Source organism: Stegodyphus dumicola, chromosome 3, assembly GCF_044657685.1.
Source record: "Stegodyphus dumicola isolate Sdum_Otavi_A_Nest chromosome 3, ASM4465768v1".
Taxonomy (NCBI): Eukaryota; Metazoa; Arthropoda; class Arachnida; order Araneae; family Eresidae; genus Stegodyphus; species Stegodyphus dumicola.
This window is the reverse complement of record NC_140770.1, coordinates 31,412,791-31,661,311: the sequence shown is the minus strand read 5'-3', so window position 1 is coordinate 31,661,311 and position 248,521 is coordinate 31,412,791. Positions and strand designations below refer to the sequence as shown.

The window sequence follows — 248,521 nt, the reverse complement described above, 5'->3', positions numbered from 1 at the left end:
GATGTCCTAAGCCAAATACTGAAGTGGTAAATTATTTAATATTCTCCAAAAAAATTGTTGAAAAAATCATTGTTATTACAAATATATTAATTCATCCAACCATTGTTTAAAAAAATAATCACAGCATAACATGTTTACTATTTCTTTTTGAATTTAGGAAACTCTACCTGCTTCAAATGAAGAGTTGTTAAAAAAAAATAGAATTCCTTGAGCAACAGCTTCAAGAAAAAGATGCAAAATTGACATCATTTTTGTCCGATGAGCAAGTAGGAGCCCTTGCTGTGCAGTCAAAAAGGAACTGGTCAGAAAAGTCCATTATAAAAGGACTGAAGATGCGATTTGCTTTGGGCAAACATGGATATAATTACCTCAGAAGTACTGGATATCCAGCACCATCGTACAGTACCTTGAACAGGAGGATTAGGGAAATAAAAATAAATTTCGGCATTTTAGAAAATTTGTTTTTTTTCCTCAAGACAAAAGTTCATTCATTGGATGCTCTTGATAGGAACTGCTGCCTTTTAGTTGACGAAATGGAAATAGCTTCATATCAAGATTTTGATACATCGTCTAAGTCATTCATTGGAAATGTTACGTTAGGAAAACCTGCAGTTGCTAAGCATTACACTATTGTAATGCTTAGAGGCCTTAAAACATCATGGAAACAGATTGTTGCCAATGAATTAACAGGGCCTTCAACATCAGGTTCTGACATGAAAGATCTAATTCATAGAACTGTAGTAGCAGCTACAGAAATAGGTTTAACTGTAAGAGCCTCTGTTTCAGATATGGGAAGCAATAACAGAGCAATGTGGTCGTCATTGGATGTATCTGTCTCTAAGACAGATAGGAAGACAAATTACAATATTGGAGGACCTGATGTTTTCATTCACAGTATTGCAGATGTACCACATCTCATTAAAAACATGAGAAATGCATTTCTTTCAAGTATTATGATATTACCAGAGGAATTTCGCCAGCAGCATGCCTTGCCATCGAGGATAGTATCTTCAGTGTATGTGAAACGACTCTGGTCAAGTGAGATAGAATCAGATGCTGCCCTGAGATCTCTACATCACTTGAACAGAGTTCATCTCTTCCCAACACACTTTTCCTCGATGAATGTGGCATCTGCTGTGCAATTGTTTTCTGTAAAAACAGCTGCTGCTATTGAAAAAGCAGTTATTTTACACCAAGTTGCAAAAGAAGCATTAACTTCTGCATGGTGGCTGAGACTTGTAGCAGAATGGTTTACAATTATGACTGCAAGGCATCCAAAAAAAGGCATCACTATCAAAAATCAAGATGAGAAATTTAATATTTTATTGAAATTCATTCATGTGACTGAAACTGTTCAGTTTGGGAAAGCATGGAAGCCATTTCAAACTGGCATTATTATGAGCACATTGAGTGTTGTGAAACTCTCAAAAGAATTATTTTCCGAGGGGTTTACATTTTTCTTACCAGGCAGGTTGACACAAGATGCGCTGGAAAATGCCTTTTCACAGATTAGACGAAAGTCGGGTGCAAAGCCTACTGCTTTGCAAGCCAAGAGAGCACTGAAATTAGTGTGCCTATCACAGTTCATTTCGGATATCAATAATCCAAATTATTGTTCTGAAAGTGACCACAGCCTCTTTGATGCTTCTGAATTAGAGGTTGCTATCAGAAAGGAGGTCTTGCATCCTATCTCCAATTCTGTAGTGCCATCTACCTCTTCTGCAGTGGCAGTGAAACGTCGCTTGCCCCCAGCTGTGGAAGAAAATGATATACATTACATCGCAGGAGCCATATATAATAAGTTGTTGAAAAAAAAAAGCATATGTGAAAATTGTAAAACAGCTATGACCATTTCAGAGGACATGCTGGAACCTGACATACCCGAGCATCGCACAATTCTTACAAAACACAGCAATAAAGGTGGACTGAAGGTCATCTCTTCAGGAATGTATCGAATATGTAGGGAAGCTGAACGAGAATTTCAAAATGTAAAGATGTACTCCTTCGTTTACAATCAGCAATCACAAAAGAATTAGTTGAAAGAATAATTGATAAATGTACGCATGTGGCCATGCCAGAATGCTGTAATCTTAAGAAAGTAATTATTGATAATTTTTTTATTACTAGATGCAAAGGCCTTACACAGCATCTTATCAACAAAAGAGCCCATAACGTTTCATATTCATCAGCATCGGCCAATAAGAAACAAAAAGTAAAATAATTTTAGAAGGTATGTATGTTTTATATTAAATAATTTATGTGTTTTATGTAATATGTATTACTTTTTCCTAGGCTACGAGTATATAAATTTCTGTGTTTGATGTTATATATGTTACTTTCTGCTAGGCTATGAGTATATTATTATGGTATTATTTTCTTGTTTCTAATATATAGAAATATAGCATATTTTCCAGTATAAAATTTCAGTTAAGTTTTACTTAAAAGTATGGGAAAGCAGATTTGTTTCATGCATGATCTTTATAATACTGGTATGAAATAAATGAATTTTAATCTGTAAACAATTTTTTGTTAATATTGAAATGTGTTTCTTTGGATACATTTTTAGGCACTTGTGGATCATGTCAGACAACATGCAATAGAGAAAAGTTGTCCATGTGCATAAATTTTCCCATTGTGTTACTTCATTTTATCTAAATTTCAAGGATAATTCTTTTCATTTTTATATGGCATGTTATCAGTATAAAGGCTAGTGAAAATAAATTGGTATGTGTACCTGTTTTTGAAGTGTAATGCTTAAATAAAAAGATGGTGTGTGTTTCTTCATTTAAACAAAATTTCAAGGATAGTATTTTTCAGCATTGTACTGTTTGTTATTTTTCAATGTAAAGGGTAACAAGGGGAAAAAAACTGGTATGGTACATCTGTTTTTTAAGCATGATAATTTTATTTATTTCTTTAGTGATGCATATATATAGAGAGAAGGTATTTGGTCCAACTGAAGTTATAATAAATCTAATTTTACTAGATCTCTTTCTCCCGTCAGGTGTAGAAAATTTTCAAATGCAGAAAGTTTGTTTGCAGAATTAATTCATTTCTGATAAACTTATTATCATTAATTTTTTATATAACATGTTATTAAGTTACACATTTGACTACTGTGTAATAAACTTGTATTTAGGGCAAAAAATTAACTATTTTGCAGCTGGTGACTAATATCATATGCTTCTAAGAATATTACTTTTAACTTTTTTCATAATTTTTGTATTTCAGGAACATGAAACTGTTATTTTGATATACTTAAATAATAAAAGTGTGTATCTGAATCAATTAATGGATACAAATATTTTACAGTTATTTTTAGAAGATATTTGCCATATCGCTTCTAATAATTCATAAAGTATGTTAAAATATAGGTAAATAATTTGGTGCAGAATTCAAATTTAGGGTTTGAAATATAGTGAATCATGAGAGTAAATGATTTTTATTGTCATGATTTGCCTGGGCTTAAGAATGTACTTTTCGCCCGGTGGAAATTGTCATCAAACTGTCCTGAACAGGCTTTTTGTTGATAATAACTTCCAGGCTTATCGGTACCTCCATTTGAGTGGAGGGTATACAAATATAGTACCCAATTTAAATTACATTGTGATTATAATAATATTGTGGTATTAAATAAGTGATTATAATTACAATTTAGATAATTGCATTGTAATTATATTACATTGTATCTGTGAACTCTTAATTTCATTACTTTATGCAATTATGTTGTAAGTGCATAATCTAATTGCAATAATATAATCTATTCACAATTACAAAATAATTATAAATGCAGTTACATCTTAAATAGAGGCCATTTTAATACTTTTAAATTTTTGCAAGATAACTTCCCATTAAGGTTCATTTGGAGGAAACTATGCAAATACTAAAAAAGAAATTATGCTAAATTTACATATTTTGTACAGTAGTTTCTTGTTATAATGCTGTTCAATATATCTTCAATACTTTTGTAAATTTAACGACATTCATTGCAATCACTGTGGTGCTTTAAAAAGAAGTTTCTTAGCTATGCTTTCTAATAAGAATGTGTTAAAAATTAAGTATTATGTATAATAACTAGCAATTAAAAAACCTTGACTGCATGAAAATGCTGTTGCTGTGTAAAATAGAAAATAAGCTTATGAAAGATAGAAATAAGCTATTTTATGACTATTAGAAATTTTGAATATTAGAAAATAAGCTATTTTATGCTTTGAAATGAATTACGTGGGGTTAAGTCGTCCTTTTACAATTTAAGAATGTGGTTAACACACATTCTTAAATTGGACAGGTTTTATCTAAATTATTAGTATAAAATATATAAACTAGGAATTATTTTGTAACATAACTCAAATTACAAAATTCATTCTATATACGTTCAAATTTATTATCTTTTATGGAATAACTGTTTTTTAATTTAGGTAAAAATTGGATTTTTAGAAGTATTACAAATACAATGCAACACAAAGGTGATCTGATTGGAGAGGAAGGACTTTTTATTACGGTTTCTAGTTCGTATTTATATTACATTTGGTGAAAATCATCCAAAACACAGAATGCTGTACTTTCTTCTTCCACATATGTTATGAAATATTTCACACATTTAAAAGAAAGTGTTTCTTCAGAGTCTTGCACAATTATTTCCATATACCTCAGACTAAAATGACAACATATTCTTAAGTTATTTTTTTAGTATGAATTTAGTGTTTTTATGGAAATTTTTGTTAAAATGTCATTAAGATAAATTTATTTGCACACTCTACGCTTTAACTATTTCCCCATTTGACACTATTGAAAGTTTTTATTCATATCTTATTTATTTTAGTCTGCTAACAAAACTGAAACATCTAAAGAATAAGTTATTTTGAATATGTTTACAAAATATACGCGAAATTTTTATTTAAGTGAAAACGTCTATATACTATTCGAGAATTAATAAATTATCCGAAAAGTTTATGTGCGCTGAATGCCGCGCGTCTATAAAATAAATCTTTAAAAAAACAGCAGACATTCAGCCAGCGTGTGCGATAAACGCGCCAAAATTGGTAGCGCGGTCCCTCCCTCGCCAAGAGAGAAAAGTTAGTGATTCAGCCTGGTTTAGAGGAGCCTTAGTTTACACTTGTAAGTCTCAAAGCCTAAGAATTACTACCCCCAACCAATCAAGTCGCTTTGATTTGCGCATGGGCAATATTTCCTATTTTGGGGTACAATGTCGAAAGTTTGCGGTAGAACGTCTAAAGTTAAAAAAGCTGAAGAAAGAAAGCGCGTTATGCATTTGAGAAGTAATTTAATATGTATGTATTTGCTGTACAAAAGCGTTTGTGTTCCAAGGCGGGAATGGGTTCGGTCAATTTTTCAAGAGTGAGATACGTATTCCGCTCATGCAGCATTGTTTCCGTCACTGAGGCAGAAGTACCCAGAATTATTTTTCAATTATACTCGAATGACGGCAAGTTATTTTTATTTTTTAGCAAAACCTGAAAGTAAAAATTGAAGGAAAGACTGTCAAATATTTCTTTTTATATATCAGTAAATTAGTAATTTTTTCCCTTAGTAATTTATACTAAGGAAATAGGATTAATGATTACATTGCGATTTAATTACCGACAAAATGAATTATTTCAATGTTTATTTTGGTTAATCTTTGTATTATGGTAACTCGGCGATTTTTTGGCGACCAATCCTGCTACAGCAACCTGCTAGTTTTTTTGGGGGGGGGAGACGCCATTTTGTTTTCATGAAGTAAAGGCTTTTTTTTTTTTTTTTTTTTTACTCAACATTTTATTCCAACAATCTGCTAGCCGAATTACGCTTATGCTAGAATTTTTATGACACAAAAGTGCTTAATCATGACGAAGATTAGGTGCGAAATTGGGAGAAAGTGCAGAATCGCCCACTGCTTGCCGCGTTTTTAAGAATTGCACATACACGGTATCATCCATGTACACGTCGACCTATTTTCACTTGAAAAAACATCTCAGAATTGCACAAAAATGGCATTGCGCACACTCTTGACTTTATCCATGTACACTGCTAAAGTCCTAGCTAGTAACCTTTATCGCCTTACCAAAATGTCGCCAAACTACCTGTTACCATATTCCAAAGATTAGCCTTTATTTTTTATATAATTATGGACTAGCATTAGTTATAACTAATTAGTTTATTAAGCGCATTATTAATGAAGGTTGTTTATAATTCAATTACCTTAATGAAACATAATATCATATGGAGTATAATGTAAAATTACTAGATGTGCCAGATGTTGGACAGTCAACATTTTAATGCACTATCGTGTATTAGGATATGTTCCTCTGTTAGAAAATACGCAGCATTCTGTATCCGTAGATTTTTTAATTATTACTGTCATAAATTTTATTAGTATTGCTTCACTTTGTCATGAAAATACTTTTGTAGAACCAGAAATATAAAATAATTAGGCTTTTAAATAATATATTCTAGAGAATTTGGGAGATCCATAAAAAGACTTGCTTTTAAAAGATTTTCTGCATTCCTGTTCCACCTGTGTTTTATATTTGACAAATGAGCAATAAAATTAAATCATGTCAATATTTTAAAAAATCATTTTTGGAGAATATTGTAGTAATATGATGAAAAACACTTTACCTCCAAAAGAATGTAAGAATAATTGTATCAAAATAGATTACTTAATGAAATTCTACTACCTGAAAAATTAAGCAATTATTAGAGTATAAGAGTGAAATTGAAATGGAGAGTAATTTTCCTTTTAATCAGAATTATCATATTTTATTTTTTCAAATTTGTAAGATAAATAACTGAATATTTTTCACTGATCATAGTTGCAGCAACACAGTATATATTTTGGCAATATAGTATATAGTGATGCCCCTCATGTTGAGCACCTTCAATAGTCAAAAGTATTCCTGAGAATATAAACAAACATTGGTAATGACAATCACAGATAACCATATTCTCTGAAGGTTGCTATAATATCTCGTCGGTGGCTAAATAAATAAAAACACTGAACATTAATTGTTCAATACCTGATGAAAGGGTTTAGAACATAGGCATTTTGTGCATATCTGTCCAAGATATGAATGTAAATTAGTTTACCTTAAAAAATCTTCCTGATGACATTATTTAGGTTAGTAGGGTTACCTTTAGGCAGGTAACCCTAGTGTGTGGTGCATAATCAAATAATCATGTTGAAGGTAATCATCTTCACAGAAGGCTGAAATCATTTCTAATTATGGAGTTTAGTTATTTTTGTTAATAACATGCGATTAATCGCTAAAAGTGTTAATTGTTAGAAATACTAAGATTATACTTCAAGCAATTTTTCAAGACAACAAAATTATTTTCTCTTACTTTGGCTAATCATTTTAGCACAATATAAACTATTTCGTATTTGTTTTTATATTAATTAGATAATTAAATATAGTTCTGATGTTCAATTTACTCATAAGTATAATATTATTGAATTTACATGTAAGGAGAACAATATGATCATCTTCTACATTTACTGCAAGATAAACTACAGAAGCAAGAAACACGTTTTAGGAAATCAATTTCAGCATCTGAGAGACTTGCCATCTGTTTAAGGTAAATATAAATATATACATTTGTTTTGAAAGCAGTGTCGACGCTAGACAATTTACCGCCTGGTGCAAACTCCACAAATCCAAAATTCTGCCACCTGATTCCTTCCTAAATTCTAATAATTTTGCCATCTGGTGTGGTCACCCTAGTTGCATATGCTCTGGCACCAGCTCTATTTGAAAGTCTTTATTACATCTAATTCCAGTTTTGTGTAGTATATATAATTGAAAATTAATGTTCTTGTCAGAACATTTTATACTTCTGTCTAATTGAACTTTTTAAAATTCATATTTTTTTAAAATTTGTAATGCATTTTAAAAATTATGAATAGGAACATAATTTTATCAAAATAAGTTACATAAATAAAGCATTTATTTTCTGTGGTTTAGTAATAAGAAAGAAAATTGCAATCTCTTTGAAACTGAGCTCGCCCCCCCAAAAAAAAAACCAAAAAAGAACCTTTTTTAAAACTTGCATACTACTATAGATTGCCCTTTGTTCATTTTTATACAACATGTTTTTAAAACTGCAAAAATTTAATTATTGATTCAGAATGTTTTTGTAGATTTCTAGCATCTGGAACTAATTATACAGACCTGGCATACACTTTCCGTGTTTCTAAATCTTCAGTTTCACATATTATTCGCGAGACCTGTGATGTCATATGGCAAGTCTTACAGCCACTGGTTATGCCTATACCAGCATCATCAGATGAATGGGCTGTAATAGCAGAAGGTTTTGAATATAAATGGAATTTTCCCAACTGTGTTGGTGCAATCAATGGTATGTATTATGTCTTGCATTCCATATTTATTTGTCAGTGAGTACTTTTGAAATACAAAAATTGCATTATATTAAAATTAGGCAAATGAAGATTCTTTTTAAAGATAAATATAAAATATTGCAGAATCATCTAACTTGATATATGAGCTGTCTTAAAATATCAAAAGACTGGAATTGTTTCATAATAAATAAATGAAAGTGTGAAATGAAAAACAAACTTTAATATAAAGAGGAATTTTTTTGCAAGTTTCTAATTTAAGAACTGAATTTATTATTGGAAAAAGTATTTATATTAATTTTTATCATTAAAGTGTATATTATTTTTCTTTAGGCAATTAATAATTGTTGCTTTTTTTTTTCTTGTAGGTAAGCATATCAGAATATAAGCTCCACCGTCAGCTGAATCAACATATTATAATTATAAGGGCTATAACAGCATAGTCCTAATGGCAGTGGCAGATGCTAGTTACACTTTCCTTTATGTTGATTCAGGCAACTATGGACGAATCAGTGATGGTGGAATTTTCAGTAACTGTTCACTAGGTAAAGCTTTGGTTAGTGAAACTTTGTTTTCATTTCCAAATCCAACACCATTATTAAATAGTGATCGAGTTTTGCCTTTTGCATTTGTTGGAGATGAGGCTTTTCCACTCAGGAAAAATATTTTACGCCCTTATCCTGGCAAATTTCTGTCGAATAAAAGAAAAATTTTTAATTACAGACTTTCTCGAGCAAGGAGGTGCGTTGAAAATGCTTTCGGCATATTGGCGTCTAGGTGGAGAGTACTTTATACTGAAATTGCCCTGAACCCAGAGCATGCTAATAAAGTAGTTTTGGCATGCTGTTGCCTTCATAATTACTTAATGAAAAATGAGTTGGGAAAGGCAGCTAAGAAATACTGTCTAGTGAACTTTGCTGATTCTCTTCTTTCAAATGCCACCATTAAAGAAGGTATGTGGAGAACAGAAGAATTTACATGGCAACCTCTTGGCCGTCTAGGGGCCAATAATTCATCCCGTGCTGCATCTGCAGTTCGAGATAATTTTTGTGAATATTTTTCTGCAGAAGGAGCAGTACCATGGCAAGAAAGGAAAGCATTTATTGTGTAAATTTATTTTTTGAAAATATTTATGAAATATGTAAATAAAACAATAAAACAACTGATTAGTGTTATGTACAAATAATTTCATTTATTTCTTGCCATAATTTGTAAAAATTGTATTTTCGTTTCCAATTTTTTTTCATCAGTCATTTTTTTCAAATCACTATGGAGACTCAATAAAAATAGTTTATCATCATCATCATCATTTTCACATCGATGGTGATTTTTTAAATATTTATTTGTTTCATCAATAACAGAAATCAATGAACTTTCAATTGTTTCTCTCTTTTTTCTTTTCTTCCCTCTAGGAGTATTTTCATCATTATTATTTGAATTAGTATTATCTAAGATTTGTCTGGAGCTTGATGCAGGTAATAAAGGTGATTCACATGAGGGCATAACGTGAATAGCAGATGGCTCCACATATTCAGGTTCTGTCGGATATTCAATATTATCTGAAGACTCGGAGACAACAAATTCTACTGTGAAATTAAGCTCCTTGAATTCTTTGTTTCCTTGAAAGTTTGTCTGTGTCCTGTTTAGAAAGAAAACAAGGAAAAAAAATCAAATGCATATGAAAAATATTTTTAATACATTAATGATTATTTTGTGATACAAAGTAATTAGGTAGTGAAATAAGCAAATTTAGAATCTTATTTGTTACTGCATTAAATAGCTCATTTTTTAATTTCTATTACTTATGAACTGCAGACAATTTAAATAGATCTTAAAATTTAGCATGAAAAATAATGTAAACCAAGAGTCTTCTTGCTTCAGTGTCATTACCTGAAACTAAAAAGCTTTTTTGTTAATTTGAATTATAACATCCCATTGGATTCTTTTCTTACATAATCTTTTGTGTTTATTAATATTTGCAAGAATAATTTCTAAAAAAATACAGTTTGTTACATCCAGTAGTATGGGGTAATTCCTAGTCATTACGTTCTTGGAGCAGTGCTGGATCACATTTTGCTTTTAATTAAAATAATATTTTATCAAATATGGGGAGGGGTGAAATCATCATCACTCTTTGAATCTTTTGTACTGCAATATACAACCGAATTGTCATATTTACTCACTAATAATTTTAGCGTACAAATATGGAGAAGGCAAAATGACATGAATAATTTATTTTCCGAAGTATGGTCAAAATAAATAAGGTGTATTAGATACATTTAATTAAATTACATACATTACTGCAATAATTTATTATATGCATTAAATCTGTCATTGTATTAACAAGGGCTGAAATTTAAAATATTCTTAATTTATCCAAAAAATATCCGGATTAAAAAAAGGCAGCACTAAACAATCTCGTGAAATAACAAAGCTCAGAAAATACAACAACGTGAATCATGAACTTGAACAAAGAGTGAATCATCTATTGAACTTGAACAAAGAGTGAATCGATCGTGAACTTGAACAAAGAGTGAATCGTCTGCTTTTTTACCTCGATGCAGATTAGAAGGAAAAAAACTTATCTTTTTTCTTAAACTTTTATGTCAATAATTTTGTATTTCCATTATGACTCATTATTATTCAGTTATTATGACGTCATTATTCGGTAAGTATTTTTTCTTCGATATTTCGTACTCAATGTTGCGGTTTCCGAAACCAAGAAACTCAGAATATAAACTGAATGCTTATATTCTGAGAGGCAACGCAGATTTCAGGAGTTGGCGGATTTTCGGTATTTGACTGTATTTGTAGACATTAAGACGAAAAAATGGAACAGATTATTGGACGTGGAATCGCATCTCAGATTAAAATTATGACAATCTGTCATCTCAGCACAAACAGTTTCATCCTTCTCATTAATCCAAATAAATGTTATTTATAATGTAACATTTATTTATATTAATGCCATAGAAAATCAAATTTATAGTAGTGAAGATCAGCGGGATTATGAGTTAAATAACATGGATGTAAATATTACTATTGGAGGCTGCAATTTAACAGTTGTGATGACAGTAGTGTTTTTGACAGTAACAATAATGTAGTATGCCCTAAATAGAGATTACTTTAAATGACTTATAAAGAGTATAGTAATTATAAAGTATATAGTATATATAGTAATTATAAAGAAATCAATATTTTAGATGAAAAAGCAGAATCTCTTGCCTTCATTGAAAAAATTTTGAATATGCATACAAAGCCCTTACATAATAAATGAAAATATTGAGCCACTAATAACTCTTATTTCTTTTTATAGAAACACAATCACAAGAGAATTTTATCAAATTTTTTGTATCTTACAGTTTAAGACAAATTTTATCTAATCTTGGCTTACACATTTCACATTCTATAAATAAAAAAAGATCACTATACTTTGGAGACTGTTTTGAAAAATTTCATGCCATGAAAGATTTTAACAGTTAATTCAGTAATAAAGTATTACAACTTCATTTTTTAATTCAGTTTCATATATATTTTTGTATTTATTTTCATTATGAATTAATGTAATAATTTAAGCACAACTCCTTGATCTGATGGTATATATTATGATAATTAATCCCAGGCTTTATGTGTTAAGTGCAAAGTAACTTCATAAAATTAAAGCAGGTATGCATAATCTCAAACACTAACTTCTGAACATCAAAATGGTCAATAACACATCAGTTTTGAGCTGTGTGAGTACAGAAATATGGACATCAACTATAGAGGGATAAACTATAAAAAGAAATTGGCCACAAAAAGAAAAAAATATATATACAGACGAGTCTTCATCAAAATATTTAGAAACTCAGCTTTCAAAGGAAAGAGCAAGTGCTTTGTTTATATTATGCATATGCTGTACTTTGTTAATAAGTTTACATTTCAAAAATATTGGCCTATTTTTAATTGGGAAGATTAAAAAAGTACAGAACAGCAAAGTTTCTACAACATTTTTTATGGGTAAGAACTTCAGTTGGCCCAAACACGTTAGAAAAAAACTATAATGTGTAATACAGTTTTATTATAACACATTTACAAGGTGTTAAACCATTCATAACGAGTGATGAGGCAATAAATGGTAAAAAAAAAATTCTGTAGGAGAAGTTTTTGTTTTCCAGAGCATAAATATTTGGGTAGAATTTGAGTTATGGCAAAGCATATAAGGTCTATCTGCCTAAGGGGAGGAATTTCTTAAGTAAATTGGTTTATATCCACATATGTGACTATCTAACATATTTAATAAATTTATATCAATAAAGTTACAATTTTTGATTGCTAGTCAACCTAGGATAACTCCAAATAATCCATTTATGCTTTATAATATTATAGACTAGTAACAAGTAAGATTGTATTTTGTTAATATGAAAATTTATCATTTTATATTTAACATAACTAAATAATTTGGTTCTGAATATTTACCTTCGATGGCGGATACATGGATCCAAAAATGACATTTGGGGCATCAGATGCCATTGCTGCTCTGCAGACTCTGCACTAGTTCCACTTTTGCATTTTGTTTTTCTTCGGCTATATTGCTTACACAGATTCTGCCACCGGTAAGTAACCTCTTCAACTGTGAAATTAAAAAAAATATAGCCGAAATTTTAATTCAACCACTGTAATTAATTACTGTTTAATTATTAATACTTTATGCAAACAATTATATTAATTATATGAGATTCAAAATGTATCCATACGAAAATGAAATATGGATCTTATATATTTTTATATATGGATATTTATATATTTAGGGATTTTTTATGTATTTCGGAATAAACATTTGCATGAGAAATGAAGAAAATGTATTTCTGAAAATTGAGGAGGAAAACTTTAATCAAATTTTTACTACTGTTGATCTTCACACTTACTACTTTTACTTTCTTCTTCTCATAAGCCTTTAGTAACATGTTGCAAAAAAGAAGAGCAAACTAATGTAAAGACAATAGCTAAAATTATGTAATCATTTGAATTGCTATAATTTGGGAAAAATTTTAAATATATATAATTGAAGATTGCTGCATATAATTTTCATAGAACAGTGTACATTTAGATACAGTTTAAAGCAGTTAATAAACTTTAATTTTAAAAAAATCCATCTACTGAGCTTATTTAAATTTTATAAAACTCAGATTTTCAGAAATGTTCCAAAATGCTATAATTTAATATATGTCAACAAATTTTTATCGTGTAAACGTTAATAAACCTATTTTGTACTTGAACAATTGCGTTAGTCGAAAGAGAACTAGAATAAAAGAGAGCACATTGCAATCCGAAAGGAGCAAAAAAATAAATAAATGGATACATACCATCTCGGTTCAGTCTTTCGGCAACCAGTAGCCAAGCAACGTCTTGTCCTCTTTTCATTCGATATTCTTTTTTCTATTATCCCATAAAATCGGATGTTGTTGTACTTCTGCAATTAATTTGCAGTCAGACGTAGTCAAATCTTCCGCCATGTTTTTCGCTTAAAGCATCAACAATAGAGCTGGAGCAAACCGCATGTATTCGTTACCGAGTAACGGGTACATCGGTTGACTCGAAGTACCGATTCGGTACTCACAAATCAATTTCGTTACTCGCATCCATTTCGTTACTCATACGATGCGAGTACGAATGATGCGGTTTCTACTCGAATACGAATGATGCGGTTGTTCGAATACGAATGCGGTTGCTGTTCGAATACGAATGATGAGGTTGCTAACAATACCTGTGCGTCACAATGCGCGCATATTTTTTTTATTGATAATTTCGTACTTTTTTGTGTAATTCATCGGGTAAACTCTTATTTATATTATGTGTTTGTATTTTAGTTGAAATATTATTTAGTTGATGATATTTAATAAGATGAGCCATTTTGACAGCGTGAAGCGTTATTTTGTACTTGCTTTGATTTACATTAAGATTTATAGTGCATATTATGTTTGTAATTTGAAAATTTGGATAATTTAAATAATTATTGATTTTCTCTTGAGGGTGCCATTGGGATATTTTTATTGATTTGAAATATTTATATACTGCACTTAGGTATTGTTTATATAAGAATATGTAGGTCAATATACGTTCTTTACTTACTTGTACGAAGTAAAAACGAAGTAAGTACTGTAATCGCGAAAAATATTGGGCATCATATTTCTACGGAAACATCCATTTTTGACCATTACGGAATCCATGTGGATAATGTTTTTGGGTGACGTATGTACGTACGGACACAATGAAGGACTCTTTCTTCACAAAACGGATTGCTAAGTAGGATTAAAGGGATATGATTCTAAGCTGATACTTAAAAGGGATTTTTTTCATGACGTGTACGTATGTATGTATACATTTCTCATAACTCCAAAATGATTACTTGTAGAACGTTGAAAATTTGTATATGGGACCGCGGTAACATCTAGATGTGCACCAACCATTTTTATTGCAATCGCCGATACTATCAAACGTAAATATATATATTAAATAAATTATAATTAAATGCAAAAGTATATATATATATATATAAACTATAGGAATATAGTCTATATATCATATATAATATTATATCCATCTTCCTTATATGGCTTTTATTTTCGCAATCGTTGGCTGCAGTCAGGGTTTAATTTTTAAAATTAGAAATGATGGAGCCTACAGAAGGCTATCAGGAAAGATGAAAATAAATAAAAAAGTTAAATAAAAAATCTGAAAGGTTTTAGATTTTAAATTACGTCCAAAGAGGCGTTTTTTTAACGTTTTGCGTGCTACCTTTGTTTATTAATTATCATGTTCTACGTACTCAAACCATAAAATTCAGTTCAACAGCAATATCGCAAAATAATTTTAAAATGAACATATCTTTAGAATTTCCGATACACAGTCTCGGGCGCTGGAGATAAAAATATTTTTTTTCGTACATTGTTGCCACTCTTCACTTTGAAATCTCTAAGTTTGTTAATCAAAAATTCAGTGAAGTGTTACAAAATATGAAATCGATAATAAAACAAATTGCAAATTCAAATTAGGACTTATACATGCCCATATTCTATGGAAGATTACGTTATTCGAATTTCGATGGCTCTATGTGCCGCTGTTTTATCACAATGCGAGAAAAATACTTACGTTCATACAGATTCTTCATTATTTAATTTCTTTAAATATAATACAGGGAGATAATATTTGGTGGCGAAAATTTGAAAATTGAAACTACGCTTATCGTGAAGCGGTGCAAAATGTCAAAACGAAATTAATAGTTCTTCTGGGCAAATTGATCCTTTGGACTAAAAAAATCTGAAAGATTTCAGATTTTAAATTACTTTGACAAGGGCGTCGTTTTAACATTTTGTGTGTTACCTTTACCAAGTTCTTCGCACTTAAACCATAAAATTCAGTTCAAGAGCTATTTTGCAAAATGACTTTAAATTGAGCATATTTTTAGAATTTCCGATACATATTTTCGTACACTGGAGATATTTTTTTTTTTTCTGTGCAGCGTTGCCATTGCTCGCTTTGAAATCCTTGAGTTTGTTAATAAAAAATTCTTTAAAGTTTTACCAAAATATGAAATCGATAATAAAACAAATTCCAAATTTGCACTTCTAGATGCTCATATTCTCAGAAGGATTACGTTATTCAAAATTTGATGTCTTTAGGTACGTATGTTTTATTACTATGAGAGAAACTTACATGCAGATTCTTCATTATTTAATTTCTTTAAATATAATACAGAGCGATAATACTTGTGTTTGGTGACAACAATTTTAAAAGTGAAACAACGCATGTGAATCAACGCAAAATACCAAAACGAAATGAATAGTCCTTCTGGGAAAATTGCCTCTTTGGACTAATAAATAATAATTAAAAAATTCTGAAAAGTTTCAGATTTATATTACGTTCAAAGAGGCGTTTTTTTAACATTTTGGGTCAACAATATCGCAAAATAATTTTAAAATGAGCATATCTTTATAAGGTATTTCTCCCGCTTTTTTGGCATACCTTCGTAATGCAGTGGTCCGCACTCTCGGCGTGTATTCGAGAGGTCCGTAGTTACGAGTCCCGGCGAAGGCATTGCTCATTTTTCATCTCGCTTCGAAACAACCGGATGTCTATACAATGGCGCCCGAACTAAAAAAGATGGTAAAAGATGATTGTTGCGTTGAATCTACCTGAATATTGTTTCATTAAGTCGTTCTCGCCTTTAAATTAAATTTGACTCCATTCTATAACACGTGAGAAGAAATATTTTAAATAAACAATTACGTTTTCTTGCTTAAGAAAGCCAAACTTTATTTTCTTACACACTTAAGGAAATCAAAACATTATTCCAAGCTTTCTTACTGTTGTCAAACTGAAAAAAAAAAATATCTGTCTAAAATGGAACACAACGGCTGATGAATGTCGTTACCAAATATAAATCATGGAGCTCACAACAATGATTCTCCACCACCATGATTTGGCAACTGGTTCGCCTAATCCCCAGTCACCCTTTAAAAGGGTGAGAATATAAGGTATTTCTTCCTCCTTCTTAGCAGGCCTTCGTAGTATAGTGGTCAGGACGCTCGGCGCGTATTCGAGAGGTGGGTAATAGATTTCCGGCGAGGATATTGCTTATTTTTCACATGTCTTACATCGAAGTAACCTAATGTTCCTACATCTTTAGAATTTTCGATACAAAGTCTCGCGCGCTGGAGATTTTTTTTTATCCGTACAGTATTTGCCATTGCTCACTTTGAAATCGTTTAGTTTGTTAATAAAAAATTCTTTGGAGTGTTACAAAATACGAATTGGATAATAAAACGAATTTCGAATTCAAACTAGGAGCTTCCGAATGCCTATATTCTATGGAAAATTATATTATCCAAATTTTGATGGCGCTAGGTACCGTTGTTTTATCAAAATGCAAGGAACATACACGCATTCATGTAGATTCTTCATTATATAATTTCTTTAAATATAAGACAGAGCGATAATATATGGTGGCAACGATTTGAAAAGTGATGCACCCTTTTAAAGTTTCCAACGCAAAATCCAAAACGAAATTAATAGTCCTTCAGGGCAAACTGTCCCTTTGGATCTTAAAAAAAATTTAAAATCTGAAAGGTTTCAAATTTTAAATTACGTCCAAAGGGGTGTTTTTTTTTTAAGTTTTGTGTGTTGTCATCTATTATTAAATATCATGTTCTTCGCACTTAAACCATAAAATTCAGTTCTACAGTAATATCGCAAAATAATTTTAAAATGAGAATATCTTTAGAATTTCCGATACACAGTTTCGCGCGCTGGTGATAAAAAGGTCCCCCCCCCCCTCGTAGAATATCGCCATTGCTCGCTTTTTAAATCTTTGAGTTTGTTAATCAAAAATTCGTTAAATTTTTTACAAAATATGAAATAGAAAATAAAAGAACTTCCAAATTCCAAATTTGGGGCCCACCAGCGGCCGAGCGGTAAAGACGCTGAACACTGGTAGTTCGGTCTGAGGCTCGGATCCTGCGAATGGGCTGGCTGCATGCATGTTTTCGTGGTTTTCCCCCATGTGTAACGTGTATACGAGCCAGTTTCCCTTAGAAAAACCTAAACGAAGGCATCCCTTCCTTTAGGCAGATACCCTCGTGTGCTTTGCCATAATTAAATAATCCAATCCAAATTTGGGCTTCCAGATGCCCACATTCGGGTGGAGACGTACGTTATTCAAAATCGGATGGCTCTAGGTACCGTTGTTTTAACACAATGCGAGAAACATACATGTATGTATACATGTATGCAAAAAGATTTCGAAAAAAAGAATTTTGATTTTGAATTTTTTTCAAAAAGAGACATCATATTCATTTCCAAAATAATTTAAATCTGCTGTGGTGAAATAAAAATGTAATAGAGAATATTCTTTGGATTTTTTTATTGTAAATATAGGATTTATTATTATTACGTGTGTGTGTGCGTGTGTGCCTGTCTCAATGTAAATATTTCAGTTATGTACAATAAATTGTATAAGAAAACAATTAAGCTTACATAACAGTTAATTGCGAAAGAAATATTAGAGCCATAAACCTGTCTTAATATAAAGGTACACTTTTTAAATTGACATTAAATTACATTCATTCCATTATCTTGTAGAGACATTAGGATTTTTTGAAAGCAAGAGAGATTGAAAAATTAGAATCTGCTTTCGCTGGAAATCGAACCACGGACCTATGGAATACCGGTTCAGCGTGCAGAAACACTACACCACGAATACATGCTAGGAAGGCGGGAGAAATACCTTATAATCTATTAGAAAATATTTATAAAAATATCTATTAACGTGTGGTAGTGGTGTATTTAATTATGGGAAAGCACACTAGGGCTATCTGCCTAAGAGGAGGGATGGCTTTCGTGGAGGACTTTCTAAGGGAAACTGGCTCGTATACACGTTACACATGGGGAAAACCACGAAAATACCCATGCAGCCATCCCGTTCGCGGGATTCGAACCTCGGACCGAACTACCAGTGTTCAGCGACTTTACCGCTCGGCCGTTTGTGGGCTATTTATTAACGACATCAAGAGAAGAGGACATCTATTAACGACATCAGAGACATCAAGATAACGAAGAGCTCACTTTCTAAAAGAGATCTGCATTTTTGAGAACATAAACATACATAGGTAGTTAACATCACCTTTTTTAAGATCATCACATGAATTTCTCTAAAAGCATGAAGAGTTGCATTTAAAGACAACCCATTACTTTTAATAAAGAATGTAACATGAATCTTAATTGCACATTTTTTTTTTCTTGTGTGTGTGTGTGTATGTGTGCGTGCATGTCAAATTAGTGATACCGTGGTTCTGCTGCTTTAGAAATGCGTGAAATTTTAAAAAATGGATACTATACATAAAAAATGTTATTATATTCACATACACACCTTTTGAACACGTCTGAAATTCATTATTCTGCTCAGCATAATTTGTTTGCGTAAAATATTAAATACGAGGGCCATCCAGGAAGTAGATTACGTTTCCGTCTGTGTCCGCTAGGGGCGGGGCTAGCGCGGCCATCTTGGGGTCAGAGCGTTGCGCAGCTCAGTCTGCATCTAGCCGTGCTAGTGAGAGGTTCGTGCTGTGCTCCGTTCAGATACTGTGACGGTTTGAAATGTCTGCGTTAATTGAAAATCCCGCGAGCTGCGAGGTGCGCTCAGTAATAAGGTTTCTGACTGCAAAAAACTGTAAACCGATAGAAATCTATCGGCAGCTTCGTGAAGTGTATGGGGACAACATTATCACTGAAGGTGGAGTGCGTCAGTGGGTCATAAGATTTCAAAATGGCCGAACCAATGTTCACGACGAAGATCGAAGTGGGAGACCCAGCATAGTGACCGCCGAACTTCTCGAAAAAGTCGATGCTAAAGTCCGTGAAAATCGAAATTTCACAATAACGGAACTTTCTTTGAGTTTTCCACAAATTTCGCGAAGTTTGTTGCACGAAATCATCAGCGAAAAGCTTGGTTACCACAAGTTTTGTGCAAGATGGATTCCAAAAATCTTGACAGAGGACCACAAAAATCAGCGAATGGCTGCAGCGTTGAACTTTTTGGACGCTTACCATAAGGATGGTGACTCTTTACTCGATCGCATCGTTACTGGTGACGAAACATGGGTGAAACATGTGAACTGTGAAACGAAATTGCAATCAATGCAGTGGGGGCACACAAGTTCTCCCCAAAAACCCAAGAAATGCATGCAAACAATGTCGGCAAGGAAGATGATGGCGACTGTTTTTTGGGACAGAAAAGGTGTAATTTTGGTGGACTTCCTGGAAAGAGGCACTACAATAAACTCTCAAAGGTATTGCCAAACTCTCCAAAAACTCAGAAGAGCAATTCAAAACAAGCGCAGAGGAATGTTGAGCTCTAAGATCTTGTTGATTCACGACAACGCCCGGCCCCACACGGCAAATGTCACTCGTAAAGTTCTTGAATCTTTTAAGTGGGAATTGTTTCCTCATCCGCCGTACAGTCCCGACCTGGCACCGAGCGACTTCCACCTATTCCCAGCAATGAAGAAGTGGCTGGCTATGCAGCGTTTTGATGACGACGCACAGCTGCAAGAAGAGGTAACGAAGTGGTTGAAGGCGCAGGCGGCCGAATTTTTCGACGAAGGAATTTCCAAGCTCGTACATCGCTACGATAAATGCCTTAATTTGTATGGTGACTATGTAGAAAAGTAGTATTTGAGTGTGGCTTTCATCTGTATATAATAAAATTTGTTTCCTATACTTTGTTTATTTTTTTATTCCAAAACGTAATCTACTTTCTGGATAGCCCTCGTAGTATTAGAAATGAAAAGCTAAGTCAAAGTTGAAACAGTTATCTCCTGGAAACCATTTTAATTAAAGTAAACAGCGTTCGCCTTATTGTAAAGTAACACCTGTTTTTCGAACAGCCGATGGATTGGATTGGATTATTTAATTATGGCAAAGCACACGAGGGCTATCTGCCTAAATGGAGGGATACCTTCCTGGAGGACGGAAAGAGGGAATTGGGGAGAAGGCAGTGGACAAAAAGACACTTTTTCGAGCTGGGGATGAAACCATACAGGACGAAATGTTATTAAGCCAGTAAGATAAGATCTGGTATTTTAGTTTATTATTTAACTATTCATTATAAATTTAAGAATTAATTAATTTTTTATTATTTTAATTATTACGTATTTTAATAACTACTTTTCATCATTTTATTTAATAATTATGTTATTATTGTATTATTTATTTTATTTCCTTCTTTATTTTTTTCTGCATTCCTAACGTCATTCCGTAGTTTTCCAAGCTACTGATTTTAAAAATTAAGCCCTGACAGCAATAGAAAATTAAATATTTAATGATATGAGTGTACCACAAAATAATAGCCAAAAGAAAGTGAATTATTTCTACCCAAAAATTCGATGCAAAAAAACTCCTGCGGGATTCAGCCGTTCACGTGATTCAATGCGATGCGACGCTTTATACCTACTATAGTCCATTCTACCGAAAGTAACGAGTAACGATACGAAAGTAACGAGTACTGATTCATTGAGTAACGAATACATACGGGTACTCAATTTCTCGTTACTTTTACAGCACTAATCAACAAAACCCTCGTGATAGTTTGTACGTCTGTGATTGGCCAAAGCTTTCATCTCATAGGTTCGGAGTTAAAATTTTCCATCTCTTGGGTTTACGTCAATTCCCTTTGAAGATTAACCGCTCGACTTAGGTTACGTTTCTTAGGACGTTAGCTTACGCTTCTTGGGACCAAAGTTCCGCTAGTGTAAATGGGCCTTTATTGTAAACTGGCTATTAAAATTACAGTGAAAAGGGCGCCAAAATTTTCAACCTGAGAAAAAAAAAATTTTTTTTATTACTCATCATATACAAACATCAGTTGAAATGATTATTCAATTTTGAGTCACATGCCTGGGGAGATTTGAGAAGGTGTATATAGCACACGCAAATATCCAAATTTAAAGGTACACGAATTGGATGACTGTACGCACTGTCTGCAAAAGTTCAGACCAGAGCTTGATCGTTTGTGGTAAGCCTTGACTTCCAATTACAAAAGTGTTTCAAAAAAGAATAAATGCTTTGGTAATTTTTTAATTTAAAGACATTTAAAGCCATTAGTTTTGCAAAAATTACGAAGCCTAGCTTCTGATAAGTTCTTTCCACACTGATATTTTTATTAGGGAACATTTTGCACTCGTTATAAAAAAGATAGCACATTGAGTGTGAATATCGCGCGACAGAAGCTGACAGAGATAGTTCATTGTAAAATCAAATAACACATTCAGAGTCGGTACAAAAACTGAACAAAAAATAGTTGCATTTGTAACTAAAAATAAAATATTTGTTTAGAAAAGGTATTTCTTCTTAAGAGATTAAATGAAGCCTATTTCCACGCAGATTATCGTAAAAAATATTGACCATGAGATACATTCCGATGACATCAGAGATCATGTGACTTATGCGTAGCTAATGTAAACAAACAATGCAGATGACCTCAGAGATCACATGACTTATGTATAGCTAACGTAAACAGCAAGGTTATTCTTCCTCTTCTTCTCTTGCGGAATGTATCTCATTACAATCGCTTACACACTTGGTTATGAATCTAAAGTGACAAAACTTCAAGAGAATATTCATATTGTAATTTAAATTTGGGAAACTTATAAACAAATTCTGGAATTTTTTTTTCCGTCTCACTAAATATAACAAAATTATATATAAAGACACCAGAAAATCGCAAAATGATATAAATGAATGGCATTTAGGGAAAAAAAAAACAACTTCGAAGTATCGTAATTTATTTATTAACCGACTCCTCAGCGCATATTTAAAATGACGTCAAATATCGCAAATTTTGAAAATAGGTATCTCGGTCTGTTTTCGACGGACAGCACTCAAACAGCTTGCGTTATCCTTCTTATAACAAGTACAAAATTTCCTAAATAGAACTCTAGGTTTTGGAGGAACATCTAATAAATTAGGTGTCGTATTTTGTGCATGATTAACCATTTAATATTGGGAAGCACCAATCTTTGCATCATTTAAAAGAGCTTTGAATTTAGTGTGCAACAACGTTTGCGGAGATAAATTCTGCATACTGTCAGGTTTAAAATTACTTGCTTTAAAATATGTGCCATACCTATTTTTATTTACATCGTCAGACATTTTTTGAGCAATCTTCTTCAATTGGTGGGCGCATTTAACACAACGGGGGGGGGGCGAGAAAACAGTTAAGGCCCGTTTCCATTGCTGCGTGCGTTGCGGTACGTATGCGTTTTTCCAATCAGCGAGCGAATTCACTTTGATTGACATCTGCAATCCGGTCGATGTGCGGTGACGGATGACGTACGGATGGAGTTCAACAGTGTTCAGCTTCTATCTCTTCTATTCAAACGAGGTTCGAATCCCGAGAACGGGCTGGCTGCATGGGTGTTTTCGTGGTTTTCCCCATGTGTAACGTGTATACGAGCCAGTTTTCCTTAGAAAGTCCTCCACGAAGGCATCCCTCTCCTTAGGCAGATAGCTCTAGTGTGCTTTGCCGTAATTAAATACACCACACACCACCTATTCAAATGTCTGCGGATGCGTTGGAGTCACGTGGTAAAAAAGGAGGAATCAAGTGTAGTCACCAAAAATTAATGGCGGCAGAAGTAGTGATGAACACTCGCTTAGGGAAATACTGTTTTGCTAAAATATGCTTATTTCTGAATTAACATTATAGCGAGAAATCTGCCTGCTGAAAAAGTCAGCAATCAGCTGAATTTAGTTAAAAAAAGATAAAAAAATAAGATAACTGCAACTACAGTACTTAGATAAAATCCGGCGTTCAAGAAAAATCAGCGGCAAAAATTATAATTTCAAGTCCATGAACTAGCAAAATTTGTCCTGACAATTATTTCCTAGTTCTGCATACACATTTACCTTTAATGAAAATGAACGTCTGACTATATTAAACTGCTATAGTAAATCAGACATAGCATTACATGATTCATTATTTTTTTCCTTTTGAAACAGGTAAAAACTAAAAAACGTTAATTATAAATTAAATTTAATAGCCTTTTAAATATTCCACTGCATTAAAGAGTATGTTAAATTTGTATTTCTCTATTTTTAAATGTATCTTTTTGGGTAACATATATTTATTTATAAGTACATTAAATATATTTTTAGCAGCCCGTTTAACTTCAATCAGTACACCACTTTAAAAGATAATGTTTTTTTTAATGTACTAGAAGCTGAAGAACAAATTTTGGTGAATTTTTTTAGACGATAGCACACTGAAATAGGACCCAAAAATTTAGTTTTAAGAATTGATTTGGCCCACCAGCGGCCGAGCGGTAAAAGCCGCTGAACACTGGTAGTTCGTTCCGGGGTTCGAGTCCCGGCTAACGGGCTGGCTGCATGGGCGTTTTCGTGGTTTTTCCCATGTGTAACGTGGATACGAGCCAGTTTCCCTTAAAAAGACCTCCACGGAGCATCCCTCGCTTTCCGTGTAGTGCCTAAGGGCGGAGCACGTAATAAATAAATAAATAAAGAAAGAATTGATTTACTTGATGATGTATATAAGCCAAAATATGCATATCATTCATTTGTGATGTTAGCTTAGTGGTAAAACTGACGTTAACAACGTTTAACTTTTGGGGTCTTGAGTTCGAATCCCATACGCTTTGTTCCACCCTGTCTGCAACTTTCCTAGCTTTTTGTTCCAATTTGATCTATATTCGTGTTTTATAATTTATTTCTATTATTATATGCATTAAATATAATGTTTTATTTATGCTCTTATTTATTTAAATTTTCCCTGCAAAAATTTTGATAGTTATATAATACGAATTTAAAGCATATGTTTTACATATATATTTGAATTGAACAAACATTCTCTGTTCGTAAAAATCAAATTTAAAGTTAATTAAATTTAAATGAAATTTAATGCAAACAAAGAAATGATTAATTATTCCTGCGAACTAATCTACAATATCATTTAAATTCTGAGAGCATATGTAAATCAAGTGCAAGTATCAGAATAGTTTGAAGCAATAATTAATCATTTCGGTTATATCATACAAATATATGCATCCACATATATAATCCATCCTCTTACCTACCTCGGTAAGCTCTGTTTTTTATTCGTATATTTTGATAAATTGAGGTTTCTTTTTTTTTTTTTTTTTTCCTTTAAAAGTGACTGAATTATGTTGTTCTTAGTCCGCTTACGGTTTTTATGCCTGTAATATCTTGTTATTTAACAAATAATAATAATATTAATTATTGAAGTGGCAATGCCATATTTGTATGATGTAACTGTTGCTCAGCAACAGAAGAAATTGTTTAAAAATTGTTATTCTGAAATTTGACTAGCTAGCAGATGTATGAACATTTTTTTAAAAAATAATGCTGAGAATTGTAAACAAATTATCTATCTCCGTAAACTAAAAAATAAAATTTATGTTCTACTAAGAAGATTATCTGTTTTGTCAATTACTGCAAAATACATTACAGTCTTATTAAATTGGAGGTTCTACCGAGATACTGGAAATTAGGAGTGCAATTATCAATTTCGAAGGTGCTGGTTTCCTAATTCCAGAAAGTTGCCGAAATTTTGAGAACAAGTTTGCTAGTACCAATAGCAGAGTTTATTTTAAGGTGAAATGGATGTCAGAAGTCTGCCGTTTTAAAGCCAGATTTTGATGCGGATCATTCAACGGTTATCTTCTGTGTTTCTATAACTTGCATCCGAACTAAGAGTTGTCAGAACAGGATATTGCTGATCTCCGAAGCTAAGATTAACTTTTGGTTTCATAAAAAAGTGTTTATTAAATTTAAGTATTACATTTGAGAATTATATTTAAATAGTGTAAGTTTTTATGTAAAATAACTGATACCAAAAAATTTAGGTGTAAATTATAATTGATATCTGTGGTAAAAAAGTATTTTAAAATTATTATTTAGCCTTACTGTTATTTGTATTGAATTTTTATGTTGATAATTGATATGCGTAAGCCATCCCGGCATTTATTAAAAAAAAAAGAACTGCTAGCTGAGTTTTTGAATTTGTTGCCAAGCAGGCGCGTGGAAAATAAGTAGTGATGTCAAACTGACGTAGTGTGATTTGAATATACTGCCAAAAGTTCTCGCCATCCAGGAGTGTGGTAGATAGTAATGTCATCTCGACGTATTACAGATTGAATATTGTAAAAATTGTACTACCAAACTGGCAAAAAAATTGTTTTTGTTATCGCAATCAGGCGTGGAGATAGATAGTAAAATCGTCAAACTGACATGGTAAAATTCCATTGTAGTGTTTATATACACTCAAGAGCTAAAACATTATGACCACCTGTCAATAACAAGTTGGGCCACCGGTAAAAGCTCAGAATAGGATGCATCAACAAAGTTCAGTAGGAGGAGCTGTGTGACATACTTAAATGGGTGGGACTAAGCTTGAGATGTCACAATGTAGTTTCCATGTAGTCTCCAGTCATTATAATTCGCTTTCGATAATGAAGAAAGTGACACAGAGATATACTATTTATACTGTTATATTATGTGTTATATTATTATACTATGTAATTTTTTTAAATATTAACTTTAAAAATAAACCGAAGTGTAGTGGGACTATACCTACATTACTTATAGTAAATATTGGGTGTCCCACTACATTTCCACCTGAACCTATAGTCTCCAGTCTCGCATTTACACTAAGAGTACTTTCTATTTTCTCTTAAAAATAACAATAATAAATTGTTTATTATTGTAAATTAATATCAAATTCTTTATTTTTAATTTATATTTATAACATTTAAGCTTAGACGTTACTGATAATAAGTATAATAAATTGTTTATATTTAAAATTACCGTGATACAGTGAGCGAATTCTACCAAGGAGGTTATTGAATTCTACCAATTATTAAAACGATAAACAACATCGCGGTCTCTAATACTTGTAGAGCTTCAGTATTTTCAAAGATTTTTATTAAAGCATTTATACAAATAAAAAAAATTAATTTGAATTCATATTGTGGAACATTTCAATTTTATCATTTTTACAAATTACCTTCTTGCTACGTAACGACATAATTCCTTACATACCAATAATTAGACAATTTTCATTATTTTCTAAAAATTTTAAGCATTACATTAATAAAAAAAGAAGAATATTTTTTATTGCATGTGAACATCATTACACAACTTTCATATCAGTTTCTAAAATTCCTAAATCACGCCATATTCTCCGTAGGCATACTAGAATTCTACGCATTAATAAGTAAAAAAATCTAATTTCTCAGAATGAAAGAAAATAATATAAAAAAATAAATAATACAAACTTGGAACACTAAGCAATGCTTTTCATACGCACACACATATTATCAATGAACTGATTTTATCAAGTGCAATTACGATACCAAACACGACGTATTAAAATATGACTTCAAGACAGTTTTAATACTGTTGAGTAGATCTTCGGGCTATTGATATATATTGTAAGTCGGAAAGCGTTATAAACATATCAAAACCAAAGAATTAAAAATACAATTTAAATGAAAAATGATGTGTTAAATATAATTCACAATAAAAACAACAATACAAATTTAAAATACACAAACGATATGTTAAACATTGCACATAAATAAAGTTACATTACTGCTCGGCATCACACACAACCTCGTTTTCCCTTTTACACAACGATCAGTATTCGCTCGAAAAACATCAAAGAATTCCACAAACTCGGTGTTCATGTGCTCATCCATTTATTTTCACTTAAAGAAATATCAGATAATTGCTCAAACTCGGCATTGTGCACCACATTGACTTTGCCCATGCGCACATCGATCTATTTTCACTTAAAAAAACATCCCAGAATTGCACAACCTCGGCATTGCGCATCACATTGGCTTTGCCCATGTGCACATGGCTGAACTTTCACTTAAAAAACATCCCAGAATTGCACAAACTCGGCATCGTGCACCACATTGGCTTTGCCCATTTGTACATCGATCAATTTTCACTTAAAAACATCCCACAATTGCACAAACTCAGCATAGCGCACAACACCGGCATTGCGCACCACATTGGCTTTGCCCATGTGCACATCGATCTATTTTCACTTAAAAAAAATCCCAGAATTGAACAAACTTGGCATTGCGCACCACATTGGCTTTGCCCATGTGCACATCGATCTATTTTCACTTAAAAAAAATCCCAGAATTGAACAAACTTGGCATTGCGCACCACATTGGCTTTGCCCATGTGCACATCGATCTATTTTCACTTAAAAAAACATCCCAGAATTGCACAAACTTGGCATTGCGCACCACATTCGCTTTGCCCATGTGCGCATTGATCTATTTTCACTTAAAAAAACATCCCAGAATTGCACAAACTCGGCATCGCGCACAACCTCGGCATTACGCACCACATTCGCTTTGCCCATGTGCACATGGATTAACTTTCACTTAAAAAAGTTCCCAGAATTGCACACACTCGGCATCGCGCACAACCTCTGCATTGCGCACCACATTGGCTTTGCCCATGTTCACATCGATCTATTTTCACTTAAAAAAATATCCCAGAATTGCACAAACTCGACATCGCGCACAACTTCGGCATTGCGCACCCCATTGGCTTTGCCCATTTGCACATCGATCTATTTTCACTTAAATAAACATCCTAGAATTGCACAAACTTGGCATTGCGCACCGCATTGGCTTTGCCCATGTGCACATCGATCTATTTTCACTTAAAAAAATCCAAGACTTGCACAAACTCGGCATTGCACACCACTCAAAACCGTCTATACGGTTTTTTTGCTCTACTAGTTTCATATTTGTTCCACAAATTGGGCACTTATACGATATTTCAATCAAACGTTTCTCCATACACCACTCAATAACGTTCTTTTTACCTCTTGCCTCCAACTGATAAAAAAATCCAGATTCAGATACTCATCCATTCTGCGGTAAGCACCGATTTTGACACACTCATGAATTAAAAAAAAAAACATTCTTTAAGCAAAAGAATTCTCTTCTGTATTTTCATAAGTTACCGTTATAATTTTTAACGCATGCATTCAATATTTTCAATCGTTTGGTATCTTAATAATACATTTATGAGAGATAATTCGTTGCACAACCACACAACACACAAAAGTAGATTTATAATTTAAAAAACTTCTCGCGCAGAACATTATAAACGTACCATTTCAACTCAGTTAAAATATATTTTTTCTTTAAATACGAAGCTATAGCATACTTATAACTTGTTTTTAAGAAGAGGCGTAACCAATATTACGTCATAAAAAGGCGTGTCCACGCGTAAGAGAAGTAAACACAGCATCGACTGATGCAGCCTATTCTGCGATGTAGCCCTAATTACTTAAAATATTAATGTTTAATACATTATATTTTGTAATTAAAAATATTAACATTTTGTAAATTTCATTACTCATAACATAATCATTGTCATAAATTCATTTACAGTAGTGTTTCAAGAATTTATCATAGCAGTACTAGAAATATTGAAAATTAGAGAAAGACTGTTTATTCTGATTAAGAGCTTATTTTTTAGGATTGTTATTTAGTCTAGATCGGGTTTGTTGACAATCCGCCATTTTTTTCCGATCTTCAAAACCGGGTCTACCTTGGCGACCGACGTTTGTCGCCAAATAAAAAAAATCGCCAAAAGGACCAATACTAAAGCTGTTCCAAAATACTATAACTGCGGTGATTATTTATGCAATACAATCAGTTTCAACGAATACAAACCTTATTATCACGAAAGAAACAATGACGCTCCTCGCGTCTACATCGTTCTCCAACTTGAATATCTCCTACTGTTGCCATACACAGGTAGCTAAATTATACTAACAAAATAAGTAAGGCATTATTAACAAACACCAAATATATTACTTTCACTAAAATTTAATTAAAGTATTGTTAATATAGAATAAATAAATAATGTTAGAATCGTCAGCATCAAATATATCGCGAAATACTCGAGTTTTTCACAAATCTTAAGAAATTAAAATATCTATTACGTACACTTCAAAAATAATCCTTGACCTCTGCAGTCCTCACTTTAGCTCTAAAACGACAGTCAGAAACGGCAGCTGTCCAGCTGACAAAAAATTTCCGACGCGTCGATCTCTGTAATGATCGAGACGATGACCCCAGACCTAAGGCTCCTATAGGGTTTAGAGGGGTTTAGAGGAGCCTTACCCAGACCAAGACTCGCTCTCTGTCGAGTAGATAGCAAAAAAGGACCCGTTCTTCTATCTCGACGATGTCCAGACTAGGGCCCATATTCTCAAAATCTTAAAATTAGTTCACTGCTATGATAGTTCAATAGCATTTCGAGAGACGCTAAAAATCCACATGTATGGGGAGCTCTAAAAGAAGGAATAACAAGGCACGGAAAAAATAAACATATAAAGTATATGGGATCAGAATAGGCAACCTAAAAATACTTTAACATAGAACACATAAGGATAGCCATTTTCTGGAGAGCAATAGTTATTGTTATCGGTAAGGATAATGCTGCCGATACTTCTCTTGAGGATTAAAGGAAATTGTGCCATAAAATGACATCAACCAAGAAGTCCAAGGAGATTTCACCTAAAACTCAAAAGGCGTAGGTGGTTTTGCGCTGATAAGAGAATTGTATCTCAACTCAGCTTAGTTGGTGGTCACATGTTTTTAAATTTCAAAAAGCTGTCTGCTAACGTTTTGTATTGCTCATGTGCTTATTGTCTATTGTTATACAGAGGAGTTCATGTCTGGTAAAAGAATATTATTGATCGAACCCTTTTATGGTGGTTCTCATAAACAAGTTATTGATTTGATTTATTGCTTATTTCCAAGTATATCTTCTATACATACGATGCCGGCAAAAAAGTGGCACTGGAAAGCCTTGACTTCTCCACTGCATTTAGCTCAAACAATACCTAAAGAGCATGACTTCTGGTTGGTGCTTTTTTTTTTTTTTTTTTTTTTGAGTAATTTTTCCTTTAAAATATTTATCATATCAAACATTTATTTTCTAGCATTGCAGTTTGTTGAATACTATTATTTCTCAGTAAAGAATTATTAACAGAGAAAGGACCATGAATGCAGGTAATATTAAGACAAAAATGCAATAGGATTTTTTTTTTTTTTTTTTAATGAAAGGGCATGCTACAAAGTATGTAATAAATTCAGTTTTAATCAGAAAATGCCATATGAATTGCTACTTGGTTTGGTTTATATGACTATGGCAAAGCTTTCAAGGACTATCTGCCTAAGGGGAGTGATGCCCGTGGAGGACTTTCTAAGGGAAACTGGTTCGTATCGACTTTACACATGGGGAAAATTGTTGTTTTTAAAATTGGCATATATATAACATTCTCAAAAGAATTATCCACTTCTAGCAAAAATACATTATGGCAATATACAAAAAGAAAACTTTATTAAAGAAAATCAGACGTAAGAAATCTTACCACATTCTACCAAACTATAATAATGAAACTCTCTCTCTTTCAGATACATTTTTAACTCATTTTTTTTTTACAATTTAATATCAATGTTGCTAAAATATTAAAACTTAAAATTATGCTTTATAAACAAATACTATCAATTTCCCCCTTATTTGTATTTAAAGATATAATTTTAATCAGTCAGTCATGTCCATACTTTAAAAGTCCATCTTTTAATTTCACCCTATGTAGATACTTTTTTAAAATATCCGCTTCTTGATTTTGTGAACACACAAACTGAGGAATGATTTGATTCATTTCATATTCATTCTTAACAAAGAAATATTTTCTATTAATGTGCCTTGAACTACTACTTTGTTTTGGTTTTTTAATCCAATCTATTAATGCTTGACAGTCTGTTTTAATTTCTATTGGTTTGTCAATTAGATCATCTTGACCCAATTCTTCAAGTAAAAAGATGTACCATTTAACTTCACATGCACATTCACCGAATGCTAAAAGTTCAGCTTCCATTGTAGATAGAGCAATTATTCTTTGTTTGTTGCACTTCCAATTTATGAAATTTTTACCTAATTTAATGAAATAACCTCGAAATTATTTTCCATCTTTAGTGGTACACCAACTTGCATCTGATGTAGCATTTAATTTCCTATTGTCTGAAGTATACACTAAACAAGCATTTTGTGTTCCTTTAATATATCAAAATATCCTCTTTATAGCTTTCCAGTGTTTCTCTCTGGGATCTTGATTATATCTTGACAAATTACTTACTGCAAAAGCTAAGTCTGGCCTTGTGCCTGTTGCTAAGTGCATCAATGAACCTAATGCTTCTTGATATTTTGTCTTCAACACAGGTGGCGAAGATGCTATGTCATCAAGATTTTCACCCAATATTCCTGGAGTCTTGATAGGTTTACATTCATCCATTTCAAAGATTTTAGTTATATAGTTTTCTTGACTGAGTATAAGTTTTCCAGATTCTTGCCGGATGTCTATTCCTAAAACTTTTTGTGTTTTAGTGACTTCTTGTAATGTGAACGATTTAGATAGTTGAGATATGATGTCATTTATCTCAGAATTTGAATTTCCAATCACCATTAAATCATCCGCATATACTGCTATGATAAAATATTTGATCTTATCTTTATTAATATAAACACATGGATCTGACTTTAGTCTAGTTAAATTCTTTTCTTTAAGAACTTTACATAATTCATCATACCTGCATTTTCTGATTGTAGTAATCCATATATACTTTTGTTTACAAGATATACTTTGTTTGGATCTGATATAAAGCCAGGTGGTTGTTCCATGTAAATTGGTTTATCCAAGTATCCATTTAAATATGCAGTTTTTACATCGAAAAATCTTATTTTGTAGTTTTTGTAAACTGCAATCGATAGTAATGTTCTAAAGGTTGCAAGTCTCATTACTGGGCTAAATCCATCTTCATAATCAATTTCTTTTCTTTGATTAAATCCAGTTGCTACTAGTCTTGCTTTGTAAATTGTTTCTAAATTACCCTTTTCATCCCTTTTTGAGAATATCCAGTGGTTTTTAATAACTTTCTTATCGATGGGTCTTTCAACTAATTCCCAGACTTCATTAGCCTTCATTGAACTCAATTCTTCTGTCATTGCATGTAGCAGAATTCACTTTCAGCAGATTCTATAGCTTCATCATACGTCTTAGGTAATCCTTCATTTGTATTGTATACTACATAATCTTTTAATTTTTCTGGGGGCTTCATAGTTCGCGCTTGTCTTTTCTGTGCAGAATTTCCATGACTATCATTTCCAGGTTCTTCATTTATTTGTGGATACTCAGTTGGCTTTTCCAATGAATTGTTATCATCATGTTCATCATCACTGTTGGATGGCAAAATTTTCTCAGCTTCTTCATCTGTTGTATTATCTTCTCTATAGTATCTGTCAGTTATTTCTGAATCATTTTCATTTCCATTAGTTTGTTCCTTATAAAAAATAATAAGTTCTTCTAATATTTGATTTTTATCGAATTTTAAATAATTTTCTTTTAGTAAAGGTGATCCAAGTTTCTGTTCATCAAATTTTACATCTCTCACTTCTTGAATTTTATTTAGTTCAGGGATGTAAATTTTGTATGCTTTTCTCTTCATGCTATAGCCTATCATAATTCCTCTTTTAGCTTTTAGATCCATCTTTCTACGTTTTTCTCGTCTTATATGAGCATATGCTTCACATCCAAATCTTTTAAGATAAGTAATGTTAGGCTTGCGTCCTTTATATAGTTCATATGGTGTAAACCTTTTATCATTTTTGTGACTCCGTTATTCACATGTACAGCTACTTTAACGCTTTCAGACCAAAATTTTATTGGTAATTCGGCATCAATTAACATAGTTCTAGCAGATTCAATTATAGTACAATTAAAATGTTCAGCTTTTCCATTACTTTCCATAGTATAAGGAGTTGTATGTTCATGTTTAATTCCCATTTTTTCAAAAAACTCTTTTATATTTTTAGCTAAAAACTTACTACCATTATCACTACGAATTCTTTTTAGTTTCTTTCCTGTTTGTCTTTCTTCTTGAATGATAAGTTTGATTAGAGCTTCTGAAGTTTCACTCTTCTTCTCAGTTGTTATCACAAATATGAAATTACTGTAATCATCTACCACTGTTAAAAAATAACAGCTTCCATCTACAGTCAAAAGTCTTTAATCCGGACTCGTCGGGACTTCGGCGATACCGGATTATCGATTTTTCCGGATTATAGATCATCAGTTTAAATCCGATAAGATGGCATGCAGAAATTATAAAATTAAAAATATGAAACAGTAATTTATAAAATAATGAGCAATTATGATCTAAAGGGTATCAAAATTTACAAAAAAAGAAGCTTAATATTTATTTGTTTACTTTATTAAACATTTCTTTCAACCGGCGCATGCGTAAAGCATACCTTACGCATAGCCGAAATTAAAAAATTGCAACCAGAAAACTATTTTATTTGTATTCGTGATATTTATAATGACGAGGAATTTGATTTAAATCATATCAAAGACGGAGTGCATTGAGATTAAATACTACATTTAGTAAGGAATTATAATCCGAATAAAATAAAAACATCTGCCCTGAAGATAACGATAGTGCTGACAGATCAACTTCCAGTTCATTGCACGCCGCAACGTCCCCCCCCATGCAGAGCAGCGTGAAATTGATAAACAGATTTCGGAACGGTTAGATAAACAAAGGAAAACCTTTATCCATTTTTTGTAGCAATTCGTTTTTTGTTTGATGGACATCGAAACATACTTTCGTTTTCTAGATCCTTTGGGAGCTCCAGCATCTGAAATTCTATTTGACGTAATCGAAAGTTCAAGCTTACAAGCTTACTTTAATAAAATTGCTCTTACAGTCTGCAAAAAATAATAAGCCGGATCCAATTCGAAGATTAAGGAACAACGCAATCATCAACATTAACTGAAATAGATAATTAGATAATTTTAGCTTATACCGTCCGTTATACATTAAATGCGCACGCGAAAACGTTTTCTGCGCTTGCGCAGTCGTAAATGTCTTGCGCGCACGCGTAAAACGCCTATGTGCATGCGTCAACGCAGTGCATGCGCAGAAAGATTTTAGCTTTGAGGTCCGGATTATAGATCATTCCAGATTATGGGTGTCCGAATTAATGACTTAATTAATTATTAAATTAATTTTTGACTGTATTGATTTCTCAATTGGTCCAACTAAATCTATGTGCCATAATTCTAAAATATCTTCAGATTGCTTAAATTTCACACTTTTATAAAGATGTTCATGTTATTTTACCTAATGTACAAGGTTCACAATTGTTTTCAGAAATTTTTACATTTTCTAATCCAATGACCGATGAGTGTTTTTTCATTTCTATCAGCCTTTGATAATTTGTATGACCTAGTCTCTGATGCCATAGTACATCAATTACATAACTAATTTTAGCTTCTTCAACAATATTTCCTTCAACTTCAAATTTATTTCCATTTCTGTTAGCTATATAAAGAATGTTTCCCTGTTTATTGATCACTTCTGCTTTATTCTTGGTAAAAATTACTTTTAAAATATGATCTACAATTTTTGATACTGACAGCAGATTTTCATTTAAATTCGGTACTTGCAGAACATTTTCTACTCTCAAGATGTTCTTATTTCTATCAGTTTGCATTTTAATGTTACCAATACCAACTGATTTGATCATGGCCCCTTTTTTCAGCCGTCATTATTTGTCATTCTTCATCTTTAAACTTAGTAAATATTTCTCTATTAGTTGCCATGTGAGATGTGGCTCCTGAATCAATAATACATTTAATTTTTCTATTCTCTTGTTCATTCATTTTATTCTTTCCATCATTTCTATCTTGATTAAGATATAAGCTTTCCATTTTCTTAGATACTTCAAATAAGCATGTAGCTGATTCATATTCTCTTTCCTTGCTTGACATTCTATAAGTTTTATTTGTTACATTTCTCTGCTGTCGGTGTTCTTGTTTAGTTTTCAATTTACATTCAGTTGATTTGTGGCCGAATTTTCCACAGCAAAAGCACTTTATACTATTACAGTCAAAAGTCCTTAATTCGGATACCCATAATCCGGAATGATCTATAATCCGGACCTCAAAGCTAAAAACTTTCTGTGCATGCGCCGCTTTGGCACATGCGCACAGGCGTTTTAGACGTGCGCGTAAGACCTTGACTACTGCGCATATGCGTGTGCGCAAGTGCAGAATACGTTTTCGCCTGCGTGTTCAATGTATAACGGACGGTGTAAGCTCTAATTATCTATTTCAGTTAATGTTAATGATTGCGTTGTTCCTTAATCTTCGAATTGGATCCCGCTTATTATTTTTTGCAGACTGTAAGAGCAATTTTATAAAAGTAAAATTGAACTTTCTATTATGTCATATAGAATTTCCTATGCTGGAACTTCCAAAGGATCTACAAAACGAAAGTATGTTTCGATGTCCAACAAACAAAAAGTGGAATTGCTGCAAAAAATGGATAAAGACATGAAGAATGTGACAGAGAGGTTAGTGAAAACGAAAAAATTTCGATTGACAAGTTAGTCGGTATTCTCGGCACAGCAATTAACGGGACTTGAACAGCGGAACTTTGTAACTGAACAAGAATTTATGTCTGTTTATAGAATTAAAGAGAAAGTATTATCACATAAAATGAAGCAACTTAAACAACTTACATTGAAAGAAATGTTTAATAAAGTAAACAAATAAATATTAAGTTTTTTTTTTTTTTTTTTTTTGTAAATTTTGATACCCTTTAGATCATAATTGTTCTTTATTTCATAAATTACGGTTTCATATTTTTAATTTTAGAATTTCTGCATGCAATCTTACGAGATTTAAACTGATGATCTATAATCCGGAAAAATCGATAATCCGGAATCGCTGAAGTCCCGACGAGTCCGGATTAACGACTTTTGACTGTATTATTATTTTGACATTCTTTTATTAAATGTCCTAATTTTCCACAATTAAAGCATCTTCTTTCATATTTTGATTTTATCCAGTTTTCTTTTGCCTTAGAACTTACTTCTATTTCTTTTTCTCTTTATTTGTTTTTTCCTTCTGTTTCTTTTAAAGCTTGTCTAATTGAAGCTAGATCTTTCTCTTTATTGCTTTTAATAATTTTAACATCAAATTCAAATTCCTTTCTAAGTCCTTCTAGTATGAAGTAAATTAATTCTTTATCTCTTATTTCATCTCCAACTTGAATACTTTTACTTTTCAGAATTACAGCTCTATTCATATAATCATCTACTGATTCATTTTGACTCATTTTCAGTTGAGCTAATTCTATTCTACATTTGATTTGAATACCTTCTGTTCTTGCCGCCATTTCATTTTTGATTTTCTCCCATAACTTCTTTGCGTTCTATTTATTTGCATATTTTAATGCTTGTGGAGCTGTCATAGTTTGATTCATTATATTTCTTGCTATCGCGTTATTATCACCCCATATTTCCCAAGTTTTTATTTCATTTTCGAAATTAACATCATCCTTTTTATATGGTTATGGTGGTTCATCAGCTTCTATCACACTTCTCCATATTTTTAAACTTCTTAATTAACTTTCAATTCTGTTGGCCCAAATAAGATAATTATCGTCACTTAATTTTTCTATATGACTCAGATTTATCATACTATATGCCATATTTTCTAATTTATATTTACTAATTATAATACAAGTCTAATTTATCTCTTAGAGAAATTGGCGATTTTGTTAAGCCTAAACAACATCAATGTTCTATCTGAAAGTTTATTAACAGAGGGGGCAACCACACTCTGCTACCATATGTTGGTTTTTAAGATTGGCATATATATAACATTCTCAAAAGAATCATCCACTTGTAACAAAAATACATTATGGCAATATACAAAAAGAAAACTTTATTAAAGAAAATCAGACACAAGAAATCTTACCACATTCTACCAAACCATAATAATGAAACTCTCTCTCTTCCAGATACATTTTTAACTCATTCTTTTTACAATTTAATATCAATGTTGCCAAAATATTAAAACTTAAAATTATGCTATATAAACAAATACTATCAAAAATCATGAAAATGCTCATGTTCCCAGTCTGTTCTTTTGGGATTCAAATCCCGAACTGAACTACCAGTGTTCAGCAACTTTAACCCTCGACCGCTGATGGTCTCTATATCAGTTTCTATCTTAGGATTTTCATTATTTTAATTTTTGTATTTAAAATAATCTACCAGTCAAACTGTAACATAAGAAATACTGATAAATACTTTTCACTATAATTTTTATGTTTGTTATCTGGAAAACATCTACGCTGTTTAGATTCACATATCAACCTTTTAGATCCATACAAAAAAAAAAAAAAAAAAAAAAAAAAAAAAAAAAACAGTATAATGAACGATCATTATAGTGGAAATAAGATTTATGTACTCATCAGGGGACTTTTTTTATGCAGGTTATTGTAATGAAAAGTCACTATAATAATTAATGGTCATTATAGTAAGCATTAACTGTATTTTGCAGTGATGGTTCAGGTTTGCTTGCCTTGATTCTATGGATCTGAAATTTTTGTAATTTCTAAAGTAATTACAGTCAAAAGTCGTTAATTTGGACACCCATAATCTGGACCTCAAAGCTACAAACTTTCTACGCATACGTCACATTGACGCATGCGCGTAAGACCTTTACGGCTGCGAATATGTGTGTGCGCATGCACAAAATACATTTACGCATGTGCGTTTAATGTATAATGGATGGTATAAGCTAAGCTAAAAGGATCTAATTCAGTTAATGTTGCAGATTGCGTTGTTCCTTAATCTTCGAATTGGATACGGCTTATTATTTTTTGCAGACTGTTAGAGCAAGTTTATAAAAGTAAGCTTGAACTTTCAATTATGTCAAATAGAATTTCCGATATATATTTACTAATATGTAAAGGATCGACAAAGCGAAAGTATGTTTCGAAGTCCATTAAACAAAAAGTGGAATTGCTGAAAAAAAAAATGGATAAAGGCATATCCTTTGTTTATCTAACCATTCCGAAATCTGTTTATCAATTTCACGCTGCTGTGTGGCTGTGGTGGTGGTGGGGACATCGCGGCGCGCAATGAACTGGAAGTTGATCTGTCAGCACTATCCTTATCTTCAGGGCAAATGTTTTTATTTTATTTGGCTTATAATTCCTTACTAAATGTAGTATTTCATCTCGATGTACTCCGTCTTTGATATGATTTAAATCAAATTCCTCGGCATTATAATTCACTTCCGATAGCGAAGAAAGTGACACAGAGGTTATTGAAAACGAAAAAATTTCGATTGACAAATTATTCGGTATTCTCGACACAGCAATTATAGGATTTGAACAGCGGAACTTTGTAACTGAACAAGAAATTATGTCTGTTTATAGAATTAAAGAGAAAGTATTATCACATAAAAAATGAAGCAACTTAAACAACTTAAATTGAAAGAAATGTTTAATAAAGTAAACAAATAAATATTAAGCTTTTTTTTTTTTTTTAAATTTTGATTCCATTTAGATCATAATTGTTCTGTATTTCATAAATTATGGTTTCATATTTTTAATTTTATAATTTTTGCATGCCATCCTACCAGATTTAAACTGATGATCTATAATCCAGAACCGCCGAAGTCCCGACGAGTCTGGATTAACGACTTTTGACTGTATTAAGATATATAAAAAGTTACCCAAAGACAAATATATACATATTTAATAACAAAATACAGATAAAAATTACTTTATTAATTCATTAAAATTAGAAACTAAATACAATAATATGGTTTGTAATATATTTTAAAAACTGTTATGTCTAGGATACAATTATTTGATCTTGCACCTTTTTAACCCATAGTCAGCTTTTTTATTTGCTTATAACATGCATATTATGTGTATATGTATGCTTTTGACAAAATAAAATTTGCATGATGTTAAAAAATATTACAGTTTATTATATTAAAAAAAAATTAATTTTTTTTTTTTTTTTTTTAGTGTTTTATTTGCAAGTTCTGTTCTACCTTTAGCAGAATTTACAGCCTTAAGACCTGATCTTGCTAGGTTGCATAAAATTGTATATTTTCATGAAAATCAATTAGTATATCCAGTTCAAGAGAGAAAGCAAAGATATTTTCAGCATGGTTATAATGATGTATTAACATGGTAAGTCCAGTATTTTGTTTGTGCATATTGCAGAAATTGGATAGCTAATGACATTTAATTTATTAATATTACTAGCTGTTGTATTATATGTTATGTAAATTAATTTATATATTGAGAGAATGATTTTCGTGTAAAGGCTAATTATTTAGATAAAGTGTGATATGAATCACATTAATTTATCTAAACAATTTTTTGTTGCCATTATTTAAAAGAAACTGTTGGTTAGAATAAGAAACTTTATATACTATTGAATTTCGCAAAGAAGGAAAACTATCATATTGACTAGAAGATGGCCTTATATTTTAAGAAAATCTTGCATTTCTGAAGGTTTATTTTTTTGAGGACAGAAAGCTTTCTTATAAGATGATGTCACATGATGTAGTAACATATGAAGAAATTTTTCAAGAACCAGACATTTAGAGACAGATATCTTAAACAAGAAAATTTATTAAGAGGGGAAACTAGTTAAAGGCAATAGGATAATTAGTGAACATCTTATAAACTGCCAAAATTATCAAAATATAATTTACAGATATCTGCAGTCATATAAATTTATTATTTTAGTATAAACATTCAATTTTGGTAAATTGATTGATTGATTAATTGATTAAGGCAGAGCTCATTCAGAGTATCTGTTTGATTTTGCTAAAAGTAACTTGTTATAGAATGTGCCTTCTTAGCACAATGCATATAATGAATCATAATTCCATCAATTTTCTGTATGATGTAAGGCTACATTTTCAGTAGAAGTCTGCAGGTTATAAAACATATTAACTCAGATATATTTATTAATATGACTCTCCTTATAATGGTTGAATAAAGAAAATGCAGTGTTGACACTTTCCATTAACTAGCAATAATTTTTAGTTGATCTAAAAAATGAATTAACAATGCTAGGTTTTTCAAGTATCCTCCTTTCGCTTGTATAAAAATTTCATAGTTTTTATGTATTGGTATTTTTCATCAACTTGGTTTATTCAGAAACAATTCATGTTGCTTTCATTAGATTATTCCATTGATTTAGATATATTTATATTTTCTTCAGTTATGGAGCAGAGTAAAATAGTCTAAATTTTTTGAGAGAATTATTTACAAAGTCCCAATTAATAATCATTATTTTATTATTCATATTTTACTTGCTTCTTAGAAACAAATTTTAAATTTTGAATTATTCTATCCAATCATAAATCCAAAACTTTTTGCAAAATAAGAAAACATTGTAAGATTTTACTATGCATATAATAAGTATAGTTTTTTTCATATTTCAACCAACATCTTTTCCCAAAAATATCAGGAAATGTTTCATTCATTTGAATTATGCATAATCCCATACTTCAAATCAAATTCTCCCTTTTCTTTTTTCAAATTTTAAACATTAGTATTGCTTTTAGTTGATAAATTAAATCATCTTTTTATACACTGCACTGTGTTTTCTAAATATGAAAATCTTTCTCATTAAAAAATAAATAAATACAAATTTAAACAATAATAAATAAATTAAAAATCTGTCAAACAATCGAAGGATTTTTTGAGCTATTGAAAGATTATGTATTTGAAATTAGAAGGAATTTTCGTTTAATTTGGATAATGAAAGTAATAAGCAAAAGGTTTATGATTAATTTGATTCTAATCCTTCAACTTATATGGTTATTTATATGCAAATTCTTTTCATGCAATTTTTTCTTACATTTTGTATATCTGATTCTTTTATAAAACTTTTTTTCAGCCTTATATATATAATTAGAAACATTTTACAACATGGTTTTTTAAGGGGAAGGTAAAAAATACATAAAAAGAGGGCAATGTATGTTACTTTATTATAGGAAGTCTTTTTTTTAGGGGGGGGGTCAATCTTCCAAAAATTGTACTTTTGTCAAAACTTAAAAAATTCTTAAAAGAATTTAATGAAGTGAATTATAAATTAATTTTTTCTTGCAGTTTAGTAGCTGACAAAGTTTTGTTTAATTCATATTTTAATAAGGAATCATTGCTCAGCAATTTGTCTACTTTTTTCAATATAATGCCAGACTACAGACCAAAGAACCTGGAGGATTTAATTCGGCCTAAATGTGAAATTTTGTACTTCCCTATTGACATTCCAAAACGTAATGTTAGGGAAAGTGGTGCTGTCTTCCAGAATTGTAGTGAAAAAAGGAAAGAGAAATTACAAGAAAAACTCCACATTGTTTGGCCTCATCGGTGGTATGTATTATATGTATTTTATGAAATTTAAAAGTCAGCTGTTAAGCTATTTTATGCCTTTGCATTTTTACTGTTATTTTTTTGCATCATTGCCAAATGATCATAATAAAAGCATTTTAATAATTAGTTTTATTTTACAGATTCAAAAGTCATAGGCTTCTTTAAATACCTAACATACTGTTATTTTCCAGTTCTTTAATATACCTTAAAACACCGATTTTGATTAATTATTTCATTATTCTGGTGCAAATTTTTCAAATTACTTTAAATTTGTGAACATATATTGATAAAAAGGTAAATCTTAAATTTTGTTTCTAAAAATAGGACTGTATCACAAGACTTTGTTTAGAGCTAAGTGATCTGATTTATATTTTCTTCAGTGGAATGAATGCAGAATGTGCAGAGTTTGTAACAATTAATTAAAAATGAAGGTCAAGCTATTTTTGATCAAACCTCTCTTAGTTTTTTATCAATAAAAAATGAAAGATGTGTTAGAAGTAATTACAAAGAAATAGAAACACTTGGAGACTTAAATGTTAAACATTATAAACATAAACACTTTTGTATAAAATCATACTTTAATATGATTAAGGTATAATAATACCATAGAATGTTTCACTTATAGATGGCTCCAGCTATTTTGTTCTACCTTTGTAATATACAAGGTAGCTGAATGTAATTTTGACATTTTGAGAGACCTTCAGTGTATCACATGACAACAAATATTGAAAATGGCTGCTTCTTTTCTGAAGACAGCTGGTATCTCAGTGCTTTATATTTGCAAACAGTTCCTTGGGCTGATTTGCCAGTTGCAATGAAGATGATTTCTGAAGTGCACATGATTTACTTGGCATACACCAACAAGCCCTATAAGACCCCTGCAATGTCCTAGGAGAATATTTTCCTATAAAAACCCTAACAAGCCACATAAGAAATGTGGGGAAAGTCCTGAGATTTGAAGGCTTTGGACATCTTTGAAATGAAGCTGGTTATAAATGTTGTCAAGAGACATTTTGAATTCAGCATATATTCTTTTGGAAAGAATAACTGAATGTAAATGTTGGAAAGATGACTCAATGTAAATTACCTAATCACCAAGCTTTCCTAAAAAAAGAGTTAGTGAATGAAACTACAACACTATCAATACACACATATATATATATATATATTTTTCTTTTTTTCCAATAAGTCTTGATATTAGGATACAGTGTTGTTACTCTCATCTTGACAGGGTATTTTTTGCACATTCTAAAGATAATGAGTTTCTTTAAATATTTTGTATTATCTTGAAAAGACTTTAGATACCCAAGTCTGCAGTTCTTGAAATAATGCACTATCCAGGAACTGAAAGAAATTTTTATTCCTGCAATTCGCGACTCATTCAGCTGCAACTAATGACACATTTTACTGCTATATTCATTAAAATATTTGCAAATGTGGAATGTAGGATTTACAGATGCTGGCAGAAAATAACTGATCATATCCAGTTTTTGTCTGCTGTGATATATTGGGTGTCTTTTGTACTGCTATAATTGTTATCTAACTACTTTATATACTATTACATCTGTAAGTAAACTATAACTCAAGATCTCTTATTAGAAATGTATATATATATATATATATATATATATATTTAACAAATATTCTCTTATACATATAAAGTTATTTCAAATTTATATATATATTTAAATTTATATATATATATATAGAGAGAGAGAGAGAGGTCTGTCTGCAATGTAATGGGACTGTCTAGTTACATAGAATAAAAAGACATTATTTACTATTTATGGCAAATGGATAGTTTATCTCCTTCATTCTATTTCTCATTAGCACTCACACATTGACCCATTCTTATTTTCCATTGTACAAAGGCATGTTGCAGTTTGTTTTCTGATAACTGTCTTAATGGCTATGACATTTTCATCTTAACAGTTTCCAATGCTTCAAAATAGGCTCGTTTTAGCACACATTTTACTTTTGGGAAAAGAAAAAGAGTGTAAATAAGTGGAATAGAGAAGATGTGTCAAGGTTGCACTCTGTTTTTCAACCAAAATTTGCTTCTCAGATTGTGCTGTGTGTGAAGGAGCATCATGTTGATGCTGAATGAAACCATTTGCCAGATTTTTGGGATTTTTTTCTAACTCTCAGCTTAATCAACACTTCCTTGTAATAATGCTTTCTGCCTTCCTGTTTGCAGTTTTAGGTTAACAAAATTTTATCCAAAAATGAGCCTCATTGAATTTGTTACAAGCAGTCTTTTCTGTTAAATGATGTGTCGTGCTGTCATCTGACACCAGTATCAAATAGAGGTTGTTCACTATAAAAAGCAGTTACATTGCCTGAATGATGGTGCAATCATTATTATTGTTTCAGGTAATGTAAAACTAATTTTATTTCAACCACTAGAATATGGTCCAGTTAGCATGCAAGTATATGTGTGTTTGTACAGAATACAGAATGTATTCTGTTTTTTTTTTTTTTTTTTTCTTTTTTCCCCACACCTGTGTATATAATGCAAAGATAGAAACATTAAGAAATCTCTTGAAAGATTTAATATATTTTATTTAACTTTTGTAATTTTTATATGTTGTTGTGCAAAGTAAATTCATACCCCTTTTTAAGAAAGCATATCCTTGAAGTTATGTGTTATATTATGATATCATGTGTTATATTTGTTGTTATGTTAGAACTAATTCAGGATACTGTATAAACAAAGAATCCATTTATGTGTAATAAACCCAGTTTATAATAATAAGGAGTTTTTAAATGTTTCTTAAATTCCTTTTTCAGTTTTTGTATTTTTATGAAATTTTGATTTCTGTTGAACTTGTACTTACTACAGTTATGATGAATTATCATCTTTATCCTATACAACTGAAATTATTACAGGATATAGTCAAAAGTCGTTAATTCGGACACCCATAATTCGGAATGATCTATAATCCGGACCTCAAAACTAAAAACTTTCTGCGCATGCGCCGCGTTGACACATGCGCATAGGCGTTTACGTGTGTGCGTAAGACCTTTTACGACTGCGCATATGAGTGTGCGCAAGTGCAGAATAGGTTTTCGCGTGCGCGTTTTATGTATAATGGACGTATAAGCTAAAATTATCTAATTATCTATTTCAGTTAATGTTGATGATTGCGTTGTTCCTTAATTTTTGAATTGGATCCGGCTTATTATTTTTTGCAGACTGTAAGAGCAATTTTATAAAAGTAAGCTTAAACTTTCGATTATATCAAATAGAATTTCCAATATATATTTGTTAATATGTAAAGGATCTAAAGCGAAAGTATGTTTTGAAATCCGAAATCTGTTTATCAATTTCACGCTGCTCGGCAGGGGGATCGCCGCGGCGGGCGCGTAATGAATTGGAAGTTGATCTGTCAGCACTATCCTTATCTTCAGTGCAGATGTTTTTATTTTATTTGGCTTATAATTCCTTACCAAATGTTGTATTTCATCTCTATATGCTCCGTCTTTGATATGATTTAAAACAAGTTCCTCGTCATTATAATTCGCTTTCGATAGCGAAGAAACTGACAGAGGTTATTGAAAACGAAAAAATTTCGATTGACAAATTAGTTGATGTTCTCGACACAGCAATTATAGGACTTGAACAGCGGAACTTTGTAATTGAACAAGAAATTATGTCTGTTTAATAGAATTAAAGAGAAAGTATTATCACATTAAACAAAACAAAACTTAAACAACTTACATTGAAAAAAATGTTTAATAAAGTAAACAAATAAATATTAAGCTTTTTCTTTTTGCAACTTTTGATACCCTTTAGATCATAATTGTTCTTTATTTCATAAATTATGGTTTCATATTTTTAATTTTAGAATTTCTGCATGCCATCTTACGAGATTTAAACTGATGATCTATAATCCGGAAAAATCGATAATCCGGAACCGCCAAAGTCCCGACAAGTCCGGATTAACGACTTTTGACTGTATAATGTAACTAATTGGTTATTTAGGGAATTTAAAAATGAAAGAATCGTTTCTTGTGAAAATAAATGCCACTTTCATGTTAAATGCTTGGAAGAAACTATTTAATTTGGTCATAAGCTAATAAAAAATCTTAGACATAATAATAACACTTTCTTGAGTCATGAGGATTTTTGATGCTGGAAACATGAAAAATGTGCAGTGCGCTCGCTGGGACTCAAACCCTGGACCTTTCGAATATGTGCTGAATATGCTTCCAATTACTCCATGAAGGTTTGTTGAAGGGAGGGGAAAAATACCTTACATACTTCCTCTTTCTGACGAATCATCGTTCACCAACTTTTAGATCGGATGCCACTTGTAGAATTATTAGGCATTTTTTGTATGCTGGAGACATGAAAAATGTGCATTGCCTTTGCCGAGATGTGGACCCTGGACCTCTTGAATGTGCTTTGAGTATGCTTCCGATTATACCACGAAAACTTGTGAAAAGGAGGGGAAAAATACCTTACAGCTTGAATTTCATTTGCGTTTCATAATGGATTTAAACTCTGAGTTATATTTATCTATCTTATATAGAGAGAGATCTATCTTATATAGAGAGAGATGTATATCTTATATCTCTATATAGAGAGAGATCTCTCTCTATATAGATATAAGATATACATCTTATATATAGAGATAATATATCTTATATATTATTTCTTGGAGTTATATATCTATGTTACATAATATCTATATATTATTTACAATTATTAGAAAAATTTTTCCTGTCTTCTGAAAAAGACAATAATATATTAATAATAAAATAATAGTAAAAAAAGTTTTATGCATTTCATGTGCTTTATAAAAAATTATATTATTAGCAAAATACAATAAATTGATAACTGTATTTAGGGAGCATGACAAAGATCCTGAAACATTTTTTTCTGTCATATTCCGCCTTAAAGATTCTGGTGAGGACTTTTATTTATCTGTTATTGGAGAAACATATTCAGAAAAACCAAGTAAGCTCCCATGCTACCGTAAGAGTTTTTAACTATTTTTTCTCTAAACAGTTTCAAATTTATTATTATTTAAACATATTTTCTATGTTCATTTATTCTGCTCATACATTTTTAAATTAAATACTCTTAATTGCTTTGTGTATGCATATAATATGCGTATAGGGTGTTCATTAAAGGTCCACTTTATTTCTTTATTTATCTATCCTTCCAATTATACAAACCCTGATGACGTATGTTAAAGAATTATTTTAATAATTCTTTAATTTTTTTATAAAGTCTTTTTATAAAACCTGTAGATCAAAATGCTCAGTTAGAAAAATGCTTGATGCTTTCATAACTGTAAGAATATTATACCTTTGAGTATACAATTCATGACAAAATTACTGGCTATTCTAAGCAAATTTTTGACCAAAATTAAACCTTCGTTGGTATTTTCTCTGAGTCTTAGGGAACAACTATTGAATAAATCAATACTGATGAAACCATATTTCATTAAATGAACATTTTGTAATGCCTATTTTTTTTTGTAACTTTGTAGCAGCCCCTGTGTAATTAATTGCTCATATCTCGCCTGATCTGATCCATTTATAACTTTTCAGGGGTTATTAATTTGTCATCTTTTATAAGCTTTTATAAGTCACCTCTCTTGAACATTTTCTAACTGAGCTTTTAACTAAGCTCTAATTAAGAAAAGTTAAATTTTGTATTTTCAAAACAGTTTTACGCCCTAGTCAAGTAAATTTCTTTAGCTTTCGCATTGGGTTGTTTGGAAAGTAATGTCGTTTTTCCCCAACAGAGCGCTTAATTCTATTTTTTCACAGCCAACATCATTATATATTTTGACAGCTGATATATCAAGCTTGTTTGTGAGGAAGTTCGTTTGATTCTACGCTGTAGTTTTGGTTGGTGCCGTTTCAAATATGGAAAATAAAAAGCAGCATTTTTCAGCATATTTTACATTTTTACTATCGAAAAGGTAAAAATGCTGTTCATGCAAGAAAAAAATTATCCAACGTGTATGGAGATGTATTGACAGAACACCAGTGCCAAAACTGATTTGCAAAATTTCGATCTGGTAATTTTGATCTTGAAGATGCACTACTTTCTGGAAGGTCAGTAGAAGATGATGAAGACTCAATAAAGACATTATTGATGCAAACCGGGGAATAACAACTTGTGAAATCGCAGAGATTAAATTTATCAAATTCGACAGTTCATGGTCATTTTAAATGCCTAGGTTTACTCTCAAATCTCAGCATATGGGTTCCTCATGTTCTTAAGCTCTCCACCAGCTTCAGCGGACCTTCCAGAACGTGGTGCATCTTCAAGATCAAAACTGCACTGGCATTCTGTCAATATCTTCTCTATACACATCGGATTTTTTTTTTTTTTTTCTTGAACAACATTTTTACCTTTTTGATAGAAAAAAAGTAAAAGATGCCGAAAATGCTGCTTCGCACTTTCCATGTTTGAAAGGGCACCAACCAAAAACTGCTGCTTATCATCAATCCAAATTTTTCTCAAACAAACCCTGCTATATCAGTTTAAAAATATATAATGACTATGCGGCTTAAGTTGGCTGTAAAAATACAACTAAGCCCTCCCAGAAAACAACAACAGAAATTTACAATGTACTAATTTTCATTAGTTGAATCTATGTTACTCATATGTTAAAAATTCTCCGTTATTTTAATTTTACTAGGGAATTTATAAAGATGAAAATTTTAGTTTTCTTATTAAATAGCAGAATTGGAAAAGGAGCACAGTTTATTTGACTGTGAACCTTTCATTTTTATAATTTCCAAATGCACTGAAACCTCTCATAGCAGCCACCTTCCAAAGAAGATTACTTTTGAGAGTGATCAATGTTCCTAATTAATTAAATAACTATTTTGAATGTCATTTACATTTGGTTATTTTAGATGACCACCTCACCAAAGACCCAAATAGTCTGCAACTTAGGTGATCCTTTAAAGGAGGTTTTAATCTGTGTTGTGCATCTGTAATTATTTAAAAAATTTTACAATAATTTATTTTCATGATAAGAGGGTGCGGTAGAGCATATAATAGTATGATTTTGCCACTTATAATATGTTACTTTTAATTAGGAATTTAAAAGTCATTTAATTGATTTGATTTAAACCATAGAAACAATAGCCATGAAATTAAAGGTCGACTCGCTGAATTCCTTAAGATTCATAAAAAACATGCAAATGATAGCTTACTTGCATTGCAGTCTCAAATGGCTTAAAAAAAATGAATATTGTATAGTAATGATGACATTCTTTACTATCGCGAATGGGGGGGATGGCAACAGTCTCGAAGTAAAGTATAATAACTGCTTTTTGTTTATTATTCTATATATACCAGAGAAATGCTTTTCATTGGTCAGTATTTGAATGTGATGCCGATCAAATGTCTGCCGTCCTGCACCACATATTCTTGCAAGCCACTTTATAAGCTGTCCGTTATTGCTGGAAATGTTAGTTATAGCAATTAAGGTTGCTATTAGTATGTAGTAGAATGGAAGGTTTCACAAATATGAAGTTAGCAAATATGCAAGTTTCTGGAGCTGCTGGTTATAATGACCGATCCACTGTGCACCTGTACCGTTAGCGCTTACCGATGAGGCTTATTCTGAACCATCAGACGTTTGCATGGGTTCCTATGAGAGACATGCAATGAATCAGGGACAAATGGCATGCACCTCCTGAAATCAAAGATATGGTGCTTTGTCATGCAGAAAACACTCCACGTGCCAGCATACCACTAACCACTACTCGCTTTGATGTTTTTCAAACCACCATCTGGAGGATTCTAGACTCAAACTAACTGCACTTACATTATGAGCAGCACATATAGCTACTGCAACCTGATCATTACCCACAAAGGGGTGCTTTTGCTTAATGGTACCTGCAAAAGACTGTGGCGGGCCGCCTTTTTCCAGCTTGCATCGTTCACAAGTGAAGCATATACTTCACCAGGGAAAGGTGTGACAATGCACATAACTCGCATGTGTGGGTGGTGGAGAATCATGATGCTACCCGAATATGTGCAGTGCAACACCGATTTGTGGTCATTGCTTTGCCTGGCACTGTAGAAGGACACTTAATAGATTCATATCTCTTGCCTCTTCATTTAGACAAATGGTGTTATAAGATTTTGTTTTTGTTTTTGGAGAAAGTTTGCCTGAATCGTTGAATGAGCAACAGATCCAGCAGTCATGCTATGGTATATGGTTCCAGAGTCCTAGTCCATTTCAGCTGTTTGGGAGCACTTAAATGTACTTTGATGGTATGATTTTGATGTAAAAATGTATTTTGATGGTGCGATTGCTGTACATATCCTCCATGAATTCCCCCTACCCGTATTCTCAGGAAAGATCTGGTATGTGATACACCCATGGATAGTGAGGAGGATCTTATCGCACCCATTTGCGTAACTACTATGGCCTTCCGAAAGACGTTCTCAGGATTTCACAACATCTGTGTTTCCATGTGACACCGATATAAGGCTTATGTCGCAGCTTGTGGTGGAAATTTCCAACACCTGTGACCTTTCTTAATGTCAAAACAGAAGAGAAACACTCTAAAGGAAAACATAAAATTAGCAAAGCAACAGCCTTGTGTTTAGCGTAAATTTAGTCAAGAACTCAATCAATTTCAAGGGCAACCAGGTACAGGCCCCTCTTTATCAGGAGCAAAGAAATCTTTTGCAGTCTTGCAGATTTCTTTGCCTCTGAAGAAGAGGAACATGTACCTGTTTGCCATCGAAATCGGTTGAGTTCTTGACTAAGTCTACATCAAACAAAAAGTTGTTGCTTTGCTAATTTTATCTTTCTTAATATCTCAGTTGTTACATTTTCACGAATAAAATAATGTTCTTATATGGTATTCTTACGTTTCTGGTGTTCACTGCACAATTACAAATGATTGTAGCAGTCCCGAGCCTGCACAGCTGTCTGATCTTGATTTGTTTTGATAAACCTATTTCTCTGCAAATTTTTATACACAGTAGTAACTGACCTTGCATATTCTTGACAATGTACATACACACACACACATGTATATAGTCTATAAATTATTATGCATAATATGATTTTAGGTTTTACATCAAGTTAAGAATTTTCAGCCAAAAAATATTTTATCGTATTGGAATGATTTAGTTTAAATTTTTATTACTGTAATTGTCATGTTGTAGAAAAAAATTGAGTGTATGAAGAAAAATATGTTTCTTTGAAGCAGTTTCGAAGAAAAATACATTTTTAAAGCTCTTTTAAAAATTAAGTGCTTAAATTTTTAACCAATTGACTATTTCTATAAGAATTGCATGCAGTTTTATGTAGACTAACTATCATTTTACCAAATCAGTGTTCTTGGAGATATGTCTTAATATGTAATGGAGACAGCCTCCAAAATTGACTGGAAGAATGTATGACAGTTGATTGATAAATAGCATTCTTGTAGCCATGACTTGGATAATAAATGAAAAGCAGTTGTTTGTGTATGGTATACTTTTATTGATATACCATGAATTCTACCACACCTTATATAATTGTATTTCTAAAAAAATGTTTCCTGTTATCTATTTTACCAGAAATATTTGAGGAGGCTGAATTGCGACTGAGAGAGAATATAATTAACTGGGGCTACAAAGAATCGAAAACAGAATATTTTCAAGTGCTACACTCTGCTGATGTTGCTGTTTCTACTGCAGTTCATGAATTTTTTGGAGTATCTATGTGCGTTTTCTTAAGATGTTTTAATTTTGTGATATAATACAGTTATACATTTAACTTTATTTATAACTTATTATTTTATAATTTAGTTATAATATGTAAATGTGTAGAATTTCATGAAATACACCATTTGGGGGGGGGAATGCATTCCTAGAAAAACTGTCCGATAATCTCAAAATTTTGCATGCAGGTATTTCTTAGCCAGGTATGCTAATGATAGAAAATTCACAGCGAATCAAGCACATAGAGCAGGTACAAATCTCATGAGTAGTACTTCAAGCACATACAAGGTACATTACTTATTGCTTTGTCATTTTGCATTGTAGATTTGTTGCTTGTATTAGGAAATAACATAACTTTGAAGATCCATTTAGTGATAGTACAATTAGTTTGATAGATATCACTTTACCCCTTTCAGAAAATCGATTGATTATACCATTGAATGCCTGGTATAAGGATCAGAGTTATGACACAGTCAGACATGTGTCTCAACAGGGCAACTAGGAGGACTGTGGCAGGCCTAGGATGTCAATCTCTTGGGAAGATCATATGTGAGAGGCCATAAATATATTGATAGCTTTGCTATATTTGCAGTTTAAAACTAACTCACATTTCCTGGATGTTAAATGCCTTGGAACACTCTTGCAAGATGGCTGTTAGCTGTTGGAACAACTCTTGCAAAGTCTGTTAGAGCCACAAAACTGCCAGTATTTTGGATTGGAGCCATGATGAATAAAATTTTTACTTCTCAGATGGCAGGAGAACTCTGATTTGAGGAAGTATGGCGCAATATATATTTTTATTGCTATTTAAAGAGTTATTGCTTATAATACTTAGTCCCTATCTTTTGCCACTCTTTAATTGCACAATGATGCATTGATGATATCTTGCGACTTTTCGTATTTCCATTAATATCACATTCAAAATAGCTTTCATTGGCATAAGACAAATGTCTGTGTAATGACATCTTACCTTGGCCTGCTGTATTTCCAGATTCAAACATGTATGGGATATGTTAAGATGTCAGTTACAACGATCTTAAAATGCACATGAACTACCTAAGTGATTACAAAATATGTAGCAGCAAATTTCATAGTACATTTAACTTCATAGGAGTTCATATCAGACTAATATCATCATGCATTGTTCCCGAAAACAAGTGTACCTGTTAATATATAATCATTCTAGATTACATTTGCTCAATTAATTGACTGATTGCTGTGTAGTTTTAATAATCTCACTTCTTTTATCAAGTTTCATCATGAATGAATTATATTTATAGGTGCATGGATTTTTTTAACATAAATTATATTATCATAATATGTAAGGATAGATATTGGATTCATTAATAAAAAGTAAAATGTTTTTCATTTTAGAATTAAAATTTTACAGCTTATATCGTTATCTGCTTTATTTCAGAAGGTGCTGTAGTACTTTTTTTATCTGTACTGACTTAACAACTTTTATTTTCATATGATGGTAGTAAAAGTGTTATCAAATTATAGTTTTTTACATGATGTTACAAACTATAAAGACATTGTATTTATGCTTATGGAAGTAACACAATGCACTGAAATTAGGCTCATTTATGTTCATGAAACTATGGAAATAACAGTAAATTAAAACATTGTGTTATGAAAACTGAATCAAATGTCTGTACAAAATTTAAAGTACACAAGCAGAAAATATATATGAGCAATAATTCTTTCTTGATTCAACGTAATTATTATTGATAATAAACATGAGTTTTTTTTTAAGTGTAATATTTATTTATGTTATACTATTTTTATGTACATGTTCATGGATATGTGATAAAATGAAAGAAATAATTTGATGTGAGATAAAAATATAATATATATGCACAAGATAATTCAAAAGTCTGAACTAAATATCAGACATGGATGATAAGTGGAAAATGCTGTTTTTTGAAAGGGGGGATATTAAAGATTCAGATTCTAAGTGATGATCATCAGTTGAAGTTTTGCTTGGAACAAAAAGGAAAGGGGTTATATAATACTAGAGTTTAAACTAGAAATTTTTTGAAAAATTTGATAGAGCACTGAATACTTTGAAATATTTATTCATCATGGAAGTTTAACATGGTATTGGCTGTAGTTCAAGAATCAACAAAATGATCATTATGACAATGTCCACCCTACCAAAACTAATATACTTACAATGTTGAATGTCAAACGTAAGAAAACATAAATAACGGGACACCAGCAGATGACTACAATTCACAGTATAGGCTTCGTTGAAAATATGCAACAATTCCATGTTTTTTTCAACAAACATCAGTTTTGACAAACTGAAACTGAAGGAGTTTAGGCAATGATGAATTTAACCTGCAATTATTTCTTAATTAGGATGAAATTGACAACTAAAAGCCATAATTACTGATGTAATTTGAATCCGTTATGTTTAGATTTTATGAAAATTGTTAACAGTCCTCAAATCACAGCACATGCAGACAGTTTGAATTGTTTCTGCACAATCAGTACCATACTAGATCACCTGAATGCAGACCAATGATAGTTATATGTTAAAATCATAGAACATGGTCTGCCTTAAAAAAAAAAAAAAAAAAGTAGGCGCACCATTTTGCCTTGGAAAAATTTCTTTCTCATTTAAAAATTTCAAATAAGATTCAAGATAGTCACCTTTAGTATGGCAGTCTTATATGCTCCCAGCTTTAAGAAATGGAGCTTTCTGTATATTTTCCATTGAGTTCCTAATACAGAAAGTATTTATGAAATTTCTACACTTTTAAATATCTTATATGCATAAATCAGGTGTAAATAAACTAAGCATATTCAGTCTTCTGTAGCTTGATCAACAACCAAATTGTCACCAATTTTGCTGAAGAGACAAATTGACTCATGAAGACTTTATTCCAAGCGTGGTGTAATGGCATATAGTGATATTGCTATGCTGAACTTTCAGTAATAGCAATATGTGGGGGAAATTATATTTAGGAGAGATGAAATCATCCCACATTGATTGATAGTTTCAACATCTTGTGTGCTATCAGATTAGAGACATGATTGATCCTCCTTTAAAATAGCATACCCGTTTTTATCTTGATATCATGACATTTTGTCATTATGGATTATTGAAAGACCATTCTTACTGAGTATTTGCTGGGGGGGGGGTCAACGACTCCTACCAACGTTTTGAATATATTCACCAAATTGCTTTCCTTACATTTAATGGTCCATAGCGAGTGTACTGTAATCATGAACCTTATACTACAATTCACACTGTGGAACTGCACATATGTGTAAACTGATCATGAGCAGAACTATCTCTTGTCATCCTGCCACCTGGCAGAGTTCGACACAGAAGTATGCAGACCACCAAGAGCATAGGTATCTCAGGCGTACTATACAGAAGGGTCCAGAAGGAAGCAAAGTACAGGTAGTGACTCCTGTGTGATTAATGATAAAACCAAAATAAAGAATGACTTGGGCAAGAAAATTGAAAATAGGTAGCTTGATATTTCAAACTGAGTAAGTTACATTAAGAACAGCAGCTTAATAACGACATAATATACATTTATACTGTGCTCTAAACCTGTGGGTTATACAGAATGGTCACAGCAGAAACTTCATTATCAGATGCATACAGTGAATCTTATTCTTTCAACCAGTTAGCAGCAGACCAAAACTCCGGTGATTTCCAGCATACACTGAAGGCTGTGGTAATGAACTAGCAGACAAGACAGCAAAATTTGCAGCTACATATCTTAATATAAAATCAGTTCACATTGAGGTGCCAGGTTCATACATAAAGCTAAGGTCAGCAAGACACTGATAAGTAGTCTAATAGAGATCATGCACTTTTTTCCTGGATGTGGTCCATACTTTAGCTACCCGGATACTGAGACACTTGTGTATTCAGCAGAACTGGCAATCCCAAATATTATATGTTTGAATGTTCTGAGACACAGGAATTCCATCCAAGGAAGCTACCCCTAGAGAATAGCCATGTTTTTGGCTTGAAACATGCAAACATGTATATGTGCAAAACAGCATTACAAGAGTGCATGAACCTAGCATCAGAAATCTGCAGATCAGAAATAAATGTGTTGTTCCATTGATCTGGCCCAAACGCACCAGCTAGCAATGCTAATAATTACCATTACTGTAATGCAACACATCTACCATTAAATGGTGCATCATAATGTTGCATAACTAAACAGTATTGTAAACATGCAATTTGCTGTAAATATGCTCTGCAATAAGTATAGTAATCTTATATTCACAAATTAATGTTTCTTAACTGCACCATAATAATTTATAAAGTGAAATGTAATCTTATCTTCATATGCAAACTAAATTATGAGCAATTATCACCTGAATTTTATAAATAGTCTACTGAACTGAATCATAAGTTAGCATATATTTACCAAATGTATAATATGTACTGTTAAATTAACTGTATAAATGAATGCACTGTTTAATAATTAAGTCTAATATCATTCAAGAATTGTACTTGAACACCTTGACTGCAGTCTAAAATATGTCTAAATAAATGGCAATGTCTGATGTAAGGTATATGTTTAAACCCATACAGTATTCTATAGCCCAGTCTGTGTCTACATTGTAAAATTCTCTTCTTGCATCTTTTAGAGATATTTCACTATTAGATTGTTTAACAATATTGTTGACAAGACTCATATAGCTGAAATTCAATATATGAACCAGCTGCCCTCATAACTGGGAAGTGTGGAATACATTAAATTAATTAATGCATAATAAATATTGCAATTGGAATTTTTATTTTACAGAGATCATACAAACGTATTTTATATTTATGATAATCTCCCACTTACTAAGCGAAAACTGCTTTCATAAAATTCTCCACCTTATTTTGAGAAACTTTGCAAATGTGAGAACAAAAATTCATAAATTGATTTTGCAAACTGATAGAGTCAAGACTTACAAGTATTTTTATTACTATATTTTATTTAATCAGAGACTTTGTTTTTGCTAGCCTTTTGATATACTTTATTTATAAATTATCTCACTTAAATATGAACATGAAATACAGAAATATTTAATTGATGAACATTTAAGCATTAATTTATTAAACACTTATGGTTAAAACTATCATTAAAATAAAAAAAAACATATCTTTTAACAATAGAAACATACATTTGTTTATTCTCTTTTTAAAGTATTTAAATGTATGCTTTAATTTTAGGATTGAAGCTGCTTACTTTGGGTGTTATCCACTCTGTCCTAAAAAACTAGCTTATCCAGAAATATACCCAGGTTTGTAAAAAAATAATTTAAACTATTATATGAACTGAAAAATCAGTTTTTTTACAGCATTTTATTTTCATTACGTATTGTACAGCTGAACATCACTAAACGTTCATTATTTCCAAGTAGGATTCTGCTATATAATAAACTTTACCATGTGAATGAATGGACACATGTAACTAATACTTAAAAAGTGTAGTCAGTCATAAATAATACTGAAGCACTTTGTTAACATAAAAAGGGAACAAAAATAATTTGAAAGAAATAAAATGTTCACACATTTTCTTATTTTGTACCAACATAATAGATAGCTAATCTATCTGGTTCCTGATGCTGCATAATGAATTTTTCCAGGAATTCATGCTCTAAGACTTTCAATATCTCTACAGAGACACCTAAATTAATAGCAATGGACTATAAATTAACCAATCGGGTGTCTTACTCTTAGGCAGTTGCGGAAAAATCAGTTATCAGCATAACAGTTCGAAAATCGAAAGACCCATGTTTGATTCATTTTAAGGTGCAATTAATATTTCAATTTCCGAAACAGCTGTTTTATCGCAAAGAGTGAAACTTCGTCAAGATAAAGCAACAAATCGTACTTCTAAAAGTACCACTGCATTCCTTGAAAAAATTAAGACTGATGCAGGTATTGCATAATATATCTTTTCAATTTATTAATGCAAGGTCTGTTGGTGTTTCAACTATAAACTACTGTGCCTTTAATCTCTTGAAAAGAGCTAAGTGCAAACTCACCACGATTGATGGACGTTGGAAAGTAACGAAAGAGAAACAGAAATCAATACCCCTCGAAATTTTATGAAAAGCCTTTCTATCACAGAAGTTACAATGCAGACACTGTCAAGAAAAAAGGCTATCAGATCGAACATTTAAAAAAAATATTCTTTAAATTTCAAACATTAAACAGTGTTGATACTAAATGCATTTAGTCTTTTTCGTTGATAATCAAACCCGTAATTTTAGCACATTAATTTTGAAAAAAAAAAAAATAAAATTATGATAGTCTCAAAGTTTTTTTCCTTCTTGAAAGTAATAATTAAATATTGAAAATCTAAAAGTAATAATTATGCATATAGTAAATTATGCATTTGAATAAATTTGTGAACCACTAGTTTGCTGAAAGATTTAATTCTCTATATTATTTTACTTTTTATAAGATCAGATGAGATTAGACAAATTCATGTCATTCTATAATGAAATAGATGAAGACATTTATTTCTCTTGGGAAATAAATGGCAGACACACAACAGTCAGCTTCATTTACAGCGAACCTTTAAGGATTTGTGTATTCCGTTCACTGAAAAAGAAGAATCTTCTGTGAAGCTGAACATTGGGAAAAAAATTACATTCCTTTAATTGCTTGAAAAAAATTTAAGTTTTTTTCCCCCTTGCCTTAAGAAGTAAAGTGCTTGAATATTAACAACCTACCAGATTAAAGATGTTACTTGTCCCGTTTGTAATATATAGTTAAATTCCGACTAATATGCAGAACTATACAGTAAGTGTTAATATCTGCAAGATCATATCGCAAAATAGAAGCATAGCTAAAGAATATGAATAGCTTCTAAATAAAGCATTGGAAGTATTGTCCTGATAAAAGACAGGGAGGGGATTACTTGTATAGGACAATACTGTGTTTTAACTCTGTCAGGAGGAAGGAGGGGCTCCCAGGCCTGAGCTATAAGAAGCCCTTATATTTAACAAGGTTAAAACACAGTCTGGGAAAAAGCACACAAAATCCAAGGTGGACATCAATGCATCCACCAACAAAGAGAAGAAAGCACATCATACTCCGTCCCCCAGTATTGACCAAGGGGAGCCAAACTCCCAAAGACAACCTTTAAAATGTAACCATGTAACATCTCCCAATCAAGGGACAGACAAGACAGTACCTCCTGTCAAGCCAGAAACTACCACCTAATAAATGATAGTTTAGAGTCTAGTCACTGTGAAGACTGATTATTTACCCCAGAAGTTGAGTCTGTCTAAGTCTAGCCAGAATGCCAGGAGTTGCCAACCAGTCGACTGAAACAACTACAAAACTGTTGACTGACAACTCTAAGAATTCTGGGAAACAATAAGACAAGTGTTAATGAACAACACCTGGGCATCTAACTGTTTATATGAAATATATAAATTAATTTAAATAACCTTCTTCTCTTCTTATGCATTTAATGATAATAAGCTACAATATATATTCTATAAGATTTGTGTTTATATAAATTGCAATTTATAAATATTTTTCACCTCCCAATTATAGTTTTTCAGTTTACTGTCACTAACCATTATTCTAAAGTAAGAATACATTTGAAAGCTCATATACACAATGACAAATTCATATGCTATCAAAATTGCAGATTCATGATAAATGAACATCATAATATGAATTTCCTATGTGTGCAGATCAAGGTCAAATACTAAAGTTCATAATATCCAAAGTTGATTGTAGAATTCTTTAGTTGTGCATAAGTACTAACAAGATATCTTATTTCTGTTATATAAGAGTACGCACTTTAACTATCTATTATAAATGTTGTACCGGCAACTAATAAGGTACTTAATATATCATTTCATAAACACAGACACTCCCTACTTTATGATACAATTCTGAAATAAAAATCCAAGTATGATTTTAATTATTCAAATAAGAGGCCATCTTATGTAAATCCCAAGTAACTCTATAAAATATATTGTATTCGGTTATAATTGTGTATTTTTCTAAATCATCTGTATATTATGTATTTTCGGTCCAAACCTTCATATTGACCAATGTTTGGAATTTTTATAACTAATTTTAACTAGTAATATTTATATTTATTAAAAATGAATTTAAAACTCAATAATGGAAAACCTTGCTTTTTAAAATGATTTGAAAATGTTTTTCTCTCTCTCTCTCAAAAAAAAAAAAAAAAAAAAAAAAAAAAGCATTAAAATGCTGCCCCCCCTTTTTTTTTTTGAGAGAAAAAAAAGGAGCAGCATTTTAATGCTTTTTTTGTGTAATATGTAAACATTATGATTTAAAAATAATAAAAACAAATGATTAGAAACCATTGTTAGGTGCCTGCATCCACTGCCCTTGTCTACAAAAAAGAGCAACTAAATCTTTTTTTATATATATATCAGATGTCTTAAATTCTTAAATGTATATAAATTATTCAATTAAAATAAACATTTTTCATTTAATGCATATATCCAATGTAAAAAGTAACACAAAATGCTATGAAATTAAAAGAATAAACCTTACTTTCTTAAAAGATAAATGATGAAAAACCAAATTCCGAGATTCAATTCGTATGCTACAAAATTGCAGTCATCACTTAGCAAATTAATTTTGAAACAGATGCTGTTATATGAAAATTTCAGAGAAAACGCAGATACTCTAATCTAAATTTGAATTTTGCTTTGTTTTAAAATGCAAGTTGATATGTTTTCCTAAGTCTGTCCATTTTGTTTAAACTTCATGCTAATAGCTATAATTTTTTACAGATAAATATCTGTATAATACACCTAACCAACTCTACAAAAGATTAAAATACTTTTGCAAAAATCCTCTTGCTGCAAGAAACCATAAAAATGAAGTAAGTGGATTTCATTTTACGTATTATATATGTAAGTTTTGTGACATCTTGTCTCAAGTGATCTTTTAAATATATGAAATAGATAATCCAATAAATAACTATGAAGTTAAATCTAGAAGCTATTTAATTTATATTCATATTTTAAAGTTCTCATTTTTATATACTTTATAAATTGTCAGTTGAGTTAATTTGAAAAATTAGTTTATTAATATTTACATGTATCTTGCCATTTTCAAAATCCATTAGTTATCCATTTTTAAGTCAACTTTAGTTTAAGAAATATTATTTGACTCAAATTTTAAAATCTTGCAATAATATAGGTGGATTTTTCTAAATTTTCCTGGGAGACAATGAAGACACAATATATGAAAATTTTCACCGATTGTATTAATTAGCATTAGTTTTATTGCTTTATCAATCTTACATATATATTCTATTTGATATGTATAGTTCCATTTGGGCTTTATGTTACAGCAACTAGAAATTTAATATATATTGTATAAAAGCTAAAAAAGAATAAAAACATGTTAAATAAATGTTCAAATTACAACTTGAAGCAACATCATGAAAATGTGTTTTAATTCATATTACATACACAAAATTCCACACTCACACGAAAATGAAAGTAAATAAATAAACTGGAATGTGCAAATTTGTTAACTCATATCCAACCATTCATTTAAATAAAATGAGTAACAACAGCATTGACAAATAAAAGAATCATATGTAGAAAATTATGAAGAACAACAACTTTAAAGTTCATTTCTGCTCACTCAACAAGATAGTCTCTCTCTTAGAATAAAATATACTTTAGCCACTCTGAATATTAAAATTTGTTATTTTTCAGCAAAATAGCATATAAAGACTTATGTACAATTTCTGAAAACTGTTTTTAGATATCTGATGATGATATAACAATTTAAAACATTCCAAAGAATATATCAATTCAACTTATGAAATAAATTTTTAATTTAAATATTATTGAAAAAGAATCTTTGTTGCAACTTATACACAATATTTTACAAGAAAAAATAGTCCTTTTCAAATGCCAGAATATTTGTTTTGAGTAAGTATGTTGCTAATATGGCCCTCAAAACAATTTATGCAACAAATATAACTACAGCTAAACTGCTTTATACATCATTCCAAACATTCATGAATTTTCTTCATCCATCATAGCTTCAGGCATAATGTACGAAATATCATCCCATGGATGACGATACAAGCCTTGTTTCAGACGCTTTTGGTCTAGGTAATGTCCTATAACAAACAAAGGTAAAATTATTGATGTTACTTTATTATATGTAATTGATCCTGAGAATAGCAGGGTTATGTTACATCAAAATACAAAAAACATTTTCCCGACTCACTCACTTCTGTTTTCAAACATTAAGCCTTTAATTGCGGAAAAAGTAAAAAAAACTTGAAAAATTATTAATTGCTGATAAATGGCTTTCATACAAGAAAAGCGTATGTACAATAAACTTAATATCAGAAATATAGAACGAGAAAAGCGTATGTACTTGTTTCATTACAAGAAAAGCGTATGTACAATAAACTTAATATCAGAAATATAGTTATAAGCCACACAACTGTCAACTGAGTAAAAATTATCAATTTTTTTATTTGATTTATTTTTTAGTCAACATGTTTAATCCAAATTTTGCTGTTACTATTTGAAATCACACCTTATGGCACTTATTACATACTTAGTATTTCATTTATTTTATTAACTCTAACAGTCTAAAAGCATTATGCCAATGACAAATGAGTACAAAATTATACTGAAGTAATGGTTTTATAAATCTGTTTTCTTTACTTTGCGAAGAAAATATTCATACACATACACAATGTCAACTGAAGTTCCTTACCTGGCCTTTATTTTTGAAACTGTTAGGCATAGATATCCACTTATAAAATTTTTAAATGTTAAAATAGTCCTTTTTTTTTAAATCAATCAAGAAAATAGTTTTGTAAAAATGATGAATCTAACATTTTATAGTTTCTTCTGGTCCCTGTAAATGTACTTAGGGAAGTTTTTTCATTATAAAAAATAAAGTGCAACCCTAGTACAACAAAATGTAATAGATATTTTATTTTAAAGTTGGAGATTACATTCAGGGGCCATATATGAAGACCAAAATGTTTACAATTATACATAAAATAAAATATAAATTTTGAAAAAGGTTTCTGATATTATTAAATTAAACGACAAGCATTTCTATGCAGTCATCATAAAAGGTATTGATCAATATAATTTTTTTTAAAAGGAGATGGCATCTCATTCATATGAACTTACAGAATTTGTGTTGGCACATATCCAACTAGTAACATTTTTTGCCTACATTAAAAATGAAAAATATTTCAGATTTAATGAATTTTTTGTGCAATTTTAAGATTGTGGTTCTAAATTAATAAAATTTTTAATGTTTGAAAACTTAAATTTCATGTATGAAAATCCTTTCAGCATATAACTGTAGTAAAATTTAAAATTAAATAATGTTACATACTAATAAATCACAAAAGAATATTATTTGAGGGGAAAAATAAACTTCAAAATCATGCTAATTTATTTATTTAACTCAACTGAAGGTCAGTTGGAAATGTCAAAAACCCAAGATTCTGAAATTAAATATACTGGTCAATTTTTGTTACGTAAAAGTTACTCTTTTTTTTTTTTTTAATCATTATAAAATTTTCCTAAATATAAGTAAAAGGAACAGGGAGCCCATATATAAGTTAGATTTCAGAGTTTTTATATAACTTTTTAAATATTAAAATGTTAAACATGAATATCTGCATCTTTTAAAACATTTTTGTATCTGAAAGTATATATCTACAACCTACAGGTGCAAAAAATAAAGACAGGGTAATGATTTTTGTAGATTTGAAAAGAAATGTATACTCAGCTGTTTACAAATTTTTATTTCTGAAAGGAGAGCTTAAAAATATTTTAAATATGTTTTCAAACTGCAAGTATCCCATGGATAAAAAGATGGCAGCTTTGTTACTGTATATAATTTAATATCTTCAAAATCTGAACCCAAGAATATTTTATGATACAAATAATTTTAGGTAGCTAGTCACTAAATGTTGCAGTCTTTAGATTGTTTTAACATGTTCCCTGCCGCGTGGGGCGTATTTGGTATTATCATTGTAAAATGAAGAATTTTTAAAAAATTCATTATGCAGTCAATTATGGCATCTTAATACTACTGTTGATACCCTCATTTAATCGTGGAGTGTATACGCTCCACGCGGCATGATGGGTAATTTTTTTTTCTCTGTAACTTGTTTCAACTGCATTCCTCGTATTTCAATCAGTCATTTATTCGCGTGTCATTGATACACTACTTACTGCTTCACTGAAGCTGGGATTGATTTATAGTTCAGTGTGTTTCTTCAGTGTGTTAGACGAAGGAAATATGGTGTTAGACGAAGGAAATATGGTGTTAGACGAAGGAATTATTTCAGTGTTATAAATTCGGATATTTTGATTTAAAAATGGTTGCAATTTTTCCCGCCTTTTCTTCTTCAGACCTTTTCCAAATTTTACAATAATTACTCCTTATAAGCAGATATGGCATCACACAGCAACAGTTTTTCTAGTGATGATTCTGACGAAAAGGAAGGCCACTTTAATTCGACAAGAAGGAGCTGTAAAATTTGTTACGAAAGAAATGTTAAAAATTTGGGTTCCCAATCGGCAAGAAAATGTACTGTAAAAGTTGCGACATTCTGCGATAGTTGTGTGGATAAACCACACTTATGTTTGCCATGTTTTAATAAAGTTCATCATAACATCCCTTTGTAATTGCATACAAACTTGAATTTAACTAAAATGTTATATTTAAAACTGATATACGTACGATAAAAAAAATTATGTGTGAGGATGCAAGTTGCTTGGCATAGTAATGTTCAGCCAGGTATTTGTTAAACTAATTCCTAGAAAAATAAAATTATTGGTTTGTTGTGTTATGCATGTTAAACTATACAACCTTTCCTTGATAATTATGATTTTTGCGCTATTTTAATTATTGTAAGGCATACGCCAGAAACAAAATAATACAAATGTAAAGCGTGGGGCGCGGGAAGTCTTCAAAGAAACGGTCTGGCAGGGAATGTGTACATTTTGCCAGCAATGGAAAATTTATTACCTTTACATTTCATTCACTCATAAATACTTTACATACAATGAATAGCATTTGAGTTTTGGTAACAAATAACAACAGGCCTTAGCTTCAATGATTATTGATCTGGATATCATGCTGTTCACAACAAAATCTTCTGTTAGAATGCACACATAAAAGGTTAGGAAACTTTCTTATATTTTACATACTGACAACCTCATAATCTGTTATAATATGATAAACAATATATAACAGATCCTCTTCCAGTATCAATATATAATTTAATACACAGTATGCAACTAAACAAAACCATGGAGAAAGTAAAATTTAACCAACAATCAATAATATACAATTTCATGTAATTTTATATATTGTATAAAGCTGTGACTAACAAAAGTTATGATAGCTATAAATCAGTTTATTTTATGAGCACATTTGATTATGCTAGATTTAACCCGCGGGAAAGCGTGTGGGGTGTATCATATCCCACCCCTGCATAAAAGTGGAATATTCCTAACTTGTGAAACTAAAATTCTGTGCTGCATTCAGTAGCTGAGTTTCTAGTTGTGGTTGACTTTCAGAACCACTTTTTCTTTGCCTATGTGTTTCAGAAAAAGATTTATTGGTATTTTATTGGAACTGGGGTATGACACACCCCATGCACCTGTAAACATAAGTGTTTTTCTGACATAATATTTAGTTCAGAAATTTATTTCTAGAGTGTAACAGTAAATATTTCTACTCGCAAGTGATTTTAAAGTACTTGATATTAAATTCTTGAAAATTTCTAACCGCATTATGGCAAAAAAAATGACTCCCTATGAATTGGAGATGCAATGCCTGTGAGATTTATTAGAAATATTCGAAAGCGATGAAGATTGCATTTCGGAAACTGGAAGATGAAACTAGGAATATTTTCTACACTGTTTTGGTTTCAAAAAAGATAAAACATTAATTCCTAATGTTCCTAAAAAAGGAAAAACTGTTCTTATGCTTTCAACATTATATAACGATCATACTATAGATGATACTATTGGAGAAAATAAAACATCAGGAATTATATGTTTTTATAATATGACTAAAGGAGCAGTGGATATGGGGGATGAAATGTCAGCCAGTTATTCAATTGCCAGAATAACAAGGAGGTGGCCAATGGTAATTTTCTTTCCGGCACTGAACGTTGCTGTAGTAAATGCTTGAATTATATTACATTCAACTCCTAATCCACCAACCAGAAACAGAAGTCTGTTTTTGAAGGACTTAGCATTACGATTAATGAAAAAAAGTATTGAACAAAGATCAGGGACCAAGAAAGACTTTACCAAGAAATTGATGTACTGCATGCAAAACAAAAAGCAGAAGTTTTGACAAAGAATTAAAATGAATACATAAAATTCGAAACAACCAAGTATGAAAGATGTGATAAATTGCCCTTGCACCAAGGACAGAAGAACGTGAATGCAATTCGTTCAAAGTGTAAAGAAATAAAATAAGCATTGTATATTAGAGATGCAATGAAACTTAGATGCATGATGTTTATTTTTTATTATTTCCATTTATCTTAATTTTAACTCTACGATTATTTTGGAAATTAATTTTTTGAAACCCAGTTATTATTCATGTATTTATAATACACGAGAACAAGAAAAACAGCTTTAAAACTAAAGAAAACTATTTTTATCATATTTTAAATATTGGGGTACGTAATAGATGGATTGAGTGACTATTTAAGATATCAAATGTGCATGTTGTTAAAATTTGAGTTCCTGAAGCTATAGTCTGTATTTTGAGACATTTTTTACAACTGCACCATGAACTTCCTTCATAAGATAAAATAAAACAGAAGAACATTTATGCTAAAAAATAAATATCAGCAGTCAGCAAAGTAATTTTACATTACATTTAAAAATAGCAGTAAAATTTTTTACAGTAGTTTTGATATTACTTGTGATTATGGCATTAACCTCAGATATCTGCACAATATGCTTATTTTAAAATGAAATCTATTTATTTACTATGAGAAATCGTACACTCACCAATAAAGCCAACTGTGCGTCCCAGAACAAACAGACCATTCAATGCACCAATTTCTATGTATTCTTGAGCTTCTTCTGGGGTGAAGCATCCGCTGTATCTCAAAAGATCTACAACTGCAGCACCAATGAGACCATCCACATTTAAGATGAGATTTGGTTTCTGAGGGAGAGAGAAATGTTCAAATGACAGTTTTGTTGCTAAAATAAAATCTAAACAGATTTTGGGGATGGATGGATGTATAAATATTTTGTTAGCATTCACAATCAATTTTAATGTTAGAATAAAGTAAAGGTATATGTAAGCAATTTATTTCCTAAAAAATGGGGGGGGGGAGGACTTAAATGTGTTATAGGTCTTTCTATTAAAGACAAGTAATTTATTTAAAACAGTACTACTTTCAAAATTTATCTAATACCAGAAGACTGGCAGAAAGTTTTGATATTTAATGATATTAGGACCAAATCTACAATACATTTCATGTCTAACTTCATAAGAAATTTTGCTTTTAAGGTTAAATTTCAGTTATTTCCAAAAATTCCTCTACCCACAAGTGGCTAAAATGGATAAAGCTGCTGAACATTGGCAGTTTATTTTCCATGCATAATTGCTGGATAATGGCCAAGGATGGATCTCAAATTAAAGTATACCATAAGATCAAGCAGAGATGGAGGCTAATCAGGATAGTATTCTTGCAGCACTGTTGGATATTAGAATAAAGAATGTTTATTGTTCAGGGAAATATCAAAAGTTTTGAAACACCAAAAAGTAAAATGTATTCTTTTGATGCTGTGTATGAAGAAATGGATATGAACAACAACAGAAACTTTTGGATACGGATACCACGGATTGTGATACTACTTTTCACACATCGTTTATACTTTGCATCACATAATCCAGCAGATGTTGAAGTAATTAATCCCACTTCTCTGTCTGTGCATGGATGAGAATTGTCTTGTTTGCTGGAGGATATTTTTGACCACCAAGTCACTTCCCCAGAACATTCCAAACATTTTCAGTTTAATTTAGATCTGGAGAACATGCTGGCCATACAAGACATTGGAAATTCTCGCTGTGTAGACAATTCTGAACAGCAAGCATTCGGCGAGATGATGCGTTGCTGTCCATGAAAAGAAAATTGCCAAAAAGTACCGCATAAAAGGAAAATATAAGGCAGTAAAATTCCATCAATGTATTGTTGACCAGTCCCAGCTGTAACCACATGTATAGGGCATGCACCCAGTGATCAAGATGCCAGTTCATACCATGATAAGTAATTATTGGTTATCAGTTCCTTTCCTCGATATTTTCTGGATGATAATAAGAATACCACTCTCAGGCTGATTCAATTAGCTTCTACAATATGATAATAGACTGAACCCAAGGTCCGTACAGTGAAAAGGTTCGCGTATTCGGAAACTGAGGCATAGAGCGCATGCGTCAAGTCTCAACGTATGACGTCACAGGGCGACCAGACGAGGCCTACGTGATATACGAGTTTAAGGGAAACGCAAGTCATTGCTTTCGAATGCTGAACTCCTGTGAAGTCCTCTGTTTCCTGTCAGTGAGAATATTTTCTTCAAGGTTAGTAAAATTTCAGTACTTTTGTTTTATTTTAATGTTACGTAATATTCACTTCTGTTTTATACTATCAAATATTTTATCTTCAGTACTAATTGTAAAATAACAAGCTTAAGTTCAGAGCTTGTTTATAGACGAATTTTGTATATCTATTTGTGCCAAAACAGCTTAAATTACAGAATAAAGATTACAAAAATGTGTATATATATGAAATTACAATTTAAAAAAAAAAAAAAATATATAAACATGTCTAGTATTTCCGCGCATTAAGTTGTTAAAAAATTATCAGTAAAGACAAAGTAAGAAATTTACTTTTCACAAAGACCAAAAGGTGAAATTCGTAATTAATAAATTTCAAATAATTCTTTAAATGCAAAAAAGAATTTTAAAAAGTTTATAAAAAAAAGTATTTAAAAAATGTTTAAAAAGTTACATATATACATATTAATGTAATGTAACATAGTTTTCTATATCAAAAGGTTAAAATATTTACTGAATATTTTTATATTATATTATGGAATGCTTACAGTGCAGAAAAACGATTCTGAAATTCTTTTTGTTCAATTTTACTAGATGCCTGGAATGCGATGTGCCATTGCTCTTTGCAACAACAGTTTAGAAAAAACTAAAAATTTATCTGAGTGCATAGTTTATCACAAATTTCCAAGTGATCCTACATTAAGAAGAAAGTGGATAAATCTTTGCCGTCGAGAAGATAAATGGAATGCAAACTCTTCTATTATATGTTCTGCCCAATTTATTGCGTATAAACTGAAAGAAGATCCAAAGTGTATTTCTTCGTGGATAGAACATCTGTCTCATGAAGGACTAATTCAACCCTCTGAAGAGTGGAAAACGCAGGTCCATAAAATGGAAGAACAATTTTTAATTTTCAACGGTTCCACTTTAAGAAAGGGAGAAAATATTATAAAGGACTTTGTCAAAACCCTTAAACAGCAGTTTTCCGACACAGATGAAAACTTAAGTCCTTTGCTAGAATTCGAACTTTCATACGATTAAGGACTTTAAATCAAAAATTAGTTAATAAAAAATATTCGAAAGCACAAAAAAGAAGACTAAATTCAGTCGACGAAAACTGTGACATAACGCGGAAAAGAAAAAATAAATTGAAGAAAATTTCGTAATATCAAAAAATTATTTCTTTAACTGAATATAAATCGAGTTATCTTTTGTTTTGTTATCTTAGGTGCGCTATTTTTTTAGCCTAACCATTGTAAGGAATACTTAAAATTTTTCTTCAAGCAAAGCTTAGCTGCGGAAAAAATGGTGTATCCAGCACATCTGTTGAAAAATATTTTTTATTAAACAGAACTGATCCAAATTACGTAACTAGACTAAATTTTAGATGCAAATACCTGGTTACTTTTGGAAAGAAAAATATATTTTGTATTACGTATTATCTGATATATATATATTTTTTAAACATTCATCTCATAATATTTGTGTATATATATATATATATATATAAATAAATGCATATATCTTAGTGTAAAATATTATATGTATATAAATATAATACATCTTCATAATGTAAAGTAAATAAATAAAAATATTTTTGATTCTGAAAAAGCGAATTGTGACATAAAAAAATCTGCAACTACAAAAATGTATTTTGTTTTTTTACAATAGCATTTGCGAATTCATGTGCCAGTTCCTTATTCAGTATGATATTTGAATTAGCTTGGATTATGTTTAGAATTTAATAAATATAGCCACTAAACTTATGCAATTTACAGCACATAATTTGGGTTCTGAACTTAATTTGCCCTCGGTTTAAATTATTCAAAGTTTATTTTTATAAGATATCTTTATATACTGTCTTAAAAATTATACGCTCAAGTATAAAATATGTCAAAGAAATAAGGGTATGTACAATGCAAATTTATTTTTCAGGTTAGTGTTCATTCATTGATTTGCGTATTTATTCGATACGTTTAGTTTTAAATATATATTTCAAAAGTCGTATGTATGTCGATAAAAAATGTTTATTAGATATTTATACATGTTAAATTATGATTTAGTTAATATCCTTCTTTAACATTTTAATGTAAACACCTAGCAAATAAGAACAGTCAAATAAGCGCAAATTCGTTTCAAGCGCCTACCATAGTTTCTACCCTCGTAGTATCAGAGAAAGCAACAGAGGTCTCCCTGTGACTTCACGATGTGGTTGACCATTCAACGTGTTTTTCCTCTTATGCGCGAACCTTTTCACTGTATGGACCTTGGGCTGAACCTACTCTCATCTGAGAATAGCACACAAGCCCACTTCTGTTCAGTCCAACTGCGATGCTCACAACACCATTGCAAACGGGCAATACAGTGCTGTACAGACAATGGGACACATACAACGGGTCTATGGGCCTAAAGTCTTTCTCCCAAATGCCCAGCTACAGTTTTTCAGGACATCTTTTGTCTTGTGGCAGCAAGAAACTCATTTGCTACCCGCTGAGCTGTGGTTCATCACTTTCTTTTTTATGATAGAGCAACAGTCACTTTTAAAATAATCTAAGTGATGCCAGGAAGACATATTGAAACTCTCAAAATCATCAATTAAATCTTTGCCATAAAACTTTCATTTGATACAATAGCTGCCTGCACACGTCAAATGCTTTAAGTCTTTTATCAGTGCTAACACACATTTCCTGCAAAAATATGTCGATTGGATATTTTATGAAACATCATTATTTTATGATGTGTAAAAATAAATTTGAAAACAGGTGTATATTTTTGAAAAAGTATTTTTTAATTCTGAAACAATACAATTTTGTTACAATATTCAATATTTCTGCTTAAAGTTTCCATACTTTAATTATAAAGGTTTTCTTAATGTGGTCAAAATGACTACTATCATGATTGAAAGCAAAGAAAAAATCCTAAGAGTTCTTGTCAGGATGGACTTTGGCATGTTTGTTCTCTAAGGGAGATTTTTTTTCCATACTTGCTCTGCATAACTAGAGTTTTCAGTGCCCGGGGACAACTTAAGAATTTGCGCCCCTTTCTGTGTGCCAAAAATGGAAAATACTTCATTAAAAAATTTCGTAACATCAATTTGGAGCTCCTTGCCCCACCCTAGCTACACCACTGTTGCTCTGACTAAGTGATTCAATAAACATCTTGAATATTATCTAGATATCTTTCTGTATTCACTACTCTAAAAATTGGCCAATCTTGCACCTTTCTAAAACTGCCAATAATTCAATTTAATAATTATGCCTTTACTTTTAGAATGCACTGTTAATTTAATAATAACTGTCCCCGACTACTGTTACAATTTGTAAGCACTGAAGAAACTACATGGTTCTAGTGTTGAGATTTTACTTTAAGGTTGCGTTATCGATTTAATCATTACACCAAATATGAATTTAAATACTGCTAGAGTGACAGCATTTATTTTACAATTTTTCAATAACATGATTTTTGTTACATTTATTCAATATTACAGTGAAATATAATTTGAATTGTATTATTATATAAGCAATATCTGGTCAATGTACAGGAGATACAGATTAAATAAAATAAATTATGATTCATAGTATTGAACACACACGCAAAAAATTCATAACATATATAAAAATTTTATAAACCAGACCACCCTATTATTAACTATACTTGTTTGTATACTGTATGAGTATTACAATTATAAAATTGGCCTTTAATACTAAAAATATGAAATTTACAGAAAATTCCAATTGTTATGACAAATTTACATGGAATTAAACTGTTCAGATCCATCACTCAATAGACTAATTGGTCTGAAGAAACTGATGATCGACTTCAGAATTAAGCTACATTAGAATTCAATATTTTCATTATCAAACTATGGAGATTCCTTTAACATTTGTGATGTATCAAAACAAAATTCCCCCCCACCCTTTATCTTTTGCTTTATTTTATAAATAACAGTTTTTATGTTCTTTTACTCAACCAGATTTTAGTTTCCCCCCAACTGCCTTCTCTATCATAACTCAATGTTATCACAATGCCAATTTTTTGTTCATTTAAAACATCATATCCAGTTTACTAATTCCTATTTCAATTGCAATTCAACATCATTCAATAGCACACTGCCATTGCAAATAGCGCTTCCTAAATCCTGCATCAGTTATCCAATTATTACAAAAAGCTATGACTGATCTAATTATTGTTTAGATTTACCTTTTTCAATGAGACATTTTTAAATTGACATCTATGACTAATCTTTACTATCTATTTTTAATTTGACATTTGAGACAAATAATATTGATCAGAGAGTGATCAAAGCATCGTTCTTATCAATGGTTTTTAAAGTTATGCTGTGCATGTTATTTCCCTGGGAATGAAAAATCTTCATTAAGGATTTAAAATAACCTCAGCCCTGTGAATAAAACTGTATATTACAAAACATGCAACAGAATTAATGGCATAATTTTAGAATGGATAAAGTATAAGAAAATCAATATTAAAAATTAAATGCACATTTAGTCATTAAGTTAAAAATATTTTTCTTGAACATTTAAATTAACAGAATTACACTGAAAATAGTCAAAATTATTTTAACAAAAATGAAAGTAAATCTAAATTTTTAACATCGACCACATCTGAAATCTGAACTGAACAGCAGAATACAGTGCAACTGAAAATAATAGAATTATGTAAAACTGAAATTTAGACACTTTCCACTTTAAAAATGTTTTAATCTTAGGATAGATGCCTTAATTTTTTTTCTTACCTTTGAAGTTGTGATCTTTTCTACTGCCAAAGCATAGTCCAACACTGGTGTAGCAGGAAAATGCTCTTTCACATAACTTTTAAGTATTTGAACTCTCATATCAGGGTTATTGATCTACACAATAGAAATCTATTTACAATGGAATCAACTCAGCTTCATAAAATTTAATTATTTTATAATTTTAATATTCATAAAAAGATACAAAGTAATACATTTGCAAAATAACTAGTATTTAAAAGAGTCTTCTCAGAATCAATATAAAATATACAGTTAACTCTTGGTATAAAAAAGTTCAAGGGGAACTAAAATTTGTTTAAAACTTAAACCAGCCCAATATGGATAAAACTGTGTATTTTTTTTAAGAAGTGAATTATAGTGAAGAACTGTTATTATCAGTAATTATTTAATTTTTTGCTCGACTCATAAAAGTTTTATGCTTTACTGTCATGTTCTATGCATTTATAAAACCTTACTTCAAAATTTCTACCTTGTAAAATAATGAAATCATAATAAAATATCTAAATGTATCTTAAATATATTATTAAAGAAGACACACACAATGTAGCAAAATAATGACCATTTTTTAAACTAGCAGTATTTCTACCTTTTTTTAAAGAAAAAATCAGATATCCACTGTATTTTACACATTTCTGTTTATGAAACATATAGCCATGTTCATGTTTTGAATATTTGGCCCACCATTTTAGTATCAGTGACAAATCAAGAGACAGTACAAGTGCTATGTCTTCAATAAAAAAAAAAAATGGCCCATACTTTTTCAAGGACAGCCAATCACAGAATATCTCATAGATATTCCAAAGTACTATATACGTTTTCTTGTATATGAATTTGCATGCTTCCTTTCAGATGAGCTTATTCTGGATCTATCAAGTTATGTTTCATTTTGCATGAATTTCAAAGTTGTACACCATCCTTTTGGAATCTGCACCATATCTAAGAATAATATCATTTCATGGTTTCCTAGCTCACCAGACTTGTCAATCTATAATTTTTTCCTGAATGGTATCTTAAATGTAAATGAAAAGAAGCTACCCACTGCACATTAAAATAAGCCCAAAATACCATCCACACAGAAAGAGAAAGCATTCTTATTTCAAACATTTTATTAATGATTTGCATCACAGATTATGCAAATGTAAAAACTGCAATTGGATCCTCTAAAAGACAATGCAATTTAATTTCATTGTGATAGGATTAAAAGATGAATTTAGCACATTTCTTAAACAGTAATATCCAATAGCTATTAAATTGATGTGTTTGCAGTTTTTTTTTTTTTTTTAATTAAAAAAAGTGTTGCCACATTCAAGAACTATTATGCCACATGCTAAATCTGCCTTAGCTCTACATTAGCAACAGTAGTTAAGAAAGACAAAATTATACTCATTGCAAACTAATTTTGCTGAAGATTTATTGGTTATTATTCAGCTAAACGTAATATCGTATTCTGGAAATTGTTTTATATTGGAAGAAATGAGAGTATAAAATTCATTCTCTCCCGAATTATTGCCGATAAGAGGAAAGCTAATTCACTCATCACTTTTAAATAGATCTTAAAATATATTAGGAGATATAGAATGAATATGCATAAAGACAAATTTTATTTTTTTTTAATATCCAAAATTTGATACATATATATGTAGTAACTTGGGACAGTAGATGAATGCAAAAAGGAGCAGAAGCTTAAAGACGTGGCCAAATTCAATTATTTCCTTTTTATTCATGGTTGACACGCATTTTTCATCAAGACAACACAAGTAATATGGTCATTACAGCACGCTATTCTTATAGAATTTTCAAATCAATACTGATAGACTTCGTGTAAAATATATTTTTGAAAGGCAATGGCAAGTTAGCAGATGCAAAGAACAAAACAAATGCTACACATTCAGAAGGGAACATGGAAGAGTTTCCGTTTTGAATAGAAATCTTATTCAGTGATTGAATAAAAGTTATTTGCTAGGTTATGCAAGATCTTATGATGTGGATTAAAAATGATGCACTTCAAACTGATATATCATAAACAGTTATACTATTTTTAGGACAGAAAGAGGAAGTACCCAAATTAAAATGAATAAAGAAGCTATTGCAAAATTAAAATAAGTAGTTTGCTTTCATATTTTTTATCTTGAATATATATTTTTATTTTACTATTTTTTAATTTCCTGTAAACATAAAATTGCTAGATTTTAACACGTTTTAATTAAAAAAAATTAAAGCTTTATTTTAAAATGTTTTCTTGTTTATCCACTGCATTTTCTATTTTTTATAAGATAAAGTATCAATCCTTTTAACATATAGTTCATCACTGATTACAACATTTGATACTGTAATCAAATGCTATGCTTAATATTATATTTTTTATTTTTAATTATGTTAAGTTAATGAAGAACAAATATCAAAAAAAGTCTCGGGTATCAAAAGAAGGCTCTCCAAAGTGACAGAGATAAATTGGACTCGAGGAGTGGAAAGAATAAATTATACAATTAATTTCCTGCTATTATATACATATGCACGTATTTTTTACGAGGTATATTAGTTTTTATTTGCCTTTCCAAGCTTACATATAAAAGTTGATTTTAGGCATGTTTCATTTTAACAAAACAAAGAAATAAGATGTAGAATTCCTTGCAGGGGAAAAAAAAAAAAAAAAACAACATTAATCTTGCCAAGTTGCACTCCCACTACCTTGTCACAGTCAATTCCAATAATTTAACATTTTTATTATGATGCATCTCATTTGATATAAATATGTAAAACAGATATAACTTTAAAAATAACAAACACTGTAAAATGAATTATCTAAAAGTCGCATTAGCTTTTTGGGGGTAGGCCAACTTTAAAAAAGTGCTTTAACTTCTTTAAGAAGGAGTCAACTGTAACCTCTGTATTAAAGTATTACCTTTGTATTAAAGTCCAAAATGAAACATTCAATTGAAAATTACACAGTCCAGTCACATTAATGTGACCATCTGTCAAAAGCCAGAATAACCACCTTTCGCAGAGCGGACTGCTGCGAGACGTGCAGGAAGAGAGTCACATAGGTCCCTGAAGGTGTTCTCTGGGATGTTGAGCCATGCCGACTCTAATGTCGTGGCCAGCTGCGCTAGATTACGCGGTTGAGGATCCATGGCGCGAACAACTCGATCGAGATGGTCCCACAGATGCTCGATTGGGTTTAAGTCAGGTGAGTTTGCTGGCCAGGGGAGGACGGTAAACTCATCCTGGTGCTCTTTGAACCACGCACGTACACTGGCAGCTGTATGGCACCTCGCATTGTCCTGCTGGAAGATGCCATCATCCTGAGGAAAAACAATGCGCATGTAGGGGTGAACATGGTCTGCAAGGACAGATGCGTACTTGTATTGATCCATTGTGCCTTCCACAATGATCAGTGAACCTAGAGAATGCCAGGAAAACATTCCCCAGACCATAATGCTCCCGCCTCCAGCTTGGACCGTTCCGGCAATGGTTGCAGGGTGGTTCCTTTCAGAGGTTTCACGCCTTATACGCCAACGTCCATCTGTCCGATGGAGCATAAAACGCGATTCATCCGAAAACGCAACCTGTCGCCACTCAGTGGACGTCCAGCTGCTGTACTGGCGTGCAAATTCTAGCCTTCGCCGTCGATGAACAGCAGTCAGCATAGGTGCACGAACCAGGCATCTGCTTCGGAGGCCCAGACGCAGCAATGTTCGCTGAATAGTACTTTGGGAGACACTTTTGGTAGCCCCTTGGTTCATTTTGGTGGTCAGTTGCTCAACGGTAGCCCGTCTATCTGCCCGAACGCATCTCCGCAACCGTCGTTCGCCTCTGTCATCTATGGCCCATGGTGCACCACATTTGCCACGTCGCTGATTTTGGACAGTCCCATTTTGCCATGCACGGTACACTTTTACCACGGCGGCACGCGAACAGTTCACAAACTCAGCCGTTTCGGAAATGCTTCCACCCTTGGCCCGAAAGCCAATGATCATGCCCTTTTGGAAGTCGGATAAATCGCTTCGTCGCTTCGTTTCTGCATTACGCCAACGATTGAAATGTTTTCCGAAGCCATCACACACCCTTTATATACGCTCAACTGCACTGTGCTGCCACCTGCCTTCTGTGATTGGTTATTTAACTCTGACATGGAAAGTACGTGGTGGTCACATTAATGTGACTGGACTGTGTAATAGTGATAGGTAATATATCACACAGAGTATAGAGAAATAAAATTTTCAGCTGCTGTTTTAGAATAATTTTTATAACCCTATATGTAATAAACATTTATTCATGATCTTAAGATGTAAGGAAAAAAAAGAAAACATCACCTAAAATTAACATTCCCTTTTTGACCTCAAATTGTTGATTCTAATAGATTTAACAGACCCAGTGTCACATAAAGACAATATATAAATGCACATATCTGACAGAAAGATGCTTTATGTCATTTGAGAAAAACAAAGAATCATATTTTCAGTCTTCAGGAGTGAATTACTGTAATTTTTAACATGCATATAAAAATGAGTAACAAATTAGGATTTCCGGTACTGTATAAATAAAATTTTATGTATTGCTTAGCAAAAATTTTATCAACAGTCTTTGACACTCTGTCAATTTTTAAGATGCCTCTTAAACTAGTCAACTGCAAAGCCACAAATAAATTGAATATGGAGATCAAGAATAAGGCCCAATTACTAAGTATGGAAAAAGAATTACTGCCTGGAATTTGGAACATACTTTGTGAATTTATTACTAAAACAGTCTTCACATTCTTACTTGAAAGCTCAGTTTTAATTTGATAAAACTGTATTTAATACTTCTATTTAGATTATTTTAGAAATAGGAAAAGTTAAATTTCAGATAATAAAAAAGGATCAGAATTTATGCAGCTTTTCATTTTACAATGTAAAAATTACAATGATATTATGGATTCAGAATTCCTTTATTTTATGTATTCCAACTAAAGGTAAAAGAGTAAATATAAACAATTTGATTATATTATATTACACAAATCTGACATTGATACTTTTCACTGGTTATATTTTTCCTATTTTAAGACTTTTTTAGATAGTATGCCCTGAAAAACATTTTTAGTAAACTGAATGTTTACTGAACTTTTTACAAATTATGCTACAGAATATCAAGGTCTAAAACATAATTTTTATATTTTGAAATGTAAATATGAAAATTACAATTCATTTTGCAATGCATTACAATTATTTTTGTAAATAATTAATATAATGAATGTCCAATTCCATCCCTCCCAAATTACATAGATAAGAATGAATTTCTCACCGATTTAACTCTGTGTCCAATTCCCATAATCAATTGACCTTTTTTCCTCATTGAGTTTACAAATTCCATTGGTATCATTCCACTGTCGTATGCTTCGCTAAACAACTTTGCTGCAGCATCCAATGCACCTCCAAATCTGTCACCCTAAAGACATATTATAAATCAAATACTTCAAAAGTACTTTGATAATAGTTTTATATTAATGAGGCAAGAATCTACAAAGCAGTCTTTCTAAAACTTGCCTAATACTTTAATCATAGAAAGCTAAATTTATTTTGAAGAAAACATTCGAAATTATTTATCAAATTTACATCTGTCATTGAGCTTTAAATGCAATTTAGTTTATAATTTTATATCATTTACCACTGCAAGTATATATATATATATAAACACAACAAAAAGTTTATATAAACTGCAATGCAGTAAACATTGTCCTTTTATTCCCATGCCTCATCTTGCATCACATTTTGGCAATTCATAAGAAGAGAGATGGGAAAATTTCCCTTGTATTCAATTTTCTTCTTGACATTTCCTAGAATAATATTTAAAAAAATTATTGAATAATCTTCTCAAGTAAAATTATAAGGCACTCCTCTAAACATTTTCATGCATTAACATCCATCCTCAAATTTTCATTTTAATTAAGTACTGTGACAGTAACAAACAAAGGAATGTATTACAATTATGTTCAAAATTTCATAGAATATGTGGAGTTTCAATAAATCTCATTTTAGCGCATAGGATCCTAGTCTAAACAACTCATCAAAAATATGTGAAGAACCTTTCATATAAAAATAAGTCTATCATCCACCTTTTACAGTTTTTATGTGATGGGTAAGATGATCATTGGACCAAATTCCAAAATTTAACTGTGTAAGCTAAATATCTATAACATTAAAACTACTGCATAAACTAGCAGAATATAAAATCAAAGAAAAGAAGTCTGAATACCTATATTTTGAGTAACTGTACATAAATCATTTAATAAAATACTTATTGGAAAAGATCCAAAATGTGATAAGTGAAATCATAATATCTATAAATAACTGAACTTCTTAGTTAATCTGGATTTTATGATGAGTGGCACTGCCAAATAATGTTGCTACGAATTCAGTACTTAAATAATTAATATTACTGGAATGATAAGTAAAATTCTTGTATTTCTTTTGCACAATGTAAAATCTAAAGAGACGAGCTATGCTGAAATAGTAAGAATACAAGGGCAAGTCCATTTAACATTGCATAAATGGGTTCTGGGTAATTTAGCGAGATATCGACAAGCTGGCAACAGTTTTTGAGACTAATTTTTATCGACGAAAGTTGCCCGACTTGCCAACATTTTAGTACAGTCCCTGTATCACCATAATAGGTACTGGAATTGAATAAATGTAATTGATCACTATATTAGCTGTAATCATAATTTGACCCTCAATTTGCCTTCCAGTAATTTCGAGAAGCAGAAAGTACTAGAAATATGCTGACATCCGGGTGAAAATTATATAAAGCTGGAGAGCTCTCAGTTAATGTTAGCCGATAGCCAAGTGAGAGTTCCAAGTACTATCTCTGGTTTAGCTTTGTTCTTTAGCTGCGCTTTGCATTGCTTTATGCATTGCTATGCATAATTTTAAGCAGTTTTAAGTGCAACTACTGATTGTACTCTGTGATATTGTGAAGAGTTAGTTGTACAACTATTTTTGTGGAAAGTTCCAGATCTCCAAAGTGTTTCTTTTGATAAAATAAATTTTGTCAACCTATCATGTGCATTAAATCTACTACAAACCAATATGCATGCAATGGTGTAATAAAATAGATCTCTACTTTAAAGGAACCTTAATTTTTGTTAAAAGAACATAGCATAAAATTCCCCCTCCCCCATACAGCTAACTTTTATTTATTTACATAGAGAAGTAAATTCTTATTCCACATATTATGCAAGGTAAAAGTAAGTACTTACAATAGTTAAAAGACCTGACACAAGTGATGAAACCAAATCTTTTCCAGCCCTTGCACATACGATGGTATTGTGAGCCCCAGAAACTGCAGGTCCATGGTCAGCAGTAACCATTAAAACCATTTCAAGGAATTTCCCTGCATATGATGGTAATCTCCTTTGAAACCACAGTAATCCTAGTACTCCACCTATACCTAAATCATCTTTTATGACTGTTGTGATAGGTGTTCCAGCATACAGTAATTCTTGGCCTCTCTCGTCACAAATACTTGTCATGAAGGAAGCAGGCTTGCGAATTAGCCCCAATTCCTGCATGAACACAACATTACAATGAATATTATTCAAAATTTAAAAAAGAAACTTCAGTAATGTACATACATAAAATATCAATAAATATATGTGTATTATGCAAAAATGCTCATGAGTTTAATTTAAAAATGAAGAAGCTCTTGTAACAACCCAAAACTGTATAACTTTTCTTCCCTCATTATGGGGTTGCCAGAGAGACTTTGCTCTCTTCCCCTAAAATTTGGATTGTACCGCCATTGGCAGATATAGCAGAAAACAACTGTGTAGTAATCTTCAGAGGCACCATGGTATAACATTATGCAATTCTCGTTGAGCTCAAAATATTATGCTTGTAATTCTTTTTATGCTACGTTTAAAAGAAATTATTTTAAACATTTTGTCAAATTTATTATTTTAAACATTTTGTCAAGTTTATTATTTTAAACATTTTGTCAAGTTTATTATTTTAAACATTTTTTAACCTTCCATCTACTGCTCGATTTTGATGCATTATGGTCCTTAAATATGTGTTTATTTATTTTCTTTATCTTTATATATTAATATTCACATCTTTATAAACAAAATTAGTATAATGCAGGAATTTTAATCCTTTTTTAATTTTTAAAAACATACAATGCGGCTGACACAATTTCAGCGTGCATGGAATAAAAATACACAGGATCTTTTTGATTTTGATAAATATACATGCCAACTAATTTGTACAATATTACTTGTACTCACTATAATTATACAAAAAAATTTTTAGTGTGGTTAACTTTGAAATATGGCTCTACGCATAATCCAACTTTATATTCTTCACACCAAATGCGAGTCTCTTTACGTATTTTTTCCCCATTTTTTCTTTCTTGGAGCAACACACGGCACATTGTCTTCTAGGTTCATTTTTTATAGGATTTGGTGGTATATAGCTTGCAAAATGTCTCCCTACAAGGTGAATAAAGTTCATACTATCATCACTAGAGACCATATTGACGAACATAGAGCAGAAGAGTATTTGTCAAAGATTTCCTCTATCACTGGCTAGCTTGAAATCAAGAAGGTATTTTTTAGTGTTTCTTGTTATTCTGTATATTACATGCGAATTCCACATTACCTGATCCAATATATGGAAAAATATTTTCTTGTAATATTTATGAAGTTGCTTTTGGGTACTAGGGTAGTACATAAGCTCCTGATCGCATCTGTCGACACCACCCATTGTAAATTTATAATCATAAATCACTCTCTAGTTTTTCTCTTTTACCATCCCTGAATAAACATACAGATGACAGATGATGAAAAGAACTAAGCATATTTACTATTTTCTCTCCATTTTAGCATTGTAACTTTTCCATGCGCATATGCCCATGCACTGTCCCTTTTCCACTTTTTCTTTTAAAAAACCTGGTTTCTAGTATTACCAAGTGTTCCATATATGTTTGTTTTTCTTTTGAACAAGAATATCTGCAAAATATGGCAATGTATAATAATTATCAAGAGTTATACAACATTCTTTGAAGAACAACAGCATTTGATTGTGGATATGTTGAGTATTCATGTATGAAACGCATGCCTTTTCCTGTGTACAAAAGAAAATTGCATATATAACCTGATGAGGTTTCACATAACATGAAAAACTTTATTCCAAATTGCGAGAATATTTCAAAGAAATATACTGTTTCCATGACAAACAAACTGACCTATTCTTCAGGATTGAGTGTTTCACAAAACGTTTTCCTAATATGTTCAATGACATCATAAACTTTCCACAACTTAGGGCAAGAGTAAGTTGAAGGGTCATAACTTTTGTTTTCAACAGAACTAAGATTTCTCATCAAGGAACAAAAATGATTAAGTAACATTATTTGTGAAAATACTGGTGTTTTTATAGATTGCCTTTTCGACCAATACCAAAGATAATCTTCCTTTTTTACAATCCCTTGCAAAAATAAAAGTGTAAAAAATAACATTTTGTCAACATTAGCAGGATGTTGATATGCAAATCTATTAGTTTAAATTTACTACCAAATTGATTAAAAAATTCAAAAGGCTCATCTTCGTCAGTTTAATACTTTAGAATCATACCACATACGTGCACTCAGAATTGCACTATCATCATCATCATCAGAGTCTTTTGTTTAGTTTCACTTCCAAAGGATTGACTTCCTGAGGAATTTTCACTACAGTCAAAAGTCGTTAATTCGGACACAAATAATCCAGAATGATCTATAATCCGGACCTCAAAGCTACAAACTTTCTGCGCATGCGTCGCATTGACGAATGCGCGTAAGACCTTTACGACTGCGAATATGCGTGTGCGCATGCGCGTTTAATGTATAACGGATGGTATAAGCTAAGCTAAAATTATCTAATTCAGTTAATGTTGCAGATTGCGTTGTTCCTTAATCTTCGAATTGGATCCGGCTTATTATTTTTTGCAGACTGTTAGAGCAATTTTATAAAAGTAAGCTTGAACTTTCGATTATGTCAAATAGAATTTCTGATATATATTTACTAATATGTAAAAGATCTACAAAGTGAAAGTATGTTTCGAAGTCCATTAAACAAAAAGTGGAATTTCTGCAAAAAATGGATAAAGGCATATCCTTTGTTTATCTAAACTTTAACGTTTGTTTATCTAAACTTTGTTTATCTTTAACGCCTCAGCGCAATGAATTGGAAGTTGATCTGTCAGCACTATCCTTATCTTCAGGGCAGATGTTTTTATTTTATTTGGCTTATAATTTCTTACTAAATGTAGTATTTCATCTGGATATACTCTGTCTTTGATATGATTTAAATCAACTCCTCATCATTATAATTCGCTTCCGATAGCGAAGAAAGTGACTCGGAGGTTAATGAAAACTAAAAAATTTCGATTGACAAATTAGTCGGTATTCTCGACACAGCAATTATAGGACTTGAACAGCAGAACTTTGTCACTGAACAAGAAATTATGTCTGTTTATAGAATTAAATAGTAAGTATTATCACATAAAAAATGAAGCAACTTAAACAACTTATACTGAATGAAATGTTTAATAAAGTAAACAAATAAATATTAAGCTTTTTTTTTTGTAAATTTTGATACCCTTTAGATCATAATTGTTCTTTATTTCATAAATTATGGTTTCATATTTTTAATTTTATAATTTTTGCATGCCATCTTACCAGATTTAAACTGATGATCTATAATCCGGAAAAATCAATAATCTGGAATTGCCGAAATCCTGATGAGTCCGGATTAACGACTTTTGACTGTATTATCATCAGTCTCGAAATTTATGGAATATTCAGAATCACTATTCCTGTCTTCATAATCAGCAGTTTCGTTTTTTATTCACAGGTAAAACACCACTGCAAGCTGGCAAATCCATATTTTTGCACTTGTTTGCCGCATAAATGACAAAGTTCCCGTCAAGAATGAAAGAAGCAACAGTGCTGATCGTGTTCAGCTTACAATGATATAAACCTGCAGTACCATCTAGATGCAAAATGAAATGTAATATGAATATTACAATATTCTTAGCCTACACGGAGAAAAAGCAGGATCTATATTGAAAATCAGAGAAATAAACTGACACTATTTTCACGCAACGCATATTATAAGACAGATTTCGGATCCATGAAAATAGCGGGGCTGTATTCGGAGGGTTAAAGTAAGGAAATGTATGTTTCTGTTATACTCTCTATTTCTAAAGGCGTATTATGGTAAAAGGATAAAACTGCTGCAATTCAAATTTATGGCACAAATAATTAATTGTTTAAATAATCTAAAGACTTTTTTTTTAACCTCTCAACATCTATTTAAATATTCATTACATACACAAGGGCAAAAATATGATATAAAATTTGTTAATTATAGTATATAAATATGTGCAATAAAAATGCACATAACATGCATACATATTTATGAAAGAATTTAATCATGTCTGTAAGACAAACTGACCACATACCTAGCTGATACATAAGCCATAAGCACTAAAATTTTATATAGTTTTTTTTCCTTCTTATTCAAGTTTAAAAAAATGAAGCTAAAAATTTACAGTCAAAAGAAGTACGATATATATAAAATTCAATAAATTATGCAGCTTGCTTTATATCATATTATACAGATCCTGGAATACAAGAACTATTTAGCTCCAAAGAAGTACAAAACTAAAATTTCTTAGATCAGATCTACTGCTGTATATTTATATGTATATTTTTTTATATGCTACATTAAAATTTTATATAGTTTTTCCCCTTCTTATTTAACTTAAAAACAGTGAAGCTAAAAAAATTTATAGTCAAAAGTAGTAAGATACATATAAAATTTAATAAATTATGGAGCTTGCTTTACATCATATATTGATCCAGGAATACAAGAACTATTTAGCTCCAAAGAAGTACAAAACTTTCTTAGATCTACTGTATATTAAATTACTATAAATCCTGTGCTATCGCTTCTAAGATTAATTTTGATAGAGAAATTAACAATTTTATTTTAATAAAGAATTTCATTCAATATTGATTAGCAAATTTAAATTTAGAATAAGGATTTTGCTGAGAAATGCAGAAAAGACGAAACAAAATCCAAATGAATTGTTGGCGATTACTCGTATATAGAAAGATTTCAATTCCCCACAAAAAGTCGGGATCTATCTGTGGAACCAACACAATGATTTTAATTGTTTCAATATATTTTTAATTGTTTAAATATTCTTTTTTTTTAAAAAAACTTATCAATTCAGCATTTTATTAAATTACAAATACCAATTTATTTAATTACTTATTCCAAGTCTCATTCACTATCTAAATTTTCTTCACATTCCCTACAAGACAATCTAATCATTCATATATATATGTGTATATATATATATTTACATATAGTATTGTAGATGCATAGTTAGATGCAGTAACTTCCAGACATGGCCATTTCTAAACACAACTTTATTCCACGACAATTCGTATCAAATCTCTTTTTGGTAGACAAGGCATTTATCCAATCATAGTTAAATATAATAATTCTTATGTAGACTGGTTTTTAAAGGTATGACATAGGCATCTTAGACAGAAAAGAATAACAGTTCAGATTTGTCAGCATGGTGAAAGCTAGGAAAAGGAATGACGTAGTTGTTTTGCAAAGAGTATTTATACTAAGCATGATGTATAAGTACATCAAAGCTGTGACTGGTTAATTTTAGGTTGTTATGCAACATGGAAAGATTTCGAATTTGGGAGAACAGATGAATTTAGGTGGAGAGCATAAAATCTAAAATAGTTAATTTTAAGGTTGCCAATTATTTTTTAAAGCAGCCATTGTATTTTGTTATATATTACATATAATACAACCACACACATATGTTATGTAAATATTGAACTAACAAATTTTAATTTTAAACCATCTCTAATAAGTATTGGAGTTCAATTTTAGAAAATAAATAACAGAGTTAAAATATTTTGTTTTGCATAACTGCAAATAAAATACTATGTATTTAACCCTTCATGCTGCATATTAACAATTATATAATATTAAGATTAAAAAAAACTGCTAATTTTAAATCTCACCCGAGCCCAACTGTAATCCATTGGCACAGCTGGAGGTGGTACCTCTGGTTGAGGAATTATTTCTCCTTGTTCAACAAGATCCTCATATACTCCCCTTAAAAATAAATTACCCCATACATACTTTCAGATATAGGATATTTTATAAAATGAAAGATAAAGCATGAAACAAAATGTAATAACTAGACATCACTTTATCTCGATTATTTGTTAAAAGTACTCAAACAAAGTAAATAAGTGAAACAATATGAAATAAATTATACATTTCTGAAACACATTTAATGCAATCTGAAATTTAATTGAAAATTTAAAAGTCAAACAATAAAAATATTGTGGCAATTGCTATAATTCACGATATTAAGACTTTACATTTTTCTTGACTTAGAATAATTTTATTAACTGTTATTAAAATCTGACTTACTGAATAGTCTTTCCAAGGTTATCAAATGTATCAGGTACATAAGCTCCAGCTTCAGATAATGCTTTGTTTTTTGCCACAGCCGTTTCTCTGTCACTATTTGCACATGCACCAGCATGACCAAACTGCACTTCTGATGTAAACATCCTTGCACAAGTTCCAATGCACCAAGCAACTAAAGGCTTAGTGATTCGCCCATCTTTTAAAGCATCACACACTTCATATTCTTCAACTCCTCCAACCTAAATTTCAGAAAAAGCAAAATTAATTTAATATAAAATATTTTCATATGTTATTTGCACTGCAAGTGAACTAACATATTAACTCAGTTTGAATATATTTTTTAAATTAAATTTCTAGAAGCACAATCTACTTTTAATTACTTTCAAACTATTAAAGATTCTAAATTAAATAAGAATATATTAATTTTAAACCTCTCCAAGTAAAACCAGCATTTTCACTTCAGATTCTTGTTGATAACGTAAAAGATGATCCATGAAAGTTGTACCAGGATATCTATAAAGAGGAAATCATATTAACATACTAATTTTCTACAAATTACGAATAACCTATATTTAGAACGATATTCTATCTGAACATAAAAAACTCAAAAATCTTAATTTGCATGTAGAATAATAATCAATGCTAAGCAAATTATCAATTAAAAGAGAGAGAGGGAAAAGAAAATGCTTTATATGACAACTATTGGGTTGGAGGGAAAGTTCTGTCGTATTTTAAAGAAAATATTTGAATTCATTTATAAAAATATGTGTTTAATATTAATCAATTATATATGCTCCGTTATTTGTTACAACCTGTTGCCATCTTCCAGGTAACCTGTAAATTCCTGTTTTGTAGAAGTTCTCATCCATGGAGTTAAAATAGTCAGCAACTGCCTTAGAAACACTTTCAAAAGACTTGAATTTTTTTCCCGTTATAATTTTGCAGAGATCTGAACAGGTAATAATCAGAGGGTGCAATGTCAGGTGAATACGGGAGGTGACTAAGGATTTCCCATCCTAACGCATTCAGTTTTTGTAGTGTCACCACTGCAGTATGCGGGCAAGCATTATCGTGATGGAACACTATTCCTTTTCTGGACGCTAATGCTGGCCTTTTTTCTTTGATAGCTGCATTCAATTTATCCAGATGATTGCAGTACAGATCCGCGTTGATATTTTTCCCTGTTTCAGCAACTCGTAATACACTGGACCTTTCCTGTCCCACCACAAACAAAGCAGTACTTTTCGTTGATGGATACTTGGTTTTGGAACTGTTGCTGATGATGTTCCTGGTTTGCAGTAAGATTTTTTCCTTTTAATATTCTCGTAAAGAATCCACTTTTCATCTCCAGTAACCAGCCTGTCCAAAAACGGCTCCACATTGTGTCTAATCAGATGTGATGAACATATTCTTACACAATCAAATTCTTTTCCGTTAATTCATGTGGAACCCAAACACTTTGCTTTAACACAAACCCAAGAGATTTAATGTGATCTCCAACAGTTGTATGATGAATGCCAAACTCTTCTGCAATTTCTCGACTTGTTAAATGTGGATTATTTTCCAACATGGATCGCAAAACATCATTATCGATCTTGGATGGTCGTCCAGATCGAACACTTCCTTTGAGGCTCAGGTCCCCGGAACGAAATTTGCTAAACCATCTTTGACAAGTACGAACATTTACAATATCTTTTCCAAATACTGCACATAAATTTTTACATGCAACAGATGTGTTGCTTCCTTTTTGGAATTCATATAAAATGCAGTGTGGTAAATGCACTTTATCTACCGACATGTTTTTCCCTTTAAATATTACAAGTAAATGATGAATGGTAAAAAAGGGCACCTTTTATATTATACAGCAGCTAAAAAAAAAAAAAAAAGATTGACTCACTAACCAGATTTTTTTTTTTTTTTTTTTTTTTTTAAATTTTATTTTATTTACAAGAAAAATCACCTGCCTATTTAAAATAGGACAGAACTTTCCCTTTCCCTCCAACCCGATAATAATTCAATGCAAATAAATCTTAATCTCTTAAAACATTTTTCTGAACCGATATTTTATTTTTAGTTATGTACAAATACAAACATTTCACTTGATTTGTGTATGGTCCCTGAATATAATGCTTTACTTTTAACATCAAATATCTTGGTCAATTTTGTCATAAGAGTTCAAACCTTTCATGTTTTATTTTTCATAATGACTATCAAATTTTCCTGACTATAAAGACCAGAAAAATGTACAAAATGTTACATTTCTTATTTTTTTTAAATTTATTTTTTACATTTAAAAATGCAAAACAAGAATCTTTGCTTCATTTAAAATACTTCTGTATCCGGAAGTACATATGAAAAAATAAAGGCCAGCTTGTGTACATGGTGTATATTTCTAATTATTGAAAATTAAAACCTGAAAAAGCCTAATCTGTCCTAGTTTTAAATTGACTAATCTTAACTATTCATAGACAATCTGCATAAAAACACTTGACAATTCATTTTATTTTTTAACAGTATTGTAGTTTATGTGGCAATTTTATGTGGTTTATGAGGGTTAGAGATCTCTCTAAAACCTATGAGAAATCTTTAAGCAAATTATGTATAAATACAATATAAAAAATATATGTATACCTAAAATCTACAAAAAACATGTAAACTAAATATAGAGATATGAATTCACTCGCATAATTAAATGAATAATCCTAAGCATTCTAACAGAAATCAGTATACTGATATATAAAAAGCACAAAATAATTAAATTGCTATTTTAATATTTCTCAAATACCAGTATACTAATTTCATTTAGAATGTACAGAATTATAATATATAAAAATTGTCCATAAATGCCACACATGGATTAAAACAATATACAGTCAAAAGTCTTTAATCCGGGCATCCATAATCCGGACCTCAAAGCTACCAACTTTCTGGGCATGCGTAAACACATAATGCGGTTACGCATGCGCAGAAATGCGCATAATACCTTTATGCATGTGCATATGCGTTTACACATGTGTGTTTAATGTATAACGGACGGTATAAGCTAAGCTAAAATTATCTAACTATCTATTTCAGTTAATGTTGCAGATTGCATTGTTCCTTAATCTTCTAACTGAATCCAGCTTATTATTTTTTGCAGACTATTAGAGCAATTTTATAAAAGCTTGAACTTTCGATTATGTCAAAAAGAATTTCCGATTCTGGAGCTGCCAAAGGATCTACAAAGCGAAAGCATGTTTCGATGGAGGAAAAAGAAAATGTTTTATATGACAACTAATAATTCAATGCAAATAAATCTTAATCTCTCAAAACATTTTTCTGAACCGATATTTTATTTTTAGTTATGTACAAATACAAACATTTCGCTTGATTTGTGTATGTCCCTGAATATAATGCTTTACTTTTAACATCAAATATCTTGGTCAATTTTGTCATAAGAGTTCAAACCTTTCATGTTTTATTTTTCATAATGACTATCAAATTTTCCTGACTATAAGGACCAGAAAAATGTACAAAATGTTACATTTCTTTTTTTAATTTATTTTTTACATTTAAAAATGCAAAACAAGAATCTTTGCTTCATTTAAAATACTTCTGTATCCGGAAGTACATATCTATGACCAAAAGTTGAAAAAATAAAGGCCAGCTAAGGACTTGTGTACATGGTGTATAGTTCTAATTATTGAAAATTAAAACCTGAAAAAGCCTAATCTATCCTAGTTTTAAATTGACTAATCTTAACTATTCATAGACAATCTGCATAAAAGCACTTGACAATTCATTTTATTTTTTAACAGTATTGTAGTTTATGTGGCAATATATGAGTACACTCCAATAAGATAATCAGCATCCAGCAGCAAAATTACTTCATATTAAAAAATAGAAGAATTTATTTTCTTTTGCAATAAAATCTGTGTCTGACAATTATAAACTTTATAAGCCATTAAATTAAATTTTACACATGCAGGAAACAACAAGAACAATCCCTAAAAAATGGTTTAACTAATTTATACTTTAATTCTCCTGAATACTTTGATGCAAAAAACTATTCTAGCAATAGCTACACAAATATATTTTTGAAGAAATTTACCTGTCACCACCTATGGCCACACCTTCATAGACACCATTTGTCGCACGAGATATTATATTGTTCAGCTCATTCGACATACCTCCAGAGCGTGATACATATGCAACACTAAAATAAAAAGTGCATTTTTTATAGCTTGAAAAAGCATGTAGGATAAACATATTTGATATATGCAATATCACACACTTAAGAAGAAAACAGAATCAAATTAACAGCTTGAAAATTTTCCTACTTATTTAATTTTGCACTATTAAAAAAAATCAAAAAATTGGAAAAAATATTCAACTACATAAAAAGATCATGAAAAACAATGATACCCATGCTTTTAATAATTTCAAAATTTAGAATATTAAAAACTTTTTTAAAACTTTTCAAATATTTAGTGCAAAACATACCATCCTGGTCGATGAAGTTTGGAAGCCAAAATATTATCCATCATTCCACCTGTATTTCCAATTTTGAAACATCCAGGTTTAATGCCACCAACCTGCGGTAATAAAATAATTTATTATACAATAATAACATGCTTTATAAAATGAATGTTTTAATATTATTATATTAAAATATAATAATATAACAATATAATAAGCAGGATAAACCAGGAAGACATTTTTCTAATAAAACTTGAATGTATAAACATAAGATAATAATTACCTGAAACTAATCTTTAAAACTTAGATCATTACAAAAGGTCATTAATTTATTTACTATACATGACTACAGACAGCTTGCAAAGCCCCCTTTTTTTGGTTTGTGTATGTGTACAAAAAATTAAATGAACTGATATGTGCTGAGAGATCAAAATCTGTGCGAGTTATATCTGTTACTGTAAAGTTTTTACCGAGAGATAACTGTGAATGTCAAGATTTATTGATTACTTCAGGCAAAACTAATATATTACTTAAAAACACAGTTTTACTTGAGTAAATTAATGCTTTATCAAAGCTTAAAAATTCTTAATTTGCCACAATAAATTGAATTTATTTAAAGATTCTTATACCGCAGTATGGCTGTAAACACACAGTAGGCTATATTTAAAATAGTGAAAAATAATGTTTTTAAACATCAGCATTGAATGATTTGTTAATAATATTAGACAATATTCATTTATATTAGTTAATAAATTGTCTTTCTCATTCACTTGGTAAAAACTCATCACACAATATTCGTTATTACAGATCAAAGGCAAAATAAACAGTTAATATGAGCATTAAAAAGTGCAAAAAAGGCTTATTCAAACAGGTTTTACAAAATCAGCTACAATATATAGTGATACTACTTTGCATCAAAGCCTATTTTTTATATTTCTACATACTTATTCATGCAATCAGGTTTTATGCATTCTTAATGAAATCAGCTTTTATATGTTTTTAACTGTTAAATGTATATACATGCAAATATTAATTTAAATATCTAAAATAAATTTAAAAATAACTTTACATACGATAGAAAACTACAGTACAGTGTATGAATCAGCACACAATTGTACTTACCATAAAATGGTAACTAGTATTAGCAAATAAAAGTAAGATTTGATTTAAGTAAAACCAATGCACATTATATAAAAAGTTACATTAAAAAAATTCAGACGACTGCAACAGATTAAATCATCAATTATACATAAATTATAATATAAATTTACTATTATTTCAAAAGAAAGTATTAATATTTCAAACAGCAGCATTTAACAGCACTTTGTCTTATTTATAAAGTGGATTCCTTAAATAACACCGAAATATACTAGTTTTTTACATTTTCAAAATACTGAGGGGTTTCATTTAAACATATCACACGATCTAACTCCATGAGTAATGCCTGCTAAGTTAAAATGCTGGCAATATCATTTCAGCACAGTATTTTGTACATAATTTTATATATTGAACATGTATTTAACCATTTTGAAAAGTGAACTGATATAAATACTTAATGCAAAATATAAATTTAATTAAAAACCAATCATTTTCTAAAATTCTTTGAAATTTTTTCGGGGGTAGGGACAAAATTATACTAAGAGTCCATCAATATTTAATACTTAACATTGCATGACATTATGCCAAGTATCCAAATATGTAGAAAATGGCAAATTTTTTACTAGTAATTAAATTAACTGAAATCACTAGTTAGTCCACCTTAAAAGTACATATTAAATGATGGTTTTCATGAATATTTCAGTCAATGATACATCATTCTACAACCCTAAATATTACAAATACGTTGTTTACAAAAGCAGCTCTCTAATACTTTTAAACAATATCACTGTGATTCTAAAATACAGTGCAAGTCTACATATTCAGCATTAAAAATTTATCCGACTAAATGTGAAACACAAGGAGAGGAATCAAATAAATCAAAATGAAATAAACAGATAATATATTTGAAATAAGCTACTGCTATAAAAGCAGTATTGTCCTTTATAAGTAGCAGTCAACCTTTCCCCCCCCCCAATCAAAAAAAGACAACTTTGCCCTCACCATTATATTATTCTTATAATATATAATACTGTCTACATAACTGCTCTGTCTTGCAATATAAATCAAAGTCTAATAAGTAAAATAACTGATTGTACTTGTTCCTTATCTGTATTTTTAACACACTTCAAAATTACAGGGTGCACAACTAGTTTAAAGATCTCTCTAAAACCTATGAGAAATCTTTAAGCAAATTATGTATAAATATAATATAAAAAATATATGTATACCTAAAATCTACGGAAAACATGTAAACTAAATATGGAGATATGAATTCACTCGCATAATTAAATGAATAATCCTAAGCATTCTAACAGAAATCAGAATACTGATATAAAGCACAAATGAATTAAATTGCTATTGTTATATTTCTCAAATACCAGTATACTAATTTCACTTAGAATGTACAGAATTATAACATATAAAAACTGTCCATAAATGCCACACATGGATTAAAACAATATACAGTCAAAAGTCTTTAATCCAGGCGTCCATAATCCGGACCTCAAAGCTACCAACTTTCTGGACATGCATGAATAATCCTAAGCATTCTAACAGAAATCAGTACACTGATATATAAAAAGCACAAAAGAATTAAATTGCTATTTTTATATTTCTCAAATACCAGTATACTAATTTCACTTAGAATGTACAGAATTATAACATATAAAAATTGTCCATAAATGCCCACACATGGATTAAAACAATATACAGTCAAAAGTCTTTAATCCAGGTGTCCATAATCCGGACCTACCAACTTTCTGGACATGCATAAATGGATTTGCGCAGAAATGCGCATAATACCTTTGCGCATGCGCATATGCGTTCCTTAATCTTCTAATTGGATCCGGCTTATTATTTTTTGCAGACTGTTAGAGCAATTTTATAAAAGTAAGCTTGAACTTATTATTAAAATTCTTGCTTATTATTCAAGCTTATTAAAAGCTTAAACTTATTATTCAAGCTTATTAAAAGTAAGCTTGAAATTATGTCAAAAAGAATTTCCGATTCTGGAGCTGCCAAAGGATCTACAAAGCGAAAGCATGTTTCGATGTCCATCAAACAAAAAGTTGAATTGCTGCAGAAAATGGATAAAGGCATATCCTTTGCTTATCTAACCATTCCGAAATCTGTTTATCAATTTCACGCTGCTCTCGCGGGGGTAGTGATGAGTCGGTACTACCGAACCGGGTATTTTGTAACGGGTACTGAAAATCGGTACATCCAAGTACCCGTTACTTCAGTACCGAAATCGGTACTTTTCGGTATTCGTTACTTCTGTACCGAAACGGGTACTTTTCGGTATTTGTTACTTCTGTACCAAAATGGGCACTTTTCGGTATTCGTTACTTCTGTACTGAAACGGGCACTTTTCGGTATTCATTACTTCTGTACCGAAACGGGTACTTTTCGGTATTCGTTACTTCTGTACTGAAACGGGCACTTTTCGGTATTCATTACTTCTGTACCGAAACGGGTACTTTTCGGTATTCGTTACTTCTGTACCGAAACGAGTGCTTTTCGGTATTCACTCTTTTGTAACGAAAATATGCGTCTCTTCTCAGTATTTCGGTATTCGTTACTGGAGGATCGATGAGGTTCAGCTCACTTCGGTTTTGGTACAAGGACAGTATTATCTGGTTGTATTTGCGAAATGGTGATATGCGCTTCTTGTGTCCATGAATGGCCTGCTCCTCAGACACTTCCGTAGTTGACATGTTTTTTGATATTCAAAATCTACTCCGTGCAGATAAAATCAAACAAACACGTGGTGACGTGGCAGAGTTCCTTCAGTGCGCAAAATCGTTAGCTGCGTATTTTGGTACTCCAAATCATTACTAGGGCACTTCGGTACTCCAAATTGTTACTAGGGTACTCTGGTACAGCAAACCGTTACTCCGGTATTTTGTTACTTCGGTACTCCAAATCATTACTTAGGTACTCGGTACTTGAAATCGGTTTTTGGTACTTTTCAAAGTAACGGTTACTTGAGTAATGGGTATTTTGTACCAGGTACTTGTCTGTACTTGTTACTCTCGTACCGGGTACAAGAAAGTACCAAAGTTGCCCATCACTAGGCGGGGGGGAGGGACATCGCAGCACACAATGAACTGGAAGTTGATCTGTTAGCACTATCCTTATCTTCAAGGCAGATGTTTTTATTTTATTCAGCTTATAATTCCTTACAAAATATAGTATTTCATCTCGATGTACTCCGTCTTTGATATGATTTAAATAGATTCCTCATCATTATAAATATCACGAATACACATCAAATAGTTCTCTGGTTGCAATTTTCTAATTTCGATTATGCACAATGCATGCTTTACGCATGCGCACGTTGAAAGAAATGTTTAATAAAGTAAACAAATAAATTTTTTTGTAAATTTTGATACCATTTAGATCATAATTGCTCTTTATTTCATAAATTACGGTTTCATATTTTTAATTTTATAATTTCTGCATGCTATTTTACCAGATTTAAACTGATGATCTATAATCCGGAAAAACCGATAATCCAGAATCGCCGAAGTCCCGACAAGTCCGGAAGACTTTTGACTGTATTTCCTATTAATTTGTATGTTTCTGTTGGATACATTTTGCAGTTTGATAATGCAAGGAAATTTAATGTGTATTTGAGAACCATTTTTATATTCTCACTTATAGAAAGAATTTTACTGCATTACATAAAAAATCTAATTTTTGAAAAATTAAAATACTTCAATACTTAGGGATTTTAAATCTACTAAAAGGTGCAAAAATTTATATTAGCTCGGATTGAAGTGATTGAAGTGAGTATGAAAATGCCAGACAGATAGGCACAGAATCCTTAAATGCTAAATTAATGAAATAAAAAATATCATTATCTTCCTCCTTATGATTTAACTATTCAATTTAACATTTATACACTTCTTTAAAAGCTGATAATCATAAAAAAGATTTACAAATTAGTACAGTTAAATAAAATGTACCTCTTAATTTGAAATCCATAAGGAACATTTTAAAACTAAATATTTTTACATATTTAAAATATAATATATTAATTATATTCATCATAAATTTATATATATATATATGAAGTATTCTGATGATATGTAACAAAGTTAGTCAAATTATGCAAGTCTTAGAATACCACAAGAAAGTTTTACACACATTTTTCTTAAAAAAAAAAATTAGTATATGGAAGAATCTGACCAGAAGAGATGTCAAATTGGAATAGCAAAATATGTCTGTAAGAAGTTGTGGTTATTTCTAACCATTACCTCCTACAATAGTTGTGGTTTTCTCCATGTGTAATGTGTATACGAGCCAGTTTCCCTTAGAAAGTCCTCCACGAAGGCATCCCTTCCCTTAGACAGATAGCCCTCGTGTGCTTTGCCAAATTAAATACACTAAAAAATACACCTACAATAGTTGCTTAATATTTATTGTATATTTTCCATCATTACTTATGATCTTTTGACTGTATGGTGGTCTTTTGTAAATACCATTTTTGATAAATGTCTGCTCCTTAGAGACAAAGAACGGAAGTAGTGCTTGGCTGCCTTCTGCCAAGTTTTGAATTTTTTCTCCTTAAAAAAATTTTGCAAGAAGAGAAACAAGTGATAATCGGAGGACGAGAATAGTGTATGCACCAGATTTTCCCAACAAAGTTCTGTGATTTGGACAAGTCATCAAAGCAGCGTGTAATCTGGCATTATTAGGATGTAGAATGGTGTGCTTCCTATCAAACATTCCCGGCCTCTTTCCTTTGTTTAAATCATCCATTTTCTGTGATTATCTCTCTGAATAGAGTTTTCCAAAAGACTAATATATAGGCCCTTGGATGTCCCACCATATCTGTAGCATTCTCTTATTTAGGCTGACAGTGTGCTCTTTTTTTTAGTGCTTTCATACATAATCCACTTTTCACCACCTGTTATCCTGTCCAAGAAGGGTTCTTTTTGTTCCAAACAGAGATGTGCATGACAATCTGAAAATGCAAATTTTTCTCTAATGATGAAGCACGCGTATGAAATATATATAGACTAATACTGGTTTCCAAATATGGTCTGAAATGGTTGTTGAGCTTTTCCACAATCAATAGTGTTGTCCACAAATGATCTTGTTCCATCACGGTCTTGACAATATCTCCATCAATCAAAAGTGGCTGCCCAAAGCGTGATTTATCGTTAAGATTGAAAGAGCAGGCTTCAAATTTTTCAAACCATCTCCTGCACGTTCTATCAAACTGCATCTCCATACAAAATTTTCACTAAATGTTGACAGGCTTCTCCAGTATTTCTTCTTTGTTGAAATTCACACAAAATAGTGTTGTAAATGAACTTTTATTCGTAGACATGTTTACATGATCACATCTCAATAATGACATGAAATAATTTTGTTTCAGTTTATTTAGTAGAGCATATTTGTATAAATGCAATGAGAAAGACGTGATGCAAATGAACACAAGTGTACGTGCTTTAATCACACTGTCGGACAGAACTTTCCAGTAGATCTTGTATAAAGCCATAAAAGTCCGTAATTAGAATTATAAAATGTTCATTGAAAGGCATATCTGAAACACACACGCAAGTGCAAAATATGAAGTTAGGCTAAAAAGAGAACTTAGAATGCTAGTTACCCTTGAAATTGGAATTTTATATAAAAAATATGTCAGTATTTTTTTTTAAAATTCTTTTAGTAACCAAAAGAAGTGGGTTAAAATATTCAATAATATTCTTCATTGATGTACACAATAACTGGTATACATAATGTGTCAGTACTTTATGAGGCTATTACTTTGATTTGTAACAGCAGACCACCTTATAAATGTACAGCAAAAAATCCCCTGTTGCAAAACAGCAACATTATGAACCCAATAACTATGCTGTAAGTTAGCAGAAAGCTAAAGATTACTATCCCTTTAATGGAGTTCAAAAATAATAATCTTTTGGTTACATGAAGTTGGTTTATTGAAGACAGCATTTTTAAGCAATTTATTTTCCCCCAACTTTTTAATTTAAAAAATCAATATATATGAAGTAAAAAAATATCCTACAAATTTTTACAGAAACACACATTTTAATTAACTTGTATTTTTATAGCTTATTTGAACAAAATACTTACCGTAGCTGGACCAATTATAGTCACACCTTTCTGATCAGCTATTTTTATCATTTTCCGAGTCATGTTTTCAGGTATGCCTTCAGCTATTATTGCTATCACTTTGATCTGTCACAAGAATGTAAAATAAAATTTTAAAAAAGATAACTAGTGAACATTGATAGAAACTTCCAATTAGCAATTCCAAATACTTAAATATATTTCTCACCTGTGGATATTCCATTGTTTCCATTGTACTTTCATAAGCAGATCGAAGAGATGCAAAACTGATCATAACATCAGCTTCCTTATGCCGTTTCATTGCATCAGACATATTTTTATATACTAAAAAACAAAGATTAATTTCATGAAAACATACATAAAAAATTTGTTTCGATTCATTTAACTTTATTTTAAATAACTTTTTCTACTAACCAGGAATAAGAATTTCTTTGTGACCCCAGTAGAACTTTTGTTTGTGATCTCCAGTGAAAGGATAAACCATTGCTACAACAGAACATTCCTTACGAGAACATACATAATCAAAATCCAGCATACCTTGGACTGCCCTTGTTTGCATGCCCCAAACAATTGCCTTTGTATTCTAAAACAAACATTTTTGACACAAAATTATACAGTACAAACATAGTTTTACAAATTTTAACTCTTCATATGCCATTACTACAGTGTGAAAATTAATTGGGACAAAGTGATTTTTGCATAGAATTTTAAGTTGTTTGCCAACTGGTTCCGGCAGGTCTCACAAAGCAATTTTATCAGCCTTAATGTCCTCTGAATCTATGCTTTCGAATACTTAGAATTGGTTTTGACAATAAGTTAGGATTATTATATCATTTTTAAGCTTATTTCTCTGAGAAGATGAAATTACTTTTGCATACCTTTTAAATACATTTTTGCATTGTTCATTTTAGTATACTAAAAATGGATATAATGCCTAGAAAGAGAGCAAAGATTGTCACACTTAACAGTTACACATTCATGAGTGTAAGAAATGCTGCTTTAGAGATCAGTACCGGAAAATTGAATATTTCTTAAAATCTGAGGAGAGACAATGGAATTGGATAATTTTCTCAAAGGGCAAATGTGGAAGAAAAAGGGAAACAACTCCAAAATCTGATCAATTCCTACTCCGAAATGGCATTTTTAATCCAACAAAAACTAGCGAAAACCTTAAAAGAGATCTGTTTATCAATATTTATATTTCTCCTTCAAATGTGCAAAAGACTTCTCACTGCTATGGGGGAAGGCAAAAAAAGACAATTAAACCCTTCGCGCCGGGTAGCGCAAACGGGCGCTTATCGCGGAGGCCGGCAGTGTCTTACGCGAGCATCTGTCCAGGGCTGGGGGCTTTTTTGCTACTAAGCCTAATTCCATGAAATTTCCGAAGTATCAACGCATTGTTTAATAATGCTCTATAGAGTATTTAAACGGCTTATGCTTTATAGATATTTTTATACTATATACTTTAATTACCTTATTTCTTGTTTAAATGCATATTTTACACATTTTATTTTCATTACTCACCATTTTATGACTTTTAACATCTGAAAACTAAATATATTACTTAAAATTCTCTTTTCGTATGAAAAATTTAAAAACAGGGATCTACACACAGTCCTACGTTACATTCCTTGCACTTGTAATAACTCATTTGCCGTTTTGGAGGATTTTTCTGGGAATGTGAACAAACGAAGCATCGTCGCCTCATTTTCTTATCAGTCTCTTCTGAACAAAGTTTTGGAAAATATCTTTCAGTTAATCTTTCAGAATCAATATCAGAATTTCAGAATCAATATCTGAAATATTTTGCATCATTTCTGCTATTTCATGCTCTGTTAAACATTTTCGACGCTTCGACATTGCAACGGTAAAAACAGAAAGAATTCACGTCTAACAAGATCTAATTATTTTCTAATCTAATTATTTTCTAAATTTCTTCAGCTTTCTTCTTCTCTGATTTCTTTTCTTATTAAAGTTTTATTTTCTAAACTGAACTGCAAACCGAAATACCCAACGCTTTAGTGAAAATAAAACTTCTCTACTTACAATAAACGACTACCACGTGCGAATAAAGTGCGATTTAAAGAGACGTCATAAATCACGGCATTCGGAAACATTTATTTCCCCGTTTGTTTATATAATCAAAAAAACGTGTATGTGAGTCATGTTTCTCTTCTAATGTACATGTATCTGAAACCATATGGACATACAGTGCCATTTTGTGGCAGAAATTATAGTTTTAAAAACGTTCCAGGAGACTGGCACAAATACACGACAGTCGGCGCTCAGCGGGAAAATGCTCTGGCACGCCTGTGTGTCGGCCGGGAGGTGAGTGTGTTCGTTGCTGGCACATAGACGTGGCAGTTGGCGCGAAAGGGTTAAAAAACAGCTTTTGACACTCCACATGAAGTAAAAATGGCTATTGTAGACAAAGAAATGCAAATCTTGACCCATAAATGAATTAATGAAGTAAAGAAGTCACAGGAATGAGGCTTATTTATTTATGGTTATACATTTAACGTTGTTAGACGAAACAAGAGTGAATCAGCAAGACCTCAGCATATCCAACAAACTGCAAAATAATCTCAAAAACAAATGTTTTGAGGTTTATTCACTGTAGATGGCATTCAAAATTTAGTTTCTATTCACAGAATGATGAATTTTTGAAACATACAGAAATTTTTAACAACATAGGATTGTGCCATTCTTGAAAACTTTTGCAGGGCATTTCAACATGATTTGGCTCCATGCCACAATTCGAAAGTTGGAAAAAATATTAAAATTTGATGTCTGTATTCTAGGAACAGCACAAAGCATTTTCAAAGTTAGTGGTGATAATGAAAATGTGCCTTAATGGCCATTGCAAACAACTTTATTCGAAAATGAATGAACAATAGCGATGCAAAGTGCAAAATTATGATATGCAATATAAGTTTTTATATGCTACACCTGTAACTTGAATCATATGATTCTAATTAAATAAAGAATGATCTATTTATTCACTTTAAGCCCCTACCAGAATGTCTGCCACAAGTCTGGCAGCATTTCTGCCAATTCTCATGGTTGTTACAACATTTTATACTCGGATGCTTTATTTTCATATGCTGAAAGTTTAAAAATATAATTTTATGTACAGATTACATATTTTTTTTTAGAAATCCTGCATTATTTTAATTGTAGGCTTTTGGTATTCAAATGGATAAAAATAAGATGAGAATTTTTACAATTTTAGACTTGGAAGTTTCTTTTTCCGTTTATATGGTGTTTCTAAGTGAATTGCATTTTATATATGTTCAAATTTCACATATCTGAAATTTGGCATTTCTTAAGAATTCTGGATAGTCAAGCTTTTCTATACCACTGTTTCATCTCTTAAACTGTATTATAACAAAGCTGCATATATATATATATATATAAACATTAATTTTTATTTTATTGAAATCTTTTTAAAATTTAAGCCAGTTTTCCCCCTACATTAACTTATCAGATGGTTGCCACACACTGAAGGTTTCCATAATAATCAAATTTCTAATTAACTGATATTAAGAAGCAAAATATGCGTAGGCTGTTGTGGTTTGTATTAACAAAAGTTACCGATAGATAACGTGCACAGGCTGATTGATATTCCTGAGTATCACATGATTGAACTGAAGCATGTTTGCAGGCGCCTATGAGACGTGGCCAGTTCTTGAAATAGAAGCATCGACGGAACAACGTTATGCGATTAAATTTTGTGTTAGTCTGCAAAAATCAGCATCGAGACCTTTGACATGATACGTGGAGCTTTCAACGATGAAGCATTAGCAAGGGCAAGTGTTTTTTGCTGGCATAAAGCTTTTAAGGAAAGCAGGCAAAATGTGGAAGATACAGAACGTGAGGGACAACCTTTAACATCAATCACAGAGACAATGATTAACACAGCTGCGGTTATCACCGCAGAATTACAGTACGTCAGCTGCATGCTCTCTTGAATATTTCTGTAGGAAGTGTTCACTCAAACATGGCAGAACATTTCAAACTGAAACATGTTTGGTGGTTTGAATCCAAAAATGGATTCTGAAATTGTTGACACCTGTGCAAATGCAGCATAGAATGGAAAGAAAGACTGGAACAAGAAGGTGACAATTTCTTAAAACACATCATCACAGCAGACAACGCTTGGTTGTATCACTACGGCCCAACCATGAAACAACAAATAAAGTAGTGAATGGAAGCATACGTCTTCCCCTACTCCCAAGAAAGCAAAAACTGTGAAATCGGCTGGTAAAGTTATGACCATAATTTTTTTTATTATGAAGAAGTTATGTATCAATACGCTGTCGAACCCGATAATACCATAAACAGCTCGTACTACACGAATGTCCTATGAACAATGGTATAGCACATCCAAAAGAAACGTCCATTGCTTCCGAAATGGCTTCCAAACTGCATCGCGATAACGCCCGACCACATATTGCTTGTTGCGCACAGGATGTTTTTCAGCAGAACAACATACAGATTTTACCGCACCCTCCATACAGTCCTGATCTAGCTCCATGCGATTTCTGGCTGTTTTCTGAAATTAAAAAACCATTACGAGGCAAACATTTTGAAAGCAACAACGAATGTGTAAAGCCTGCGGAGGCAGTTTTGAAAAAGCTCTCAAAAAAACTGATTTTTACATGTTTTTCAGAAGTGGACAGAACTTTGGAATAAATGCATTGCGTGCCTCAATAGTTATTTTGAAAAAGACCACGTAAATGATGATGATTGAAGGCATTCTGTATTTTATATAATTTTAGTCTTATTACTTATTGAACAGACCTCGTATAATTTTGCATGCAAATATAATAGATATGATATAAATTGTACATTATTTTATTAATGTGTAGCATAAAAAATGATAAAATAGCTTTTAAAGTTCCTAATGGCAAAAACCTACCAAGTCACTTTAATCCCTTAAATATAAACAAACAGCAAAAGAACAGGAGAAAGTAGGTAGGACAACTCAACTTCATACATGATTATGCAATATATTTCTTTTTTAAACATTCTATCTAGGAAGTAATAAAGGGGAAAATAAAGCACATAAAATTACTTGAGAGAATAACGGTTTTACACCAGACCCATTTACTGAGGAAACAGAAGACGCTCGAGAATACTCCATGGAAGAACTAAATCCATTACCCGAATCTGTTCTAGGTAATTTGCTTGGTGGCGCGGATTGCTGCAAATGAAGAAATTAGATTTGTAAACTTTTATAACATGTACCTATATAATTGCACTATGATACAACAGACAGCAAATACGAAAAATAAAAAATGCATAAAAGTTGCCAAAAAATAATTACCATCATTCCTCCAGGTAAAAGAAAATTTGCTGTAGTCAATGTAGGTTCTGGCATGGCTGGTAAAGATTTCTTACCCATTGCCATTGCAACGATGGCTGTCATGTGCGTTTCAGGCCCAAATACATGAATTGGAACTCCTAATGTTCCCCCTATAAAATATTTTATTAATTTAAACACTGCTAAAAGTCAAGAGTTTACGTACATAGATATAAACAAAAAAAAAAAAAAAAAAAAAATCTGATGCAGACACTGCGACTTCCTTGTATGGCTTATGAAATTACATATTTTTTTGCTGCCCTTCATCTAAACATATTTCCTTGAATTATTCTAACTTAACTAATCCCTCAAGGCAAGTTGAAAATGACATCAAAAATTGCAAATTTTAAAATAAAATATCCACGTCAATTTTTGGTCATATAGGAGCCAAACTTCTTATAAATTAATTTTTTTTCAAAACGAGTATAAAACTTTTCCAAACATAAATATGAGAACCAAGAGATTGCATTAAAATTTAGATTTCGTTATTTGTCAAAATGAATTTTTTTTTAAATTTGATATTGCCAAAACATGAATATTTTCACCATTCAAAACATATCTGTGATTAGATGTATATGACTACAACCAACGATTGAGAAAATAAAGGCCGGATAAGGACTTTTAAGCCAGGTAAGGAGATGTATATATATATATATATATGTTTGGTACTGCCGACTGCAATAAAAAAGAGAGGTGCACAATTAGATGTTATAGCAGTCCCACATACAAGATTCCAACATCCTACAGCTTTTAGTTATGTGAAATGCATTATGTATGTACAGACATCACAGAAAAAAATTTTAACAATGGTTTTGAAATTGAAAAAAAGGGGAGGATCCAGATGGATTCAGAAATGGTGAAAATGAATATTTTTGCCGAAATAACACCCAAAATTTTTAGTGATTTCAGTACTTCCTTTACTTCATACAAGAAAGTAAAAATCAAATTGAAAATTTAATTCATCATAATTGAGAATTAATAAAAATAGAGGAAAATAATTTAATTTACAGAACTTTACCTGAATGCAACTGTCTATTGGATATACAGAGCAGAAATTTTAGATTCAACATACGGCAGACTTTTATAAGAATCAAAGACATACTAATTTAAATTTCTACAGCTGTTATAAGTTATCCCAAAATTCAAGCTATTTGCTAGTGCTCAAAGGCATTTCTCAATACATTTAAGAACACCCTATAAGAATGACGAATAAGCCTTAAGATGAATGACAAGTAAATATGTTAAGGTATCCTGCATTTTAATTTATCTGGCAACTAATTGTCAAGCTTTTATTTCAATGTGCTCTGCATCAGAATATAACTTAATTACAAACATTAACCTTCCATGTTATTTTCCTATATATATTTTAAAGAGGATCTGTACAATTTTCCCCTTAATTCAGTATTATTAATAGGTTGTTGGGAAAAAAAGATAACAAGATTATTCAATATGATTTGACTGGAATCTTGAATATGTGGTGTATAGTCCTCATTAATTTTTTCCATGACAAATGTTTTATTTTGGGCTACCTCTGATACATACCAGAATGGAAATACTACCTGCTGACCCATTTGAGATTTATCCATATTTTCTGCTGCTACTAGACAGATAACCATGGATAATAAAATATTATATTAAGTCATAATTCATGAAATTCCTTCATGCTACATAATGCAGTTAGGTAAGTGCATAAATTTTTTATATAACAAAATCTATAAATATGTAAGGACAATCTGGATTTAAAAAAATTAGGAAAACTACTTACAGAATTAAGAACATTCAAGTTTTTAAAAATTTTATTACAACTTTCAAACTTCCTTCCATGATGCAGGATTTAAAAGCAAAAATGTATTGAAGCATTTTTATTTTTATAATATTATCAGCAAAAAGGTACTTACCTACTTCCCTCATTACTCTTAAGCCTTCCTGATAGTTAGGGCCAGCTCTTCTAACAAATATCGAAACATTATGATCTACTAATTTTGTCTGAAATTCCAGTAATGCCTTTACTATACCCTAAAACAAATACATTATTATAAATTTGGATATCTTCTGAATGAATGTGTAGACAGAGTGATAACTAGGGATGCATTTGAAATAGTCAATGTCCTCATATGTGTAATTTAATGTTATTTTATTTTGCACGGTTTAATGTGACAGTAATCCAAATGAATGATTTTACTTTGGCTAAGAGACACAATGAATAATACCAGCTACATGCCATGATATAAGCATGAGCATCTTTTGAGAATGGAGAGAGGCTTTGAGATATGGCCTGGATGTTTGTATGCATTAAATCATCCAATAAATATGACAATTGTTATGCCAGACCCTTTTTAAAAATTTGATGCAAAATCTTTCCCCTATTATTTCTCAGCCTGGGTAAGTCCATATGGCATTTTATTAGGTGGCAATTTTCATAATTTGCTTCAGAATATAGTTTAAGAAAGTGATGCATCTTTCTTGCCTAAATGAAACTTGGCAAATCAATATTGAATGATGCATTTACTAGCTAATATATAAACCAAACTCTTTACAGTACTTGCTGCAGAATGACCTAGTTTGAACTCTTTAAAAAAATTCAATTCTCAGACAAGTGACCAATGAAGTTTTTGCCACTTATATCTCTCTTAAGCATATAATGTCATCAACATGGTATCGATGCTACTTTCCACGCGTCTTCATAGGTCATTTCAAACATTACATGAAATTGGCTCTTTCAAATGCACAAACCCAACAGTTATAGCATAAAAATACATATAATACTTGAAACTACACAACATCAATTAAAAAATTTTGTTTTATTACTAAAATGGTTTACAATAATTAAAATCATAAAGTAATTGGTATGCTACAATACACATTTTATACAGACGTTTTGCTACAAACTCACATTGATTACAGAGGAAAAGTGGTATACAATTTCATATACCCTCTCCCCCATACACAAGTGGCATGATTTCAAGGGTCTTTGAGACCTTTACATGATCATGAAACATTGTTTTCCCCCTTCGTCTATACCAGGTTTAAAATTTATTTAGTTTTCTTACTTGCTTAATTGATGTAAATATCAGCTTAAAGAATAAAAGTTTATGACAACAAACTAGAATAAATAATCCAAAATACTGTGGCATTTAGAGAGTTAAATAAAGTTCTATCACAAAGCAATCAGCAAATAGTATAAATCTAAGATAAATTTCGAGCTATGTAACAGCTTTATTAAAGTCTTGTAGTTTAAAATAAATAATTTAATTAGATGAACATTAAGGTATATGAATGGCAATGTTTGAAACCAGGTTCGGTGCCACGTGCGACTCTCGCACGAAGAATATATTTTATTTTAAAATGTTATAATTCTTTTTTCTTTTTGTTTTGTATGTCACCATTTTGAGTGTTAAATAAAGTTTTTCTGTGTTCCATCATTCGAGGTGCTTCATATTGCCAAAGAAGTATCACAGCTATATATACTTGATACAGGTTATTTAAAAATGGCAAAGAACACAAGGAATACCCTGCCTAAAGGAAGGTTTGACTTTTTAAATAAACCTTGCTCACAATCACATGAGGAAAACCAAGAAAGTCAATCATGCAATTGGCCTGTTCGCTTGCATCAAGATTACCAGCAGGTAGTATTGACTGGTCTTAACCATTCAACAATTAATGGAGCCTCATATTTGATATCGAATTTGAACATTTATTTCAAGAAAAGCAAACTAATTTACTTTGACATATAAAATATTCAGGTGATGTTTACAGAATAATGTTATCTTAAAATTCATTAATAAATTTTATAGCAATCCTATTCATTCAGCTGCACAGTTTTACTTGAATATAATCATCTTTAATGAAACAACAAAGCTTGACAAAACAAAATGGAAACAAAATTATTTCAATACCAATCAAGTTTTAAGGAAAAAGAGAAACTATGAGTACATAGGTAAGTCCATACAGAAACTACAGTATAGAATCTGTAAATATGTAAGGACAATCCGGATAAAATAATTTAAGAACACTATTTACAGAATTAAAAACATTCAAGCTTTTAAAAATTTTATTACAACTTACAAACCTCCTTTCAAATTCATTAAAAATCACACATCACGACTTCCTTGCATGGAATATTAAATTAAACACAATTTTTGCTGCATTTTATTTAAACTTATTTCCTCAAATTTCATTAGAGATAGATTTCTCATTTTATTAATTCAGATCTCTTCGTGGCAAGGCAAAATTACATAAAATCTTGAAATATTTTCATTAAATATTGAAAAGGATTGAAAAATATATAAATAAAGTTAAAACAATTTTTAAAATTAAAATTAAGAGTTTCTATGCAAAACAAACAAATCAGCTAGCAGGCAAGAAGGCAGATTTTTCAGTGCACAAAACTGAAATTTACTTTTGGTCCCATTTTGCAAAATGACATTGAAGGTGCAGAAACTGACTTAATTCACTATTCTACAGAGTTTCAAATGTACAAATGGCGGTTCATTAGGCTTAACTTGTGGCTTAAACTTTTAATTTGTTGATAATTCTATAAATATTGCAGAAAAAATCATAAGGCATAAAACGGCATAAAAATCTTAACGAAAACATGACAACATAATTCAATCACATTTAAAGCAAAAAATGCATAATTTATCAACATGTAAAAATAAAATTAAAAAAAAAAACTGAACTTAAAAAAGAAAAAACTTACCGAGCTGAGTAACAGAATGGGTGCGTGTATATATATATATATTTACATTTGGTGTGGCCGATTTCAAACAAAAAAGGTGGTGTACAACTACATGTTATAGCAGTTCTATATACAAAATTTTAACATTGCTACTTGTTTTTGAGTTATGCAAGATACATATGTATGTAACACATCATGAAAAAAAACCTCGTCTGAATTGATTTTAAATCAATCTTATAATTCATTTAGGGAAAAGAAGACTTATTCTGTCCTTATGTACAGATATCGTGCAAAAAGATCGTTAAATTGCATTCGATAGCTGTCAAAATAGATATTTTCATTGAAATATGATACCCAAAATTTTCTATGATTACAATACTTCCACAGAGATGTATAAAATGATTTAATAATTCTAAAGGTATCCTAAAAATAGCACTTTACTCACTAAATGGTAAATCTATATTGTACAGATTATGGAATGTAGATTTATAACATTTGATTATTTTTGTTTTTATTTATTATTGCTTTATTTTTTATTTATTTTCATAATTACTATTATTAAGTGGAAGCTAATCTGAGCAAAGCAGGCAATTCCATAACACATAAAAATTTACAGTGAATGCCAAGTTATGTTCATCACTTCAGAAAATAAGTATTTTAAAACTGTATTGAGAAAAGAAATGTATTTATGAAAGAACTGTGTTTTCACTATGTAACTCCAATATCTATGGCCCATGCTATTTGGCAAAAAGCTCCTGAACATCTGCCTAATGTAACAAAATACACTTTCGATACATCACATATGCTTGATTTCCTTTCAGTAAGTAGATTTCTTAAGGTTGCCTTTATGCATGTATACTTAAAGAAAAGTCACTACACAGATAACTAATCAAAATGTTATGCAAGAATGAAACACAATGCCAAAGCTATTTACATATTGCCAAAACATTCAGAAAGCAAATTTATGCACAGGAATAAGTTAAGTTCTTAATATAGCTGACAAAAATGCTGATCAGCAGATCATTTAACCTAAAACACGCTAACAGAGTCCAGACACAATTAGATATAACAGTTATAAGTAACAAGACATGTTGCATTCTTTTTTGCTCTGGTATTTTCCAAGTATGTTAAAGGTCAAATGAAGACTTGCCAGAATGTTTCAGCCCAGATGTTAAGCCTGGCATTGGAAATGGCCCGTCTGGTCATTCTTATCACCTTACAAACTCTTGATTACCGATGGTTATGGGTGGATAGATAAACACCATTCTAGGAAACAATGCATCTCAATGAAATAATGCAATCATGTTTAGTTAGTGCTACAAGCATGGCCTTATTATTTCCCTCAGGTGACTTTCAATGACATAGAGCATTGTATTTAGATACAAGTTAAGAACATGTTAATGATAGAGTCTAAGTTTAAGTTACAGATGCCCACTACGCTGAACTTAAGATGTAAAATTCAGTGTTAGAATGACTTGAACTTCACTTCCAAGTTTGACACTATTTAAAGAACAAAATAGAATGTACCTACAACTACAAATGCCCTCATGCTGCAGACACATACACTTACAAATTTCCAAGCCTCCTCTAAGATTCAAACCTGAGCTAACAATATGGCAACCAGCACTGCTAACCCCTATACTGTTTAGGGTGGTGATCAGATGAATGATTTATTATTTTATTACTTTAAGCATTGAGAATCTAAATTTTCAGTAGAAACATGATCTATGTTTACTTATGTTCTTATAGAAAGATGCTGACACTTAACCCTCTGGCTACGTATCTCACTATTTCCACAGGCAAAGTAGCAAAATTTGCGCAACCCGTGATTTCCGCGAGAATGCATTTTTCCAGTCTATTCAACTGTGCAACCTGTCCTCCCCCCGCCCCCCGTTCATGGTTTCATTTCTGCTTTTCTATGATGTTTAACTGTTTATTCAGATCTAGGTTAACAAATGGCATTACATGTCCATATTTCTGCGAAATATATAAGTATGTTTTGCACCATTTTGCAAGCTCTTTTCAAAGCTCAAAATGTCTGGCAAGAAGCGTTTTGTGAGCAATATAACCTATATTCCTGACAATATTTCTGCCACTGATAGCAGTTCTGACTTCAAGTATATTACAGATAGTTATAGCAAAACTGATGAGAGTTTCTCAGATTCTTCTGCAGATAGTTATGAATCTAAAGATTCATTTTCTATTCAAAACATTCGAAAGTGGTGCAAAATATTCCACCAGCTCCTGTTTCATTTTCTTTGCCTTGGCAATCACAGTGGAATGCTTACATTCTTTATAAAAAAGAACCCATTGCAAAAATAATGCTTCCAGAGTTCCGTTTGCAAATTATTGAGCTAAGCATTCAGAAATATTCAGATGGAAATGCCAGTATTTACCCTGGCAGATATAGTTCAACTCTCAGTCTCATGAGACAACTGCTTGACCTTTTGCTAGCCATTTAATCCCCAATACCATCAAGAAAGAGCTTCATAGAAAGTGTGCTGTTTGTTGCTAAAAAACGAAAACTGGCAAAAAATTCACACAGAAATGCAAATTTGGTGCAAAAATTGTGAGATAGGACTTTTCCTCGTGCCTTGTTTCAAAGTTTATCATATTAAACTTTATGTCTAATAAATATTTTTAAGTATTTTACATATTGTCATTAATATACATTTTACCTTTGTATTCCATAAAATAAATCATAAATTAAGCAAGATTAACTTTTCAAAATTTTGCTTTTTATATCATTATTCTTCAATTTTCCGACAACCTTTTTTTATGATCTAATTCTACAGTAGGGGAAAAAAACCTTTACAAAAAAAATGTATATTTTAACTAAAATATATGCATATTTGAAATATGTCATAACAATACACAATTACTTAACACAGCAAGAGTTTAATATTCTCCAAACTGTCAATTTTTATAACTTTAGGAAGAAATACTATACTACTCTTACATTATAGAGCTCTTAATATCAGTGATAGAAGCCTGAAGTAAAGAAAAATAATGACACTTTAATACTTTTAACTTCAGACTTTTGTTAACAGCAGCAGTATTAGAAACTTACTTTAAATGTAGCGGCAACATTTGTGAAATTTGCTATGCCTCCTCCAATAAGCAAAATTTTACCTGAAATATATATATATATAATTAATAAAAATACTTCCAAACTACAAAATTTAATTCTTCAATCACTAGACATAAAATATTAAGGAACTACGCCTTTCAGAACGTCTATATAAAAATCTTATTTTCATGAAAATTCTCCAAATACAATTTTTGCAATTCCATAAACATTACTCAAAGATGTATTTTTTTTTAAATCAAAAATAGTTTCTAATAAAATGAAGAAAATATAAAACATGAACAATATTTAAAAATCATTATAAATACGAATATTGACTTCACATCAAAACATTTTTTTTTTTTTTTTTTTCAAATAAAACATACCATCTGGATGCCTTTCTTGAGTCATTAAGCTCAAAATAGTTTTGGCATATTCATATGTCTGCATTTCTGTAGGAGCTCCAGAATACTCTCCATAATTGGCTAATTCAGAAGCTCCACCCAATTCACATATTGTATCACTTAAGAAAAATTAAACTCTTATTAATTTAAAAATTAAATTATGCCTTAAAAATAAAATTTTAGCACTCAGTTTACATACAGTTTTAGATAAGAATTTACATTTAATATTCTAATTATATGTTGAATCAGCTATAAATTGCTTATTATAAGTCAATATCCACTTCATGTAGAAAAGTTAGATTTCTAAGGTTTTGCTCAAGCACGTAAATACCAAATGGTTAACTGAACATTTTGTATACAAACAGAAAATGGCTGTATCAAAGCAGATAATACATCAAGTATCCTGAATTTCTGTGGTACCCTCAACACCCCTCCCCAAAAGGACAAAACTATTTCAAACAATGAATTTTTAACAGCAGAAGCAAATGCTACACTTATTTGGAAAAGTAACTATTTTTCTCATTTATCATTCACATGGTTATTACATCATAATGGAAGACTGCAATGAAATGTTCTAATATAATGAAATAGTAATAAGAGAACAAATTCTATTCTTATTTCATTTGTAACTTTAAAACGTGATATCTTCATAAGGATCTGTATGTAGCAGCTTTTACATTACTCTTAGGGTTTTCAAGCAAGTCTAATTTTACATTCGCTTAATTCTTTATACTATGATAAGTAGAACTATATGACACAGCTAGCAGATGCTATATTTATTATGTGAAAAAGACAACTTTTATTCATTATATGGCAACAATATTCTTAAAACATAAAAATCAACTACTGAAATAAACATGTGGTAAAATCGATTATTTAAGTACTATAACATTAATAACATTTTTTGAAAGAATTACTTATACTCACAAACTATAATATTATCAACCAAAAAAGAAAGATTTTTTTAAAAAATAGTTATTTAATCAAAGAAAACTTAGTTAACTGGAATAAATTTTTAGTTAATAAGTTATCACTAACAAAATAGAACATGCTGATATTTTACAAATAGTGCAAATCATAGTAATTCATTACAATATAAACAATATTTATTTTAAGCTCTTATTTTCTTGTACATTATTTTTGCATTTTCAGAAATATCATTTATTACACTTAAAACTACTATGTCAGTGAGAGTCACACAGTCTATAAAAATGATTAAACTAATATTTAGTCAGTTCTTAACTTTAGGCAAACAATTGATTTCTTTTTATAAATTGCAATATAATATTATGTGTATATCAATATATTTGCAGCTGTTGCATTATACACAATTTATATTTTACAAGCACAAAACGGATTAAAATGTATTCATGTGCCATGTCAGTAAAGTTTTCTATTTATATTATTCATCAGATAGATCTCTTGATAGACATCACAGGACTTGCAGAAAATGCAGTTTTAAAGACATGCAGAAGTTTAATTTTTGAAAAATCTTTCATCACCTTACAATTTTCAGCTTTTGTATTTATGAGAAATTTTGGTACTTTTCCGTTTTGCCGGCGCAAGCGATAAAGTCGCCAATAATGGTACAACCGATGCCAAACGAAATATTCTCGCTGGTAACCTCTTACGCCTCATTTTTAAAACAAGTCGCAGCTTTTTCTTATCAGATTGATTGTTTCTTTCAATACTGACATATAATTACATAGAATTTTTATCAGATAGTTCAGTTTTATGTCTAAGGCCATTTTCGGTAATTAAGTCAATTAGGATGCAATCACAGCGCTTACCCGAAGCCGAAAATATAGAAAAGGTAAAGTCAAGGGTTAAATTCATCCATTCTAACGAGAATGCATTAGCGAAGTAAAGCACTGCAGTTGTCCAAATTTTCTGAGTAAGCTATTCGTACGAATTAAAATATTTCTTGCATTTAAACTTGTGTTCCAAATTAAGATTTAACTTGAAATTAATGTAGATAATTACAGAGAGCATTAGATTTTTGTAGAATAGTTTGCGTGATATGAGATCGCTTGGGGTCACGTGATATGAACCGGCGAATCAGGATGTTGAACCATGAAAGCATAGTAAATTCTTAAATTAGTGTCTTTTTATAAATGTATTGTCTTTATTTATTGGCTTTTTATAAAATTTTAAGCGATATTAAAATGTTTATGCCTTCAAAATAAAAAATTCTTAGAACTAAAATTTTTTAAATATTTTTTATGTGTATACTGTATGTTGTCGCCAATAAAGTCTGCTTGGCGAGATTTGCGCCGGCGAAACGGAAAAGTACCGAAATTTTTACACAGTACCACCAAGAAAGTTACCCAGGAGGCACACCAAGGAAGCAGCAACCAGATTACATGTGCGAGAAAACAAAATTTCCATCCCAATTTTGATGGAAAATACCACTGAGGATGGAATGAATGACAACTGTGTTTAGTTTGCTAAGGTTTGGTTTGATTTATTAGATTACGGCAAAGCACTCGAGGGCTATCTGCCTTAAGGGAGGGATGCCTTCATGGAGGACTTTTTAAGGGAAACTGGCTCATATACACGTTACACATGAAGAAAACCACGAAAACACCCATGCAGTCAGGCCGTTTGCAGGATTTGAACCTCGGACCGAACTAACAGTGTTCAGCGACGTTACCGCTCGGCCCTCTCAGTTTTCTAAGTGATGAAGAACATTTTAAAAACTCATTTCATACAAGTTTTTGGAATGTTTGAACCAATCAAATCCTTTTATCTTTGCAATTTGCAGATGGCTGCGACACAGGAAAAATCTCATGTGGACATGGCCTGGCTAAAGAACTGATGTGAAGTTACTGCATATGCGTTTTCCCCTTAAAACTAATTATTTTTACTACTTAAGTGCAGTAGAAACAATCTACAACATAGTTTCAGAGTTCTCCCAGATCACTCATACAGTGAAATCCACCATCTAATCCACTTTTGATGCTGAACTGAAAAATGTTCTTAGTAGAAAATGTGGCAAATATAAGCTTATCTTGGTTGCCTTTTGACATCCGGAATAATATATGTATATAAACTTCTAAGAATAAATTAAATTAAATTAAATTAATTTAATTTAAATAAATTTAAATACAAATTTAATTACATAATTCTTTGTGCCATTGCTGCAAGGAATGAAATTTAAATCTAAACAAATTAAAATTTAAACACCAAAGAGGGTGGGAAGCCAGAATTTTGCCACTGGTTGTAAAAATGTTCTAATTACAGCAGTTAAACATAATCTACATTTCATACTTACAATTTTACAATCTGTATCACCAAACTACCACTACAAATAATATACCCACAATGGTAACATGTGGTCAACCGGATAAACACTGCTAAACACTGGTATTTTGACAATGGTTTAATTCCTGGCAAATGGACTGGCTGTATGGATGTTTTGCTGTCTTCTCTTATGCTGTATGTACGAGGGCTAGTCATTTCCCCTTAAAAAGTCTTTTACAAAGGCATTTCTCTCTTTATGTAGATAGCCCTTGTATGTTTTATCTTAGTCAATTAACCTAATCCACTCGTGAGATGCGATTTTTATACATGGCTGTTCATAAATTATTAATGTCATACTGACTAAAGTTGTAACTAAATGAATGCCTTAGACTTTCTGATGTCATTTACCTAAACATCACTAATAATCTTTTACATCATCATTTTACTAGGTGAATTATTATTCCCAAGGTTCTTCAAGATACTGTCACACATAAAACACAAGACATGAATATCCCTGAAAGCAGTACTAACATCAATTTATCTTGTAACTTTTAACACTACCAAGAAATAATTATTTAAACATTTAAGTTTCCAGAAAAAATGCTCTCACACAATAATAATAAAAAGTGAATAATTATTCACCCTTTCTTTTACAGTATTAGTAAATGGACATGTAAAACATACAATTTCACATACAGAGCTATTCAAACTAGATATTTTACTTAATACAATTTGCAGCGATAACCAGTATGCAGACCACCATCCAATTTAGTATGCACATATTTGAGATCCCATGGTCTTAAATGTATAAACATTAAACAGAATTTAGATTTAATAAAAAACAGTCTTAAAAAAACTATGCAATTCATTAATCATTATCAACATTTTTTTCATGCCATTCAATTATTTATAGATTTTAATGAACTTCAATAATATCAGTGTCAAAATATATTATAATCATTAAGCATAAAATTATATGAATAAAGTACACCATGACAGCACTGCTACATGTCAAAATTCATTGGAAAATTTTTTAAACTTAAAATGCTGAATAATTTAATAATTTAAGGTACTTAAAAGCATACTAAATGAATATTTTTGAAATTATACCTGTATATTACAGAAGCACCACCACCTGCTACCATGGTCCAAATACGACCTTTTTTATTTAAAATGGTAAGCTTTAATGATGCTCCACTTTTAGCGTCCAGATCTGCAATATATGCTTCCTAAGGAAATATAAAATACCTATCTTTATTATCTTCCTTTGAAATTTTAAAACAAAATGTAAAACTATTCAAATGCAATGCATCTAAAAATTCTAGGTGTACTTACATAATTTGTAAAAAAAAAAAAAAAAAAAAAAAAAAAAAAAAAACATTCTTAATTCTTAACCTTCAATAAAAAAAAATCTTTGTAATTTTATATAATGTTTGCATGTTCATCTCTGACTGCAGCTTTCTTGAAAGTTTTCACTTTACAGAAAAGAATCTAGTTTGCAAATGCGAAATCTGGTGAATAAGAGAAGTGGTTAAGAGCTGTGACTTTTTTTCACTAGAAACTGCTTAACAAAAATGGTATTGCGTGATGCCACACTACTGTACAGTGGAAATTGGTTATCTTGAATGATCTTTTTCAAACCTAACATGCTCATGTCCTTTCAGCAATCTGTCAATTAAGTCTTCAAAAAAACATGATGCTGACCCTCTGTCTTTCAGAATAATTGATTGGTTGATTATTTAAATATGGCAAAGTGCACAAAGCATACCCCCTCAGGTTATCTGCCTAATGAGGGATGCTTTTATAGAAGCCATAAAAGATCCTTTCTTTCCTTTTCTTTCAGCTTGTATTCATGTTAGACATGGACAAACCAAGTAAATCTATCATGCAGATAGCCTGTTCGCCTGGGTTCGAACTATGGATGAGTTATCATTATTCAATCAGTCACTAGTGACAGCTCAGCCACTAGTGAGATCCATCTAAGAGATATTCTGTGAATTATCACTTTTCAAAAGTTCATCAACATGGACTTTACTTGAGATTCCTCAAACTGAAGTTCTGCCATAAGTAAAGCTTCTCTGATCAAGCAGATGACTTCCATTTTGTTTCAAGATCATAAGCAAAGCCTCATTTTTCCTCTCCAATCACATTTGGTTTGAAAATATTAACATTTGCTATTTCAATTAAATCATGACATGGAAAAATCTGATCTAAGAAAAATTTTTTCCAAGTATTCCATGATAATTCTGTGAATAATATCTTTATGAAGTTCAGCTTATGAGTTAAATACAGTGATGATTTTTCATCAATAATTGTCATACTTCAGATATTCTCACACATTCGAGATTACAAAGGCTGAATTTAACGTTAATATGACCATTCCAAAATTGTCGTCATCAATGAAAAACACAGGATCATGTTATTGCTTGCCCCTGTATGCTTTGCACAATTTATATATCTTTATAGCCTGTTTTTTTCTTCCACTTTGTTATTCTTCGTTCAGCTTTTGAATCCAACTTTTGAGTAGCTAAGTTACTGGATTAAAGGTTTTGACTAAAGCTCCAATCAGCTTTTGAGTAGCTGATGTTGCTGGATCAAAGCTAATCAACTGCATATAGGATGATATTTTAGGAAAAACAACTTGAGATGTCATAATAGTAAATGTTATCAATTAACATTTGGCAAGCAGAAATTTGTTAGACCGATTTGTAGAAATGTGTTGAAAATTAGTCCTAAGATTTTGTAGTACAAATTTTGTTCCTTTATGGTGATGCCATATTCCAAGAAAACACAGCTCATATCGCCCAGGACTGGTTTTCCGAACATGAGGGTGAACTATCACATCTACTATGGCCACCACAGATGCAATATATCGCTATTATTGAGCCTTTGTGGGCTATTTTGGAGATAAATCTACATAAGTGCTATCTACCACCATCATTGTTGTTAACTGAACTTGCCAACATTTTACAGGAGGAATGGTATAAGATTCCCTTGCAAAGCATACCTCTATCTATTGTTAGAAGACTGCAAGCTATCTTGAATGCCAAAGATTTTCCTACACCATATTAGTCAAGTATGTTTTTATTTCGTTGTTTTCATATTTTTGTCGACAGAAACAGAAAGATCCTATTTTTGACAAATTTTTAGATAATCTATTATCAGTAGATCCAATTTCATATTTATCGTGTTCTCTCAGGACATTATTTTAGATCAATTATTAATATTGTACTTGAAAATGCTTGATATCACACACTAAAATGAAGTCAGAATCAAGAACTAATACAAGTATCCACAATGAAAAAAGTATAAATATTATGCAATTCTCTTTCTCATGGAATACATGAAAAATTTTATAAGTTTATCTCACAGTAGCATATATTCAGCATATTTCAACTTTGCAGGTGCTCAATACTTATACAGTCAAAAGTCGTTAATTCGGACACCCATAATCCAGAATGATCTATAATCCGGACCTCAAAGCTACAAACTTTCTGTGCATGCGTCGACGCATGCGCGTAAGACCTTTATGGCTGCGAATATGCGTGTGCGCATAATACGTTTACACTTGCGCGTTTAATGTATAACGGACGGTATAAGCTAAGCTAAAATTATCTAATTCAGTTAATGTTGCAGATTGCATTGTTCCTTAACCTTTTAACTGTCATGCCTGAGATAATCTCGGGCACAGCGCTGGTGTTCGAAAATGTCACGCCCGAGTATTAATCGGGGTAATTTTTTTTTAGTGCATCCTATTGTTATACCCGAATATATATCGGGAGATGTTTATTTCGGCTTCATCTCTTTGTCAAACCCGACTGTATTTCAGGAAAAGTTAACGTGCGCTCAGTTCAATAGATGACAGCACTTTACTGAAGATTTCAAAGGTTAGAGGTTATTTGGTTCAAGGTGCATGGGATCTTTTTGTTGTAAAATAGCATCCAGTTCTTTGAAACGTTATATAGATGATTTAGATTCTTCAACCGAAGATGAAGGATGTGTGTTTGATGAGCAGTATTCATGATACTTCCATGGTCTACCTCAAAAATAAAAAATGGCGATATACTCAAGCCGAAGATTGTTTCTAATTACGGTCTAACTATGGGTGGTGTAGATCACTGTGATCAGGAAATATCCTTTCATCCAACAATCCGAAAACATCAGAAAAAATATTATAAAAAGATATTTTTACATTTACTAGACAAGGTACTCTGGAACTCATATTTGCTCTATAAAAATGTAGTTGGGAAACGTATTACATTTTTAGAATTTCGAATCCAAGTTGTAGAAGAGCTTTTACATAAATATGATGATGCAGCTTCTGAACAAAAGAATGTTGGCAGACCACCTACAATAGATAACCCTGCCCGTCTTACTGAACGACATTTTATATCCCATTTTCCTCCTATTCCTGCGAAACGTGAGCCTACAAGACAGTGCAAAGTGTGTTGTTCGAAAAAGGATAAAAATGGAGAAAAGATAAGGAAGGAATCACGATTCTGGTGTAGTGATTGTGGAGTTGGTTTGTGCTTGGAAAAGTGTTTCCAGTTGTACCACACAAGACTGAATTACTGGACTACTAATAGGTATTCACTTATATTTATTTATGTTTTAGAAAATAGTTAATTTTTTTCATTTATAGAAAATAATGCTCCAATAGAAATGAACTTTGCAACTGCCATGTTGAGTGACAGCCGCCTCAAAAAAAAAATATGCAGTGGCTAAACTTTAAAAATTACACCATGTACGTCAAAATATCAATTTTTAACTACTTAAGTATATTTTATTTTGTACTAAACATTTGGTTTTTGCAATAAAAAAATTTCACAATTTGTGTACTCAAATCATCAAAATAACTTGACAGTTAAAGGGTTAATCTTCGAATTGGATCCGGCTTATTATTTTTTACACACTGTTAGAGCAATTTTATAAAAGTAAGCTTGAACTTTCGATTATGTCAAATAGAATTTCCGATATATATTTACTAATACGTAAGAGATCTACAAAGCAAAAGTATGTTTCGATGTCCATCAAACAAAAATCAGAATTGCTGCAAAAAATGGATAAAGACACATCCTTCGTTTCTCTAACCCTTCCAAAATCTGTTTATCAATTTCATGCTGCTCTGCGGCGGGGATGGGGGGAAACGCCGCAGCACGCAATGAATTGGAAGTTGATCTGTCAGCACTATCCTTATCTTCATTGCAGATGTTTTTATTTTATTTGGCTTATAATTCCTTACTAAATGTAGTATTTCATCTCGACGTACTCCTTTGATATGATTTAAATCAAATTCCTCGTCATTATAATTTGCTTCTGATAGTGAAGAAAGTGACACAGAGGTTATTGAAAACGAAAAAATTTCGATTGACAAATTAGTCAGTATTCTTGACACAGCAATTATAGGACTTCAACAGCAGAACTTTGTAACTAAAGAAAAAATTATGTCTGTTTATAGAATTAAAGAGAAAGTATTATCACATAAAACGAAGCAACTTAAACAACTTACATTGAAAGAAATGTTTAATAAAGTAAATAAATATTAAGCTTTTTTTTTTTTTTTTTTTTTTTTTTGTAAATTTTGATACCCTTTAGATCATAATTGTTCTTTATTTCATAAATTACGGTTTCATATTTTTAATTTTATTATTTCTGCATGCCATCTTACCAGATTTAAACTGACGATCTATAATCCGGAATCGCCGAAGTCCCGACGAGTCCGGATTAACGACTTTTGACTGTACATCAATGGCATTACGTAAAGCTAAGATAGACTTGGATAAGAAGTATAACTTTGTCTACTGAGGCTTAAAAAAAGTTAGACAAGTGTTGGGAAACAATTGCATTATAACTGTAATTATGCAATTGTTTCTCAACACTTGTTTAACTGATGATCAGCACTTTTCCTTTCTCTTATAATTTTTATCTGAAAACAAGCAGGTGAATTAAAATCGTATACGCTTATTATAAGTAATTCAGGATGCATTTCAATATTAAGACTAATCACATTTTTTAATGTTAAATAAAATGATTAACCCATAAATAGTGTATTGCAGTATTATAGTCATGATAGAGACTCAGAACAAGTAACATCTGTCACATATAAATTATGAAGATTCCTTTCATACCTATTACTTTTCATGTTGCTTGAGATTTGTTGAATAGCCAAACCTAAACAGTTCCCCCCCCCAAAAAAAAAAACTCTCCCATCTCATTTAGCAATTGTAACCTTGAAAGAAATTAAGAACCATTCATGTTTTAATTTACAGCAAGAAGTATATAGAATAAAGAGAATTTGAATCTTCATAGAAAGATATTCAAGTGGAATTTATGAGTATCTGCTAAAAGAATTGTGAGTCTTTATTAATAGAAAATTATATCATTGCAACATTAAAAGACAAGTTACCTTTTATTTAACATAAACTGATCCTACACTTAGTGCTAAAAATCAATTGCAAATATTCAAATAATATACCTCTGGATAAGCATCTCGACCAAAAGCAGGAGGAAATTCAAATTCTCCCCACTTTTGCTTGCACAGAAAATCCGCTGTAGCATCTAATTTTGCAGCCAAGTCAAGTATATAAGCTTTTCCTTCAGTTAACACTGAAAAAGTTTGCATAGTTAAAGACGTATTTGAAATACACTTCTGCTTGAATTAACTATTGCTAATGTTACTAACCTGTAATAAAATGCAAAAAAGCCTTAGAAAAATTTCAATCCATTTAAAACTTTTATAGTGTATTTTAAAATATGTTAAATTAACCTAGTAGTTTATTCTAAGAAATGTATGCAACAGGAAATATTCATGTTTATTAGGTAGTTTGATCCAAATTAAATATGTATATTGTGAGGCTTATTAACCATGTAAATTAATTTTAAGCAATAACTATAAAAACTGTATACAAATATGCAATCTAAACATAACAGCTTCTTAAAATTCAGGAGAAATAACACATGAAACTTTGCTTCTTTCTATTTAAAATTTAAACTACACAGTACATATAAAAAAAAACTCAGTAACAATTGATTTAAAATTATTCATTCATACAAAAATACAGCATGAACTAAATCCATGTAGTATTAAAAAATCTGTAAAATCTTAAAGTGTCTCACCTAAAGGATTTATTTCTAAATATGTGAAGTACAAATCAACATATACATCATACAGAGAGCATATGAAAGCTGCAACATAACTGAAAGAAAATCACACATCATTGCATTTGAAAATAATTTATCAAGCAAATAGCAATTTATCAAGCATTTAAACTATAAATTTAAATGATAAAATTATAAAAAAAGACTTAGAGGACACCATAAATATTTTTGGCTTTATTGCAATTTAAAGCTAAAAAATGGATTTAAGATTTTAAAGAAACACTTATTCCAAGAAATAATACAATCTGAATCAGAACGCAATGAAAGCTTAAATACACTAAAAAATAATACAAACAATACTAAAAATCATAGTTTTTTTGCCTGGTTAGGTCATTTTAACAAAAATTTTGATAACCTGAGATACTGCAATTATATATCATTAATTACAACAAAATCTAAGTTTTCCAGCATTAAATATCCAAGTTTATGTTTTTATTTAATTATCGATATTTTCTGTGTTACTAGAATTTTAAATGTTTTCAATTAAATACTCAGCAGCTTCTAAGTCTCCTTCCAAACATTCATTGCTTAACAGAATGCCTTAAACTCGCTCAATCTCATTATGGAGTGCAGATTGTTTTGCAGTTAGTAACAAAAAACATTATAATTTTGCAAAGTTTATAGGAAATATAAAAGACAAGGATATTTAGCATACAGTGCTTATTCATGACAGTAAGAAAAAAAATTCTGCTATTACTGCATGCTATCAGTTATGATCATTTGTTTACGAAATTGGCAATCTAAGCAAGTGATTGAAAATGTGAAATAGCATATCATAATGAAATTTCTTGTGAATGAAGATAAAAATCTCAAGTGAAATTTAGAGGAGACAAAGCACAGTACAGTGATAAAAGTTTTAGACTAAAGCATACTGCTAATGGTTTAGACATCAGCATAAAACCAACTTGAATTAGGCTGTTAAAACCCACTGCAGTTATTTCCAAGCATATTCAGTGCAACATCCTATTCTTAAAAATCAATATATAATATGTTATCAGTTCGCAAAAAAGATTCACGTTTCAATTAGTGAAAAAGAACTGAGAATATGAAAAAATTTCATAAGCACTTACACTTCCAGAAGATGAACAGTTTGCCTTTAACATGGAAATACAGCAAATTTACAATGTATTACATGAACATGCTGAACATATTTATATAGAAACCCAGTGTTTCATCAATAATACTGTCATTTATGACAAAACAATAGATGAATCATTTCCTCCCAGAACTGAAATGTGCAACAGAGAAAGCATTTGGATTCACCACATCCCTAAAAATTCTCGGCTACCATGCTTCTAGAACAGTGCCATGGACAATATTTTTTGGAACAAAAGTGACATGACTTTTCTACATTGATATTACTGGCAACAGTGGAAAACCCTTGTGCATTCTTCCAAATTCAGTTAAATACCAGTAACAGGATTACTACAGTCTGTTTTTCAAAGATGGATATAATACTCACACCATTACAGAAAAAAGGCCTGATTAATCATTAGATGCATTCTTTTTCAGCAAAATAATGCACGTCCACTTTACCATCCACTACACAGCTTGTATCTGACAGGAACCTGATTGGCAGTTATTACTACATATCTCTTATAGCCCTGATGTCACAGCCAAGAAATTTTCATTTATTTTTCCATTCAAAAAGAGTTCTTCAGAAATCTGCATTTCAGAAATGATACGAAAATGAACTAGTAAATTCCTGACAAGAATGCATTCAGAAATCTTTCTACATGGATATCTAAATGCAACAATGGGATAATGAAGTCAATAAATGAAAGTCATTTAAATCAATTTACATAAGTAATGTTATTCTGAAAAATCAGAAGTCCTTGATTTGAAGTCCTCTTGTAAAAATTAAAAAAATTAAAATTAATGAGAACAGGTACTTTTCTTTAATTTTCATTAAATCTAACAAAAGCATGCAATCTTAAAATGGAAAAATTTTTACAGATTTCAAAAAATAAATTTTTTATAAAGGAAAAAACTCAGTATGAATTTCAATCATGTTTCACTGAAAAAGCAATACTAGCTATCATCTGTTAAATGAAAATACAATGCATTAGATCATCACTTTTCACAAGAACAATAAATTAAATCCCTTATTAAAACAGCATTATTATCAGATAAAATATTTAATAAAATATTATGATACAAATATCAGTGATCACATAACCTGCATGAAAAAATGTGAGCTCTATTCATACTTCAGAATTACCACATAGAAGGTTTTCTTGCATTACACAAAACTGTTACAGGTTTAATCTTTTGCAAAAACTAAAATTAAAATCTTCCGAATCAGAATGTTTGAAATTTATGCTAAAAAACTTCTTTAGAAACTTCAGAATCTTCCAATAGATAAGTTATAAGAAATTTTACTGCAATTCAATATAAATATATAATAAGTTGAGGTCAGTAAAATACAAAAAATACAATACAGAAGTTTGAATCGGCAGCAGATGAGAATGCATTACTTTATTTCAACTTTCAACATTTAGTCTTCTAATAAGAGAGTGAACAACCAAAATTCCACTTCAATTTATCATAATTTAGAACTTGCATATAAAAAAGTATGTATAAGAAATACGAGCACATACTCTTGCTTCTCAGCAGGTAAATTCTTTACTAATTTCAATTTTACATCATCAAAAGAGGGTTTTGAATCAACGGGAATATCCAGTTTTAGAGCCTATGTAAAAAATATCTGCTTTATAAGAAATAGTAATAAATTAAATGCAAACAGATAAGGAAAAAAAAAGTTAGAAACATAAATATCTGCAATTTATATTTTAAACGTACAAAATTAACTGTTAAATTTAATGACACACATGAGCAATTTTTAAAACTTCCGAAAGCAAAATAAACTATAAAATATAAGTATATAGTAATGAACAGTTTATATTTTTCCTTTTTATAAACATTCCTAGATTTCCTATAAAAAATTTCATGTCTCCAAAATTTTAAGAATTTTTTACTTACAATTACTGAAATTTTTACTAAAACAGCTAAACCTTGTTACAGTATCACCTGAAAAATATATTGCTCTGCATATCACAATACTACTTAATACCCTAAAATACATAATATAACTGCATGTTTTGGGATATTTAAATAGTGCTGTGATATGCAGTGTGTACAGTATGCAATCTTAGTCTATGCATACTGTACGCTTCCAAGTCTCCAAGCAACCAACAGCTACTTGAAAGCAAAGTAAAAATTATAAGCAATAAATAAAAATTTTTACCCCCTCTAGATTAAATTTTAAATTTAATAAACAATTAACACATCAAATTAAGTTTAACTTTGCTTTTAGAAATCACTTTGCTCAATATACCACTTAATAGTCAACCTCAAGCGTGATATATCGAAGTTTGACTGACTATGTTAGTTATGGAATAAATCTTAATCTATGATTATAAAAGGTAAAGGGTAAAAACATGAATTCTAAAATTTGTTTATTTTTAATTTACTTTAAAATTGGTAAATGTTTATTGATTTATGTAACATTACAAAAAAAAAAATAATAATTACCTTAGCATCAACATCTCCAATATCAACACCCCCCTCATGGTGAAAAAGTATTGTGTCTGCATAGCGATGAGAATAAATGCATACATAAGCTTCTTCCTCCTATAAATAAAGACCAAAACATTTTTCAGATAATTTTTTAACATAATTATAAATTCATATTAACCTTCTGAGTGGTTGTGCTTCTTAAATTCACTCATGAAATGTTATTTTGGAAAACATTAACTAGTTGAACAGTCGATTATACATCTTGTTTTTGCATCTTTGGATCATTTAGAATTGCTTCAAAATAACTAAGGAAAATATTTAAAGCCATAAGGTAATGAATCTCATGACCAGATAAAAGCAATCATGCCTCGCAGCAAGTTAAAATACAAATGTAGCTTGAAAGAACCAAAAGTATTAAATGGTTAAACAAACATCGACATTTTGAAATTTGTCAAATAATACAATGGAAATATTTTCCACTAAAATGTTGCTCAAAGCACAGCAGAGTGTTCATATTTACCTATATGATTGCTATAAACAAAATGAAATTAAATTTTAAAAATATTTTTATTGTTAATAGCCACTAAAAGATTTCAGCAATTAATAACTGACTAATCTGTGTGACTTATCTCTCACTGACTTTTCCTCTAAACTTATAGGTATGTTACTTTAGTGATGAAATTCTAAATATATTTTTAGGCATAAAATAAGTCATTTTCAGGATTAAATTCAACTGAGAAGTGCTAATATAAATCTGATACATCATAAAATTATGTTGTTTGTTAGAGATTTTGTTTTTCTGTTTTCTTAAACAGAAAATGCTTAAAGTTGATTTTTAACATGTTGACTGCCATAGGTGTTATTCGGTGGCCGGCCCTCGAATTGGTTACAGCACTGTAGGGGCCACTGGTGATTGGTAATGAAACCAATAGTAAAAATACATAATTAGAGTAAATATTGATACTAATAAATTTTTAAATAATACCACAGTTACTATAATGATTTGAAGAATAATAAATTGCAGAAATTTAAATAATAAATCGCAACAATAATCTACAATGCCTCGTGGTCCTCAGTGCCCCTACCACGAAAACTTCATTAAACACGATTATGTAACTCACCTCATCTTCGGTAGATAATATTTCAACATAACATACATTGCATAACAAATTCATGTTGGCGCCATGGACAAACCACATAAAAATATGCGGGTCAGTCACTGTGTTAAGAGGTTGATCAAAAGTTTAAAAAAAGCCTATTTGGATCCTTGTGAATATCTATCCGTACGCAAATGTTTCGTAGACATGTCCAACTTGATAAAAATTTATGTACAGCTCTATACACACATGGCTTAGGAACATGAGCAAAAACAAAACATTTTGAAGGATTTCTCTTGGTAGGAACAAAATCCTCAAATATCAGGAATAAATCAAGGCTTGTGAAATAAGATTCAAACTTAGTCAATAAATTTGCAATTTTTTCCTTTCACTCAGATTTAATTATTTAACAGTTACCACTATACTGAACAATTCACAAATTAACTGAATCATTTTGAGAGTACTGTTTCATAACTATCAAATTAAGCAGAGTGTTTTTTTATTTGTCATCACATAATCTGCTGTTGTTATATTTTAATATATGAGAAGAATGGTGATATCAAACAAAGTGTAGGAAGCGGTTACCATTAGATTCAACACGTCTCTCCATGTTATGAACCGAAGCCACGAATATACCAGATGTTGCAGCATATATTTGCTATTGAATGGCATCTTGAATTGTCCTCATCATTCATGGCTTTTTGCAATAGATTTTTCCTTTCAATATACCCCACAGTAAGAAATCCAATGGGATATAATTGAGCGATTTTACTTGCTGATGTCCTTTGGTAATGATATAATCTTAAAAAGACAAAATTTCTTCTGGAAGTATGAAATGCCATTTTGTTATAAAGCTGTGATCACAGACTAGTTTTTTTTTGGGGGGGGGGGAAAGTCAGTTCAACAGGTGTCGGAACGTTACAAAAGTATGCAAGTTGAAAGCATACATCTTAGTAGAACCATCCAGACACATTTTATGAGTAAATAAGAAGTAGATTGTAAGATTTCCTGCATCATCCTAGTTCACACACACTAATGCATGTCTACAACAAATTTCATTACATTATGACAAATAGCTTTTCAGGACTACAAGTGAATAAAAACCTTGAATATCACAGTATTCTTAAAAAAATAAAAATAAAAATAAATAAATAAATAAAAATACAAAAATTGCAGCATTGAATGTTAATACTAAAGACTAAAGAACTACTACAAGCACGGCTGCCAGAGTTTCGCATGTTCTGAAAATTTGATGACTTTACTAAGGTTGTTGTGATAACACATCAGTACATATTGGACTTATACAATGTTGTTGAAAGGAAATAATTTCTATTTTTTCATATTAGATTTTACCATTATTATTAAACTGAAGAAAACAGATGAGAGAAATCTGTTATTCCTGCAAGTAAATAATAAGAATGTAATGTTTTTTTTTAATTGGAAAAAAAAAAAAGCTTTGAACTCAAGTGCTTTGAACTCAAGTTGAAGTTCAAGAAATGGTGCAATAGCAATTTTAAAAACTTATCAATTGCTAATGAAGTTATCCTCTATATTTTTAGTATCGATTAATTAAATATCCTCTTTTTAATTGCCATATCATTAACACTATCCTTATTCATTTCTATTGAACTTCACAAATCATATTCATCAGTTTCTCATGATTTCCCTTTCACAAAACTAAACACTCTCTCTACATCTGTTGCATTTTTCTGTTTTGGAAGATTTACATAAAGGTTTCACTTACTTGCTTATGAGGTACAAATGGTTCAATAATGAAATTATGTAATCTTCCAGAAGCCCTTTCAACCTGTAGTCAAAATTGCCAAAATTAATAAAAATTAACATTCTATTTAGACAAAAATAACTTATAAATTTAATTTTTAACTCAAACAGATTCCAAATACAATGATTAAATGATACACAAAAACTTTTCAAAAATCTGGCAATTCGGGAAAAAAAGTTTTACATCAGTTAACAAAACAGAGTTATAAAAATCTGCAATAGATACATTTATTAAACTTCCATTTTTAAGCTTTCATATCAAATCATGACTGTTGATAAACAATTATATAATCATTTAGAAGTATAAACTTATAATAACCAAACAGATACAGATTAGTAGTATCAAAATAAACAAAGTTCTTGTTTATTCTGATACTACTAATCTAAAATTTACTTACTCTGGACACCCATCAAAATAATATTTATTGGTTAACTGAATGGTTAATACTAAAGACTAGTCACATAGGCCATGCTTAGTTGGGATGTAAAACCTGAACAAGTTGCACAGTGATTCTGCACGGACAGTTTCACAATGTGAAATACTTACACTGGTGTGCAAAACTTAAGCAACAGGTATTCTTTTTGCCATAACTCCACGAGAAATCATCTGAGAGACATGAAATTCAAAAATGTGAGACAGCAGTTTGTATTAAAACTATGACGAAACCATGGGTGCACAAAAATGAATACAATGCAAACAGTATGGAATCAAACAAAAAAGGCTTTATTGAACTCGCAGTATCGTTACACGACTGTCTGTACAAGAGGAAGAGCAACAATCAGATATTCTATTCCTTAGCATGGGGTATGCCCTCCCATTACTGCAATGGTTGCTTTGCACCGTCTCTCCATACTCAGCACCAGACTATCCAACAGATCTTGAGGTAAGAGTGCCCATTCCTCAACCACCATCTGTTTCAGTTGTTCGGTGTTCCCGGAGAATGTAATCTTGCCACAAGTCATCTCCCCAAAGCATCCCTCACATGTTTTATTAAACTTAAATCAGGGGAGTATGCTGGCCAATCCTTTCGAATCATATCTTCACTTTTCAGTAGCTTCTGAACAGCATCAGCCTGGTGCAGCTGTGCATTGTCATCCATAAAATCAGTCTGCTCCAATTGCACCACAGAACAGACGCGTATGGAAAAGGATAACCTCCTGACAATAAAGATCTCCGGTTACAGACACTCTGTCGTAAATAGGGAGCTCTGTGAGCCCGTTCAGCATAATGTGTCTCCAGACAAAATCTCCAGGACCACCATAACGGTTTCTTTCCGTGATGTTACTGGAATGAAACCATTACTGGGATGAAACCGACCTCTCTCCAAATCAGTTAGCATTAAGAACTGCTTGTGGCACTCATCCATAAAGAGGAACTACTCCATTGATGAGATGCACAGCTTTCGTGCTTCTTGCACCATTCTAAACGGTGTCGTCGATGGCCAACTTTCAAAGGGATGCAGCATTAAGGATGGCGGGCGAATAGGCTACCTTTGTGAGGGCGTCTCGACACAATAAACCACACTTGTCGCCCCGTTGCTGTATACAGTTGTTGAGCTATGGCGCCTGTTGACTGGTTCGGGCTCTTTTTTCCTGCAAGATGATATATCGGTCATCCACTGCAGTTGTTTTTCTGGGACAGCCACCACCAACCTTTCTAACAGCTGTACTTATGGTTTGGAAGGTTTTCCAAGTGCGCGAAACGACAGTTTTGTTCATACCAAACTCTTCAACTACATTGGTCACACTACGCTCCTTCTGCAGCTTTTCGATCATTCTTCCAGGTGTGAAGTCATCCAGGTGATTTCTTCTAGCCATATTTCACGAAAGGACCCACTTGCACTTGCAGTAAATGTCTTTAATAGCGTCTAAGTCCTTCCTTTTATTGTAGACTTAAGTTGAGCCCGTCGACCTCACGTGTTTTGCGTACGCTCACGTTGCCTGTGATGTTTTGTTCCTGACATTTGCATACGTATGAACTTTGTACTGAATTGCATGTTCATTATACTCATCGCAAGAACTTTTTTTCTGCAATTTCATGGCTATATGATTAACATTTATATCGTTGCTTAAGTTTTGCACACCAGTGTAATATTTAGCTTTTCAACTAAACTGTCTATTCACAGCCAGGTCACCAAAGAAAGTGTAATGACACATATTTAGTTTGGTCACTGACATTCTTTCATAAGAATTCACTGTTTTTGTACTTAACATTAGTTTTTCATTCTTCCTATACTTAATAATGATTAAAACTGATACATGTTCACTCCATAAATTTCAATGTTAACAATATGTCACTTAAAAATAGAATGATTAAGGTGCATGCTCTTAACAGCCAATACAGTTTCTCATGTTACAGTCTATGAAACAATGCTCAATAACTGCAAGAAAAAGACTTCTAAATAAACTTTCAGACATCGATGAGCCAGTCACTGAATACACTACGAAAGACGTCAGAAAACTTACCAAATTTTAAAACATATAACCCAAATTCAACAAATTTTAGTTTTCAATTGCCATAAAAGCTAATAAAACTAAAGCTCTGGTTGATTCCTATAAAACCCTCCTCATACATAAAGATGTACATTCTGAAATGTTTGAAAGAAAATATGAAAGACAAAAGAAAAATTACATTACGTCCAAAAGGGCAACTTTTTTGTAACATTTTGCATTTACTATTATTTATTAAATATCATGTTCTTTGCACTAAAACCACAAAATTCAATTCAACAGCAATACTGCAAAATAATTTCAAAATGAGCATATCATTAGAATTTCCGATACACAGTCTTGCATGCTGGAGACAAATTGTCCCCCTCCCTGTACACTGTTTCCATTGCTCGCTTTGAAATCGTTGACTTTGTTAATCTAAAATTTGTTCAAGTGTTACAAATATGAAATCGATAATAAAACAAATTCCAAATTAAGGCTTCCAGATACCCAAAATTCAGTGGAGGATTATGTTATTCAAAAATTGATGGTTCTAGGTACCATTGTTTTGCAATAATGCGAGACATCTATGTAGATTTTTCATTATTTAAGTTCTTTAAATATAACACAGGGCAATAATTTTTATAATAAATTTATACAAAATTATTTGATAATAAATTTGTCAAATTAAGGCTTCCAGATACCCAAAATTCAGTGGAGGATTATGTTATTCAAAAATTGATGGTTCTAGGTACCATTGTTTTGCAATAATGCGAGACATCTATGTAGATTTTTCATTATTTAAGTTCTTTAAATATAACACAGGGCAATAATATTTAGTGGCAACAATTTGAAAAGTGAAATGTAGATTTATAGTTTTCAACGCAAAATGCCAAAACAAAATTAATAGCCCTTCTGGACTAACGCTCTTTGGGCTAACAATGAAGCAAAACATTTAATTTATGTCATTCAGTACATGGATCAAAGCAATAATGAAGGTATATTGGCATGTTCCAAAATATCTTAAAAATCACCACCCCCAAATCTTTCAAATCATCTATCTGATCTGGCAAGTAATAGATCAAAACAATTATTTTGATAATAAATTTGTCTTGATCTATTCATAACTGATCTTGAATATTTGCAACATATAATAAAAAACAAATAGTGAAATCAGCAGTTATCAGCCTTTTGACTAACACGAACCATCTAAGCAAAAATTGAAAACTTTTAGTACCACCACTCTTGAACAAAGTTCAGATTGCATAAAATTTAAGAATGTTAGAGAAAAAACTCAATCAGGATGTTGGGCTTTAATTTTTGAATTTAAATGTTAAAAATACTTTGCTTCTTTGCATATCACCTATTTTTCTCTCGAGTACCACCGGTTGAGAACCCCTGCACTATATTTTATATGAATTTATCATTTGTTATAATTTAATATATGCTGAAAAAGTCTTGAGACTATATTGAGAAATAGGATTACATTTAAAAAGATCTTTTATATATCAATAAATCTGCAAACTGAAATTTAAAATACTTTTAAACATGGCACCACATATGCTGTCATAAAAAAGAACTTGAAACTGAAATATTTCAATTGTTTCCTATAAAACTACATGTTCAGACATACTTCAGATTTATTTACTAACATTTTTTTAAATAAACTGATTACTTAAATGTTTTGAAACTGAATAATCTCATAATCCCACTACTACTACTTAAAGCAAAATTATGATAAGGAAGTTTTGCTAGTATCTGCATATTAAAAAATTTAGGTAGTGTTAATCTCCCTGGTAATAAAAAGTACTACTATCTAGAGAATTGAATGAACATATGGTGGTGATAACTGTTGTTTGTCCATTTCATTCATAAAGGAAAGAAAACTTTAGTGGACTGCAAGTTTATTCTAAAATTACACTTAAGTAATTTCAGATAATGGTTACCGTATTATTTTTGATATCATGTATCCTTTAAAAATATAAAACAGAACTGCAAGTTTATTCTAAAATTACACTTAAGTAATTTCAGATAATGGTTACCATATCATTTTTGAAATCTTATATCCTTTAAAAATATAAAACAGGAAATTCACGTTATACAATGAGGATAAAAGCAATGTCTTAACATACAAATGCAGACTCTGAATGCCATTAAATCTGATAAGCAAGGCCACATAATTGAGAAAATTTCTGAAGATGAAAAGAAAGGATGTACACATTGTGGAAACAGGATAATAACCACAGAAAACACATATGAATTCTTAATGCATGTGAAATGTCTCACAGACTTTCAAACAACATGAATAAGGAGTTGTAATAATGTGGAATTTTCACAACATTTTAAAGCTTGAAAAGTTATACTTTTAATTTTGCACAACAAAAAATATGTAATTTTGCATAACAAAAAACATGTTATCTGACTAGAAAAAGTATAAAATCAGTTTCATATTGATTTTTCAATTCAATTTTTCATATTGTTTTGGCAGGGAATGAGCAGTTTTCAGCAATATAATATATATTTTCATTTAATGTTTTTATTACTTGATCCATTACAAAAAGTCATATGAAGGTTATTTATCTACCTAAGTGGAAATATGCCTTCATGGAGAACTTTATGCGAAAAACTGGATCATATTCATGTTGCAAGGAAGAAAAACAATCAAAACTGCTATGCAATCAGCCCATTCATCTGAATTTGTACATATGTTGTTCTCACTTGAGTTCCACAGTCTCATCTACTTGGTTATTAGTAGGATTTATTATTAACACATTGACTGCCGTGGGGGTCACCGGTGACTGGCACTCGATTTGGCTACAGCGCCGTGGTTGCCACCGGTGACCGGTGACGCAACTAATAGTAAAATACACAATTAGAGTAAATATCGATATTGATAAATTTTTAAATAGTACCATTGTTGCTATAATGGTTTGAAGAATAATAAATTCTAAAAATTTTAATTATAAATTACAATAATGGTCCACACTGCCTTGGGGGTCTCTGGTGACCCGCACCACGAAAAATGCATTAAGCACGATTATATAACTCATCTGTAGATAATATTTCAACATAATATACATCGCATAATAAAAATTTCAAGTTGGCGTCATGAGCAAAGCACGCAAAATGTGTGCGGCAGTCAACGTGTTAAAAAGATACTTATGTATTATACTGTGGATCATAAAACTGATGAAACTGTCTTCAAGCAATGCAATTCAGCATGAAATCACAACATACTCAGGAGTGTTGAACTTTCATTTGATGCAACCCCAATTGATTTCTGGTAAGATGCCTTTTGCTTTTAATGAACAAAGATATAAATTAACTGTTATTGCTGTATTTTTTCTTCCTTTTTTGGGGGGGGGTATGGAAAGATAAAAAGAGCTTGAGTTATGCAAAACGACATTTGTGATTGCACTTTGGTTCGCTTTACAGCTGTTAAAGAGAGCCGACATTTGCTGAACAGGGAAGAAAGAGTTGGCTATGGCAAACAAAACAGTACTAAATTAGAACATTCACCTTAGGAAGTTTGTACTCGGTGTTCTAAAGAGAACTAGTGGAAAATGAAGGAGGTCAAATTTTTTCATAGAAGTGGCCGAGGAATTGTAAGAGCCTAACGAATGTTTTATTATATGAGCTGCACAAAAGTGTGGCTTAGAATTCCAGAGGCATGATTGGTCCAATTTTGTCAAGATCTCTACCAACTTCAATGATTCAGTGATAGTCAACTTTCAGAGTTGGCTAGATAACAAGTAAGTAACACTGGCTATGAATATTTAAAACTTATATGAACAAGCATAATTTCTGTAGGAAATAACCAACTCATTTAGACTTTTTTAGGTGGTATTATTAAATTCATGATGAACACATACATTGCTACCTTTTTGTTTGCCCTCTCATGTTGAGTACATCATGTAAATGTAAAGTCTATCAGATGCTCCCTTCATGATATTGCAATTTTAAAGAGCAATAATGAATTTTATGTAAAATTAGACATACATAGTTTCCAAATCTAACATTACGTCATGAAATAAAGGATAAGTTTTGAAAGAAAGTCAAAAAATACAAAGTTTGCTACTCTTAGATAATTGAAGTGTAGAAAATACAATGAATATACTAAGAGATGCACACCTCAAAATGTTACCCCAGAGTTTAATCATACTCAGTAAGTTATCCATTAAGTATATTTTAAATGTGGAGTACGCTATTTTAAAATGTATACAGAAGACAACTGATAGAAATAAAAAGCTAACAAAGCAGTATATTAATTTTATATTCTACAACAATTTCATTATATTATGTCATTTCCCCTGGAAGAAACATTTTACAGGTAATACTTCAATTGAACACAGCTTCACAATGTATAATAATTTAATATAAAACATAAGGTATAAGGATTTATAAAATACTTTAATTACCTTAACATATTTATTCATTCGTTCATCAATCCATGCTCTGACACCAGAAAGGTCTGCATTGACTTTTATCAATCCAAGTTTACCCCTGCGTTTAATTAGCTGATCTGGCTTCACAACCAATTTCTGCAAACAAGAATAAAAGGAGTCAATTTTAATGATTGAAACTACTGATCAAAGATTTAAGCAGAGATTGCTCCAAGAGTTTATTAGCAAAGTCTGATACTACACACTTTAACACAATTAAAAAATACACTAGATGTTTTAAATTATAGACAATAGAAAATATTATTTTTCAATTAATTTTTATTTTAAATTTCATTCACCCATCACAGCTATTATATGATGAAAATAAAATTACTAAAATGCAAGCAGAATAATTTATAATACATGACAAATCAATTTCATGCTATCAAAAATATCAATTTGCATCAATTAATAAATAGAAATAAAAAAATACTGAAACTAAGTATGAAGAAAATATATGGAGGTCAAACAAAAGTTAAAACTCTACTTGTGAATTTATACTTAATACAATTACATCTCCCTGGAACATTAAAACTTTTTGCAATATCTATACCACTGCTGCATTTATTCATCTAAATTCCAACTCAAATCATAACATACGAAATCGTTTATTTGCTGATTAATGAACAATTACACGTATAAAATATTAAGATAGCTTAACTATTGTTCTATTATTTACAATCCGACTTAGTGTGCTTTCATGAATACATTTTATATTATAATAATAAAATTAAAATTACATCAATAAAGGGACTCATGTTCAAACAGAATTACATTTCTAATAGTCATAGTTATTACTAAAATTCAAAATTTTAAATTAGTTATGTATAACATTACACGTAAAAGCTGAAATGAAGAAATACTAAATAATGTTAAGTTTAGCAACCATGACACTACAAGCCAAGATGACATGAATAAGGGGGGGACTCAAAATAAAAGATTATATTCAAACTGAAATGCAGATTTTATAAAAAAAAAAAAAAATATGTATTTTACAGAACCATATCAATCTCTCTCAAAATGCAGAAATTTTCTGCAAAATCGGTACAGATCAGGAACTGTATTTTGTCCAATTTTAAATTTCAAATTGATATTTCTCTTTCATATTACAATTAGGATATCTGATATTTATATCTATAATGGATTAAATCTAACTTTTATTACATTTAAAGCTACACCAAAATTATCTGACTGTCAATTGACATTTCCTTTATATACTTTTGGATATACCAAAAGATCTAATAATTGGATCATAGATAAAAATCACATAATGCAATTATAATTACATCACTCTGGAACAAACAATGCCATTCCATATACTATTACACTTAATGCTAATGATGCTGCATCATATTTATTAAAAGCTGCATCATATTTACATCAGACGAAAAGTTTTAAGATTAATCATTATTAAGATATTCAGTTAGCAAGAAAGTAATTTCGGTTTGCATTAATACATATGTTATGGTCATTTTGTTATTCTTCTGTCAATCTTATCGTTTTTGTTATTTTGAGATTTGGCAGCGAACAATTTTTGGTTGCTAGAGAAACACATTCTATGTACTTTTGTTTACAACTGTTAGTTTACTGTCAGTTTTAACATGAATTGAAAAAATAAACAATTGACATATTTTAAGTTTTTATTTTCATAAAGGCAAGAAAGCGACTGAGGCTCATGAAGAGATAGGTTAAGTTTAGGGTGTTGAATGCTTACATGGTAAAAGTATAGTTTAGGGTACCCCTTGGCGATTTTTGGCGGTACATGGATACAGATTTTGTACAATTCTTTGACTCGTTATTTTGGCTTGCGAAGCGGCGGTTTTTGCTAGCCAAAATAACAAGTTCAAACAATTGCACAAACTCGGTATCCATATACACATCGACTTATTTTCACTTAAAAAAAAAAAAAAAAAAAGAATTGCACAAAAATGGCATTGCGCACTCCTTTGACTTTATCCATGTACACGTCGACCTATTTTCACTTAAAAAAATCCCATAATTGCACAAACTTGCATTGCGCACTCCCTTTAATTTGTCCATGTACACATCGATATATTTTCACTTAAAAAGTCAAAGGAGCATCAAAGTCTACAATATAGGCAAACAAAAATACATAATCTCAATATAATACATTTTAAACCAAACAATAAAATAACATAAAAAAGGAAAAACATGTTATACATTTAAGCACTACCAAAAGCAAATATTCACCTACCATGATTTTCGAGTTCGCTTCGTACACCAGAGCCACGTAAAAAATCAAAATATCAATCATACTCAAATGACTTTTTTCAAACCAGGTACTCTTTCTGATCGAACGTTTCACATAGCAACATCTGAACCTTTCTTCCTACAAACCCATTCAAATCCATCTAAACAGTTTTAACGCACACCACAAAAACGCTTACAAAACATCCTATGATTCAAAATTTCCCAGAATCATGCACCCGATTACGTCACAATAGGGTTTCCATAACATTCAACTAGTCAGGCTACCATTAATGAAACAACAACTTGGCAATAAATCAAACAACAACTTCACCATAATACAAGAGGTACCTTAAAGTCTACTCTACCCGCTTACATTACTTCTATGAGCGTTTCTGGTATTCAATTCATCACAGTCAGAACAGTTCCACTTATGCCGCAAGCAACATGTGTTTCGCATGTTTTGTTCTAGCTGTCATGATTTAGTTACCATAGAGGCTTCAGGTGAAATTAATACTGGAGCTGGGACCCGAGAACATGCATCAGAACTGGTTTAACAAAATATTCGTTCTGGAGATTTTTTTACTTGAAGATGAACAATGTTCTGGCTGACCTTCTGAAGTTGACGAGAAGAAAATTAAAGCCATAATTAAAGCAAATCATCATATAACTGTGTAAGAGACTGCAAAAACATTAAATGTGCCATATACAACAATTAAACATAAAATAAGATGTCTTGGATTCATTAAGAAGCTTGATATTTGGGTTCCACATGAATTTAAAGAAATTCACTTAACACAATGAATCAACATTTACAATACACATTTTAAATGTAATGCAATTGACCTTTTTTTGAAACAAAATATCACTGGTGATAAAAAATGAATCATGTACAATAGTAATCGAAAAATATCATGATCCAGGCATGATGAATCAGTACATCTTACCAAAAGCTAAACTGCATCAGAAAAAGATTACACTGTCAATCTGATGTGCAAAGGTGATGCATATTTTAAGCTACTTCCAAGTAAACCAAACAAGCAACTCGGATGTTTACTACAGAAACAACTTCTGAAATTTGAGGAGTCAATCAAAAAGAAAAAGGCAAGAATTGGCAAATCACAAAGGAATTGTGTTCCACCACAACAATGCAAAGCTTTACATGCCTTTAGCAACAAGTATGAAATTACTGGAACTTGGTTGGGAAGTGATGTTGTATCTCCCACATAGCTCTGACTTTGCACCATCAGATTATCATTTATTTTGAAGTTTACAAAACTTCTTAAATGGGAAAACATTTCAGTAATAACAATGACCTCAGATCACACTTGGTTGAGATTTTTTAACAATAAAGATCAGAAGTTCTATCAGCGAGGAAGCATGAAGTTACCAGAAAGATGACAAAAGGTTATCAAACAATATGGAAGATTAATGTTATTTTTTTGTACAGAAAAAGTTTAGTTTTATTTCACGCTAAAATACAAAATTACTTTCTTGCCAACCATATATTATTCAATGTTACTGATTATTCAGTGTTAAAAAAGAACTACAAAAATCAAACTTTAATCAAAGATATTTTCGTTCTTAAGTTTATGTTATCCAAGGATATGAAACTGAATACTAAAACTTTAAAATAAAATTATGTAAACTAAACCCTGCAATGTTACAATTTTTTTTCCTATCCCAGCTGTGTAAATCACACAATTTCTATACAATTACAGCTAATATACTCTTGCAGATTAAATCACTTGAAAAATGTTTTCTAGTTATCAAAAATATATTATAAAAAGTAATACACTGAATTTTAAGAAATATTAGTTTTTAATAATAAATATAACCCATATCAAATATTTAACAAATTTTTGTTCCCCCAAGGTCATAAAAGAGAAAACTAAAATAAAAAGTACATCATATAAATTAAACTCTGCAAGTTAAGGACCATTTCCATTAGTGCAGTGCAAACGTATACTGTCTCATGAGGAAACACATTCGAAAAATGGATGACCGTTCACACTATTGTGTTGGGTTTGCACTTCCCGAAGTTCGGTGATCAATTGTATTTACTGCCATTAGATGTCTTTGCTTCGCCATCTGAGTAAGTTTTAAATTCATATTCTCAATTTATTTTGTTTTACTTTCAATTTTAAATTCAATGAAAAGGTCTTTTTTCCTTTGCATGGAGGAGGACTTCAAAATTTTGTGGACGAACTGTCAGATTTAAAACTTTACAACAGTTTAGCTTATTTTGAATACAGAAATGCAAAGGTTTTCAAATAGGAAGAGGATTGTAATTAGGTCTGATGTATCCTCTTGATAATGTTACATCAGATCTAATTGAAGTCATTCCTTTTCTTTCTTTATTTTTTGAAGTATATATTATTTTTAGGCTTTAATTTTATAATCCTTTAATTCTCATTTTGTATTTATTAGATTTTTTGAAATTTATTTGAATTTCACTCCTTTTTGGTCTTTGTGTAGAATTGGTTCTAAATTTTACTTTTTGTCTACACTATAACTCTATCAATCTTCAGCAGCATACTGCTCAAAAATACTTTGAACAATTTTTTTTTAATAAAAACTTTTTGTGATATTCAAAATTAATGATATGCTTATAAATATGTGCAAAATGAGAAATGTATTAATACAAAAATACAAATTTAGCAGACTTACTAATGCAATATAATATTTTATCAGGTATCAAATTTAATTTCCACAGAACATTATTAACTTTTTACCTTCTAACAAAACCTGCAAATGCCATATTTCATTTGCTATAGTGGTTTAAGATTGTCAGAAGTTCATTTTCTCTAAAAGTAAATATGTATGCAGAACTAGAACAGAAAAGCAACTGGCAGGAAAAATTTTATTAATTCATGAACTTAAATTATATACTATTTTATGCCTGAAGTTCTTAACACTGATCACTGTGCTCTATGTAAACTAGCACTGTAGGTTTTTTTTTTTTTTTTTTTTTTTTTTTTTTTTATCTAAATGCAGTTGATTGCTGTCTTTTTCAATATTTAGATTTTTTGCTATGTCTACATTTTTTTTTTAAGTTCAGAAAAGTAATTTTTAACAAAATATTCTTTCCTCAAAGTCCACTGCTTTTTTCTGCCGCTATTTTTTATTTTCATTGCCTGATTGCTTCTGTTTTACAATGTGACACCAATACTTCTGTAAACGTATGGATAGAAGTTGAACGTTGTTTAAATCCATGCAGTCTTTCGTCACCATATCAAAGATATCAAAATCAGTTCATTTCCTGAGAGAAGAATCGCATATGCAGAGCATTCATACTGCATTAATGAAAATGGGGCTTTACTCTGAGGTTATGATCCTTTTAAATGTATTTATAATTATTTCACTGAGGCAATGTGTTGATAAGGCAACTTTGCTGCCAAATGTATAATCAATGATCTACAGTTTTATGTTATAAAGTGTATTTCTTTTGGATGCATTAGAATTATGTGGAGCTTTTACTTTCAAATAAAGCACCCAGAAATGACAGTAAACCTTTTGAGAACAAGATGGAAGTTTTATAGATGTAACTTTGGTGACAGAAACACCTGCAAACGTATTTTGCCATTGTACTCATGGCACCCACCTTATAGGCATCTGCAACATATGTAGCACAATCCACAAGAGGTTAATAAAGGCAAAATATTCAGCTAATGCGAGAAAAATTATTGCCAAATATTTTTTCCAACTCATTTCTGTTCTTGGTTAAAATTCCAAGAAAAATACCCTTTCTTGTTTTTTAAATTTGAAATTCTTAAGATTCAGATTTAAATGAAAAGAAAAATTAGCTACAGTGAATTATTGAAAGACATCAAATTACATGATTTTATTCTGGTAACCCTTTTTGGAGGGAAGCGAGAGGATTACTTGAATCAGTAGGATATTTCTCTCTTGTATATACGTTTTCCGTTGTTGATTACTATTTGTTATTTTTAATAAAGCCCTTTTTTATGACTGAAAAGAGAACCCCTCTTATTTTCATTACAAAGAGTGTTTTGGGAGCATAAGCAGAAGTTTCAAACTTTCTTGGGTGCTGGTGTGCTATGCTAAAACTGCATATGATGCTGAGTTTGAGCTACTCTCATACATATTTCTCATGTTTCATCTTCTCATACGCACACATGGAAACCAAAACTGAAAAAAAAATACAAAAAAATTTCTTGAAAAATGTTTTATTTTTTAACAATATATTTTTAATAATTCAAAATTGAATTTTAAATTGGAGAAGTATGTTTTCTTTTGACATATTGATAATGTTTGCCGACTTATGATTAATACTGATTTTTTTAAAAAGTTGCAAAAATTGCCATCTTGCACCTGATAAGCATATTTTATCTCAAATTTACCTTAAATACCACATGTACAAATAATACCTTAAATATCACATCTAAGAATAATAAATAAAAACTAAATTTTTAAAAATTTTTCAGTGAAAAGGATCAAGAAGAAATGTTCCCTGATTACGCTTTCTTTCCACATTCATACAACTTTTTACAAAAGATCAGAAATTAATTTGAAGCAGATGTTTAAATAACAAACTATTAAGATTATTTACCTCCCTCAGAAGCCATGGGTTGTCTTCCACAATTTTTTGCCAATCGCTGTTTTCATTAACTTCAGCAAATCGGCATTTAACTACAGCTCCTGTACATAAGAATCTGTTTAAAAGCTCCTTTCCAGTTGCTTCTCGAATAGCTTTTGCAGACATCTTCCAGGAAGGAACTGAAATATTTATGACAAAATATAACATAACGAAAACTGCTCAGTAAACAGCAACGAAGAAAAAAGAGCATTTCACATACAGTCATAAATTTTATAAACATTTACAGAAAAGATTATGATGACTTAAGGAATAATCAATTTTATAGGTACCCATAGATATTACCTAAGTACTTGGTATATTAAAATAGCTCATAAATATTCTTATTAAGCATCTAAATACTACTATAAAATAATATATCATATTAGAAATTCTTGAAAAGATAATTAAAAAAGTGCAATTTTGAATAGGCATTTAATTGCTTTTGTAAAATTATACATCATTTTAAGTATGGACAATTTAATTGCAACAAAATTTTCATAATCTTCATATTTCTTAAAGTGTTTGCAAAATTAGTAAAATTTAATTATTATATATATTTATCATGCAAATATATGGCCATAAAACTACTCAATGTTTACAAAATTTACTTTACTAGAAAACGAAGGGAGAAATATGTATGCATGTGTGTGTGTGTGCCCAGCAATAATAATAATCATTTTATTTGCTTGCAATTGAATTTACATAAAATAAAAATTGAATTTACTTTATATGGATGATATATTGTATTAGTAATATTAGTGTTTGTGTTTAGAAATTTCAAAATTAAGATTATTAATTATTTAAGTTAAGCAGTACATTGTTATATTAAACTAAATCATCTAGAGATAAAAATTAAATCAGAAATGTAATTAACAAACTAACAAGAGCACAAAGTAAAACTGAAAGAAAAACAAAACTAAAAATTAACAGAAATATAATATAAGAAAAGTCGAAATGTTTAAGGAGAAGCTGTTAATGACAACATTTCTAGATGATTATAAAAACAAAAATGCCAAAAAAAAATTTTTTTAATCATAAGAAAACTTATGTGTTACATCATTTCAACAACAATATTAAAATTAAATATCTGCTTATTTAGAAAATAATTTTAAATAGACTATCAATTACGAAAATGCATTTTAAGTTCATTTAAATGCCTAAGTACAAGAAAGATTTTTTCTACTGAAATAAATTATAAATTTAAGTATTTTAATGAAATACATTTTAAAATCCGTTTAACAAGAAGCATATATAGAATTCATAACAAACACGATAAAAAATTATGAAATAAGAATTCTACAGCTCACTAATGTAGAAATGCTAAATGCATAATTCCACATTTAAATATAACAGTTTAAAGATTTAACGTAAATAACCCAGTTATAACTGAGAAAATTTAATTTAAAATTAGCTACATATTTTAATAGGAGGATATAATAAGAAGTTTTATTATAATAATTTTCATATAACTACCATTAAAACATTTAATTTAAAAGATGACACTTCAAAATGTAAAACACTTAAATAAACGGAAGAAAAATTTTGTACTTCCCGATAAGTCTAATGGAATTCAATTATTGTACAACTTCAAAAGATTTATAAGGTTATAAGTTCCTGAAAATGGCAAGTTTTACAAATAGGAATTAAAAATGAATGTTTCTGGCATACACAGAACTTAAATGCAGACGACACAATATAACGCGTTGCTAAGGTAAAGAGAATTATTGTGCAATTGCATCACCCCACGATCAGACCATGGGCTTTCCACACGTCTCTTTCACAGTAAATTTCATGAATCTAGAAATTTAAATGCCCGTACCTTAGATATGAAATATCGCAAAAGGTGATTCAAAAGCCGGAGATGACGAACTAGTCAAACTTATTCACGGGGCCACATCGCATTCTACACGTGTACAGATACTTTAAAAACGCTTCAGGGATCTCGCTGAATACAAAGTAGTCACACCGGCATATAACCTCAGGGAAGTCAGGAACGATTACAGAAATTGGCAAGCGTCCAAAAATTTGTTTCGTGGTCCATCAGTCTGCAAAAGTGCCATCTAACGGCATGCAAAATAACAAGTATCTAATTTACAGTCTTTCAAACAAAATTTAAATCGCTAAATTTAATTTTCAATAATCCATTGAATTTTATCGTGCAGGTATACCCTTTTTATTTTTCTAATCTACAAGGTAATTATAATTAAAGTTCTACTTTCAAAATGCTGTGAAAAAGAACCACTAGTCAGGATAATCTGAAACTTGACCCGGATATACGCAAAAATGGGAATTTTTCTGGCAAACGAAAAAAAAAAAAAAATTACTTCAAAAATTTATCAATAGAAGACGATGTAGTATTTGTCATAATATGCTGATTAAAATACATGGCACACGCACCGCATATATGATTTAATTAAAATACGGAGTATATGAAGTTACTGTTATTCAGCTTTTGAGAAGCTCATCAATAAGGCTACTATATCTTTAATAGCTCTACTTGTCACATTCTGTCAATGAAGGATCGGGCTCTGCTTGTGAAGCTTTTTCTACAAGAAGAGTGAGCTTCAATTATCGTGACGAAGTCCCGGACATTAACTGATTTGAGATGCGGACATTAATTAAACATGCGGAATTGAGATGCGGAAGTAAACATTGCAGGTCTAATGCTTGCAATGTTCACTTCCCATCCGAGCAAGAAATTATAGGGTGACAGTTTGTTGTGCTAACAGATCATAACTCCTGAACATGTGTAACTTTGAATGTACATTGTAAGGAGTTTCGTAAAGCTTTACAAACAGTGCTTAAGGCATCTCTAAAGAATTCTCTTTGCACTATGCATTCCCACTCTACTTCTGGTCTCTTCTTACAATTCTATAACCACATCTTTCTCTGACGTCTAAGCGATTATTTCCTCCCTCTTCTAGATCTCATGTCAAATGAGCCGGTCTCTTCGAATTTATGAATTATCTTCCTTAGGCCCTTGACAGATATCGGATGCACCTCACGTCTTTTTACTGGCATATTATGATCAGTAAACATAAAATTTTGAACCCTTTTCTTCTTCCCATTCTTCCGGTTATATTCTGAGCAAATTGCAGGATATTCTAACGGGTAGTTTTTTCCTCTTTAGCCTTTTTTTTTTTTTTTTTTAAGTGGAACTTTAATTACAGTAACCGTGTACTTGGATTTTTCTTCACCCCTTTCAAATTTATTTCTCCCTTTTAGTTGGAGTAAACAATTTTTCCATTTACAAGCTATGTCAAAATTAAACTCAGTTAACTCTAGTAATTCAAAGCTATCTGCAGCTAACGCCCGAAACGACTGTGCCGGAAGCTAATGTCCGAAGATGCAATTGACTTTCGATGTGACTGTGTTCCACGATGATAGACTAAATTACTACATACGAGAAGGGATTCTTAACCGTCCTTCAGAGCTCACAAAATGATGGGCTAACCCTTTGAACGAGAAAAGACCGTTTTTTCGGTAATTTCTGGCTGTCCTATCGTTTGATGAACATTGTGCCGACTTTAATGATCAGCTATAAATATGCTTGTAGCTGGAAGATTAAAAATGGTTGTTCATTATTTGTAACCGCATATCCAATATCATGAATGCCAGAAGGATTACTGAATATTAATATTCGTTTAGGTTGATATTTGAAGTACTCAAAAAATGGTTAAGCAATTGATTGCTTAGAGTAGCGTGTAAGTCCCTGTACTTGATAGATGAGGACGCTACAGAGAAGAGAGCGACGACTTTTTATGTGAAGTAAAGAATAGCGGAAAGAGCAGTCACATTCAGGAGAAGCATCAGACAGAGACTAAAAAGTTTTAGTTTCAATAGATATTCTTATTGAGTGACTGGATAAGCAATGTCTGCGCTGCTGTTTTATTCCGGCCTGTATTGCAGCATTGGCTGCACTTCGGGAGATCTCATCAAAAGCATTAATTTTGAAATGACCCTGTTTAAATTGATATGTTATAAAAATAGTTACAATTTTCAGGACAGACGAGAAAAATACGCAAAATAAAATGTAGAATGAAAGGGGCTATTGCTAATTAAATTTAGAGGTTTGCTTTCAGAATTTCTCTCTCTCTCTCTCTCTCTCTCACACACACACACACACACACACATATATATATTATAATAAATAGTAAAATAGGGAAAAAAATGAAAGTTTTCAGATTTTATATTACCCCCAAACAACGGCCGAATTTTTTTTTTTTTCCATTTACAGACGCATACATGTTTCCAGAGCATTTGGGTTAATCCCACATTAGGTTAAAAATATTTAAAAACAGCACATCTTTAGAATTAGTCTCGTGCGCTGGAGATAAAAATGTTTTACTCCCTACAGTGCTGCCGCTGTTCGCTTTGGAGCTGTTAGTTTTTTAATCAAAAATTCATTGATGTTTTACAAAATATGAAATAGTCAATGAAACAAATTCTAAATTCGTATTTCCAGGTGCCCATGTTCGGGTGGAGGACTATCTTATTCAAAATTTGATGACTCTATGTTTTTTCACAATGCGAGAAACATACATACATTCATGAAGGTTCTTCTTTATTTAGTTTCTTTAAATATAATACAGGGCGATAATATTTTCTGGCAACAATTTGAAAAGTGATACAGCTATTTATAATGATTCGACGCAAAATGCCGTTTAGAGATTAATAGCCCTTCTGAGCTAACGCTTATATGGGGTAATAGTTAACACGTAACTCATAAAGATGGATTTCTTATTCACTATATTAAGTAAAAAGATAAAGGATATATAGAAAGAAAATACATGTAAAATGGAGGAAAGAAATTAAGATAGAAGAAAGGATGATTTAACGAAGATTAAATGAAAGGAAGATTAAAGGAAAGAGAAGAACGAAGAAAAGAAGAAGAACGGAAGAGAACTTCTTGAAGAAGAACGAAGGAATAAGTTTCAAACGTTTTTTACTAAGGACAAATTTCGACATTTTATAAAGAATTACTTACAAAGATACACTTCATGTACTACTTTAAGTACTACTTTAAGATTTTTATTTTTATTTATTTTTTTATATGGCACTATATGGCAATGTAAAAACCTTTGATTTATTAATAAATACTAGATGAGGGCGGACGTGGGCAGAACCTATTAATCGTAATGGTAGGAGGAATGGTGCCCACGTTTTCCGTTACTACTACTACTACTACTACTACTATATGGGGTAATAACTATTTTATTTGTATTTTCCGATTATTAAAGGCGATTATCAATTAAAATTATCAATCAAAAATTAAAGGCGATTATCATTCTCTATTAAGTTAATTATCCATGAAAACATAATCTTAATTTATATTTTCTCGTATGAAGAGATTCCAAATATTGCTTTGGTGAATAAACAAATTGAAAATCTATATGCCAAAAAAGATGTCCATATTCACTTTAACTGTTATGTTAAAAATTCACTATAGAGCATTGTAAAGTATCATATAATCCAAGAAACATTTGATCTGTTTTAAAAAATAGAATAGAACAATAACTTATATTTACTGTGTTCATGCGTGTAATCTGATTATTTACACAGTGCGGTGTATACCTATTATTTAGAATACTACAAGATCTTTGCCTCATCAAGTTGATTTTTGCACTGAATCTATACGTATGTATGTACTATGTTCGCCGCATTATGGAAAAACGACGGCACCTAGAGACACCAAATTGGGAACACTCCGTCGTATTCCACTTGGACGTGTGCCTCTTAAAACCCGAAATTTGAATTTTTTTTTATTTATTTCTCATTTTGGGAAATTTAAGCAACTTTTGATTGAAAACTCAGCAGTATAAAAGCTTTTTGTTGTTACTAACGTAAGATGCTTATGATTCGAATTTCTTCAGAAAACTAAAAGGTATAAAAGAAGTGTGTTGCCACTCGGCAAAAGGCAAAATATTTCAAAATTAAGCAGAAAAATGTGTTGCCTGCTGGCCGAATTCAAAAAGGTTTTTTTTTTTTTTTTTTTTTTTGTTTGTTTGTTTGTTTGTTTGTTTTGTCTTGTTACTTAGGCCCATATCACACGGCGTTTGTTTCACACGAACAACTGTTTCGGACAATATTTCTGACTGGTTTACTATTGAAAGAAAGACGTGCGACTTTTTCCTTTCTTTCGAAAAAAGTTGCAAGTTGTTCGTTTTCAACCAATCAGCTATCAGCGCCGAATGCTGTTAGCTTGTTTGTAATGGAGAACCAGTTTTCCCTGTGTTAATCCCAAAGCGAGCTGTGGTGATTTGCTGTTCTGACAAAGCAGAAAAATTGTTCCAAACAGTTGTTTTTTCGAAACAAACCGACGTGTGATAGCAGCCTTACGCGACAGCGTGTTGTTATTCAGCAAAGCGTCAATGCTTAATTTTTCTTTTAAATTAATTCTGTTGCTAGGTATCTTGAGGTTACAAATTAACAAACTAAAGTAGGATTTAAAATTAATGAACGTAAATTCATTTTAATCCTTATTAATTACTAGCTGGACCTGTAAAATTTACATTAGCTGGAATTATTAAAATCAGTATTAGTCCAAAGGGCGTTAGCCCCGAAGGACTGTTAATTTCGTTTTGGCATTTTGCGTTGGTTCACTATAAATGCCGGTTAATTTTTCAAATTGTTGCCACCAAATATTAGAGCCCTGTGTTATATTTAAAGAAATTAAATAATGGAGAATCTGCATAAGTGTATGTATGTTTCTCGAATTGTGATAAAACAACGGTACGTAGAGCCACAAAATTTTGAATAATGTAATCTTCCACTGAATATGGACATCTTTTACTAAATATGAAATAGATAATAATCTTACAAAATATGAAAGAGATAATAAAACAAATTCAAAATTTGCGCTTCGAGATGCCCATGTTTGGGGGTGAAACGTACACTATTCAAAACTGGATGGATCTAGGTATCTTTGTTTTTTCGCAATACAATACATACATTTATGAAGATTTTTCATTATTTAATTTCTCTAAACATAATACAGGTTCTAATATTTGGTAGCAACAATTTGAAAAGTAAACTGACGTTTATAGTGAACCAACGCAAAATGCCAAAATGAAATTTCCTTCTGTGCAAATTGCCCGTTTGGACTAAAAATACTTTATCCTTATCCGCGCTAGTATTGCCGGGATATCGCGCAAGGCGCGACTTGTCCGACTCTTGAAGCAAAGTCCAGGGGGCACATGACGGTAAGCATTCCTGACAAATCGGTAAAATCATTAAGGTGTTAAAACGGGGTGACCATGCATCACAGAGCCGAAGAAAAGCCAGAATACGGGATAAGCCAGATTCAGGAGCAGTGAGGTAAACTGTGGTGTATGTTTGCGTTGGTGTGCATAGAAAAACAAACTGTGGTGTTGCATAGAAAAACAAAGACAAGTCAAGACAAATAATACAAAACATAATTTAAGATTACGATGAGAATAACAACATATCTAAATACGAGGCTATATACAATATGTGACACGGTATGCAATCTCTACATATAATAAAACAAAGAGTCTCTGCGTGTGTGTGTCTTTCGTTCGCGCTGCCCGTAAGCTAATAGACCCACGGCTACGAAATTTGGTACATAGGTGCATCTAGAAAAGAACCAGTGCACCTCGAAGCGATTTTTTCGAATTCGAATTTTTTTTTTTTTTTTTTTTTTTTTTTTTTTTTTTAATTTTATGTTTTGTGACGAAATCGCGTCATTTTGAGACATAATGGGCTATAGGAAAGCGAGATTTTACTCTACGCACTCCATTTTCACATCGTCATGAAATGTAGGCACTTAGCTATTTTACAAACTTAAAATAAATTTCGTGTTTCAATAAATCGATTAAATACGAATTTATTTAACAAAGGGAGCTTAACACCTTTTCAACGGGATTTTTTCTAAAAACGTTTATGTTTAAAAATGTACAGTTTATTTTTCTTTGGTTTTTGAACACGTTAAACTTTCATCCTTGCGACTGGTTATACAAAAAGAATTTTGAAAAAATGATAATATTGATAAACTTTTTTGACATTTTGAATTGCACAAGAGTTCCTTGCTTCTACAACTGCATTTAGTTGTGGAACACTACACTTCCTTTTGCAGTGACAGCGTGTATAGCCTTGACCCCTACTTCTCGAATTAGCTGCAGCTACTTCTCTCTCTTCAGCGACATTACTCGAGAAGGAATCTCATCTACGGAAAGTAACTTTTTTTTACAAATTACGAACTGATTACGGGTATAAAGCTGCTTGAAGGTGTCATTTTTATTTGCTAGTTTATAAAAGCCGAAGTCTTATTCCAACAACAGCTGCCAACACATTTCGGCCATCTGTACGACCTCGGTCGACATCAGGGACTTGTATTCGTACGGTATCACCAATTTGAGCAGGAGAAAAAAATTTTTTGATATTCGTAACATTTTCGTTGCTTGCAGTAAAAGATTCTCTTACGCGGCTGATCTTTTTATAAAAATTAACTCGTGTTGTTCAGTGCAGGCTTGATACGAAGACGTGGTAGGTTGCAGGTCCTCCTCAATATTTTTCTTTGGAATATGGTTTTCGGTATGGCCACTGCTCAAATTTTCTTCAAAAGTATTAACAGTTTTTCCAAGCTGTTCATCGGTTTCAAAAGTATTAGCAATTTCTTAAGAGTTGTTCTTCGGTTTTGATATTTGCGATTTGTTCGCCATGCAAAAAAAGGCGATGCTATGCCTCTTCTTGGTTTAATGCCAAACATACTAGCTTCATAAGGAGTAATCAATCCCGGTGAGGAGAGATGTGTTTGAAAAATAAAAACAATTGTGTCCTCGTTTACTCGCAATTAATGCATTTAACTTTTCAAGAAAAGTTCACGATTCACTGAAGTATCCATTCAACATAAATTAGGGTGTTGATTAAAATAACAAAATTTAAGAAAACGTTGCGCGTACCATCAAACCTAGCATAAGACTGACAAACAGTGTTCCAGAGTATAACAAATACATGCTACATTACTTCAATCGCTGCAGAGCCATTTTATTTGGCGACAGAAAGTCGCCCGTCTGTTGAACTCGACTTCTCTTTTCGATCTCCACCACAGTATATCTGTGATTGTTCGAATGTACAAGAATATAAACAAATATTCGGTCTTCACCGACGTATTTGGTATGCGTTGACACATTCACCGGTGAATATCGACATTCTCCAATTTCGGACTTTCACAATAACAACATGGCATTAGAAAATTAACCATAAGCCAGCATTCCGTAATGTATTTGTAATTTGAAAAATGATCCTTAGACATGAAAAGGTTGAAATCCAGTTTAGTTGTTAAGTGCATTTCTCAAATACTTCGTTGGTGTATGTATTTATGGCAAAGCCTCGACGCTATCTGCCTACGTGGAGGGACGCCTTCGTGGAGAACTTTCTAAGGAAAACTGGCTCGTATACACACTACACATGGGAAAAACCTCGAAAACGCCGATGCAGCCAGTCTGTTCTTGGGATTTCGAAGCTCAGACCGAACTACCAGTGTTCAGCGACTTTTACCACTCGACCGCTGGTGGGCCTCTCAAATACTTCGTATTCATACAACACAGAATTCGAAATCTAAATATTTACAATACAGATTCATTGATGTAATAAACATGTGTCTTTCTACCAATATGCTTTTAACAAAAAGATGTATTTGACTTATAGTTTATTTTTCATCTATTTTCATAGTACAAAATTGTATTCATTTAAAGAATTCAGTTTTTCTTTTATATTTTTATCCCCATAAAACAGAATGCAAAGAAATTAGATGTTTAATCGGGTCTGACATTTTCCCTATAAATCCGATGGGCAGTCTTCTTTTTCTCAAGCGCCCGCGTTTCCCACCCTCTTGGTAATTTATGCCTGAACCGCAATTTAGCAGTATTCCGCCTACGCGTGTAGTCTGGAATGCTGACGTGGTATTAACGCAAGCACATGTTTCGGCAGTAAAATCTGATTGCGGAGATGCCATTACCAACCAGTGTCCACTATGTTCCATCGCGTCGAATCTTACTTTTATGGATCAGAAGAGCCTGCAGACGAATATGACAAGTCATTTGTTATTGGAAAAAAGAAAAAAAAAAAAAAAAAAAAGAAAGAAAGAAAATCTGAAAGCTTTCAGATTTTAAATTACGTCCAAAGGAGCGTTTCTTTAACGTCTTGTATGTTACCTTTATTTATTAAACATCATGTTCTTTGCACTTAAACCATAAAATTCAGTTCAACAGCAGTGTCGCAAAATAATTTTTAAAATGAGCATATCTTTAGAATTTTTAATACACAGTTCCGTGCGCTGGAGATAAAAAGGTTTTTTTATTTATTTATTTATTTATTTTCCCCGTAGAGTGTTGCCGTTACTCGCTTTTACATCGCTGAATTTGTTAATCAAAAATTCGTTAAAGTTTTACAAAATATGAAATCGATAATAAAACAAATTCCAAATTTCGGCCTTCAGATACCCCTATTCGCAGTAGGATTACGTCGAAATTGAATGGCTGTAGGTACCGTTGTTTTATCACAATGCGAGAAACATACATACATTTATGCAGATTCTTCATTATTTAATTTCTTCAAGTATAATACAGGGTGAAAATATTTTGTGGCAACGATTTGAAAAGCGATACAGGCTTTAAAAGTTTTCAACGCAAACGAAAAACGAAAGCAATAGTCCTTCACAGAGACCTTAAAAAAAAAAAAAAAAAAAAAAAAAAAAAAAAGTTTTTAGCTAACACAGAAATCTTGATCCTGCGCGAGTAAAATCAAAATCATGAGTTATAAAAACGATGGATTATTTTAAAATCAGAATTATCAAAGAGAGAAATTGAACGCAAGCATTCTTATGTATGTCATTTCTGCTGTACCTTGACACTCCATTAATGACCCAATACAGTTTTTATGCAAACGGACCCACGGTTTTATTTTTAATCACGTGACCAAGGTCATAAGAGTTTCTGTAGCTTTTCATGAAGATCACGTGGCTAGGAAGAAATTCGCAACCTTGTTTCAGGTATGTTCTCGCGGAGCAATTGTTTTGTATATATTAGGGAAAAAAGTGCAGAAAATCGCCTGATAAATATTTTTTTACTGTTGTTCCTTAAGAAGAGGGCGAACAGTTGGTTTTACTACCTGTGTAAATATCTAGATTTCATCAAATATAATTTTGGATTCTAGAATGCTAAAATAACGAAATTACAATGATTAAATAAAATATAGCAATGTTTGAAAAATCGCCTAAGTTGGGCTAATAAATATATTTCTCTTGCTCTGAACGATACACGCACACATGCAGACATGCATCCCCAAGAAAAACTTTCTGTTTTATTAATACAGATTTTTTATGCAAAATTAATATATCTCTTGCCTATGTGAAAACTACGGAAGTCATTAAATATCTATTGAGTTTCCTCACTCTCATCTACATGCAATGAACAACTACAAAATTTCTATTAAGAATTATAGTTTTGAAAATATTCACACAAACAAATATATTTATATATATATTTTTTAAATTTACATTCTTAAAAAAAAAAAAAAAAAAAGACGCGCCGTGAAGTAATATCCGAATGGGACAAAAGTCGGTAGAAGTGATGTACATGTACCAAAAATCACCGAAATTATTACAGTTTGCGAAAAATTGGATGATTTAATTGAAGTGACAGAGCTTCAAAAAATGAAAAAGACAGTAACGTGTTTGTCCACCTATGGCCCTTATGCAAGCAGTTATTCGGCTTGGCATCAATTGATAGAGGTTGCGTATGTCCTCCTGAGGGATATCGTGCCAAATTCTGTCCAACTAGTGCGTTAGATCGTCAACATCCCGAGCTGGTTGGAGGGCCCTGCCTATAGTGCTTCAAACGTGTTCAATAGGAGAGAGATCCGGCGACCTTGCTGGCCAAGGTAATGTTCCGCATGCATTAAGGCAAGCAGTAGAAACATGCGCAGTTTGGGGGCGAGCATTATCTTGCTGAAATGTAAGCCCAGGGAGGTGTGACATGAAGGGAAACACAACGGGCCTTAGAACTTCATCGACGTACCGCTGTGCTGTAAGGTTGCGACGGATGACAACCAAAGGGGTCCTAAATGGCACCCCAGACCATCATTCCTGGTTGTCGGCCTGTCTGCCGAAGGACAGTCAGGTTGGTATCCCGCCGCTGTCCGGGGCGTCTCCAGACTCGCCTTCGCTGGTCATCGGGGCTCAGTTCAAAGCGGGACTCATCACTGAAGACTATTCTACTCCAGTCAGTGACATTCCAGTGCGAATGAGCCCGACACCACTGCAAACGGGCTTGATGTTGTACAGAGGTCAATGGTACTCGGCGCAAGGGGCGCCGTGACCTTAGCCCCCTTTCTGTGAGCCGTCTATGAATGGTCCTTGCGGTCACTGAAGCACTACTCGCACGTACAGTCGATGATAATGATGCATCTGGGGCTGTGAGTGCCGCTCTGACGATTGCTCGGTCTTCACGTTCTGCCGTTTCTCTAGGCCTACCGCTTCCTTCTTGACGCTGTGTGCGGCCATGGTTCGCCCATTCCTGCCAACATCGTCTAATAGTGGCATCGCTCCTGCTTAAATGCTATTCGCCGATAAGACCAACCGGCTTTTTTGAGTCCAACTACACGACCTCTCTCAAATTCTGACATCTGCGCATATCGTTCGCGCACCTGTACGCGAGGCATAGTTACTGTCTACCAGAGTAGACGGAATGAAATTCGTGAAGACTTTATGACCTGGAATCGTAATTTCTCCTCTTAAATAACCTGCCAGTTGCGCAGATCAGATGCGCTGTAGCAACAACCGTTTATTCATTGCCAGCCAAAATGCAAAATTTTGCATTTTCCGTCGAAACTGTATACATATCAATTTGTGTCCAATTTATTCTCGGTGCATTCGTGGTGCGTCTTTTTTTTTTTTTTTTTTTTTTTTGTATCTAAGAGTGTATATTGTTAATATTAAATACGACTTTAAAGAATGTTTAATAAGAAATAATGAGGCACGATATATGTATAATTTATTTACTAAAGAAATATTGATTATATTATCTCCTAATATAAATTTAGTAGAATGTATTAAAAAGACGGAACCCATATGTAGGAAGTTTAATTCCGAAAATTGTGTTTTAAAGGAACTTGAATGTATATCATGAAAAAAAAAATTGTTAAGGAGACTAGAATTTAAATCATGAATAGCAAAATTTCAAAATTGAAAAATTAAAAAACAACTATCGCTATTGATGGAAATTAGTTGACTTTTCAAGGGGATATATATATATATATAAACTTTTTAAATTTATTCTGCAAATATACTGACTGATAGAACATTTTAATCTTTTTTATCTGCCTTTAAACTCTGAATAACAGAGCAGTCACTTGACTGTTAGATATTTCCCCATTTTACTTAGTTAAGCACATTTTTAAAAAAAATTCTTTTGCGTATCTGTCTTTTACGCCGAATGATAAGGCAGTTGATTATCTTAAATCAAAATGTATTGGTGTTCATATGTGCCGAATAATCAGAATTTAACGAACAACTTAAACGTGTCGTTATATTTTTATTTTAAAAGCAGCAGGAAAATGAGTTCATAAAACTATAATACTTTGACTCCGAAAACCAGCAAATGATGATGTAGATAATATCATGTAGATCATGTAGATAAGATCATGCAGATCGTGAGGATAAATAAATTACTATAAATTCCCGCAAATTTCTATTCGCATTAATGTGGCTTTATTTTTAGTGCACTCTACTGATTTAGAAAGCTACTGATTCGAAAGCTACTATATCGTTGAAGGAAACAGATAACCTGCTTTACTCATTCCCAAAATATAAGCTTATCTGCATTAAAGCTATTGTTAGAATAGTCTACAATTCGCTCGAGACGAAGTCAGCGTTATTTAACGTGTCTGATAAAATGAAACTTTTAAATATCACAGAATAAAAAATGTTTAAATATATGTGCAGTCACACGAAATTTGCACGAAGGTTATATGAAAGAAAAAAGAACAAAGTAAATGTAATTTTATTTGAATTATTTCACAAGTTTAAAATGACAAGCAGTTTAAAAAAGTGTATCAAATTAGATGACTAAAAAAGGAAGTTAGGAAATGAGGATATTTAACATAAAACTTCCAAGGACAGCTTTCGATCATAGTTATACTTACATATGTCTTCATCTAAGGTCAAAACATAAACGGCAGCTTTTATATAGTAAAGAAAATTGTACTGCTTGACTAAAGGTAGTATGAGCCTGTTTGGAATTCCGTGAATATACTTCAGCAAGGATGTCAAATAAAAATGCTCCCATATGAAAATGACTTAAAGAACTCTATAAAAAATCCAATGTTGAGCTTCTTTAGAATATTTTAAAATTATAGTCCACTTTACTATAAACTGGGACAGAGATATTCTATAGCATTCTGTAAAGTTTTAGATATAATTACTACAGATTGTATAGAGATTCTATAGAGATATATGCACATATTCTGTGAAGATTTGTGCTGAAATTCTACAAATATTCGTAAAGAGTATAAGGTATTTCTCCCACCTTCTTAGCGTGTCTTCGTGGTGTAGTGGTCTGCATGCTGGGCGCGTATTCCAGAGGTCAGTGGTTCGATTCCCGGCGAAGGCGTTGCTCATTTTTCATCTCTCGTTTCCAATAATAATAATAATAATAATAAATAAGTAAACTAACCTAATGTCTCTACAGTGACGCCTGAACTAAAAGGGTGTTGAATGATGATTCTCCTAACCCAGGATTTGGCGATTGGGTCCCCTAAAAACCCTAGTCGCCCTTTAAAAGGGGGAATATATAAGGTATTTCTCCCCCTTCTTAGCGAGCCTTCGTAGTGTAGTGGTCTGCACACTCAGCGCGTAATTCAGAGGTCCGCGGCTCGATTCCCGGCGAAGGCGCTGCTAATTTTTCATTTTGCATGCTTCCAAAAATGCCTAATGTCTCTATAAGAGTTTTTACGGATATCACTTATAGTATATAATATTATGTTATATCATATAATATAATACATATTATATGGCATACATTGATACGTATTATATAATAATATATCATATAATGTTTATATAATCAACCTATAGAATTTTTCCGAAGATATCAGATCCAATGTATTGTCCTTTCTAAAATTCCATCTGTTCTCAAAGTAGTGCTGTCGTTTAGAGATCTTCACCTTAACTCAAAATGAAGTAACAATAATGCGATGGCCAGAGCCAGGATCATAAATTATTCCTCTGTTCGCCTCATCTGCTAAGTCGCTTGAAGCCAAAGTTAAATCAGGTCTAGTACTACTTCTGTTATAATGAATATAAGTAGGAGTGTCAGAATTTCTGTAGATCAATTTGAGAGTATTGGAATCCAAGAGGTCCTTCATAGCTCTTCCTGCACTGTTTGCGTCTCCATAATTCCAGCGTAATCTATGCACATTGAAATCTCCACATAAAATTCTTTATTAGAAAATTGATTGCTGTCAAAATTTAACCGACAATTACCTGGTGGGCTATAACTGTTAAAAATTTTTAAATGGTTCTGATAAATCCAAACATTGCTTCGGACCATCTCAACTCCGTTATCGGACGAAAGGTCACTAATGATTTCAAACGTAGAAGTTAAAATGTTCTTAATGACATCTAAAATACAACTATCATTAAGCCTAGTTTTAGGTAATAGTTTCAAGTAAAACTAGAGAAGTTATATTTAGTTAAATCACTAAATGCAAGATTTGCTTCGACTATCGTAAAAACATCAATATCATGTGACCGTAAGGGTAGTCTGGAGTTGTGTTCGTTTTTCCTGGGAAATTCCATCGGCATTCCATTGGAGAATTCTCAGTCGTTGAATGTCCTTAAAAGGACAATTTTTATTATTATTATTACTATTATTATTATTATTTTGACGTCATCATCAAAAAGAAGAGAAGAGAGAGCAGCAAAGTTGTAGCAGATTTAGCGTTAACCAGGGTGCACCCACGAGGAACAAAATTTACTTTGTGTATTATATAAGCCAAGAGGAATTGGCTTATATAATACAAAAAACTACTGTATAAAAAATTGCACAAAATGTCACGTGAATTCAGAAGTTAAAATAAGTAAATGTAAAGGAAAGAAGACAATTTTTCTCTCAGAAATGATTCAACATTTACGAATAAAAAGTGTTTATTAAATGTTCTACCTGTATATACCATATAGTAAAGCATAAATTGAAAGTTTGCTTTGATTACTGTTTGTAAATTTTGCAGATTTCTACAGAATACCATTCCATAAATGCTTTGTAAAATTTCTATGATTTTGCATAGAAGTATTTCTATAGAATTTTATTCAGCAAATGCTTTATAAAATTTCTGCATAATTTTAAAGAGATTTTAATTTGTATACCGAATTGCTTGTAAACTTTTATAGGACTTCTTATATAGCTGTAACAGCCTGTACAAAAAATTTCCGTAAAAGTATAATATTTGAGAAATGCTGACAACGCATTTCTTGGAACGATATCTGTGCTTCGATTTACGCACATACGAGTTGGTTTTTTTTCTGATATCTAATTTCTTGAATGTGTTTCATATTTGAGAATTTTTTGCTACATGCTAACACGTATAATCAAAAACAGAACTTTTCAATGAACTCTGAAGATTATTTGATTTGCTCAGAAAAATCTGCCTTTTTTCTGTTTCACTGTATTTTTAATAAAATTGCTTAAAAGTGTACCTTATTTTTTAATATTAAAAATAACAAAAGTGAATTATATCTACCAAATAAAACTGACTCCATAAATTAAAATTTCTAATCAATGAGACAAAAATGAGAGTAAATTTTCGATGATGGCCTTCCTTCCGCACTGTTTGTAATACAAATAAAAGTTAATCGATTGTCAGTTCATTATTTCTTTCTGTTCGTAACGTTTAAATTACGTTTTCATTATTATATATTAATTATTATTCATATCAATCACATCAATATGCAATAAACAGTGCTTAACATTTAGCAGTGAGGGAAAAAAAATTATTGAAAAAAAAAGTAGTGACGATATGTTCAGCTAACAGAAGGAACAGAACTAAAAAAATAGTTGCAAAATCCTGAAGACGAACAAACGCCAAACATAAATTCTTTGGTCAGTCTCTCTTGATAACACTAGATACGGTAGAATGTGAATTTATTGACCACAGTTCATATAGTTCATTCATTCATATAGTTCGTTCATTCATATAGTTCCACGATTTCTATATATCACATCAATAAAAACAGGCTATAAACTGTCAATATTTAAAATGAAAAAGAAATATCTAAAATTGCAAGCTATAAGCGTAAAAGAATAATTTATTAAAAAATGGTTTATTGAAATATTTAGCGATGAATCGGGAGAGCAAGGTTACCGCGCAAGAATACTTCGCATTAAAGAATTACGTGAGCAACGTCAAGAAAGGTCAAGGTGGAGGAGACTAAGAAATTTCTTGTGGTTGCATTAAATGTTTGCTATGACGTGTATGTGACATCCCTGCGACATTCGCATCCACATCACCATGTGGCATTTCTGTGACGCTGTACCGTGGTCACAAATGTAATGTGACGAAAATATAACATTGGTATGTCACTGTAAAGTTACAGTAACTAAGTGTGCTATATGGGCTCTCACTTAAACTCTAGTTCAAAGGGAAGTAAGGTGAAACAAGCAGAGGCGAGACAAGGTTGAGGAAAGTACGGCATTTGCCTCAGGTGCACAACTAAAAAAAAAAAAAAAAAAAAAAAAAAAACTCCAAATTATGTATGAAAATTTATAAATTCATTTGAAAAAAAGAAATTGTGAAGTTTCAACTTTGGGACATACGAAGACTATCAAACGAATTTTGTATTACACACAATCGAACTGAATTAAGATAAGAATTAATAACATTTACTTATCCTCGAAAGGTTGGAGTTTCACAATGCAGTATATACTGTTCTATATTTTAAAATTTATTATTGGAATTAAAGCGTTCATTTAAGCTTATTGCAATGAGCTGTATAGAGTAAGCTTGGCTGAAAAACAAAATGTTGCTCAGGCGCGTAGCCAGGGGGGGGTGCCCTGAGCGCCCGGGCCCCCTCCCGCTTCATAAAAAGTGCTAAATAATGTTCAATCAAAGTTTTTAAAATACTGCTTTCCAGCTTCCCCCAAAAATGCATCTGATTAACAAAGAATGAACGGAAAGTCTGCTAATTTCCATTTAGAAGTAAGATCAGAAAAAGTCATCCTTCCTCAGGAAACAAGCTGTGGGAAAATATTTCGAAGGTTAAGTGACACTTTCAAGTCGTAAAGCTGCTGTTCTTTTACAGTGTGGAATATCCCTCTGTAAGCGGTCCAACTTTCCCTCTACCTATCAAGCTAAATATCACTAAAGAAAAAAAAGCCGTTTCGTTTCGGACAAAGCATCTAAAAGCATAATGGTTTAAAAAAAAAAAAAAAAAAGTATTAAAAAAAAAAAAAGAAAGAAAGAAAGAAAGAAAGAAAGAAAGAAAAGGGGAAATTTTAAGCTGGAGTATTTAATTTTGAGATTTGCTACTTTTTATCTAACTATTACACAAAAGAGGTAAGGAAACGCAGTAAAATAATTTTGAGTGATTACATTAATTTTGAATTTCAATTAAGTCGATAAATATAGCAAAAATATTAAACTTTTTTTTGGAATAATATAGAAAGCATACGAACTACGATGCCTTTCAATGCAATGAATTTCATTTTCTTAGTCATCTAGCAATTTAAATTACTGTTATTTAAAATGATTTAATAGGGTGGTTGTTAAATACACAGATAGCTCACTCACTATCAAGTAATTTATTTTATTTAATTAGCCCAAAGGGAAAAATTGTCCAAAAAGGCTATTAATTTCGTTTTGGCATTTTGTATTGCTCATTATAAACGGCGTTTCACTTTTCAAAGTGTTGCCACCAAATCTTAGAATTATATTTAAAGAAATTAAATAAAGAATCTAAGTGAATGTATGTATGTTTTTGGCATCGTGAAAAAACAGCGGTACCTAGAGACATAAAATTTTGAATAACGTAGTCCTTCATTCGAATTTGGGTATCTGAAAGTACAAATTTGGAGTTTGGAATTTGTTTTGTTATTTATTTCATATTTTGTAAAACTTTAACGGATTTTTAATTGACAAATTCAACGATTTCAAAGCGAGCAGTGGTAACACTTTACGAAAAAAAAAATTATTTTTTATCTCCAGCGCACGAGACTGTGTATCGGAAATTTTAAAGATACGCTTTTTAAAATTTATTTTGTGATATTGCTGTTGAATTGAATTTAATGGTTTAAGTGCGAAGAACATGTCTTATAAATAAAGGTAACACGCAAAACTTTAAAAAAACGCTAAACATTAAAGAAATTTTGGTAAGTTTTAAAATTGTTCAATTTTTAATTACCTGCGGTTATGAATTGTACTCGAAACATTACAGTTTCATTTGCAATAATCTTAATTTTATTTAACTATACTATTCAGAGATATCATACAGATAGTTGATGCTTCCAAGTTGCGCAGTTCTAGGAAATAATTTCCACAACAAAATTATTTCTTTAATGTATGATATTAAGGAGGGAACAGTTATTTTAATTCTTATTTGAAGTTTTTCTTCGAAGAGCAACACCAATCACAAGGAATAACTAGATTAAAATTTGCTAATAATGTCTCAACTTCACCAATTTTATAGAGCTGTAAAAGGAAAATGTCTTATACTTATCCCTATACTGTGACATATTCCTTGCTCCTATATCCAAGAACTGAATTGTTTAATCTCCTATGCTCTATTAAAAATTCTAATAAATATGAGAATCATTGATTCAGTGACGGGAGAAAAAAGTACAAAAGCCTCTTTCTAACTCTCTTACACTGAAGCATCAACTGTAAATAATGTGCTGCTTCTGTCAATTAAAAAGGCCGAAGCTTTCATTAAATCCTAATCCATAAACTAAAAAACTCAGAATTAAAATAAAACTTAAAAAATAATTTTATACTTAAATAATAATCTCAAAAGGGCGATCCTTTATTTATTTATTTATTTTTTTTTTATTTTTTTTTTTGCAGGATATTATTATTGTTTCCAGCTATATACTATATATCACATATTTGAATACTGTTTATCAAGGGGAAAAATCTATGTTCCATTTTCTGTTTTAAAAACAAATTAAATACAAGGAATCCTCTTATTGGTGACCATCTATAAAAGTGGTCGGTATTTCTGAGAACGGCAACTATTTACTTAGCAGATCAAAATTGTCTGCAATAAAAGACTGGCGTTTTAATAAAAGACTCACAGTGTTTAATACGAGGGCTATCCAGAAAGTAGATTACGTTTTGGAATAAAAAAATAAACAAAGTATAGGAAACAAATTTTATTATATACAGATGAAAGCCACACTCAAATACTACTTTTCTACATAGTCACCATACAAATTAAGGCATTTATCGTAGCGATGTACGAGCTTGGAAATTCCTTCGTCGAAAAATTCGGCCGCCTGCGCCTTCAACCACTTCGTTACCTCTTCTTGCAGCTGTGCGTCGTCATCAAAACGCTGCATAGCCAGCCACTTCTTCATTGCTGGGAATAGGTGGAAGTCGCTCGGTGCCAGGTCGGGACTGTACGGCGGATGAGGAAACAACTCCCACTTAAAAGATTCAAGAACTTTACGAGTGACATTTGCCGTGTGGGGCCGGGCGTTGTCGTGAATCAACAAGATCTTAGAGCTCAACATTCCTCTGCGCTTGTTTTGAATTGCTCTTCTGAGTTTTTGGAGAGTTTGGCAATACCTTTGAGAGTTTATTGTAGTGCCTCTTTCCAGGAAGTCCACCAAAATTACACCTTTTCTGTCCCAAAAAACAGTCGCCATCATCTTCCTTGCCGACATTGTTTGCATGCATTTCTTGGGTTTTTGGGGAGAACTTGTGTGCCCCCACTGCATTGATTGCAATTTCGTTTCACAGTTCACATGTTTCACCCATGTTTCGTCACCAGTAACGATGCGATCGAGTAAAGAGTCACCATCCTTATGGTAAGCGTCCAAAAAGTTCAACGCTGCAGCCATTCGCTGATTTTTGTGGTCCTCTGTCAAGATTTTTGGAATCCATCTTGCACAAAACTTGTGGTAACCAAGCTTTTCGCTGATGATTTCGTGCAACAAACTTCGCGAAATTTCTGGAAAACTCAAAGAAAGTTCCGTTATTGTGAAATTTCGATTTTCACGGACTTTAGCATCGACTTTTTCGAGAAGTTCGGCGGTCACTATGCTGGGTCTTCCACTTCGATCTTCGTCGTGAACATTGGTTCGGCCATTTTGAAATCTTATGACCCACTGACGCACTCCACCTTCAGTGATAATGTTGTCCCCATACACTTCACGAAGCTGCCGATAGATTTCTATCGGTTTACAGTTTTTTGCAGTCAGAAACCTTATTACTGAGCGCACCTCGCAGCTCGCGGGATTTTCAATTAACGCAGACATTTCAAACCGTCACAGTATCTGAACGGAGCACAGCACGAACCTCTCACTAGCACGGCTAGATGCAGACTGAGCTGCGCAACGCTCTGACCCCAAGATGGCCGCGCTAGCCCCGCCCCTAGCGGACACAGACGGAAACGTAATCTACTTCCTGGATGGCCCTCGTACATTCAAATTGCACACGGAAAAAAATAATTGAACTGCACAAATAAAAAAATTAAATTTTGTATTCAAAAAATAAATTCCGATGAATCGTTTAAATAAAGACAGCTAATAGAAAAATTGTAAATCCCTCAGGATATTGACTAGAATATAAAAAGCGCAAAATCGCATTCTGCACCTTAGCAATCGTTTACTTTAATCTTGCAGATAAAGCATTGCTTGAAATCCATTTTTATTTAAATTCAAATCATTGTTTTAAATTAAAAATATTATTACTTATATTGAGATAAAAATTGTGAAATGAATCTATCATACGATAAGTTTTAAACAGTGTTTTCAGTACTCTTCTTATGCTGTTATAAATATATTTGCTCTTCTGTGTAATATTCTTTAAATGGCTAAGTTTAAATATAAGTCTATTTGTATCTTATAGTGTCTTACTTTTTGGTGGCTCATAAATCTGTATTTTTAGTTACATTAAACACATGATCGAATGTCCCTATATGATCAGTCGACGAAAATAATATTAGACCTTTGTCGGACAAGATGGGCCATGCGTAGTGATGGGCAACTTCGGTACTTTCTTGTACCCGGTATAAAATACCCGTTACTCAAGTAACCGTTACTTTGAAAAGTACCGAAAACCGATTTCAAGTACCGAGTACCCAAGTAACGATTTGGAGTACCGAAGTAACGAAATACCGGAGTAACGGTTTGCTGTACCGGAGTACCCTAGTAACGATTTGGAGTACCAAAGTACCCTAGTAACGATTTGGAGTACCGAAGTGCTCTAGTAACGATTTGGAGTACCGAAATACGCAGCTAACGATTTTGCGCACTGAAGGAACTCTGCCACGTCACCACGTGTTTGATTTTATCTGTACGGAGTAGATTTTGAATATCAGAAAACATGTCAACTACGGAAGTGTCTGAGGAGCAGGCCATTCATGGACACAAGGAGCGCATATCACGATTTCGCAAATACAACCAGATACTACTGTCCTCGTACCAAAACCGAAGTGAGCTGAACCCTCATCGATCCTCCAGTAACGAATACCGAAATACCGAGAAGAGACGCATATTTTCGTTACAAAGTAGTGAATACCGAAAAGTACCCGTTTCGGTACAGAAGTAACGAATACCGAAAAGTACCCGTTTCGGTACAGAAGTAACGAATACCGAAAAGTGCCCGTTTCGGTACAGAAGTAACGAATACCGAAAAGTACCGATTTCGGTACTGAAGTAACGGATACTTGGATGTACCGATTTTCAGTACCCGTTACAACTAAGTACCCGTTACAAAATACCCGGTTCGGTAGTACCGACTCATCACTAGCCATGCGGTATAAGGCGTACTATAATTTTTTCGATACAATTAAAGCAAAAGGGCACATTGTGTGCTCAACCAAACCGGATGCTTATGAGCATAATCAATGTAGTGTGCACTATGGTTCTGCTGAATTCAATAATTTCATTGTAACATTCATAACAGCATATCATTATCTATTTCATTTAGAAGGAATTACAGTTGAACTTCAGAGACGACGTGTTGATATTGTGGAGTTATAACATATTGGAACATTGTGGAACTATAACATGATCCAGAAAATAACTGAGTTTTTTTATTTCTGAGCGTGAAAATGCAGAAAAGAGTTTTGAGAGTAAATTTGATCATGCTGGGCAAATGTGTAAAAAATTAGATGTAGAGCTTAAACTGGCACGTATCATTCGAAATCAAGTCTATCGAAATAAGGCTCATTGTGATTCTGTGTTTAATTATTACAAAACTATTTTAGCAATCGCTTTACTTGACCATCTTATTTTTCTTTTAAAATCTCAATTTTCAAATTTAGAAAAGACTGCATCATTCCTGTTTTGCATACTACTATTAGTTTGCCCTTTATCGTGTAAATGAAATTGCTGTAAATGAAGTGAAGGTGACATATAAAGATGATTTACCTTCTCCGGAACTACTTCTAAACGAAGAGATGAAACATTGGCGACGGCATTTTATGTCTATTCCCAGAGCAAAGCTCTCAGACACACCAGTTTTGGCTTTAAAAGCTTCGAATAAAATCTTTTTCGCAAATACTAATGTGCTTTTGCCCATAGCAACTGCACTGCCGATAACATCTTGCATATGTGAACATCCGCAGGTGCTTTGAAAAGGTTAGAAAATTATAATAGAGCTATTATGACGAAAGAGCGCAGAAAGCCTTTGGTACTAATGCACATTTATTAGTGTAAAGGCCCTTATTTTCGCGAGCTCGTCGTAATCGCGAAAATTTAAGCCTCGCGAAATACTTTTTTTTTTTTTTTTTTTTCCCGCCTCAAATAATAATAAAAAATCAGAAATTTTTCACTTACCCAAAATTTAATGATTTATTGCACAATTACAAGCTTTTTCTTGACAACTTTCTTTCTTATAACTTTTTTTTAATAATTTACAACTATATTTCTCGAATATAAAACAATAAAATTAATAGAAGGCAGCTCATTCACTTAGAATACTATTTATACCAGCTTCTTTGAAGCCATTTAAAATTATCTCATGTTTGGCTTCAATACCGTTAAATACGCGCACAAGCCAAGAAGCGTGAATCGGTTTTAGTCCTAATATTCGCAAGCCCACAGATTCTTTTGCCTCTAGAAATTGAAGCCATGGAGGTAGGAAGTAAGATGGAGTCGCCCTAAACAAGTTTCTCCGTACCCTGCTCTGAAGCACCGGCGATCCCTACGTTGTGACCCACAGCAGACTGTATCATGGCCTTGAAGCGAAATCAGTTTCTGAAGGTCACGTGATCAAAATAGTCTATCTCTTTCGCTTTACCATAATCCCAGAGTTAAATTTTACCGAAAATAGTAGTTTGTCTTAAAATAAATATAAGTAAAATTAATAAACGTGAGTAGGTCGTATGATTTACATTAAATTTTTCACAGTGCAATATTTTTACAGGCTAATGTATATCTTCAATAATTTTTTTAACAATTTGTACTTCGTTTATGTAACTAAAAATATCATTGAGAATCACCACATGCGAACTTTATTTATGTAATTTTGATAAAAATGAAGTTCATTTATGTAATTTGAATCAAATTTATTGCCAAAATAATATAAAATCCACATAAGGGGGGAATTCAATAGATTTATGGATGCGAATTTTAGATTTTCATACTAGTAAAATAAATATTAAGGGAAAAATTATTTTGTAAAACTCCATGCCGCTACCATCGCATCAGCTATATAAATTTTTAGAAGTCAAATACCCATAGTCATCTCTCTTCACTCCATTCACTAATAAAATCTGCATATCTCAATTTTATCGAAACAGGGAAATGAATTAAAATTCCTTAAATGCTAGAAAATTTGAATATAAAGATGAAATTACAAGCACGTTATACTATAAATAAATCTTTCAAGATAATTTCAAAGAGCTAAATGCTAATTGCATTCATAAAAAAGGACAACCATCTATTTGTACCAGTTCCAATTTTATGTTGAATCACTTTTTCCAAACTATCCAAGAGATAAGTTAATACTATTTTTAAGTATTTCCCCAAATTACAGGCCTATTCCACTATTAAAAATAAATTCATAAAATTTGGAGCTGTACCATATACATACATGCTACATATTGTTATACATAATCTATGCAGAAACAAAGCATAAATCAAAATAAACAATTGAGTTATTAACTGAAATTAATTAATTTTTTTAACATTTTTATATGAACATTTTATATTAATTTTGTCATTTTTATATTTTGTATAATTATTTAACATTATTTTGCAAATTATCAAACATATTTTCTAACCGAGTTTGTAAATTCATTCCACAAGTGCAAGAAGCTGTTAAATTAAAGTAACTGTATAGTGTAATAACTGTATGCAAGATAACTTATATAAAATATCCATTTGCTTTCCTGGCATAAGAAATGCATTTTCCATGTTTTTAAGAATTTCACCAAATAAAAAATAGAAAATTGAAGATTTTAATAGAGTAACTTCAGATGGAAAATTTTTAATTTCCCCCTTATCTAATTCTTTAAGAAAACCAAAAATATCATCTGCTGTATCTACTGAATAAATACTTTACAACAAATCCTGGCAAACATTGCATTTTATCACCCTTAATTTTTTCATGGCATCATAACCTGAAACATAAACTAGCACTGCTAAAATATCAGAAGAACATTTTCTATAAAAAAATCATTAATTAGTAAATTTGAATAATCAATTAATATTCGCAAAAGTAAAGATAGAATCCTTATCATAATCTGGTAAAAGGGACAGTCATATTTGATGATGAAATTATAAAACGAAGCTTCTTCTCATTTTCTAATAATTGTAGGTCATTTATTTAATAATCTGAACTTGACATTTGCCGATACATTTCAAAACGTGATTCAGGAGCATCAGTTTGAAATTTTCCTAACAATATGTATTCAGCTTCATACTTTTGAAACAAACATGGAATCAATTGAATGAATGCATCTGTAGTTGTTATTAATGCCTGAAATGTTTGGGGTGATAAAGTTTCTTTCATTGGGACAGAATGTTAAATATGCTATTAGAAAGAAATAATCAAAATAAGGAATTCCTAATGTTAGTTCCTTAGCGTTAGTGATTTAAAATCACTTCACAGCAAAATATACATCCAAAAAATCTACGACCACGAGTTCACAACCACACACTACCACAAAAACACATCGACCATCTCGATCACGTGACTTTTGCGCTTCAAGGCCATTATAGTTGGCTGTGGTTGTGACCAAAACATTGGGTCATTTACCATTGAGCTCTATGGGATTTGACGCGTTCGGGTGTAAATATTTTGTAATTACGTCGCAAATATACATATAAATGTATATATTTTCTTTTTCTACAACATTTCAGAGTCCTAAGTATGTGAAAACAACATATTTTTAAACAACATTTCATTCTGAACGGAATTAAATGCTATACTTTTCACATGACAGTTTTCTCAGAATGGTTTAATTTGAATGAAATATTTTCACAAGTTTTCGTTAATTACATTAGAAAAAAAAAATTAAGGTAATTCGATTTTATTCGGTTAAGGTACAAAAATTAAGATCAAAGTTTATTGTATTATTAATATTAAAATTATGCATTATTTCTTTTCTCTTTATAGAGCTTCTTCCTAAAATACTTTCTTAAATATGACATGATTTTTTTGGCTTCTGAGGCATCTTTAAAATCGAAAAATGTAAGTCAATTTATAATTAATGCTCTATTCAGTTCATTTTGAATTAGAGAATTATTAGGAATTAGTGAAATACTTTAAATAAGTATTTCGCTAATTCCTAATAATTAAATAGGTATTAAATAGTACTTGACTTTCTCTGAACATTTCTGAAAGGGAATAAAATAAGTTTTTTTTTTTTTTTTTTTTTTTTTAAAGTATTATTTAAAACTTGTAACTGAGTTATTATAAAATGTAAGGGGAATAATTCTTTTAATTATACTTATCAGATTTTTTTTTACTCTTCATTTCAACAATACATATTCTAAAACTCTTTATTACGTTCTTAAGTGCGCATCTCATAGCATTTGCTTTACAACACCTTTTAACAGATTGCTTTCCAATACGAACAATTCTTGCTTAAATAGTTTTATAACGTATTTGTCAACAGGATTTCAATTTATGTTTACAATTCAATATTAAGGTTATTATATATTTAGATAACATTTATAATCATTATAAATTAGATACATTTAATCATTAGATTTCTTCACAGTACTATCACAGTTGTTTATAAGTGAATAAATTCTTCATTTCAAATACATTTATAAATAATTTAATGAATATTTAAGTATTTTGTCAAAGGCAGATACATGCTTTTTGCAAGCACATGCATAAATACCCATACATATTTCCTATTTATCATTTCCGGCATGTGCAAATCTTTAATTTCTGTGCATTCACTATATTTTTGGTGTAAAGTAATTTACACTAATTTAGCATACACCCGAAAATTTTACATAAAAAATATATATGAGTATAATTTGAATGAAAATTATAAGTATTATTTTTAATACCCACTCAGAGGTCAGTTTTTCTTCAAAATTCCCCCACGATGGCATCTCTCTCTTTAGGCAGATAGCCCTTGCATGCATTACTCTATTTAATAAAAACTTAATCTGACCTATGTGCCTAATTACAAATATTTTAACATACATAATTTTATATTTACATTTAGCCATCAAGTTTCAAACTTTTCAAATCTTCTAGAAAATAAATTTTGGCAGATCTCTTTTAGCAATTTTCTTAAAATCTATATTTTTGTAGTGAATAATATTTTATAAAACTTAGAATTTTATAAAACAAATTCATAATCAAAATCGCTGTTGTTAGTTATCGAAATATAACCAAGATGTGATTTTTGCGTAAATGTCAGTAAACTATACAAATTGCTATTATCCATTACACTATGAATGTTTCTTTCATGCGAGAGTGTCCCTTTTTCGATTTCTATGGAACTGTCGTGTGTCGAAATACTATCAGAATCTTGTCAAGCGAGCTTCTGAATGTAAACAAAGAACACCCCGTCTGGTGACCCAAGCTTCAAAGCAGTGCTTCACTTCTAGCTCGGAATGGCCCCTCCTCCCTTTCCTACCTCCATGATTGAAGCTCATTAGAATATACCAATCAATACCACTCATTCTTGAGCAAACGCTTGAACTCGCCATTTAGACGGGAACGGGGGGGGGACGAACTTTTCGGCCAAAAGGAAGTTTCTTAAATGCTTTATGCAAAAGATGTACTTTGGGAATTTCAAAAGATGTACTTTGGGAATTTTTTAACTTTCTTAACTTTACTTAGGTACTTTTGAAATTTTTCAAGTTTCGATTCTGCTGATATAAAATTCGCGAATTAATTTTATGTCCAAAATAAATGATGCATTTACATTTTTTATGTATTTAATTCAACACCTTATATAATTATATACAACAGAAATTTGGATTTTATATATTTATCTTTATAGTTGCATTATGAAACCAAAGTAAGATGAATCTCAAAATTCTTTTTAATACAGTCATGTCCATAAATTAAGGATAATTCGGAGTCACGCGGAAATCGAACTCTAAAATAAATATATCACCTGTAAAATCACTACATACATCTTCAAGAATCACATGCAAATTTCAGGAAGTAACCAGATGACGCCGATGGTACGTCACAATGACGAGAGTGTAAGAGAGTGATATATAAGGAATACAGGCAAAGAAGTAAAATTGTTCGCAGGCGCTTTATAAGCATTTCAGTGCAATAACCGAATAGTTATGACACAAAGGACGCATTTGGATGATTTTTTACGTGGTAGAATTATCGGCCGTCTGGAATGTGGGCGTACCCAACTGGAAGTATCAGACGAACTTGGAATTGCTCAGAGTGTCATCTCCAGGCTTTGGCAACGATTCCAAGATGATGGTAATGTGAGTAGACGTTACAGCACAGGTCGCCTCAGAGTCACAACGCCGAATGAGAACCGGTATTTGGCAGTTACTGCCAAAAGAAACAGGCGGAGCACAGCCTCAGATCTGTCTCGTCAGCTCTTTTCAGCCACTGGTACGACAATTTCAAGGCAGACCGTGTACAGACGCTTAGGGCAGATTGGTCTATATGCTCGTAGACCTGTCAGATGCGTTCCACTTACTGCAACTCACTGTCACCTCCGGTTAGCCTGGAGTAGAGAGCATGCATCGTGGACACCGCAACAGTGGGCTTGTGTGATGTTTTCCGACGAGTCCAGGTTTAGCTTGCAGTCTGATTCTCGCCGGGCTTTCATATGGAGAGCTCCAGGTACCCGTTACCACCAAGGAAGCATCATTGAACGACACCGTTACGGTGGTGCAGGAGTGCTCGTTTGGGGTGGAATTATTCTGGGTTCCAGAACTGACCTGCATGTTCAAATTGGAACCATGACAAGCCAAATCTATCGGGACGTCATTCTGGAACAACATGTACGTTTGTTTAGGAGCGCCATGGGCGTACAATTTGTGTTTATGGATGAGAATGCCGGTCCTCACCGTGCAAACATCGTAAGCGAATGCCTTCAATCGGAGGATATCGCTCGTATGGACTGGCCAGCATTCTCACCGGACTTGAATCCAGTAGAGCACGTGTGGGACATGCTTGGCCGACGAGTTGCAGCCAGTCAACCTCCTCCTACATGTCTACCGGAACTTCGGAGAGCATTGCTTTTTGAGTGGTGTAATATCCCCCCAAGATCAGATCGATAATTTGATACTCAGCATGTCTAGGCGTTGTACGGACTGTATTGCATCGTCTGGAAGACATACAAAGTATTGACAATCATATCAACCATGTAATATTAGCTTTTTGTAAAGAGGTTTTTTTTTTTGTAATTTGCTCAAGGGAGAAAAAATTGCTAATTTTTTTTAATAATATCAAACATATAGCATCTTTTTTGCTCTTTACCTTTTGTTTAATAAATAAGCTTTACAAAAAAGTCAAATTTGTTTTGCTTCTAACTCTTCCTTTGCCTGATTTTGCATTATCCTTAATTTATGGACATGAGTGTATTTTAATAATAATATTTATTTAATTTTAAAACAAAAATATTGAGTTCCGCATTTAATATGTCTGAAAGGTAAATTATAAATACGATAGTTAATTGCAATATATCCATAATTTTGTTACATGATTTTATTATTAATAAAATTCATAATATAATTATTATTTATATTAAAATAACTGCCATTAACGTAAATATATTCGTCACGTAATAATTGTATACTTGAAGATGCTGTAATAGGTAGAACAGTATAGGCATAAGAGTCGTAACGGGCACCCCCCTCCCGTAATTTGAGTAATTTGGCTTCCATTAGCACATTTTTACTGTCTGAACTATAGCTTTTACGGCTCTTTTCCGTAACAAGCTTTCCAGAGTCCACTAACTGAATATGACTGTGGTGGTGACCCAGTTGCCTATAGTTTGTTTCAGCAGGTCTAAAACATGAAGATCTATTCGAACAGCATAGGTAGATTGAACAAAACTGTTCGAAAATGAAATATCCTAAGCTCACAATTGAAATGACGATATGAAAAATCAACGTCACTCGATTTAAGTAATTTAAAGACAGCAGCTTATAATTTAACACTTAACAAGCCGAATGATGTAAATACTGCAGAAATTCAATTAGAAATTTCGAGCATTTTCAGTAATTCCAGATATTAGAGTACTTATAAGCTTAGAACTTTTAAAACTAATTCACTCGCATAATTTAGCTCAATTGTATCTGAATTTGGAAGCAACGTTAAAAATACGTTTCCAGTTACTGTTGCTTATGGCGGAAGAAGTTTTATCAAACTTAAGATAATAAAAAAATTATGTAAGTTCTTCCATTTGTCAAGAACTTCCCGAGATGTCCCATTTTCTCTATAGAAAAACGATTATTCTGACAAAGTTATTGATGATTTTACTTCATTAAAAGCAGGAAAAATTCAATTACAAAAAGAGCTTCAAAATTAATGGAGCCTTTTATATTAATTAGCATTGTTATTATTATAAAAGAATTTTTAACGTTTTGCATAAAAAATTGTAGTTTTTTTAATATATAAAGCTATATTGAAGATTTATGGTTATTATGTTTTGAAATAAAGATCTTTATGAATATAAAAGTTTACACACATAGTAACTTATATATTGTTACGAAATGTACAGGCGCGGTAAGATGGCTTCCCCACAAAGCAGTTTTAGGATTGCCACATTTGGCAGAAATCGCCCATTTGGCGACACACACAAAATTGGCGATATACCATGGACGGTTGGAGAACCTTCTGGAACGAATTCTTACCGGTTTAGCCCAGAATGTTCTCGAACACAGGCCGAAGGCTATATAAACCCTGCTGGTCCGCAGTCAGTTAGTGTGTCTCAGAGAGAGTGCCTCGTCGAGAAGGCGAGTCAGAGCGTGTGCGTCTCTCATCGTGTATGTGTGCCTCGTCTAAAGTGCGACTTAGTTAGTATCGAATTGGTGTCTCGTCTAGCGAGTCAATCCCTGCGGAGTTGATCGAGTTGACAGCCCGGCAACGAGTGCCGAGTAGGTCGTCGAGTCACCGAAGGAGTCTCTTAGTGTATCGCGGTTAGTGCATCGTCGAGAGAGCATGTTGAGCTCTGGGAACGACTGAACCGAAAAGTCGGGAGCTGTGCTCGTGTGTCGTCGAGTGCATCGCGAGTTGTAACGTGGAGAGTCTCGAGAGTACGTGGAGTTCCGAGAACAACCGAGCAGAGTCGGGTGCTTTGCAGTGAAGCTGTTTCCACCGCTATTGCCTGACAGTGTGAAGGCTGTGTCGCTGAACGTGTTAGCGTGTTTATAATAGTTCGACGACTGTAAAAGTGATTTTGGAGCTATCTCATTAATATTGGTAAATAAAGTGTGTTTCGATACTTCATCAAGTGTCGTCGTTATTCACTCCAAATCTACGAACGTGAAGGAAGAGAAAAACGCAACAACTGGTGTCAGAAGGAAGAAAATAACGTAATAATATTTTCTGCATATATATGTACATATGTAAGATAAAAAATATATAAACCAGCTTTATATTTAATTTAGTAATCGTCTCAAGCTCTCATTTTTAATTTGAGTATTTCGTCTCTCTATTTTAAAAATAATAATAACATTTCTGGACTGCGCCATTTCTAGACTAATCTGTGCCACAGAGCTGATGACGTAGTTATTTCAGAATCTAAACTCTGAGAACTGAAACTTTTCTAACCTAAACGAAAGTCTTTCTCTTAACAGACTGCCGTGTGGGATAATTGTGTCCATTGCAAAGTACTTTATTATTACACAATGTATATATGACAACCTTTTAGGAGTCTGTACTTTTAGCAGTTGATATATACTGCTGGCATGCAAATCTACCAGAAGAATAAGTTTTTTTTTTTTCAATAGTTTCATTGTTTTCATTCTAATATTATTTCCCCTTTTTTGAAAGATTCGCTCCAGAAATTACAATTTTATGTTTTCTTTGGCAAATTTTTTTAATTTCACAAAAAATGTTAATACTTTCCTTCACATAAATGAGCCACATGTAATGATTTATATGTAATGACTGAACAATTTAATTTTAAATTTTGAAATTAAATTGATTCATACATTCTGTAATCAGAATTTATTTTAAATTTTGTCTTGAATTTGGTTGGTCTTAAGCCTTTTTAGACATTTTTTTTTTTTTTTCAATTGTACATAATTGTTTGTACTGCATGAATGCGAAGGCGTGTAAGGAAAATAACTGACTTTTTTTTAGACTTTTAAAACAAATTCTGTTTGAAAAGAAAGTTGGATGGTACTTTTCCGTTTCGCCGGCGCAAATCTCGCCAAGCAGACTTTATTGGCGACAACATACAGTACACACATAAAAAATATTAAAAAAATGTTAGTTCTAAGAATTCTTTTTTTGAAGGCGTAAACATTTTAATATCGCTTAAAATTTTATAAAAAGCCTATAAATAAAGACAATAAATTTGTAAAAAGACATTAATTTAAGAATTTACTATGCTTTCATGGTTCAACATCCTGATTCGCCGGTTTATATCACGTGACCCCAAGCGATCTCATCTCACGTAAACTACTCTACAAAAATCTAATGCTCTCAGTAATTATCTACATTGATTTCAAGTTAAATCTTAATTTAGAACACAAGTTTAAATGCAAGAAATATTTCAATTCGTACGAATAGCTTACTCAGAAATTATTTAAAACTGCAGTGCTTTACTTCGCTAATTCATTCTCGTTAGAATTGATGAATTTAAACCTTGACTTTACCTTTTCTATATTTTCGGCTTCGGGTAAGCGCTGTGATTGCATCCTAATTGACTTAATTACCGAAAATGGCCTTAGACATAAAATTGAACTATCTGATAAAAATTCTATGTAATGATATGCCAGTATTGAAAGAAACAATCAATCTGATAAGAAAAAGCTGCGACTTGTTTTGAAAATGAGGCTTAAAAGGTTACCAGCGAGAATATTCCGTTTGGCATCGGTTGTACCATTATTGGCGACTTTATCGCTTGCGCCGGCAAAACGGAAATTGCCAGTTGGATTAATCTAAAGAGGTTTAGAGTCTCAGGGAATTTAGTGGAACGAAACATGTTTCCGTCGCTCATTAATCCACTTGGTTTAAGGCTTCAAAACGCGTTTCCCTTGACAAGTTCTGTTTGAAGTGTTAAACAAAAGAGATTAAATATTTATTTGTTTGTTTTATTCTGTACAAATTCCCTATTTTTTTCTTATTAGAGTCTATATCCTCTATAAAAAATGTTCGTAAGGGTCAACTTATTCTATTTTTCTTTTTCTTAGGAATTATTCTACATCAGTATGTTAAAATTTAAGATGTTTCCTTCTTTCTGAGAACAATTTAGAAAGTGTTTTGCACACAAACCTACAAGCAAAACAGTGATAAACACATGCGAAATCTTGAGATACCCGGGTTCCAGGGAGAAAATTCCCTACTGGAACCAAAGCTGTACTACCTCAAGGCATGCCCTTGTTACAATCAGTCAATGCAAGCAAATATAATCAGAACAGTTATGCAAAAACAAGCGTGAAGTTGGCTAAGGTTTGGTCCAATGAACTTGCTCTTCGAATGCTTTTAAGCTCATTAAGTTCTAGCTAATGACTTGAGGAATTGCAAGTGTTCACGCTAGCACTTTAATAGAGCATAACTTTAGACATACATTGTTTAATCTTTTAAGTAAATGTTAGATTACTTGTCAGGTCAAATGTGTACACTTTGCACTTAAAAGAATATTTGAGGAATATATACCGTATATTCATGGGTATAACGCACACTTTTAATACAAAAAATGTGATCGAAATTTACGTGTATGCAACACGCCGGGTATAAAAATGAATGGTTGGATGAATGATGGATTTAAAAATTATAAAAGTGCTGGGTTTTAAAAACAAGCAAAGATGAGTATAAAAAAGAAATTTGATTTCTACATGTACCTAAATGCTGTTACTAGCGATAATGGTGATTTTCTAAGATCCAGTTGGCAACACTTTCTTTTAGGATAGGCCATTTTATTACCCTATTAAGCAAATCATATTCATTACTTGGTATATTAATTATTGTGCTATCATTTTTCTTCTACTCACGTATGGAGCTTTTACCAATATCAAACTTCCTTGCTGCAACTCGATTTCCAAATTCTTTCGCACACTAAATGACTTTGCGTTTGAAACCAGCACTATGTTCGTTCCATTTGGCAGGAGCCATATTTTCTTCTTATAATAATACTAGATCAACTGCATTTCAGCTAAAACAAGTGCGATTTGCAAAAGCCTTCAATGTTCACTTCAAAATTGCAGCTTCAAATGACTACAGAAAACGAAAACTTCTGACTACTTATTGCGTGAATTCATTCGGGTCGGAAGTACGTACACTCGTATCCCAAATTATGTTTCCCTTTTCTCGAAACCATAGAATAACATTCTTGTGCGCATCTGTATTGAATACAACCAACATTTTTTGCGGATTTACTCTCAAGCACTTTCTCCGCACACATATTCTTTCCCTTATAGTTTATCAATTTAATTAACCATTGTTCTTTCGAAAGCCTGAGAAAAATCTAAGACTTCAGAAGGTAACAGCATCACATATGTATCTTACAGGTTTCTTCTTAAAGAAAAGGGAACACGTTATACAGCGAATATACCTAAAAATTAAAAAAAATATAGTTTGGAATTACAGGGGCATGTTATGCACCGGTGCGATTTATACGCCGGAATATACGGTATATGTATGTATGTATGTATGTACGTGTAACCTAGCAGAATTCATTCGAAAAATCCAAATCAGACAGCTCTTTTTTTTTTTTTTTTTTTTTTTTCCCACTCTTAATTTTATACTTATTTTCCTGAGTAACATTTTCATAAGAGCTTAGCTAACATTTTCATAAAAGCAGTAAAGATGAGAAAAAAAAAAAAAAATCACATACCATAAATACACAAGCTAAGTGCATTAAAATAAGCTACTTCAGTTTCGACGACGTTGTGAGGCCCGATGTAAATACTCAAATTTTTCTCAAAAACTTTCATCCAAGCTAGAAAGGGCTTTATCGAGGCTAGAAGATTCATCCCAAACTTAGAACTAAAATCCGAACTGGAGAAATATATAGATAATTTTGAAATAAAAAAGTAATGTATCGCTACAATCAGAAGAAAAGAATATACAAGCTTTTTAAAATAATCAGATTTCTGATATTTGAAATAATGATTTAGCAAATTATGCCATTTAGGGAATTTAGAAGTAAGGAAATGATTTATAATGACGTAGTCTTTCGTTATCTGTAAAAGCATCAGATTAGAATTCGAAAGTACCGTGTACAAATCAATGCCGTGTTCAAAGGCGGGGGAAATCAGTTGAAGAACTTTGTCCTGACTTTTCCTCTAGGACTTTAAGGACATACTTTTTTCACCCGGAAAAGCGCCAATATTAAGTTAGATCTTGGCTTCGGATCGTTTTAGGTTGAATATAATGACATATTTTGACCTTCAAACGAAGAATGCATACTTTTTTTTTGCTTCGCACGCAGATGGCCCAGCTCACTTTTCAATCGCAGTTTCGCTTCTGCTCAAATACATCATTTCCCTGTTCTCGCAACAGGAAAATCTTTCTGTGACAAGTTGATCCGACTGATAATTATTTAAATAAAAAAAATTTAGTTTCTAATGCTTGCACATGTATATAAATGTAATAAAAAATAAGCCCAACTCAATACTATGCAACTGAACTTCTTTCTAATACGATCGGATTTCTTTACGGACAGAACCCGACAAAATCATCAAATTTGTGATGATTCATTCATTATCAAATGATTTTATTCTAATCCTCGGAAACTGAGTTAAATTTTCCTTTGATTTATCGTTGTTGGTATAATCAAATGTAAAAATTCAATGAGATCAAAACTCTGAATTGTAAATATCTCATGTGATAGTAATTATATAAACATTACATGAATTTAGTCTTGAAGTAGTAAACATTTTTTCAGTTATCAAACTGGACGGTAAATTTTATTTCATTGTTGACAACACTGTATTGGAGCATGGCTAATCTGAATTATAGAGGTAAAGGCAAAAATGATGCACACTTGCAAATAATATATTTCATAAAGGTATTATAAGCAGAAAAGCTCCAGTTATTTGGAAACAATTTAAAGAATTAGGGGAAAACTCCTTACCTGTTTCAAATATTTGTTTCTTCAAAAATATTTAAGATATAGCTTTAAACATTTTTCTCAGATATAGCTTGTTATTTACCATTACACTAGGCTGCTATAAATAATTTTTAGATAATATTTCTAGGGAAGCGCATTGAATGTTTTTAAAGAATTACTAGAAAATAAATAAATAAATCCTTCAGGTTGAAATGTTTAACAAATTAGTAAATTAAAAGTATTCAATAATAGTAAGCAATAATTTTTTTTTTTTTTTTTTTTTTTTTTTTTTTTTATGGCGAGCACTAGCCGTTTCAGGCTTTCGCTACTACAAAGGCCAGAAGTGGTGATAATTTTACTATAGAGGCACGTAATAGGCAGGTACCATTACCTCCTATGAAGGGACGGCCAAATTACATCCATGCCTTATTCTCGGGTTCGAGCCGTGCTCTTCGGGAAGGCGATCAGAACCACTAACCACTTTCCCATCTGGGAGCATAATTAATAAAAAAAAATTTAAAATATTTGATTATAATAAACTGTTAGTTCTTAATTATTTTTCTCTAAAATTATTTTATTAAACCATAGTTCCAAAAGGGTCTATATCCCAGTAGTCTACTCTGACCTGCGAAGGGTCCATGTCAGAGAAAGAAAAAAATAGAGCGTACATGAGACGTAAATGGGAGACCACAAAACTGAATCTCATTTAAGTAGGATATGACCAAAATTAAAACGCTCCGAAATGCCATATTGCACTTTTTTTTAGATTTTATCTATGTAAGATTTTTATTAGATTTTATCTATGTAAATGCTTAAAATAGGCATATAAATATCTATGTAAATGCTTATAATGGGCATATAAATGAACTAATTATGTATTAATCAAATATTGTGTAAGTACCTATTCGCTTTGTAGTCAAAGTACTTGTAAAATCTTGCACTTTTGTTACCAGTGGCAACGCGTCGTGCATAATCTGCGCGGTAGCAACTGTCGTTCAGACCAGCGGTCGTCAACCCTTAAAACTTCACGGAGCACTACATATATAATTTCATATTTTAGGCGGACCACTAATATAAATTTTAAGAAACCTTAAAAACAACATCTTAATACGCAAAAACAATATTGAACTTTCCAATACATATAATTCTAATTTTCATTTGTTAATATAATTTTCGAAACATTTGGCGCTCATCAGTATGCCTTTATGGAAATTCAGATTACGCCCCTGATTATGAGTAACAATTAAAAGACTATTAACATCTCAATGATACACATTCTTCGTTCACATTGAAAAATTATATGAAAAGTACAAAAATCTTACCTTTTTGTACAGAAAGCTTCACATTTACATATCACTGAAAAGGAACTTCACGAAAAGCAAGAAAAAATCGGCAAACGTAAAGCAATATTAATAAACTGAAAGTGTTATGCAGCCAATTTTTAATTACTGTAAGCATAATAATCATCGTTTACTCAGCAATGACGCCATCGATTAGCAGTTAGACAAAACAAAACGGAAACTTCCAGTGATGCAATTATAAACAAGAATGCAGATGGTTCTCATGAAAATCCATCAAGTTGCCTATTGATACGGAGAAATGTTGTGTTATTAACGACTACAACAGCATATGTTTGTTATTCAAAAGGAAAGAGAATTCCAGTTCGCGCTATTATTGATAACAGCAGCATATTCATGGATGCCAGCTCTCACTTTCAGATGTCGCTAGATCCACCTGCAAAAATAGGGAAAGAGTCGCTAAATTAAGAAGGAATTTCGCTAAAAGTAGTAGCTAAAAAAAAAAAAAAAAAAAGTATAATCCATATTCCGTATTAGGTTTTGTTACTCGTCATTTTTAAACTGAATCTTCATAAAAAATATAAATAAACTACTAAAACTAAACTAAGCAGCACAGACAGCCCTTAGAGAGCCATGGCCGGCAGTGCCCTAAGGTTTACTTTCTAGACCGTGGGCTCCGGGGTACTTGTGCCTTGACAAGTGGTCAAGCTTATCGCACGACCCAAGCGAACTTGGTACACATTTCATCGACCCACTTCAAGAATGAAAGGCTGAGTCAACTTTATCCAGCCCGGGGATCGAACCCCGGACCTCTGGGGCTGTTGCGCGATGCGCTAGCCACTGCACCACCGGGCCTCAAAGATATAACGTTCCAATTTTTCTGCGGACCATCAAAACGTTTTCACGGACCACCGGTTGACGACTGCTGGTCCAGACTACTACTATCAAAGCTTTGCAAGGACTTGTTTAATTCGTCAGTTATAAATACGAGTGTGAGAGACAAACACTGCATTTGTTTTCTGAACTTTGAGAAAAGAAAAGATAGGCAAATAGCTTAAAAAAATATGAATAGGTAGTACACACAAGTTAAAGTGAATCAAAGGTATCTTCCTTGAACTCTGAGAAAAGTAAACATTTTTTTTTAATAAAATATTCTTTTTGTACTTCCTCTGATTGCGTAGAGAGGCCGAGAGTGTTTACAATCCTAATAATTTCTAAAATTTAAAATGGACGCATGTAACAATAACGAAAAAGGTATTTCTGGGAATTTTTTAATATTTTGTGATGAAGGAAGGATCCACCTTCAAAAACCAGAAATATATTTTGTATTATAATGAGTATAACCCAATTTCAGATCGGGGCCCACCAGCGGCCGAGCGGTAAAGTCGCTAAACACTGGTAGTTCGGTCCGAGGTTCGAATCCCGCGAACGGGCTGGCTGCATAGGTGTTTTCGTGGTTTTCCCCATGTGTAACGTGTATACGAGCCAGTTTCCCTTAGAAAGTCCTCCACGAAGGCATCCCTCTCCTTAGGCAGATAGCCCTAGTGTGCTTTACCATAATTAAATACACCACACCAATTTCAGATCGAGCAAGTAGTACGTTTTGCTTTTCAACGGATTAAAATGTTTTGTGGTGGATATAACATGGGATTTTTAATTGCTTTTTTCTTTTAAAGCTATGAGGCAAATTTTGTAGAGTAACTTTATTTAGTGAGTATTAAAATTTGATAAAAATAATACACTAACTTAAAAAACGCCGCACATATCTAACTCGATTAAAATAAGGTTTTACACCGGGAATGAATTTTGAATTTGCTATATCTTCTCACATTTAAGATGCTTAATTTTTATCCACAGTTAACTGTATATAGCCGAATCCAAAGCCACCAAAAACTTCAAAGTTCTTGATATGCCATGTTTAAAACGTAGCCATTAACTGGACTAAAACACACTGCAGTAGAAGACCTACAAATTGAAGACTCTATAACCAAGTTCTCTTTCTACATCATTAAACTTCAAGAAACTATGAAATTCTAAACAGTATTTCAGACTGAAAATGAATATATGAAAAATTCTTGAAACAGGAAATATTTAGTGCACAGTTATAGTACTATTCTTAAATTTTTTTTAATATCACCTAGGTCTTTTATACACCATATATAGGCTAAGTATTTTCTACAAAATAGAGATTATAAGCTACACAAATTCGACATTATTAAAATGCAAATGTAAATCTCAACTATTTAATTTTTCATAAGCTATTTTTCCACAGATGAGTGAAAATAATATAAATTAATAGAGAACTATGTATAATTGATGTTAATGCACAATTCACGGACAATCAACTTGAATATCAATTATCAAGCAGTATGATTATTGCATTAAAACAATTAGATAAGCAATGTATAATTTTAATTTAAATACAAATTTAAGATACACTACAATGAATAAATGTCTCTAAGAATATTACTTCCCAATAGCATAGGAAATAAACTAAAAATCCCATGGCAAGTGCTGCAAAGCCCTGGAGCTTTGGATTATAAATGCCCTGGAAATATGGAATGTAACAGCTAGAAAGAACAGAAAGATTATAATGTAAATATTTCTGATGATAACATTTTGTTCCTTTTTTGTTGCCTTTTTTATCCTTGTCAAAATAACGTAACATACATGCTAGTTATTCCTTTGGTTACTCTTAATAGGGCTGTTTATTTTCTATGATCTCTTTAATTCTTACTTTAGGTACTGCTGTAGCAGTATATAAACATACTTTGTCATTTGTTGTTCTTTTGATCTGTACGTCTTAAAATAGCTTAACAATGTTATAATGAATGTTTCAATTGACTAATTTCACTACTCTTATTTTATTTTATTATTTTTTATTTTATTTTATTTGTCAATAATGAACAGTCATGTGGTTTATGTTCATGGAATGTTACTAAATCTTAGATTTTGAGAGGAATACAATCAATTATATGTTTCAAGTTAAAAGATGTTGAGGGTAGAGAAGAAATATTACATAAATTTCTCCGAACAGAAAAATGTTTGAAAAATATTTCTTTTTATAGAATATATGAATGCACGTAATAATTAAAAAATTATGAAGAATTCTAGAAAAAGAACTAGCAAAATTTTATGAAAACTTACTAAATTTTTTCAGAATATTTGAAGGTCAATATTAAATGTTCCAACCTAAAATCAATGATAGGAGGAAAAATAATTTAAAGCTGCTAATGAAAAGCAAAATACGGTATTTTCTCCTGCAGAACTCTGGTAACGCTCTTATTTAGTCGTTATAAAGATGCAATTTAATTAATGAAATTAACAGTTAATTAGCTAATATGCAGTCACTTGCTGTCATGGTATCGTCTGCTCGTATTGGATGATATAAACATACAAGATATTTGCATTCATAGAAACTTTTGCCCAATTTACAAAAGGAAACTTTTTACACAATAAATCTTACACAATATATTAAATGAAATTGTAAGGATCTTAAGTTTTACTAACGTTTATTTTATTTTAAATCTTTACTATCACTTCTTATTTTCTACTTCCGGCCAAAATTATAAGCGTGAAGGATTTTATGCAAAGTTGTCTGGCGAACGCCAAGTATTTAAGTGTGGCCTTTTTGCCAAGCAGGAGAGAGGAAGCAGTGAGTTCGAAGCAGGCCGCTTACCTTAGAAGTTACGCAGTTGCTATTTGCCTTCTAGGCCAGAGGTTTTAATCCTCTTGATAAATTAAACGTATTGTAGTGTTCACAGTCTCTGTGCTACATACGCTTCCTGTTATTATAAGGCCAATCTTATTCTAAAGTTAAATTAGAGTTTAGTTTTATTTTTATACCTTTTACGTTAGACCCCCAGTGGAGGGTCATTGTATTCCGAAGTACGGAAGTCATTGTATATAAAGAAACATAAAGGGTCTTGTATACCCTTCGTCTGTATCCTGTCTACTTACTACAATTAGTGAACATAGCTTTAGTAAGCTCTCTGTTCCTAGTCAGGTCATTGTATGTTTCCGAAGAAGGTTAGAAGAAACATTGAACCTGATAGTGGCGCCCGACGAAGAATAACCATGGCCGAATTTCAAGAAGAACCTGTGCTGCCTGCAGAAACGGCTCAGAATCCAGAAATGCCAGCTGCCGCTCTGGAAGGATTTGGGTACATCGTCCAGACCATGCGCGCTTCGATGAAACCAGAAGCAACGTTTAATGGAAACTCACAGGTAACCAGTTTTTTTGAAAACTTGGATGACCACTTCATGCTCTACCCCGTGCACGAGTTTCAAAAAGTTACCTTAGCTACCAGCGCTTTGAGGGGCCAAGCGCTTAACTGGTTCAAATGTATCGGCAGAAGTCTCTTGGGTCAAGCAGGAAGTCCCACCTATACTTACGAAAATTTCAAGACTGCCCTACTAAAAGCCTTCCCTGTTGTAAGGGATCGTGCGAAATTAGAAACACAACTTTTCAGTATATATCAACAAAGAATGGAAAACCTCTCGAGCTTTATTTTAAGAAAAATTCACGTCTTCAAACTCTTGTATGGAAACCGTCCGGATCCTGAGATAATTCAAGTGATTTTGCCGAGGTTACTACCCCAAGTGCAAGACTTTATTGAATTACGAAATCCGACTACACTGGAAAAGTTATTTGAGCTAGCAATCCAGTTTGAAAGTAGAAGAACGGCGGACGTCGAAAGAAGACGCCAATATCAACAGCGAAACCAATTTGGTACGCCAAGACTACAGCAAACTCAAGCACATGGCTACGGAGAAAAAGCGAATCAGTGGGCAAGGAAACCCGAGCATTCAAAAACAGCCGGCGAACATCGACAGTTCAATAGCAACCCAGGAAAAAAGTCTCAAGGCCAGTGGAGAAAGAAGGAAAGCACCGAAAGGAAAAATAATTTAAACTAAAACGGATTTCTGCTGACGAGAGGGTGCGGAAATCTGAAGGCCACGAAAACCCCTCTTCCTACAAGTTAAATACAGTAATGGTGAAAAATTTAACTCTTCCGAAGATTGAAGTCTTGGTAAATAATATCCCGGCCACCGCACTCCTGGATACCGGCGCGCAGTGTTCCTGTGTGGCAGAAGTCTTTTTTAGAAAGTATTTTCGCAAATACCGCATATATAATGCGGATAATACAACAGTATTAGCGGCGCAAGGAGAACAATGTAAGTGCGTAGGTAAAGTACCTTTGTACATCCGTATCAAGGACGAACAAGTAAAGGTGATGTTTTTTATAGTAAAGAATTTGCAAGCAAATTTAATCCTAGGAATAGACTTTCTTTCAGACGCACAAGCTACACTGGATTTTAATGCAGCGTCCCTTAAGCTGACGATGAAACCAGTGCGTGTAGAAAAGGTTGAACCGCCAAGGTTAAATCTTGACCACCTGCCTAATGACGAGCAAGATAGAATCCGACAAGTGGTAAGTGAATTTGCTTCCTTATTTAGTGATATTCCAGGATTTACTCAAGTTACTAACCATAGTATTGACACCGGAGATGCATTGCCGGTTCGTCAAAAACCATACCGGTATGATAAGAATAAGGAAAAAATTATAGAATGGCATATTACCGATATGCTACGTAAAAAGATCATAACGCCTATCTCAAGTAGTTATGCTAGTCCGGTGGTTTTATGTAAGAAAAATAATGATTATCCTTTGGAGCATCCAAAAAGGCGAAGAAGCTCTTTTCTTTTCTAGGACTTTGTTCGTATTATAGGTCCTTTATAAAAGATTTTGCAGCTATGGCTGAACCATTGTTAAAATTAAAAAGGAAAAAGGCAAGATTCTCGTGGACGGCCGAAGCCAATAGTGCTTTCGAAAAATTAAAACAAGCATTAACGCCAGGCCCTCTGTTGAAATTTCCTGAAAAGGACGAGAATTTAGAAATTTCAGCGGATGCTTCGGATTATGCGGTAGGAGCGGTACTTTCGCAAAATCAGCAGCCCGTGACATTTTTTAGCCGAACTTTAAATCAAACACAAAGAAATTATTCCGCGACCGAGAGAGAGGCACTTGCAGTTCTGTTAGCAGTGCAAAAGTTCCGAGTCTATTTTGGAAAGGCGCCAATAACAGTGTATTCTGATCATGCGGAGGTAACTAGATTGTACTCAGGGAAAAACTTATCCCCAAGGTTAATAAGATGGGCACTCAAGCTACAAGAATAATAAATTAAACAAGAATATAATCTGGTAATCAAGCATACCCCCGGAAAGGAAAATATCGTAGCAGATGCCCTATCCAGAATAAAAATAGATGAAGAAGGTAATACTGTAAAGGTGGCAATGCTCATAGCATGTACAATAAATTCCCGAGAAACTGTAATAACCGAACTGGGTAAGGATCCTGAGTTTGGAAGCATTTATGAGTATTTAAAGGATCCTGAAAATTTTAGCCACCAAGATATTGTGGCGATAAGAAATAGGGCGGCCCATTACGAACTAATAGATGGTCTATTATTTTATACAAAAACTACAAATTCCAACAACGAATTTGAATATCCCAGCTAGTCTTAGATTAAATATCCTGCAGGAGTTACATGACAGCCCTTTAGCTTCTCATGCTGGTATTCGAAAAACTATCCAACGCGTACGCGAGGCAGTCTATTTTACTGAACTGCAAAAGTTAACAAGGGCGTATGTCCAGTCCTGCCCAACATGTCAAGCAGTTAATTATATTAATTTCCGCCCGACCGGGTTTCTAAATAGTATTAAATCCGAATTTCCAAATGAAATAATCGGCATCGATTTATTGGGCCCTTTCCCAAAAAGTCAGTTAAACAAAAGTCGCTATCTCCTTGTTATGGTTGATCATTTTAGTAAATGGACCGAAATTGTTCCCTTAAAACGAGCGTCCGCGAAATTAGTTACTGATTCTATTTTAAATAAATATATTTTAAAATACGGGGCGGCCCTAAAAGTTATATCGGATAATGGTCCTCAATTTGTAAGTAATATATTTGAAGACGTGCCAAAAACTGGGCATACGTCATTTAAAAATGGTCCCGTATCGGCCGCAATCAAATATAGCGGAACGGGTCAACAGAAATATAGTGAAAATTATCCGTAGTTATGTTAAAAATTTTCATAAAAGCTGGGATAACTATGTCAATGAATTTGCTTTCGCCCTTAGGACCGCAAAACATGATACAACGGGCAAAACTCCTGCTGAGTTATTTCTAGGCAGAAAGGTTATAACACCGTTAGATAAACTATTTTATGTGCAACAAAGAGCTCCAGAATTTAAAATGGGTGATATAGAAAAACTAATAAAAGAAGCAAAAAAGAATACGGAAGTAGCACAAAGAAAACAGAAGTTATACTATGATCTGAAACGACGGGGATTAACTTATAAAGTAGGGGATGAAGTTTTAAAAATCAAGCATTCACTTTCTTCAGCACCAGAAGATAAAACTGCCAAATTTTTTCCACGCTTTGAAGGACCATATGTTATAGAAAAAATAACTCACGCTGTTGTAGTGTTAAAGGCAAGAAATGGTGAAACCTGTTCCGCAAATATTGATCAAATTAAACCCTACTTCGATCGTAATAAAATGAAAATCTTTTCAGATCTTTTGCAGGATCCGGTACGGCAGACACCGCAGGTACAAGTTCCAGAGGTGGGAAAACGACAAGTACAAGGGCAAGCCAATGAGAGACAGAAGCAAGTGAAAAGAAAATTGCCCCGCGGAAAAACTGAAGGTAAAAAGAAAAAGAAGCCGTTCCACCGTCCAGAAAACAGAGTGCACGAACACCCCCAGAATGAAGAAGGGAGAAGGACGACGTATGTGGAAAGGACCGGGAGAAAGGACGGCAACTATAGCCCGGCTGTGAAACGGAAGATTGACTCATCCGACAGAACTCTCCGCAGCAAAAGTCGCCGAACTGCGGAAGGGCCATCAGCGGCGGAGGAAAAAGTACAAGAAAAATTTGAACGGCCAACAACGAGGTCCAAGCAGGATCACGACAGAAGTTTCCCGGTTCCACCAAGACCAGCTGCCTTCAAACGGCCAAGACCACAAGCAGAGCACAAAAGGAAGGTGTTCAAGGGTGGCCGTACTGGTGAAAAACGGAAGCTTCCAGAGGAAAGCACTGAAGGGCGAGCCCGTACAAGAAGGAGGATCAACCAAGCTACTATCAGCTATACCTTTAAAGACTGGGCCCAGAAAAGGATGTCTGAATATTACAAAGATAAGTAAAATTTTATGTTACTTTACAAACTTAAGTTAATCTTTCATTCTTACTGCAAGTGGCAGATTTCAAGAAGTTTTACCTCATGCGAGGTCTACCTTTATCGCCAAAAGGGCGAGAAATGAGTTGTGACCGATTTTCTTATTATGTTTTTCAATTACTCGCGCGTAAAACTAAAGTTGATGTATAATAGCGTTGTGTAAAGACTTAAACATTGTAAAAAGTTATTGTATAAATTTTATTTAAAACATTCTAGCAAGACAGAAGTTTTAGTCTGAAAGACTTTTTGAAATGTAGTATTATGTCAATGTAGAAAGAATTGGCACTTGCTTTGAAAAGAATAGAAGTTAACAATGTACTACTAATGTATGTTTTCAAATGTGTAAAATTAACGGCATGTTGATATGTTCTTATATACATGTGAACTGTTATTTTAAATGTTAAGAAATACTGTGATATGGTAAAAGTGAAAGTAATGTTAAAAATTTGTTATTCGTGTGACTGTAAAGATTAAATCATGACGAATATATGTTAAAGGTTGAATGATGGAGTTAGGCTCTCTGACGCTACACTTTAGAGTTAGCCACTTTTAGAATAGTACCTCAGGGTTTAGAGTTGAAAAGTAGGGTGTGTTAAGAGGTCTCGTATGTTGAATTTTAACACGTTAGTGTTTTGATTGTAGGAGGAAGTGTGGCACACGTAGACAGAAACACATACGTGTTGGTGTTCTTTTACAACACATGTCAGAGAGCACGGGGAGAGATAATTAAAATAGTCATGAATGAAATAAGAATGTTAAGAGAAGTATATTCTATATGTTAATTGCAATGTCATTCTGTAACATTTCATTAAACTAGTTTTCCTTCCAGATCTCTGGAAGGAACCAGAATTGAATAAAGCTCCTGTTTAGATGCAGTACAGATGAAAAAAAAAAAAAAAGATTGTTGTATATCCCGGGAGCTGCTATTGTAACAAATTTCTTTCTTTTAAATTTTCTAGTTTCTAGCTAAGTTATGATTGTAAAAGGTTGGCCTCGCGTTAGTTTTTAGAGCTAAAAGTTTTCAACAAGGTCGTTTTAGACCTCAGTTTCAAACAAATTAACTCTGGCGGGAAGTATGTAAGGATCTTAAGTTTTACTAACGTTTATTTTATTTTAAATCTTTACTATCACTTCTTATTTTTTACTTCCGGCCAGAATTATAAGCGTGAAGGATTTTATGCAAAGTTGTCTGGCGAACGCCAAGTATTTAAGTGTGGCCTTTTTGCCAAGCAGGAGAGAGGAAGCAGTGATTTCGAAGCAGGCCGCTTACCTTAGAAGTTACGCAGTTGCTATTTGCCTTCCAGGCCAGAGGTTTTAATCCTCTTGATAAATTAAACATATTGTAGTGTTCACAGTCTCTGTGCTACATACGCTTCCTGTTATTATAAGGCCAATCTTATTCTAAAGTTAAATTAGAGTTTAGTTTTATTTTTATACCTTTTACGTTAGACCCCCAGTGGAGGGTCATTGTATTCCGAAGTACGGAAGTCATTGTATATAAAGAAAAATAAAGGGTCTTGTATACCCTTCGTCTGTATCCTGTCTATTTACTACAATTAGTGAACATAGCTTTAGTAAGCTCTCTGTTCCTAGTCAGGTCATTGTATGTTTCCGAAGAAGGTTAGAAGAAACATTGAACCTGATAAAATTAGTAACTATAATTTTAAGAAAACTAAGCTATGTTAATTTAGTACTACTACCACAAATTCGTTAGTATTTCAAGCGATTATAGCTGCATGCACGCTATCTCAGATCATGAGCGCTTGGATGAAATACCTTTCCTCTCTTTCATTCCGAAACCGGCCTATCGACAAAAGTGAGCTTGGGGTCCAGACGCTTGGTCTGTTTTTCTTGTCTAGTGTAAGATCTTCGATGACTTGGCTGATCGTATTTTCGAAGTCTTTTTTCATTTTTATTAATTTTTTTTGGGGGGGTCTAAAAGATGAGGGAAAGAGGAATTCTTGTACGGCGAATCTTAAACTACAGGTCATTGCGTTTGTTGAAAATTCTAATGGCTGCTCTGTATTTCTCCGTAAATAAAAAATAATTTTGAGAATGGAGGGAAAAAAATGGCCTGTATTAAAGGAAATGCCTAAATTTTAAGAGGAAGCAAGTGGCCTGGAGCAGATTTCGCCAGCATCAGATTTTTCCTTTTGGGAACAACGCAACAAATCAGCAGTATAAACAATTTCGAAAATAAAACAACTCGTTAAAACGAATAACTCATTTAGTTTAAAATTGCATTTTTTATAAGCTATGTAAAACGAAGAAATAAAAACATGCTATAATTCGCGATTTATCGCTTGCGCCTGGCTGGCAGAAAAATTCCTACTTTTTTTTTAATGTGTATTTTTTTATGTGTTAAGTCGTCCCCCGTAATTTAGCTTTACGAAAAGTTCCAAAAATTCTTGGCTTATACACGGAAATATTCGGTACTTACTGTCTTGTAAATAAATGAAAAGATTAATCTGGGTGTCATTAACTGTGTACGAGGTACGGCACCAGCCACTGTAGTTGCCCACTTATTGCATGAATAATAATACTTTTTTTATTTCAAGTATTTCATACTTTTGCATGTGTTTAATTATTTCATAAAATTAACTTTTAACGTTTTGTTAATCTTTATATTTCTTTTCTGCTGAAGGGCAACACGTAATTATTTATATTTATATTTATATTTCTTTTACCCTGAATGGCAACACGTAATGATTCCTGATTACTTTGGTTTTGGTTTTCGAATGTTGTTATTGTAGTAGCAGCTCATTTTGATAACTAAAAAATAAAAAGCAATAAACTTACCTTTATATATATATATATATATATATATATATATAATTTTTTGCTGTACCTAATCATAATTTAGTTATAACATCAGTAGCCAAGGCTACACCACAAATGGATCTTACAAACGTTGTTCGCAGATAATTCTGTTGTCAAATCCACAATGACCAATCTGATGGTTCTGAGACTTTTCATTTAAAAATTTACGAATATTTAGATTCTAATATAAATATATTATATATTCCAGTATAGCGATATATCATGTTTTAGGATGTCAATTTTGGAATCCTCATCCAGTTTTGGAGTTTGCAATTGTTTTGGATTTTGGAAATCACTAAAATAGGGGTTCGTAAGTGTCCGATTGTTTAGTCTGCTTATGATTCATAGCGAACGGGTTGGCAGCGTACTACTTTCGGATTTTCTTCATGTAGTAACTTGAATACGAGACAGTTCTTTTGGTATATTTTCCAGCAACGCATTCCTCCTAAAGAAATTAGTCTCGGATGTTTTATTTTCATGGAATGATTAATGGAATCTTTAAAATTCGCATATATTTTATCAGTGGAATGAATTTTTATTGTAAGAAAGACATATTTAAACTTGAGCAGCATATCATATGCAAACTAATTCTATTTTAAATATGCCAAATAGAATGGCTGTAAAGTAAAATTTTATAACTTCTTGTTGTTATCGTATCCTACAATATAAGCACTATTTTAAAGTTATTGAGAGTTAAATTCGCTTGTTTTCTCATTACTTCACCCATCTTCATTAACTCTGTGGTCTTCAGTGTGCTAAATTTCGCGAATATTACAGGTACTTCTATTAATTTCTATTCGCGCCAATAAACAACTTTACAATCCTTGGGTCAATTTATTTTGATGTTTCCATTTCAGTTTTTTTTTTTTTTTTTTTTAATCTTTAAATCAAGCTCTCGCTGTTTTCGCTTTCTTCAAGTTTCAGTTTTTTCAGAAATTAGGTTTTTAAAATTTCTGTAGCAAGAAACGATTTTTTTTAAATACATTCTTTCTGTCGGTTACGTAAGAATCAAAAGAACAGAATTATACTTTTTAAAACATATTCTTTTACATCATTGTCAGTTATATTAGAAGTAGCTAGATTTTTGCTTTTATGTAGTTCATGTATTAATTTACTTGCTAAAATTCAGGTCTTATTGCTGTTAAGTTGGATCTAACAAAACTTTTTAACTTATATATATATTTGTAATAATAAAATTCCATAGTCAAGAATACACTTAAAATTCTAACTGTATGCTCTTTTCATTTTTGACTTATGACTTATGACTTACTTTTTTCTGGTCATTAACTACTAAAGAGTTTTTGCCAGTAGATCCCATTAAAGTGCACTAGGCAAAGATATTTTCAAATAAATGGTACTAGGGAAGTACCAACACCCGTGGGCGAAGAAAATTCAGCTGCGTGAGCAGGCATATCTTAATACTTACGAAAGTAGGCGTTCATCATAAAAATTGTGCAGTGGTAAGCAATGGCATTTAATTGAAGCATGTAGGCAGGTTCAGTGAGTTGTATGGCAAATGCAGGTGGTGAGCTCAATATAGCTAGTAAGAGTGCAGGATAAGCAATAGTGAGACATCATGAAAATGGCGCGAAGACAGTTTGAAGCTGTGAATGGCATAAGAGTTCAAAGTCCTTCAGAAGTATGCAGTAGTTAGATAGGCCGTAAAAAGTTCAAAAGTTCGTAGAATCATACGATAAAGTAAAAATTCATACAAAATAATTTTAAAAAATGAAATAGTAACATAAAAATCTTGAATAAAAAATTTTCTTGATTAACATAAGTATAAGATGCAACACAAATAATAGGATAGAGTCCAATTAGAGTTCAAGTAAATTTTAAAATTAAATTTTACAAGTTACCACCATAACGAATTGTGATGAATTGTCCTTGGGCGTTTGACAGTATATTCAATGGTTGGATCATAATCCAACATTTGTTTAATTGCGTTATACTGACTATGCTTCATCTCGAAGAAGTTGTGAGCTGTCATGAGTATAAAGTTATGCACAGATGGAATATCCAGGTCGTTATGAATTATAGAGTTTCTCACGTACCAAGGTGCATTCACAATGCTACGTAGAATTTTATTTTGAAGTATATCCAATTTTTTGCGCTCAGTTTTATTGGCTATTGCCCATGCCGGCACTGCATATAGCATGATAGGTCGAATTAGAGATATGTAAAGCATTTTCTTTATTTTTAGACTGAGATTCGATTTTTTCCCGATAATAGGATAAATTGCCATGTAGGCTGCATTTGCTTTGTTTAAGATATAAGAAATATGATCTTTGAAGTTGAGAGATTTATCTATGTAAACACCTAAATATTTATGGGAATTAGCTACAGGGATTAGAGTTCCATCTAAGTAGATATCAGTATTAACTCTTAATCTTGTTTTGTATCTCCGATAGAGCACAATACAACATTTAGAGGCGTTGAGCTTAATTTTCCAAGTCTTGCACCAGTGATTGATCATATTGAGATGCATTTGTAAATTACTTAGAGCGAGCTGGGGACTTCTGGATTCAGTCAGTACTACAGTGTCGTCAGCATATTTGAGTATTTTCGTGTTGAATGGGTGCGGGAAATCATTGATATAAACATTATAGAGCAGGGGAGAAAGAACGGATCCTTGCGGCACCCCGCTATGAATTCTTTTTCTGACAGATAAGGCGTCACCGCAGCGAACTTGAAAAGTCCTGTTTTTCAGATAGGAACTAGTGAGTTTTACGAAACTGTTTGGAAGCTTAAAATTATTCAATTTATGCAGGAGGCCTGCATGCCACACTCTATCAAAGGCCTTTTCGAAATCGAGATAGCATGCAGCCACCCCGTTTTTCTTAGTAAAGGCTTGCGAAACAAATTCCACCAAATTGAGAATTTGATGAGTCGTGCAGTGTCCACTGCGGAAGCCGAATTGCAGATCATCTATTAAATTGAGTCTTTCGAGATGGTTAGTGAGCCTTGAGCAGAGGATTTTCTCAAATACTTTTCCTAATGAAGGTAAAAGACTGATAGGTCTGTAGGAAGTGACGAGTTTAGGATCTTTCTTTGGTTTTAAGATATTGACTATTATGGAGTGTTTCCATTGCTGAGGGAAATAATTATTTCGGATGCAGGCATTAAAAATATTGACTGTGTTAGTAATACAACGTCTAGGAAGAGCTTTAAGTGCTTCATTGCTAATCTGATCATAGCCTTTGGCTTTCCTTGGCTTGAGTTTGTGAATAATTTCTCTTACTTCTCTTGGTGAAGTAGAGGGAATGAAATTTGTTATAGGATAATTGTTAATACTGTCAATGGTAAAATTAACTTCTTCTTCTTGGGAGTTATTCTCAGTTTTCATTTTTAATGGCGACGATCTCTTATTTGAAAGCACATGGAATTAAATCCACAGCCCCGTAGTCAAGTTGTTTTTCCCGCCTTTTCTACACGTACAGTTTTAGAATGTTCTCGAAATATTTAAAGCGAACTGGAATGGCTGACGAGACTGACGTCATTTCTTGGAAGCTCCGCCTTTCCAGAGGCTATAAAAAAACTCGCAAAAAGAATATCGGGGCTTTTTCTTAAATGTCACGATGCAGTAAACTTCATACAAAAAGTTATTAGTAATTCTTTTATTTACTCCGGATATCTGATTTTTGTAACTGCTATTTTCTCCTGAATAATAAATAATGGATTCTGTTTTTTAAACTTATCGTCTGATTATTTAAGCTACGACTACATTTATGATTCTTCAGCATTCTATTTATTCCGGACAAAAGCTGGTACATCATATATATATATATATATATATATTTCCTTGGTAATCATACTAAACAGGTCATTTTATTGTTCCATTGTAAACAATGGAATAACGAAAATAAAATAAGAGAAAGAGAAAAATTATGTCTTTCCTTATATGTTTACATTCCAGTCTGTTCAGAGAATGAGACTGACCAATGTGCCTATTCAGTTTATTTGTCCAGCAATAGGTGTAACTACTGCAGAAATTACCGCAAATGAAACCAACTGTACAGTTCCGCGTATATTAAATATGGATAGACTAAGATAAAACTTCGAACAAAGCGTCTTGTTCAGTGGCACATTTTACATAAAATATTAAGTAAAATACTGAAGATATGATATATTTAATTTTCTAACACCCTTATTTAGTTTCTCGATGTTATTCCAATTTGTTTTTTGTGTGATAAGTCTGTTGCAAAAATCGTAGGCAGTTGCGTCGCCGTCCATATTCAGGCAGCAGAATTTAAAAGAAAAAAAAAAAAATGTTACAGTCACTTAAGATTAATAAGATGTATAGTTTAAATTAAAAGGGGAAAAACACCAATGTGTATTTAATGGGGGGGAAAGGCACTGCCCGCGTTTTGGTACCAATGACGAGGTCCCCTGTGAGCTCTTGTGGGGTGAAATTATCTGGATAACTAGTGTGCCTGGACAGCACCCACATTGTCATTGGTTAAACAAATGAATGTCCACCACACTTCACCATATCCATATCCATAGTACTGCAGTGCGCGGCATGATGCTCTTCAGGAAAGTCTGGACTATGCAGCCCAGTATCTTCTGATATATATGCGGCTTAAATGTTTGTCGCTGATAGTTTATTGGTTGCTTGCGTAATTGTAAATTGTTTTATTCCCCGTGCAGTGCAGCGCGTGACGAATATTATAAGAAAGCCAGGAAAAATTAAAATTACAAGAGCACGCGCATTTAACATTTAATAAATAAATTTAACATCTATATATAATAGAATTCGGAAATATGGAACCGGCAAAAATCGGTAACGATGAAAAAACAATTAAAATGAAATAAATAAATATCTTTATTATATGCGGCTTATTTGTCTATTTGTCGCCGATAGTTTATTGTTTGCTTGAGTAACTAACTGTACTAGCCAATGGGGTGAAGTTGCCACGGCACAGGGTTGCCGTTTCATTTGAGACGTAAACAATTTCCTGTAAAACTTGCCTTTGCTATGACCATCCATAAGTCTCAGGGCCAAACGCTTAAGCATGTTGGCATTTTTTTACCTGCATTTAGACACAATCAACTTTATGTGCCTGTTCAAGAGTTCGTGAAAGAACGGACGTAAAATTAAAAATAATGGATGGTCCTCTTCAAAGCGAGCTTAAAAATGATGGAAAGATCTACGCAAGAAATTTTGTGTACAAAGAGGTCTTTGACATGTGAAGTAACATTTTATTATTTAAATCACCTTTATTTATTGAGCTAGCGGTGGCTCTTAAGAAATATACCGCCAGTGGTTTCCTTCATTGCACTCTACTTTAAGCAGTTAAGCAAGTAGAAGGGGGAAACCCCGTGGTGCAGTAAGCAAAGGGGCTTCCTTGCCGCCTGCCTTGGGTAATTGAATTTGAATTAGCAGACACCTTTGCACAAATCATTTTAATTACAATTTATAATATCTAGAACAGCGGTCATTTCGTATGACCGCCAGGCTTTCTACTATGTTATAACTTTTCTTATGTATATATTGTAAACTTATTATTGTAAACTTGTATTTCAATTTGTCGTATTTATTGTAATTTGGATTTTATTTTATATTGCATACTGTGTCACATATTGTATATAGCCTCGTATTTAGATATGTTGTTATTCTCAGCGTAATCTTAAATTATTAGTCCAAAGGGATTTGAATCCCGAAGGACTATTAGTTTCGTTTTGGCATTTTGCGTCGGACTCATAAATGTCGGTTCACTTTTCAAACTGTTGCCACAAAATGTCCTTCATTATATCTGAAGAAATTAAATAATGAAAAATCTGCATAAATGTATGTCTATTTCTCGTATTGTGATAAAACAACGGTACATAGAGTCATCGAATTTTGAATAACGTAATCCTCCAACGAATATGAGCATGTGGAAGACCAAATTTGAAATTTGTTTTATGATCGATTTCCTATTTTTTAAAACTTTGACGAATTTTTGATTAACAAACTCAAGTATTTCAAAGCGAGCAATGGCAACGTTGTGCAGAAAAAACATTTTTATCTCCAGCGCGTGAGTCTCTGTATCGGAAATTCTAAAGATAGGCTCGTTTTAAAACTATTTTGCGATATTGCTGTTGCACTGGATCTTATGGTTTAAGTGCGAGGAACATGATATTTAATAAAGAAAGGTAACACACAAAATGTTAAAAAACGCCCCTTTGGACGTAATTTAAAATCTGAAACATTTCAGATTTTGTTTTTATTTATTTATTTATTTATTTATTTGTTTTCTATTATTTCTTGTCTTTGTTTTTCTATGCTTCAACGCAAACATACACGTTTACCTCACTGCAGCTGAATCTAGCTTATCTCGTATACTGGCTTTTCTTGGGATCTGTGATATATGGTCACCCCGTTTTACCACCTTAATGATTTTACAGCTTGTCAGAAATGCTTACCGTCATGTGCCCACTGGGCTTTGCTTGAAGAGGCGGACACCTTGCGCGAATAAGGATAAGGATAAATTATTTTTAGTCCAAAAGGGCAATTTGCTCAGAAGGAAATTTCGTTTTGGCATTTTGCGTTGGTTTACTTTAAACGTCGGTTCACTTTTCAAATTGTTGCCACCAAATATTAGAGCCCTGTATTATATTTAAAGAAATTAAGTAATGAAAAATCTGCATAAATGTATGTATTGTATTGCGAAAAAACAAAGGTACCTAGATCCATCCGGTTTGAATAGTGTACTTTTTCCCCAAAACATGGGCCCAAATTTTGAATTTATATTACTATCTATTTCATATTTTGTAAAACTTTAACGAATTTTTGATTAACAAACTCAACGATTTCAAAGCGAGCAATGGCAATGCTGTACGAGGGAAAAAAAAAAAAATCCAGCGCGGGAGACTGTAAACCAGGAATTCTAAAGATATGCTCATTTTAATATTATTTTGAGGTATTGCTGTTGAACTGAATTTTATGGTTTAGGTGCAAAAAGCATGATATTTAATAAATAAAGCTAACACACAAAACGTTAAAAAAAAAACACCCTTTGGGTGTAATGTAAAATCTGAAAGCTTTCAGATTTTCATTTATTTATTTATTTATTTATTGCTTTTTGTTCGTTTCGAATAAATAGCACAAATTGTTGATAATAGAGACAGTCATTCCTTTATCGTCCACACTGTAATATATTGAGCTTGAGTATAACACTGTACCATGGAAAAAATAAATTTCTCTGTATTTCTGAATAGCATTTTGGAATAGATGTTATTTTATATTTTTAATATAATCGACTTCTTACACTTCCTTTTCTAACATTCTTCTTCAAGTTGTCAGGTATTTTTGTGCAGGAATTTGCGAAATTATGTCCTGCTTTCGCGGGGACCGAACCCCATATTTTCAAATTGTTAGCAGAATATGTTGACTTCTGCATCACAAAGATACAAGTGTGACATGTCTTTAATTCGTTACAACATTAAATATACCAAATGGAAAATTTTAGTTCTAATTCTGTGTAATCAGTGACTGTGACTACAGTAACGGAGGGCCCGGGTCCGAATCCCGGAGAAGACGTGGATGTAAATGTCTGTCCCTTCATAGGAGACAACGATGGCCCGCATATTATGTACCTCCATAATCAAGTGACCATCGCTTCCGGCCTTATTACTTGCCAACGCCTATGATGGTTACTGAATTTTTGTAGCTAATTTAGCGCCCATTCTAGTTATTCACATAGGCAAATGGTACCAACTTTGTACACATGAGCATTTTACATTGACAATACATTAACATTTTTATAAAGCGATTAGAGATAAAATCCTGTTGAGTGGGTTGACTGGTTATATAACTGTTAAAAGGCACGCAAGTGCTATCCGTCAAAAGAGACAGTTGCCTTCTTTGAGGACTTTCTAAGGAAAACTGGCTCGCGTCCACGGTACACAGTGAGATAAACCACGAAAGTGTAGCCAGTCCGTTCAGCTGGAATAGAACCTAATTCGAACTACAAGCTTTTAGCAGCATTAACCCTCGTTCGCTAGTGGGCCACTTATTCTAGTGGGAGATAATTAACTGTTTTGCAATGATGCAGCAGTATGTTGTAAACAATCCTTTCTGCAAGTTTAAACATAGCTGGCTGTGTATTAACCATGTCTTGTCTAAAAAACTTTGTTTATCGAGGATAAATGAAATAATACTGTCACAAACCATTAGCAGGAAACGAAATATTGACGAAAACACAAAAAAGGAAAAGAAAAGTGAATAAGATAAGAGTAATGATGCAAGATGATATGTCATTGTTTTTAATACACAAAATAACTTAATTGTACGGGATTAGGAATTTATAAACATTGCGTAATAAAAGACAAAAAGTTGTAACCGACTTTTTTACGACAGTTAGATTCAATGACATTATTCAAGTTTCCTTGTAAATATTGTTTGTTAATGCCACTTAAATTTCTTAATTTCTAATGATCTTTATTCTTCTATCGTTATAGTTTTTTTTTTCTTTGAATATCGATTTAATTTACGTAACCAAATGAGCTTATTCTTCATGTTAAACTGCTTAAAAATTAGGGTAAATTGTTAGTAGTAATTTTACGTTAATTATGATATGGGTTTCTCCTCTTTCCTGTATGCATTAATTGCTCTGGGATTAACAGCGATTTTGTGTTCACTGTAGGTGTCGTTTCCGATAATAACCTAGTTAATCGGAAATAGGTTTTAGTAGTATCAATTAGTTAGACCCATCTTTAATTTTATAAGGTAAATACCTGTTTTGAAGTGTTTTTGCTAGGTCACTGTTTCTGAGACCAAGCCATCGGTCAATGTCATAGCTTGTCTGTGTATACTTCTATGTTTTGCTGCGTGAAAAGAGCTTTGATTTCCTCTTACGTCACTTCCGAGCTGGGGTAGATGAGCGTGGGCAACTACTCCTTTGCTGGCTGAATATATAGGATCAACTTGTGAATCCAATTCCATCATGTCTGGATTTTCCTTCGAATAAGCAAGGAAATTTTGCTTAGGAACATTAGCTTCCAGAGAATGAATTAAATGGGTTTGGGATCTGTGGATCTGGAGCCGAAATATCATCTGGGAGAGTTGGTGGCTTGGCTGGTTTAACGATTGCCTTTTCTTTTTGCCTGCTTTAGCATCAGGAGTTGGATCATCAATTTTAACCATCGTAGATGGCTTGTCTTCAAGAATAGACCGCATTAAGACTAATTCCCAAAGCATTTAACAGATTTGGGTGCAACGAAATACATTTACGCCAGTTTTTTCTCATTCCTTCTCTCTTGGTGTTGTTTAGCTGCACTAAACATTCTATGATAAAACCGGAACTGGATATTTTTTGTGGTGCTCCCCCTTTTCTTAAATCCCTAAACATCTTTTTCTGGTGTCTCCTTTCCTTGATGCGTTAAGAACGTGCTTATTTTGCTTAATGGTTAATTTGGCTCTAGTCAGGAACAACAAGTCTCTTCATGTGGAAACCATCACCTTGAAGGAGCACGGTAAGATCGATTACTATCTTGTTTTGCAGCAACTAGCTTTCCCAAACAAACTTGGCAATCAAAATAGTAAAAACAACCTTGTATTTAAAGTAAGTATATTGAAGCACTCAATCGATTTCGAAGGCAGCTAAAGGTCCCTCCTCATCAGGAAAAAGAAATACCTAGAAAGAAGAAAAATAAAGGGGAAGGAGTCTCAGAAATACATGGTCCTTATCAGCACTGCACGTGGCTATAACCGGAATTTTAATCAGAGTTACACTGGCCGCCTACTTTTACTAAGCCAGGCTATCTGATCAAACATGTAACACAAAGGACAAGAAAGTTAGCGAAGTTAAAAGTAGGGAGCGAGGGGCAACTGCACCTTCACGCTCAAAATCTGAACTTCGTTCATTCGAAGTTCACACAATTTTCGAACTCAACTAATATCACCTATAATATCGCATATAAGTTGCGTTGGGTTCGGCTCAATAAAGATGATGTTGACTTGAGACTTCACTTAGAAACTAATTGACCATAGGTACCCAGAAGGGTGAAGAAGTAACAGGTGAGAAAAAGGGGGCCTAGTACATCACAGGCATAAGAGAAAGTTCTTGAAGTAGAAAGGAAATACTTGACAGCATGTTGGCGCTATCTACCGCTCATACAAGAAAGTCATCACTCTAAAAATACAGAATATTAAAATTCTGTTTTCATCATTATGTTCATGATTTCAAAAGCAAACAGAAGCATTTCCTTTCAGAATTATTTTGCACTTATCAGCAAATTCAATAAATTGACTGTAGAATATACTTAGTTTTCCATCCATCTGAAAGTTAATTTCCGGTTATTTTAGCTTTTGAGTCTACACATTCGGGAAGGAGGTCTATATTTGGTGCAGCAGGAACTGGCTTGCTTCTATTCGAAGTAATTGTAGCAGCAGGTAAGTCGACTTTGGACCAGGCTTCTTATTAAGTAGGCTTTTGTAAACTTTCCGAAGAAATTCATAAATCTTAGGGAAAGTTACATGGTCCAGCTTGCGATGAACACAAGTTGTTTTTTGGCCTTGAACATTTCAGACACTTTAGGGCATTGTTGCAAAAAATTTGGCCGTGGCCAAATCTCTGACAATGAGAGCACATCATCGTTTTGTTACTACTTCTGTATCTTATGATGAGAACCCGGAGGTTAAAAACAGCCATCTGGGAGTAAATCTTTCTCCTTTCATCATTTTTCTTAACTGAGGACGAACAGGAAGTTTAGTTTCTCCGTTTTGAGAGTTCCTCTTAAATTGCATAAGTTTTAAACTGGAAAATCATTGGCACGAAGCTCCGTTTTGATTTCTTCAGGATAGGAATCGGGAGGAAATACCTGATAGCTGTTTCAGCTTTCTTTCCGAATATGTTGAAAGGAACGCTCTTGCTTGCTGCGCAGGTGGTATACTATGTAGGGGAACCTACTGCGATAACAAAGGGCCAGAGTTCGAATCCAGAAGAAGGATCGATGTTTGTAAATATATAGTATCTTTGCGACATGGGGGGCACTCTAAATATATGGCGAGCTGAAAGTCCTCTGGTATGGTTTGGTGGTAGGGGACAGGGGTGAGAGCACTCCTATAGCGGGTGGGAGCCACGGACCCTCCCGCCCCCGGGGTGCTCTGTCTCAAAATTGGAGAGAACCTCGAAGATGCTTTGGCTACCATTCTTCCTAGAAATACATGTACAAACCCAAACGCTAATGTTTAAGCCGAAACGCTGCATTGTAGTTTCGGCTGGAACTGAATATTCTTCTTAGAGAGCTAGTCGTACCCTTGTACGCTGTGCTGAGAGAGAAGATCTAGTACTTTTTCCAGGTTACCTCTGGCCTAGCACAATTTTTAATCTATCTATTAAATATCGCGCATAGTGCCATGTGCCCGGCTCACTAATATAATGTTATCGGAGGACTTGATGTAAGTAGTTCTGCATATAAGTTCCCAAAGGAAAATCAGAAATTGAGAGCAGAAAGTTGAGTGCTAGGAACCCACAAGTCCTGAATACTGTAAGGCAAGTCAGAGCTGGAAAATAACAGAAAATGAACTGGAACATGTGTGTAAGATGTATCAGAATGTTGAGAAAAAATATGAAGCCATCGCCAAGTGAATAAAGGCAAAATACTGTTCAAGACTGATGTATAAGTACAAAGAAATGCAGGAGAAAAGAATGCGTGATGAAAACCTATGTACCCGGAAATTTCACGTATAAAAAACAAGGACAAATAGTGAAATGAATTATTATATGTAATATATAGTGCAAAAAAATGAAAATTGGACTATGTCAATGTGATGAGATAGAATTTTTTTCAACGTCTTGTGGTGCCATCTGACGGGCGGTGAGCAAATTAAACGTATGAGCGTTTAACGCGAAGAAGTTATTACGCTATAGTATTTTGACACAGTACTTCAGGTACAATATCTTTCAAAAGTGTATTGAAGTTTGAAATTTTACCTAAATGAACTGTTCCAGGAGGAATTAGCCAAAGGCATTAGTGACGGCTTTTTCATGTTATGTCTTAATTTAGGCTTACGGTTGCACTAAGTGCTCTTTAATTAGCAAAAATTAAATAGGAATTGTCTTCTGCAATGAACAATAGGACATTTAAAGAACGAGTAACAATTAAATGTATTTGAATTAAATTACATATAATGATTAAACAGGAGATGCATGCTGAATTTATTATATTTAATTTTAATTGCTGCTCTCACCAATTATGTAAAATTTGGTGCAATGAAAATGTTTTGATTTATCGAATTTTGTTTGACCAAATTTTGATAATATTACATGGACTGTCGTTGGCTGAAAATAAATTTATTTTACAATAAATTAGAAAAAATTAAATATAGCTTTATTGCAAAGATGCTTTGCATTTGTTTGAAAATGTCTTTAGATTTCCTCATTCCCCGTAAAACAACTAAAACACTATTAACTGGTAAAACATAGATTTGTCCCAAGGGACTCCGCCATCGAAACTAATCCTGAAAAGAGCTTCTCAAGACATAAAGATTGGGAACCGTTGGCTTATATATATACATTTTATTACAGTATTTTCATTAAAAAAAAAAAAAAAAGAAAGAAAGCGTGTACTATCATACTGTTGTTTTAATAACTTTTTTTAACAAATATCATATGCACCTCGCCATAAGAAAGATTGGTTTAAAAGATTACTGCAAAGCACATCAGGACTATTTTCTAAAGGGAAAGGATGCCTTCGTGGAGGATTTTCTAAGGGAAACTGGCTCGTATACACGTTATACATGGAGAAAAACACGAAAACGCCCATGCAGTCGTACCATTCCAAAGAATCATTAATAAAGTGATGGAATTTAAAATATCATGTTTTGATACTACATGCCTTAAAAATAATGCAAGACTGTTATTTTAATTTAATAAAATCCGGCAAGTATTAAATTACATTGCATATATTTCTTAAGAGAGAAGAAGAATTCATATTAAATAACCTTAAAATATGTTGGTGAATCAGAAAGTCACAGTTAACTGAAAATATTTAAAATAAAAAGACGAACATACGTTTATATAGTTATTGAAAATCACAATCTTCGCTCATTTTTCTTTATACGGTATCTACTTTCTACCAAAACATAAAAAATTTTTCTATAACGTACAGTTAATTTAGTCACACAAATGTAAAAAAAAAAATATTCTTCTGTGTAATGCAACTGCTCCTAAATTACAGTTTTCATATTATCATGGGTTCGAAATCATTGTTTACAAAAATTTTCTAAAGAATTGTTTCATTGTTTCGTTCATTTGTGTATATTCTCGCTGTATAAGCGTTTAGTACATCCATGTAGCGACTGGAAGATCATTGGTCAAATACAAAAAGTTTACAGTCGATTTTCTAAATTTCCGACTTAAAAAATATCTATAATTTTATTAAACAAATGTTAACTGTATATGGATAAATCACGGCTGTGTGGTTGTATCTTACAATACAACTGTTCCACCAATTGTTTGGTTCTGCAAGCTGTATGAGGTTTTGGTGCTATCTTGCAAGAGGACGCTATTTTCGCATATCGTTGTTGGTCCTTAGATGCCTTTCGTAAATTTTCTAAAGTTTCCCAGTGTTAGTCTACATTGATTACCCTTCCTTTTGCAAAGAATGTGGTGTAAAAAACTTTCACCGGCAAAGGAAACAATCGCAATAAAAGAATGAACTTCGGCCTGTTCCCTTATAGGTGAGGTTCACAAGTGACCGAGTGGTTAAGATAGTTAACACTAATGTTCATACCTGGGTTCAAACCCCAGCGAATAGGCTGGCCATATGGGTTTTCAGTAAGATGAAATGGCTGTATCATGATTCACAGCCCGTTTTTACGGGAAAGCCAGACATGACATAAGACGATGATTTCTGAATTCTTTTGTCAAAAGCCGTGCAATCCACTTCATTTACAGTTTACGGAATTCCAGTTGACCATAGCTGATAGAATACATGCATCCATAAAAAATGTCTAGTGTATTAGTAGTTTCTCTGACTTTTATGGATTGCGTTTCTCAAATCTTTTTCAATTCAAACAGCATGGACCGCAGTGTTGGAAACTGACGGACTGCCTTAATGATATTCATCGGTTAAAGTTGTACAACCATTTTCAAATTATTTGCACTACTTCACAATCTCATGGCGGAGAATTCCACGTATAGGGGAGACTTCCCAATGAATTTCATTGCAGTCTGAGTTCAGTCCATACGTTTTAGTTTGAAGTAGGAGTCCAGCCGACGTGATTGTTGCAAAACGTCCAGAAAATACAAAGGAATTAGACAATACTTTTCCTCTCTCTCCAACTGGATATACATATATTCCTACATCCTAGCTAAACACACTTGGTCTTTCTGATGCTGTGAAATATTCGGTAATATCTCTTCTCTCAAGGTGAGGATAAGCCAATCTAATTCTTTTATGTCCCCAAATAGCAGGAATGTAACTTGCTTCTTGATTCACCTGTATGTTCAAAAAGAGAGGTATACAGTTCAGTGCAGTACTGTAAAAAATTAACAGCTAGATTAAAAGACATATAAACTCATAATAAGCAAAAGAATTTAATATTTTTTATATAACTCATCCAATTAGTAACAACTATTTCCATTCGAATTTCTAAACTGTTTTAAAAACAGCTTTAATAAATGTGCTTTTGTTGTGAGGTCAGTCAAAAATAAGTTCAATTTAGCAATTCTGTAAATGATGAAAACCTGCAAATGGATAAAATAAGCACATTGGTACAACTAGGCCAGCCCGATGTTTGTGCGGAAGGTATTTTACATAATTAGGATTTTTTGTGTTATAACAGTGCTTACGATTATTGTCTGCGCAACTTGAGGAATGCCTTCTTGGAGGACTAAAGATTTACTCAGTAGCACTTGGAAACTGAAAAGGTAATTCTTTCACGTTACGAAAGGGACACTAGCTCGTATTTACATTACGTAGAGGTTATATCACATTACATTATACATAACCATTTGTTACATTACAATGTTCATGCAATCAGCATGTTTCTTTTTTTTTTTTTTTTAAATTTGATCCCAGGCAAACTTGCAGTATTCAATGATTTGTAAACTCGGTCATAGATGTGATGAGAATCACGTAAAGATGAATTATCACACGAAATTGAATCACACGATGACAGAATTGTTTTTACACTGGACAGAATATTCAAAGAAATTATAAGAAGATTTAAATAGTTCCATATTGTTAACTTTCCTTACTCCATCTAAACTTCTAAATTAAAAATGCAAATATCAATTGATCTTCACTGACAGAGGAATAACTAACGTTTATATTTCTGTTACTGAACGAAAAAAAGATATTAAAGTGCTTGAACTTTGAAAAATATTAAACCCTTTGAACCTTTAAAGTTTGTCATAAAATATGGACCGAATATTGTAATGTACTACTACACGATGCTTATACGTATTTCCTGATTGTGAAAGGAACTTTACTAAATACAAATCAGTCAAGGATCTTTAGGTCTAAAATGAGTGAATACATTTTGTTTAAGAAGTCATACTGCAAAATTACAAAACCGTATTGTCTCCAAAACACCAACTAGATTAATGAAAGGAACTTCATCGATGATTTTGGTGACAGAGAAACAAGCAGAAGAACACTTTAGAATGTTTGCCGATTATGGTTTTATTTCAAAAATAAATGCATAGCTTCTATTTATTTCACTATATGCCGTTTTGATATTTTAAAGGTCTTTTGATGTATACTGAGAAATGAGAACGTAAACGGATGGCCTGGACGGTAGCTATCCTCTGGATAAACATTCGAAAGGGCATGATGATTTCCTCTAATGCTACTACTTAAACGTGGGTAGTTTTTATTACATAAAATATAGAATTTAATATTCTCAAGTAAAAAGGTGAATTCAGACTCAGTTAAACAACGCAGTTCATGACCGCTTTTATTAGAAGGAATTTAAACTATTTCACCAACATAGGAGTGATAAATGAAATCTAACAGTAATAAATTTGAAAAGATTAAACTATTCATCAAATATTTCTCAGTTGCACACTTTGTTACTTTATACTAACACAATAAAAGTAAGCGCAAGTCGTATATTAATGAAGGAAACTGCATAATTTAATCTTAAAGTTTCTTAGCAAGAGTTACTGGAAAATAAGCTAACATTATTTTCGGAAAGTAAACTTTGTAAATATTAAGATAATTTAGTTACTTGTATTAAATAAATATCCATATTTTTTATTATAAATCTCCGTTTCGTTTATGTAAATCTCATAAAAGTCTTTTGCAAATCCAAATAACTTCACAACAAACTTTCAGCGGCCACGTTGAGGCAGAATATACCTTTCTGAACTTAAGTTAATTCTAAATTCGTGAGGAAACACACCACAATCGGCAGATCGAGATTGGAGAGTTAACAGCAAGTTTAACTCCCACATCCATCAACGTTTTTATTCTTGAGTTCCATGACTTGATCAGGATGTCAACGAGAATTCTGTATCCTCCTACAAACCTTAGCTTTTTTGAGCACTAGACCCTCATCTCCCGATCATTTTAAGGGGCATATGTACTCTTGAATTCATTTAAATGTTCTGCTTTCTTGACCGCATTGTTTTCAACTGCGAGAATATTTTCATATATGTTGCCAATTAAGTAGAAATTTACAGACGATTAACTTAGGTTAAGTATAACTTAGGAAAAGCAGATGAGGGCTGCTTTCCTAAAATTATTTTGTGAGCACAAGGAATGCTTCTGTGAAAGATTCTCAAAAAGAAATTGACTCTAGTTTTTACGTTGCATTTGAAAACCAGCCCTTTCGCCCTGAAAGCCTCCTCACTTGGAATTCAACCAGGATTCCACTCATAGTATTTAACGACCGGCCATTAGTTGTGCTGCATTTTCAGGTGAAAGCGGTAGCTCTTACCGCAGCAATTTACATATAGGACGATATTTCAAGAAAGCTGGTAGAAAGAATAAATTTCCTCTCCGATCTGAATATGAAGGAAAACTTAAAATACTTTTAAATATATATTTTTCTGATCTGTGGGATTGTAGTATAAGTGATCACCACTTGCACTGCAGAATTAATACTTTATGCTTGTTGATAAATCCCAGGCGCGACTGATTTGTATCTCCCTTACAGCAGTGCACCGCAACCTTTTCTCACCTGCGACGCATATAAAATCTTTCTGGAATTTCGTGGCACACCAAAGAGTTCCGAGTTATCAAGGAAGTGCCGAAAAAATTCAAATGCTGACACACTTACAATCACACACACAACCACACAACAGTGAAATATATAAAAACATTTAAAATAGACATTATTAAGGAAAAAAATTGTCATTGTGTATTAAATACATGATAAAAAATAGCAAAATGTCAAATACATGTATTTGATTGCGGCACACCTATATCCTACTCATGGCACACCAGTGTGCCGCGGCACACCGGTTGCGGAACACTGCCTTACAGGACGTTTCTCTTCTTTAGGAAAAGAACGTTGGTTTTAATTTACGATCTTCTAAGTGCAAAGAACACCGATGGCTTCCTGGTGTTTTATGAAATAAATGATTATTTTTGTTATCTTGCAGCGTTGTCTTTTATGTATTATATCTACTATGATCGCCTTCTATACAATTATTATTTTTTACGGAAATCAGCGGCGGGAATTGTGCTACTAAATGTTCTGTAAACAATTTGTGCTTCGAATATGTAATGTGGCGTATTGTCTTCAACTCATTTTCCTGCATAGTGGATAAGTCTGCATAAGTCTTATGATGTGTTGCAAAATTTGGAATAAACAAGAAAGATTTATGAGATATTTTCTCGCTCCATTCCGCATGCCTTCGTGGTGTAAACGGAAGCACACTCGATGCGTACTCGGGAGGTACAGGGTCCGAGTTCCGGCGTTTTCTCGTCCCCTGCTTCAAAATAACCTAACCTCTACAGATACTCTACCTAAAATAATAACCTCTACAGATTAATAATCTGCGAAAAGGTAATATTTAATGTTCTTTGTTGTTAGAAATTAACCTTTATATACCTTCTAACTCCTCTTCTTAATGCAATTAAAATCATAAAGAGAAATTTAGTTAAGGGATGATACCAAGTTAATTTGTAATAATTGTTAGAAATTGATTTCGAAATGGAAATAGCGAAGGCTAAACGAACTATTCTTAGATTTTTTACAAGATTAATTCTAAAATCGAAACTAAAATTTTAGAAAATGAAACCGGATAATAAATGTTGGAAAAGAGATAAATTTGAAATTTAAACAGCTAAAAGAAATAAATTCTGAAACTCAAGTCAAATTACGAATGTTAAAATCGAAATTATTAAGTGTACTGAATATCATGAAATATTTATTAATTGCGCATATAAGCTGATAACTGCTCTTAGTAAATGCAAACCAGCATGCACCCAGGAAAAAACACAAAAGAAACCTATTAGCTTATTAAAATTAGAAAAACAGTTTGTTAAATTACCTTCGTTAACAATATTAAGGTTCGATGGTAATCCTGCCGATTGGCAAAGATTCTGGGATCAGTTTAAATCCCTAATACGCAGAAATGAAGATTTATCTAAAGTAAGATAAATTTAATTACTTACACTCATATTTAACTGAAGTAGCCGCGAATGCAATTAAAGGAATTACACTGACAAATAAAAACTACGAAGCAACAAATAGAAAGAGAAAGATTTGGTTAAAAGAAAAAGCGTTTGTTGTTATTATTTATTTAAATAAATTGCTGAATCTAACACCTGTTAGGAAATCAACAGAAGTCTGCCTGTTTAGGAAATTGTTAGATACTTGTCACTAGGTATATAACGTTGGTTTGGAACCACAGGGCGCGGGGGCTCTCGGAGAGGGGGATCTGCTGAGGAGCACGTGAAGGTTGCTACGTCATCAACCACGCGGCTTAACCCCGAACGTGCTGCATCCTGTTCGTGATGTCATCACCACATTGTCACCTCGGATGATCTTGCTATTGCTACGTCAGCCACATGTTTCATCCTGTTTGTGTTCTAATCTGATTTTCATGTTGGAGCTTATCTATTAACGCAAATCCGCCACGTGATTGCAACATGATAGAAGTTTCTAGTGCATTCTTTTTAGTTCAGCAACGGTCGCTAGAGGACAGTAGTCTCATCCTTAGCGCTTTCTGATTGGTTCTCGTGGATCCCAACCAAGTTATTAACCATTATTTTTAATTGATTATATTATTTGATTTAATATGGTAGTATTTCATGAAAAAGTTCATGTATTTGCACGAATTTTAAAAATAACCCCACGGCTGGGACTTGAACCCTACATCTATGGCATGGGAAACTTGGATGATAACACAAACCCATGCTTTTAGCTCTTGAATCCTATTATTTGAACGTGTCCATCAGATTTCAAACAAAATTAGTATCTGAGTATGGAAAACATGAACAAGAAATTACTGTTTTTTCTGAAAATATTCCGAATGGGATAAGTTAGAGGTAAGAACCTTAACCAGTTTCAGGAATAAAAATAAGATTAAAAACACTGAAAAGTAATGCAGTGCTTTTAATCTTGTTTTTGTCTATAATGCATTTACTTATACTAAAATATTCTGTTTGAAGACTGTATTCTACACTTAAAAGGAATTTGATGAATCAGAGTGATTTCGTTTTCTGAAGATTCAGGTTCAGAAATATTAAAAGAAAAGAGATTAGAGCGATAATGAAGTATACCGTAACCAATAAAAAATGTTTTTCTTCCTAAAAAAATAAAGTGAAACTTTTTCGACCTAAAAAAATCTAAATGAATTTTTTTCGACCTTTTTCAAATCAAAGTGTAACTTTTTCCCCTTACATTTTGAATTTAACATGGGTTTTACCATAGAAAGTGTAATTTTTCTAATTACATTTTAAAATTAACACGTTTTTTTTTTTTTTTTTTTTTTTTTTTTTTTTTTTCCAGAGACTAAACAAAAGTGGCGATTTTTCGTCTTAAAAAAATTAAGTGAAATTTTTTCCAACTCAAAAAAGCAAACTGTTTCATTTGAGTCCTAACGGAAACTGTAAAGAGCATTTTTCACCTTAATAAAACAAACACATTCAACAGTTATCATCAAGATATTCCACTCAGATATAGTTTTCTACTTTTCATGCCATTACGTTTCTAATGAAATTCAAGTCATTGCCAGATAGTTAAATGTTTGTTATTTTTCTCGCACACGAATGTATTTCGTGTCTTACATACGCTCCTTATATATGATTTTATAAAATTATAAACAAGTTAGAAGTGAATATTTCCTGAAATACTGTACATTTCATTTCGGAAAGTTACATGAGTATTTTCATTTTGAATCCTTTAACGTTTCTTTTCCTACATTCAAAGTAAATTTTGAGTATAAAATTTTCAGTTTTGACGGAAGTTATTTGCGGATGGCTGTGATGTGTTCGTGTTTTCATAAACTGTTTTTTGAACACTTTGAATATTACCATTTTTTACATTACAGCCACTGCAAATCATTGAATTTTCAAATTTTCCTATTTATCGTTTACAATGCCTCGTAAAATTTTCAGAACAAATTTTTACTAAGTAGTTATATTATTTGATTTAATAATTTTATTACACGTTTGGAAGATTTAACTTCAACAACACTACCACGCTGAACCATAAAGTAAGAAAAGAAAAGGAATTTTTATCTTAGTATTCTACAGGGATAGATTAATTTTCTCTGACATTGACGTATGTAGATAAGAGAGACTTTTAACCCAGCTCATACAGACTTGGGATATTTTCTCTAAGTCACCACGATAACTGACTTGCACTGTCATAGATTTTCTCGTGAAGTTTATTTCTTTCTTAAAAGAAGTTTATATAGTAATTTCATTAGAAAACGTGCCCAAGAAAATACCTCATCTTCATAAGAAACATCAGCGCTTTTGACTTAAATTAGTATTAAAATAAGAATCATAGTTTTGTAAATATGTTTCTCTGTGATTCCAAAGTTTCTTCTTTATCATATTCGAAATGAATAATTAACCGTACATAATTAATATATCGTATTGATGAACCAGAGTTATATTTTCACTTACTGCATTACATTTCAAGTGGACGTGTATATTGCATCTTTTAATAAAATCTTAAAGGCTGACATGAGTAATTCGTTCACAAATTTATACTTTCTGACTTTTACTGAAACGAAAACATTCATAACTTATTGCGAAGAAATATTTATACATGTTATACTTTTTGATTAATTTTTGTACCACTGTATTTACCTTTGAAAAATTGTTTCCTAATCCAGTGCTAATATATTATTAATTTTCGCGTGACAAAAACTCAGTTTAAAAACTTTTTTACTTAACACCTTGTATTGCATTGCTAAACCGGGGCCATGCTTTCATTTTTATTACATATCATGCGAATATTAAAAAAAAAAAAAAAAAAAAAAAGGCATATTGTTAACTTTTGTTAGCACAATTTTAACCAGCATTCCGAGCCTTCTTTAGTAACCTTCTTCTTCTTCTTTAGTTATTACCGAGCCTTCTTTAGTAAAATCTCAAAAGTTACTGAACGTTTCATTAATAGTTTTGATGATTCTGGATATATTCTACTCAAACGTTCATAACTGATTAGCAAAATAATTTATATATGCACTTGTGCTCTTAGTTAACTTTTAAATCGTTGTTCATCTGTAACACTTTTCTAGTGAAGTATCGAAATGATTATTTACTTTCCGCTTTTTCCAAAGAATTTGGTAAACACATACGTTCAGTACAGAAAATTTTCTTAACTTACCAGTATTATTACCAAAATAGAAAACATGAAAAATTTTCCTAAGAATTTATATATTTGTTTCTTTACAAACATTTACACGAATACCCACATTTAATTACTTAATGTGTATTTTCCTATATCAGAACTAAAATTTCGAACGCAAATTTTTAAATAATGCCATGTTCCATAAAATTTATGTATTTGTGATGTCATTGTCTTTTCGCAAACGTTTTGAGAATGTGCTCTAAGAAGTCTTTTAGACACTTCGAAACTCTTTGCTCTTTGCTATTGGAAACTATTTTATCTTTGCTGTTGGTATATGCCAATGAATTCCCGATACTTTCTTTTTTTTTTTTTTTCATCTTCAGCTTATGTGTTATTTAAATACTTAAAAATATATTTGTGGATCGTTTATGTTGACACTTGTGATAGATTTCCTGGATGTTTTTTTAGAAAATGTATTTATTTTATTCACGTGAATGAAACTGATTTTTTCTTAAAATTTTATTATTCAGAGTATTAGTCAATTATGACAGAATGCCGGATTTATTCTCCTTATTCAACATTCATATGAACTTCGGTATTCCAAATCTCTCACGTAACTGTAATTTATCCTATCAGTAATAGGAAGACGAATGGAATAAATGAAGGTTATGCAGACATAAGATAAAAATTTTGAAGTGAAAGAAAGTTTTCAGATCTAGGAAATTTAGTAGAATTTGCAAATATTCATCCTATTCGAAGCTTATTTTTGGAATTACATAGCATATATACTGCAAAATTACTAAAAAGAGATATAATGAAGATCAAGTACTCTGCAAAATCTAGACGGTAATTATACAAAACTAGTTATATGGACGTTTCCATAAAAAGTGGTTCCAGCGAAGGAAACATGCCAGCAATCTCCTGAAACTCCAAGTGCGCCTTGGATCTTCGCTCTTAAAAGCTTTTGTAAGAGTGCAGATCAGGTGCTCACCTAAAGTTTTAGGAGACGGTAGATAATAAACTAAATTACTTTGGAAATCTAACCCTGATGAATTTAATAATAATTTTCAAATTGCAAAGAAGCGTTTTGAGATTCTGAGAGGCAAACTGCATAAGGATATAGAAATGCGCAAAGCATGTATCAAAATAATTGAAGAACAGCTCGAAGACGGAATTTTTGAAGTGTGTCAAAATAAAGATCTCGAATCAGGTTGTTATATGCCTCATAGAGCAGTCATAAGACCAGATAAAGAAAATATGTTTTGATACGTCATGTACAGGAGAAAATTCTAAATCTTTAAATGATTTGTTACAGGCTAGACCTAATTTAAATCCTAACATATTAGATGTTATTCTTAAAATTCGAAGACACACTACCGCTTTTTCCGCTGTTATAGAAAAGGAATTTATAATTATAAGTATTGACAAGAAAGATCGCAAATATTTAAAATTCTTTTAGTTTCAGAATGACAATTATAAATCGTTCAAAATAATGAATATGACACGCTTATCATTTGGTATTACTACCATTCAGTTCGTTCTACTAGTTACAGTAAAATGTCATATTAAAGAATACATCACTAAAAAACCCGGAAGATGTGAAACATTGAACTTTTAAGTGGATAATTAATATTATGAACGAAGCAAATGCAATAGTAAAGGCACACCAACTGGTTTAAACCAACCCTTTTAAAACATGCGAATATGAATCTACGTAAATTTAGCTTAAATTTTGAGGAATTAAAAGACATGGTTAAAAAACTGTTTGTCAATGAATGATCCCTTTTGCACAAGCTGAAATTTTCGGCCTTGATTGGGATACAGAAAATGGCACTATAAAACTAGATTTAAAATCTTTGGAATCATCTTCAACTATGTTAAAAGAACAGTGTTACAAGTTACAGCTAAAATTTATGATCCAACTGGATTTATATCTCCATCCGTGATTAGAATTAAAAAACAGATATGAATAATTTATATGGGATAAAAGGTCTTGATTGGAAGGAATAGATTACAAACGATTTTTGAAACTGAATTTTAGAAGTGGCTGGCAAAAATAATTAAATTTACAAGGGATATCGATAGACAGAAATACTTTCAAAATGTTGATAAGCAATAAAGTGACATTTCCTTACATATATTCTGTGATATAAGTAATAACGCATGCGGAAGTGTAGCGTGTTTCAGATATACAAATAAGTTTGATGAAATCAAAACGAGTTTCATTTTATCAAAAACCAGAATAACTCCTTGTATGCTTTTAACATTACCCTGATTAGAATTGTTGGGAGCAGCAAAGGCAGATAGAACTGTAAAAGACCTAACTAAATTATTTAACCATATTTGTCATCAAATATACTTCGGAACAGATTGACAAATCGTATTATACTTGATCAAAGAATCTTCTAGGAACTAGAAAATTTTGTCTATAATAGGGCTGCAGAAATTCAAGCCTTAACAAGTTCCAATGACTTGAAACATTGTAGCGGTGAGGGAAATCCCACAAATTTACTAACCAAGGGTTTAAGCATTGATTATCCGAAGATTCATTCAGTTGGTGGTTTGGACCGGAATGGTTACAAACCAGTGCATAAACTAGCCAGTTCAACAGAATTTTGACATAGGAAATGATGAGTTTCTCCGATCTCTACTATATTAAGCTTGGTACCGTTTCTTGATGAAAACTAAGTTCTTAGAGTTAAGAGAAAACTAGAAGAAACCGAATATACAGTTGCCGAAAAAAATCCAGCTTTTCTTGCTAAAGTTTCCAAATTTACCGAATTAATTATATAGAGAGAACATAACAACGTTCTATACGTAAGAGCTGCAGCAACTTTAGTCCAAAGTATGACAGAAGTTTTGGATTTCTAAATGCCGCCAGTTGGTGAAGAAAGTCTTAGGAAACCCTCTAATGTGGCAATCAGCGAAACAAATGACAGCTCAGTTATTTAAAGAGCGGAATGCAGGAATATTTACCTTTCTACGTTACTAGTGTAGATTTCGGATTTCACAAGTCCTGTTTACATCAAATCTGGAAATTGCATTCAAAAATCATATATCATATTGTTTACACGTGCACTGTTGCACGAGCGTTATATCTAGAACTCTTTCCAATATGTCTGCAAATAAATTCATCTTGGCTCTCCGACATTTCACATCAAGAAAAGGAAACTGCCGCATCTGTTAATCGGACAACGCGAGGACATTCAAATATGCCGCGAAAGATTTACAGTATTTTTCCAGCATAATTAAAAGAGCAGACTTTCCAAATTTTCTAGCAACTGGAAGGCTTGGCCTGGAAATTTATTGTGGAGCTTGCACCATAGTGGTGAGGATTCTGCCAAATCCTTATGAAGAGCGTTAAAGAAGCAAAGATAACAAAGACCCTTAGCAAAGATATTAGGCACAGCTCAACTGAATTTTGAAAAATTTAGGGCTGTACAGAGGGAAGTTGAAAACATTGTGAATAGACATAATTTGACCTACGTCTATAATTATTTATATGAGCCTGAATCGCTGCACCGACTGATTTTCTATTGGTCGGACATAAAGCTGAATATCCATACAAGTTTGCTGAGATTATGAATACTTCACCATCAAATCTAATAAAATGAAACAATCCCAAACAAAAGTGGTTTTTTTATTTATTTATTTATTTTTTTTTAATTTAAGAATATTTAAACTCCTTGTGCACCATAAAGTATTACACAAGGCTTACAGAGATAAGTAAAATAATAAAAAAAAAAAAAAATACAACACAAAATAAAGTTACAGATTCACAGAAGAAACATAAGAAATAAATATACAGAAAGAAAAGAATGCTAATTTGTCTTGAACAAGCACATGGAGGGAGAGAGGAAATGTAGTGTTTAGAGAGTTTTATGTGAGAAATGATTTCTTTCCTTCCTTCCGTAAGCTTTGAACAATAGAACAACCGATGTTCGACATTTTGCGCTCCCACGGAGCTACAGAAACACAAGTCTGTATTAGATAATCCAAATCTCTCTAGATATGAGTTACAATTACCATGCTCAGTTAGAAATTAGAAAAATTTCAAAATTGCAGTAAAAGGGCTTATTATTCAGTTTGTGAGGAACAGAAGGAAAAAATAATTTAGTCAAGGAGGCAGTAGCAGAATTTCTGTATAATTCATTCCAATTGAGAACTGTTTTATTTCTACTTTGATTCTTTAAAAATGACTTAGGCAATATTATTGGGGCATTAACTTGAAGGTTTATAGCTTGTTTTGTACCAATCAGATCTATCATTTCTTAGATTGCCAGTGTGGCCACGTACATGAGAAAAAATGACATCAACATCTTTATTATTAAGATCTTTGAGAATTGACAATTCTTTTACTACAGAAGAATATAGTCATATGAAAATATAAGAATGAAAAGTAAGTGAAAATAAGAAATTTATAACTTAATGAACATTGGTTAAATACCCACTTCATTGACTCACTAATGCACAGTAATTCAGCTTGAAAAACGCTGCATTCATTGGAAGTTCTGAAGAGTTTGTATTCCATATACCATGTAGAACCTATATAGAACAATGATAGAAATAACCCAACTCGGTTATTAATTTTATTGTATAACACACAACTTGGAAATTCTCTTCAACGGAATTGTCATAAATAATTAGGCAAACGATAAGCAGGGTGAGGAAAATTCTCAAACAACGCCTTGGTATAGAACATAAGTTTGCTGGTTGTATCTTTAAATTCACTGTCGTGTAAAACATGTTAGATGAATCGGGGAAAACCCCAAAATTGCAAAACAAGCTTCATAGTTCATTGTTCTCTCTCTAGCGACACGCAACTCGTAGTAAAATTCTTTTTTGAATTCTGCGAAGTATAGGGAATTAATCTTCTTTTCTAAAGCTGTTCCTCATAATCTAGAAGCGTAGCAAACGAAAGGATCTTGTTATGCTTCTAGAGTATAGTAACCTTGTTTATAAATCATGCCAGCAACATTAGATTTTAAACCGAAAATATTGCATAAGAACAAAGCATAAGAGACACGATTACGTCCTCTGAGTTATATTAAGATGCACCCAATTTGTTCTAAATGTCAAAATGCACCGGCATCACTGGCACATATCCTTGAGTGCCTGGAGTTGTCTCTTGAGGACCTTTACAAGTCTCCTAAGCTTGTTTTCGATTTTCTGAAGGTGAATGGACTCGTGGACCTCGTCTAGTATATTCCTAGACATGGAGATTAGTAACAACAACAACAACATTTTCACTCTTATTAGATAAATGCATAATGTGATTTTTCCAGCAAAACTTATGATCAACAATAATGCCTAAATATTTAATTTCATTCACCGATTCGCGTAAAATATTATCAAAGTACAACTGCTGGTTTATACAGCTGACATGCTTCCTATTAATTTTCATAACTTTAGATTTATTAGGATTGAATTTCAGTTTCTGCTGTCTTGATCAATCAGAAACTACAAGTATATTAAGAATTTTCTGAGCCATATTAACCCTTTGCGCTCGAGGCGCTTTTCTGTGCACACTGTCCATTCTGAAGGTTCAGTCTCTTCTGTACAATCACTTTGGCTTCCAGATTCACTATCGATTATTCGGATTTTTCGTCTTCTTGCTCTTCTAACGTCGTCACTATCTTTATTACTTCCGTCTTCGTTCTCATGGGCAAGCTGTCTATGTAGTGATGTAATTTCGTTCGTTATTCCCAAAAAATTAAACTCATCTTCGCTAGAAGTAACTTCTTCGTCGTGTTCTATACTTATTGGGTTGAGTAACTTTGAAAGAAATACTGCGATCGGCAAGAATGTTGATTTCGAACTGATGTCGAAGACAGAGTCCTACCCGCGGTTGCAAGTATTTTTGAGATAAGACATTTAATTGCATAAGCATTGCAAAGACAAACTTTATTTGAGATAAGACATCCTTATAGCTATTCAGACACCTCGTAATATGATCTACAAAAGGCCAAATAGATCTCTTAAGCAATATTCCTTAGGTCAAACACAAATAAACACATCGATTCGAATGGTGCCTCTCAGGCACCGCTCGAGTTATCGCATCACATGCAGTGGTGCCTGAGAGGCACCGTTCGAGTGCCAAGGGTTAAAAAGAGTACCCAGACATTCTCCTTGAAAACAAATGAGCGATTATCAGCAAAAGCGACTGGTTTAAAGCCCGGGCAATCTGAGAGTCTAGTTAGAAGATCATTCATAACTAAATTTCAGAGTAAAGTTTCAGAAACAGAGCCTTCAGGGCAACCTCTTGCCAAAGCGCGGGAGGAAGAAAAATGGCCAAGAGAGAGTAATGCATACCAGTCATGCAGAAAATATTTAATATATGACGAAAAATATTACATAGAACACCAGATTTTCTTAAAAAGGCAAGTATCCTAGGCCACCAAGCGTGGTCGAAAGCAACTTTGATATCAAGGAATACTAACTGTGTGTAAATTACTCTTCTTACCTTAGCTACTATGTGTTTCAGGTACAGAAGAGCATCTTCAAAACTTTTATGAGGAATAAAACCAAACTTTTCTTTGTTTAACAGTTTTTTATTATGCAGGAACCAGGTAATTCTATTAACAAACAGCTTTATTAGGCACTTTCCTAAAGTAGAAAGAAGACTAATGCATCTCAAATTATCTAAATGCGGAATGCGAAGACCACTTTTCTTAGGATTAAAAGGACATTCAGATAAGTATTGAAGTGTTTGGAAAACAAATTCGGAAACATTCTATGAACTTACTTCAAAATTTCGTTTGAAATAGAATCAAGACCAGGAGCTTTATTGCATCTAATGTTTTCAATCACACTATTAATTTCTGATCTAGTAAGTGGAGGATCCCAATTAGCAACGTAGTTTACTGAAGCTTCAGTCCTAATCATTCTATGAAACGAATTATGCGTTTGCTAAAAGGGTCTGTGGAAAAGTTTCTGTTAAGAACCTTGTATGGTTTATATTTATTTTAACTAACATTTATTTTAAGCTATCTTTCCTGTCAAGCCTTTACTTTCCCCTGGAATTGCCAATGCCAGAGTATGTAAATTTTAGTAGAACGCGCAAAGTATTCAAATTTTCAGCGGAAGTATTTTTGAGTTAAATAGAAGGGAAACGAATTTGTAGGTGTGCTTTCTTGATTCACGAGCGTGAAGGTTGCTCGGTAGAAATTTAAGAACCGCGCGTTTCGGCCTGTTTGCTTGCTTCGGCAGTTAGTTGAATCTTTCAACTTCTTATTCAGAAAGTTTGCTGAAATCTCAGCTGTATCTTAGAACGCGGGATTATTATAGAGCCTCGTAGGTAGTGACTTGTTATTTCTTCATTTTTAGTTGTACTTTCTTATTTTTATTTAACCGCCGGGTCGGCGTAGTTTGTGAGCGTCAAGTGAACGCATCTGTAACTTCTAAAGTGGAATAAAAAGGGAGTTAAACCCTTCTTAAGAGTTTGTGTAATTTCCAGTTCATAGCAGTCACTACTACTGTTGCGGGCAAGTTGGGGCCACGCAACAACACAACCTCGCTAACTGTTTTTCATAACGACTTTGTACAATTACCAGATTCTTTTCGTAAAATTTGACTTTATACTATTCGTATATATTTTCCCCCAAACATCCCTTTCTTAAATATTTATTAGAAATTCTCTCCAAGGGTTAAGTTTTGCGTTCAGAAGCTTTGAGCTGTAACTATGTCTTAAGTGCAGATATTTTTGTTTATATAGCTCTCTAAGAGTACTTATAAAACATATTTGGAAAAAATGGGAAAATCAGTATATACTTGATTTAGAAAATACTCATTTCTTCAGTGTTCCTAAAACTAAGAGAATCTTAAAACTTGCGGCATAATTTTGATTGAAGGGAAAGCTAAGTTCGTCTGGGATTTAGGTCGAATAATTCAATTTTTGAAAAGACATAATGGTCTTCTACGATCATGTGGTGAGAAATAAAAAAGGGAACCTTAAAAGACTTGTGGAATTCCATATACCCCCTGAACTATCAGAACTGTAAATGAGCTAATGTAGTAACTTTTATTTAATATTCTTATATTTCATATTTACTTGCATAGTTTTCAGTTAATTAGTTCAGTTATTATTTAATAATTTAATGTTTTTAATTCAATTTAATATTACTTAGTGAATAACTTTTGAGTTGCTATGCTGTTAAACTGTGCTTGTAAATTTTATAGAGTCTCCCTTTCACTTTTTATGTTTATATCAGTAAATGTACTTGATGTTCATATATAAGTTGCTTTCTTACATTTGAATTCTTTTTGTATGCTGAAATTGTGATAACTTTTGCAAAATTATCAGATGGAGAGTGTTGAGAAATCCTGCAAACGATTGATTTGTATCGCCGTTACAGAGCGCTTCTCAAATCGCCGAACAACTTAGTTTCAAATTTAATCATTTAAAATTTGAAAAAAAAAAAAAAAACAGTTGTTTGGCGAAGATTTTCAATAAATCTATCGATTTTGTGGGAGATCAGATACATGTCTCTTTTCTTCAGAAGCCAAAAAAATTCTGCACCAAATTTTGTTTTAACAAGTTCTGTTACAGTGAGGTATATTTTCCGAATATTAAGATTAGGATACAGTATCGGTCAAATAATTTCCAGAAACGTCATGAACAGTTCATAAATTAACTTTCGCATTAAAACATTATGCAAAGGTCATAAACAAACTTTTGCTTTTTCCTAATTAAAATTCCGCGAAAATACCTGCTCATATGTTTCAAGTTATATTTATACTAACTCAGTTAGAATTTTTCTGAAGGATATTTTATCTGTTACTGTTACTACTATTACTATTTCAAAAACGTTTTCTTATCGAACGAATCTATCTAAACGAATTCAAAAACGTGGCGGGCACTTGCTTATGTCGGCATCGGCCACTCTTAAGAGCAGATGTGGTGGTCTCTTTATTATGGAGGCACCTAATAGGTAGGCCACCTTTGCCTCCTATGAAGGGACAGACAATTACATCTATGCCTTCTCCGGGATTCGAAGTCGGGCTCTTCGGTATCGTAGTCCGGCTTCCCTAACCACTATACCGTCTGGGCGGCATTTCAGAAACTACTCTGAAGGATAATTTTTCTCATTGTTTAAAATTATCATTCGTTTAATGTTATCAAATAGCCGTGGGCAAACGTGATTACATTAAGCAACGCTTACTCTTGCACAGGATGGGACAGAAACAATTAAATGATTTAAATTTGACACCAGGACGGCGTTTTTGTACCACACCTACTACCATGTCCTCCAGAAGCCACGGTTCAAAAAAAAGTTAATGTGATGCGCCCATTGTGGCAGTTACTTTATAGACCGGAACGTAGGCGAAACGCGCGATAATTTACGACGAATAGCTGTAGTTACAGTTGAAGAAACATTTTTCTAGGTGGCGCGATGAAATGCACATTACTTAAAAGCAGTTTAAAACCTTTAGTCATTATGCAGCTTTAGTTGGAAGAGAATCGAGGGTAAAGGATTTAGCAGAAAACTTTTGCAACTGATGAAAATGAAATGCTGCAATTCCTGGATCACCTGACAACATCCGACGAAGTTCATTTTCATCTACATGAATAAGTAAAACTTCAGAACTGGCTAAAAGAGAACCCAAGCATGTTGCACTAGAAGCCATTCGCGGTCACCCGAGGAATATTCTACAACAATGAGCATGCTTCGGCAGCATATCATCTCTCGTTTCAAAGACGCTGAATGACCTTCATGCTCGCCTGATTTATCAGCATGCAGTTTGTTGCTGCTGCGGTATTTGAAGGCTAACTTTTGCCTCCATCAACCCCACATTATGTAGGAAATGAAAGATTACACCCGCAAAGAAATTCATGCAATTCCATTAAATTTGCTGAGGAAAGTCATGGATAACATCAGATAACAACATGGTCAGGTGTTCTTTACCTTCAATGGAACTCACTTGAGTGAGGATAAGTGACTTGAAAAGGAAATGATTTTCCATGTTTTTTTACAATTGTTTACCTAATTATTATTTACATTTCAATTAAAATATTTATTATCAAGTAATTAATCGTCTAATTTTTCTTGTCTCAACCCTGTACAAATGCAGTTGAGTGTATGTCATGTATGGTACATAAATAATCGGTGATAACTGCAGGTATATTGTTTTGAAATTAAATTCAGTTGTAAATGACGAAATTATAAATAAGAAAATTTTCAAGTCCATCCCATGTTTTTCGGTGGGAAATTTAGGAAAAAGATATCTTCTTGGATTCGCAGATATAATGCACAACTCCCAGTTGAAGGTATGTGAATTTTTAACTGCAATTTATAAAATCATTCTGAAAAATAAGAAATATCCATACTAAACAGAGCTTACTTTTTCCCTGTCACTTAATTTTATTAACTTTATAAACTTTGTCTATTTTCGCATTTAATAGATTGATCAATGCCCCTAAATGTGCGCCTCTTGTTTTATGACCGCTTTCTGTAATTTATCAATCGATTCAAAATATTTTTCCCCACAATTTTATGAAGATGTATAAGTAATTCTGTTTGCTTATTTAACCCTTTTCTGATTATTTGTATGTGGAAATGCTCTAAAACTTATTCTATTAAACCAAGGGCTTAATTTATAAAGTGTTGAAGCTCTATGGAAAGATGTCAGGAAGAATGAACAAAAATAAATAAATAAAGTAATAATCATTAAAAAATATGGAAGATTTCAGATTTTATATTACACCCTAAGAGGCGTTTTTTCATATACACACACGCGTTTCGAGAGCATTTGGACTAATCTCCCTTTAGGCTAAAAATATTTAAAAACAACATATCTTTATTATTTCTGATAGAGAATCTCGCGCGCTAGTGATAAAAAAATTTTTTTTTTCCTTTTTTTTCGTACAGTGTTGCCATTGCTCGCTTTGAAACTGTTGAGTTTATTAATACAAAATTCATTAAAGATTTTTAAAATATGAAACAGACAATAAAACAAATTCGAATCGGGCCTCCAGGTGCCGATGTTCGGGTGGAGAATTACGTTATTCAATATTTGATGCTTCTTGGTAAGTCGCTTTTTTTCACAATGCGAGAAATATACATACATTCATGCAAATTCCTCGTTATTTAATTTCTATAAATATAATACAGGGCGATAATATTTGGTGGCAACAATTTAAAAGTGAGTCGCCGTTTATAGTCAAATGACCTAAAATGCCGTTTTGAGACTAATAGCCCTTCTGGGCTAACGCTCCTTTGGGCTAATAATTAAATTTAAGTAAAATATAAAGGGAAACATTTTCAATGAATTGTGTTAACGATAAATAAGTAAATAACAAATTAAAATGTAAAAATGGAATAAAAATTAGGAAAGTAATAATAAATTTTTAAAAAGTCCTCTAAATTAAGTGAAATAATAAAACAAATGAAAAGTGAGTAAATTGATAGAAACCGAACATGATACTGAGGACAGAATGTATAAGAGGTAAGTATTTTGGATCAGTATTCTTTGGATACAGACGGAATTGCATTTTTATTTTGACTTCTAATTGATTTGAAGACATTTGGACAGGTAAGGTACAGCCCATAAAAATTTTTCTTGCTGATAGGATAGTAATTTGACACGTAGCCTTTTTTTTTTTTTTCCTCAGCCATTTTTTCCATTTTTGTCTTCTCAAAGAAAGTATGTCCCTGTTTATAACAATAACAATCATGTCTTAAAATAGATATTATTTAATGAACTGAAATTGCTGAATTTATCCTTAATGAGCCCTCTTTTGCATTTATTCTTGCAATATCAAAGAAGTATCTATCATATCAGCCTCCCAAGAAAAGCCTTTATTTGGTAATATAAACTACTAATTAGCTAATTTTCTTGCATTAAGTAGTTTGAAAAATGTGTTATATTTGTATCTCTATATTTATTGTGCATGCTTTTTAAGACGTATCTCTCTTTTACGTAAGTTGATTTTTAATAGCAAGACAAGAAAACTAAACATTCGGTGATTAGGTTGTAGAGACATTAGGTTATTTCGAAGCAAGAGAGATGAAAAACGAGCAACACCTTCGCCGGGAATCGAACCACTTACCTCTGGAATACGCGCCCAGTGTGCTGACCGCTACACAACGAAGGCATGCTAAGAAGGCGGGAGAAATACCTTATAAAGTCATTGCAAAGTAATTCTGTCTCAGTTTCAGTGGTGCGGCAAATTTCCAGAAAAGATACCTCTCTTAATTTTAAGGTTTAATATTACATTACAATATGGAGCTTTGAAAAAACCCAGAGATAAAACAACCTTAACTTTTAGCATAGTACAATGTAAACCTCAGAGCAGCAGACTCGTCGTTGTCTTACCTGAAATGTAATAATAAACCCCGTTAAATTCAATGGGAAACAATAAACCCAGGGATAAACAAACATGCTATAAAGCGACCTCATGTTGCTACGCGAAGTTAACGCGAAGTTAGTCTGGCACATTTTGGGAGGAAAGGTTTTTGCCCCCATGTAAAATATTTTGTTAGTTTCCGATGTTGTAGTTGGAAAGCATGCGCAATCACTAGACCGAGAACAAAAAGACCGCATGCAGTTTATTTTGTTTTAAATTTTTGATTCTAAATAAAATACATGATTCATAACAAAGCAATAAAAGAATTAATATAAATTTTGATGTAGATTTAGCTACATAATAATAGCATCTTCTCACAGCTTTAAATATATAGGTGTGCGAAGTACGCTTTAAAACAAGGATTCATAACCTTTTTCTAGCATCGATCCTTTTAAAAAAAATGGTTTTCTCCATCGATCCCCTTATATTTTTCTCTATAATCTGTAGCATACAGCATAATAAATACAGCGCGCTAGGAAGAAAGTGCACCCAAAGACCTGGTATTTCTCGAGGCAGCCTTAACACGGTTAATTGCCCCAACTCCTAGAGTGGGCATAACACTCTCGGTCAACCCCTGAAGACAATTTTTTTTGTCTGACAAGTCTACGAAAAGTGTCATAAACCACTCGTGGACAGCAAGCATCCACCTAAAATAAACTCAAGCAACATGTGCATGTCCAGAAATCACCGCCCCCCAGCCTTGATCAAGCGGAGCCAAACCATACAGAACAACCTTCGATATCTGACCATGTCTGACCATGTAACGTCCCCAGAACCAAGGGGCAGACAAGATAGTACCAGTACGGTCCCTGCCAAGCCTGAACCTACCACCGAATAAACGATGGTTCTAGCCACTGTGAAGACAGTTTATTTACTCCAGAAGTCGAGGCAGTCTAGATATTGATCTAACCAGTACGCTGGGATGTCAATCCAAGTCGATCACCAGGGGGAGTTCATCCGAACATAGTTAGCCCAGGCGAACCTGGTTACCAGCGGGGCCACGAGGAGGCCTATGTCGTATTAGGATAGCGAGAGGCTATATTGAGTGTCACTTATGGAGGTAGGAAGTAAAAATGGAGTGGCTCTAATCGGTTTCCCTCCTACACTGGTTTGAAACAGTGGCGATCCCTTCTTGGTGACCAAAACATTGGGTCATTTACCATTAAGTTCAATCAATGGGTTTTGACACGATCGGATGTAAATATTTTGTAATTGCGTCGTAAATATACATATAAATGCATACATTTTCTTTTTCTACAATATTTCAGAGTCCTAAATATATGAAGAGAATACATTTTTAAACAACATTTCAGTTCTGAACGGAACTGAATGCTACACTTTTCACAGAACAGTTTGCTCAGAACGGTTTAATTTGAATGAAATATTTTCACAAGTTTTCGTTAATTACATCAGGAAAAAATTTTAAGGTAATTCAATTTTATTCGGTTAAGGATTACGAAAATTAATATAAAAGTTTATTGTATTATTAATATTAAAATTATGCATTATTTCTTTTCTATTTATAGAGCTTCTTCCTAAAATACTTTCTCAAATATGACATGATTTTTTTAGCTTCTGAGGCATTTTTTAAATCGAAAAATCCAAGTCAGTTTATAATTAAGGCTCTATTCGGTTCATTTCAAACTAGAGCACCTTTTATTTTAAAAGCGAAATACATTAAATAGTATTTAACTTTCCCTGAATATTTCTGAAAGGGAATGAAAAATAATTTTTTTTAGGCTTAAAACCCAACACAGAAGAGTCTTGCGACAGGTGCAGCGAGTCTTTTCTTTAGAGCTGCAAGCTATTGGAGCAGTGTAAATGGAAAATAAGAAAACATGAGAAGAGGAACTTAATTCCCAGAAACGTTCTGGATTTAAGATGAGTTTGTCTCCCGTAATAAAGAAAATTTATACCTCTTCTGGTAGGAGCTTAGAAGCACATAAAATAGTAGAATTACTCGACTATACTTGTTACATATTTGAGACTCTCCTCAAATCTCAAAAGTGTGGGGATACTGTGAACTGAAGTTAACTGAAGCTGAGCTAGAGTGACTTCTAGAATATATGAGAATCAGAGTTAGTCTTTAGTTCGGAATGTTGAAGGTTCCGCTGTTGTGTGTTTCCTTGTATGTGCTTTATATGCTTCAATTAAATGTTTCCATAACTTTGGGAATGATGTTTGTTTTTTAAGGCCTTATAAAACACCCTGCGGCATGTAGATGCGAACCCATGAATTAAATGTTTCCTTTTCAATTCCAACACGAACTGAAAAATTTTTTCGAAGGCATAGACAGCTGCAGAATTTATTCTGAAGGTGTTAGAGAAGAGTTCTAAAGTCGTGTCCTAAGCTACGTGTATTTTTCGTCTCTCCGAAAGGAAACTATAAGTCCAGCGAGAGTTAGGAAAGGTGACAGACCTTAAATAAGACGCTAAACTGGAGAATTTTATTCTCATTCCCTGCTTCCCAAACTCTTTGCCAGCTGCTCACAGCTGGGAGGTGTCCCGATTTTCTTCTTGTAAGATGCTTGTCTCCTCCATCTTCTCCGCTATTGCTCTCCTTTCGCAGTGGCGGGTATTAAGAGTCCTTCCACCATCTTTCCAATTCTGCGAGCAGCTATTTCATGGCCGTTGCTATCCATCTACACTATCCTCTCTGTTCGTCGAAGCAGAGGTAATTTTTCTTATTGGATCCATCACCTTGCCGAAAAATATAAACGAACTCCGAGCACAAACATTCTTCCGCGGCAGGGTGAAATGCTTCTTCGCCTTAAAAGGCAATTTATTCCCTGCTTTGTCCACTTTTAAAAATGGGAACATTTTGCTACTTCAAAAAGAGGTAAACATTTAAAATCATTCTATATGATTCTCCCTGTTTTCTGTAATATTCTATCATGCTGTTGTGGTTTGCATTCTTAGAACCGTCCTTTAGATTTTAAGTCTTATTGGTTAAACTGCAAGCTATAAATGTACTTATTATTTACTTTAGAAGTTTACTTAAATATTTTGAAAAACATTGTTTCAATTAATAATTTAAATAATTAATAAGCTGTTAATTACAATTAGAGTAAAACGTCCCTTATGTGATGTAACACTGTAACTTTTTGGTTTCATTCCAAATTACTTATGATGTTAACTTTATTTATTATATCGTCTTATTATTTTTAACATGTGATTTTCCTTTTTAATTTTTATTATTTCCTCATTCCTTTTATTATATATTTCTAAAAACTACATGGATAATATAAAATCTCGGCTTTCATTCAAAATTTAATTCTTTGTTTCTTTTTATTTTAGTCATTTTATTTTTTCCCTTACTTTTGCATTCACTATTTTTGAAATACCACACTCGTATATAACATCTCGTCATAAAATAAAAATTTTCATTTCATGTTTCTTGTCTTCTTCTGTCTGTGCTAATTTCTTACATCATATTATAGGCATATATTATTTTAATTGAAAAAAAAAAGTATCAAAAAGGAAAATGCATAATCCTCTTGGTCAATGCGCAAGCCACTCCCTTATGTAAAAATTAATCGTGAGCTAATTTTTTTTTTAAATTATGAAACTTTTAGACATACTTGAGAAATTTAGGCGTACCTGCATTGCATTAATTTTAAGCACAAATGAGATTTCGAATAAAATATTTCTGCGGAATTATAATATTATTTTGAAATGGTTTATCAGCTTGGATGACATTTGCTGTTATACATATAATTTTTTAAAGAATTGTTTCGCTCCTTTCTTACGAAACACATTTCAAACCCCTTAGCAACCTGTTAAAAATTGTGGAAGTCTAATAGTAAGAAAACTATAAAGACTTTTATTAGTTCAAAGAAGGTTTGAGTCCCAAAGGACTATTACTCTCGTTTTGGCATTTTGCGTCGGACTCCTATAAGTGTCGGTTCACTTTTCAAACTGTTGCCACAAAATGTCAGAGTCCTGCATTATATTTGAAGAAATTAAATAATAAAAAATCTGCATAAATGTATGCATATTTCTCGCATTGTGATAAAACAACGGTATCTAGAGCCATCCAATTTTGAATGACGTAATCCTGCTGAGAATATGGGCATCTGGGAATGACATATTTGAAATTTAGAATTTGTTTTATTATCGATTTCATATTTTGTAAAACTTTAACGAATTTTTAAATAACAAACTCAACGATTTCAAAGCGAGCAATGGCAACACTCTACCGGGGGGGGAGCCTTTTTATCTCCAGCGCGTCGAACTGTGTATCGGAAATTCTAAAGATAGGCTCATTTTAAAATTATTTTGCGACATTGCTATTGAACTAAATTTTATATTTTAAGTGCAAAGAACATGATATTTAATAAATAAAGGTAACACACAAAACCTTAAAAAAACGCCCCTTTAGATGTAATTTAAAATCTGAAACATTTCAGATTTTTTTTTTTTTTTTTTTTAAACTTGAATTGATTAGAAGGCACAACGTGTGTGTATATTCAAAATTTTTCAACCTGAGGCATCTAAGAAAACATAAAACAGGATTTAGAATTTAGAAAAGATGATTTTTGATAATTTGGTTAGCCGCATACTACCCAAATTTGGCGTAGCGTAGCTAGCTCGAACTTTAAGCAAATGGCTAGCGCCGGAATATTAACAGGTAAAGTGGGAAATTGAAATCAAAGCTGTGAGCGCCACTGCCAAAAGCTTTATATCTAAAACAATCAAAATTGATTTATATCTAAATCAATCTATTAACCTTAAATGCACATTTGCATCCGGTGTGGTGTGGTGTATTTAATTATGGCAAAGCACACGAGGGCTATCTGCCTAAAGGGAGGGATGCCTTTCGTGGAGGACTTTCTAAGGGAAACTGGCTCGTATACACGTTACACATGGGGAAAACCACGAAAACGCCCATGCAGCCAGCCCGTTCGCTATTTGCATCCGGATAAGAGCTAAGGAAGCGGAGAAGTAGCACAGATCCATATCATAAACATCAAGAAGATATAATATAGATCCAAATAAAAAAAAATTTAGTAGTACAGATTCAAATCATAAAGATTGCTTAATTAACATAGTGCGTTATGGTTGCTCGCAACAGAATTTAACATCCTGTTTGAAAACAAAGATCTTAGTGATCTTGATTGTGAAATGTTTAATTCTAAACCTAACTAACTATTCAAGTACATTTGGCAATTCATTTATAGATTTAACATTTTTTAGGAATATAACCCCAGAAATCTTAAATTATGTATCTTATTTCTCATATCATGAACGTTTTTCACTAGGGTGATTTTGAATGAATAAATGCAATAAATAAAAAATAAAATAAAATAATAAACTACACGTTTGTGTGTAAAATCTCTCGTTTGCTTTATTTCTTCTATAACATCCTCTCACTTCCGTTAGTAATCCTACGCATTAAACACCGGGGGCTCTAAACTGAAAGAGAAAGTCTACCCTCATTTTTTCTTGATAAAATTGTGAGTTCAAGATTCTAAGACCATGCTTGTAAGTAAATCATACTGCTGGCCATCAATGGAGACTATATAATCTTTTCTCTTAGCGACTGTAAGTATAACGATAAAGTATAATTTTTTTTTTTTTTTTTTTTTTTTTTTTTACGAATGCTACTTTCAGACGAACAATATATGCAACATTGGAGATTTGTAGCATGGAGATGTATAGTTTCTTCTCCAAAATTTTCTTAAGGACAATTGCATCCATGAGGCCTGGAATTTGAAATAAGTTTTATTTTGTGCTATAATTAGCCTGCATCTTTGATCCGATTGAGATGCTTGGTTGTCTGAACATGCAGCCACCCTGGTCTGTATAGTGCTCTGTTATTGTCTGTAGTCTGTTAGTGCTCGTGGCTGCTGAATCGGTGATTTCGGATGTACTGCTCAGAGATGATATGGATGTTTGTAAGTGTGTAGTGTCTACAACGAACGGGGGTATTCGCTCTGAGCGAAATATCCTCTCGAAAAGACGGTGGTAGGACAAAAGGGTGGGAGACCTTTGGACCGCCTCCTGGGGTTTCTTTTTCGAATTTGGGACGGAGTTAATAGTTAGTACGTGAGCGCTACACCTGCAATACCAATTTAGAATATTTGGTGTCCCTTTCCACTTCTATTTGTTTGAACAGGGCGAAACTTATGAGCCTAAGGAAGAGGATTTTTTCATGAAGGATATCGAAACAAACAAGCTCGTATTTAGGTAACATGCATGAAAACATACGATAATGCCCGTACGTCTACCTTATTCGCCTTGTTCAAGTGAGTTCCTAAAGTTGTGTACATCAAGTCGTGCAATAGTTTTCAATTAAGTAACAATGTTAATTATACAGGGTGGGTACTTAAACAATACTACGACATATTCCCTAACGAATTAGTCGGTACAGATTTTATTATGTTCATACCCCCGCATCGAAATCAGTAAAAATAAGTATTTATTTGTTATTGCACATAATTTCTCTAAATAGGCAGAAATAATTCCACTAAGAACATCCTCGGCTAAAGTAGTCTCAGATGATTCGTTTTTAAATAAATATCTCTTAAAATACGGAATTCCGTTAATATTAATTTCTGATAATGATCAGCAATTTGTTAGCCAAGTATTTGAAAGTCTTCGTGCAGGACTTTGCATACGCCATCTAGAAATGGTACTTTATAGGCCGCACTCAAACATATCGGAGTGGGTTAATAAAAACATAGTTAAAGCTGTGCCTTGTTATGTGAAAACCAGGGGCGTAGCTAGAGGGGGCAAGGGGGGCATCTTTCCCCGGGCGCAGGATCCAAGGGGCGCCAAACTGATGTTACGACATTTTAGAATCAAATGTTTTCCATCCTTGGCAAGCAGTAGGGGGCGCGAAACCTTCAGTTGTCCCTGGGCGCTGAAAACCCTAGCTACGACTCTGGTGAAAACTATCATTAGTACTGGGATAGCAGGGTCAATGAGTTAGCTTTTGCATTAGGAACGGCGAAGCATGATACGACGATAAAAAACCCAGAATTTGTTTGATATATATTTAATTTTTTTGATAAGTTCGAAAGCTATATACATTTTTTGCATTGTCTTCGTTATGGTAAACCATATTAAAAAACACTTTAAAACTCTTATATTGAAACCATTGAGCGACAAGCGTTGGGAAAGTCGTCTAGATTTCCTAAAATCTTCACGTTCAGAAATAGAAAATATTCAAGATGTTTTATTAAATATTTATGAAAATGTAGAAATAGGTAATATGATTCGAGATGAGGCCAGTGGTTTATTTATTACAATAGAACAATTTAACTTTTTATGTCCTATCATCATTTGGTATAATATTTGAATCACATTTATCAGATAAGTAAACTATTTTAATCAAAAGATTTTGATTAAGCAAATGATGATTTATTAAACAGCTCATTAACTTTTTTTAAAGAATTAAGATCGGATGAATCCTTTCACAATGTTATCTTAGAAGCTGAAAAATTAGCTAACGAAATAGACGTGGAGAGAAACTTTAAATTGGATACACCACGTCATCTTCGATCTAAAAAACGAAATTTTTCATATGAAAATATAGATGAACCTATATAATGTTCAATAAGAAACATAAAATAGACTTCTTTTCTCTGCTATAGATGAGACGATCAGTGCACTGGAGCTGATCTTCAGCTTATTAAATCGTCATAATGACTCTTTTTAGCTTTTGTACCATATCCACAAATTTTCATGGAGTATCATCCTATAAAACATGAGTAAAAATGAATTACTGACACACTCTTTTTACTTTTACACTGGTAAGGAGGACTACTGACCGGTAACAAGCCCTTTGCAGTATGATGTCCGCCCTGCAGAAGCCATAACGGCATTTATTGAGTCTAAATTAAAAAAAAAAAAAAAAAGATTACAGAGTCACATCTAGATAGGGAATACAAAGGACTACTTTGAATACAAATGACATTCTTGATTTCATAGATTTAAAAAAATACTTAGAGTAGTACAAAGCTGCATTGATACAAAACTGGTAAGGGTAAAAGAAAAGCAGTAAAATTCAAGACTAACAATGGAATTTCAAGCCTGCAGTTATACATCATGTAGACTTACTATTATACAATGATACACTTACTATAATTCCGCACATTACTAAAAAACATATTATGTAATATATTACTAGAGTTGTAAGGATCTTAAGTTTTACTAACGTTTATTTTATTTTAAAACTTTACTATCACTTCTTATTTTCTACTTCCGGCCAGAATTATAAGCGTTAACGTATTTATGCAAAGTTTGTCTGGCGAACGCCAAGTATTTAAGTTGTGGCTTTTTGCCAAGCGAGAGAGAGGAAGCAGTTAGTCGAAGCAGGCCGCTTACCTTAGAAGTTTTACTCAGTTGCTGGTTGCCTTCCAGGCCAGAGGTTTAATCCTCTTGATAACTTTAAACGTATTGTAGTGTTCACAGTTCTCTGTACTACATACGGCTTCCTGTTAATATAAGGCCAATATTCCACGTTTATTATTTTAAAGTTAAATTAGAGTTTAGTTTTATTTTTATATTCTTACGTTTAGACCACGAGTAGTGGGTCTGTGTATTCCGAAGTACGGAAATTATTGTAAATAGAGAAAAAATAAAGGGTTTTGTATACCCGTCTTGTGTATCCTGTCTACTTCCCACAGTTATTGAACATAGCTTTAGTAAGCTCTCTGTTCCGAGTCAGGTCCTTGCATGTTCCCGAAGAAAGTAAGATGGAACATAGAACCTGATAGTGGCGCCCAACGAAGAAGAATAACCATGGCCGAGTTTCAAGAAGAACCTGTGCTGCCTGCAGAAGCGGCTCAGAATCCAGAAATTTCAGCTGCCGCCCTGGAAGGATTTGGTTACATCGTCCAGACCATGCGCGCTTCGATGAAACCAGAAGCAACATTTAATGGAAAATCACCGGTAACCAGTTTTTTGGAAAAATTGGATAACCACTTCATGCTCTACCCCGTGCACGAATTTCAAAAAGTTACCTTAGCTACCAGCGCTTTGAGGGGCCAAGCGCTTAATTGGTTCAAATGTATAGGCAGAAGTCTCTTGGGTTAAGCAGGAAGTCCCACCTATACTTACGAAAATTTCAAGACTGCCCTACTAAAAGCCTTACCTGTTGTAAGGGATCGTGCGAAATTAGAAACGGAACTTTTCAGTATATATCAGCAAAGAATCGAAAATCTCTCAAGCTTTATTTTAAGAAAAATTCACGTCTTCAAACTCTTGTATGGAAACCGTCCGGATCCTGAGATAATTCAAGTGATTTTGCCGAGGTTACTACCCCAAGTGCAAGACTTTATTGAATTACGAAATCCGACTACACTGGAAAAGTTATTTGAGCTAGCAATCCAGTTTGAAAGTAGAAGAACGGCGGACATTGAAAGAAGACGCCAATATCAACAGCGAAACCAATTTGGTGCGCCAAGACTACAGCAAACTCAAGCACATGGCTACGGAAGCAAAGCGAATCAGTGGGCAAGGAAACCCGAGCATTCAAAAACAGCCGGCGAACGTCGACAGTTCAATAGCAATACAGGAAAAAAGTCTCAAGGCCAGTGGAAAAAGAAGGAAAGCACGGAAATGAAAAATAATTTAAACTAAAACGGATTTCTGTTGACGGGAGGGGGCGGAAATCCGAAGGCCACGAAAACCCCTCTTCCTTCAAGTTAAATACAGTAATGGTGAAAAATTTGACTCTTCCGAAGATTGAAGTGTTGGTGAATAATATCCCAGCCACCGCACTCCTGGATACAGGCGCGCAGTGTTCCTGTGTGGCAGAAGATTTTTTTAGGAAGTATATATAAATAATTTTTTTAGGATGTATACATAAATTCGGAAATACTGCATATATAATTCGGATAATACGACAGTGTTAGCGGCGCAAAGAGAAAAATGTAAGTGTATAGGTAAATTACCGCTGTATGCCCGTATCAAGGACGAACAAGTAAAGGCGATGTTTTTCATAGTAAAGAAACTGCAAGCACATATTATTTTAGGAATAGATTTTATTTCAGAGGCACAAGCAACGCTGGATTTTAATGAAGCGTCCCTTAAGCTGACGATGAAACCAGTTCGTGGAGAAAAGGCTGAACCGCCGATGTTAAATCTTGACCACCTGCCTAATGAAGAACAGCGAAGAATCCGACAAGTGGTAAGTGAATTTGCTTCGTTATTTAGTGATATTCCAGGATTTACTAACCATAACGCCCATCTCAAGTAGTTATGCTAGCCTGGTGGTTTTATGTAAGAAAAATAATGACTATCCTTTGACACATCCAAAAAGGTGGAGATTCGCAATTGACTACCGTAAATTAAACTCCATAACTAAATATCCGGTATATCCGTTACCTATTATTGAAGAAATTCTAAGGAACATAACATCCACCAAATATATGACGACTTTAGACTTAACGACTCGTTATTTTCAAATAGGGGTTAGGTCTGAGGACGTGTCTAAGACTGCTTTTATAACCAAGTCTGGCACTTATGCATTTTTGCGTATGCCGTTTGGCCTTTCAGGGGCACCGGCAACATTTCAGCGATGTATGGACATTGTGTTAAGGCCTGTTCTTGGAAAGTCCACATTTATCTATTTAGACGATATCATTATTACTAGTGATAATCTCGACCAACATGTACAGGATTTAAGACAGGTGTTTTCTTTATTAAATGAGGCCGGTCTAAAAGTTAATGTCGAAAAGTGCAAATTTGCAGCCCCTGAATTAAAATATTTAGGTTACAAAATATCTCAGAAAGGAATCGAGACAGACGAATCAAAAATAATCGCTGTACAAAAGTATCCGACTCCAAACATGGCGAAGAAGCTCTCTTCTTTTCTAGGACTTTGTTCATATTATAGGTCCTTTATAAAAAATTTTGCAGCTATTGCTGAACCATTGTTAAAATTAAAAAGGAAAAAGGCAAGATTCTCGTGGACGGCCGAAGCCAATACTGCTTTCGAAAAATTAAAACAAGCATTAACGCAAGCCCCTGTGTTGAAATTTCCTGAAAAGGATGAGAATTTAGAAATTTCAGCGGATGCTTCGGATTATGCGGTAGGAGCGGTACTTTCGCAAAATCAGCAGCCCGTGGCATTTTTTAGTCGAACTTTAAATCAAACACAAAGAAACTATTCCGCGACCGAGAGAGAGGCACTTGCAGTTCTGTTAGCAGTGCAAAAGTTCCGAGTCTATTTTGGAAAGGCGCCAATAACAGTGTACTCTGATCATGCGGCGGTAACTAGATTGTACTCAGGGAAAAACTTATCCCCAAGGTTAATAAGATGGGCACTCAAGCTAAAAGAATATAATCTGGTAATCAAGCATACCCCCGGAAAGGAAAATATCGTAGCAGATGCCCTATCCAGAATTAAAATAGATGAAGAAGGTAATACCGTAAAGGTGGCAATGCTCACAGCATGTACAATAAATTCCCGAGAAACTGTAATAACCGAACTGGGTAAGGATCCTGAGTTTGGAAGCATTTATGAGTATTTAAAGGATCCTGAAAATTTTAGCCACCAAGATATTGTGGCGATAAGAAATAGGGCGGCCCATTACGAACTAATAGATGGTCTATTATTTTATACAAAAACTACAAATTCCAACAACGAATTTGAATATCCCAGCTAGTCTTAGATTAAATATCCTGCAGGAGTTACATGACAGCCCTTTAGCTTCTCATGCTGGTATTCGAAAAACTATCCAACGCGTACGCGAGGCAGTCTATTTTACTGAACTGCAAAAGTTAACAAGGGCGTATGTCCAGTCCTGCCCAACATGTCAAGCAGTTAATTATATTAATTTCCGCCCGACCGGGTTTCTAAATAGTATTAAATCCGAATTTCCAAATGAAATAATTGGCATCGATTTATTGGGCCCTTTCCCAAAAAGTCAGTTAACTAAAAGTCGCTATCTCCTTGTTATGGTTGATCATTTTAGTAAGTGAACCGAAATTGTTCCCTTAAAACGAGCCTCCGCGAAATTAGTTACTGATTCTATTTTAAATAAATATATTTTAAAATACGGGGCGCCCCTAAAAGTTATATCGGATAATGGTCCTCAATTTGTAAGTAATGTATTTGAAGACATGTGCAAAAAACTGGGCATACGTCATTTAAAAATGGTCCCGTATCGGCCGCAATCAAATATAGCGGAACGGGTCAATAGAAATATAGAGAAAATTATCCGTAGTTATGTTAAAAATTTTCATAAAAGCTGGGATAACTATGTCAATGAATTTGCTTTCGCCCTTAGGACCGCAAAACATGATACAACGGGCAAAACTCTTCTGAGTTATTTTTAGGCAGAAAGATTATAACACCGTTAGATAAATTATTTTATGTGCAAGAAAGAGCCCCAGAATTTAAAATGCGTGATATAGAAAAACTAATTAAAGAAGCAAAAAAGAATACGGAAGTAGCACAGAGAAAACAAAAGCTGTATTACGACTTGAAACGACGGGGAGTAACTTATAAAGTAGGGGATGAAGTGTTAAAAATTAAGCATTCACTTTCTTCAGCACCAGAAGATAAAACTCCCAAATTTTTTCCACAATTTGAAGGACCATATGTCATAGAAAAAATAACTCACGCTGTAGTAGTGTTAAAAGCCAGGAATGGGGAAACCTGCTCCGCAAACATTGATCAAATCAAACCCTACTATGATCGTAATAAAATGCAAATTTTCAAAGATCTCTTGCAGGATCCGGCACGGCAGACACCGCAGGCACAAGCTCCAGATGTGGAACAACGACAAGTACAAGGGCAAGCCATTAAGAGGCAGGAGCAAGTGAAAAGAAAGTTTTCCCGCGGGAAAATTGAAGGTAACAAGAAAAAGAAGCCGTTCCACCGTCCAGAAAAGAGAGCTCACGAACACCCCCAGAATGAAGAAGGGAGAAGTACGACGAATGCAAAGAAAGCCAGGAGAAATAACGACAACTATAACCCGGCTCCCAAACAGAAGATCTACTCATCGGACAGGACTCTCCGCAGCAAATGTCGCCGAACTGCGGAAGGGCCACTAGCGGCGGAGGAAAAGATACAAGGAAAATTTGAACGGCCAGCAACGAGGTCCAAGCAGGAACGAGAGAGAAGTGTCCCGGTTCCGCCAAGACCAGCTGCCATCAAACGGCCAAGACCACAGGCAGAGGCGAAAAAGAAGGTATTCAAGGGTGACCGAACTGGAGGAAAAAGAAAGCTTCTAGAGGAAGGCACTGAAGGGCGAGCCCGCACAAGAAGGAGGATAAATCAAACTAGAATCTTCGCTACCTTCCAGGACTGGACTGAGAAAAGAATGTCCGAATATCACAAAGATAAGTAAAATTTTATGTTACTTTGCAAACTTAAGTTAATCTTTCATTCTTACTGCAAGTGGCAGATTTCAAGAAGTTTTACCTCATGTGAGGTCTACCTTTAACGCCAAAAAGGCGAGAAATGAGTTGTTACCGATTTTGGTATTATGTTTTTCAATTACTCGCGAGTAAAACTAAAGTTGATGTATAATAGGAATGTGTAAATACTTGAATATTGTAAAAGTTATTGTATAAATTTTATTTAAAACATTCTGGCAAGAAAGAAGTTTTAGTCTGAAAGACTTTTTGAAATGTAGTATTTCAATGTAGAAGAATTTGCACTTGCTTGGAAAAGAATAGAAGTTAACAATGTACTACTAATGTATGTTGTCAAATGCGTAAAATTAACGGCATGTTAATATGTTCTTATATACAATGTGAACTGTTATTTCAAATGTTAAGAAATACCGTTATATGGTAAAAGTGAAAGTAATGTTAATTTTTCTTTTTTTTTTTTTTTTATTCGTGTGACTGTAAAAAGACTAAATCATGGTGAATATGTGTTAAAGGTTGAATGAATGTAGTTAGGCTCTCTGACGCTACACTTCAGAGTTAGCCACTTTCAGAATAGTACCTCAGGGTTTAGAGTTGAAGTTAGGGTGTGTTACGAGGTCTTGGTATGTTGAATTTTTAACACGTTAGTGCTTTGATTGTAGGAGGAAGTGTTGAACACGTAGACATAAACACATTCGTGTTTGGTGTTCTTTTACAACACATGTCAGAGAGCACAGGGAGAGATAATTAAAATAGTCATGAATGAAATAAGAATGTTAAGAGAAATATAATTATACATGTTACTTGCCATTTCATTGTGTAACATTTCATTAAACTAGTTTTCCTTCCAGATCTCTGGAAGGAACCAGATTTGAATAAAAGCTCCTGTTTAGATGCAGTACAGATGAAAAAATTGCGTGTCCTGGGAGCTGCTATTGTAAAAACAAATTTCTTTCTTTTAAATTTCTAGTTTCTAGCGAAAAATGTTTGTAAAAGATTGGTCTCGCGTTAGATTCTAGAGCTAAAAGTTTTCAACAAGGTCGTTTTAGACCTCAGTTTCAAACTAATTAACTCTGGCGGGAAGTATGTAAGGATCTTAAGTTTTACTAACGTTTATTTTATTTTAAATCTTTACTCTCACTTCTTATTTTCTACTTCCGGCCAGAATTATAAGCGTTAACGTATTTATGCAAAGTTTGTCTGGCGAACGCCAAGTATTTAAGCTGTGGCTTTTTGCCAAGCGGGAGAGAGGAAGCAGTTAGTCGAAGCAGGCCGCTTACCTTAGAAGTTTTACTCAGTTGCTGGTTGCCTTTCAGGCCAGAGGTTTAATCCTCTTGATAACTTTAAACGTACTGTAGTGTTCACAGTTCTCTGTACTACATACGGCTTCCTGTTAATATAAGGCCAATCTTCCACGTTTATTATTTTAAAGTTAAATTAGAGTTTAGTTTTATTTTTGTATTCTTACGTTTAGACCACGAGTAGTGGGTCTGTGTATTCCGAAGTACGGAATTTATTGTAAATAGAGAAAAAATAAAGGGTTTTGTATACCCTTCTTGTGTATCCTGTCTACTTCCCACAGTTATTAAACATAGCTTTAGTAAGCTCTCTGTTCCGAGTCAGGTCCTTGCATGTTCCCGAAGAAAGTAAAACGGAGATAGAACCTGATAGAGTATCCTGAACAATACACTGACATAGTAAAGCTGATACTACAAATAAAACACACCATATACACTGCTTGTATCAGAAAAATACACACTGATATAGTAAAGCTGATACTATAAATAAAACACAACATATACACTGCTCGTATCAGAAAAGTAGACAATTCTGTACATGACGCTGTACTGTAACACTAAAACTAATCAAAAGAACACTAGACAATAACCTTTGGAAGCAGTCACAGTGATAATTAGGAAGATAACATATTGTAGCAGAGTTAGAATACTGAGTCAATTCAAAACATTAAATACAGCAATACATTTCAATACATATTTACAAAGTTCTACAACCAAGAAAGTCTGGTTCAATACTACTATTATACATCACACTTATTTATCATTATACAATACTAAACTCTTATACTCCACATTAATCGAAAATAAATTATACAACACACTTAATGGAATACTGTACATACACTGAAATGAAATGGCGAATACTACAAAATAACAATCAATATACAATGTGCTTATCAGAAAATTGGTTCTGCGGCTACGAATATTTGTTAGAAACTGTTACATTTTGCACAATACTAGAAACTGTAACAAAACATTTGCACACAATATTTCATGGTACTAGCCGAGAGCTCTATAGTATATGTATTTACTATTGTACCGCAAACTTATTTGAAAACATAACTCAAGGCACTTACTACTTAACAGGTCAATACATTAAGACAATATGTAAATTGAAATACATAGAATACAATACAAAAATTAAGTAAACACAATAATATTTACAGATTAATAACGAATAGAAACGACACTGAAGTACAAATAGACAGACATTTATTGTGTTAATCTGCATCTAGGACGTAACATGTTCGAGCAAAGTTATTCATGTACTGCACTAAACATGGCTGTCATGCATATACGTAACATAGGTACAATGTCATGCCATTAGAGTGTCTGAAATTGTCCTAATTTGAGAAGTTGAACACTGTCGTATATAGTAAGATACCAAATATGTAAAGTAAGAATTATGAAAGCTACTGATCTTCTGTAGTTACTGACACGCTGTAAAAATCTGGAAGACGTTTTAGCAGATGGCGATTCCTTCGATTTCAGAGCTCTGGAATTCGCTGACAAAATAGACCTTACTCGCTTTTAAAAAAAGGAAGAAAGTCCATTTGATGTTCGTAAATTCATTACCTTCCTTAATATTGGGTTAATTTAAGCATTGTTATAAGAATATTACTAATCTTGCTTATAACTGTTGCTGCTGGCGAAAAATCGTTTCTTTTAAATTAAATATAATAAAAAAAATTACTTAAGAACCATGTCTACTCAAAATCATCATAATGTGTTTACAATGTTCTCCATTGAAGATGAACTGAATAATAAATTAGACCTGAAAGAAATAATCTGCAATTTTGCGGAAAAAAAGGTTCGAAAGAATCTATTTTGGTTTAGGTTAAAACTTTGTATATTCTACTAGTATTCTTTAGTATTTGTTGTTTTAAATGTGTTATTTACATTAGTTTTAGTTCCAAAGTTTGTGTATTCTTAATAATAAAAATAATTCGTAAATATTGTATGAATGTTATTGCGTCAATTCAGATAGATTAGTGTGTTTTTTTTTCCAATAAATCTTTTTCTTTTAATTCTTAAAGTTTTTGAAGTCTTGGGTATGGCACATTTTCGGTTTGTCTGAAGCGGCAAAAACGCTAGGGCCGGCCCTATCTCGCGATCTCTGGCCATAGAGAAAATACAACCTCTGACCTCGTTTCTGATTAGTTATTACTCTTATACCTACGTGTAATCGTGTTGGTGGAAGCTGACCTTTAGTTTGTCCCGAATCTCCTAAAATAAAGAGATTGAAATAGTAAAATCACAGTATACGGTATGGTCTTGGCACAATTTTGAAAACTGTAGCCAATACCAAAATGCCTCGTTTACTACTCATCATAATGCCGCCAAATTCCGGGTGCACCGTAAAATAGTATTAAGCGGATTAAAGATTTATATATTGTTAAAAAACAGGCTTAACGGAAAAAAAAAAAAAAAAAAAAAAAAAAAAAAAAAAAAAAAAAAACGCCTAAAATATTATAAATCAGTTGTGAAAATTTCTGTTGCCAGATTCTTACCATGTATAAGTAAAGGCTCAGAACCTCGAAGAAATAGTAGTTCTAACAATTGTCTCTTGTTATTTACGCCGCCGCTAGCCCGAACCAGATTTTCTTCTTACCCCTTTTCGTACCTCCTACTACACTGTTCTTTCTTTTCTCTCCATATTGCTCATAGGAAGCCGCGTAAAAAGTTATTTCTACATCTTTGACAATCGAGAATAAAATACGATCTTCATCATCACCATCTTGTTATTTAGTTGTCCTTTTCTACAAGGAAGGGAAAATATGACTACAAACGGGCGGCTAAAACCCGCCGGGAACTGAAGAAATTCAACCAATCAGAATAAGCTACCGCCGCAGACTGTTTTTGGCGACCAATTTTTATGCCAGCAATTGAAGGGTTTGTTTTGGATTTATTTTCCGCTCATATTCCTCTTTTCGTATCTTTTGATTACGTCTTTTTCGCATCAATTTATAATAGTTTTCTAACTTTTATTGCTATAAAAGACAATGTAGTGAATACGGAAAATTCGGTGGATTATCACGTGAAATGTGTAATAAAATTTCTAGCCTGTTCCCGCAAAAAAAGGTGTATGGTGTTGTATCGCAAAAGTTTTGTACATTTCACTTTATTTTGTGGCACTGAAAATTACAGAAAGAATTTATTTTTTGATCATCAAGAAAAAAAATGCACATGAAAAAGGCTTATTCATTTGGCCTGTGCAGAAGATGTGTTGCTTTTTTCTTTCTTAATATATATATATATATATATATATATATATATATTAGTATTTATTAGGTACTCAAATTTAGCCAACAAAGCCACATGCAGAACATATATATATATGTATTAGAAGATTCCTAAATAATAATAAATAATTTGATTGAACTTTTTCTAAAATGCATTACGTTTTTGTGTGATATTTGATTTTTAAGAAATGTAGCATGTTGAATAAATTGATAGTAAAAATCTCAAATGTACTGTATTTTTGAAAAGGTTAATATGAAATTTTATTAAATTGTTTTGTTTATCTAATAAAATCTGGAATTCTTTCCCAATTTCAAAAGAAGGATGTGTGAAGGATTAATGCATGTAACAAATAGATTTTAAGAAAAATTGTCATTAGCATAACATGAGGAGTGTAAAATGGGAAGATCTTTATAATGTAATATAATGCAGTTGATAATCATCTGAAAAAGAGCCCATGAATGGTAAGACTGCTGAACACTGATAGTTAGGTTTATATCCTAACTATATATTTGGACACCTTTTGCTTAGCTTATCTGGTCTGACGATCTGTATAAAATGGTAAATGAAAAACAAAGTATTTGTACCCAATATTAAGTCTGATCTGCAAACAAGATTACTGTGGCTGCGGAAACCGACATGCCAGTGAGATATATGTGTCATGTAGATATTACACAAAATACATCAGCTAGAGTACTCTTATCAAGCAGTATGGGGACAGGTACCATATAACCAAATATGTACATATCAAACATTTGTAATTATGTATTTTAAAGTTATAGGCTTCCAATACAATTAGAATTTATATTTCTGTAATACTTATTAGTCTTCTCTGAAACATACTTATTTTGCTTAAATCTACTTCCAAAGCACTTTATTTTGATACAACCCATGGTTTAGAAAAATTAATGTTTCTGACATTCAAGAGCAGATAAAAGTCATACTTAACTGACAAAAACATATAAAATTAAAGTAAGGCAAAAATAGCAGCTTAACATAAAATCTTGTGTCAGTTTTAAGAAATAACTGATGTAGGTCCCTCTTCTTCAATAAAAATGAAAAAAGGTTTTTATTCCTGGCCTTTTGAAGAACAGATATCAGATAACACTCAAAATTAAAAAGAATTATACAAATTCTGCATCATTCTAAGCCTTCTTGATTTATTTTGATCTTGAAATTCATGACCTGACAAATTTTGTGACAACTTTATATTTTTGAGAACCTGGGACCACAGGTGGATTTGTTCGAACAGCATTCCAAGTTCTTCGATTACATGCTCGAAATGACTCTGCATGAAAAATTTACAAATTAAATTCGTCAGAAGCTTTAGAAAGTGAAATCTAATGCACTCAGTAAATTTGTTTTTTCTGTGTGAGGAAATCAGCTTTTTCATTACCATCAGTTCTACAATGGAAATGAGCCTGCTTGGCAATTAGTCTGAGTTGAAAGTGTCTTGAAATTTCTAAAGATGTCTGCAAATATAGCTTTGATATATATACAAGTGAAATCTATTTAGCCTATTCTTAGTATCAGTAATATTAGGTGTTTTCAACATTAAATGGGGTACAAAAAGTCCATTATGATATCTTTAGTGATGAGATGTACGAAGTTTGCACGCGTCCTTTGCTCAATTTGTCCTTTGTTCTTTTTGTTTGCTTATTACTTATTCCAGGGAAAAACGTCTTGCATGTTGTTACCGTACTTTAACATACGTTAAATTTTACATTAAAACATGAAATATAAATAAATTATTTTAGGATTTCCATCGAGATGGTTTTAACATGAAAACTGCATAATGGAATTCCTAATAGTGTAAAGGAAGGTATAGTTATTATAAAGACTATTAGTATTAATAGAGGTGAAGCTAAGCAGGCTTTAAGCTTAACGAAAAGTGTTTCCACAATAAGATCTTCTTTGACTCACATGAAGTTTTAGATTTAAAGACAATGCTAAATGGGGAAACCTTTAGCAAAATAGAAAATTTTTGAAAAATCTCTGCTGGTTCTTAAAACCTTACAAATGATCAACTGATGTGAGAAGAAAAGTGAGGGGCAACTTCTGGCACAAATTGTGCACATCATGAAATTTATTTGCTATTTTATGTAATTTCCATGATATTTCTTATTTAATTTTTTTTCATGCACAGTTACTATTTGTTTTCCGTTTAAAACATTTAAAAATTAAACATAATTTGGTATTTTGAATTTTATAAAATAAAGTGTGTGCTCTTTGTTAATATTTTAATAGCGCACCACTAGATATTTTAATCAAAATTTTATCTAGGTTGATAAATTACAATTTAATATATATTGCTCAAAATATCAGATTATGTAGCATAATATGAATATTTTTTAATAAATTTTTAAACTCTGTAAATTTTCTTTTTTAATACTATATTTTAAAATATTTTTTGCGCATGGATCATATGGATAATCACAAAATATAACTTGAAGTTCAAAATTTCAAGTGTTTGTTTTCTATGTATAAGTAAGTTGTTTTTATCAATTTAACACTTAATCAGTCATTTCTTAACATATTAAATATAGCATTGGTCCCTAGGAACCAACCTTAAACCAAGCAAAATAGAATTGTTATTTAACATGTTAGATATTAGGAAAACATAACATTAATGTAAACCATTGTAAAACAATAAATGATTATTACTAATGATTGTAACTAAATGCACACTTACACTCAGATACCACCCATTTGTCTTAAAGCCGTTTTTGACTCTTATACAACACTGGTATAATAAACTGAATGATGTTAATTTATTAAATCTGCTTGGAGAATAACAGTTATAAACAGAGTCCTTTGTGTGCAGTTATTCTGCTACTAAGAACAATTATTCCAGATGAAAAAAAAAAGTTCCCCAATCAGTTTCAATATAAAGAATAAATTATGATATATCATGTAATGATAACTTCATCCGAAGATTCTGGAGCAGTAGTAAGAAACTTTCTATAAAATGGTCACAAAATTTTCACACTAAGAAAAATTATTACTATCTTCCATAATTAGTATTCATCAGCAGTCGAGTGGATAAGACTAAGAAGCACTAATAGTTTGAACACTGGTGGACAGGCTAGCTGCATGGGATATTTCTCTTGTGCCGCATGAACAGAAGTCATATTCTTTTAAACATATACTTCATGAAAGTCTTCTAACCTTAAGAAGATACTGTTTTCCTGCTTTGCAATAATGAATTAAATAAATTACTACCATTGATACAGAACTTTTTTTAAAAAGAAAGAAAACACTTATACAATCTCTTACCAATTGAAATATTTTTATGCGTGCTCTAATATGCATAATACAGAATTGTGAAAATTCACCACAATTCCACAATCAGAAATGATAGCAAATTATAGGAACATAGGCAGCAGATGTGTAGACTACAATATACAATTTGTTGCTCTTTACAAAATAAAAATTAGAGGCATCCAATGGTGATAGCTGTTGTTGGAATATTTTATTTGTACAGAAAAAGAAAATGCTTTGGATTTCAAGAAAACTTATACAGAATTTCTGCTAGGGATTAATACATGACATCTGAAATCATAAGCAAGTGGAATTAAAATTGCAGCTTAAAGACTGTGTGATTTCCTAAAATATAATTACAAACCCTGGAGACTAATGAAGGTGATAAATTACTGCATATTATTCAGAAAAGTCTTGGCAATGAAAGAAAATAATGTACATAGTAACACATACAGTGTAATATAAAGTGTAAAATACCCCACAGATTCATCATGAATAAAAATTACTTGATTGTGCTAATGTTCCAAGACTTTAAAAATTACATCTTTATTTTTACATAACACAATGAAATGAAACAGAATTATTTCGATGGAGAATAATGCATAACCAAGTTTCATGTTAATTTTTTCAATTATTTTTTTTCTTTTGGGAGTTACTGGGTTATTTTATGAGTTATCCCACATCAGCATTTTAATATACAGATTCTCTGAATAATCATTGTATTTTCTATATTTCAGTAGGAGCTTTTGTTAATGTGATTTTTGCCTACGGAAAAATATACAAAAGAGAAATTTCTAAAAGTTTTAAAAGTAGTTTAAATTAAAAAAAAAAAAAAAAAAAAAAAGACACATTCTTAAAATATTTTTCTTTATTGAATTTCACGATGTTTAGAGTACGTGAAATAATATGAACCTAGATATCAACAAGCATTTTCAAATACACAAAGAGCCCAGAAATTTCACAGTAAGTAATTTTTATCAATTATTATTTTCACCCTTTATTTAAAAGTAAAGAAAAGTTATTGGGTATCGAGTTAGCCAATTGAGTGGAATATAAAGTTGTATTTGTTTTCGAAATTGAGATTTACATACTTCACTTATCGCTTCTACAGTAAATTAAATATTAAATCATATCAGGGCAACACAAAATAACCAAAACAAAACAAATGAACTACTTCTACCCAAGAAATACGAACAAGTTACCATAACATTAACAACTGCTTTCTTGTATACCAGTTTTGCACAAAAATTGCGTTTGGCGATCGGAAAATGACGCCAAAAGTTCCTGGCGCAACGGTTGTCTCTGATTGGTCGAATTTCTCCAGTTCCCGGCGGGTTTTAGCCGCCCGTTGACTACAAGGAAGGGAAATACTCTTTGAGTTGATAAAAATACTTAAAATTTCAAAAATATCCTGAAAAGTATTTTACTGATCTTGCGAGCATTCACATGACGATCTTCGACGACGGGCGCGAAAATGCTACAGCCAGATTCTACTGTGTACGTATCACATAAAAATTAAAATATCAAATGTGACGTAAAGAAATTTTATTTGTCTTTCTTCTGCAGTCTTCAAAACTTGTTATAAAACATTCAGGCCTAGAGTTAAGAAGTAATTTTTCATAAATTGAGTATGCACTTGATGTCAGCTATTTTTCAAACTTCCAGAACGTAACAGAAAATGGCATA

General features: G+C 32.3%; 3 protein-coding genes and 1 long non-coding RNA gene across 11 annotated transcripts; 2 read left to right on the top strand and 2 right to left on the bottom strand.

The window, feature by feature from the left end:
- Positions 1–9,544: 9,544 nt before the first annotated feature.
- Positions 9,545–13,876, bottom strand: LOC118203373 (uncharacterized). The gene is made up of 3 exons (XM_035375657.2): positions 13,702–13,876; positions 12,815–12,968; positions 9,545–9,995 (listed from the first exon to the last, which is right to left on the bottom strand). The coding sequence occupies exons 1-3, from the start codon at positions 13,757–13,759 to the stop codon at positions 9,545–9,547; spliced, it is 663 nt and encodes a 220-aa protein (XP_035231548.2). The 5' UTR covers positions 13,760–13,876.
- A 16,676-nt stretch (positions 13,877–30,552) lies between these two features.
- On the top strand, positions 30,553–70,128 carry LOC118183503 (tRNA-queuosine alpha-mannosyltransferase). 6 transcript variants are annotated; one of them, XM_085812701.1, is made up of 8 exons: positions 30,554–30,834; positions 39,874–40,041; positions 41,980–42,243; positions 47,097–47,224; positions 51,803–51,947; positions 57,150–57,220; positions 60,719–60,810; positions 69,129–70,128. In XM_085812701.1, the coding sequence occupies exons 1-8, from the start codon at positions 30,644–30,646 to the stop codon at positions 69,573–69,575; spliced, it is 1,506 nt and encodes a 501-aa protein (XP_085668827.1). In that variant the 5' UTR covers positions 30,554–30,643; the 3' UTR covers positions 69,576–70,128. The 6 variants fall into 6 exon arrangements, with proteins under 6 accessions (XP_085668829.1, XP_085668827.1, XP_085668830.1 ...); XM_085812702.1 differs by having other exon boundaries at positions 30,556–30,834; positions 47,097–47,206; XM_085812705.1 differs by lacking the exon at positions 69,129–70,128 and adding an exon at positions 61,131–61,372 and having other exon boundaries at positions 30,558–30,834.
- LOC146997950 (uncharacterized) lies at positions 51,954–53,701 on the top strand. The gene is made up of 2 exons (XR_015040170.1): positions 51,954–52,234; positions 52,363–53,701. It is a non-coding gene; the product is annotated as an uncharacterized LOC146997950 (long non-coding RNA).
- Positions 61,366–178,202, bottom strand: ATPCL (ATP-citrate synthase). 3 transcript variants are annotated; one of them, XM_035353069.2, is made up of 27 exons: positions 178,087–178,202; positions 142,419–142,585; positions 135,614–135,736; positions 128,728–128,790; positions 125,902–126,000; positions 124,968–125,059; positions 122,326–122,405; positions 121,685–121,815; positions 116,320–116,438; positions 111,949–112,085; positions 111,566–111,627; positions 105,716–105,833; positions 103,782–103,930; positions 103,530–103,658; positions 98,867–99,035; positions 98,661–98,776; positions 98,456–98,560; positions 91,274–91,365; positions 90,882–90,986; positions 87,223–87,304; positions 86,792–87,030; positions 86,374–86,467; positions 80,540–80,845; positions 78,586–78,729; positions 73,288–73,401; positions 66,977–67,136; positions 61,366–62,070 (listed from the first exon to the last, which is right to left on the bottom strand). In XM_035353069.2, exons 1-27 carry the CDS (start codon positions 178,184–178,186, stop codon positions 61,964–61,966), a joined length of 3,402 nt encoding a protein of 1,133 aa, XP_035208960.1. In that variant the 5' UTR covers positions 178,187–178,202; the 3' UTR covers positions 61,366–61,963. The 3 variants fall into 3 exon arrangements, with proteins under 3 accessions (XP_035208960.1, XP_035208961.1, XP_035208964.1); XM_035353070.2 differs by lacking the exon at positions 178,087–178,202 and adding an exon at positions 144,265–144,433; XM_035353073.1 differs by lacking the exon at positions 178,087–178,202 and adding an exon at positions 144,114–144,133.
- Between the last annotated feature and the right edge of the window lie 70,319 nt (positions 178,203–248,521).

Excerpts from the sequence above, each read along its gene's own strand:
- ATPCL (XM_035353069.2), bottom strand. The coding sequence starts at position 178,186 with ATGAAAGTTTTTGAGAAAAATTTGAGTATTTACATCGGGCCTCACAAC. Across the intron at positions 98,777-98,866 it reads CAAAGAAATTCTTATTCCTG|TATATAAAAATATGTCTGAT; the intron begins GTTAGTAGAAAA and ends TTTGTTTTTTAG. Across the intron at positions 80,846-86,373 it reads TGGATTACAGTTGGGCTCGG|GAATTGGGGCTAATTCGCAA; the intron begins GTGAGATTTAAA and ends GTGTTCATGCAG.
- LOC118183503 (XM_085812701.1), top strand. The coding sequence starts at position 30,644 with ATGTCTGGTAAAAGAATATTATTGATCGAACCCTTTTATGGTGGTTCT. Across the intron at positions 40,042-41,979 it reads TATAATGATGTATTAACATG|TTTAGTAGCTGACAAAGTTT; the intron begins GTAAGTCCAGTA and ends TTTTTCTTGCAG. Across the intron at positions 47,225-51,802 it reads AAGTAAGCTCCCATGCTACC|AAATATTTGAGGAGGCTGAA; the intron begins GTAAGAGTTTTT and ends CTATTTTACCAG.
- LOC118203373 (XM_035375657.2), bottom strand. The coding sequence starts at position 13,759 with ATGAAAAGAGGACAAGACGTTGCTTGGCTACTGGTTGCCGAAAGACTG. Across the intron at positions 12,969-13,701 it reads CGAAAGACTGAACCGAGATG|TTGAAGAGGTTACTTACCGG; the intron begins GTATGTATCCAT and ends TTAATTTCACAG. Across the intron at positions 9,996-12,814 it reads CCATGTATCCGCCATCGAAG|GACACAGACAAACTTTCAAG; the intron begins GTAAATATTCAG and ends CTTTCTAAACAG.